The 288,358-nt window shown below is 36.2% G+C and overlaps 1 protein-coding gene across 1 annotated transcript; it reads left to right on the top strand.

Moving 5' to 3' along the window:
• Nucleotides 1-64,573: 64,573 nt before the first annotated feature.
• Nucleotides 64,574-282,360, top strand: CCDC102B (coiled-coil domain containing 102B). The gene is made up of 7 exons (XM_049781667.1): nt 64,574-64,954; nt 68,281-68,501; nt 78,309-78,417; nt 90,851-90,908; nt 110,144-110,244; nt 280,457-280,627; nt 282,259-282,360. The coding sequence occupies exons 1-7, from the start codon at nt 64,574-64,576 to the stop codon at nt 282,358-282,360; spliced, it is 1,143 nt and encodes a 380-aa protein (XP_049637624.1).
• The last annotated feature ends 5,998 nt before the right edge of the window (nt 282,361-288,358 follow it).

Here is a 288,358-nt window from a genome sequence, read left to right as displayed (position 1 = left end):
AGTTGTTCAATTCTTATATAATCTTAATATTTTTGTTTTTTGTATCACTTTTGTGGCACATCCATATGGGGAATTCACTTTTCCATTATTTTTACTTGCAACAGGCTTGAGGATAACCTTTAGAATATTGTGATCTCGAGAAATTTAGTTTGCTGAAGAAAAACAACAACAACAACTCAAGCAATACCTGGATAGAGTCTGAATATAGTGGTAGGTTTTCTGTGCTCTTTCTTAAAACAAATCATCAAGAAAGGCAGCCAGCCGCCTCTTCCATTTGAGAACTATCTCTGGAACATCTAATGCTATTTATTGGTTTGGATTTTACGCACAGCAGGACTTATTTGAAAACTGAAGCCAAGTCTCTGAATGCTGCTGTTCCTTTATTCATTTAGTTTAGGAATCTTTCTAAATGCTCTGTTTTCATTTCAACACTATTCTCAGCCCTCTCACCAGAGGTCAAGTCAGACAGAGAAAAACCGTCTTTTTGCTTGGGTAAGAAGCAGCTCCTCACCTAGTCAGAGTATCACCCTGAGAAGGAAGAGTGTTAGTGAAAACTTCAGCTTGCACTCTTCCTTCTAGTTCTTTAGTTGTTTTCTCCACATCAGCACTCACTTGCCCCCCAAAAGTCTTTATGTTTTATTTTTGGCTTTTTTATTTGGGGGGGGGTTGCACATCTGGTAGTGCACAGGCTTATTCCTGGCTCTGCACTCAGGAATCACTCCAGGTAGAACTCTGGATCATATGTGGTGTTAGAGATTGAAACTGGGTCATCTAATGTTGGGTCCCGTTCACTCCTTTATTGGTTGTTTGTGAATCCACAAAGAGCTCCCAGAATGAGAAATTGATTCCCATCCCCTTATCCTCTTTGGGGGGGAGATCTTGGTAATATTTATCCGCAGCAAAAAATCCACACAGACAGGAGGTTTAAGGGGTAAAAGGTTGGGCGAAGAGAGTCCTTTGTCAGCCTCCTGCTAGTTCCAAAACACACCAGAGTCAGCCAACTCTGGCAAAAGACCTCGAAAACCTCTCTCCCAAACTATTTATTCGGCTCTCAACAGCGCCCCCACCTGGAAGGTCAAGGTGGGACAACAGGCAAAGAAAAATCTTACGGAAATATTTCCATATACAACAATCTAACACCTTATTCTCTGTACAATCACTCGAGCCTTATCATTTCCTACACTAAAGTCTTTTTTTAAACTTTACTGATTGATTGATTAATTGGTTTAAAGACCACACCCAAAGGTGCTCAGGGGTTACTTCTGACTCTACACTTGGAAATAGCCTCTGGCATGCTGGGGAACCATATAGGATGCTGGAAATGAACCGGGTCTTTCCTGGGTCAGCCATATGCAAGACAAACACCCTACTTCTGTGCTATCTCTCCAGCCCCTCCACTAAAGTCTTGATCCTTCTAAAGTCATTCACAAAATTTGGTATCCTAAATTTTTTTCTCTTAATTTCTTAATGTTATTCCTACCATATTCCCCTTTCTGACTCTTCTTTCCCATGACCCTCTTAATCTAGCATGTGGCTCACTCATTCCATGCCATCTCTTCCCACTGAATGATTTTTAATATGGGGGTTCACGTGGAACAGAAGACCCTCTATTAAGACACACTCTTCTGTAATCTTGTTAATGCTTATGTGTTAATATTCTTCAGTAATCTCAAAGTGTTTATCATGGCATCCAGAATGAAGACTCTGTCCCAGAACCTTGTCAATTCTTTGCTAAGATCCAAAACACAAATTCTTAACTGTATTATATTACAATTATAATAAAACTTGAGAGTTGAAAGACCTTAACCCCTGGACTCTAGAATGATGGTCACATTAAGCATAAATACAACAGTTTTCTGTACATCTTTGTCAGGGATCTTGAGTAGCCAGATGCATTTTAAATGATTATCAATATTTTGGAAGAATTTATTTTTCACAACATCAGTCTTAGAATAGTTTATGAATGGGGCCAGCGAGGTAGCAGAAGAAATCCAACACTTGCCTTGTACACTGACATCATTTTATTCCCCGTAGAATAAAAGCACCAGAGGATCCTTCAAATACTGACAGATCATCCCTAGGCCTCTTCCGAGCTACAGAAAAAAAAATAATTCAGTGGGTCTTGTTATAAGCATATATGCTGCTGTCCAGCTTTTGTTGTACCATTTAGAGATCCCAGGCTGAGTAGATAGAAGACTAGGCTTCAGAATTCTGGGATTTCATAAGAAAATTGTCTTCACTTTCAAGCTACCAGCTGTGTGACTGTGGTCACCTCTACCTCCTTTCAGCCTTGGGCTTTGGACCTTTGAAGTGACATACTGATTTCTCATCTTGGAGCAGTGAAAATTCTAATGATCTCAGTCTCTTCTTCCCATAACAATCTGCCTTGTCTACCATGGAGATCTGTTTATTAGTGGAGCCTCTGGATTTAGTCATGTTTGTACTTCTGGGGCTGCAGTCTCTCACTCACTCAATATTTGCTGTTTCTCACCCCTTACTTTGATGCTTTAAGCAGGACTCCTGTCCTTACACCTTCTTAGACCAGCCTCTGCTGACTGAACCCGAATTTTCTCTGGCAGCCTCCTCAGCTCCAAGCCATGTGAAAATGGCTGAAAGTAAGGTTCTTGGCTTTAGAGAATGTCATGACTGGTTTGATTTTTCTCTTCAGACAACTCCAACATTCTTCCCTTTGGCAATCAGGGTTGTTTTCTTTCTCCTCTGGTGTGTTTTCACCAGACTAATGCTTTGCATTTCCCTCCGGAACTTTTCCTTTGCATGGACAACTTGGCTACATGTCAGCTTTCAGTAGCTCAGCTTTTAAAACTTCCTCTTCATGAAGTCTCATTTTCACTTTGGATTTAAAGTAAGAGGGACACAAGGGCTCCTTCCCTTGCACATAGCTTTCACTGTCACCTAATTAATTGGCCTAATTTCTTTTTTTTTTTTTTTGCTGCCAAACTGAGTACCATAAAGTGGAGTTTAATCTGCCAAATATACACGTTGGTTTGTGGAGCCCGTGGCTGGGGACATCTGAATCGAGCGCTGGGCAGGGTTCAGGGCCTGGACCAGGCTCAGAAGAAAACGCAGAAGGGCAACTAATTTCAATATATATATATATATATATATATATATATATATATATATATATATATTTAGGGAACAGAGAACCAGAGGACATTTGGTTCAGTGGAGCAAATCAGAACTCACACTTTTCCTCCAAAAAACCATAATAGTAATATTATCACATGATTATGATATTTAGTAATTATAACTATGTTATATTATATTAAATATAAAAATAATTATAATATTATCCTTGATGTTACTATTAGTCATCAGAGTACCACCAAGGGTGCTGTTCACATATCACCAGCACAGATCTGATAGCCCAAAATTGGGAGCTACAGTGAGAATGACAAAGAAATGGCCCCTGGACACCAACCAAGAGCTCATATTTGGAAAAGTGATGCCCACAGATTGCACAGACCAGGGCTGTCGAATACCTTGAGTTTGTGGAAAACTGTCCTGTCTTTCCAGGCAGTGGTCCTCAAACTATGGCCCACAGGCCACATATTGTATTTGTATCTGTTTTGTTTCTTCATTGCAAAATAAGATATATGCAGTGTGCATAAGAATTTGTTCATAAGTTTTGTTTTTACTATAGTCAGACCCTCCAATGGTCTGAGGGACAGTGAACTGGCCCCCTGTTTAAAAAGTTTGAGGACCCCTGGTCCAGAGCATTAAAGAGACTCACATTCAAACCTAGTCTCTCAGGAGAGTGACGGTGACACTGTGACAGTGGCGTCTGGCCTCGCCTCTTCCCTTGGAGAGTTCCATGTGGCTGGAGGCCAGCAGAAACCCTCTTGCTGTCTCTGGTTTACTTGCACCTCTTCATCATATCCCTTCCTGACAGCTGGGCCATGTCACTCGGAAAATCACTTCTTGTTTGTCCCCAGGGAAAAGTGCCAGAGTTCATGCTGGGGATCCTGGGGAGTACAAGTCCTTCTTCCTGCCAATAGCACTGAAGTCCTGACTTTGGACACACAATTTTTTGGTAACCTACTTTGTATACGCAAATATTTTATTAAATAGTCTCTCTCCCTTTCTCCTTTATTTTTTTGGCAAGCTAATAAAAATCAGATGAGCCTCCTGATATCTTCTATTTTTCCTGTAATTTGCACTTTTGCAAATTACTTTTGCAAATCTTTTGCAGAGAGATATATTTATTAGCCCTTCCTTTTGAATTCACAACATTTCTTTTGACTATTACTGTCACAGTGACACGTCTGATCATTGCATGTTTTTGAAAAATAGTGCAAATGAAGAGGTGGGTGTTTTCTTTCTTTTTTCACTTCCAGGACATAGTTGCCAAATGGTTTCATGGAAATCTTTGGCTAGCCAGACTGGGTGAGGAATCAAGAACATGATTTCACTTGGGTTAGCTCACTGGGGATCCTGAGAGGATTTTGGTATTGGTTTTGATAAAAACTTCACAACCAATGGGAGCTTTTTTTTTTTTTGAGTGAGTGTGGAGGGGCCTTAATGCTGGAAATAATTGTGTTGGCTACGACCCCAGAGCTGCACAGATGAGGAAAGGATGCAGGAACTTCTGTTGTTTACACATGGGTCTGTAGCTCAGAGACGCCAGAGCTCACGGGGAGCCTAAGGGTAAGATGTCTAATAACCTTGTGGTTTTCAATTTAATTTTTCTCTTTTCCTGCTGGGTCAGAGCATGTATTCTAAGAGCAAAAGAAGACAGTTGCTGAGATGAGCAAAAGTAACCGTGGGTCGGGGAACGAGAGAACTTTACAGGATCTACTGAAAGAGGCAGGATAGATTTCTTTCCTCCTGCTGCTATTTCTATTATTAAGCCTCACAGCTTGTCTTAAGGTTACTCTCTTTAAAAATAACTATCCCCTAATAAAAACTTAGATAAGAAATATACCTCCATGGCATAAGTTACATATGTTGATATCAGCGTCATCTTGTAATTCTAAGTTCATTTGAATTAGCAAATGTGTTGGGGTTGATGTATAACTGTTTCAGCAAAATAAAGTGATTTTCAGATGCAAACCCTGCCATTGATGCTTCATGCACTGAGAAATCTTCTCATTTTGCTGAATTCTTGAATGGTTAGGAAGAGAAAATTCTTCAAAGTGTACAGAAATATTGGCATTTTTTTTCCTCTATAAGTAACCAGGGAAGTGCAAGAAAGGAGGAAAAAAATAAAATCAAGTCTTCTGTAAAATCAGAAGGAAGGAAATGTTTCACAGCATAGAAATCTGTGACTAAACCAAATAGCAGAAAACTTAAAAACATTTAGGTAGTTGTTTTGTCATATTTCCAGAAAAGATAAATTAGAAAGCGAACAATGACTAGATAACACAATTAAACAGCAAGATTAAGAAGACTGATATTCTTTTGATATATAGTTAGTAGCCTGTCAGTAACATCCTGTGATACAATAGAAGTTGAATTTATTGATTCTTTTGCTGATAGCAACAGTAATTTTCCTATTTCCTCAAATCATGTCAATCTATTTCTGCTGATGTTTCAGCGGGATGGGATATGTAAATTCTGATAAAATGTTTTGTGCTGTTGCATTTTATTGTCAACTCTATTATTTACCAGACAGTAAATATTTTTGAATCATTACAGGAAAGCCTGCAACTCTGTTGTGTTATTTGGGGCTTCCCTGGCAGTGCATGGTGACATTCAGCCTGGCAATGTGAACTTGAGGGTTTGGGGCCTGAACTGCTCAGATCTGACTATATTGGGGGCCACTAGGATTGCTCCCAACACTAGTTGGGTGTCTTGTAGCTCTGGGAACTAGCTCAGGATCTTGGACAAGTGAAAAGCGCAATCTCTACAGCCTTATTTTCATTTTTTTTTCTTTAGGGCAAACTTAGCAGTTCTGAGGCCTGGAGGGCATACTTCATAAAACTCAGCTCAAAAAAAACAGATAGTTCTCAGGTGTTTGTGTGAGGTCATCAATGTCATCCCTAGTGGTGCAGTGGAGATACCCTGTGGTGCCAGGGATCAAACTTGGGGCTTTCCATGTGAGGCATATGTATGATTCTCCACTGCAGTTACCCATCTGTCCCTTTAAAATGTTATATAAGCATTCCATTGACCTCAAAATCTATAGGATGTTTGTATAACTCTCATGTGATTTTGTCATCTTGAAGTAAAGGATTATGTTCATTGGTGGTGGTTTTAGAGACATTGTTTATGTGATTTGCCTTTCCCCGGAACGTTGAAGTAAGTGTGCATTATAATATCCAAATTTTAAGCATGCATCTTTGACAATCAGTCTGTGTTTACACTACATATGTTCTCTACTAAAATACCATTCTATCTTCCATCATGCAATATTTTTTTCCAATTCACTCACTTTGATTTTCTGATAATCACTGTTTTTATATTTCTAACAAAATATATTTGATTTTATTCATTTGTTTGTTTTCTCACTATACTACATATGAGCAAAACTGTAATGTTTTCTTCCTTCTCTATTGGGTTTATTTCAACAAGCAAAAAGTCCTCTGGGTCTATGTATATTGTTTCACATGACCGGACTTTATTTTTCTAATAATTTAATAGAATCCCATTGTGTATATAAGGATATGTATATATAGTGTTATTTTTATCCAATATTTTGGTTATTTGTCTTACTGGGATATTATCATCTACACAGATACCTATATCTTTTTTATATTTTTTTAAATTTGGAGTAATTATCTCAAAGTCATTAATAACTAAATCTTAGGTAATTTTAATTTTAATTTTTTGAAGACATCTCTATGCTGATTCCTAGAATTGCCTCACAATGTCCCCACTAATATTTCCTGCATCTTCACTAATCCATTTCTTGCCTTTTGGATCAGGACCATATATGTGACATGAAATCTCATTGTGATTTGGATTTTTTTTGAACTAATAGTAAGACAGATGTCTTTTTGTATCTATTTTTGTCACCCAGTTGCCCTATTTAGAGAAGTACCATTTAGGTTTTGTCTACATTTTAAAATATTATTTAATTAGTTAATTAAATATTATTTAATGATGGCATTGATGATTAGAATGCTTTGTATAGTATATGGTGTGTAAATTTTTTTTCCCATTAAGTGCAACTGGTTTTTGTTTCTATTTTGTTGATACAAATATTTGCTCTAAAGAAGTTTTTTTCTTCGCTCTAGTCCTGTTTGTTTATTTGGCTCTGAAGTTGAGTCTCCAAAGATATATCTGAGGCTGATGTCAAAGCCTGTATGTTTTCCCTATATGTTATTCTTCTACATCCTGCATTCAAGTATTTAACCTGTTTATTTTTTTTTTTCTGTTACAGTGTTCTAGTGTGATCTAGTTTCATTCTCTTACATGTGGCTGTCCAGTTTTCCCAATACCATTTATTGGAGAGTGGAGCATATTTGAAAATTCTTGGCTCCTTCTTTTGAAATTATCTGTCTATTATGTGTGATTTTTATAGCTGGCTCTCAGTTCTGTTCCCTTGATTCGTACGTCTGTTTCTATTCCAATTCCATGCTGGTTTAATTACTATTGTTTTGTACCCTAGTTTTTGTTGGAAAACTTGAGACCTCTATTTTTCTTTCTGTTATTTATGATCTTCTGTAGTTCTAAATAAATTACATTATTTTTACTCATGTAAAATGTCATTAGAATTTTTATAGAGATTGCATTAAATATGTTATTAGCTTAATAATAAAGCTATTTTAGTGATATTAATTTAATCAGTGACTATATATGGTTTCACTCAACCTTTTATCTTTTTCTGTCACATATTTCTAAAAATACCTTTCTTGTGAAATAATAAGTTTCTCTCATCTTTAGTTTGCATTTATGCATATTTTTCATTGGATTCAATAACATTAAATCATTGGAATCTATCTCTTGGTGCTGCATGGGTGTGGTTTTGAAAAGTAGGAGTGTTTCATAAATTGTTAGAACCACAAATATAATGGCAATGATTCTTCAAAATTTAAAAATGATCTCAGACTGCTGCTATTTGAAGAAGTATCACATCTCCTATGATGATATTTCAAGGGCACTTGAAGTCTGCCACAATGCCAAAACCTCCAACATTTTACTCATTAGAAAGATTTAGAAAGATTTTAGAGTTCTGTCTTTAGAAAGAAAAGCATCAAAAAAAAAGTTGAGCTTCCTGAGCTGAGTCTTAGAAATCAGTAGAATTTGGAAAACTGCCAAATGCAAAAAATAGATGATTTATTTTATAGACATAATTGGATAAAAGAGCTTTTAATGATGCAATTAATATAAGGTCAGGAAGAATAAGAGTGTGTTACCAACCTCACAAGAGCATTAAAAGTGCATCTTTTGGAGAACATACACTATTTAATCAAGTGGTATACTGTTGTGGAGTGTCTTAAAATGAATACTGTGTAGGGGCTGGAGCAATAGCACAGCGGTATGGCATTTACCTTGCACAGGACGGACCTGGGTTCAATCCTGGTGTCCCATATAGTCCCCTAAGCCAGGAGCGATTACTGAGCGCATAGCCAGGAGTAACTACTGAGTGCCACTGGCTGTGGCACAAAAACAAAAACAAAAGTACACTGCTTGCAGTTACGAGGGAGATTGCAATGTTTTGAAGAAATAGGCTCTTTCTTTTCTTCTCTGATACCTGCTTTTTCTTCATCCCCTCCATCTTCAACATTGACATGTTCACCACAAATAATATTTCCCTTGTGCAATATAATTTATACATGCAACTACAGTTTTGATAATTGCTAGGAAATACAAACTTCAATTGTTTTTCACTAACTTTTTTAAATCAAATATGAACAAATTGGCTGTTCTGTGGTTTATTGTTAAATGATTTATTTTTAAAGTTTAGAGTCTGAAACGTCTTTTTTCGCCCCAGAGCTATTTTCATTCTGATGCACTGGTATTTTAGAAATGTGAATCTTGCAGAATTTCAGTAGAATGAGTTAAAATGGATGTCGGGGTAATTAATAGAGTTCAGGGTTGAGGTGGGGAGACAATAATGCAAATGTCAATTTGCTGTAAATCTAAGAAAATCGCCATATTTACAGTGGGCCAGTCTTTGCCTTGGGAATAGAAGGAAGAACTACATACCTTCACTCAGAAGAGTTTACATATTAATGGACCTGTATCACATTTAACTCTAAAGCTATCATTTTCCATAATATTTCTTTTCCTAAAATAACACTGGCATATCTCATTAGATAGGCTTAAGGTAAACAGCGCTATAGACTGTCATTGCTGCCTACCACAGTGCGAGATCCACATTACTGCTGTAGAAATAAGCCCTGTCAAGTCACCTATGCAAAGACACTAGCCTTTGATGTAGAAGAGGAAATTTTATTCCTGAATTTTATTGACTGCTATTTAGTTACCAATGAAATCTATAAGGTGACTGAAAATGATATTCAGAACACATAGATTTTTATTTTTCTGATGTGTGAATGCAGGACTGTTCAGGGACTATACCTCTGTGGTATTTTGCAAAGACTAAATTGTCATACAGAACAGTGTCTTATTCAAGTGTGGTGACAGGCTTATAAACTTTATGTTGTCAGTTGATAATGAGTGTATAAATTCATGGTGAAAAGAACAGATTTATTGCATGGCTTCTCTCTCATATTCTCAACCATATGCATACCAATTGATTTTTTTCTCTAAGCAGAATAAGATTAGTATCATGGTGTTCATTTGATTTTCAGTGATTTCAAGAAAATAAAATACCTTCGGAGCTTTTCACATTTAGCTAATGTGATTGTTTTTTGAATTATCTACTCTTAAAAACTCTACTATCATTTAATAGGTTTTATGGGAGAAAAATTTTTCTGACACACACCCAACATATAATCATAGTGGATATATAACATTTTGTCCTTTCAGATTTATTGTTATTAAGTAAGTTCATTTGTCATTTTAAATAATTGCAGACCATATAATATTTTATTTTAATTAAACAGGTCTTGGCTGAATCCCAAGGCTGTCTAGAGAGTGAATTGTATCTTCTTGCTCAATCTTCAGTGCCCAATTGCAGATGCTTAATTATGAATAAGTGTGACTTTGAAATTTCTGTTATGAAAAGGAAAACTAGTTCCTTTTCACACTGGAAAAAATAAGTGTCCCAAAAAGAAGATAAATTTTACACAAAGTGATTCTACTGGACTCAACTTGGCAGAGGATTATTCATACTGCTATATATTTAAAATTTAGCCTGACAATATATAGTCACAGGTATTGGGGGAAAACTGCACTAGTGTGTACCAGAGATGTAAAATAGAAATATATTTAATGTTAAACTTTTTATAAGAGTTTTTTTTTGTTCCGAACTTACGACATATATTTCTCTTGCATTGAGTAAACGACAGACATTCATAGCAAATTTGTCAGATTGTCCTTTACAATGTCTACTTTACATTGGTTTGTTTTGTTTTCCAGTAAATAGAAGTGAGTACATCACTAATTTATAATCATTAATTTCCAAGACCTAGAATTCACGTTGAAATACAACCCAAGGTGTGTGGCAGTATATCATTTTGAAACTTAACCCAAGGACAATGACAGTATCTCAACTTTAAACTAGTTTATTTTAAATTTTGTTGTTGTTGATTGTGGTGATGGGGAAAAGTTCATTTGGTAAAGAGGTCTGAGGCCCTCTCTAGTTTCTGCCAACCCAGATGAAAGGTCAGTGTGGGGCTGAGCCTGTCTGGCCTAGTTTTTAGAATGGAGGGAGGCATATTTTTTATTTCTTCCCTTGTAAATTTAGTATTATGAAGTTGTTTCAAAATTAAATTTGTCAGAGCTGAAAAGATCAAATGACTTATCACTCAACTTAGTGTCATAGATCCATATCTTCTGTCTGCTCTTCATCAGGATGAGATTAAATTATACCTCACAAATGAAGAGCGTAAGTGATAAGTGATCAGTAGGTGGAGCATTTAATAGCAGAGCTGAGTGGGAAATGGCCAAGTTCCAGAAATCCATTGGACCATCAGGTCATTCTGGAAGGTTCTACTGTAAACTCCTCCAAATCCGGAACTGAAGTTGATGTTTGGGATTTCCTAAGGGCTGTGGCATGACTCATTCCATCTTAGTTCATAATCTCCCGGGAGTTGTGATTACAGGAGCGCTGACTGCTCAGAACTGCTTCCATTTCCATCCGGAATTCTGATGTCCAACTTCCTGGACTCCTTTATCTTCTTTCACCAAAAACTCAGCTGTAAAATTATGTAAAATTATGATGGCGTGGTTTTAAAATATTGATTGCAGTGACTGTAAGTTTACAGCAAATATCCAATGCTTAACACTCTACAGATGTCTCTAACACTTTGGAAATAAGATTACAATGAATCTAGTTTCCTGTGAACATTGGAGGGCTGTAATGCTGAATTTGTGAGGTTAGAATCCAGGAGAGTCTTTTCTATGAAAGATTTGAGCAGAACAGGGACTTAGCATAGGAGACAGTAGAATTATACTTCTAGATCTGGCACTGATATATTTACTGTAATAAGTTGTCAGTCACTGTCTGCTCTGAGTATAAGTTGCATTATTATAAATGTACGAACAGGGAAGATGTTTATCTCTATAAACAAATGAAGTTGACATGACATGTTTCACAAATCTAGATGTTTATCAGAAACAGAATCTGATGAACAAAACAAAACAGCAGAAAACACTCTGTCCTCTTAATTCAAGTGAATCTCCTTTTGTGTTTCATAGAATGTTCTGATTTCAGTTTTTTCCCTCTTAGTCTCTCAGATAGATCCCACACTATTTCAGATATCTGTGGCTAAGTAAGTATAAATATTTGGCTTTGTAGAAACAAATAACCAATGTCAGTATATAAAATAGATGTATATGTTATTCAGGCACATATATACACACACTTTAAATCTGACATTTTCTCATGATAATACAGTGATTTTACTTGAAATAGAATTTGTTTTCTCTTTTATTTTTATTATCTCTAATAATATTTACTATCTCTTACAATATCTCTAATTTTTGGAAGAGCCAAATGCCTTATTATCATTTTCAGTAAAATTTACCTGCTTAGAAACAGTTTTAGGGCAATCTGTAAATTAGTTTAGCACTCCATATTTAAAATTCAAGTTTGGATTTAAAATTCAAGTTTTGAAGAAAAATACAACTTTTGAAGACTTCCTTCAGAGAACATATAATAGTTGCCCACTGAGAGAAAGTAAATAATTGTTGAGTGAGTTAAGTTTCAGCTTTCATCATCCAATAGTGAACATGTGATGCTATAGAAAATGAGGGAGTATGAACAAAGATAAGGCCCAGTTGTCTTCAAGTTTGTATTCTAGGTGATGAAGCAGGAAGACCAATAATACTATATGATTATATATTGACTGATATGGGCTTCAAGAAAAAAAAATTGATCTAAGTGCCCTTTAGATGGTAGAATCAGAGAAATTTTCTGTCAGAGCAAGGAAGGAAGGAAGGCCAGCATTAGCCTGAGGGACCTTGTGGGCTGGAGTGGGAACAAATAGTCAGCAGAAATAAATACTCAAGTCCCATCTAGAACAGTGATTATATCTTCAGGGAATGACTGGAACAGGCAGTGGCAGTAACAAGTAAGACAGAGGCAGTGAACTAGTAACTTAATTTAGTTTAAGCTTCAGGATTGTCTTTTACTTAGAAAAATTTTTTTCTCCCATATCCAGCCTTAAGAATCTTATCTGAAAATCTTGTACTTTGAAGACAGTGGAGAAACAATTTGTATGTATGTAGAGCCATGCAATTTCTTGTCATCATAATTTTATTATAGAATTTTAAAAATCTAGAAATGATTTAAATTTTTTTCATTAATTTTGTGTTTATTTATTTATTTAAATTAACTTATTTAGGATTTGAGTCCAGAGCACAGTCAGGGGGACAAGAGACAGAGTAGAATGAAAGCATGGCAGGAAAAAAAGGGCTCCGAGAGTTAGTATAGCAGGGAAGGTGCTTGCCTAGGTTACAAATGAAGGTTTCAATCTCCAGTATCCAATATAGTCCCCTGAATCCCTTAGTCCTATAGTTCAGTGAGCAATAACACAGTAGTTGGGATATTTGCTTTGCATGTGGCTGATTCAAGTTCAAGCCCCAGTATCCCATATGGTCTCCCAAGCCTTCCAGAAGTGATTTCTGAGCACAGAAGCAGGAGTAAGCCCTGAGTGCTGCTGTGTAACCCCCCAAAAATATAGGTTTTGTTACATTTATTCAAGTGTACAAAGAACTCTCATTATAAAGATAAATGAAGAAGCATGATATGGTGTTATATTCACAATTTTTTATGTAAATAGTTAAATTTCCACTGATGGGCACTGCCCTTTCCTTTCCCTTGTTAGACTCTCAGTTGTTAGGGATTTAGTCACCGACCTTCTCAATATTTCATATGATGTTTTGATCAGTCTCCCAACTGTGTTAGAAAAAACTTTTCAGTCAGCTTTAAGAGCTGGACAGAAAATTTCACATCTAGCAAACTGTAAGGTCATACATTTTCCTGGATACTTATTATTTTGTCAAATCTTAGATAAAAATATTATTGATTAATATTCATTAATATTGTTCAGAAACCAGATGATTCTTTTTTTTGATGTAGTTGATTTAAAAATATATAAAATTTTAATTATCATTTCTCTAAAAATTCATGTGCTGTCTATGCAGTTTCAAATTATTTCAATGGTTTTGGAAAAAGCTATTATCAACACTCAGAACAAAATATCCAGTGTTGTGAGTGATACCCATTTTGTTTTGATATGAGATTTGGAATCACCTCTTTGGCATTACACAATCAGGTTGCAAAACTATCAACAATTCCTGTCTGTATTTATGTTGCATGATTAGTGTGGTTACTTTAGATTTTTTTGTCTACCATCAAGAGAATGCATTTTTAAAATCTGTTTATAAATATTTTATGAGTAACCATCTTCATTTAAAATACAAATTAAAAGACTCTAAGAGAAATATTCTTTATATATTTGAGGGTCATGCCACTCTTGCTAATTCTCAGGAGCCGCTCTTGGTTATGTGCTCAGGAGTAATCTCTGGCCAAGTATGAAGGATCATATGTCAATTTGATTGTTAAGGCCAGATTAGCCATATGCAAGCCTTTACCCCTAAACTATCTGGATCCTCTAAATACAATAATATTTCTATAAACATATTGACCATTCAAGCTTTGAAGCATAATTTTCGAGTCCCATAAAGTTCTCTAAAAATAAAAAAATCCTTATTTTTTTTAAAAATACTTCTGAATCTAATTTCCAAAAAAAATTTATAGACTTAAGACATTATTTTAAATTGAGATGAAAAGTGCCTCAGTTAACTGTGGTGCATATATGTGTTACTATGGGAGTTACAGGGATGTGGTCACAGATTTTTTAAGGGTATGACATTTATTCCCTAAAACATTGAAAATCTTGTAAGCTATCATCTCAATAAAACAATTATATTGAAAACACTTAATAAGATATATAATATATTTTAATAGACATATATCATATCTTAATGCATATTAAGAGCAATGCTAGTTATCCTACCAGCTTGTCAGTAAAACTTCTTTCCTGCCCATCATTAATCCAGTTTAACCAAAACTGTTTAAATAATATATTTAGACAGAAAGTCTCCTAACTTCTTCAATGGTTTAACTGTGGTTGATGTTTCTGGAATTTGTCCTTTGGCCAAATGATAATGAAAAAAGTCAATAAAATATAGGGGATATGTCTTTGTTATTTTTCCCTTTGGGAATCACAAGTGGCCCAATCTCAGAGGACAATGTGGTTGCTTACAGTTGAACCAATAATTTCCCATGGTAAGCTTGCACCACCCAGTTTATGCCACACGTGTGGCATAAACTGGGTGGTGCAAGCTTACCATGGGAAATTATTGATATTAATTTCTTATTTTTCTTCTTTATATTTCATGTTTTTTAATTCTTAGGAACAAAACCTTATATATGAAGTTTTCCCAAATGAAACAAGATTTTAGAATCTCGTTATAGGACGGGCTGAAACAATAGCATAGTGAGTGGGTAGGGCATTTGCCTTGCACACCACCTACCCGTACTCTATCCCAACATCCCTTATGGTTCCCTGAACCTACCCAGAGTGATTTCTTTTTTTTAATATAATTTTTATTTTGAACATAGTGGCTTACATATTGTTGACAATAATATTTTAGGTATATTTACATAAAATCAGGGGGATTCCCATCACCGATTTGTCCTCCCCACACCTCCGTTTTCGTCCTACCTCCCTTATCCTCCTCCCTCACCCCTGGGGCTGCTAGAAAATGTGGTCCCCTCTGTACCTAGCTTACTACTTAGTAGTCTTGCACCTGTTTGGTCTTGGTGCCTCCCTTATTTCCCGCTCTAACTGGGAGGCAGGACTAGATAGTTCAAGTTATGTGGTTTTGTTTGAAGAAGAGAATAGTAATAAACTGGGGTAAAAGTCTAATATGCCTAAAATGGGAGGAATCCTTCTAGGGGTTCTCATCATCGGTTTGAGAGATGAAGAAGAAAAATAAGGTGAAATACCCCAACAGTACAAAAAGAAGTGTCAAATATCCAGTGAGCACTCCAACAATAACAACGATAAGCACCACAAAAAAAGCCATGGTCTTGAGATAAAAAAAAAAACATGGCAGGGCACATAAAGAAAGAAAAGAAAAGAAGAAAAAACATAAATATAAATGGGGACAACAACTTCAATAACCACATCAAAACAAGGAAGTTGACAAGAAGTAGATAGGTAAATAAAAATAAAAAATAATAATAAATGGTTATATATAAAAAGTAATATATAAAAAAATAAAAAAATATTTTGTGCTTTTTGCCCTTTTTTCCCCTCCTGCACTGGCACAGTAAATATTGGGGTCATTCAAAAAGAAATTCACTTGGCCTAAGAGATATGGGGTTTCTCCTCCCTTGGAGTATATTGTTATGGGATTAACTAGAGACTCTGTTCAGGTTCATTTACTCTCCCCTTGGCTTTCGTGGTGTTTGGAAGACTTCTGCTCCGTCCTGGGTGATAAAATCAGACTTCTGTATCTAAAGATTTCAGTATCTGCACGGGTCCAGGAGTGGGATTTATGATGAAGTCTTTCTTTGTGGTTCTAGAAGTTCTGTTCCCTCAGTATCATTTTAATCCATCTTCTGTGGTTGATGGTCTTGGTCTTCGCACTGATCCTAGGATGGAACCTAGGATAGCGTCTTTCATTGTGTTTCCAGAAGCCCCATTCCGTTGCAATTGTCTCAGCCAGACCTTTGGAACTGGGGATCATGGTTGTTGTGCAGGTCGTAATTCAAACCTAGACTAGGGCTTTTTTATTGGTCCCAAGATATATACAGTCCAGTTCTATAGCCAGTCATCTGTAAATCGCGATCTTGGCTTTGGACTGACCAAAGGGTGATAAGTCTTCTGATTTTGTCTCATCGTTAACTGGTGAGGTAGGATAACCTGCTCTTAGGTCAAGTTGTAGGATAACCTGCTCTTAGGTCAAGTTGTTCGCATTTTCCTCGTTGTCAGAATATCATATTAGGGCTGGCACTTGTTCGTGGCCCAGCAGTATTAAGGATGTACCGGATGGGATTTGTTGTTGTGAAGAACTTTGTCGTTTCTATGTACCCAGAGTGATTTCTAAGCATAGAGCCAGGAGTAACCCCTGAGTGATGCTGGGTGTGACCCAAACAACAATAATAACAACCAAACATAGAATCTAATTATAGGAAGTATCTATATTAATTATTACATGACCAATCTACTTGTTTTTCTGGACTAAGAAATTTCCTCCAGATGAGGCATCTATAAATTGGTTTATGCTATTTTAAAATTAAGTAACCAGATAATATTCTATCATTTTATAATATTTTTATGAATAGTATTTTTTGTCTTAGAAGAGTACAGAAACATTTAATAAGAATATAAATTTACAGCCAGTGTTTGACAGAAGCAACATTCTTCTGCCTGATTATCTGTCCTGCTAAGATTCTGTTCTGATAATTTGTATTGATAGAACATATACACATATTTATTTTCATAAATGCACTATTCAATTTTGAACAATTTCATCATAATTTTATGATTGTTGTTTTGTTTATTCTGTATTTTTTAAGTATTTGAGTATCAAAATATTCTATAGCAACAGAAAATTCTCAATTCGCGATAGCATGAAACATTAATTTGGTGCTTTAACTGAATATACTTGAACTAGAAATAAAATCACTTTAGCAATTTTCTATTGTTTCTTTTAATTTCCTAAAAGGTACAATGTACTTTCCAAAGCATTTTTGCCATTTCTATTCAGCAGCAGGTAGCCTTGTGATTTCAAAATCGATTCATCAGGCATTGCAAAAAAAAAAAAGCCTAATTATGCAAGTTGAGTAGACCCATATCCACTAATAATTTTCTCCACTTCCTGTGCAACCCCATACAGAAAGGCATGTGATTCAAGGACTCCATCTGACCTGTAATTAGAACATCAAGGATTCTATGGAACCCTGTGGTTTCACACTTGGAACATGTTGCCCGGGTGGGTTTAGACAGTCAGTTTCCTATTGAAAATATTTTGTGAACTTTCAGCAAGTTTGGTTTATTTTCAGCCTTTCTTTTCCATCAAGGAAGAAAAGTTGAACATGTGTAAATATTTATCTTCAGGATAATTTTTTTTTCTTTTCTTTTCTTTTCTTTTTTTTGTTTTTTTGGGTCACACTGGGCAGCGCTCAGGGGTTACTCCTGGCTCTATACTCAGAAATCGCTCCTGGCAAGCTCAAGGGACCATATAGGATGCCAGGATTTGAACCACCATCCTTCCTTCTGCAAGCTAGGCAAATGCCTTACCTCAATGCTATCTCTCTGGCCCTTCGGGATAATTACTTATCAGGAATATGTGACTCAATTCCAAAGTTGAGGTTCATTGGTATTATGGTATGAACAATTCTACTCTTCAGTTCTTCTACTGTGATTTGTTTGTTTTGATTCCTCCATAACATAGTTGGGTTTCACTAAAAAAAAAAAAAAAAAAAAGCAAAAGTGATTCTTTGGAGAGTCATTTTTTTTAATTCTATATCCTTGAATTTCTGTATGTCAGATCAGAATAAAAGCTCCCATGAGGACAAACATTTAAATATTTATTTACAGATTATTTTTTTATTGATGCCATAGTGTAGTGTTCCAGGCACAGAAGAGAAATAAATAAACATTTTTTCTTACCCAAAGGCAAGAGATGCTTATCCATATTTAGCAACATACAGAAATGAGCAGATATTAGTCTGCATGTATGTGAATTCTTTTGGTCAAATAATTAGGGACATATATTGGTTGGTTTGTAAACATTTGCTGTTTTTATTCTGTATCTTTTTCATCATCTTTATCTCAAATGAAAAACTGCAATGAATTAAAAAATCTTAAAAGTGGATGCCCAAAGATTTAAAGACAAATACAAGCATAGTACTTAAATATTAAAATACTGTTATAACATGAATGGGAAAATGAGATCCCAGGAGTGTACTGTCATAGCTACTGTGTCATGTGAACATCTGTTAGTAAATTTAAACCCAAGATTGTAGATGCCTCAAGGTGATAGAAACTAAATATGATCAATCCCAAGCAGACAACAATATTCAGCATTTTCTTTCCTTCACCTATATTTTTTCTCCCTGCAAGTCTACAGATCCTCACCATGGCTAGCCTAGCACTGCAGAAACTTTTACCAAATAAGATCTTAAAATTTTGAGCTTGACAAGTAACTCACCCACTGGGATGTGAGAGGGTTTTGTCCTGCTTCTATCCCCAGCTCCAGTGATCACTTGAGTACTGAAGGCAGTGACTCCAAAGAAGACCCTGTGTACCGATAGGCAAAGTGCAAACAAAACAAAACATGTTTCAGTTTATATTTTAGCACTATGTATTTACTATAACTCATTTATGATCATATGTCTTTATTGTTTCTTTAATTTGGAGGGGGCTGTTGGGCCATACCCATTTCTGCTCAGAGCTTGTTTCTGGTTCCTGGAATCATTTGGAGATGTAGTAATCTATGAAGTGCTGAGGATTCAAACCAGGTTAGGCTACTTGCAAGGCAAGTGCCTTGACTCCTAGATTAACACTCGAGCTTCTATGTGTCTCATGTGCTATTTGTTTACTTGTTTGTTTTGGGAAGAACCAACCTGCAGGGCTCAAAGTTTACTTCTGGGTCTGTGCTCAGGGAACATGTCTGACAGTGCTTCAGAAACCACAGAGGATATTAGATAAGTAACCAATCTTCAACCCCTTAACCAAGCTCTAACTCCTGACTTATCTCTCCACCTTCTCCACAATCAATGTATTTTAGCTTGCAAATAATTTTCATAAGATTAAGAGCTAGAGGGAAATTTGGAAAAGAATCATTCCACAAATAAAGATTATAAAATTTAAAAGGACATTGATTTTAAAAATTCAACAACAAAATACTCAATAGAATCAAAGAATTGGAAAGTATGGGGCTATTTTTTTTAGATGTATTTAATTCTTTTAAAAAAAGGTCTGCATAAGTTATTTTAAAACCTCAAAGAAGAACTTTCCCAAATAATAACTATATGCATAAACATATTTTACAGTTGGTAAAGCTGTTTATCACACTTTGAACATCATCTTGTTAAAATGCAATTACAGCAACAATAAGCCTCTGAATTTGTTATTAGAATAAATTTCAGAGATTTTTTCCCCAAAATTGCCTTAATAATCTGGAAAACAAAATATAAGTGTGTCTTAAACTGTTGTTTCTGAATGCTTCCAGAATCCAGGAAGCTAATAGAAAATGTAATGAGTTGGAAAAGGATTCTAAAATATTTGAAGAACTTCAAAAATATGTATTTATGTATGTAAATATATATATATATCAAAGAAAAAATACACTGGATTTCCATAGCAATTCTCAAGCAAATAGCTCTTTATGCTGATCCAATGCAAACTTTAAGAAAGTGACAAATGGGGGGCCGGGCGGTGGCGCTAAAGGTAAGGTGCCTGCCTTGCCTGCGCTAACCTTGGACGGACCGCGGTTCGATCCCCCGGTGTCCCATATGGTCTCCCAAGCCAGGAGCAACTTCTGAGCACATAGCCAGGAGTAACCCCTGAGCGTTACTGGGTGTGGCCCAAAAACCAAAAAAAAAAAAAAAGAAAGTGACAAATGTTGCTAGACCATAGGGTTTGGAAGAAATAGGGACCTTTGAAAGGTATAATCCAGGAGATTAAATGATTGACAGGCTTTCTGGAAGATGGGAACATGAAAAATCAAAAATCTGTGAGTGAAGGGAGTGATCTTGGATTTTGCAAAGCATCTAATTTCTGAGAGAAAAAGAAACTGAGTGAGAATGGATGTCTCAAGTTGGAAGAGAGTTAAGTTTGGATGCAGTCCACAGAACCTATTAACTTACTGGGACAATAATTTTGTCAGGAAAATGTGGCTGCCATTTAGATACCCATGTTCAGTGTGTGGATCTCTGAATGACACCAAATGAGGTAAAATTCCCATGTGGTAGATGCACTTACAGCACTGGAAATGTCTTTATTACATCATCAGGATGCAATCTTGAATCATTAAATAACTCAAGGGTTGAAAATAAGGATAGGGCCAAAACTAAGTTGTGGTTGGGTTTACCCAAAGAAACCCCATCTCTTTATATTTTCATTCAAAACACTTGATATTTCAAAGAAAAATATGTTTTAAAATTTATTATTAATAAAAATAAAATTGAGGAATCAGAGGGATAGTCTAATGGGTAAGGCTCATGCCCAGTACATGTCTATCCTGGATTCAATTCCTGACACCCCACATGGTCCCCTGAACCCCTCTAGGAGTGAATTCTGAGTAGAAAGCCATGAGTAAACCTTGATCACTGCTGGGTATACCCCCAAACAAATGAATGAATGAATAAAACTCAGGGTTGCATAGCTAGAATAAGAATTAAGATGTGTGCATTGCATGTCATGTGACCTATTTCAATCCCAACTAACACATTTTCCTCAGTCATTTTAGAGACCCTGAGAACATCCAGTATTGGCCCAGGCCAGCCTAAACTAGGGAACCTTGCAGACATCTAAGAACTCAAGAGCCACCCTGCCCCATGCTAGAACCATCTACATTTCTGGCACATACTTTTTTCCCAAAAAACTAGCTTTGGGTATAGGTATAGTCCCAGAAATTGGATAACTGGTATGTTTCATTTCCATAGAAGTCTTCATAATGTTTTATATATTGGTTGGATTGATTTTCTTTTAAAGTAATTTCAGATATTTTGGACCTAAATCTAAAATCGCAGCTAGAATGAGAATTGAGAAATCTAGTCTTCCAGAAGCAAACACTTAAAAATGGAGAAATATCAAGGTAAGGAAAGGAGACCAGAAGGTTATACAATGTTATATATAGTATCAATAGCATGGTTTTAATGAGTACTTGGATTTTAATCCCAATGAGAAGGGGAAATCAGTCCAAATAATTTTAATTAAAAAAATAAAACAATTATATTAAAAATACAAAAAATTTTCCAGTTGTTATGTGGCAAGTAAAGTTGCAAGGGAAAACAGTTGAAAATATATATCATCTGAGAAAGGAATGCTTGTAGATATATTAAGATGTTAACTTGAGAAAAGTAAATATATATTTTATAAAGTAAATATAAAGATTAAAATGAATAGGAAGTAGTAACTTACTGAATATAAAAGGGGATAAAATTATTTATTAGTTTAGAAAGACTGAAATTTTGGCCACCATAAATTAAATGTTAATTGTGCTTTGCTAAAAGGATAAAATGGAGAAAAGCCAACTAATCTTCTCTGGTTTTATAAATGTATAACTTGCCTCAAGCTTGCAGTACAGCAAAATTCACACTTCCCATTCCTGAGTAAACATACAAATATTCATATAAAGCATATACTGTCAAGCCTGAAGATTTAAAATAATTTGCTTTAGCTTAGTGGGCATACATAATTTAATTGCTTGCATATTCATGTTGGTAGTTGTAAATTGTATTTATTTTATTTTATTTATTCTTGCTTTTTTGGGGGGGGTCACACCCGGTGATGCTCAGGGATTACTCCTGGCTATGTGCTCAGAAATTGTTCCTGGCTTGGGGGACCATATGGGACTCCAGGGGATCGAACCGCGGTCCATCCTAGACTAGCACTGGCAAGGCAGACACCTTACCACTTGCGCTACCACTCTGGCCCCAATAAATTTTATTTTAATTTTGTGGAAGTTTTAATTTTCTCTAAACCCATTAATTGGGAACATTCTATGTCATAGTAGTCACTCTGAGTAAAAATGAAAAAGATACAAATTCTGCCCTTAAGAATCCATTGACGGCTGATAGAAGCAGATAAAGTCCAATTATTATATGATGTCACAGATCCAGAATAAAGCAGTTTGCCAGACTATGGAGCCACAGATATGATGAGAACAGGCTAACCTGGGAAGTCAGGAGTAAACCATTATTTCTCTCCTGTCACCACTTTTATTCTGTCGCACACATTAAAAATCGGATTCTCTTTCCGTTTTTAAATCATTTCTGCATTAAATATCTTTGTATAGACATAAGAACTCTTTCTTTTTAATCTAGACATTGTATCTGATATGAAAGAAGTGCAAGCTAAGAGTGGCTGACAGCTTAGAAAGTAGAGCAATTTGCCTCTATTTATATGAGCTCTGTGAACTATGTGGCCTTCTTGGAGAGGAACCAAGGGGGAAAAAATCCACTTGAATTGTTTCCTTTAATTTCTCATTCTCTAGTTCCCATCACTTTCCATCATTCAGAAGTAAAATTTTTTACAGACCTGTGGCTCTTTTTTTTATTATCTTGAAGAGCTTTTTATTAATCTCGTTTTCATTAATTTCATTGTAGCAGATATTTTATTACTGAGACAAGGACCAAAAATGAGAATAAGTGGTCCTAGAACTGATTCTCAGGGTATTCGCTTGCCTTTTCACTTAAGTTTAGTTACTAGTCATGTCTAGTGACTAAAATATTGGTTTTTATACACTATTTTTTAATTTATCACAAATTTGTGATAGACAGAAAATTTTTATAATGAAATAATAATATAATTGTTGTGATTCACCGAATTTCTCTGTTGTACTTGGATCTTGATATCCTCACAACACACGTGAGGTAGGTAGAATTGAAGTGGTTTAATTTTTTTTTTTGTTACCAGTGGTCTTTTTTCTTAATAATGAGACTGGGAAAAGTTGATTTCTCCAAGTTTCCACACCTGATCAGAAGTTAAATTAAATAAAAATTTTCCTCTTTCTTCTTAATTCCTAAAAATAAAACACAAGAATTCCTTTTGAAGAATCAATAAAATATTTTAAAATGAGGCACAATGACTCAAGGCAAGATTAAATAGGGAATAGATTAGCATGCCTAACTTTAATGTATAACCAAACAGGAAGGAAATAATTTTGTTCAAATCAAACTTCTACAGTAATTAATAAGATGTGTATCCTGCTTAGGGGGAAAGATGTGAGTTGTATTCAAGCCAGAATAGTCCCAAGGTACTCAGAACACTTATTCCTTTGCTATGGAGAAAGAAAAATAACATGTTATTTTTCATTGTTTTGCCATTAGGGATGACAGTCTGCTATTCTAAAATGTGTTTATCACATGTTTATCTACTTTTAATTTTTGTGTGTTGCTATGATTAGGAAATGCCTAATTGATTTGGCATTATATTTGGCTGAGCATTCTTTTACTTGTAGTGGGAAAGATTTAAAGCAGAAAATCGTTGTACATGGGTTTGTTTTCTAGATTCTGTGCACCAGAACTTGGTTGGAGACTTGGGACTCTGAGGTCAGATCTTTTATACTGCCAAATATTGTTAGAAATTTAAAAGTAGATCTGGCTTTTATAAACATAATGAACAAGCGGAACTTCCCATTTGAATTGAGCCATATTCCAAAGTATCCATTACTTTATTTTTCACATTTTCCATTTGAATTTTAGCATTTGAATAGCAAGATAATTGACTTGATTCTGTTTAACTGTGTTCCAAATCTTTGAAGCTGGGAATATGTTCAAAGATGGAGAGAATAGTTGGGTTTTCTTTGTTAATCCCACAAGCCCTAGTACCTTTGTGTTCATGCTAATGATTTTCAAGCAAGTCAGGAAATCTTGCTGGTTGTCTAACCTGGTCAATTAGATATATAAGCAAGATCACTCTGAATGAATGTGGTCTCCAGAAATGAAAATTATTGTGTAGGTGAGTCCAAATGGAGAAATAGATCAACTGACTCCATCCTGAAATTGGCTCAGTGCTTTACAATGAATGTTTAGTACTACAGTCTTAGTTCCCATTGAGAGGAAGTGTCACATTTGACCATGAAACCTAATTATTTGAACAAGAAGCAGGTGCTGAAATGAGGTAAAGTGTTGTGCTTGATTCCTTCTCAATAACAGGATTTTAAACCATGGTGCCTAAAAGTTATAAAGGGTGAGGAGAGAGAGAAAGATATAGATATACACATATCTATAGATATACATACAGATATATATGTGTATGTATATGTATTTGTATACATATATATATATATATATAGAGAGAGAGAGAGAGAGAGAGAGAGAGAGATAAGATGTACCTGCTATACAGGCTGTATAGAGGGAAGTTGGCAACATTTATGGTTGGGAATAAACATTATGGAGGAATGTATGTTGGAATATTCTAAAAAAACTCTACCAACAAACTTTTTAAAAAATGTTTAAATAATATATTTATTTAAACACCATGATTACAAGCATGATTATAGTTGGTTTCAGTCATAAAAAGAACACTTCCCTTCACCAGCGCAACATTCCTTTTCTTAAATTCCTTACAAAATTTCTCACAACAATTTAATTTTTAGATAACTGATTATTTAAACATAATATTCTTTTTTTAATTTTTTATTGAGACCAATGTGAATTACAAGTCTTTCACAGTTGCATTTCAGGCACATAGTGACAGTGAATTAGGGTCATTTCCATCACCAGTGTTGATGACCTCCCTCCACCATAGTTTCCAACATGTCTCCCATACCTCCACCTTTACCCCACTGGACAGCTAGTGTAACAGGTCCATTTTTGTGTATAGCTAGTTATAGTTTGGGTCTCTTGATTCTATTGTCACTGACTTTGGTTTGGGTATTTAGGTCTGACCAATTTTGATTTATACTCAATGCTCCTGAGACCACTTAGTTCCTGGGTCTCATCCACTTTTATTCCCTCAATTTGTAGAAAGTCATATGAAGCAGAACAAGATGATTCATAGTATGTGGTTCGGAAAAAAAAGGCAGGAACCACTATCTTTGTTTGTATGTCTTTGTTTTGGGGCCACTCCTAGTGATGCTTCGGGGTTACTCCTGGCTATGAGCTCAGAAATCGCTCCAAAAGAAAACCAAACAAACAAGCAAAAAAAAAAAAAAAAAAAGAAAGAAAGAAAAGAAAAGACAAAGAAATCGCTCCTGGCTTGGGGGAACATATGGGACACTGAGGGATTGAACCATGGTCCGTAGCATGGGCAAGGCAAATGTCTTACCCCTTTCACCACCACACCAGCCCCGGGGAACCCCTATCTTGAAGCTGTAAATAAAAGTAAAAAAATAAAAGTAAAAGGGGGAGGGCAGGTGTGGCAAGTTGTTGTTGTTTTCATAGATGTAGTAAACATTGAGGAAATTAAATAGGAAGTGCCCTTGTTCTAAGAGATATAGGGTGTCACCATACTTGATGGTGACATGAGACTGTCATGAGACTGACTACAGATTCCTGACATGTTAGTTGTCAAATCCCTAGGTCTTCTTTATGATTCCAGAAAAGTTCTACCCATTTACGGTTATCAAAGTCAATTGTCTGTAATTAGAGAGATCTTAGCTTTTGCACAGAACCCAGGATGGAGGGGCTTCTGGTTTCATTTCACCTTTAGGTGGTGAGTTAGGGCAAACTACTCTTAGATTAGATTGTTGCTGTTTCCTCCTTATTAGGATGTCATAACAACCTACCCTGGAGCAAGTTGGTGCCAGTGTAGTATTAGGGCCTCCCCCTGTGGTGCAGAGTTTGATTCCTTGTGCTGGGATTTGGGGTTCAGGGTAAGATGATCGATATCTGATCACTTGAGGTCGAAGTCAAGTCCCTATGACAAATGTTGAACATAACTTTCTTCTTTTTATGGTTTTGGGGTCATACCCGGCAGTGCTCAGGGGTTACTTCTGGCTCTACGCTTCTGGCGGTCATGGAGGATCATATGGGATGTCAGTGATTCAAACTACCATTATTTTGCATGCAAGGCAAATGCCCCACCTACATGCTATCTCTCTGGCCTGAACTTAATATTTTTTAATAAAATCTCAGTTCAAAAGATAAGAAAATATTTAGAGAATTTGATCTCAATGGTTGGATAACTCCAATATGAAATTCCAGCATAAATCAATGAATCTATAATAGTATGTTCCTTGTAACTAGAGAGACAAGACAAAGAAAGCAAAATTTTAATGTATCTCCTATGTACAAATTTAACAAAATTTTGTTGTAATTAATTACAGTGACTTTAGAGTGTGTTTGTATTTTTATGTCCATCCACTCAACATCACTTAAAAGATACCACTTACCACTCCTTCTTACAACAATCAGTAAACATTTAGTTCCAAGAAGGGTCTGTCATCCCCTGGAAAAATGTCTTTATCCCAGCAGATCTATTTGATCTGCAATTTTGACTATAAACTACATGAACTGCCCCATGTTATATTTTCTCCTCCTTATATAACCAAAAAGTCCTGACACTCTGATATAATGAAAATGAGAAAAATTGTTTTCTTTTGTTTCCTCTTCTACTGTATTTTCATTGCAGTACCCCTTATTATCCTATGAAAATATTTGCATCATGTCTGTTCTAATGAACCTGAAAGCTTTGTTGAAAACAAGAAATATGATAAATGTAGGATTTACCAAATTTGCCCTTGGCATCAGACTACTTCAAGTTATTAAAATGATGAATCTCAGTGTGTTAAAAAACAAATATACTCAGCACTTACTGCTCAGTGAACATCCTAAAGAACTTCATACAGGACATCATACAGTACAATCTCTGAGCACCTTAGAAGTTTTCTCACTATTCATTCATCTTTTTTTAATCATATCTTTATTTAAGCACCATGATTACAAATAATGTTTGTAGTTGGGTTTCAGTTATACAAAGAACACTCCCCTTTACCAGCGCAACTTTCCCACCACCAATGCCCCCATCTCCCTCCTCCCCTACCTCTTGCTCGTATTCAAGACAGGCATTCTATTTCTCTCCCTCACTATCATTGTCATGATAGTTGTTGGTGTAGTTATTTCTCTAACTTCACTCACCAATTTTTGTGGTAAGCTTCATATCATGGACCAGTACTTCTAGCCCTCATCTCCATTGTCTCTGGGTATTATTACAATATTGTCTGTTTATTAATTTTTATTTTGATCATAGTGGCTTACGCATCTTTCACATTAGTATTTTAGGTATATATTGACATTGAATCAGGGGAATACCCATCACCAAATTTGTCCTCCCTCCTTTCCTGTTCCCTTTCTGCAACCCATATTCCCCATCATCACCCCCCAAGCTGCTAGAGTAGGAGGTCCCCTCTTTGTCTAGCTTACTATCAGTGATCATACATCTGTTTGGTCCTGGTGCCCTCCCTTATTTCTCCCTCTATTTGAGAGGCTAACCTAGATAAATCAAGTTATGTGGTTTTGTTTGAGGGAAAGAAAGGCAATAGAATGGGGTAAAGATTAAGCAAAAAAAAAAGTTAAATAAATTAATTAATTAATAAAAATGTGCTGAAAATGGGTGGAGTCCTTCTAGTGGCTATTAGCCTCAGTTTGAGAGAGGATATGAAAAGGGTAATTGAAACACCATAACAATAAAAAATAAATGTCAAATTAAATATCCAGTGAGCCCTACAGCAATAAAGAGAAACACCACCCAATAGTCTCAGTTCTGAATTCAAATCATGCCGAATGCAAAAAGAAAGAAAAAGATAAGATAAAATAATATAAAATAAAAAGGAAACCTCAACTTCAATATCTATACCAAAATAAAGATGTCAAAAAATCAATCAATCAATAAATATATATGTGAAAAAATGATTATTTTGTGTGTTTTTTTCTTTTTTCCTTCTGCATTGACACAGTAATTATTAGGGATATTGTAGAGGGAATTCCCTTGGCCTGGGAGATACAGGGTTTCTCCATCCCTGAAGTATACTGTCATGGGATTAACTATAGACTCCTTGCATGATCATTTACTCTCACCTCGGTGCTTTTGTGGTGTATGGAAGACTTCTGCTCCGTCATGGATGGTAAAATCAGTTCTTTGTATATAGAGATCTTGGTGACTGTGCAGCTCACAGAATGGAACTTATGATGAAGGCTTTCTTTGTGGTTCTAGCAGTTCTGCTTATTCAGTGTCGTTTTAATCATCTTCTGTAGTTGGTGTTCTTGGTTGCTCCTAGGATGGTGCCTGGGACAGAGTCTTTCATTATGTTTCTGAAAGACCCGTTCACTTGCGGTTGTCTCAGTCAGATCTCTGGAATTAGAGATCTTGTTTGTTGTTTGTTGAACAGATTGTAGATCAAAAGCTAGGTTAGAGCTTTTTGTTGTTGATGGTGGTGGTCCCGGGATGCGTACTGTCGAGTCCTGGTTGTAACAATCAGTCATGTGTATATAGCAATCTAGGTTTTTGCACAGATCAAAAGGTGAGATGTCTTCTGATTTTGTTTTATCGTTGGCTGGTGAGGAAGGATAACATGCTCTTAGATCTAATTGTTCCCATTTCCTAGTTGTCAGGTTATCAAATTAGAACTGGCGAACGTTGGCGTCAGAGCAGTATTATGAATGCCCCTAAGGGGACTTGGTTCCTGGAGCTATTGTGGAGAACTCTGTCGTTTTTATGTCTGGGATCCAGGAGTCAAGGCTGGGCAGCTGGTGCCTATTTCCCTGGAATCTAGGTTGGTTCATCATGACATACATTCAGGGTGGGAGATGTCCCTGTATTGTAAAAAAAAAAAAAAGTATAAGTTCTTATCCCTAGTAGATAAGAGCTTGTTTTTAAAGGTAAAATTTTCCCTATTTTTAATATGCCTTTGCAGGAAGAAGTTGTGCTACATTATATTGCTGGTGGATTTGGGGGTGAAGAGAGAAGAAAATAGACCCATGACAAAAACTAAAAATATACATGCTCAGACATATCTAAAGAAAAAAGAGTTTCTTAAGAGAAAAAAAGGGTTAAATAAAAGACATAATTAGAGGAATAAAGTGGGGCCGGGAGGGATAGCACGGAAGCAAGGCGTCTGTCCTTTTAGCAGAAGGACGGTGGCTCACATCCCGGCATCTCACATGGTCCCCCACGCCCACCAGGGGCAACCTCCGCTTACAGAGCCAGGTGTGACTCAAAAGAAGCACAAAGCAAATCAAATCAAAAAACAAAAAGTAGAACCAAAAAATAAAAATAAACAAAAACAACAACAAAAAAAAAGCGAACAAGGAAGAAAAAAAGAAATAAAAAGTAAAAGGGAGAAAGAGATACAGGAGATTACTTTATATATTGGGGAGAAACAGTATAAGAGGTAGTGTTATATAGGTCTGTACTATGATGATAGTATAGGCTTCCCCATTGTCTTTTGAGATTTCCTTGTGAGGTGTGGGCTCCATGCAGGGAGGTGTTGGGTAGAGTTCTTGCAATGGGAGTCCTTTTGGAGCTAATCCAGTATTAAGCCACAGTCCAGAATAGGGAGAGGTGACTAGGAGGGCCACATTGCATGAGTCAGTTAGAGTGTTGGTTGTATTTTCTTGCTGGGAACGAGGCGTGAGTTTGAGTGGGTGTTTCTTCCCTTGGGAACTGGGTGCTGCTTCGTTGGCGTAGGAGGTTGGCCTTGATGCTTAATGGGTTAAGAACTGAGGGTGAAAAGTTATAACATGGTGGGGATATCGGGGATTGGATTAAGAGGTGAAGGGATAGTCAGGTTTCTGAGGGGGGAGAGAGGATAGTACATGGGAGGGGTTATATAGGATATAGGTATGGATTGTTTGTGGGTTAGGTTTGTCTTTTAAGGAGGATTCCTATCTCTATGTGCTCCTGCCCCCATATAAACATATAGAAGTTATCTTAGGAATATATTAATGTAGAGAGGTGGGGAGGGCAAGAGATATGCTGAGTACAGAAAGATAGGTAGGTATAGTACTTGTAAGGAAAGAAAACTAATAGACTGACTTTTGGATATGTATAGGTTTCGTGTCTCAAGTACTAACCATTGTGTTAGTGAGGTCTATCTATATAGGTGTTTACCCTTTGCAGTATTGTCCACAGCACCCTTTATATCAGCTTTCTTTCCTTTCCTATAGAGGAGGTAACCGTGTGGTTTTTATTTGACCTGGATTGAATTGATGGTAATGAGGAGAAGAAGGTGGAAGAAAAGGGAGTCAAGAAGAGAGAAAAGGGGAAAAAAAGAACAAAACAAACCAACAATTAAACAACAACAACAACAAAAATATGAAGTAATGAGAAAAGAGGGTAAAAGAGCAAGGGCATGTTAGTTTGCTTGAATGTGTTCAATGCTTAGGCCCTGTAGTAAAAATCTGTAGGTCACAGATGTTGCTTCTGTGGTCTGGCTGGTCATGCCTTCAGGTCCTAAAAGAAGGCATAATCTAGAGATAAAGGGTATGTTAAAGTGTTATATCTGGACATTTTCATGATGCAAGCTGAGAATGGTGCCTCATGTGATTCAGCACCGAGGTACCACCATAGGATGTTCACCCTTTGTATCCAGGAACCCCTATGGGCAGAACAACTGAGAGGTTATTTTATATGTGGTAATGTTAAGGCATTCAACAATAATGTTTTGAAATGTTTCCATTGGAGTCAATAATTTCCCATCTTAATCGTTACCTGTATTCTGTATAAGATCCCTAGTAAATTATTATAGGCCTTTGTAGTAAAATGATAATTACATACCTGTTCTCTCTACACTGCTGTTTCTGCTGTTGCTGGTAGTAGTCTGTTTCTGTGTAGTCTGGCTTCGTGTTGTTTCTCTTCCCTATATTTTGGGCTCTAATTCCCAGTATATGGTGATTATTACAGTGTTTGAGGTTTCTATCCTGTTACACCCTGTTATTTAATCGTGGGGTTTTGGTTATATATCTAGTGCCTATTCTAGGTACTTCAGAATATTGCTATCATTCTGTCTTATCTTATCTTTCGCCTTCTGGCTTGCTTCGTTTAACATAATATGTTCTAGGTCCATCCACATTGCTGCAAAATCTGTGATCATATCATTTCTGATTGCCATGTAGTATTTCATTGTGTATAGATACCACATCTTAATGATCCACTCATCTGTTGTTGGACATCGAGGTTGGTTCCAAGACTTGGCTATTATACTGAGTGCTGCAATAAATAGTGGGGTGCACACATACTTCTGATGAATGTCCTTCCGGCTTGAAGGTAGATACCTAGGAGAGCAACTGCTGGATCAAATGGCAGCTCAATTCTGAGTTTCTTTAGCACTCTCCAGACTGTTCTCCATAGGTGTTGGACTAGGGGGCATTCCCACCAGCAGTGGATGAGAGTGCCTTTCATACCACAACCCCACCAACAGAGATTGTTTCCATTATTTTTGATGTGAGCCATCCTCATTGGTGTAAGGTGGTACCTCATTGTTGTCTTGATTTTGATTTCCCTAATGATGAGTGAAGGTGAGCATGTTTTTATGTGTTTGTTGGCCATCCTTCGGTCTTCCTCAGAGAAGTTTCTATTCATTTCATATCCCCATTTTTTATGGCTTTATTTGGTTTTGGGGGGCTCAGATTTCTGAGTGCTTTGTATATTCTAGATATCAGCCCATTATCTGACATGTTGAGTGCAAAGATTTTTTCCCATTCAGTTAACTGTCTTCTTGTGTTAAGTAGGGTTTCTTTTGCCATGTAGAAGCTTTTTAGTTTGATGTAATTCCATTTGTTTATGTTTGATGCTAAAGTTCTTGCCATTGGTGCTCCATCCTCGAAGACCTTTTTGATATATAGGTCTTCGAGTGTTCTGCCTATTTTATTCTCAATAAACTTTATAGATTCGGGTCTGATTTCAAGGTCTTTGATTCATTTTGAGTAGACTTTTGTATAAGGAGTGAGGTATGGATCAATGATCAATTTCTTACATGTGGTTTTCCAATTGTACCAGCACCATATGTTGAAGAGATTTCTTTGTTCCATTTCAAGTTCTTGGCTCTTTTGTCAAATATTAGTTGGCTGTATATCTGGGGGTTTATATCTGGGAATTCTGTTCTGATCCATTGGTCTGAGGTCCTGTCTTTGTTCCAGTGTCGTGCTGTTTTGATCACTACAGCTTTATAGTATAGTTGCAGGTTAGGTAAAGCAATGCCACTCAGCTTCTTGTTTTTCAATATGTGTGTGGCTATCCTGGGTCTTTTGTGGTTCCAGATAAATTTTGTGATTGATTGCTCTAATTCTTTAATAAATGATGTCTGAATTTGGATAGGGATTGCATTAAATCTATATAGCAATTTGGGTAGGATAGTCATCATGACTATGTTGATTTTACTTACCCATGAGCATGGGATGTTCTTCCACTTCCTTAGATCCTCTTCAATTTCTTTCTGAAGTGTTTTGAAGTTTCCCTGATGTATGTCCTTCACTTCCCTTATAAGGTTGATTCCTAGGTACCTAATATTTTTGGATACTATTTTAAGTGGAATTGTATTTTAAATCTCTCTCTCTTCAGCTTCATTATTTGTATAAAGAAACACTACTGTCTTTTGTATATTGACTTTGTAGCCAGCCCTTTTCTGTATTGGTTAATTGTTTCTAGGAGTTTTACTGTGGATTCTTTAGGGTTTTCGATGTATATCATCATATCATCTGCAGAAAGACATAGTTTGAGTTCCTCTTTCCTTATTTGGATTCCTTTGATTCCCTTCTCTTGCCGGATTGCTATTGCTAGGACTTCTAAGATTATATTGAATAAGAGTGGAGAGAGTGGACATCCTTGCCTAGCTCCTGACCTTAATGGAAATGCTTCTAGTTTTTCGCCATTAAGGATAATGTTGGCTGTGGGCTTTTCATAGATAGCTGTAACTATCTTGAGGAAGGTTTCTTCTAACCCTATTTTACTGAGTGTCTTCAACATGAAAGGGTGTTGGATTTTGTCAAATGCCTTCTCTTCATCGATTGACATGATCATGTGGTTTCTGTCTTTCTTGTTGTTGATGTGATGTATGATGTTGATTGATTTGCGTATGTTGAACCAACCTTGCATTCCTGGGATAAAACCCACTTGGCCATGGTGTATGATCTTTTTGATGAAGTTCTGGATTCGGTTTGCTAAGATTTTGTTCAGTATCTTTGCATCTATGTTTATTAGTGAGAATGGTCTGTAGTTTTCTTTCTTGGTGGTGTCTTTGCCATCTTTGGGAATGAGTGTGATATTAACCTCATAAAAGGAGTTGGGGAGGATACCTGTTTTTTTTATTGTTTGAAAGAGCCTGTGAAAAAGTGGTAGTAAGTCTTCTCGGAATGTTTGATAGAATTCACCTGTAAATCCATCTGGGCCTGGACTCTTATTCTTAGAGAGTTTCTTAATTACATCTTCAATTTCCTCTGAAGTGATTGGTCTGTTTAGGCTTTCTAGGTCTTCCTTTTCCAGTCTTGGAAGATGGTATTTTTCCAGGAATCTGTCGATTTGTACTGGGTTCTCCAGCCTAACTGAGTGTAGTTGTTCATAATATGATCTCATGATATGTTGTATTTCTTGGGGTTCTGTTGTAATCTCTCCCCTTTCATTTGTGATTCTACTGATTTGGGTGTCTTCCCTCCTTTTTTGGTGAGTTTTGCCAGTTGTTTGTCTATCTTGTTTATTTTTTTGAAAAACCAACTCCTGGTCTCATTGATTTTTGTACTGTTTTCTTAGTTTCTATGTTGTTTATTTCTGCTCTGGTTTTTATTATTTCTTGACTTCTGGTTGTGGTTGGATTTCTTTGCTGCTGTTGTTCCAATTCCTTGATATGATCCTTTAAACAGTTGATTTTGTTATTTTCCTCTTTCTTGATATAGGCCTGTATTGCTATGAGTTTCCCCCTAATTACTGCTTTTGCTGTGTCCCACAAATTTTGACAAGTTGTCTCTTCATTATCGTTTGTCTCAAGGAATCTCTTTATTTCTTCCTTGAATTGCTCTTTGATCCAGCTGTTATTGAGCAGCATGTTGTTTAATCTCCAGGTACTAGTTTTTCTCTATTGCTTCTTCTTGCAGTCAGTTTTGACCTCTGTTGCAATGTGATCTGATAGGGTGCTTCTAATGATCCTTACACTTGTGGTCTTATATAGGTTAGATTTTTGTCCTAATACATGGTCTATTCTGGAGATGGTTCCATGAGGGCTTGAGAAGAATGTGTATTCTGTTTTCTGGGGGGTGGAGGGCCTATATAAGTCTATTAACCCTAGATCTTCTAATTTTTCATTTAGGGCTCTTATTTCTTTGCTGTTTTTCTGTTTGGTGGATCTGTCCAGGGGTGATAGTGGAGCATTAAGGTATCCTACTATTACCACATTTCCCTTTATGTGTTTCTCAGGTTAGTGAGCAACTGCCTCACATATTTTGCTGACTATACATTAGGTGCATAAATATTGATAGTGTACCCTTGATTAGTATGTAATGACCCTCTTTTTCTCTATCACTTTCTTGAGGTTGAATGGAATTTGGTCTGATATAAGAATGGCTGTCCCTGCTCCTTTTTGTTTTCCATTGACCTGAAAAATTAATTTCCATTGTTTTATTCTAAGCCTATGTCTGTCCTGTACTTGTAAGTGTGTTTCTTGCAGGTAGCAGAAGTCTGGTTTATGTTTTCTAATCCAGTTCTCTACTATGTGTCTTTTAATGGGAGAGTTTAGTCCATTAACATTTAGGGAGATTATCGACAGAGAGGGCTGTTGTACAGTTGTGTTCTGTAGGGTAGTTGTTGTTACAATCGGGGGTTTAGATTGTGTAGTTCATCTCTGAGTAGGTCATTTAGAATCGGTTTTGTTTGCACAAATAATGCAAGATTGTTTTTGTTTAAGAATGTTTTTAGGCTACCATCCCATATGAATAAGAGTTTTGTTGGGTATTGTACCCTAGGCTGGAAATTTCTTTCATTCAGTTGTTTAAATATTTAATTTCACTGTCTTCTTGCATGAATTGTTTCAAGTGGGAGAGGGGGGTGGAGACTGGAAAAGTCCCCCACCATCAGCAGCCGCGGGAAGCCTCAGAGATGCAATGGGGGGGGGAAGAGATGGGGGAAAGTCCAATATTGTCTTTTATTTATCTTAAATCTCACATATGAGTGAGACTATTCTGTGTGTCTCTCTCTGACTCATTTCACTCAGTATAATAGTTTCCATATTCAACCATGTAAAGAAAAATTTCATGACTTCATTTTTTTCTGACAGCTGCATAACATTCCACTGTGTAGATAGATGTACCACAGTTTCTATAGCCACTCATTATTCATTTTTATGAGAGAAAAATATATATTCTGTTCTGAAATAGGTGGAGGGGAGTTTGTCTCTGAATTAATCATAAATGAAAGCATGTGAACAGGTATTCTCTTTTCCCCATATTTAATCCATTATTTTATTAAATGTATTTTTAGAAAATCTATAATGTTTGATCTGCTGATAATAGCTTCTCATAAGCAGAATTTCATAAGATTTTGTTTCTGCTTTTGTTTTTGTTTTATATTTTGGGGTTACATCTGGTGATATTCAAGGTTATTCCTGGCTCTGCAGTCAGGAATTACTTCTGGTGATGCTTGCAGGACTATCTAGGAATTTTGGTGATCTAACCTGTGTGTAAGGCAACTGCCCTACCTACTGTACTATCATTCTTTTTGTTTTTTTGCGCCACACCCCAAAAATTCAGGGGTTACTTTTGGCTAGGCGCTCAGAAATCACTCGTGGCTTGGGGGACCATATGGGAAGCCGGGGAATCAAACCACGGTCTGTTCTAGGTCAACTGTGCACAAGGCATATGCCCTACCACTGCACCACTGCTATGGCCCCAATTTAGTACACATTTTAATAAAAATATACATGCATTTATCATATACATGGCTAATCAATGTTATTCTATTTGATTACAGAGAATAGTAATAAAACTTCTCAAAATTAGCTTTTAGGAGCATTTTTGCTTTACATTTTTATTTGAAAATATTCTCTTTATATAGTGATATGTAGCAACTAGTCCCATATGACAAGCTGTCATGAAATGGACCATACAGAGGCGAGATTGTTTCTAAATCCTATTTTGGCTCTGGACTGTCTTCAAGTCTTATGCAAATACCTTCTGTCTGGATTCCTATAATTTTTATGTTGTTTTATTTTCCCAGTAATATAATTTATCTTTGTTCTTTAATTCAGTCTTTGCTATTTTAGTCTTGTGGTATTACAAGTATTGTCACTAACTATAAAATGTGCCCTTTAAGCTTTTGAATCAAGTTATATTGAATCTATATGGTTAATTTGGATTAAAATGCCATCTTTCTAGTTCATACTTTTTGGCTATAATAAACATATTCTGTCACACATTCTGGTTTATAAATTTGCCCTATCATTCAATATTTTGAGAAATCCTTTAATTTTTCCTAATATAATATAACTAATAATTGATAGGATATCTGTTCTTCTATATACCTGCAATTCTGGGATTTTAGATGCCATGATACAGTGATATTGTTTTGATATTTGATAGTATCTGTTTTGACAAGAGACATATAAAATTATATATAGATAGTGTCTGTTATTTTCTCTCTTTTCTTTCTTTATTTTTATCAGTTCTATTCGTTCATGAAACAATTTGAATTTACTAGTTAAACATTGATAGAACAGTGAGTTTTAGTTATTCACTTGCCTTTTCAATTTAATTCCATTTTTTGTTTTTATGTCATACTTGGTAGTGTTCAGGAATTAATCCTGGTTCTGCACTCAGAAATTATTCATGGCATCATGCTGGCCCTGGATGGGATCATATGGGATTTCAGAAACTGGGTTGTCACATGCAAGGCAAACAACCTCCCCACTGTGCTTTGGTCTGGCCTCCAAATTGTCTTTCCTTTGTCTTAAGAACACTTAAAAATTACTAAACTGAGGTAAACATAGTAGTAGCAGCAGCAGCAGTATTCATTTTTTTCTTGATTTAGGGCAAGGTTTACATTAATGCATAAATATCTTCTGCACTAGTTTCTGCAAATTGTTATTAAAATACATTCTTTGCCTTCCTGTCCCGAGTTCTTACTATGGTTGTAGTTGAGATATTATGGGGGTCTTTGTTCTAGACTGTACTATTTTTATTGTCACTCTTGGCAAGTGTCAGAGATGAAACTTGCTGTGAATTTTTAAAAAAATAAGCTGATAATGATTTTTATGAACAACTATTTAGAATATTTTACTTTATTCTAAAGCTTGTTAAGTGAATTTTAGTCATAAATAGTCAAGTACTAAACCAGTTTTGAGTTCCTGGAACATACTCAGTTTCTTTGTGATAGACTCATACTTAACAGATTTTTCCCTGTGAATGTTTGTTTTTCCTGGTGCTTTAATATTTATATTAGAAAGAGATATCCTCATGAGATTCTAGTCCATTCTTGATGAGAGGCAGTTTGGGTTACTGAGAAATGACTGAGAGCATCTTTACTTTCTTTCTCTTAACTGAAAATGATTTTGAATATTTCTGAGGCAAACCAATTCTTTAACTAAATTATTTTAAATAACCCTTGATAGTTTTTCTTGCTCACTCATTTATTCTTTCAACACCATGACTACTGACTGTCTCCTTATTTTGGGCTTCGTGCTGGCCCTGGATGAGGTTGTAAGCACAGACCCCCTCTTTCCTCTTCACAGTGAGCTCACATCTGTGTTCACAGGGTAGAAAGCAAGTGGCCCAATGATTTTCCTTATGGATCAAACTCTGTTACTCATTTCTGAAGAATGTATCCCATTGTCCAGAGAGCAGCATAAGAGAACTGATCTTATGGCCTTATTTTGGAGGACTCCAAGCATTGTAGAGAGGGATCTAATCATTTCCTCTCACCCATTGAGAGAGAGAGAGAGAAACCAGCAGAATCAACTAACCAGAGGGTAAGATGCTATGAAGGAGTTTACATAGATTTGCAGGGAAGTTAATTTCCCAAAGTCAAGGAGGTTGAGAATCCAGAAGCAACTTTATGCCCTTCATCTTGAATAAACACCTTGCTGTGCATCTACATGCTTAAACAATAAAAGAAAAATGCTGACAACAAATCAGTCTCCTGGGCTTATACCTGCTTCTGCAAGGACAGAAGAATCAAAATGAGCCATGAGTGATTTGGGTAGACCAGTTGTACCTGTTTGTCAAGATTTTAAGCTGCCTTTTACTAGATTGTAGTACCATATTTCCCACAGTATAAGACAACTTTTTTAATATAATTTTTATTTTGATCATAGTGGTTTACATATTGTTGACAATAATATTATAGGTACATATTTACATAAAATCAGGGGGGTTCCCTGATTTGTCCTCCCTACACCTCCGTGTTCATCCTATCTCCCATATCCTCCTCCCTCACACCCGGGGCTGCGAGAATATGAGGTCCCCTCTGTACCTAGCTTACTACTTAGTAGTCTTGGTCTTGGTGCCTCCCTTATTTTTCCCTCTAACTGGGAGGAAGGACTATATAGTTCAAGTTATGTGGTTTTATTTGAAGAAGATAAAAGTAATAAACTGGGGTAAAAGTCTAATATGCCGAAAATGGGTGGAATCCTTCTAGAGGCTCTCATTGTTGGTTTGAGAGATGAAGGAGAAAAAGAAGGTGAAACACCCCAACAGTACAAAAAAAGTGTCAAATATCCAGTGAGCACTCCAGTGATAACGATAAGCACCACAAAAAAAGCCATGGTCCTGAGTTAAAAAACATGGCAGAGCACCTAAAAAAAGAAAAGAAAAGAAGAAAAAAACAATATAAATATAAATGGGGACAACAACTTGAATATCCACACCAAAACAAAGAAATCGACAAAAAGTAGATAGGTAAATAAAAAAATAATAATAAATAAAAAATAATATATAAAAGATAAAAAATGTTTTGTACTTTTTGCCTTTTTTTTTTCCCCTCCTACACTGGTACAGTAAGTATTGGGGTCATTCGAAAAGGAATTCACTTGGCCTAAGCGCTATGGGGTTTCTTCACCCTTGGGGTATATTGTCACGGGATTAACTATAGACTCCTTTCAGGTTCATTTACTCTACCGGTGGTGCTTTCCTGGTGTTTGGGAAACTTCTGCTCCGTCCTGGGTGATGAAATAAGACCTCAGTATCTAGAGATCTCAGTATCTGCAAAGGTCCAGGAGTGGGACTTATGATGAAGTCTTTCTTTGTGGTTCTAGAAGTTCTGTTCCCTCAGTGTCATTTTAATCCATCTTCTGTGGTTGGTGGTCTTGGTCTTTGCACTGATCCTAGGATAGAACAACTTTTTAACCCATAAAAAACTTCTTAAAAGTCAGGGCTCATCTTATATGCCAGTATATGGCATGCTGAAACTTCCTCCAGATTCACTCTAGACAAGTGATCTGCCCCCCTCTTAGTGCCACATCCTCTCCAGCTGCCAGGCATCATCACTCAGTCCTCTGCTTGTCCGAATTAGTTTTTAAGGGCAAACAGAGGAGCTGAGTTACTGAGTGCTGCATCCCATCCAGCCACCGGGTGTCATGGCTGGTATGTTCAGCTTTTATGGGACACAGAGGAGGGGCTCTGTTTCCCTCTAGCTGTCCTATTAATCACTGCACCCAGCACTGCTCTTGGAGGAGCCCCTCCAAGTCACAGTCACTCACTCCAAATGAAAAATGTAAAATGATTGTTGGCACTCCAAAGTCTAGCTTTATTAAACATTTGCTACTAACCTTTGAGGGTTCTACTCTTTTCTTCTTATGGTTTTTAATTTTCATTTGGTGTGCATTAAAAGAGAGGTAGTCTTATAGGGAGAATATAGGCCAAACCCTATATTTTAACAGGAAAAGTAGGGGGTTGTCTTATACACCCAGCCGTCTTATAAGCTGGAAAATATGCTAAGTATACTTTTCTTTTATAAATTTAATGGTCAACATTTATATCTCCTGTCCATCTTGACTGAAATGCTCTGTAGCAATCTTTTCCCCAACATCCTGGATTTCATTCATTCCTCATATGTTATGGATAGAAAGTGGACCTCCTGTAATGGGTCTTTTTACTAATAAAAATTAACGTTTGATTTTATAAGGAAAACTAATGTAGTGTGATGCAAAATTGCTCCAAACAGGCAGCAAAGTGTGTCCATAAAATGTTGCAAAGTTCTCTTTTTAATTTGATCTGTGGTGTGTGTGTGTGTGTGTGTGTGTGTGCATGCGTGTGTGTGTGCTAAGGATGGGTGGTAGTATTACATTAGTACTACAATCAGTTGACTGATTGATTTTTATTTGGGCCCTCATCCAACTATGTTCAGGGCTAACATCTGACTCTGCATTCAGAAATCATTCTTTTGGAGGGGCTGGTGGTGCCAGGGATTGAGCCCAAGTCACTCAGATGTAAGGCAAGCACCTTACCTCTGTTTCATCTCTCCAACACTCCAAATGGCTATTTTAAGTTTAAGAAATATAAAAGATTGAGTAAGAAATATGAATGCCATTTTATGTAATTGTATATAAAAATTAATTCCCCAAAGTCATTTTGGGATTCACTTAAAATATAACTACCAAAGTCAAATATAACTTTACACCAGAAACTGGTAAAATTATGAAATTGAAGTTCATATCTCAAAACTTCTGGGAATTTTTTCAATAATAAAGGAATTTATATTGTTGAAAATAAATTTTTCAGAAGCAAAGAAATTTTGCAGAAGCAAACAGACCTATCTATTTGTTGATTTAAAGTAGGGCATTAACAACTGTATTTTAATACTATTTTTAACACAAGTTCAATAATTTCATTAAAATGGAAATAGGGTAGTTATAACACATAATTATTTGAGGAATACAGGATAATAGTCAAACTAAAGTATCAACTTAACTATTGAGGAATACTTTCAGTTAGACCAGATGTCCCTTGAAATTACAATTAATGAAATTAATTTACAATAGAAGATTAGAATGGATTTGATAATCTGAAGAATTAACCTTATTTATACTCAACCTTATACTCAAACAATGTAAAGCATAATGTGAAAAGTATAAGCAGTTATACCTCTGAGTTATGGTGAGAAGTAAATATATTTGGTTAATCATGTAAAGTGTGTTTAGGAGGATTCTTGATAATATCTCTTTTTCTCTTTGTATTTAAATTTCATTGCAATGTACCCAAAAGTTCAATTTTCATTTAATTTTCATACATTACTGTTGATAAATCTGCATAGTACAGATATATTAGTTGATGATCACTTGCAATGTAATTATCCTCAAATTGACTCTGATGAGCATCAAAATTTGAACCTCTCCCATGCATTTAAAATGAGCACTACTACAAGCAAGAAGATGTGGTGAACACACAGTTTTCCCATGGTGTAATTTGAATTTGAAAAAAAAAGAAATACTATTAGTGGACTTTTATTTTTCCAGACACAAAGCAGTATCTTCATGGTAATAATAAAATAATGTTCCATAAATTAACTTATTAGTATGTACAATGTAAAAACAAGAATGCCTCTATTACTGGAAAGTTGCAGAAACTAAAATGGGTCAGAGAACAGAACAGTTTCAAATCCTTTGTAATTATTGATAGTTAGATTGTATCAATGACTTTGCAGGGGTCTTAAAACTTTTTAAACAGGGAGCCAGTTCACTGTCCCTCAGACCATTAGAGGGTCTGACTATAGTAAAAACAAAACTTATGAACGAATTCTTATGCACACTGCATATATCTTATTTTGCAATGAAGAAACAAAACAGATACAAATACAATATGTGGCTCTCGGGCCATAGTTTGAGGACCACTGTTTTAGGGGGTTGGAGGAAAAAGCTCAAAGGACTGAGATACAGGAGGCTTAGGTTTAATCTTTGTACTGATATTACCGAGCACCTCTGTGTATGTCCCCTAAATTAAAAATCTAAAGAAGATTTTAGGAAATGAATTTATATCATTCTCATTTTTCTAATTTTAAGTTACTCAGGGCATTATTGCATGTCAATTAAAAGTCCTTTAACTAATACCTTTTTCAAGCCAATAGAAACAGAGTAAAAAATTTTTTTCTGTTAGCTTGTGTTGTAATGACAATACAAATACATTAGTGATTTTAAAGTAATTGTGAAGACATTTTCCTCTGCTGTTGCCATGAACATCAACATTTTAGAGGTGTACTCATATACTGGAGCCACATGTAAAACTGTTTAGGAATTTCAATTTGTTTAGGTAAAGCAATTCCCAAGAAAGTGAAAGCATTTTATTGTGGGTGGCTGTCCATTCTAGCTACGTATTTATTGGTTAAGTGTCCGATAAGCTTGAATTGGGCTGGATCTTCCCCATAGGACCTTGGCTACATAAGTTTCTTTCTACACAGTAGCTGTCTCTTGTAACAGTTCTCTAAAACACCAGTTTATCTATGTCATCACTTCTATTTTAAAGATTAAAATAGGATGTTTCTTACATTTAATTAAAACATGCTGTCTATTGACCTGAAACTTTTTGATTCTAAAATCATCTGAAAAATATCACCATAAAATTTATTTAATCTAATGCTGGTTGACATTTATATGCGAAATTCAGTTTTCCCTCCATCCTCATTTTCTTTCATTTAACTTTTTCACTGATATCAGCTTTAGTTGGAAAATATCAATGGTTTATTTATCAAAGACTCTTATGTATGAGGTAAGGATGTATTATATTGGAAGGCAATGCTAATTGATAATTCTAGGAAATGAATTTATTAGTAATATATGCCTGAAAAAGAAATTATACCAAATGTGTGACCATGAAAAAGAAGATTTCTTTTCTCAAATAAATAGGTTATTTATTAGTTCTTCAAGGTGGATGAGGAAAACTCGCCAAACTCAACAACAAAGGTATTTGAAATTGGAAGAAGAACTGAATACACAATTGCTCAAGGAAGAAAGACAATTTGTTAACACATACACGCACAAACACTCATACTCACTGGCAGAAATGTAAACCATGAGCACACAGAGGGTTACTTCACTTCAGTAGGGTTGGCCTGCCTTAAAAGGCCAATAATAACAAGGATGGTGAAGACAGAGAGAAAAAGACATTTCATTCACTTTTGATTCAAACTTTATGAAAAAATTCTGGAATTTATAAACACATATACCCTTATGTTGTTGTCATCGTCGTTGTCGTCGTTGTTGTTTTCAATCATCTTTACAATGGCTACACACCTACATGGCAGAATAATACTTAGCAGCATGATGACATAGTTTTCTTTGTTACAACTATGGATACAATTAAAGAATATTTTTCTATGTGCAATAGGTTGAAAGGGGAAAGACAAAAAAGAGGTGATCTCATTTATCTGTGGTAGATGAAGAAATAAGGCAAGAGTAGAGGAGTCAATGACCCATGAGAAAAACCTGATAAAATTGAGGCTTCCAATGAACTGAAAGGACGTGATGAAGGACTCTTGGCATTTTGCTTGTAGCTGGAGTACAGTAGCATTGTACCTCTAAAACATCTGTGTTACTTCCATAGACATAATTTGTAACAATTACTCTGGGTTAGGAATCCAGTGGTGGGTTAATTGGATTCTTGGACTTTGTATGGATATCTCAAATAGCTGAGTTGAAGTATCCATATGGATCACCAGGATCTTAGGAGTAGTTGAGGTGGCTTTGCCTTCTGGATGTTTTTATTCTTCCTCTGCTCAGATCAACATTGACTGTGCTGTCACACTTGCATAATAAAGTTTTCCATGCTACCAGGTGATAATGTCACATGTGGTATACTAAAATCATATTGCAAATACATAAAGCAGATTGAATTCTAAAAGGTATCCACAGAAAAGCCGTGGTTCAGGAATAAAAGGAGAACAAATATCAGACAATAAATAAAATGGCAGATTTAAGTTCTAGCAACTCCACATTGACTTCAAGTGTAAATGACTTAATATATTAATAAAGAGACTGACAGGGTAGATAAAACAAGACAGCTAAATTAAGAGAATGAAAGTCTCTTGATAACTAAATTATAGCTTCATTATGCTTTCTGACATAGGAATAGCGTAATAATGGGCATTTTAATTATCTAATAGAGAAAAAAAGTTCAGTTTATTCAGTATCAAAGAAGAAATAGCATCCTTTGGGCATGTGAGTTCTCTGTTTAATATCTTAAGATTTTTAGAGAGTTCTTAATGTATTTCATTAAATTATTTACCCTCAAGTTTTCAACTTCAGAATGATTTAAGGAAAATTCTATACATATGCTTGGAATTGAATGTAAGAGTATACTTTCTTTTTCCTTTTCATATTATGTATAAAGAATTCTCTTAATCTAATTTTAAAACATTTTGGTAAGATTAGACTAAGTCCTAAAGTTAAACTTTCAGTTTGAAATTCAACACATGTAAATGATGTATAGACCTGAGCAACTTTAAGAAATTTACTTCTGAATCTAAATGCTATAAATGAATGACAGATTTGAAGACTATTCAATATTATTGTAGGAAGTTAGAAATCTAGTTAATTATGTCTCAGTCTTTTATAATTTTTGAGCCATGCCTATTACACTAGAGTTATTCCTGGCTCTGCATTCAGAAATTACACCTACCAGCCTCAGGGAATCAAAATGGATGCCAGGGATCCAACTCAAGCAGGTTACATGCAAGGTAAATGCACTATCTACTGTGCTATCATTCTGGTCTAACAGTCAATAAATTTTCTTTAAAATAAAAAAGCTTAGTAGGAGAATGTTTGCATCCCTAGTAATTTCTTATAAAGTCCCTATATTATTAATAATATTTAATTAGTTGATACTATTAATTTATAACCACACATTTTTAATCTACTTTTAAGATTGGTTGAAAATTTTTTAAACATTTTGGCTGTAAAAATAGGCCTTTCCCTTTTCTCTAATAGCATGAACTATGTTTAATATGTATTATTTGGATATAAAACAATGTAGATATTATTTAATTAATTTTTTGCAGTGAAATAAACATGTAGTGGTAACATGTAAATCCATGTATATATGATACTTCTTGAAAATTAGAAAGGCTATGGAAGTATATGACATGAACTTTGAAGACAAAAACCAGAAAAAATGCACAAGCACAATGACTATTCTTCCCCCTCGTGTCATTCTTTGCTCCTGTAGAACTGTGTGAAAATGGATTAAATAAAAAATTGATTTGGCAGGGAGGAATTATTTTCTCCTAGTACTGCTGACATTGCTGGAAAATACACAGAAGTTTAGCTTAATCCACCCAATGCTCTGTTAAATTCTGAGCCAATTAGGCCACGTACTGTGCTGTGGCATCTGAGTTAGGACACTGATATTCAGAGTAGGAGCTAAAAGAGTGATTTGTCAGAATGGCCATAGCTCTGAAATTTAAATCCCATCTTAGCCACTGACCACATATTTAAAGTAATCTCCTTGTAGAATTCCTGTAAGCATTATGCAAAATGTTCATTAAAAACAATTTTTAAAGACACTTGATATAACTGCAAGGATTTATTACCTTGTGAGATTAAGGATACTGAAACCTTAGGGGACTGAGCCTACCATTTGATGACTATTATTATTATTATTATTATTATTTTGGTTTTTAGGCCACACCCGGCGGTGCTCAGGGGTTACTCCTGGCTGTCTGCTCAGAAATAGCTCCTGGCAGACACAGGGGACCATATGGGACACCAGGATTCGAACCAACCACCTTTGGTCCTGGATCGGCTGCTTGCAAGGCAAATGCCGCTGTGCTATCTCTCCGGGCCCTGATGACTTTTATTTTAATCTGAAGTTTTGGAACCTTCTTGGCAGAACTAAGGACTTTTTCCTTGCTCTGGCGCTCAGAGATCACTACTTATAGTGCTCAGGGTGCTCAGAGATGCTGGGCATTGAAATGGGCTTTGATGCATGAGAGGCAAATTTCTGTACTCCTGTAATCTCTCTCTCTTTCTCTCTCTCTCTTTATCCCTATAGTTTGAAGGATTTACTTTTGTTTATAAATATTATCCTAACTATAATAAGGTTTCTATAACTTTTAATAGGACCTACATGTAAATTTACTTTTTTGAAGATATTTTGTTGCATAAACATCATAGCAGGTTTAAGTGGTAGTGATGGTTTAAAAGGATGGTAATTATAATGATGGTGATTTTAAGAGGACAGAGGCAATGAAACCGAAAAGAATGGATGTAGGAGATAATGTACAATAATTAGACAATGGAACTGGCTAAACTGAACCAGTGAGAGAGAGGGAGAGAGAGACACTAGAGGGGTTAAAATAGTTGTCTTGCATGTCATTATTAGAAATGGGTATTCCAGGAGTGGCCTCAGAGCACAGAGCCTGGGGTAATCCAGAACTGGTTGGCCTAGAGTTAGTAGGAGAGAAGCTACATTTTTTGACTTGAGTTCTAGGTAATATGATGCCCATCAATTTTTCTGTGATGTAGCAGGAGAATGCAAGGGGGGACACAAATTTATAGAGGACTGAAGTCAAGGGTTCCATTTCATCAATAGTAAGGTTGAGATCATTATCTCAACTATTCATGTAATGGAGAAAAAAGAACAAAACACATTATGCTCTTGAGCAATTATGAGGGGAAAAATGGGGAGGTCAAAGTGGGGATCACTGGCAAAGACGCTACTCAAATTCATTAGACTTTAGACTCAATATATTTGAAGATGAGCAGCAAGAAAAAGCAGGTAACCAAGAGGAGGATTTATCAGGAGAGGAGGATAAAGGAAAGAATAAGATTATTAAGAAAGACATCTTCAATTGCTTGGGATATTATTGAGGTCCAATTGAGCAAGTATGGAAATAATATATGACCTGGAAATGTTGAAAGCATCTGTGATTTAGGGATGAATGAGAGAATAGACTGTGAGAACATGAAGACAGGTTAAAGCAAAGTAGGCATTTTATTTTCTCAAGAAAGCAGAAAGGACCTTTCTTGCAGGGAAGAAATCGTGGTCCTTGCAACTGGAACTTGGAAGAAAGGTGTGCTAGAGCGGGATACTGGGTATATAGTGATGCCCTGAAAATAGTACTGTAGAGAGATTTTCATATCTTCAATTTAGAGATGGATACCTGTCCTGCTTCGATGAATTAAATGCTAGAGTTACAAATATTGAATGACAAAGTATGAATCTGAATTCATAGCTATGTCATTCAAGTGACCACTTTCCTTTTTATATGTTTCCTACCCAGGACATATCTGTGTCCCTACATCTCCCTGAATTTCTGTCCACATCTTGATTTCTAGAATCTTTTATGTATTACCTTTTGAAGTAAATGCAAATTTGAAAGTGTAAGTTATTTAAGCATTTGGAGTTGGGGACATTATCCCATATTTTCTAGGTATTCCATATTTAAAAACAATTCTTAGAAAAAAGGAAGTTCAAGTCTAAGATGATGTATTGCCCTGAACTATAAGTTAACTCTGTGCTTATCATGGTACTTAAGACTGAATAGATGCAATTAAAATATTCATTTTTATATTTAAAATATGACTGTGCCCAGCCATTATAGCAAGGCTTACTAAGTCTTCTACAACTTCTCAGGCACTTTTTTTCATATATTTTATTCATAAATTTTAATGATAGCATTTCCTGGGGAAGTTTTCATCATGAAGGAAATGAGAATGTCTGTATCAGTATTTTAACTCTATCTCTCCTTTAATCTAAGAAACAAGTCTCTTGCCAATCATAGGAAATTGCTCCCCAAAGGTCAAGTACTATATGAATACAAATCAGTGTTGATTGCATGAAAACCAAATTCTTGCTTAGAGGATAATGTTGTGACTCACTGACATTTGTGGAGCCATTTTTTAAAGTGGATTCTGCCAGTCTTCCCATATAAATTGTTTTATCAGGTTCACTTAAACTGGGCCAAATAGTTCTAAACTGGGCCACAGATCATAGGACTCATCGGAAAAGCAATTCTTTTAGAAAGTACTAAGAAAACAATTGCTGTGAAGTAATAACATGCTGAGCACTGATGGTTATAGACTTTTTTGTGTCAGAGAATAGAATCAGTAACCAATTACAGAGTCAAGAATAGTCCTGGGCTGGAGAGATGTCAGCACATAAAGTTCTTGCCTTTCATGCATCTAAGAACAATTTGATCCTGGGCACCACATATGGTTCTTCCTGAGCTAGGCAGAGTAAACCCTGAGAACAAAGCCAGAAGTCAGGCTTGAGTACAGCTAGATGTGGTCCAGAAACATTTAAAAATCTTGTTGTTTTATTTGTTATTTTGATTTGGGGCAACACTAACATTCTCAGGCCTCACTCTTGGCACGCGCAGGGAACTGTGTGATGCCAGGGACTGAACATATTTATTATCCACAAAGGATTTTTGAGCTTATGACATTGACTAATTGACTCAGATTTTTTGATTTGCAGTTTTCTTAAATCAATATTGGTGAGAATTTTTTTCATGAGCCTATTGATTATTTGTACTTTTTACCAGTGGCTGTTAGAACTCGTCCCTTGGGATTTGTGGTGAGTCGTATCTGGCTGTTCTCAGAGATTGCTCCTATGTCTGTGATCAGGGACCACCTCGTTGGTTTCTAGTGACTTATACAAATTGCCAAGGTTTGAGTGAGCAAGACATAACATACAAGACAAGTTCTTTATTCCCAGTGATATCTCTCTGGTACAAGACAAGTTCCTTATTCCCAGTGATATCTCTCTGGTCTTGTTGAGTTTTGTGAGTTTCTTATATATCTTAACTATCAATCCTTTGTTGGGTGTATGTGGTATTTTCTCTGTTTGAGGAGGAATAAATGTATTTAAAATTAAAATAGAAGGGGCCCGGAGAGATAGCACAGCGGCGTTTGCCTTGCAAGCAGCCAATCCAGGACCAAAGGTGGTTGGTTCGAATCCCGGTGTCCCATATGGTCCCCCGTTCCTGTCAGGAGCTATTTCTGAGCAGACAGCCAGGAGTAACCCCTGAGCACTGCCGGGTGTGGCCCAAAAACCAAAAAAAAAAAAAAAAAATTAAAGAAGAAAATAATAGAACAGAAACTGTAATCCTTCTTCCTTAGTACCATCATCTGGTTTATATGGAGACATTGATAAGAAATTTCACATAAGTTAGTAATAATTATAATTTCAAATATTGCATATATTTCTGAATATTATTTCATTTTAATTTTCTGAAAAAAGTTATTTTATAGTCTTCATTATTGAATCAGTATGAAATTATACATAATATTAATTATGTAGTGATATAAATTCTATGGTCATATTTTCCTATCCATTTTTGACAGGACCCAATTTCTGCAGTGTTTTGTGTGTGTTTGTGTGTGAGGTTATTTTTGATTAAACGTTTTTGATTAAAAAAATTTTGATTTTTTGATTAAATTTTAGTCAACTGAAAATATATTAAGAAATGTATTAAGTTGGTCCTTTCTCATTATGTATAAATAATATGATATGTTGGTGTTTACATATATTATTTTGGTGTCCTAAATTATTGCATCTCTCTTCACTAAAGTTTTCAAGACCTTCCACCATGGTCCTTATGTTACTTCTAGACTGTTCCTTTCCTTCTCCTCTGCTACTGTACTCTGACTGTTAAGTAGTTTTATAATCCAGAAACAAACATGTCACTATTTGTATACTGTTTAGTTTCTTCTTTTATTTGTCTAAAAAGCACAGATGAAAGAGATTATCTTGCATTTGAATTTCATCTTGTGATTTTCATCACTTAATAGTTAGTCATATTCAAGTTTTAGTATACTGCAAGGTTTTATATTTGCTATAGCTGAAGAGTATAACATTATGTGGACTACACTGTTTTTAATGGATAAAACAGTTTGGATTGATTTCATATCCTGGCTATGATATCTAGCACTGCAATGAATGTAGGTGTGAAAGTATCTTTATAAATTCATATTTTTGTGTTTTTGGAGAGGATGCCAGGAAGTGGAAACAGTGGACTTATGGAAGCTCAATTCTACAAGATGGTTCTTACATGAAAATATGATTCAACAGGGATCTAGATTTCTACCACAGATAATATTAGTTTAAGTTTTGGCTCGAGGTCTCAGTGAACATTTTGATTTACTTACTTGTCATTATTAAGTTAGGTTATGTTGTGTAAAATTGAGCTGTTTGTGGTTTTTTTTTCACTAAGACATTCAAAGAACCATGAATATTTGAAACCACTGTTTCATTCAATGCATGGAACTCCATGTGAATAGGTAATTAACATGGATTTTATACTTATTGTTAGAAAATATATGTTGAGCTGCTGAATGTAAGTTTTATACAAAATATCTTTGTTATAAATTTGACTCAATAATGAGAAATTTCAAGAATATTTAGAAACAAAATTCTTTTTCTTTTGGAAAGAGATTGATACTCAATTGCTACTCCAGGAATAGTTAATTATGTTACCTTCTCCAAGAAATTCTCAGTTCTCTGAACTTAAATTTTGACTTGGCAGGAAAAGTACCATAAAAGCTTCAACTTGATCAGTCTTTCAAAGAACAGAAATTTTATATTTCCAAGACTCATTACAAGTGATACATTGACACTTTATAAAGCGTATATAGATTTTGGATCATTTTTTATCCTATATTCACATAATGAAGAAATAAAATGGATATTTTTACCTATGAACCATAAATTGCCTTTAATGTTGTATTTTGAAATATTTCTTAACTCCCCAAAAACTTTGCTGATCTAGGATTGAGTAACAGTAAGCATACAAATTTCCATGGACAAATTGCTCTGGAAAAACTTATCTTTAAAAAATTAATATAGAGTTTTATATATAGACATAAATTTTATACTGTATTTATTGTATAATGTGTTATATCATATCATATTATGTTACATTATATTATATTGATATATTTATAATATATTATATAAAATAATCTATTTTACAATACAATATATTCTATTATTTCCTATCATGGAATGCATTTTAATTTTAATAACTTAAATTAAAATATAGACTAAAGAAAAGATCACATTGATTTAAAAGATGAATATACGGTTCCAACAAGTTAAGAAAAGGTAAGAGATTTTAAGATAAGAGGCCAAGAAATATTAGCTACCAAATAAGATAGGGCTTACCTTATCGTATGAATTACAAACCAATTATTTAAAAAACTAAAATCCAAACACTCACAAGTCGTAAGAAAACAAGCCCATATGAATTGGGGAGAGGAGATGAACAGAAATTTCCTCCAAAATGACACAGATAACCAGTAGGCATATGAAAATATGTTAATAATTACTGATTTTCAAGAAAATGAAAGTCAAATGACCATGAGCATATCCCCTTCCATCAATAAGAATGTCATATAGCCAAAAGGCTAGAAACAACTGGTGCTGGTTAGCTACATTAATAAACCCTCATTCCCTACAACAGATCAGCCTTTGAACAACAGTATGGTGAGTTCCCAAACAATTACAGAGACTCTTTATGACCAGTGGTTCTTCTCCTAGACATCTCATATCCCAAGAACACATAATTAATTCACAAAGTTAGGCATGGCTAAAGAGAATGTACAATGGGTAGAGCACTTTGCAAGTTGGCCTACCCAAGTTTGATGACTGGCCACACAGACAGACCCTCAGACATCACCAGAAGAAGTCACTGAGTGATTTCTCAAAGGCCTTGAGCACTGCCAGATGTGACTCAAAAATCCAAACACAAATAAAAAAGAGATGCATGCCCATGCTCATAGCAGCATTAAGTATAATACTGAGATTTGGAAAGAAGCCAAGTAGAAGTGATCTGGGATTAGTCATGGAGGTTATTTTTGACACTTCAGTGCTGGTGATTCTGCAATATATTTGGATACCTAAATCCTAAATATAGGCACTATTGTAAAGCATGTCATCTCTGTCATAATAAAATTAAGTTAAAAGAAACAAAATAAAGTTAATTTTTCTTTGATTAGACAATTCCATTTGAAATGTAATAATGACTCCTAGCCAACCTAAAAATGCACACATTTGAAAATATTTGCATTTCACTTTTTTTACACTCATGGCTTAGAAAATAGATGACTTAAATTTTAAATAAATGGCAACTAGCAACATTTTCTTTATATTTTATATTACTTAGTTGACTTTTTTGTGAAACGGTTTGCTGCCTCACCTAACTGCAAAGTAACACATTTATATCAACAAACATAGTCCACATATGTCTAGATGATTTGCTACAGTATATAGATTTTTTTTTACCAATTTCTTTTTTTTTAATGCATAATTTTTTTTATTTAAACACCTTGATAACATACATGATTGTGTTTGGGTTTCAGTCATAAAAGGAACACCACCCATCACCAGTGCAACATTCCCATCACCCAAGTCCCAAATCTCCCTCCTCCCCACCCAACCCCCGCCTGTACCCTAAACAGGCTCTACATTTCCCTCATACATTCTCAATATTAGGACAGTTCAAAATGTAGTTATTTCTCTAACTAAACTCATCACTCTTTGTGGTGAGCTTCCTGAGGTGAGCTGGAACTTCCAGCTCTTTTCTCTTTTGTGTCTGAAAATTATTATTACAAGGGTGTCTTTCATTTTTCTTAAAACCCATAGATGAGTGAGACCATTCTGCGTTTTTCTCTCTCTCTCTGACTTATTTCACTCAGCATAATAGATTCCATGTACATCCATGTATAGGAAAATTTCATGACTTCATCTCTCCTGACAGCTGCATAATATTCCATTGTGTATATGTACCACAGTTTCTTTAGCCATTCGTCTGTTGAAGGGCATCTTGGTTGTTTCCAGAGTCTTGCTATGGTAAATAGAGCTGCAATGAATATAGGTGTAAGGAAGGGGTTTTTGTATTGTATTTTTGTGTTCCTAGGGTATATTCCTAGGAGTGGTATAGCTGGATCGTATGGGAGCTCGATTTCCAGTTTTTGGAGGAATCTCCATATCGCTTTCCATAAAGGTTGAACTAGACAGCATTCCCACCAGCAGTGGTATTTAACCTTGTACAAACCTTGAGCTCTATAGAAGTGATGTCATCAGGCTCTTCACTGTCAAGGGTTTAATAAAAATGTTGTTAAAGTTGCAGTGTCCAATTTATTATTCTGTGTTCTATTATAGAGCATTTCTAAAATTACATTTTTTTATTCTAGATCCAAATGCATCAAAACTTTTATGTTAGTCCTTTGTGTTTGTTTGACAGGCAGCCTTCTAAGGAACAATATCATATTTTATTTCCATGAATATTAAAAGCCAAGCCTCCATTTTCTCCTTTTATCAGAGTGGATGGCGTCAATCCGTGGTAAACAGAGCTTGTTAACATTCTGTTTTGAATCTGTATTGACTTATTTACTTGCTACTAATGGGTTTCGGTATGATTGCCTATGCATGAGCCAGCCATTTTTTTGAAGACAAAGCCAAGAAGGCATCATTTATAATGCATTTCTGAGAGGTTAATAAAAAACAATAAGTACCAACAATAAAACAAAAACCCTAATCAGGACTATTTCCTTCTGTGCTCTCAGTGGATCATCTGCCAGAAATGCTTTTATCTCTGCTTTGTCTCATTCTTCAGACAATGCTTAGACCATCACTCTAAGGCGATTCCAGTCATGTACAGGACCAGACATTAAATCACAGTGAGGTTTCTTTCTTTTCAAGAAAGTGAAGATTGTGACTATTTGTTTGACTTCTTACTCATGGCTAGTAGCAAGGTACCAGTATTTCATAAGGCATGTACCGACTATAAGTGGAAATAATCTGCACAGTGAAAACGTACAAGAAGAGATTCAGGAAATCCAGAACTCTGATATATTTTTTATCACTACCTTAGTCACTAATTTGTAATTTTGCAAAACTTTTCATAGACTAATCATTATTTCCTCTACACTTTTGTTAGCCTACTGTTATTGAATAGGCCCAAGTAAGTATCAAGCTATGAACTATACATTTTTCTACATATAGAGCCATGCCAATCTAAACTTTTTTTTGTTACATATGTTTATATATGATTGTGATTGCCATACAATCTACAAGGATCCTGAATATTACCTGAATAATATTCAGATGATTCTGCATAATAGTCTTCTTTTTCATTTTGGTTTTTAGACAACATCCAGCAATGCTCAGCTCAGGAGTCACTCCTGGCTCTGCACTCAATAATTATACTGGTGGCCTCAGAGGATCATAGAGGATACCAGGGATCACACCTAGGTTGGCAACTTTGTTGTTGTTGTTGTTTTTAATAGTTTTTTATTTTAACATCTTGATTACATATATGATTGTGATTAGGTTTCAGTCATGTTAAGAGCACCCCCCTTCACCAGTGCAACATTTCCACCACCAATGTCCCAAATCTCCCTCCATCCCACTGCACCCCCACCAATACTTCAGACAGGCTTTCCAGTTCCCTCATTCATTCACATGATTATGGTAGTTCTCTGTGTAGTCATTTCTATAACTGCAATCACTACTCTTTGTGGTGAGCTTCATGAGTTAGCTGGAAGTTCCAGCCCTCCTCTCATTGTCTCTGAGGATTGTTGCAAAAATGACTTTTATTTTCTTAAAACCCATAGATGAGTGAGACTATTCTGCATCTCTCTCTCTCCCTCTGACTTATTTCAGTCAGCATGATAGGTTCCATGTACATCCATGTATAGGAAAATTTCATGACTTCATCTTTCCTGACAGCTGCATAATATTCCATTGTGTATATGTACCATAGTTTCTTTACCCATTAGTCTGTTGAAGAAAGGGCATCTTGGTTGTTTCCAGAGCCTGACTATTGTGTATAGTGCTGCAATAAATATAGGTGTGAGGAAGGGGTTTTTGTGTTGTATTCTTGTGTTCTTAGGGTATATCTTTAGGAGTGGAATAGCTGGGTCGAATGGTAGCTCAATTTCCAGATTTTGGAGGAATCTCCATATCGCTTTCCATAGAGGTTGGACTAGATGGCATTCCCACCAGCAGTGGATAAGAGTTCCTTTCTCTCCACATCCCCACCAGCACTGATTGTTCTCATTCTTTGTGATGTATGCCTATCTCTGTGGTGTGAGGTGGTATCTCATTGTTGTTTTGATTTGCATCTCCCTGATGATTAGTGATGAGGAGCAATTTTTCATGTGCCTTTTGGCCATTTGTATTTATTTATTTTTTTTATCAAAGTGTCTGTACATTTCTTCTCCCCATTTTTTTTTCTTGTAAAGTTCTGTCAGTGCCCTGTATATTTTGGATATTAGCCCCTTATCTGATGGGTGTTGGGTGAATAGTTTCTCCCACACTGTGGGTGGCTCTTGTATCCTGGGCACTATTTCTTTTGAGGTGCAGAAGCTTCTCAGCTTAATGTATTCCCATCTGTTTATCTCTGCTTCCACTTGTTTAGAAAGTGCTGTTTCCTCCTTGAAGATGCCTTTAGTCTCAATGTCCTGGAGTGTTTTACCGACGTGTTGTTCTATATACTTTATGGTATCAGGTCTGATATCAAGGTCTTTAATCCATTTGGATTTTACCTTCCTACAAGATGTTAACTGGGGGTCTATGTTCGCTTTGTGTGTGTGTGTGTGTGTGTGTGTGTGTGTGTGTGTGTGTGTGTGTGCGTGTGTGTTTGCTTTTTTGCAAGTGGCTAACCAGTTCTGCCAGCATCACTTGTTGAAGAGGTTTTCCATGCTCCACTTAGGATTTCTTGCTCATTTGTCAAAATTTAGGTGATTGTATGTTTGGGGAACATTGTCTGAGAACTCAAGCATTGTCTACTGATCTGAGAGTCTGTCTTTATTCCAATATCATGCTGTTTTGATGACTATTGCTTTGTAGTACAGTTTAAAGTTGGGGAAAGTAATGCCTCCCATTTTCCTTTTCCCTAGGAGTGCTTTAGCTATTCAAGGGTGTTTATTGTTCCAGATGAACTTCATAAGTGTTTTATCCACTTCTTTGAAGAATCTCATGGTTATTTTTAAGGGGATCACATTAAATCTGTATAATGCTTTGGGGAATATTGCCATTTTAATGATATTAATCCTGATGATCCATGAGCAGTGTATGTGTTTCCATTTTTGTGTGTCCTCTCTTATTTCTCAGAGCGGGGCTTTATAGTTCTCTTTGTATAGGTCCTTCATGTCTTTAGTCAAGTTGACTCCAAGATATTTGAGTTTGTGTGGCACTAATGTGAATGGGATTGCCTTCTTGATGTCATCTCTTCCCTATCATTATTGGTGTGTAAAAAGGCCATTGATTTCTCTGTGTTAATTTTGTTGCCTGCCACCTTTCTATATGAGTCTATTGTTTCTAGAAGCTTTTTGGTAGAGTCTTTAGGGTTTTCTAAGTAGAGTATCATGTCATCTGCAAACTGTGAGAGCTTGACTTCTTCCTTTCCTATCTGTATTCCCTCGATATCTTTTTCTTGTCTGATTGCTATAGCAAGCACTTCCAGTACTATGTTGAAGAGGAGTGGTGAGAGCGGACAGCCTTGTCTTGTACCAGAATTTAGAAGAAAGGCTTTTAGTTTTTCTCCTTTGAGGATAGTATTTGCCATTGGCTTGTGGCAGATGGCTTTAACTAGATTGAGAAAGGTCCTTACATTCCCATCTTGCTGAGAGTTTTTTTTTTTTTTTATCAAGAATGGGTACTGGACCTTATCAAATGCTTTCTCTGTGTCTATTGATATGGCCATGTGATGTTTATTTTTCTTGTTATTGGTGTTGTGTAAGGTTGGCAATTTCTAAGGCAATAGCCCTATCTGTACTATTGCTCCACTCCCCATATTATATTCTATTTTATATAGAATTCAAGAAATTTTTGAGCAACTGATTTATCTTATGCTCTCCTATTTTTAATGCATACTACTTACCTTTGCAAAGAAGTAAAGAATGTTTAAGAAATGGTGCAATAGTCAAAGGTGACATATCAGTGTTTATTCTGACAGTGGGAGCCATCACCATGCTTGGAAATGTTGGCATCACCTAAATCACTGGATTTTTCCCATTTATGAGTCAGAAGAGCTCTGTGAAGTACAGGATATCTTTGTCTCCTTTTATAAAAAAGTACATCAGTCACAGGAAGCTATAAAAATTGGTCCAAGAGAATCTATATTGAAAGTGGCAGAGCCACAATTTGAGTCTTACACATAAAACTCATTTGCAATCAATAATATGTTTACTAATATTATAAATGAATAGATAAGTGTTTCATATGTCTTTGGACATACTACATAGAATATAGTAATCATGAAAGCTTAGTTAATGAGCAATTTTATTGAGGCCCAATGATATAAAGAGCAGCATTATATTTAAGATAACAAATGTGATGGGTTTTGATGTTGGTATGGAACTATTCACTGTTATCAAAATAATAAACATATTCATTAAATCTGATCATATTCTTGTACTGTCTTCCAAATATTGTGACGTACAAATACAAAAATCATTTTAAGAAACTGAAAAGTTTTAGTCTGCTTTTTTATATACATCAAAGCTTTGGGCCTCAGCCACTAACTAGTAATTTCATCACTTTTTATAAATCTACATTTTGTAAATGTGCACTTATAAAACACAAAGTGTACATTTGTAAGGAGAAACGAATGCTTTAGTCAATATACAGAATACACATCCCCATTTGCATTTGACTTAGTAATTCAATAGAAAAGGAAATTTTGAAATGTTTAAAAACTGAATGATTAAATATAATTCAATTTTATTTGAGTTAATTGAGACAATGCTCAAAGTCATTCAAAACATAAATGAAATAATAGTTTAAGACTATTATAATTTTATATTACTGATTTACTTTTAAAAAGGGCATGGATAAATTTTAGATGTTTAAATAGTATTTTTTATCATTTTGGAATTTCACTCAAAGAAATGAATTGAAGTCTTTGTAAGAGTATAAACTATATGTATATTAATTTTATAAGTTTATATTATAGATTATTTTATATTAAATGTATTTTATTCAATTTAAAAATAATTCATTTATAGTTTTAATTAATTTTCAACAATTAAAATAGAAGACTCAATTTATAACAGCTACATATCATATACAGCTATTTTGTTAATATAGCTATACTGCTGCATTAACTAATTTAATGTATATATTTTTATATGAAAGGTTTTTATTTACTTCAAAATTGGTATTTCATTTGCAATTCCTACTAGCAATTCCATTCTTTATAGTTTATTATTTCATGGGCACTTAAAACTATCTGTAGGGCACAGAGAGATAGCACAGCGGCATTTGCCTTGCAAGCAGCCAATCCAGGACCAAAGGTGGCTGGTTCGAATCCCGGTGTCCCATATGGTCCCCCGTACCTGCCAGGAGCTATTTCTGAGCAGACAGCCAGGAGTAACCCCTGAGCACTGCCGAGTGTGGCCCAACAACCAAAAAAAAAAAAAAAAAAAAACTATCTGTACTAAAACATTTACTTGGGTATATACATATACATTTTAACTTGTGAATTATTTCTGTGTGTGAATTTAAAGTGTGAATTATTTTTGTTTGTTTTGTTTTGGGGCTGCACCTAATAGTGCTCAGGGTTTATTTCTGACTCTATGCTCAGGGATTGCTAAAGGAAGTACTCAAAGAATATCTAGTGTGTTGAAGACTTAACCTGGGTTGTCTGCATGCAAAACAAGCTTAACATGCAAAAACAATCACTTTGGCCCTGAATTATATATTTCTATTTATATGTAAATAACATATATAAACACCAAATATAAATATCATATCTTTTATATAAACATATATTCTATATTTGTAAACATAAAATTAGAATATATATTATAATTATATATCTACTTAAATATATATATATATATATATATTTTTTTTTTTTTTTTGGTTTTTGGGTCACACCCAGCTGCGCTCAGGGGTTTACTCCTGGCTCTATGCTCATAAAATCACCGCTGGCAGGCACGGGGGACCATATGGGATGCCGGGATTTGAACCACCTTCCTTTTGCATGAAAGGCAAGTGCCTTACCTCCATGCTATCTCTCTGTCCCCTACTTAAATTTTTTTAAGACAAAGACAGTGTCTTATTTATAACAGCAATTTTGTTAGAGACTTATATGATATTGACCAAAGTAGATCAGGCACCGGTTGGCTGTCTTGTTGAATGCCAGTAACATAAATCTCAAAAGTCTTGGATTTACTAAGTCTAAATAAGTCATCACTCTCCTAAAGCAAAGAAGACACACATCTGCTTTCCAGGTTTCATGCAGCTGCTCCATCACCAAATCACGGTAATTCAGTGTCTGTTCCAGTGTTCTCAGTTTGGAATTGACTGAAGTCAAGTCCTTATTCAGATACAGAAGAAGCTGAAGAAATTATTTCTCCTTCTGCCCTTGAATTTTTCTAGACAGGAGTCGTTCTGGTTAACTTCTCACATCTCCTCAACAGAGCCAGAATCCATGTTTTATAGAGACCCGTGTACGGGCTGAAAATCTAGGACCTCGTGAAAGATATAGACCAGCGTTTTTCAACCACTGTACCACAGCACACTAGTGTGCCATGTGTGGTGTGCTGTGGGAAAAATTCCGATTTTATCTGTAACCTGCAACTTCGGCTCACAAATAGACCAATCATTATAAAATACTTTATTATAAAATAATTTCTTTAGTTTTATTTGATTCCTATTTATGAGAATTACTTAATATATAGTCAATATAGGCACAGAGTTAAATTTTTTTAACATTTTTTTTAATGGTGGTGTGCCATTTGATTATTTTCTCATGAAAAAAAGTGTGCCTTTGCGCCAGAAAGTTCTTCAGGGCCACGCCTGGTAAATCAGGCCCTGTGGGGAGGGTGGGGGAGAGAAATTCCTCTCCTATGTATACACAAACTACAGAGGCAGGGGCTGCACCCAGAAGACTCCACAGGAGAGTTCTTCTGTTTCTCTTCAGCTGCTATGTTGGGGGCTCTGAGAAGGACAGCTAGCCATAGGCCCCCTGGGCTGACCACTTAGTCCAGGAGACTGAGATCTCCCCCCACACACACCAGACGGGTCTTCAGGGCCATGCCTGGTAAATCGGGTCATGGGGGGAGGGTGGGGGAGAGAAATTCCTCTCCTATGCATACTGGACCCCCTTCAGGAGTTCTTTTCTTACTAGTATTCATTTTCAAAAGCACACGGGCGCATTTAACAACACCCAAAAATATTCTTAATTCTCAACTGTTGCTAGGGAAAAATATGGAATTCCCTAGATTTGGAGGATAATATTCAAATAGGTCTCTAAAATCAGTATATATGTAGACGTGACTTACTATACAGTAGTCCTCTCTGACTGCCAAGCCTAATCCATAAACAACTCATCTATACAGTGTAAATATAGCCCCTCTGACATATTTCCCCTCCCCCACACCAGAGCCCCTTCTACTCCCTCATCTCCCAATCCGGATTTTTTATCCTCCCCTTAATTAACCCTCTTTACCCTCAGTTCTTTAATTTGTTAGGCACCAAGACCGACCTCCTGCCCCAACAGATTCTGCCCTTTCGCACACCCTTACAAAGCTCATTATTACTCCTTAACTCTCTTACCCCCAACCATCACTACCCCACATTTACCCTTTTAACTTCAGTACTACACAGTCCTAATCACAGACCAGAGACGTGCATTAGATTTAACAACCCCCAACTATTTCAAAAGACATAAAATGGACACATGTGTCTTTTGAATATTTTATGTGTATTTTCTTTAAAAGCTATAACACTTTCTAAATATTCTTTTACCGTGACGATTCTACCCATTTTTTATCTTGTCTTCTCTTTGTGAGCTGTTCAATAAGAAATTTTGGTGGAAGAGTCTCTCAGTTTAATACTTATGATTGAACCATGACATGGGGATTGTTGGACTTGTTCTTATGGCCCCCATATGCGCCGATAACGCCACGTGGCATTATTCCTTGTTTGCACAGGCACATTAAAATGGGAAAATACTTTACATACAAATAAGTTCTTATCTAATAGAGATTGGAACACACAAATTTTGTAGTGCAATGAGACCTTACACACTGAACATTGATATAATGACCTGGCACAGGCCTCAGAAGAATGGGCATCCCCCATTCACCCCTGAACCAGGGAAGCTATCTACGAAACATCCAAGGTTTTTTATAACAACACCTGGAAGCAATCCTCTACCAGGGAAGACCCTACCACTGCTCTGACAACGACCTGCTCAAAAGAGACTTCTCTTAACACTAAGAAGACTTGACGACAACAACAACAACAACAGGACAGGGTTCTCTGCATTGCCCTTTAATTGTGAGGTGAAACGAGAGGACACTCTGCACCATCCTGACTGCAATATAGGATATGCAGATTCCAGAATCTTTAATACAGAAACATGATACCAACAACAGAGACTGTGTGAAAAATAAAAGTATTGGCACTACAAACAATGACCTGGATTAGACAGCCTAGTTTGCCTGGAGCCTAGAGTTGGTCTTATGTCAGGAAACCTCAGGGGTAGGGTCTCCTTGTACTTAGGCCAAGGCTTTTCCTTTCCATGTCCCTCATATTTTGGTGAGCCTATGCAAACAATAATTGCCACTCTAACACTATTTTTACTGTGCTCCTTTGACTCTAGTCCTTAAGAAAAACAACCAACTTAAACTTTTGAGGTTAACTTAAAGTAATATGCATGTGCATGGAAATGTAAAAAAGTACTTTGCCTTCAATGTTTAAGGAGTTACATAAGTTTTATGGCTTTAGATTGCTTTGTGTGCTGCTAAGAAATATGTACTACAATCTGGGGATTTGAGGGACAAAGTAATTATACTTTGAAACAAAGGCCCAAGAAACAAAACAAAATTAATAGATAAAATAAAATCCTTTGTACTTTTAAAATATTTCTCTTTTGAATACTGTTCAATGTTGACAGTATTCTTTTTCAAATTTATAGCCCATGTATTGAGCATCTCCTTTGTGACTGTACTATGTATCTTTTTCATCTTAATTAGAATTACTAACTTTTAAAAAATTCTTTTTTGGGGGATGAACACCATATCTGGTGGTGCTCAAGGGTTAATCCTGGCTTTTCACTCAGAAATTGCTCCTGGCAGGCTCGGGGAACCATATGGGTTCTGTTTTTATTTTTTTTAATGTTCTTTGACTGAAAGTTCAAAGTTAAGATATCAGCAATGGGACTACTGAGAATTCTGTTTATGGGTGATTGTCCTTTCACTGTAACTTTACCTTGTCCTCTTTCTTTGCATCTTTGTTCTCATAGTTAAAAATAAAAAATTAACAAAAAAAGTGTGCCTTTGCACAAAAAAAGGCTGAAAAACACTAATTTAGGCCACTACAATTGAGTTCCTAAAAATATCTATTATATTCCTTCTAAGAAATAGATTCTGCTTGTCTTCAGAACCATAGTGCTTTCACCAGCAGGGGTGGGCTCTTAAAGAATAATCACAGGCCAGACAATTCATAGAACACAAGGAGAACTGGATTTGTTGAGACACTTTTTTTTTTGTTTTTGTTTTTGTTTTGTTTTGGGCCACACTCTTTTGACGCTCAGGGGTTACTCCTGGCTATGCGCTCAGAAATCGCCCCTGGCTTGGGGGGACCATATGGGACACCGGGGGATCGAACCGCGGTCCGTCCTACGCTAGCGCTTGCAAGGCAGACACCTTACCTCTAGCGCCACCTTCCCGGCCCCTGTTGAGACACTTTTTATGTGTCACATTCTAGCTCTAATTGCATCAAAGCTTCATTTTTCTATTTATTTGTATGAAAACATTCAACACAAGCTATTTTTGAGATTTGGCTAGATGAGGGTAGTGGTCCCACATTGGGGGGCAGTGCTTGAGGGATACTTAAGGTGCTCAGGGCTTACTCCTTGCAGTGTTTGGGGGTGGGGTCCATAGGGTGCTGGGAATTGAACAGAAGTCAGTTCATATAATGCCAATGTCTACATTAGTATTGTATCTGCCCAATCCCAGGCTTGTGTTTGTCTCTACACTCATCACTATGTTGCTTTTTATTTCTTTTTTTAAATTATTTTTATTTACTTGTTTATTTTGTTTTATTTTACCCATACCTAGTGATGCTCAGGGTTTAAGCCTGGCTATGTGATCAGGAATAAATTCTGGAAGTGCCCCAATGTGGTGCCAAAGATTGAAGCTGAGTTGGCTGGCTGAGTGCAAGGCCAGTGCCCTGCCTGCTGTTGTCTTCATTCCTCCTCTCCCCAATCGACCCCATTATTGTGTTTTTTTTCCTCCTTTTATTTAAATACCGTAATTACATTGTTCATGATTGAGTTTCATTCTTACAATGTCCTGCACCCTTCACCAATAAACTTTTCCCAGCACTAATGTCCCAGTTTCCTTTTCATCCTTCTCCCTGCCTACCTCTGGAGCAGATATTTTACTATTCTTTTCTTCTTCTTCTTCTTCTTCTTCTTCTTCTTCTTCTTCTTCTTCTTCTTCTTCTTCTTCTTCTTCTTCTTCTTCTTCTTCTTCTTCTTCTTCTTCTTCTTCTTCTTCTTCTTCTTCTTCTTCTTCTTCTTCTTCTTCTTCTCTCTCTCTCTCTGTCTCTCTCAATTTTTCCCTTTTAGGCCCTATAGTTTGCATTATTATTAATGAAGAGGTACTGTACATATCACTCAATTTCCTTTCAACACTCAGTTTCTATCCAGAGGGATCATTTCCAACTATCACTGTTAGAGTGGACCCTTCTCTACTCTAACTGCACTCACCGTTCTCTGTGGCAAGATTCCTATCATGGAATGGTCCTCCTGGCCCTCGTCTCCATTATTTCTAGATATAACTACCATGCTACCTTTTGATTTTCTCTTACAAATGCTTAGATATTTTTTATACTTTTACTCTGAGGGGAGAGGAGACAAGTAACATTGCAAGATTCCACCATTTCCATCTGCATCGAAAGGAAGCTAAATCTTGGGCACCCTATAGCCAAGGAAGGAAATGCGCATCTTTTTTTAATTATATTTTTCACTTTCCTTATTTTAAAATTAATCTTTATAATATATTTATTTAAGCACCACAATTACAAACATGTTTGTCGTTGGGCTTCAGTCATAAAAAGGAATACTCCCCACTTCAACAGTGCAACCTTCCCACCACCAATGCTATCCGTCTCCCTCCACCCCACCCTTGCCTGTATTCAAGATAGACATTCTATTGCTCTCACTCACTACCCTTGTCATGGTAGTTATTACTGTAGTTATTTCGCTGACTGCACTCACCACTCTTGATGGTAAGCTTCAGATCATGGGCTGGTCCTTCCAACTCTCGTCTCTATTGTCTCTGGGTATGATTACAATAATGCCCTTTATTTTTCTTAAATCCCACAGATGAGTGAGACTATTCTGTGACTATTTTTCTCCCTCTGACTTCTAAGTGCAATCTTAATCTTAATCTTTTCCTTAGCACGGAAACTATCATCATGAATCTGGACTCTACCTACCACACTCTGGACACCTGCCATTCTGCACCCCCGGTCCTCCAGGCGCCGTGTGCCCTCTGCCACCATCCCAAGGAGTGGGACGTGGGTGAAGAGCTTCGCCGGCGGGAGCTGTCCGAGACCAAAGCACGCCTGGTGCAGATGGAAAAAACGATGCGCTGGTGGTCTGATTGCACAGCCAACTGGAGGGAGAAGTGGGCCAAGGTGCGCGCCGAGAGGAACAGTGCTCGGGAGGAGGCTTGGCAACTGCGACTGCAGCTGGAGATGGCTGTGGTGGAGCTGAGTACCCTCAAGAAGCAGCAGCAAAGTGGCGCTCAGCCCCATGTACCCTCGGAAGCTGCCCAGCGCTTTGCAGAGGCACAGGTAAAGGCAAGGGCCATGGAGGACTCTGGGAGCACTTTAGGGCTTCCGGGATGAGTGTTCTAGAGGCTCCTAGGCAAACTTTGGAGGACTCCCGCCTGGTGTTGGCCGATGGATGGTGGGGTTTCTTCTGGAATCTTCTGCTGGCCCTGCCAGTTGGGTGGTTTCTGCCACTCAACGCAGAAATGCAGGAGATGGTCTATGCAGGGTACTTGACTGGGCCCTCCCAGCCATATCACAGCATCCAGTGAATCGTGATGTGGTCAGGTGCTCTGCGGTGCTGGTTCCTTGGAGGGTCCAGGAACTTGTAGATCTGGATGCTTCCGTTCTGCCCATCTGTGACTTCCCTGATCCTTAGCACAGGGGAAGCCTTCCTGTGTGACTGAGAAAAGATGCTCTAGGGACATCTGTCTCATTTTATCAATGATAAAGCTGGATCCAGACACAAACAGAAATTTCTGTTTTTCCAAGGATTGTGTGCAGGTCCCACAAGGAACTCCAGCACTGTGGGCAGCGGAGTAAAGTGATTAGTGATTATCCACACTGACATTTGGACCTGCTGTTATGAATCAGGAAGAGCAAGCACTTCCTTCCTTCCTTCTTTAATTCCATCCTTCCTTCCTCCGTCCCTTCCTTCCCTCCTCCTTTCCTTCCTTCCTTCCTTCCTTCCTTCCTTCCTTCCTTCCTTCCTTCCTTCCTTCCTTCCTTCCTTCCTTCCTTCCTTCCTCCTTTGCTTCCAACTTTTCTTTCTCTCTTTCCCCTCTTTTCTCCTCCCTCTCTTCCTGCCTTCCTCCTCCTTTCCTCCCTTTCTTCATCCTCCTTCCTTTCTTCCTTTCTTCCTTCCATCCTTTCTTTTTTCCTCTTTCTTTCTGTCCTTGTTTCCTTTTCTTTCTTCCTTCCTCTCTGTACTACCTTCCCTCCTTTCCTTTCTTCTGTTCTGTACTTCCTTTCTTCTGTTCTGTACTTCCTTCCTTCCCTTCTTCTTTCTTTCTTTCTTTCTTTCTTTCTTTCTTTCTTTCTTTCTTTCTTTCTTTCTTTCTTTCTTTCTTTTCTTTTTCTTTCTGTCTTTCATTTCTTTCTTTCTTTCTTCTTTATTTCCTTTCTCTTTCTTCTTTCCTTCCTTCTTTCTTCTTTCTTTTCTCCTTTCTTTCTCTCTCTCTTTCTCTTTCTTTCTTTCTTTCTTTCTTTCTTTCTTTCTTTCTTTCTTTCTTTCTTTCTTTCTTTCTTTCTTTCTTTCTTTCTTTCTTTCTTTCTTTCTTTTTTTCTTTCTTTCTTTCTTTCTTTCTTTCTTTCTTTCTTTCTTTCTTTCTTCTTTCTTTCTTTCTTTCTTTCTTTCTTTCTTCTTTTTCTTTCTCTCTTTCTTCCTATCTTCCTTTGTCTTTCTTTCCTGTGAGCCATTATTAACAACCCAGGGAACATAATTTTGAAAAATTTAAGAATTTGTGCGGGGCCGGAGAGATAGCATGGAGGTAAGGTGTTTGCCTTTCATGCAGAAGGTCATCGGTTTGAATCCCGGCGTCCCATATGGTCCCCCGTGCCTGCCAGGAGCAATTTCTGAGCATGGAGCCAGGAGTAACCCCTGAGCACTGCCGGGTGTGACCCAAAAACCACCAAAAAAAAAAAAAAGAATTTGTGCTATATCTTTTCAAAGCACTAGTTTATATCATTACTTCTACTGAATCCCCATACATAAAACCAATAAAACTTTAATATCTTGTTCTTCTGAAATGTAACCAACTATTGTGAGCCTTGTGTATGGGATAAAAAATATAAAAACAAGTTGTTTTTCGCAATTGCAATACACTTTATTAGCCAGAATTATTTTTGCATCAGACATGTCAGAAACAAATTATTTCTATTTGGTATCTAGTAACATTATGGAATAGTTAAATTCTTTTTGTAGTAGAGAAAGAAGTATTGGATGAAGAAGAGAATTTGATCAGCTGTTTTTATTTAGACCAGTGTTTCAGCCCACTCTGAAACTAATAAAAGGATACTCTTAAATGACTCTTAATGACCTGTCCGAATATTTTCCATAGAAAACACTAGCTTATTTTTTAAAGTAAGATACATAACATATCCATTTTTTGAAGATGAAGAGCTGAATCATACCAAGCCATCTGGTCTCTATCTACTAGTATATTTTCCTAGTAGAAGGGCCACACGTTGCCTAAATAGGAGGCCAAGACCACCCAACCAGACTAGGGTTGTAACATCCACTAATAAGGATTAAACTCAGGTTCTATAGCATTAGTGCCATCTTCCTTGCTCCAAGATATTATTTACAAAATGATTTCTAAAAAGATGAACTTGGAAGTTAACTCAACATGCTAAAGTGTAGGCTTTGCATGTTGGAGTACTGGGTACAATATCCAGCACTGCATGGTCCCCAAAAAACCCACAGCTGCCACCCTAAAGCACACTAAGCACAGTCCCTGAACACCATCATGTGTGTCTCAACACCAACACAGAATTTTTGAAGTTTCATTCAACTTATTTGAACTTGCTATGAATTGAGATTTTATTTTCACTTTAGCATATCTAAAATTCAGTGCAAATGTTGTTGAGTAAAAGTTTTAATGGAATGAATACTAACAGTTATTGTAGTAATACGGTGCCTATCATTTCAGAATACACACACCTCTCATTATTATATACCTCAAAAAGCCAATATAAAATTATATGACATTTATGCCTCAACCAAAAATTAAAAAGAGTATAGACAAATAGCTACAACCTGAGTTTGGTGATATTTCAAAATGGTAATATTCTTGACAAAAATGCAATTCTGAGAAATGTTGATCATGCTTATAAAGATGTTCCATTAAATAATCTATTTGAAATTTGCCTTGAACAAAAATTGCTCAACAAAAACAAGGCTTATAAAATTCAAGAGTGTCATAAAATTTTTTCTACATAAAATCTACAAGAGATGAAGAAATCACTTGGCTCCACTTTAAATTCTCAAGTTTCTATCTGCCACAAAAGAAAGGTCAAAGATAAATCCATAAACTAATTAGATGACTTCAGAGATCTGCAAGTTTATCTGGGGATATTTTTAGCTCTGATTAGAAAATGAAAGTCTAAACATAGTTAAAACAGCCCTTTGAAAAATGCTTTTTATTATGACTAGTTGACTATAAATTAAAAGTTTGAGGAAAAATAATGGGGTTGAGCTTGGTCATCTAACATAGATTAATAAAAGGATGAAAATATGAGTTGAAAGCTAAATCCTAACATTTATTTCTTCCCCTAGTATGCTTTTTCTGTGGAAAGCATTAAATTAAACAATAATAATAGTTTTGTGTGTTTTTTCTTTTCCCTTTCAGGAAGAAGGCTCAATTTTAGACCCATTACGATTAAAAGAGGAGACAGGACTCAATTTAGATGACCTAGCGTCATTAAAACACGATAGTCTAAAGAACTCTGTGATGAAACCTGAACTGGGGATGCAAGTGACCAATTGGCCTTTGGAGAATGAACTGCTTGACATTTCAGCTTTGTGGGTGCCTCCAGATAAGTTTCAGAAAATCCTACAGAAAGAACAGGAGTAAGTGCTCCTTTTTCTGATTTTTCAGACTTTTTGAAATTGTTAAGACTAATAACCTGACATTGTAGCAATGTATCTCAAGCCATGACTTGTCATTAAGTTCTACGATAAAAAGATGCTCTTGGGGGCAGGAGCGGTGGTGCAAGGGGTACGGCATCTATCTATCTGCCTTGCCCGCTGTAGCCTAGGATGGACTGAGGTTTGATCCCCCAATGTCTCATATGGTCTCCCAAGCCAGGACCGATTTCTGAGCCCATAGCCAGAAGAAACCCGTGAGCATCACCAGGTGTGACCCAAAAACAAACAAACAAACAAAAAAAAGATGATCTTGATGTCTATTTATAATTTTTCTGGATTTTGAAAAGCAATTTGAAATTTAATACTTTTATCATTGTTATCATTATTGTCTTTTTATCTCTGATAGTCACTTTAGCTACATTCAAATTCCTCAAGTAAATGATTAAGTAGTAACTATTATCTAAGTTTTACTTTGTAGTAGATTTCCACAAGTCAATATAAATAAACACATGTATGAATAATGATCTATAAGTCTGGAGTTGGGGATGTGTCATTCAGCTAAAACAACACCTTCCTCATTCTTTATGCTACAGAGGAAATAACTATGGCTTTGAGATAAAATATTTTAGGTACTGACATTTATTTAAGTGGGATTGGTTTCACATGTAGTTGTCATTCTATCAATAGGACCAGTGATCCTATATTCCTGCTTTCTACTGATTCATAGCATATCTTTCAGCCCGTGTCTTTTGTTTGAACAATAACCACTTGTTTCTGTGCATGAATCTTTGTATAAAGAGTTTATTTCTGGCAACATGGGACTTCAGTTGTAGATGCTCAAAGACTAGAAATTTGAAGCTTAGAACTGACCTGTTAGAATACACCTTCTTCCCATCTGACAGTTGATCCTAAGATCTCACCTGGGATCTCAACATGAGCCCCGCATGTATTCCATGTCTCTGTGACCTTCATGTGTGGGACCTTCTCACAACGCTCAGGGGAACATCTTTCATGTGCAAGAGACAGAGATAGCTACAGACTCGCAGAGCATCACTGGCACCACTCTTTCTGGTGGAGAATCTTTGGAAAGCTGATTAAGGGTCAGGCAAAAGGGTGTGGCTTTGCGCAATATTCAGGGATCCTTGATGAGAGCATGAACTAGGGGCCATGTTAGGGCCATTTCTGGAAGACATAATCCACTGAGACCATCTTTTCTAAATTCCTAAGAGTATCAGGCACAATTATGTGTGGAAAAGTGACCAGTTATGTGAATTAATTTGTGTGATTATTTGGTTCCTTCATGTACAGTTTAGAAAATCATTAGTATTATGTTTAACATTTGAGGTACTATAAAGTATGGCCCCCAAATCAGAAATTAATCCCTTAGTCTCTCCTCAGTTATAAGATTGAAAAAATTAAGTACTTTAAGTGTATAATTTACATATTTTATTTTTAGTAATATACACTTATGTGAAAGTTTATAATATACAATATCTAACAATTTATAATATAATAATAAAATAAAAATACATTATTTTTATTCCTACATATGTAAACATGTTTTTCAGCATATTAATATATGAGCAGTATTAATTATATAGGTAGATATTTAAGGCAATACATTATACATTTATTAATTTGTATAAACTTGTTTATATATTGGTATCACTGTATTATAAATCTACACTATATAAAATGCACATAACTGCATAATATGCTTATTTCAATTTCTGTGCTTTAAATGGATGAAAACAGTCATAAGAATGTTCACAACCCTTTCAGAAATACTGTAATAAGCTCTTTATCTCCCATTCCTAGCCTGTCATTCACCAGTTTTTCATTAGTTCCTCTGAAATTTATTTGTACTGGTAAGGCCTTTTTTTTCAGACCTTCCATGCATCATTATATGAATCGGCTGGAATAACATAAGCTTATGTGTCAGAAGAAATATTTGTTATTCCACCATCAACTACAAATTTTTTTTTGAGGAGTAGATGCATGCTCAGAATTGCTCAGGGATCACTCCTATTGATGCTTAAAGGAAACTGTGTGGATCCATGAATTGAACCTGGGTCACTGCATACAAAAAAAGTGCCTTAACCCTCATACTATTTCTCCAGCAAATCCACTGGAAAAATTGGGGGCGCACACCTAATGATCTCAGGAATTACTCATTGCTCTGAGCTCAGAAATTACTCGTAACAGACTAGGAGGACTATCAGGGTGCAGAAAATTGTACCAGGTCAGCTGCTTACTAGGCAAGTACCCTACCCACTGTGATATCTTTCCAGCCCCTCGAGTGAAAATTTTAATCTGACAATCAATATTAGTGGAAGATAAAAAAAAGCTAAAGTAACTTATTCAAACAATCAATTTTATCTGGAGCTATAATTGTAATCAGGTTCTAAAACTTAGTACTGAACAATTACGATTGACTTTGAAGCGGTGATAAATGACTCTCAAAACCATCCGTTGAGATGTTAATTCACTGGCATAAAGTTCCAGGAGCAACAGGAAATTCTGTTTTTCAGATAAAGCCCCTGATCTAGTGGAGACATGTCTGCCTTTTCCCACTCACACAGTTTACCAAGCAATAGCCTTGTCTTTTTGGAATAAATGAACAATCCCCAGTGAGTTTTCAGCCCAGGACTTTCCCAGTCAAGTTTCAGATTGTCCCCGCCCCCAAGTCTAAGTGCTAGGAAGAACCAGAGGCTTCTAGAAGGACAGAAGTTTCCACAGAGCCTTAACTTGGTCTTTCATGCACATGGCCCAGGTGTCCTGAGCAAAACCGTTGAATCTCTCTCGGAGTTGAGTTCTTGAAACTGTTCTAGTTGGATTTTGAATATGGCAGAGGTAGCACATTTTCCAGCAAGGAGGAGGAGAGGGGAGTCACAGGTTACCCAGATTCCTGTCTCAAGTCCATGACTTAATAACTTCCTGTAGGTTCCCCAGTGGAAAGAAGGAAACTCTCCTCACATCAGAGCTGATTGGGTTTGGGGGGAAGACTTTGATCTCTGTGGCTTCTGCCTGTCAGCTGCATGTGTCCTTCGGTTCTCAACAAGGCCACTAACAAGTTCTTCAGGCAACCACAGGAGCATTTTTTTCCCAAAGCTGTAAATTAGACACGATGAATCTGTACAACCTGATTCTCCCTCTGGACTCACAGCAAGTGGGTAGCTTTGAGTGGAAAAGATGGGATTGTAATGTTCCTATGTTCCCAGCTTGCTAGAAAATTTAGAAAATTCTCTCAACCAGACAGCGCTTGGATCAATCCAGCCTCCTCTATACACAGGACTACCCCATTATTAGAGTTCATTTTCAGCATGTGGAAGAATCACATATGTTGAAAATGTGCATATTTCTGCCTTTAGGAAAAGCCTTTTAAAGAAGAAAGTTTGAAGTGTGATTGGGAAACTTGACCCTCTTAGAAAGCTTTGATACTATAAGATTCTAAGGAAGGTGACGATTTTGATATATAAATTATCTGTATGCTTAAAGCTAGTTCTCAAAATGAACCATAGATGGCACCCCTCTCCCTAGAAAATGTTTGCTTTTGTGTATTTCAATGAAATATCAATTTCCTCTTTAAATTTGATTTTAAAGCATTTATCTCCTATTTAATCAAACTAGTATATTTCCATTATTAGACTTTACTTCATTAGATATAGAATTATTTTCTTAATAATAATCTTAAATGTTTGTTTTAATTTGTACAAGAAGATAAAGTTAATATATTTAGTTATTAGTGTGGGATAGAAAGACATAGATATTCATTCCTATATTAATGTTAAATAAATTTGGATACACACAGATATGTGTGTATATATGCATATAAATAAATATACCACATTTTCTTTATTTTTCTGTGAATGAACACACACACATATATGTATACATGTATATGTAATATTATATATATATATACATATATATATATATTGGCTATTAGCAATGGTTCTGTCAGGAATGTGATAATATAGAGAGATTAGAAATTTCTTCTAGATATTTATATTCTTTAGAAGTTTTATATAAATTCCCTTTTAGGTATATTTATATCTAAGATATAAAAATTTCCTTTATTTATTTCAAATATATAAATTAGAAGGAAGGATTTAGTTCTTTTTTTTTTTTTTTTTTTGTTTTTGGGCCACACCCGGTGATGCTCAGGGGTTACTCCTGGGTATGACTCCTAACTGGGGGACCATATAGGATATTAGGGATCAAACCCAGGTTTGTCCTGGGTCATTCATGTACAAGACAAACACCCTACCACTGTGCTTTCGCTCTGGATCGAGAAGATTTAGTTCTTTTATTATTTTTTGGAAATGCTCTAGTTTTCTATGATTTTTGGACTGATTCATTTATTAATTATTTATATTTTTAATAATATTTTTATTTAAGCACCATTATACATGGTTTCACTTGCTTTCTAGGCTGAGTCTTTTTTCCATGATAGACAACCTGTCCCTCTTGTCATTTTAATTACAGCCAATGTGAATGGTGGGAGGCAGTAGAACCCCATGGTATTGAGATCAAATTGTGATATTTGTATCTTCATGGCACCCAAAAAATGCTGGTAGGGGCCAGAGCAATAATATCATTAGTAGGAGGGGATTTGCCTTGCATGCAGCTGATCTTATACCCATATGGTTTTCTAAGCCTACCAGGAGTGATCCTGAGGGCAGAGCAGGAAGTAAACTCTGAGAACTGCCAGGTATGGTTCCCATATTCCCCAAAACAAAACAAACAAAACAGGATTGCTGGTATAAATAGTCCTATGTTTTATCTTTTTTTTTTTATGGATCATTAGTTCCCTTTTTTATCTTCTCTGGCTCTCCCAGAAATTATTTTCCATCTAAATAGGCTCATTTGAATATATTTGCTTCTCAGGCATATAAGATGTCAGAAGAGTATCTAGGTAAATGTCCTTTGAGGAGTCATCCTGTTCTGGTCTCCCCATTTAATAGCCTATCATTGTAGAGTCATGAGTTGACATCAAAATCTGTCATATTTTCATTAAACTAATTTTAAGTCATACTTTATCTCTTTGATCTGTAAAGTATTTTACATACATCAGTGATCTTAGTATTCTTATATAAGAACATAAAACATTTTGGCCACATCCAGCGGTGCACAGAAGTTAATCCTGGCTGCATGCTGTTGAGCTCCAGGGACCATGTGCAATGCTGGGAACTGAATCAGGTTGGCCACATGCAAGTAAAGTACCCTACCCACTGTTCTATCACTCCAGCCCCAAGAACAATATCCATTTAACTGAGTTTTATTTGCTTTTTATATTCTTAAATAATTTACAGAGAATATAATATATCTTTTAGAGTAATATTACCTTCTCTTTTCCCGTTGTTCAGATAGTTTTGTATTGTTTAAACTTTAACTGTAAATGTAACTATACAAATTAATATTTGAAATTCAAACTATAAAACATGGATCAGGGATGGGGTTCAGTGGTAAACCGACATTTTTTTATATTAGTTTCTAGAATTAATTCCTAGAACTCCCAAGATTATAATGCTAAATTATACTATATAAAAACTAAATCAGTGGATTATGCCAGAAATATTAGAATTCTAAGCTTGCCTCTTGCTGCTCAAAATTACAATTGCAATGTCCTTTATGTTTCCTTTTTATAAGTCTCCAAATTGTTTTGGAGGTCAAACTAAGAGACATCCAAGTATTATCTATTACTGCTTCTCTGACCAAATTTTGTCATTTGCGTAGTAAAATTGCATAATTTTCAGAAAATATATATAGTTATTTTATTTGATACAGATATTTAGAAATGAATAGTATTATATTTTAAATTGTTAGCAATTTTCCTTAAACTAGAATCACTGTCGATTAGTTTTATTATATTTAGGAAAATGATACCATTTTTGTTTCATGAAGTGATTGAGAAACTTATAATCTAAGCCCAGATGTGGTGCAGATGTCTCTTTAGACTATATTAATGCATAGTTAATATTAAAAGTTTTACTCATGTAGTTCTAAGTGTTCTTAAACCCACTATAAACTTCTTAAAGGAAATAGTTATCTTGTGATTTTATTAACATTTTGGAAGATTGGCAATTTATATTCTAATAATTTTATTCTAAGGTGGAAATAAATAAATAAATAATTTTATTTTAACATGGTTAGTTGTATAACTTTGGAAACATGATTTGATTAAGGTGTAGTCTAAGGTTATCATTGAATTTTCAACATGTATAATTTTGAATTTATACATTTACAAATGGAAGTTCTTCACAAGCTTTTCAATTACTTACTAAGTAGTCACCTAATTTAAAATTGAGAAAATTGCATTAATATGTTCATTATAAATACATTTAATGCATCATGATTAAATTATTTTATGATGTTTCCTTTCTGAATTTTCAGTAACTTAACAAAATACTTTCCCATATTCTTCTCATGTAATTCTAATACATTAAAGTTTTAAATATGGTTCTTTTAAAATATTTCCATTGGATTACAAACAGTGCAGCTTAAATACATTTTTACTTATATTTGCAAGTCAAAGACAATTTACTTAAATTTGTCAAATATGCATCAGCTTAAGAAACTTTAAGAATATACAAATGGGGGCCAGAGCAGTGGTGCAAATGGTCAGGCATCTGCCTTGCCACACTAGCCTAGGACAAACTGCAGATTGATCCCCCGTTCTCCCATATGGCTTCCCATATGGTCCCCCAAGCCAGGAGAGATTTTTGAGCACATAGCCAGGAGTAACCCCTGAGCGTCACCAGGTGTGGCCCCCCCCAAAAAAAAAAACAAAAAAAGAATACACAAATACTAAGTATATATTTTCGTGCACATTACCTTTTGCTTATGCTATTGTTAATAGAATCTATTAACTCTATTTTTCTTGCAACTTCAAACATAGCCACTCTAAGCAATAAAAGTAGTAAATTATGTCATGTGAGTTCTTCTATTATTTAAAATGGCCAGGTTTGCTTGTCTACCAGATCTTTTACTAAGCTTTGTCAATTTTGAATGTCAACATTTATTGATAGTAAGATTAAGAATGCGAGTTTTGGGGGCTGGCGAGGTGGCGCTAGAGGTAAGGTGTCTGCCTTGCAAGCGCTAGCCAAGAAAGATTGCGACCGTGGTTCGATCCCCCAGCGTCCCATTTGGTCCCCCAAGCCAGGGGCAATTTCTGAGCACTTAGCCAGGAGTAACCCCTGAGCATCAAACGGGTGCGGCCTGAAAAACCAAAAAAAAAAATATGAGTTTTCTGTTAATTTTTAACATATCTGCTGGGTTAATAAGAATTTCTCATTACAATGCTCAAATGAGGTTTTGGTGCCTGAGTCTTTAGAGGTTAAATGAAGCCCTCACTTGTTCTTTTAACTCCTCTGAATTTTATGGCTTGATTCATGCAAATATAATTGTGTAGCTGTTTAATGGGTTTCTTACTCATTTCATTAGATTAGACCAATCATATTTATAGTTTAATTCTATTTTGCATTCTCTTCAAAGTATCCATTGGAAGAGTTCATAGCACTAATAAACATGTAAATGGCAGATGTCTTGGATTATGCCTGCACTTTTAATCATTTTTTTTTCAATTTATGTTTGCTTTGGTTTTGGCAATGCTCATGACTAATTCCTGGCTATGTGTTCAGGAATCTCTCCTGGAGGTACACAGGGACCACCAAAAGAGAAGCTGAGGGTTGAACCTGGGTTGTCCGTTTGAGAGGCAAATGCTCTATCCAATGTATAGCTTCTGCATCTTTTAGTCTTCTGTCTACTAGAATCCTTAGGTCTTTCAAGGCACTGAATTAGATCCACTTGGATTGCTTCCTTAATTTCAGACTGAGGTCAATCTTTAACCAGAGATTCTCAGGGATTCATAATCTTTTGGTAAAACTGAGTTGGATGTGGCCCAAGACATGTCTTTGGGGGAAGAGATTGTAATCGAAGTCCAGCACATAATCTCTTTCAGTAAATACCAAAAATACAAAAGCACAAGTTCACCACCATGTTTCTCATTTGTGGTCCCCTTGGTGCTTCCTTGGCCTGTGCTACTGATGCCAGATTGATTTTGACTTTTATTGCCAATACACTGTGAGTAAAAATCTCACAATATGTACATTCACCACTACAGGACAACTAACACTGTTTTCTAGTTTCTTGTGTGTTTTATTCCCATCAATCTAACCTCTACCCACAAACTGCAATTGCTGATGGTACATCTGCCCACTACTAACTGATGCCAAGTCTCCTTATTGAGGTCACAGTATGCCCCCTTCTACAAGAACCTTGGCTATCCCAGATCTCAGAACTCAGAAACCAACACACACTATTCAGTGCCTTGAGAGGACAGTGATGCCATTTTCCCAGTGGCTTTGAGGGGGCTGCGCGAGGAGGCACAACAGGACTGCTGTGAAGTGTGTGTGTGTGTGTGTGTGTGTGTGTGTGTGTGTGTGTGTGTGTGTGTGTGCGCGCGCGCGCGCGTGCATGCGTGCGTGAGCTCAGGTGCACAGAGGAAAATTCCCAGTAATGAGCAAGACCTAACATTAGTAAGGGGCCCAACAACACAAGTTTCCAGATCTCTTGACCTACCATTTCTACTAACATCCCTTGTGGATGGGAAGGCAACTGCAAGGAGTGAGGAACAAAAGAAGGATTAAGCAGATAGCAACCTAAGGTATTCCGCAAGGCTGCATTGGCAAAGACCAAAATGCACTAATCACATCAGAAACCCACAGTCATTTTTCTTGCTTTGAGCTCCTAGAATTGCGGGTAAAGAAAATTAGCCGGGATTCTGCTGTGAAAAGAGCAGATATGAAGCCTTCAGAGTACCCCTTACAGAGTGTACCTGTTTGGTTCCCTGTTTCTCCCAGACATCAGCAAATGTGATTTTGGTATCTCTGCTGATATGATCATGGTAACCCCCCATGGACCACAGCCACGTGTATGACAGCAAATGTGGGACCCATATATACTGCAACAACCACAAAAGAGAGGAGAGAAAGGACCACCAGATATCTTGTTTTATCACATTTTCTACACAAGGAGGCTTAAGTCTAGTGAAATAATTCCAATAAAGAGCCCAGTGAAAATGTGATATTAAAACACAATTGTGACGTCTTTTTAGCAGTCATATTTGTGCCCAATAAATGATTAACTTTTTAATATGCTATGCAGGCTATTTGATCTTTTCTTTCACATAAATAATTCTTCACTCCTTTATAGTCAGGATGTAAAATTTGGGTAAAGCTGCATTTAAATGAAAAAAAAAAAATTGGCCCGGAAAGAGGGTACAGTAGGAAAGGTGTTTGGCAGGCATCTGACATGGGTACATTCTTCAGCCCTGCACATATTCTCTGACCTATTCTAGAAATGGTTCAAGAGCACCGAGAAAGGAGGAAGACATGAGCACATGTAGGTGTGCCCTAGACCACCACATTTCTCTCAAAATTAGAAACATATTTTCTTCTTAGGGCATAATATGAATAAGAAACTCTGGGGGGAAATGCATGCATAATACAGGAGAAAGTAGGCAGAAAGTCAATTATTTTGACATTAGCAAAGTCAAATTAAATGTGTTTAACCTACTGTAAAGCTAATTGACACAATAATAAATTAAACCAAGTTCTATTCGATAATTGCAATTTTTAATTAGCTGAAAACATTTTTCTGTCATAATAATTCTATGCAAATATCAAAAACTGGCAAAATAGAAATATTTCTTACTACTTTGATATTTGCTATTGAATCATAAGTTCCTTCTAAGTCATGTGTCCTTTCTATACTTACTTTGCTTAGGATGCGCTCATTGATGGAAAGAAAATTGGAATGCTTGGAGTCAGCTTTGTCTAGATGGAAACAGAAATATGAAGAGCTAAAAGAATCAAAGCTAAAAAACATGAAAGAGGTAAGGAGGCAGGTGGTTAGAGGAAGAAATCAATGCTCAAAGGTAAGAGCAAAAGAGAGAAGAATTTCAATGCTTTCTTATTTCAATTTATGCCAAAAGGAGGTTTATTAGGGCACAAAACTCATGTTCTCAATAGTATACTTTTAGTCATTAATTATCAATAATATTGCCTTTAGGTTTCCCTTTTCTATTTTAATTGGTTAAATGCTTTCAGGAACCCTTCCCATGATTCATCAATACACATTTACTATTTATTTTATGTATTTAGTGTATTAAAACTTTGTGCCATGTAAGTCTATGGGAATAAGATAATGACCATATCATATGGTTGTGGCATAAAAGAACCCTCCTTTATTCACTGTTGGAGGAAATGATGTATGTTGAACTCAATCTCTGCAAAACAGTACAAAGATTCCTCATAAAGAAAAAAGAGAAAAGAAAGGAAAATAAAAAATAATCAAAGAATCAGAGAGGCAAAGAACAAGTAGGGTACTTGCCTAACATGCAGCTAACATGGGTTTATCACTGGCATCACATATGGTTCCCCAAGTTCTGCCACAAGTTATCACTGAGTACAGAGCCAGGAATAAATCCTCAAGTTAACCCTGAGTTAAATGTGACTCAAAAATTCCAAATAAACAAAATTCAGAATAGAACTTTCACATTGTCACATGTTTTCACATTTTAGCATTCATTTTAAGCAAACAAAGGCACTAATTTGAATAGATAGGTGTGCATCTATGTATATTGCAGTGCTTAGCCATGAAATGAAGCCAGCTGAATGTTCACTGGCATAGAGCAGATATAGAAACTATGGCACATACGAAGACAGATAAATACTATGCTACTATATAAGATTGAATCTCATAATTCACCACAACTTGGAGAGAGTGGTGTTAATTAATTCATTAATAACTTGGATAATGATAAGTGAAACAAGTCAGAGTGAGAAGGACAAATACTGGAGGATCTATACTGTACAGAGAAACAAAACAAGAGAGCAGATAGTATTGATTCATGACAAACACGGCCTTGGTTTATAAAACTGAGGAGACTTAAAATTGAACTTCTGGTAACAGAAAGGGATAGGAGAGTGTTTTGGGGGTGAGGTGAAGTAATTGCAACCATCAAAACAACGAACTTTAGCATTATTGTAATCATGTTACCTAAACTTATAATAATTCTGAGTAAAAGGAATCAGTAAAGAAAAATATCGACCAGAAATCACTAGCTCATTTGTCTCCAATGAGTTCCCATTTAATTGCTGTGTATTAAATATGCTTATGCCAATGGGTGAACACAGGCACAGGCTATCTGCATACGGCTGTCTAAAAAACTGGTGTCTACATCAATGCTCTAATCACATCTTTTTTGTTTGTTGGTTGGTTGGTTTTGGAGCCACATCCGGGGACGTTCAGGGTTTACTCTTTGCTATGCTCTCAGAAATCACTCTTGACTTGGGGGACCATGGGGGACTCTGGGGATCGAATCGAGATCCATCCTGAGCAGCCACGTGGAAGGCAAACGCCCTACCTCTGTACTATCACTCCGGCCCCGGTCTGATCACATCTTACATACAAAACACTCTTCCTTCCTTTGCTAAAATAAAAGTTGGCAGGCCATTAGTCCTCTGTTTAGGAATTCCATAGAAATGGTTCAGCTCAGTGCTTCGAGAGTGAGTGAACCATTGACTGAATTTGACTGAAGTCATAGGAGGGACTGTTTGAGAGGTCACGTTGCTAGGCTACTCCTTACTTTGGGCCCTTCTGCAGACATCCCGGGATACTCCTTACAGCTGAACAATCTGTATACCCCCAGGATGTTTCTTACTTCTTAATCTTCTTTAAATGTCCCAGAACGCTCCTTACTTTGGACCTTCTGAGGACTCTCTAGGGCTAGGCTAAGAATGAGAAGTAGTGCTGTATTCAAACTTAGGTTTAAACACAGCAGCTATCTAAGAGGACTAGGACTCCGAGAAGAGCCTGCTCTGGTACTCTCCTAAGCAAGTATTCATTGTTTAAGGACAATTAATAGTTGAAAGGTAATTACTTTGATAGTCACAACGGGTTAATACTGAGTGTCTCTAGGAAGAGATACATTTCTCAGTCATGGATAAATTAGATATTGAAGATTTAATGCGTAATGTACCTTTTTGAATTCTTACTAGATTATTAGAGATTGTGGTTCTAGTTTAAATTTTGAATGATAGGGTGATAAACACAGTAAATAGGTTTCTGTGTCTCATAAAATGTACCTTTTATGATATATAATTATACATCATATAAATCTATAAGTATATATAAATATATGTGTGTGTGTCTGGGAGCCATAACATTTATGGATATCCATAACTCAATAACATATTTATTGAAGTGGTCATTGAATATAATTATTAAGGTGTGAATATTGACATGAAATTAATGTTTTACAGGAAAGGAAACTCAAAGTGAAGAAATCCTATTATAGTTTGTATGTATATACCTTATAATATAATAATTAAAAAAGAAGCATGCATTTGCTGTATGTGACCACGAGTGGGCAGTACAAACTTGCTAATGGCATATAGTCTACTGCTTTTTATTCAAGTCATTTAACACATTCAGCACTTTTTTTTTAAAATTATGACTGAGAGTTTCATTTATAAAATGATAGGTCTATTTTTAATAGCTAAATGTATTTTACCAAAGATGAAATTTTTGTATCAAAGGGAAAAGGTCCATTTTATTTGCCAATGCTTTTTATATGTGAGAAAAATGAAAAATAAAAACAATATAGCACTACAGAATGTACATTGTACCTTTATGTTGTTTCTGACTATAAATACAGATGGAATGCTTTTAATATGTTAAATTATTATAGTTTTTTGGAACATGGAAAAACTCAATTTTGTAGAAGATACATTCAACTAAATTTATGAAAGTATGTTGCAATTTGATCAAAGACAAATTTGGGCAATACATAAAAAGAACAATAAATAGAGGCTGGAGAGATAGTATGGAGGTAAGGCATTTGCTTTGCTTGCAGAAGGACCGTGATTCAAATCCCGACATCCCATATGGTCCCCCGAGCTTGCCAGGAGCAATTTCTGATCATAGAGCCAGGAGTAACCCCTGAGCACTGCTGAATGTGACCCTAAAACAAAAAAACAAAAACAAACAAAAAAACAATAAATAATGAAAATGCATTATAAGATAATAAAATTGAGCTATGTTTATATGTGATTAATACACATATTCCACTTCCTAAAATTACATCGAACCTTTCTGAAGAGAAGTGACATGCATATTTCTATTTAAGAAGCTTTATTTATTTTTCTTTACTTTTTTTGTGTGTGATTTTTGAGCACACGTGGCAGTGCTCAGGAGTTAATTATGGCTCAGTGCTCAAAAATTACTCCTGGCAGTGCTCAAGGGAACACTGGGATGCCAGGAATCTAACCCAGGTAGGCGGCATGCAAATGAAACACCCTCCCCATTGTGCCATTGCTCCGCCCCTAAGATGTGATATGTAGATTTAAAAAGAAAATTTTTAGCTTGAAAAAAATAGCACAGGTATAAGGTGCTTTTCAGGTATGTGGTTGACCCATTTCAATTCCTGACACCTCATATGTTTCCCTGAACACTGTCAGGAGTGACCGCTCAGTGCAGTGCCAGAAATAAAAGTTATACTGAGCCATCCTACCAGAAGTAAAACCAACATTTTACATAATTTATAATTTATAAATGTATAGTGTGTAAATACATTTAAGAACTGAATAATAATATTTAACTAATATTTTAAGTTTTTTTGAGCACTTTGGGATAACTTACAACAGAATAAGAAAATTGCATATTACAAAATGCATATTAGAAATGGCATTGGAGAGTAATTAGAAGTGTAAATAGTCAAAGTATTGATATAATTGATAGGTTGGAAAAGTTGTATCAGTATACAGCTTTGAAGTATCACATAATTTCGTTCTTACTCTTCAAAATTCTGAAAACCTTTACTTTCCCTATAGCTCTTTATCTATAAATGTTTTTGGAAACAACTATAATTCTTTTTGAGGTGCCTGAAACTCTTAGATTATAAGTAAGAACATGCCGAGCAAAAACTGGAAAATGGAAAATTAACAATTTTAAGAGTTGGAAACAGATGTGCTCAATGGACCAAAATTTTTAAAAACATAATTGAAAGTCTGGTGTATTTTATAGACAACTTATTCTCAAGTCACTGACATCTAGAGAAAAATAAATACTATTTAGTTATAAAATTAATAAGAACTCGGGGCCGGGCGGTGGCGCTGGAGGTAAGGTGACTGCCTTGCCTGCGCTAGCCTAGGACAGACCGCGGTTCGATCCCCTGGCATCCCATATGGTCCCCCAAGAAGCCAGGAGCAACTTCTGAGCGCATAGCCAGGAGTAACCCCTGAGCGTCACAGGGTGTGGCCCAAAAACCAAAAAAAAAAAAAAAAAAAAAAAAAAAAATTAATAAGAACTCAAAAAGTGCAACCAAAACAATTAGAAGGAAAGATGGTATTAAAAATGTATTTCCTGGAGCCAGAGAGTTAGCACAGCAGGTAGGGCACTTGCCTTGCATGTACAGACCTAGGTTCAATCCCCAGCAGCCCATATAGTCCTTCCAGTCTGCTAGAAGAAATTTCTGAGCACAGATCCAGGAGTAACACCTGAGTGCAGTTGGGTTTAGCCCAACAAACAAAAGAATTTTGTTTAAGAAATGTGTTCCTTGGATGATTTCAGTATTTTTTTTAGCTTTCCCTATTCAAGTTTGTAAATACTGATTTGGAATTAAATTATGAATTTTATCAATTTAATTAATAAATAAATTATATATAAATTATAAATAAATTATAAAATTTATTTTAATGAGATCTTGTGATCTGGAGAAATCAGCTGTGTAATATAAGTAATAGAATTAGAAGTTTTTTTGGTTCTTGTTTTACCAATAAAAGATATCCTTTCACTAGAGATATTCACAGAGAATACTGCTAGCATTTAAAAGCCATCGTTAAGCTGAAAAATGAAACAGAACTCTTAATATTTTCTTTAATTTTTGTCCTTTGCTCTATTACTTTATAAGTGATTCTATTAAAATTTCTTTCTAATTTTCTATGATAGTAATCCTTACCAGTTCTTATTTACAGACTTCTTTGTAAATATTTTTGTTACCTATTTCTAAAGACCCAGAATCACGAGTTTTTTGATTGATACTATCGCTGAAATTGAAGGTTCATCTCAAATATTTACAAGAAATCTTTCTGATTTTAGTAAATCAGAGACTTATGAATGCCATGAAGTTAAAGTTTACATGGATATGAAAACAGCCTAATGCCTATAGTCCCAGCACTATGAAGATCTTAGACTTAGTAGTTAAGGTTGAAGTAGTTTATTTCAACTGTGCTTTTGTGCATGACTTGAAGACATTTTTTTTTCTGTAGAAATGGCCCAAAATATTGCTGTGTCTTCTTTGATCTCATTGCAAACTCTGGATCACACCTTCTCTGGTCCTTCGCAGACTTCATTCACTCAGGGAAGAGCCTGATTGGCTACTCTTGATCCCACTTTCTAAGGCTTCTACCCTCTTTGTACTCTTGGGTATCTTCACACTGAAGTGGCTTCCCTGTTACTGAACTGTCAGGCCAGTTAATTTGGAAGTTCTGAGAAATTCATCCAGTTTCACACACCTGGTTAAGTTAAGTTGGCCCTCGGGTATGAGATGAGCTTTGTCTCTGCAAAGTCTCCAACAGAATGAAGACAGAAACAAGGCTCTACTAAATTCACCCCTCTGGCAAGAGAAGCATAAGCTTCCGAAGAAAAAGGTCTGTGGAAACCAGATGTCTTGCCATTTATTTGAGCTGTACTGCTGCTTTAACATGTGAAAGGATCCAGTTGATATTTCAGAAATCTATACCACCTTTGGGGAGTGAGAGGTGAGTGGGGAGGTGACTTCAAATGGGAAAAGGCTCCAAGAGCAGGTCAAAGTGTATTGGGTATTTCCCACCTACTGGGATCCTGTAATCCAGGAAACACCATCACTCATTTCCAGAGATGCAAATTCTGGAAACTCGATGTTTGTGCAGTTAATTTTCTGCTATCCTAGACTCTGATAAGAGGTAATCAGACTTAACTGGTGACAATAATCCCTACTTTAAATGAATGGCATCTGGAGCTGGAGAGATAGCATGGAGATAGGGCATTTGCTTTGCATGCAAGGTGGTTCGAATCCCGGCATCCTGTATGGTCCCCCGTGCCTGCCAGGGACGATTTTTGAGCATAGAGCCAGGAGTAACTTCTGAGTGCTGCCGGGTGGGACACCAAAACAAAACAAAACAAAACAAAAAAAAAGATAAATGCCATCAGAAAGTGAAAACTTTCTGAAGCTGTTATTTTTTTTTTGTTTTTATTTTTTGTTCTGCTTTGTTTAGCTTTGCTTTGGGCTACACCAGCAATGTTCAGGGGTTACTCCTGGCTTTGCACTCAGAAATTACTTCTGGCAAGCTCTGGGGACCATATGGGATGGTGGGGATCAAACAGGGGTCGGCCACATTCAAGACAAAATGCCCTACCCTCTGTGCAATTGAGGAAAAATAATTTTTTGTCATTTTTTTTTTTGCTACACTCAGTGGGGCTCAGGAGTTACTCCTGGCTCTGCACTCAAAAATCACTTCTGACAGGCTCATGACCATATGGCATTCTGGGAATCCAATCCGAATCATCCATGTGCAAGGCAAATTATGCTGTGCTCTAGCTGCAGCCTCTGCGAAGCAGTTTTGACTCAAAAATAGCAGACAGTGGGCTCAGGAGTCCTGGTGCTGCCTTTTATGAACGTGATGCTGTTAATTTGATCCTGACACCCCCACTTGCCAAGTAGAAGTCTGGTGGTGTTCTTTGCCTTGTAAGATCACAATGTCTCCAAAAAACCTGTTCTTTCTTTGACAGCCAAATATGAGTGACCTTGGAATTGCTACTACTACTGTGGGCTTCACAGTAACAAGGCAAAGCAAGGGGATATAAATATTAAAATCAAGAGACTATAGGGCTTGAAGCCAGAGTACAGCAGGCAGCACACTTACCCTACATGCTACTGACCTGGGTCTGATCCCTGGCAACATATATGGTCCCCCCATCCCCAGTCTGCCAGGAGTGATTCCTGAGCACAGAGCCAGGAGTAAACACTGAGTCCTACCCGATGTGGCCCCAAAACAAAACAGAAGAGAAAATAATAATGAGGCAAGAAAATAACTTTGGAGTCCAGACCAGGCACATTTGCTTTTCCTAAGTTTGTGTTTTAAAATAGTTGAATCCAGTGCCCTGTTACCAATTATTCTGCTGTTTCATCAAAATTAGTCCTAGTGATGCCCAGGGACTATCTGGGGTGTGTGTGTGGGGTAAGGGGCATTGAACCATAGTCAGTCCTATTTATAAAGCCTAGCCTGCTCTACAACCTTGTTGACCCCAACCTAGTTAGTGGTTGTTTCTAGAAGTCATGGATTGTGATTAGTGTTGTCCCAAAGAGGAATATACGTCGTTGAGGTCCTTATTTTAATTACTTTGAGAGCCTATGCAGGAGTGGGGTTGCTACATAATATGGTCATTCTACATTTGAGGCCTTATTTTAGTGTTTGCACAAACTGTGGCTACCAGACTCTTATTTCTCCCCATTCTTATCTGCACATACCTTTATATATTTATCAACATCCATGTATAAATGATAGAATGTTGCATTGTAAATTTTATTTTATACAGGCATGTTGTGACACACCACTATGCTTTGGGGATTTGGAATATCTTGCCGATTAGTGATGCTGTGGCTGTGAAAATGGACATTGGTGAAACTGGTATTTTCACTTCACATTTGGTTTTGTGGTCACACCCCACAATTGCTTCTGGCTGTATATGCAGGAAATACTCCTGGCAGTGCTCAAGGGACCATCTGTGGTTTGGGGATCTAAACTCATTTGATTATTTGCAGGTCAAAGGTCTGACCAACTATACTCTTGCTGTTTTCTATTAACTCCTGTTTTCTTGCTAGGCCTACACCATTTGCTTGAAATGGAAGCTGGGAATCTATTCAAGAAGAATATTCAGAACCTGTCTCCTTGACTCGGTCAAAGTGTCAAACAATATTTTTATTTTCTGGAATTGTCGAATTAACAAGGGCCTGAGAAATCATCCTGCTAGGACTAATAATGACAGGCTTTGAGTTGAGGGACAGAATCCATCACAGACTCCTTTTCTTCTTTCGACAGAATGCTTAGTTGATTATATGCAAATGAGAGTTTAGTCTATTAACAAGAATCAAATATTCTTTTTAGATACTTACCACACCTTCTTATTTTCCCCCACTAAAACCTCTCAGTCTTACAGAAGAAAGGAGGAGATGTTTTCATTTCTATGTGGAATTCTTAACCCCCAAAATGAAATTCTTTGCCTGGCATGAAATATATTTTTTCATTTTCCATTTTGATTGCCTTTTGACTGTCAAGGTTGCCAATACTACTTGTGCCTTTTGAATTACAAAATAAGCTTCTATGAGGAACAGAGTTGAAAAATGAAGAGGGTTTGAACTCCTCTTAGATTCTTAGGACGTCAGAACCAAATATATTATGAATTATAATACAGCCATCTTGTTCTTCATATCTATACTGTCTTAACGAAGAACATAGTTTACTTCAGGTAACAGGTGTTAATTTCTGACTTTCATAACTACAAGATTCTCTATAAATAATAACCACTGTCAAAGAATACAGTATAAAATAAAGTAACCAATAAAAATGAGAAAATTTGGGACTGAAGCCATAGTACAACACTTGACTTACATGTGGCCAAACAGACATCAATCCCTGGCACCCCATGTAATATTCTGAACCCCACTAAGAGTGATTCTTGAGTACAGAACCAGGAGTTCATACCTGAGTTGTTCATCTGCAGACACTAAGACTCTTTTCAGTTCTCAGCTGCTGTAACTAATGCTGCGATTCAGGCCAAATGTGGAGGTGAATGCATCTCCATGAATCAGAGATTCTATAGGCAAGTTTCCAATCTCTTTCATTCCTTATACTTTAGGATAATTTTGGACTCACAGAATGATTTGAGGAAAAAGTGAGGCAATTGACAGCTGTCCCTTGCACTTTTCATCCTGATAGCAAGTTTTGTCAACAAGACTCAGCAGAACACTGTTTCCTTTGAACCAAGGAAAAACCTACATTATCACATCTGAATAGCCCAAAACCATAATTTATCTTGGGGATCACTCTACAATGTCTGTGTTTAGATTAATATAGAATGACCTGGATCTATCATCATGGTATCAGACTAGGAATTTTCAGTGATCTAAACATATCTGTGATCTAGTCAGCTTTTAACTATCCGAAAAAGACCTTTTTGTTAATTTCCCAATTCTTGGCAACCCTTGAAATATTCTGAGTAAGGGAGGTTTTATCCCAGAGTGCTCATATATCTTGGGGCCATGAACATACCAGTAGTCCCAGTTCACATAACAGAATGGCTGTTTAGGTGCAGAGGACAAGAAAAAGGTGCTCTGCCCAGTACATCTCTGAACCCCAAGATCAACCTAACAGTGCTCAGAAGACCATGTGGTAGCAGAAATCCAATTCAGAACTCTGTGTATGTAAGGCTGCCAGGCATCTGCCCCAACCATTTGCACAACTTCCTCACCCTTTACCCTGTACTCCTACTTCCAATGAACCTTTTTACTTATAATCTATACTTTTTTATTTTTAATCTATATTTGCCTACATTGAAGGATGATACATTTGCAATGATAGAGTAAGTGGCCTTTTTCTTGTTGGCTTATTTCACTGAGGAACATGTCCTTCAGTTTCTTCCCCATCTTCTTGATGCTGAGAACACACTTGTCTTAGTGCTGAGTCACAGTCACTGTCTGGATGGATCACACAATCTATCTATTCATCATCTTGAAGCTTTGCTTGTTTGCTTCTGTTTTGGCAGGTGTGAATGAGGAAACAGAAACACCCTTGTGCAGGTTTTTGTGAGCTTTCAATCTCTGTGTTATTATGCTCTGCTATACAAAATTGGTCCTAGATTATTTCTTAGGTCACTGGCCATCAACGGGCTAGCAGCATTGGAATGAGGCATGGTCAAGATTACATGCGGAAGTTTTACAGGTTACATGGACGGAACTAGTCTGAGCTGTTTAAATGCGCTATGGATACAGCAAAGACACCCCCTCTCATCTGTTCCAGCATTTTCACCCCAAGTTTAGGCTTCTCTTCTGCTACAGTTTTTCAAAGAGATTGTGAGAGAATCAAGGAGGCACAAATAGCATCCTGAAACAGAGCACATGCTTCAAAATAAGGCTTTGAATGTATAATTGTCACTTGAGGCAATTTTCCTTTCTAATGTGGTGCTGAAGTTGTGATCAAAGGCGGTGGAAGACATAATTCCATATTACATTAAAACATCCTGTCATGTATACAAAATGAGGCACTGATGGAATCTGATGAGGGTTCACAGGAAGATAGCGTAAATATTATTAAAAAGTAGTAAATAATACTTCAACACAGTTGTCCTGAATACTGAATTGGTGAACCCATTATAGTCACCTAAATCAAATCAAATATGTATGTATATATATCCAGGTCTGGAGATATTAATTTATATGGATTTATTTGGCTAGGAGTGCTTCTCAAAAATACAAGGTTTATGAGAATAGAAGCCTATTCAAATGCATAATAATCAAGATTTGTCCCCTAAAGCATTAGATCCCAGATCTAATTTGCTTTTCTAAGTCATTAGATCCCAGAGTTGGGGATGGGGGCCCAAATCTCCCCAAACCAAGTATGCACATTGATTTTTATACATTCCATAACTTGGCCTTGGAGCCTAGATTTTTGGCTTAAGCATTATTTTGTGTGTGTGTGTGTGTGTGTGTATGTGTGTGTATGTGTGTGCGGGTGTGTGTGTGTGCATATGATTATTTTTGCATGTCATTCACACTTGAGTCAGGACCCTGAGAGAAGTGGGCTGGGCTGCATCAAAGGAGATGAAGGTCTGGGAAGAATCAAGGTCCCCCTGCCTGACTCTGACTCCTACACTAATGATCCCCTTAGACTCAAACCAGACTGGGCTCCTCCTAACCCTGATCCTGTGATATTCAGGCTGAAACTCCACCCTCAGTTTCTTGCCTAGTCAGGCCTTTCTCCCTTACAGAACTCACATCTCCAGCTCTACTTGGTTCTCTCGTTGCTGATATCAGAGCTTTACTTATCAAAAGAGCCAAATCCTAGTTATAAGTATCTATGTAGAAAGAAATTGATATTATAATTTTAAAATATATGGAAAATTTTATATATAGACATAACATACATCATATATAAGTAAAATGTACACATATAATATCTAAGTGGATATTATATATGGTGAAGGAAAGCATCTACAAGTTTGGGGAAAGACCTGCAGTAAATATATCTGGATAAAATTGTCATATTGATACTATCTAAGTCTGGATAAAATGGACATATTAATAATATCTAGTGGATATTATATATATAGTGAAGGAAAGGATATATAAGTGTGGGGAAGGAAATTAAGTAAATATATCTGGATAAAATTCAGACATTTTTAGTGTGGCTGGGAAGACATAGTACAGAAGTTAAGACTTATGCATTGTACGTGGGCCACCTGGGTTTGATCCTAAAACCTGATGGTCCCTAGAGCATTTGGGGTGTTCAGTCCTGTGGTTTGCTGAGCACTTTCAAGGTATCAGGGTGATTCCCAAAAATGCAGATTCAGGGAAGCACAACACCTTCAGGTGATTGCATAGAAACATTTACCAGAGTAGCGGAGAACTGTTGGAGGGAATCCTGTCCTCTGAGACTCCGGACTTGTGAATCTCCATTCTCCAATACAGAAAAGTTGATATATTAGACAGAATTTTTATATAGAGTCAATGTGTATGTATATATATACACAGTGATTTCATGCTATGTTAGATCATTAATATAAAAAACATATACACTATATATTTTCTTTTTCGGTCAATTGTATTATTAACCCAGAAAATTCTACATGTGCTCTTCATTAGTAATATCAATTTTATTACTGAAGGAAACATCCAACATCATTTAGGTTACTTTAAATCATTGTCATGACATTACTTTAAATCATTGGCATGACATAAAATTGTTGACAAAAAAAGATGTTACTCAACAAAATATGCATACGTACGTTGGTAAAAATCTTTGGACGGGGCCGGGAAGGTGGCGCTAGAGGTAAGGTGTCTGCCTTGCAACCGTTAGCGTAGGACGGGCCGCGGTTCGATCCCCTGGTGTCCCATATGGTCCCCCCAAGCCAGGGGCGATTTCTGAGTGCATAGCCAGGAGTAACCCCTGAGCGTCAAACGGGTGTGCCCCCCCCCCAAAAAAAAAATCTTTGGACAAAATTGCTTTCAGTTCTGGAAGAAGAAGGGCATGAGTTCCTGCTGTCAGGTGGCTGTTTGGATCATCAAAGGTGAGAGAAGATGCAGGATTCCTACATGCAAGCCTCCCAGAATGCACCACTGGTCCCAACTAGTCCCAAGATGCAAAATGGGTCAAAGATGTCTACGTGATTTGAAAAGGAACTGAGGTACCTTCAGGGCAACAACACTTGAGGGTTTTTTGCCTTAGCTCAGAACCAGCCTCTCAAGAGCAGATAATAGACACTTGGCAATAAGCTTTCTGGTGAGGATCATGAGTATGTGAGATCAAGTGAATTAAATTGCTGAAGACTAACAGACTTTATATTTTTTGTTTTTTCATAATGGTGCTGAGATTTTGTTCTCACTTTTTTTTCTTTTTTTTTCTTTTCTTTTCTTTTTTTTTTTTTGGTTTTTGGGTCACACCCGGCGGTGCTTAGGGATTACTCCTGGCTGTCTGCTCAGAAATAGCTCCTGGCAGGCATGGGGGACCATATGGGACACCGGGATTCGAACCAACCACCTTTGGCCCTGGATTGACTGCTTGCAAGGCAAACACCTCTGTGCTATCTCTCTGGGCCCACTTTTCTTCTTTTTGGTAAATATGGTTATCCTATTGTTTCTACAAAATAAAAGGGCACACAAGTGGTCTCAGGTGCACTGAGTGAGAAAAAAAATGGTCAGATCAAAATACCCACGCTAAAATCAACAACAAAAAAATCAAGAGTCACAAACTATAACAAGCTAAATACAAAATGGACCTTTTAAACTAGTAGACCAAAGGACTCAGGATGGAGACATGGGATATAGGCTTGGAACTATGATGGAGGGAGGTCAATAATGGTGGTGGAAATGGCCCTAATTCACTGTAACTATGTAACTGAAATACAATTGTGAAAGATCTGTAAAAACAAAATACCTTTTTGAAAAAGGGCACAAAGTCCAAGAGAAAGGAACTAGTGTATGTCAACTCTTTGGTTGTAGAAAAGAGTGGCAAGAGATCCAAGGTCTGACCTCTTTTAGTCTCATGATGGCCATATGGAAGGGAGAGGAGGAAAGAAGAAACACATTTCATGGCAGCACATTCGTGAAAAGACATGAAAAAATGGAGTATCTGTAAGACAAGTGATTTTTTAAAAAGGAGCATTCTGCAGAGCCTTTCAATCTTGACAAGAGGCAGTAGCTCCATCTTCTCTATCTCAATTATGAACTACAAGGAAGCGGGTACTGGTCTCATTCTCCCTGTAAGTGCCAGTGGGCACTTGGTCTTGGGTTTTTAGATCATTTGCTAAGAAGGTTCTGATAGATGACTTTTGAGATGTAAAGTGGGATTAGAACAGAGGTTCGGTGCCTTTGATGAAATTCTTCTCTGCTATTCTGCTTCTCTGTAACCCTTGTATTGCTTATTATTTATTACACACCCACGAAAGTTTGTAGAGAGACAGATTGGTTATTCATTGGTTGTTCCTTCCCCAAGGAAGGAAGGAAGGGAAATTCCATACCCCCTATCCGGGGAGGACAGGAGGTGTTGGTCTGGTTGTAGTACTCCGAAATAAGTAATCCACACAGATATGAAGGTTTTAGCAAGCAGGAAAAACTCTCAAAGTAAGGTGTTCACCCAGGAGCCAGTTGCTCCACAACGTAGAACCACAAGCCAAGATGATGCCCTCCCACCCCGTCCCTAGCATTCCCGCCTCCCATTTATTGAGAATCAAACAAACCCCTCCCCCAGGGGAAAGAGAAAAGGTAGGCAGAGAAAACACAGATACAAATGGGAACTGTATCAAAAGCCTCCATTTACCTCACAATAGTTCAGCCAGTTGTCAAGTAGTAGTTCACCCAGTTGGCAAGTACACTTTGGGATTTTCTCTCTCCTTCCAAGCCTGAGTGGTGATCCTTACCACCAAACTTTGAACATGGCCCCAGGCCCTAACAAAGCCCTTGCTGACAGCAATCATTTCCAGTCTCAACCCAATATCTCTGAGGAAATCACTAACCTAATTCTGTACTACAGATTTGTCTATTCTGAAAATTTCCTACAAATGGAATTTGTGATCAGCCACGTGGCCTTTGAAGCAGGGTTTGAATTGAATAAATGAGACAGAATGATCAGTTCTTCTTGTAGCCTTTTATTCAGAACCAAGACTGAACTTGAAACACCGCTTATTTGTTTTCATGAAAACAAGGAGAAAAGAAAATATCAAAGTGAACTTTCTGCCTTCTACAAAGAAAGAATTAGCATTTAGCTGTCTTTTGCATGCCTTAAGCCAGAGGTAAAGATTTTAAAACATTATTTTATTTTATTTTTTAAAATAATATATTTAAGCACCATGATTATAAACATGATTGTAGCTGGGTTTCAGTTATAAATAGAGCACCCCACCTTTACCAGTTCAACATTCTCACCACCAATGACCCCATCTTCTTTCTCCCTTATCTCTTGCCTGTCTTCCAGACAAGCATTCTATATCTCTCACTCACTACCATCGTCATGATAGTTGTCAGGGCAGTTAGTTTTCTAACTGCTCTCACCACTCTTTGTGGTAAGCTTCATCTCGTAGGCCAGACCTTCCAGTCCTCATCTCTATCGTCTGTGGGTGTTATTACAATAATGTATTTTATTGTTCATAAATCCCACCTAAACATTATTTTAAATTATTATTATATTCTAATGTGAATTCAAGTTTCAGAATTATAAGCCTTTACTCTCAGTTTCATAGGAGACTGATTCGGAAAACAAAACAAAACCAAAAAAGCATATTTAATGTTCTGCGTATTTCCTCTCATTATTACTAAAGTCAGCTTTATTTTTGTTACTTGATGAAGTTAAATCTCACATTTTTAGCTCTCATAAAATATACTCCAACACAATTATTTTATTTTTCTTACTTTCATGCTATAGTAATTATGTGCAGCTTTAGGCAGAATTTAATTAAGAATTAAACCATGCTAATCCCCTTAAAAACCTTGTTCATCTAAAAGCAAAAATCAAAACCACGTTTTCTCCTTAAAACTTAGTGCTCTGTAATTTTAATTTTTTTATCAACTACAAAACCTGCAGGGAGAATTTAGAGAATGATATTCTCAAAAGTTGAAAAGGTTTATAAATATTAAATTTAAATGACATTTAAAATATGTCTTGAGGTGGGAGAGACAGTACAGGAGTTAAAGCACTTACCCTGTATTCGGCCAATCTGGGTTCGATCCCCATATTATATTCAGCCCCAGACCATAAGAGAGATCACTCCTGAGCAAAGACCAGGGACACGTGCCCCAAACAAATTGTTCTTGAAGAGTTTTCTATTCATGGAAGGAAATTATAACATTGTCAAAGATATGGATTGACATGGAGTCTAGAATGTGAGTGATGTAAGTCAGAGGAAAGATAGAGACACAGAATAGTCTCACTCATCTGTGTGATTTAAGAAAAATAAAAGATAGTAGAGTAATAATACCCAGAGACAATAGAGAGAGGGCCAGAAGGATCCATGATATGCAGCTTAGCACAAAGAGTTGTGAGTGCAGTTAGAGAAATAATTGCAACAATAACTACCATAACGATGATATTGAGAGAGAGAGAGAGAGAGAGAAATAGAGAGAAATAGAATGCCTATCTCGAGGACAGGCAAGAGGTGGGGCAGGAGAGAAATGGGAATATTGGTGGTGGAAAAATTACACTGGTGAAGGGGGCTGCACATTTTATGTCTGAAACCCAGCGATAAACATTTTTGTAATTGCAGTGTTTAAACAAGGAATTATTAAAATTATATTATTATCATTTTCTTAAAATATATATGTATATATAATCAATTTGACCCCATGTAAGCAAGCCATTTATTTCATGGATACCCACACACTGATGAGAAAATTTGCACAGAAAAACAAAATGCCCAGAAGAGACAGCATGCAGCATTTAATTCATTTTGCTGTCTATGTATATGATAGATTCTGCCTTTGTGTTTATCAATTTAGAAATTAATAAATTACAATTTTAGTATTTCTAAACGTTAATCAGATTTATTTTTTACAACATTTAAGTTTATGCAGCAATATTTACAATAATTAAAATTGGAAAGTACATAATTGTACAAAAATAGAACAACACATGATGAAAATGTGATATACACATATATAACCATATATACATATTTGTGTGTTCAATAGAATGTTACTTAACTATAAAATATGATGGAGTTGTGTTTTTTTCTATGAGAGTAGCAGATCTAGAAAAAATCATGGTAAGAAAATTAAGTCAGGAGAAAAATATCAGATGATCTCATTCATATGTGCTATAGGGCATAGAGAATATACAACAAAAGAAAGTCCTTAAAACAGAACCAAAGTTACCAAAACAAAGGAGGAAAAGAAGCACAGAGGAGTAGATTAATGAAAAAGGACTTAGTGACTGGTGAAAAGATATTTGCACTTTTTCAATAGGAGTGATGCAGTAACTCTAGTTATTCCTAAAGTACGTGTATTAACATTAGTGTAAACCATCAGATTTGTTTTTATCTAATTTTTTTCTTTGGGTGGGGAGAAACCTGACTTAACTGCTCAAGTGTTACTCTATTTCTGTTATTGGGGTCACTCCTGGTGGTACTCAGGGGACCAGGTGATGCTGGGGATCAAACCTGGTTTTCTTGAGTGTAATTCTCCAATCCATTGGTGCAAATTCATTTTCTTTAAAAGAATTATTATGAACTCATCTTTACTGGCATATAATCCTTATTGATATTCAAAAGAGATCATATTTGTTTAGGGACCCTAAGTTTTATGTTGGCTTCTAACATAAGATGCATTTTTAATAAGTTTTAGTTTCCTTAACTTTGTGGTATAATGAATATACTAGCAGCGGAAACTTCTTAACCAGAATAAGCCATTTCTCCAAGAAGTCTGAGTTTCTCATCATTTCAAGACCAGAATATAAATAGGCATTTTACTGTTAAAAAGATCACCATTTGTAGTCCATTTCAGTGAAAAAAAAATCATGAAAACTGGTAAATATGTTATCCATATTGAACCTCTCTCCTTTAACAGTTTCTAATACCATTTATATCTTTTCTCCTTATCACTTTTGAAATTTTTAATGACTGATAGGATGTTTTCTTCTCTTCTCTGTGTCTTTTACCATTTGTATTTACTTCTGAAATCTAATTTATTCTAAAATGATTTTTAGGGTTTATATTAATTTCTATGTTTTTCTGATTTTTTTCTTCTGCCACCTCGTACATTTATTTTATTGATTGAGGAAAATACAATTTAACCAACTAATCACAAAAAAATTAGTATATTTTTTTATTTATTTAAACATCTTGATTACAAATATGATTGTGATCGGGTTTCAGTCATGTAAAAAACACCCCCCTTCACCAGTGCAACATTCCCACCACCAATGTCCCAAATCTCCCTCCATTCCACCCCACCACCACTTGTACTCTAGACAGGCTTTTCAGTTCCCTCATGCATTCACATGATTATGGTAGTTCTCAGTGTCGTTATTTCTATAACTTCATTCACCACTCTTTGTGGTGAGTTTCATGAAGTGAGCTGGAAGTTCCAACCCTCCTCTCATTGTCTCTAAAGATTATTGCAAAGATGACTTTTATTTTTCTTAAAACCCATAGATTGAGTGAGACTATTCTGAGTCTCTCTCTCTTCCTCTGACTTATTTCACTCAGCATAATAGACTCCATGTACATTCATGTATAGGAAAATTTCATGACTTCATTTCTCCAGACTGCTGCATAATATTCCATGTGTATATGTACCACAGTTTTTTAGCCATTTGTCTGGTGAAGGGCATCTTGGTTGTTTCCAGAGCCTGGCTATTGTGAATAGTGCTGCGATAAACATAGGTGTGAGGAAGGGGTTTTTGTACTGTATTCTTGTGTTCCTAGGGTATATTCCTAGGAGTGGTATAGCTGGATCATATGGGAGCTCAATTTCTTATTTTTGGAGGAATCTCCATATCACTTTCCATAGATGTTGGACTAGACAGCATTCCCACTGGCAGTGGATAAGGGTTCCTTTCTCTCCACATCCCCTCCAGCACTGATTATTCTCATTCTTTGTGATGTGTGCCAGTCTCTGTGGTGTGAGATGGTATCTCATCATTGTTTTGTTTTACATCTCCCTGATGATCAGTGATGAGGAGCATTTATTCATGTGCCTTTTTGGCCATTTGTATTTCTATTTATCAAAGGGTGTGTTCATTTCTTCTCCCCATTTTTTGATGGGATTAGATGTTTTTATTTTCTTGTAAAGTTCTGTCAGTGCCCTGTACATTTTGAATATTAGCCCTTTATCTGATGGGTATTGGGTGATTAGTTTCTCCCACATGGTGGGTGGCTCTTGTATCCTGGGAACTATTTCTTTTGAGGTGCAGAAGCTTCTCAGATTAATGTATTCCCATCTGTTGAACTCTGCTTCCACTTGTTTGGAAAGTGCAGTTCCTCCTTGAAGATGCCTTTAGTCTCAATGTCCTGGAGTGTTTTGCCTACGTGTTGTTCTATATACCTTATGGTATCAGGTCTGATATCAAGGTCTTTAATCCATTTGGATTTTATCTTTGTACATTATGTTAACTGGGGTTCTATGTTCACTGTTTTGCAAGTGACTAACCAATTCTGCCACCACCACTTGTTGAAGAGGTTTTTCCTGCTCCACTTAAGATTTTTTGCTCCCTTGTCAAAAATTAGGTGATTTTATGTGTGGGGAACATTGTCTGAGAACTCAAGCCTGTTCCACTAATCTGAGGGTTTGTCTTTATTCCAATACCATGCTATTTTGATAACTATTGCTTTGTAGTTCAGTTTAAAGCTGGGAAAAGTAATGCTTCCCTACTCCTTTTCCTAGGAGTGCTTTAGCTATTCGAGAGTGTTTATTGTTCCAGATAAACTTCATAAGTGTTAGATCCACTTCTTTGAAGAATGTCATGGATATCTTTAGAGGGATTGCATTAAATCTGTAGAATGCTTTGGGGAGTATTGCCATTTTAATTATGTTAATCCTGCCAATCCATGAGCACGGTATGGGTTTCCATTTCCATGTGTCCACTCTTATTTCTTGGAGCAGGGCTCTATAGTTCTCTTTGTATAGGTCATTCACATCTTTGGTCAAGTTGACTCCAAGATATTTGAGTTTGTGTGGCACTAATGTGAATGGAATTGCCTTCTTGACGTCCATCTCTTTCCTATCATTATTGGTGTATAAAAATGCCATTGATTTCTGTGTGTTAATTTTGTAACCTGCCACCTTGCTATGTGAGTCTATTGTTTCTAGAAGCTTTTTGGTAGAGTCTGTAGGGTTTTCTAAGTAGAGTATCATGTCATTTGCAAACAGTGAGAGCTTGACTTCTTCCTTTCCTATCTGGATTCCCTTGATATCTTTTTCTTGCCTGATCGCTATAGCAAACACTTCCAGTACTATGTTGAAGAGGAATGGTGAGAGAGGACAGCCTTGTCTTGTACCAGAATTTAGAGGAAAGGCTTTTTAGTTTTTCTCCATTGAGGATAATATTTGCCATTGGATTATGGTAGATGGCTTCAACTATATTGAGAAAGGTTCCTTCTATTCCCATCTTGTTGAGAGTTTTGATCAAGAATGGTGTTGAACCTTATCAAATGCTTTCTCTGCATCTATTGATATGATCATGTGATTTTTATTTTTATTTTTGTTTATGCTGTGTATGATATTGATAGATTTACGGATGTTAAACCATCCTTGCATTTCTGGGTTGAAACCTATTTGTTCGTAGTGTATGATCTTCTTGATGATGCATTAGATCCTATTTGCCAGGATTTTGTTGAAGATCTTTGCATCTGCATTCATCAGGGATTTTGGTCTGTAATTTTCTTTTTTGGCAGCATCTCTGTCTGGTTTTGTTATCAAGGTGATGATGGTTTCATAAAAGCTGTTTGGGAGTGTTCCAGTTTTTTCAATTTCATGGAAGAGCCTGGCTAGGATTGGTAGTAGCTCCTCTTGAAAGGTTTGAAAGAATTCATTAGTAAATCTATCTGGGCCTGGGCTTTTCTTTTTAGGCAAATGTTTGATTACAGTTTCAAATTCCTCAATAGTGTTGGGGCTGTTTAGATATGCTATATCCTACTTACTTAATTGTGGAAGGTTATGTGTCCAAGAATTTATCCATTTCTTCTATGTTCTCATGTTTAGTAGCATAAAGTTTCTCAAAGTAGTCTCTGATTACCCTTTGGATCTCTGCAGTTACTGTCGTGATCTTCCCTTCTCATTTCTAATATGGGTTAGAGGTCTCTCTCTCTCACTCTCTCTCTCTCTCTTTCTCTTTGTGAGTTTTGCCAATGGTCTATTAATCTTGTTTATTTTTTCAAAGAACAAACTTCTGCTTTTGTTGATCTTTCAGATTGCTTTTTGGTTTTCCACTTCATTGATTTCTGCTTTCAATTTTGTTATTTCCTTCTGTCTTTCTATATTTGGTTCCTTTTGTTGGTCGTGTTCTAATATTATGAGCTGCGTCATCAAGTTATTCAGGTATGCCCCTTCTTCCTTCCTGATGTGTGCTTTCAAAGCTATAAATTTTTCTCTCAGGACTGCTTTTGCTGTGTCCCATAGATTCTGGCAGTTTTTGTCTTCATTATCATTTGTTTCCAGGAAAGTTTTGATTTCCTCTTTGATTTCATCTCGGACCCACTGGTTGTTCAGTAGCAGGGTTTTTAATTTCCAATTGTTAAAGATTTTCTTCTGTGTGGCTTTAGAGTTCACATCTAATTTCAGAGCCTTGTGGTCAGCAAAGGTAGCCTGCAAGATTTCTATCCTCTTGATTTTATGAAGGCATGTTTTATATGTCAGCATGTGATCTATCCTGGAGAATGACCCATGTACATTGAAAAAGAATATGTATCCAGGTTTTTTGGGGTGGAAAGTCCTATATATATCTACTAGTCCTCTTTCTACCATTACTCTTTTCAGGGTTAGTATGTTTTTGTTGGGTTTCAGTCTGGTTGACCTATCAAGTGTTGACATGGCCATGTTGAGGTCTCCCACAATTATTGAGTTATTATTGATGTCTTCTTTCAGATTTGTCAGTAATTGTATTAGATACTTCGCTGGTCTCTCATTGGGTGCATATATGTTTAATAGTCTGATTTCTTTCTGTTGCACATATCCCTTGATTAGTACGTAGTGTCCATCTTTGTCCCTTACAACGTTTCTGAGTATAAAGTTGGTGTCATCAGATATTAATATGGCCACCCCAGCTTTTTTTAAGTGTGTTGTTTGATTGGATAATTTTCCTCCAGCCTTTGATTTTGAGTCTATATTTGTTCTGTCTATTCAGGTGTGTTTCTTGTAAGCAGCAGAAGGTTAGATTCATCTTTTTGACCCATTTTGCCACTCTGTGTCTTTTAACTGGTGAATTTAATCCATTGACATTGAGGGAGATGATTGTCATAGGATTTAATGTCATTTTTGTAGATAAGTTTGCTGTGTTTGTTGGTCTCTCTTGTCTTAGAGTAGAACTGTCAGTTTTTCCTTTAAGGCTGCTTTATCATCTGTGAAGTTTCTGAGCTGTTGTTTATCCATGAAGCTATGTATCCTTCCTTCAAACCTGAGTGTGAGTCAGGCTGGGTGCAGTATTCTCGGTGAGGCATTCATTTTATTCAATCTTGTCACAATATCCCACCACTGTCTTCTGACCTTGAGAGTTTCTTGTGACATGTCTGCTGTAAGTCTTAGGGATCCTCCTTTGAATGTAATTTCTCTTTTTGATCTTGCTGCTTTCAGTATTTTATCTCTATCTGTGGGATTTGTCATTGTAACGAGGATGTGTCTTGGGGTTTTTTTCTTTGGGTCTCTTTTAGCTGGTACTCTTTGGGCATGCAGGATTTGATTGCATGTAGTCTTTAACTCTGGGAGTATCTCTTTGATGATGTCTTTGACAGTTGATTCTTCCTGGAGATCTCCTACCTGGGCCTCTGGGACTCTGATGATTCTTATGTTGTTTCTGTTGAGTTTATCAAAGACTTCTATTTTCATCTGTTCGCATTCCTTGTGTAGTTTTTCCATTGCCTGATTGTTTGTCCTAAGGTTCTTTTCCAGTTTCTTCTGCTGTGTTGAGTTTTTCTGCATCTCATCTTCCAGTACTCCGATTCTCTCCTCAGCTGCTGTTACTCTGTTGTCGAGGCCATCCACTGAGGTTTTCAGTTGAGCTACCGTGTTTTTCAGATCTGCTATTTCATTTTGGTGTTTTCTGATTTCTGTCTTTGTGTTCTGTTCAGATCAATCTATGCTTTCTTTGAGTTCTACAAACATCTTCCATATTTCTAATTTAAGTTCCTTATCTGAGAGGTTAATCAGATGGTTGGAATTTTTTAGGTCATCCAAGCTATCATCTTCATTCTCTGTGCATGGTGTTTGCCTGCGAGTTTTCCCCATTGTCACGCTAATAATGTGGTTTCCCCTGCATATTGTGGTGGGGTTTATTGGTTAGAAAGAGTGCACAGCCGTGAAGCAAAGCAGGATGGCCACGCTCTTCTGGGGTCTCTAGTTGACAGTTTTTGGGGGTTTGCTTCCCAGAGCTCTGAGGAGAGCTTCAAGAATTCAGGAAAGACAGAGAAGCACAGGACAGGGCTCCCTTCAGGTCCTCAGTTTCCTCAGAAGAAGCACAGCAGGGCAGAGACTCCACAGGTAGCATTTTTCTGATTTTTGATTATATTGTTACTCTTTAGCATTTATGATTTTATCAGTTCTGTAGGTCACACTGGCAGTCAGAATTCATTTTCTTCCCTCTATTGGGCATCCCTTTCTAGAATAATTTTGTTAGCTCTTCTTATAACATATTTTAATTGTGTGCTACAATTATTTAACTACTATTTTTCTCTCATGCACCTTCTTCCATAAATTGAGTTCTTTTTCTTTGTTTGTTTTGACCAGACTCAGCAGTGCTCAGACATTACTCATGGCTGTGTGCTCAGAAATTGTTCCTGGCAAGCTTAGGGAACCATATGGGATGCCTAACATCAAACCCAGGTTGGCCACATGCAAGGCAAATGCTCTATTTGCTATGCTATTGCTCCAGAATCAAATTAAGATTTTTTTATATGTGTAACAGCAAATAAAGATAAACAAATAAAATATAAAAGCATATAAAAAGGAGCAATAAAGAAATGTCAGTTCTCTGAAACTAACAACTCTTAGTGTTGCTATTAAATATCCCAAAATATGACCTTATTCTTTTCCCAAACTCCTGCTTTAATCCCTGAATGGTTTACTTTTACTATTTTTGTTTGTTTGGGGGCCAACTGGTGTTGCTCAAGGGTTACTCCTGCTTTTGCACTCAAGAATCACTCCAGGCAGGCTTGAAGGACCATATGAGATGCTGGGGCTGAAACCTGGGTCAGCTGTGTGCAAGGCAAGTTCCCTCTGCCCTATCTTCTCTCTTCAGCCTCAGTAATTGACTTTTATGTGGGTCACCACTTTGCTCCCTTTACCAGCAATTGTTCCTCTCACCCTGAATTTTATACTCAGTGTTTCCCTCACAATACCGGGTGTTGATAATGGCAGTTTTCTCCTTAATTTTGATGAGTATGTGGGAGAGAAATTGTTCCAGGTCTGTTTTCTCTGGCTTGACCTATATTCCATAGAATGCCTGTGGTTTTTTTGGTCTTCTTCTGAGCTCTGATCACACTGCTTCCCTATAATTTTCACAATCAGACCAATAGTCTGTAATTCTTGAAGCTGTGAGCAGATTATCTTCACTCACTTAGGGGGTCCTAGCATCTGCGGGGGAACTTAGCCATAGGATGGAATCCATAGTCTTTGATTTGGTTATTATCTTGGCTCTGTCCATTTTCATGGGGATATTTGCAGAGTTTAAAATAGTAGTCATCTTCATAGGCCCACTCTTCCCCACAGGGATCCTTATATATTTCCTCCACCTCTGGCTTCCAATTTTCAGATATGGTCTTTAAAAATTGATCCACCTTAGACAATACTTTGAAAACCCAGTTTTCCTCTTCCACGTTGATCTCCAATCACTTTTCAATGAAAGGTGCACTTTTATTTCTTGGATTGTATTGGAACATTTGTCCATAATGGAAAAAAATTCAGGAGAATCAAAGATATGTTATTTTTTAATACTAATCAATGACTCACAGAATCTTTGGCCTTTCAGGAAGTTTAATAGAAGGATTAGTCACCACAAAATAATACAGAATAACTTTGGAATAATATTAATTGACTTTGTTATGTGTTTAGAAGGATATTTTAAAGCAACCCATGGCTATATTATAATAAAACATCTCTTTTTACATATATGATCAACTATCTCAGTGCCTACATTTACCAAAATATAAATAAAACTGATAATTCTTATTCTTTCTATCAATAAGTAATTTCATCCATGGATACACAAGCTAATTGAAAAATATATCCATCTATCTCATAAGATATGCATTGTCAGAAAGTTATTGGTTCATAGTTAATATTTTCTTATCACTATATATGGTATGTTATCTTGTTTGGAAACAACATGGTACTGCCTGGAGTGATCCCTGAAGTACACAGCCAAGAGTAAGCTCTGAGAGCAGCTGGGTATGGTATAAAGTACTTTAAAAAACTTTTAAAATAATACTACAGAGTTAAAAACAGTCATAGTTTTCTGAGTATTTCTTTTTAATTAAAAGTATTTGAAGTCTTGGGGGTAGGGGAGAGATAATACAGCAGTAGGGCGTTTTTCCTTGCACACAGCTGATCCAGGACAGACTCGTGGTTTCAATCCCTGCATATGGTCCCCTGTGCCTACCAGGAGCGATTTCTGAGCCCAGAGCTAGGAGTAACCCCTTAGCATCACTGGGTGTGACCCAAAAACCAAAAACAAACAAAAAAAAGTATTTAAAGTCTTAACATTTCTCTGTCTATTCCTAGGTCTTCTGAATTTGGGTGTCTTTCTATTTAGACACAATTACTTTCCTACATTCCTCACTTTTCATAAGAATGTAGTAATTCTACAAGAAGCTGCCACCTATCAAACACTAAATCGGATACACCAAACTAATTTATATTCAATTCTTGACCCAAAAGTTAATTATAAATGTATTTATAAACACAGAGGTGATGGAAGAACCAGTCAAATATATTAAAATAGGGTCAATGGGGGATTGAAGTGGTGGCGCTAGAGGTAAGGCATCTGCCTTGCAAGCACTACCCTAGGATGGACCTCCATTCAATCACCAGGTGTTCCATATGGTTCTCCCAAGCCAGAAGCAATTTCTGAGTGCATAGCCAGGATTAACCCCTGAGCGTCAAACGGGTGTGCCCCCCACAAAACAAACAACCAACAAAAAAAAAAATAGGGTCAGTGGGATGCTAGTAAAGAATAAAAAGGTTTAAAAAATAGAGGATACAGAAAAGATTTGAGGATATGCAAGTGATATGGTAGGAAGATAATAGTTAAGAATCTGCCATAATTCATACCAAATTAAATAGGTTTTCCTTGGAGAAAGAAGTGGAGAGTTGAAAAATATATAAATGAAAGAATTGCAGTGGATGATTAATTGAATGTTATGAATGCCTGGTGATGAGGTGAGAACAAAATAAGGTTAACTAAATTTATTATTATTATTATTATTTTGAAGTCAGACCTGTTTTTTTCTCAGACTTATTCAAACTCTGTGTTCATGAATCACTCCTGGCACTGCAGGAGAGACTATATTTGGTGCCAGAGATCAAACCTGGATTTGCCATATGCAAGGCAAGCACCCTCCCCTCCCACACTGTACTATCACTTTGTCCCTTTGTAACCTAGTTCTGATGGCCATTTTTATAAGAAGTGGCATACCCATCAGGAAGAAAAAAATGAGAACACAGTGCAAGCAGTTCTGAAGATGCTGAGTTTTAGGTAGATAAATCTGCTAGGATTTTGGATTTATGAATACAAAAAAGAAATCTGAAAATAAGTAGCAAAATATTAATTGAAGCCTTGAAAGAAAGTGGAATCATACAAGATTTGAGCCTTGGGCATGGAGGAATCACACCAGGCATTTCACACAGAGAAGGAGGTATAAAACTTGCAGAAGAGGGGCAGGAGCAGTGGCACAAGCAGTAAGGCGTCTGCCTTGTCTACTCTAGTTTAGGACAGACCATGGTTTGATTCCCCCAGAGTCCCATATGGTCCCCCAAGCCAGGAGCGACTTCTGAACACATAACCTGGAGTAACTCCTGAGCATCACCAGGGGTCCCCCACCTCTCCTCCCCCAAAAAAAAAAATTGCAGAAGAGAGTGGTTGGGAACAAAGAGAGCAGGGAACTTTTCCACTTTAGTCAGGGAAAGTGAATATTGAACAACGAATAGTATTGACAGCGATGTCGATTTATGCCAAAGAATTACAGAAGGAAAACTCTGGACCTTGTATATTAAAAATAGAGCAACAAAAAATTGTAGGGGTTTGGAGCCAGAGTGATAGCACAGTGATAGGGCATTTGCTTTCCATATGAATAACTAGGGAAAGACCCGTATTCAATTCCCGATATCTCATATGGTCCCCCGAGCCTGCTAGGAGCGATTTCTGAGCCCAGAGCCAGAAGTAACCCCTGAGCACTTCCAAGTGTGGCCCCCAAACAAATAAACAAAAAAGAAAAGAAAATTTTGGGGGGCAATAATGAGAAAAGAGCATATGAAAAAAGTTATTTCAGCTATGACTTCTCATAGCTATTTTCTCAACCTAACAGATTGATCAGTTTAATATTGATTGGGGAGAAAATAAGTGGACCCCAACATGCAAGTGAGAAAGATTATTAGAGTGGGTTTGTTAAGTACTTCAGTGCTTAATACAATAGATTTATCTTTGACTTTAGAAAAACTATTTAGCTTCTTCAATAGGAAGAAAGATTTGGTAGATGCACCAAATATGCATTTTTATTATCAAAAAGTAGAGGACTTTGGCTTGTTCACAGTTCATAATTCTCTAAGGAAATGGCAGCACCATCTGGTAAGAGTTATAGGGAAAATAGTGATCATGTTATTCAGGCAGATTGAATTATGCAGGATTGTTAATAATGATATAAATTTTAACACTATATTCACAAAGACTAGAGCTTTGTAATCTACATCAATTGCTAAATCATTTTCCATTATGTTTGAGGATTAGATGTGAAGCAAAATAAAATAAACAGGTTTATTAGATTACTTTTTTATCTTTTTTGTAGGACTTTTTCTACAATATATACATTTATAAAAGATGCTACTTATAAAATGCATATTACATTTTTGCTAAACTATATTGTTGTTTTCAGGATGTCACCTTGGTAATTTACACGCTTAAGAAGTAAACATAGATGAATATATAATAGTAGGATGGCTAATTTTCCAATATCAAATTATGTCAGATCTGTATCAAGTGGGAGAGATAGGCTTCTACTGGAACCTCTTACAAGAGTTTCAATATGAAAGAGATTCTCAAAGAATATCTCTGGAATTACATGATGATGCAGTCATACTTTTTAAAAAATACCATATGAAGGCTTGTTCTGAAAAACATAAAAGGACAACAGATCTTGAATATTGCCTGCTGAATGAAGCTGACTCGTTCCTTTGATCCGATATCATTAATGTCTTCCACGTTCACTTGTAACTACTGTGCTATAGTATTGTGGGTGATACTCATGCTTCTGCTAAATTATCTATAATTCTGATAAATCACATATATATTCATGGTTTTCAAGCTTTCAGGATCTAAATAGGTTTTAATGACAAGTATACCACTATAAGCCTAAAGAAGAATAGTAAATGACAAAATTAAGGTGATGATGAGCCTCAAGTATAATTGTTCAATAATTCCCATCATGGCAGTTGTTGTGGAAAGGAGTGTCATTATCTCAATATCCTGTAAATTTCCTCCCGTTTTATCATATTAGTTGATTTTTTTTGGTGTAAGATATTTTATTTCTTTTACATGTTTATTTTAACTCTTTCTTGCCTGCAGTACTTTCACATGTTGAGAAAATTAGAGTGACTGGAGTAGAACAGAAGATAGGAATAGGAAATGAAGAGGAGGAGACAGAGAAACACACAGTTGCTTGGACCTTGGCTTTGATATTCTCTGGAGGAAATGGAAAGTCACTGGAAAGGATGGGGCAGTCACACACCATGGCCTGAATTATTCCGGGGTATTTTCAAAGATGGCAGTTATAAAGAGTGGGATCTATATCTCTGTGGGAAGGAGAGTGGGCCAGGGCAGTTATTAATAAAAGTGAAATGAGAACTCATGTTGGTTTTTGATTAGGCAATTTTAGTGACATTTGGAGAGAAGCAATTTAGTTCATTTTGTATTATGAAGGTGAAGTTGAATTGGTTTGTTGTTCCTTCAGATGAAAAAATTACTAGGGGAAAAATGACTGGGCATTTACAGGATTTTCCTCAGATTCCTGTTTCTTGCTATAGAATTTATTTTTTGAACAGTTTTAGGTTCCCAGTGAAATGAAAAGGAAGATTATGGAAATTGGCTATGTGCACCCTCCCAATCAGTATTATCCTGAATAAATAATGATATAATATACAATTATATAATATACAATATAATTATATATAATGTTATATAAAATTATTTTATTACATAAAATAATTATATGAACTATATAGTATAATAATAATAATAATAATAAATGAATAGTACCCCTGCAACTCATGCCCAATCTTTTCCTGAATGCTTGATATGTTTCACCAGACTCTACAGAGACACCCTTGATCCCGACTCTATAGTTTTCTTTTGGGCTAGCTCACATGGTGTTGCAAACTCTGACTATAGACTCAGATCATGTCTGTAGATTGAGGTCCACACTGGCCTATATCCACATGTAAATCTGTCATGAAATATGGTGCCGTTTTCCTGAAAATGTCTGTGTTTCCCCTGTTCTTTCCTTTCCCTCTTGATTTTTTTTTTTTTGTTACTATCTCTGGAATTTTTTTCTGGAATGAGATGGAATTATATAGCTTCTCAATTTGATTTCTTTCACTTAGTACACTTTAAAGCATCTTCCATGTCTTTTTATGGCTTGATTACTCATTCATTTTTATTTTTATTTTTTAATATTTATTTATTTAGGTTTTTTAGCCAACCATGCCAGTGCTTAGTGGTCACTCCTGGTTCTACTCTCAGAAATCGCCCGTGACAGGCTCAAGGGACCATGTATGATGCCCAGGCTTGTCCTGGTTCAGCCACGTGTAAGGCAAACACCTACTGCTATTCTATTGCTCTAGCCCTACTCATTTTTTCTTTCTTCTTTCTTTCTTTCTTTCTTTCTTTCTTTCTTTCTTTCTTTCTTTCTTTCTTTCTTTTCTTTCTTTCTTTCTTTCTTTTCTTTCTTTTTCTTTCTTTCTTTCTTTCTTTCTTCTTTCTTTCTTTTCTTTCTTTCTTCTTTTCTTTTTCTTTCTTTCTTTCTTTCTTCTTTCTTTCTTTCTTTCTTCTTCTTTCTTCTTCTTTTTCTTCTTTCTTCTTTCTTTCTTTTCTTTCTTTCTTTCTTTCTTTCTTCTTTATTTCCTTTCTCTTTCTTCTTTCCTTCCTTCTTTCTTTCTTTTCTTTTTCTTTCTTTCTTTCTTTCTTTCTTCCTTCCTACATCCTTCCTTCCTCTCCTTCCTTCCTTCCTTCCTTCCTTCCTTCCTTCCTTCCTTCCTTCCTTTCTTTCTTTCTTTCTTTCTTTCTTTCTTTCTTTCTGTCTTTCTTTGTTTCTGTGTTTCTTTCTTTCTTTCTCTTCTTCTTTCTTCCTTCCTTCCTTCCTTCCTTCCTTCCTTCCTCCTTCCTTTCCTTCCTTCCTTTCTTTCTTTCTTTCTTTCTTTCTTTCTTTTTCTTCTTCTTTCTTTCTTTTTCTTTCTTTCTTCTTTCTTTCTTTCTTTCTTTCTTTCTTTCTTTTCTTTCTTTCTTTCATTCTTTCTTTCTTTCTTTCTTTCATTCTTTCTTTCTTTCTTCTTCTTCCTTCCTTCCTCCTTCCTTCGTTCCTTCCTTCCTTCCTTCCTTCCTTCCTTCCTTCCTTCCTTCCTTCCTTCCTTCCTTCCTTCCTTCCTTCCTTCCTTCCTTCCTTCTTTCTTTCTTTCTTTTTTTTCTTCTTTCTTTCTTTTCTTTCTTTCTTCTTTCTTTCTTCTTTCTTTCTTTCTTTCTTTCTTTCTTTCTTTCTTTCTTTCTTTCTTCCTTCCTTCCTTCCTTCCTTCCTTCCTTCCTTCCTTCCTTCCTTCCTTCCTTTCTTTCTTTCTTTCTTTCTTTCTTTCTTTTTTGGGCCACACCCAGCTGTGTTCAGGGGGTTATTCCTGGCTCTGTGCTTAAAAATCACCCTGGAATTCTAGGGGAACCATATGGGATGCAGAGAATTGAACCACCATCCGTCTTGGTTTGGCTGCATGCAAGACAAATGTCCTACCGCTGTGTTATCTCTCTGGCCCCCTACCCATTCATTTTTAGCTCCAAATAGTATCCTATTGTCTGAGTGTACCATAGTTCATTTGTTATTTAGTTGGTTTTTAAGGTTACCCTTAGTGGCATTTCACGAGTTACTCCTGGCTGCACACTCAGGAATCTTGTCAGGTCTCAGATGGCCATATAGGATGCTGAGATTGATCCCAACTCAGTAGCATATAAGGAAAGCACACTAGTCACTCTAACTATCTCTCTAGCTTCCTCAGTTTAATTTTTTCTTGCAAGGTTTTCTATGGAAATTTATTAGAATGCTTCTTAAATGCCCTTGCAAGCCACTTAAGCTATCTATATGTCTATTTGTACTACTCTTAAAAATTGAATTATGTTGAATTTTAACATTATGTAAATTACACACATGCATCATTGAAAATGAATACATTCTATATCTTGTCATCTTTTATAGATGTGGTACATGCATTTTAGCAGCTTTACTGTTATTATAATGATGCATTTCATCCATTATTCAAGTTTGCCTTTGTTATAATACATACATACAGATATAACTATAAATACAAAGAAATAGTACAGATTTAATTAAATTTCTTTAGAAATTCTTTAGAAATTTAGTGTGTCAAATTATCAGGAGTCTGTGGATGTCAACTAAGTGTTGTCCAATTTTCAATTTAAATTTAGGATTATTTTCTCATCTACTCTATAACAACTCTGGAATTTTTCACTATAATTATATTATTAAATGTTTCAACCACAGTAATTACAATAGAAATAGCAGGATCTGCTAGAAGAAAACCCTAGAAGCAAAATAAAGACTAAAATGAATTAATTTGAAACCCGACCCTATACTTCATTCAATTACAATTTAACTTATTTTTTATTTAGTTTAACATACTTCAGGGTCAATAGATAATAAAATAAAAGAAATATTAGGAGATAAAAAGGAAGGACTGAAACCCCAAAATAGCAAAGATAAAATGATCTTTGAATTAAGAGCAGAGGTAAGATATTGAAAAGGAACAAAAACTAAAGCATAGCTAAAGATTATTAAGTGATATACAAATATAAGAAACAAAACTGAAATAAATTTGATTGCTTTATAAGGAACAACTTTGAAAGGAATATTATAACTATTATATTAATTAAAATGGTGGAATGATCTTGGCTTATCACTAGATTGATATTATTGGAATACTCTAAAGGCACTACATTTGCCTGTTACTACTCTATACTCAACATAAATTTTACTTTTAGTGAGTCCTTATTAAAATTTTGACTTGACAGCTGGGTCTGATGTGCTAAGTTTTGTCACGAATAATGTCTGACAAGTTGTTGTGTGTCATCCCTGGTTGGAATTAACACAGTTAACAGTTAATTCATTTCCTAGGTATGGCAAGGAAAACTGTAGAAACATCTATTTTTCACACTACCAACAAATTGATTTTCACAGATTGTAAATTCAGTTTTCACTGCCTTGGATTGATAAGAGAAAAATTATTATCCTTAGAATGAGGATGGGGAGGGTTGAATTATTTGTAGCTTCTAAAAATAACATTGGTGTATAAAAATGGAATATCATAAATTAGTTATTTTTAACAGGTAATGTCAGAAGCTATCTTGGATACAGATGTGTAGGGACATCTCAGGAAATGGAATTAATTTTGTCAACATAGAAGAAGGGAGGAATGTGACTTGCGTTAAATGGTTTTGGAAAAGGTTCCATAGAACAATGGAAACTCCTCTAAGGTGAGGAAAGTTTGGAACTGCTGTTGAGTGTGGTTCAAGCGAATTAGCTCTTGTTCAGATGCTCCTGATGACATCAGTGCCATTATTTCTACCCCTTTAATGAGTCACCCAAAGATATTTTGTGATACACAGGGAGCCTGCAAAGATCCTTTAGAAAGACTGATCTGTCAAAAACAATCCTTTAGATGAACTAGAGAAAGGAATGGAGATGATAGGTTTTGAGTCCTTTGTTTTCTATAAAGATTTCAACCCCTGGTTAGTCACATGCTCTCCTTGGCATTGAGATCTGAGAAGCATCTTTTTTTTAAAGGCATTGAGCAGCATGTTCTATAAACAAAACAAAAAATAATGAAGGATCCTATTACCTTTTTATTATAACACACCTTCAAATTGAAGGTAACTTTTCTCTTTAAACACATAATTCCTAGAGAGAAATCTTTGAAGTAGATTTATGTGTTGGGTTTGGAGAAGTGATAGAACGAAGTTAAAGCACTTGAATTTAACTAATCCTGGTTTGATCCTTGGCCTGGTGTAGTACCAAGCATAATTAGGAGCAAGCTCAGAGCCAAGAGTAGCCTCACTTACTGCTGCTTATAATGCTTCTGCTCCAATAACCATCAATAAAAGATATAGCAACAAAGAATAGCTTTTTATGTCATTGCCAAAGTGTAAGCAACTAAGCAACAGTATCTGTACCTTGAAATCATCACCCTCTATGTCATGGAATGAACCCTGCTTTACCTATGTGATGCTCTACATAAATCTCCAGACAACTATGCTGAGCAAAAAATGCGAATTCTTAGAGAAGAATAATTGTACCATAGTTTGGATGTTTGCCTTGCACACAGGCAACACAGGTTCAATTCCCAGCATTTCATATGGTTCTGAAGCTTCTGGAGAGGAATTCCTGAATGCAGCTCCAGAAGTTACCCCCAAGTATCATACCAGATGTGGCCTTAAAACAACATCAATCTTCAAAGACTATGGAGTCAAAAATTCATTTTATTTATGTAACATCATTGAAATGACCATTTTCAGAACTGAAGTATAAATGAGTAGTTGCCATGGTTTAAAGGATAATGGGAGAGAGGGGGACATGATTGAACATGACAACCTGATGCCTTCTTGTCAGGATAGAAATGCTCTCTGCATTACAACTGCACTGCATTTCATAAATAGGACTCTGCTTTATAGATTTGCAAGAAGATATTCCTGGGGGAAAGAGGGTAAAGGTATTTATCTTCATTAGTTCTTTGACTTGGTAAATAATCACCAATGAGTTCAAAACAAAAGTTGAATCAAAACCCCAGCTCTTCCTAGGAAGTGTAATAAGATCCTTCTTTATTCACTTGCTCCTTTATAAATAAACATCCAATTGGCCTAAAGTGAAAATACCACAGAGAGGGCATTTGCCTTACATGCAGCTCATCCAGGTTCGATCCCAAGCCTCCCATATGCTAGCATTCCCAAGCTTGCCATGGGTGATTTTTGAGTGCAGAGCCAGGAGTAACCCCTAAACACCTCTGATTGTGTTCCCCCAAGAAAAAAGAAATGAAAAAGAAAAAAGCATTCCTAATTTATTTTCTTTGAAGGGAAACATGATATATAAATCAAATTTTTACCCTGCCATTATCTTGCTGTGTGAATTCTTAGCAACGATGTTGGTTCTTTTTTTCTAGCTGATTATGTGTAAAATGGTGTTTGTATAAAATGTTATTTGTCTAAAATGTTACACTATTTATTTATGTGGAATATTAAAGTTACATATTACACACAGTAAATGTTCAAAAAGTGCCAATTTTGTCCTTTGCCATTGGTGTTACATTTTCCAAATACAACATTGGACTAGCCCTGCAGGTGTTTAGGCATTAATAGAACTCCACTTAATTCTATTGAATCCTATGAAAGATTTCAAAATCTTTCTCTGTGCCTGTAATTTCTATTTCCTCTCTTCTGAACTTTTTTGAATTTAACAATACTAGATAGAACAGAGATGCCATTTACAGTTCCTGGCACAAAGTAGGTTTGCAGTAGATATTTGAAATATTATCCATATTTAATGTCAATAACTTTAAAATTATACTCTCTAATATTTTCCAAGAGAACTAAAACTGTTTTCTCATTCTCTACTCATATAGGCTGTTGCACTTATCTTCTTATGCAAATGTTTAATGATTATGAGTGCAAAGACCAAAAATGTACAGAATTGACCAAATGGTAGAACATATACCTTGCCTATGTGGTCTCTGAATTCTATCAGGGAAGTGTATGAATTGCTGAGCATCAGTGGGTATGGTCTTTATTTCAGAAAGTATTTAGGGGCTGGAGAGAATGAGAGTACAGAGGGTGGAGGCACTTCTCTTCCATGAGGCTGCCCTAGTTTGAACCACAAATACTTCTTTCAACATTAGTAATTGATAGGAGTGATTCCTAAGAATAGAACCAGAAGTAAACTCTGAGCATTACCACATGTGACCCAAGCCCACACACACACACACACACACACACACACACACACACACACACACACACACATATATATACATACACACATATATGTATCTATATCACCTATATGTTGTATATATTACACAGACAATCTCAAAACAAAAAGTAGGCCACATTCTGGCTGCCGATTTTAGATTTTCTTTCTGATATTCATGAATTATCCAGGATGCATCATTTCTTCCTACTCATGATTCGGGTGCATTCATCCCACATATTATCTCAGCTACTTCATTAATTTAAAGCTTTCTCACATAAAACAAGAAAATTCTATTTGGGGCAGGTGGTTTGGGTTATATTCACAATGCTCAAGTGTTACTGCAAGTCCTGGGCTTCGATCCATTCCTGGTGGGCTCAGGTAACCATAAGAGATGCTGGGGATTGAACTTGGGTATGCTTCAAGCAAGCCAAGTGCCTTAGTGCTTTACCTGCTGTTCTAATTCTCTGACTCCAAGAAAATGCTCTTTAAATGATTATTTTTCTTTTCTGTAATAAGTAGATACAATGGAATAAAAATTGAAGGAACCAAACTACTGACTATTTTTATCTTTCTGAATATCCTTAATTACTCACTTTTTTTAATACTGTTTCTTCAATTTGGAGAAACATTGGCTTTATAGGAAAAATGTTAACTTTAAGTAGTTGTGATATAAATAGCCAGACTTATCTTACTTATGAATAGAACAAACACCTCAACAACACACATGTATATAGGTGTGTATATATTTTTAAGTTCAATACATACAGATATTTTTATATTTATTTTATGTAGTTATATATAAAATATATAGTCACATATATTTTTATTATAAATGTATACATTAAAACAAAATATATTTATTAAATATATATAAGGTAAAAATAAATATATATGTATTTTTTTTTGGGCCCGGAGAGATAGCACAGCGGCGTTTGCCTTGCAAGCAGCCAATCTAGGACCAAAGGTGGTTGGTTCGAATCCTGGTGTCCCATATGGTCCCCCGTGCCTGCCAGGAGCTATTTCTGAGCAGACAGCCAGGAGTAACCCCTGAGCACCGCCGGGTGTGGCCCAAAACCCAAAAACAAAACAAAAACAAACAAAAAAATATATATATGTATTTTTGTTTCTCATGGCCAGAAATTGCATTGGGGTTTGAAAGGGGAACTATTTTTCTTGTAAGCACTAGTTAGATTCTCTCTGCAGGGACAAAGGGCAGTAAGAAAAATGAAAAATAAGAGAACAAACATGACTAATTCATGTGTGTGTTATCCATTTGATATCTTCCGGAAGCATCACTCCAACAAATGTTTCTCAACTATTGCTAGTTTGCTCGACCTGAGATGGAGCTCTGGAGATTCAATGCATAGGAAATGTGATGATCACAGTCAGGAGTGGATCGACTTAACCAACAATCAGATGCAATGGGATAAAGGCAGGGTAGTGATCTATGCAAGTCTGGAGAGAAATATTGAGGATGTGGTCTGATTTTCAAACAACAGCTAGGCAGGTCAAAACAAAGGTCAATGAAAGAACCTTATCACAAATAGTGATGGCAAAAGGCCTTTAGCCTTGCTGGAACTGTATGAATTAGAGGGGTCTGAGTACAGAAATAAAATGCTAAGTATCTGATCTTGAGTGGGAGAATTATAGTACAGCTTTCAAAATATGAGGCTGCTGACCATCAAGTAAATTACTTCCCTTTTTAGAGCCAGAAAGAGATAGTGCAGATGGTAGGAAGCATGAACTGAACCTGTCCTACCTGGGTTGAATCTCAGTACCCACTCTGACCTCTAAGCCCCTCTGGGGCTAATACCTGAGCATAGAATCAAGAGTAAGCTTTTTGTACAACTGGCTGTGTCCTCCAACCAGCTTTTAACACACACACACACACACACACACACACACACACACACACTGATTCCTATCATTCTTAGACATCTCTATATATCAGGAATTTGAATCATGTGGGTGCTATATTTTTTGTTTTGTTTTGTTTTTTGTTTTTGGGTCACACCTGGCTGTGCTCAGGGGTTACTCCTGGCTCTATACTCAGAAACCGCTCCTGGCAGGCTCGGGGGACTATGTGGGATGCTAAGATTTGAACCACCGCCCTTCTGCAAGCAAGGCAAATGTCCTACCTTCATGCTATCTCTCCAGGCCCTTTTCATATTTTTTTTTAATTGGGGTTCAGACTTGGGCCAGAGTTGGAAGTTTTCAGGGGCATTTCTGGTATGTTTATTAGTGCCCAATGCCAGTGTTTGGAGGACTATATGTATATATCACAAGATAATAAGTGCTGTATCACCTCTGGACTGTCTCTCCAGTGCTGTGAGGGAGTTTTTAATCACTAGAAGAGCCCCATCGTGTAACCTGTCTGTTTGAGGGGAAGGTGGTATGAGGAATCCAAAAGACAGGAAATAATGCTTTTGTTTTGTATTTGGGACGAAATGAAATCTTGCCATGGGTGTTTTCCTCAATTAGAAATTCTAGCTGAAATTCTGCAGGTGTTGTGTAATATCTATGATCCAGTTGTTTCATGCTGTGGGTCTCTTATCAAAGCTGCTTTCACTAAGACACCCGGGATTTATGACAATCTTGGAGATAAGGGAAGATTACAACTGTACCTCAGTTAGATGGCAAGATTTGCATGATGCTTCTGGAGTTGACCTAGTTGAGAGATTTTACATCCAGAAATACTGAGGATTTTGTTTACTGAAATAGCTAACTAGTATTATCTTTGACTTGCAGAGGCTGTATGATTACAAATCCAGTGTCACCATAAATTCATTCTCTGAGATTGCCATCAAAAGTGTTGAGCTGATTTCATTTAATCTTAGAGCTTGTGTCTGACTCTCTTTTCATATTTTAACAGAGAGCGTTGGATAGCTGAGAATACTATGAATATATTAGAAATGGATATGCAATTTTGAAACACGATATTGATGGTTGTAAGTGGATTAATTTAGAAGTCTGTTTGTGATATGGGTCTAGGCATTTTGGGCATATTCCGAGTTCATGTTGACAATTCTCACGACACAGAATCTATAATAAGATATTTGATTTGAGTATGCTGTTAGAAATAATTTTTAGATAAAAGCAAAAATCACACTGTCATACATAGTAATAAATTCTGGTCACTTAGACAAACATATCTCTAAATGGTCCAATTTCCGATGACTAAAATTGTTACTTGTCCTGGATGTACAGAAAAGAGATAAATGTATAATTCAATAATGGATAAAAAAAACTGTAATCATTTATATAGAAAATACTAACTGCCTTGAGTAACATATTTTTTTCACAAAAGGTGTTGAACATATTGAAGAGAAAAAAATTAAAATTTGTCTACATGGAATTTCCATGAATGCAAGTTTTCCCTGGTGGCAGGATATTCAGCAATGCATAGCTAGATTAGCTTAATCCACGGTAGTCTTTCTCTAGCCAGCCATTTAGTTGTCATCCACTCACTATAGCACAATCTACTGAGATTGGGATGTGGGAATGGAAGAGATCAAATGAATTTGAGTTAAGAGCCTCTTTTTTTAGCATTAGCCCATTTTCACTTCATCAGAAATACCATCACTTTTTAAGTGTCACCCCAAAATACCCACTGTGTCTTGCTTATCTAGGGGCAAAATAGGACTCTTGTGAGGCCTTCACATCTAATAAAGATTTGAACCTCTAGTAAATAGAAGTACCATATTCTAACATTCAAATTTCAACCACAAAAAAATGTTCCCTTAGAAGACATTCCCAGGATGGAGCAATAGTACAAGTATGGCATTTGCCTTGTATGTGGCCAACCCTGGTTTCATCCCTGTCACCCTACCTGATCTCCTGAGCTAGTCATAATTAAACCCCGAGTTCAGAACCAGGAGTAAGCCCTGAGCACTATCAATATAGCCCCCTACAACAAAATATTTCCTACAAATGCCTGTTAATGAATGGATGAGAATAAGGATAAAATTTATTTTGTAAAAGATGGAAGTCTTGTATATGTCTTATTTAAGTTGAAAGAAATAAAAAATGGGGGAGGGCATGATTGTCTACACTCACATGAAAGGTCAGTTCCCCTGATGATATCATATGCTATGAAATTGTTTGTCTTACATGTGCTCACTAACAGACCAGGGAGAGTTAGATTTAAGATATCAGAATATGATGGATAGGAACCTCACAGTCTAGAACCTAGAGACTCTATCCTAGACCCTGACCTATAACCTGCGCAAATACCAAGATCGCTAGCTACAGTGGCTTGATTTTCTCACACACAACTTTCCTGGCATCACAAAAAAGCCTTTGGGATGGGGTAATGAGTATATATGGAGCTAGGGGTTGATCCCATGATGGTATGCTTTAAGGATGGAGAAACCCTTAATCTCTTAGGCCACAGGAATTCCCTTTCTTCCCCAATGCTTAATGTGCCTATGCAAAAAAAAAAAAAATTGTGGGGAAGGCCAAACCTTACCACTCCAGCACCCATACTTTTTCTTGTTTTGTTTCGATTTGTTAGTTTTTGACTTTATTTTCCTTCTCTTTTTTCTTCCACTTTTCTCTTTTTTTTTCACTCTTGTGGTTATTATTTAGAGATTTATTTTTATTTGTCAGGTCCACTTTTTTCTTCCATTTTTTTTTCTCTCTCTCTCTCTCCTTCCTTTTTTTTTTTTTTTTTTTTGGTAATTGTCACCAAATTTTTTTCTCCCCTTTTTCTTATCCTTTTTATCTCCAATGAAGGTGGAATAGATGCTCAATCTACAACAAGCTGTAAATTGGAGACCAGTTGCACTAGCATACTGGGAGGTAGAGTAGGGAGATATGGGATGCAAACTGGGAACAGGGGCGGAGGGAGGACAGCACTGGTGTGGGAATGCCCCTCATTCATTGTCACTATGTACCATAAATGATGCAGTGAAAGATTTGTAATGCACTTTGGTCACAATAAAAATTAAAAAAAAAGATATCAGAATACCAAGAGGCTAATATTCAATTAGATCATAAAGCCAAATTCTATGTAATACCTCTACTTTTAAGATATTAATTGAAGGGATTCAGTATCCTCTGAACATTTTTTATCTGTTTATTTTTTTAAATAAGTGCAAGATGTTTCCCTAAAATATCATTAGAAATTCTCTGCATTTAAAATATAAGCATAGGGAATAAATCTTGAATTAAATAGCTGACTCATATTAACACATTAGCAACATTTTCTTCATATTTATTTTTAATTGTGATAAGTATAGGTGGCTATTGAAACAATTATTTTTAATAGTAAGGATAAATATTGGTTTTTATTTTCAGTATTGATCTGGTCAATTTTAAAACAGTTTTTCTGGAACTAATGAATGTTGTGCCTCGAGGCTTTTCTTTTGTATATTTAGCAAGGATATAAATATCTTTATAAGTATATTTATAAATATATTCATATATTTATAAATATATTTATAAATATATCTTTATAAGTATATTTAGCAAGGATATAAAAACTCTTTTTAGTTTATATATGAGTCTTTGTCTTTGAGTTTTATAGTAATCACTGTAATAATAAGTGTATTAATAAAGAAGTTAATCATAAAAGTGATAAAAGCAAGGTAATTTTTCTTCAAAATTATTTACCATGAATGTGAGGCAGACATAAAAAGAGGAGGATGTGATTTGTAGGTGCAGAAAATAGAAAGAAAAATAAACCAAAAGGAAAGGAAGCATTATTGAATGCAAATATAGCTATCCTAAAGTTAAAAACTAATGGAAGACAACTAATTTCTTAAAGCTCATGTCTTCTTTTTGATTATTAATAGGTATTTTCAGTTCATGTGTGTAGAAGTTTTGTTGAATTCAACTGTCTTATAAGTCCATGTCAAATTTGATCTCAATGTATGAGGGAAATAGAAAGCCTGTCTAGAGTACAGGCAGGGGTGGGGTGGCGAGGAAGGAGATTTGGGACACTGGTGATGGAAATGTTGCACTGGTGATGGGGAGGTGTTGTTTACATGACTGAAACCCAGCCAAAAATCATGTTTGTAATCAAGATGTTTAAATAAAATATTAAAAAGTAATAGTTTAAGTATAAATTAGCTTGTCCTGAATATTTGTATTCATATATCTTCTGAACATCAAAGATTGGAACCAGGAATGCAAAGCACCATGGAGAAGTTAAACAGAAACTCTGGGGATTTTAAGGGACCTAGGGAGCATCACAATGCCTACGAGGGAAGAGGAACAACCCAATTCAAGCCTAAGAGTAACCACTAATCCTGGGGTGTTAGTGTCCCTCTCTGTGCTGTGCTTCCCCCATCTTTGCAGCATTGTCTCACAAAGAACTGCTTTGTGGAAAGCAGTTGCTCTAGCAGTGGTCCTCAAACTATGGCCCGCGGGCCAAATATTGTATTTGTATCTGTTTTGTTTCTTCATTGCAAAATAAGATATATGCAGTGTGCATAAGAATTCGTTCATAAGTTTTGTTTTTACTATAGTCAGACCCTCCAATGGTCTGAGGAACAGTGAACTGCCCCCCTGTTTAAAAAGTTTGAGGACCCCTGCGAGTCTATAGGGACACCAGAGTGGTTTCTCTGTCATTTTTAATTCATTTACATATTTTAACCATGTTTAAATTATTCCAGCAATATAAGGATTCATCAAAAATTCTCAAAATGGCAGAATGACTTTTGCTGTGTTATACTTCAGAAAGTTTGAATTTGAATAACTTGGGAAATTGTCAATAACCAATATCATTATTCCCATGAAATGCTATAAATTCATGCCCTTTTGCATTGAGAAAATGAGAGATGTCAGACTGTAGACCATCCTATGTGTTTTCTGGGGGAAAAATTTTTTTTCTTCCTCATTTCCTCTCCTAAGTGAGTTTAGATCTTTCTATCTACAATACCTTCAAACTGCAAGTGTTCTCCTTTATCATAAGAGATCAGATGTGCCCACATCTCTGTGATGTATGTTAGTGACACTTTCTTTCTGGAGGAGAGCATCTACTCTTTCCTTCTCTCTGTGTGTGTGTTTCTCTCTTTGTCCCTCTACCTTATTTTCTTTCATGAAAAAACAAAGAAAGTTGATATCCAAAGATTTCCAACACCACATAATGGGGCTCCCCGTTGTTTTAGTTGATCACCTGAGAAATCTCATTATAGGACCAGAAAGGCTCTCAGTAAATAAACGAACTTCATATAACATGGCTCATTGTGTATAAATTGGAACTCTGCCTATTAAGAGGCAAGATTAGGTAAATGGCTTCCATTGGTTTTTCTTCCTTAACATTGCCATGATGTACTTTTTGTGGAGGATGCAGTGAATACGCACAACATGATAATTGTGTATGACTGAACTAGATGGTGTACATATTAAATTATATGACATTTTACTATAAATTGAGAAAATATATTTAAGTATCATATAACATATGATATATTACATATTATATAATATATTACATATGTAATATATATTTAAGTCATTGCTTACTATCATCTATTAGAGGACGATATATGTTACAGTACACCTGGAAAGTTATTTAGTCTGAAAGCTTTGGAAAAATATAATTTTGAATTTTAGGTCGACTCTGGTGGTGCTCAGGGTTACTCATGGTTCTGCACTTAGGGATCTTTCATTTTGGTTCTCTGAGTCAATATAGAATGTATAGGATCGAACCCACATTGGCTGCATGCAAGGCAAATGCCTTACTCTGTGCTGTCACTCTGGCTTCCAGAAAAATATTTTTAAAGTAACTTCCAAATACCAGAGTAAGTAAGGAAACTAGATTTTGACTGTGGGCTGGATATTTCTGAAGTCAGATGTGCCTCCAAGCTTTGGTATAAATTTTTAATACCCTACATAGGTTTTATCAACTGTAATTCTATAAATGCATGGTATACCATAAATTTTATTTTTGTTATGTTCTAGGCTGTATTCTGTTCTTTAGCATAGTAGATGACCTTTAAGACAACATATTAAGATTGCATTTAATTGTCTTTTAAATTAGGTCTTATGAATAATTATTTTTCAAAAACAAAGAAAGCATATAAAGTGAATAATTATGACATTGGAAATGTGCTAAATTCATTTTTAAAATGTTACTCTCATTTTCATGCCTTGAGTCAGAGTACTATTTTCAATGTAGCTTTTCAGAAATAGGCTATCTTAATATTGATAGAAATTATATATATAGGGAGAGAAAAGTCTGTCAAATAAACTGGTGCTATAGAAAAATGTAAATATATGTTACTTTCTAAATTCAAGTAGATAATTTACAGCTTTATAATAAATGTTAATCATATTATTAAATAAATTTTAATTGCTTATGAAAGACAGAGGATACCTTTGAAAATTTTATATATTTAACACATTTGCATTGCTTTGCCTATATAAATCCAGAATTACAGCTAGTAATATTTAGCTTAGAATATTTCTAGTACATAATAGATTTGGCAAAGTCAAATACTAAAGTATTTCCTGAGTTTTTTGAGAAGATTGTCACTGAGCAACTCAGCCATGAAAATACATTGATCATTGTCTTTTTGAAAGATTTTCCTAATATAACATATCTTGAGTTTTTAGGAGGAGCAACAACAACAACAACAAAAAAAAATAAAAAAAAACAGAACATTGTCTTTCCCATGGGATATTCACAATAAACATTAAGCACTACATTTAATAAAAGGGTATAATGATAGTATAGACATCAAACTGATGTTATATGTTCAATCATGGCCAGAGATGATTTGATTTCATATTATGCTAGTGGATTTATTCATGGTACTGTGTACCATCCCTTGTCCACAAAACCAAGAGTAAGCCCCAAGCTTCTGGGTATGGCCTGAAAATAGGAAGAAAGAAAATAGTGCAATGATTCTAGAAATCACAAACATTTATTATTAGTCAAGAAATCATCATTTTATCGTTTTATCTTACAATCAAGTTAGTGATTTATTTCTTAAAAATTGGTAATTTCTTGTCAAGAATATGTAATTAACTATGAATAGAGAGTTACTTTCTTTAATAATATATATCATTGTGGGCTAGAACACACTGAATAAAGAAAGAATGAAATCCTCAAATTCTTGTGGGAGTGGAAAGATGGGTGTTGATGTCCTACAACCTGCATCTAAGTAACAACAAAACAATGTTTTCAGATAATATGGAAATATAAGACCTTTCATTTCATTGTAATTTTTTAATGTAAGTGTGTGTGTGTGTGTCTGTGTGTCTGTGTGTGTGGTGTGTGAGAAGGCAGTGAGATGAAAGATAAGAAACCAATTCTAACAACAGCAGAAATAATCTTGAATTTGGGTCTGAATCAATTTAATTAAAAAATAAATGGAATATAAGTGGATAGAAACCTTTCCTATTAACTTCAAAATATATTCATTTTTTAAAGCTGTTTGAAGTACAGAACTTATCCAATGTTCACTTTTAAATAAGGTTCATTCCTAATATCTTGCAGGATCAGTAGAAATTCTTGTTTAAAAATGATTGCGGGTAAATCACAGCATATGCATAATGGATGGCATTTGTGTTATTCAGATCACAGCACCTAAACTTTTACTCAAGAGTAATTGTATCCCTCAGTCAGGGAAAATCTTCTATATAGATTTTTCTACTGCCCAGAGGTACAATCCTTTGGCCTAATTTGATAATTACTCATCTCACATGACTCCAGCTGGTATATATGAGAACAATGCCCACAGTTTTGGGGTAGCAGGCACACCCAGTGAATCTCAAGCATTACTCCTGCCTGCTCTGCACTCAGGAATCCACTCCTGGTGGAATCAGGGGACTATATGGGGATTGCAACTCGGTTGGCTGCATGCAAGACAATTGTTTTTCTTCCTGTACTATCTCTCTAGACTCTACTGACCACTTTTTAGAAAAATACTATTCAGTAGCCACCTGGAAACATGACCTTATTTAAGCAACCAGTAAGCAGCCTCTAAGTATATTCATAAATATTACCACTTCTGAGATATTTCTGTCATCCCCGGAAGGAATGTAAGTTCTCCAGAGTGTGTGCCCATATTGTTTCCCACCTTAGATCTTGCCATCATCTAGGGAGGTGAAGCATCACTAACATATCTTTGAGAAAGACTGATCTAGACAAGAACTTGGTGTTCGAATTCCTAGATTTTAAGATTTTATTCATCCTTCTTAATTTTTATAGTAGCTGACTTTCAGTTCAGATTATTGTTTCATTTAGTTTTAATAGCTTATTCTTTTTAGCCAAGGGGTCTTTAACATTTTTTTATGCACTTTTCTCATTTCCTGCTCAGAGTCAACCTCTGGTCTACTCCAAAGTTATATTCTTATTTAGGATCCACCCATTCAGATCAGTCAAGATCTTTGCTTAAATTTACCCCCTTCATATACCATATACTCTGTCTTCTCTTAATTTTCTTTTCCTTTTCTTTTTTTTTTTTTTTGTTTTTCAGGCCACACAAGTTTGATGCTCAGGGGTTACTCCTGGCTAAGCGCTCAGAAATTGCCCCTGGCTTGGGGAGACAATATGGAATGCCATGGGATCGAACCGCGGTTGTGATCTTTCCTTGGCTAGCGCTTGCACGGCAGACACCTTACCTCTAGTGCCACCTCACCGGCCCCTGTTTCCCTAATTTTCATTTGTAAAGGAGAGAAGTGAGATTTGAAGTCAGAATCAGTATGTTAGGAAGTTTGCTTGGATCTAGCTGAAAACCACTTAAACTTTTTTTCATGAATGATTTTCAATTCTGGTCACAGATAATTATTGAAAACAAAATTTCCAATAATACTCAAGTATGTAGTTTGACCTTTATCAAATCTTTTGGGAATTATTTTCCCAAACCATAAATGTCTAAGAATTTCCCAGTAAAAAGGTCAGGTGAGTTGAAGATTCTCTTGTAATCGATCCATAAGCATTGACATTTGTTTTTGAATGTGGACAAATGTTCATGTAGGACCTGGGCTCACTGACATATTCTAGTAATTGATCCTTTTAACTGACTCACACTTGAGAAATATCTTTTCTAGGAGAGAAAACTTAAACTACAGATGAAAGGTTCTCTCCAATGTAACTGTAATGTTGCTATCAAAACTCGAGTGAATATTTTTCTCAAGTATTTTAAACTTTGAATCTTGTCAATTTACTAAAACCACTAAAACATCTCAAAATACATACATATATAGACTTATATACTTATAGTTGAAAAGCATGTTTCCCTCATAATTTAATCAACAGATACTGTGTATAAATAAAATCCTTCATGCCTTGGAAATAATTAGTAAGTTTAATGAGATATGGAAAAAATGATGAAAGCTACCCATCTTAGTTTTGATATTCCATGTGATAGTTTATTTTGGGGCCACATCTGGTCTCAGGACTTAATCTCCGTTATAAACTCAGAGACCACTTCTGGATTTAGGGGATCATCTAGACTTGAGGGATCAAACCTGAGTCAATCATTGTACTATCTCTCTAGTACACCAATTTTAGTTTAACCCTTGTTTCTTGAACATTTATCTGTCACTATTGGGACACAGATTGACCTGTAGTCTTTGGTGTGCATTGAAAATTTGGGACAGTATCTCCTTCAAATTGAAATATAAATGTCCTTTTTTAAACTTCTGTGGGAAACTCACTTAGGCTTAATTTCTTTGCATTTAAATGTTCCTCGGATGTTATTTTAAGTTTTACAGGAATATATGTTGGAGGCCTCATTTTTATTATAATTTAAAAGAGTCCTTGGAAGACCATGGAACAAGAAGACTACATAAATAGTTTTTCAAAGCAGATGAAAAATTCACTTCATCCTTTTGCTCCCCAGTATATATTTTCTTCCCAGTAACTGTTCTCAGATGTTCACATATCAGAAGATCAGTTATTCCGAAAGGAAATACCTGACCAGCTTGCTAAGAAGAAATAAAAATCATGGAATCCAGGCATGACCTCTAAGCCCAAGATTATGACAGCTCCATCTACAACCATGATTCAAATACTTGGATATTTTGAGGACCAATAGATTGTGTTGACTGGATGTTTCATCTTACACATTGGCACTAAAGGTCTCTTATTGTTGAAATTATTATAAATGTAATATGAAAATCACAATCTACACCCTTCATTTCCACATCTATTAGTCCAACCTCCTGCACAGACCTCTTTGCCTTTCATTATTCAGTCTTTCTCTATCAAGAGTCCTGACCAGAAGCCAAAATATAGGTCTCATTTGGTAATTTATTTAAATTCTTACCTTTGCTCAATGTGTACCTTTGCTCAATATTAATTACTGGTATATTTCTCTTAGTTCTGGGGTCACCACTGACTTATATAAAACAGCATATCTTTCACATTTATTTCTTACTAAAAACATTGTGCCACTACTCATGCCTGACTCTTTGTCCTCTACAAACTCATTAAAAGGCATTGACACTGTCATTGTGGGCATCTGTTTGGGTAATAGAGAACAATCATGTAACATAGACTTGTCATCTATTTAGCTATATGTGGATTTTATTGCGATTCTTTAAACTTGCAACACCTGATACTCAATGTATGATTTACATAAAAAGAAAATTGTCATTGCATGATTTGAGAGCATGGTAGATGGAATTAGTGCCCAGACTCTAGAGTTACTGTCTTATGCTCAGGAGCTCATTTTCTATTGAGGACTGGTTCTATCATGTGAGGTGCTGATTTACAAAGGCAAATTTCAGTTCCACAAATGACATGCCTTGAGTAAGATTAGGATATGTGTATTTTGTGCTGTAGATCTTTGCTATGGGCCTTCTTTCTCTCGTGGATCAACCACATTCTCTACTGTGCATTCTTCCCTATGAGATATCCCAGAGCTATTGGAGATTCTAGGTTAGCAGAACTGAAGGGCAGCAAAACATGCATTTAAGCTAGGAATTACCATCTCTCCCTTTTGGCAGAACCCACTCAAACAATCCATGCCTCCAACATTATCCCTAAAGGTATCAGAACATTGTTTCCAAAAGTAAAGATGATGGCCAAGCACTGCATGTCTTTCTTTGTGTTAGAATGCATTCTGATCTTCAAGGTGAGGATTGTGTTTGCTCCAGTTGTTATTATTGTTCACAGTTTTTTTTTCCTTTACTGAGTCTTGATCTCCTGAATATCTGTAAAGAGAATTTATTTCTCAGTGAGAGATTCAGCAGAATATCAGAGTATCTAGAATCACATTTGCCCAATATTTTCTCATACATTGATGGATGACAATATTAAACCAGGTTGGGGGCAGCATGTGTTCTGGTTGCAAAGACATTCTTGCTTCTCTGTGTTTGCTATCCACTGAGAGATAAGTCTAAAGCAAGACTTATAATTTTGTGCTTTGATTTGCTGATGCCTTGTGCTGTTTGGGGCAACACATGATGTTTATGGTACTCTTTAATTTGTTTGTTTGTTTTTGGGTCACACCCAGCAGCACTCAGGGGTTACTCCTGACTCTTTGCTCAGAAATCACTCCTGGTAGGCTCGGGGGACCATAAGGGATGCCAGGCTTTGAACTATCGTTCTGCATCTAAGACAAATGCCCTACCACTATGCTATCTCTCCGGCTCATTTATAGTACACTTGACCTCTTTCCACCTAGATCCCAATTACACCACTTCAGATGTAAAACCTAGAAATCTTCCAGCCCATGCCAAATACAAATTGAGGCTAACCTAATTCTGGTTGTTAACCACTAATTAAAAAAATTAGTAGATGCTGAAGTTCAGGATCTTCAAGAATAATCTACTTTAAACATGGTATTCTCCCACTTCACATTATTGGCATTCTTGCCAAGTTAATGTGATGTCACTGACAACATACACCATTCTTGTTAAAGTGTGGTTTGCTAACTTTCTGCAATGTCACACTCTTTTTAAATTTGTAAATGAACTTTGAGATAATTCTCTGAGATTGTAAAGGTACTTCAAACATATTTTATCTCATGATTTTGATATCTTTTCTAAATTCATTATAATTCTTAAAATGGTTGCTGAAAAAGCTCTAATTCTACTATACTTATAACAATATTTTAAAATTTATTTGCTGCCATTTTGCAAATATACAGTTCATTTGGGAGGGGGGCCACACCTGGTGATGCTCAGGGGTTATCCCTGGTTATGTGCTCAGAAATCGATCCTGGCTTGAGGGACCATATGGGACACTGGGGGAATCTAACCGTGGTCCGTCCTCGGACACTGGCGTGCAAGGCAAACACCCTACCACTGCACCACTGCTCAGGCCCTGCATACAGTTAATTTTTGTTCTCAATGTGCTAAATTAGAAACTCTGGGACTTTCTTTTATTCAGTGAGTTATAAATTGATATTGTTTTAATTTTTGATGTTCAAACTGTTCCAAATGTAGCCACTAGGAGCCCAATTAAGCTGCAACTGGGGTCATTATGACATTTGCCTGTCATTCACTGTGTGCTTAATTGTTTTTAGACATAATTAGGTTGTGAGTTCATTTTTATACTTTTATAGCTCCAGAAATAAAATCCAGCATTTCTCAAAGAGCTCTGGTTTGTCTTGTGGTGAACTTTGCTCATTTTTAAAAAATAATTGAATCACTGTGAATTACGAAGTTACATAGATATAGAGGCTGCAGTTTTAGGCATCCAATGTTCCAACACTAACCCCTTTACCAGCCTCCAATTTCCTTCTTGCCCTATAGCCTACTACTGTGACAGGCACTTTTGCCCTTCATCCTTCCCCTAACACCTCCTTTCTGTACCAGTACAAAAGCTTGCTCATTTTCTTTGCACTATTATTGCTCCCTGTTCTTTTAGTGTCCAGAGATAGAAATGTGTTCACATTCATATTTCAGATTTCTCATTTCAAGTTAGCATTAAGTATTTATCGCTGACCTTTTCTACTGAGGTTTAATTTACACACAGTTAGATGCACAGATATTGAGTGACATTGGTCAGTGCATCAAAGACTATGCAGTACTCTGAAGAATGTACGTTCTGATCCAGATGTGCAATCTTTCCCTCACCTTGAAATGTTTTTAAGTTTGCTAATGTACTTTCACAGTTTTCTTCCTTCTTCCTATGAAATAATCTAGATTTATTTTTACTATTCTAGAAGGTCATATAAATAGAAACATTTGTAGATGGCATTGTATAGCTCTTTTCTTTTCATCAAAATTCATTACATTTGTTTGATACGTGACATTCTGTGTTAATTTTTCTCCCAGACTTTGTTTTTTCCCAGATTTTGTCTCTAATAAATATAGCTTTTAATGCACTTCAACATGATTACATTTTATGATCCTATTTTTTTATCATGAAGCTGGCATTCATTTCTCCCGAGAGATAATGGTTGATTCATATAAATTTTTTTTAAATAAAGGTCTAACTTTTTCTAATGTTATCATCATCCATGTTCTTAATTCTTGTCTGTTTATTTTTCTATTTTATGCTTTTTACCTGAAAGTGTTCACCTACATAATTATTTGCTTGATCTTAATACATGTAAAGAGTTATAATCTTATAACAGTATAATTGGCTAGAACAATCTTCTTACATGAAATGGAAGGTTTCTGTGTAATCCTTTTTGTTCTGAGATTATATCCTAGCAGATATTAAATAATAATTTTTCATTTAAATCTAATAACTCTATTTGGGGCTACCTAATCATTTAGAAAGCATGCCTTTTAGCTCATCTGATATCAATGATAGGCCTTCCTTTTTTCTCTATGTTATTGATTATGATTTATGTTAGAATGTGTACTATGATTTCTTTTGTTTTGTGGTAATTTTAGAGGAGCATTTTCAGTTGACAAGGTCTTTTTTCATGTTTTGTAACTGTTAGTAGCTTTGCATGAATGTCATGTTCCTTTTCCTGTTTGTGGAAAATTTTCTTAGACAAGCAATAATAAGTAATGACAGGTGATCCTATTGGGGAATGTGGGATCTTGCAAAGGGAGCACTGAATATTTTATTTCTGGATTGTAGAGAGAACTTTCCAGGGGCTACAGAAAAGGTATTGTCTTTCACGACTTTAATAAATTTTTGCAGGTAGAGGAATTCTAATCAATCTGTCCTCTGCTTCTCTTTCACAGCTTTTATTTTTTCTTATTTTTCTTTGGCTTGAAATTTCCGAAGGACACTCCTACCACCACAGTCCCACCTATATGGTACAAACCTCGGACTTTCGAGACTCTTTCATTATGATCACTTACAGTGCTCCATTGCTCATGATCCCAAACCTTGTACTCAATAGTTTCCTCTATAAATAGAGATGAGTTTTCTGCAAGGACTTTCCACTTATTAATATTCTCAGATTTACACAATTTATTTCTTTTTCCAGATTCCTCAGAGAATGTGGTTCTGTTTTGAGGTCTTTCTTTCTCTTATTCTATGGGAACCAAGATTCTATTAGACATGAAGCATTGTGCCTTAATGATGTTTGCAGAATAGGTAATTTCACTCATTATTTGATTTGATTTGGGAAGACTATGTTGAAAGAAAGATTTAATGTGCAATCAGCCCTCTAAATAGAGGAAACAAAATCAAGGAAATGCTTAGCCAAAAGGTTATGTAACAAGCAGTTAGTACAACTCAGTGCATGATGATAGGAAAATATTTTAGCACACTCAGAAAAAATAGTGGACTTTAAGCACCAGGTAGAATTGCAAACACTTTAATGATGAAAAAGCACATTATTACTTAAGGTAATATTTGATTTCAGAGGATAGTCCAAGATAAACAAAGAACTTCATCAATAATGAGGAGAAAAGATGAAAATATATGTCTTTAAAGAAGACATAAAGCTGCCAATAGTATATATATATATATATATATATATAAGTGCTCTCCTTCATGTACCAGAGAAAGGTGAATTAAAACAACAATAATGTATGACTTCACACCAATGTGATTGGACCCTATCAGAGAGAACCAAAGCAATCAGTGCTAGTATAAATGTGGGGGAAATGAACCAGCATCCCAATATTGGTGAAAATGCCAACTTGTATAGCTCTTTAAAAAACAATATGAGGGGCCGGGCGGTGGCGCTGGAGGTAAGGTGCCTGCCTTACCTGCGCTAGCCTAGGAGACGGACCGCGGTTCGATCCCCCGGCGTCCCATATGGTCCCCCAAGCCAGGAGCGACTTCTGAGCGCATAGCCAGGAGTAACCCCTGAGCGTTACCGGGTGTGGCCCAAAAACCAAAAAAAACAAACAAACAAACAAAAAAAAAACAATATGAACTGTCTAAAAAAATTTATAGTCAGCAAACTTTCATAGGACCCAACAATTTCACTTCTTGCCTTCTACACTATGGGCTCAACATTACTATTTAGAAAATAAAATTGTGTTCCTATATTTATTACATCACCCTATATGAAAGTTATATTCAATGCTCCAATTGTTTAAGAACAGATGACTGAATAAAGATATGTCTATATATTTATATATGTGTGTATATATTCCCATGCATATAAAGGCATATTACTAGACCATAAAAGATGAATTCATGTAATTTATTACTATGTGCATGGAAATAGAGGGTATTTTGCTGATTGAAATTAAGGAAGACAGATAAAAAATGATCTCTTCCATATATGGAACATTAAAATAATAAGGGGATAACAGAAAAGCCAACAGATCTACAGAACTGTTTGCCAAGTTGGAGGGAGTGAGGTGGAGTCAAAAGGATAGAATTCTGGAGTAATTGTAGATGGAAGCAAATGCTCCAAGGGAGTGTAATGTTAGAATGTTGTATGCCTGAAACCCTATATTGAGTAATATTTCAAAACATGATATCTTCCATAAATAAAATATTATAAAAACTGGAAAGATACAAACTATAGATATTAAACATATTGTAATTATTTCAAAAGCATAAAATAATCTATAAAATGTAATTTCAGAGTTTATAGATATTGGTAACTCTAAGAGAAATTGCATATATTATCACTAGTATATACATACAATCATGGTTAGACCAATTAACAACAAAATAAGAGTCCACAATCATCAGCTCCACACAGAGGATATTTATATATCAATATAATAGAGTAAAAATGAATGGAAAAAATTCATTGAATTCATATCCTTTATATCATTAATAATCTAATTTTATATAAAATATAATTATGTTTTGATCAACCAGACAAAATAGTTTTTATTCTTTATTATGTGCTTTTTGAATGAACCTTTTGATTAAATCTCTCCCTAAACAATCGATGTTAAAAGAGGTAACATACAAGAATCATAGATAGTGCAGCAGGTAGGGTAATTGTTTTGCACAATGCGCATCACATTTTAATACACAGTTTCACATATTTTTTATGAAAACTTCCAGAAGTGATTCTTTTTTAAATACATAAAATATTTATTTAAACACCATGATTAAAAGCATGATTGTAGTTGGGTTTTAGTCATAAACAGAATACCCCTTTCACCAGTGCAACATTCCCACAATAGAACCAGGAAGAAGTCCTGAGCACTGCCCAGCGTGACCCCCAAACATAAACAAGAAAATAAATAAATAAATAAATTTAAATAAGACAACCTATTTAAAATATAAATTTATGCTGCAATTAATAAGTAGTATTCTGTAGGATAATCAACATTTTGGCCACAATTTTAACTTTAGCATCATTCTCTATATCTTTATTTTATTCTGCCTTCTTTAATTTTTTCTATTTTCTTTCTGTGAAAGGCATGTTCCACATTACAGCTCCATGTAAATCCTCACATCCAACATTCTGGTTTATCTGAACAGTACATACAACTTATCAACAAAACTTCTAAGTAAATTATATGTTAAGCTTCTGAAAAAATAAATGTATTGATTACCATAAGAGAATTCCATTGATAAGAAAACATGGCTTGGCTCCCTGTGTGTGACACCAGGCGGGGAAAATCCGCGAAAGTACACCGGCCCAGTGGGGCTCAGCTGTGAAAGACTGTGAGTGTGACCTGTCTATGTCTGTCTACTGTCCTCTTGCGTGAAACTCTTGCGAGTGGGGCAAAAAGAGCCTCCAGAAACCTCGCTCGCCCAGACGCCATTTTCAGGGAGGGACTTCAGAGCATAAAAACCGGCTATCCTTTGCAAAAGCTGGCTCCCTGTGTGTGACACCAGGCGGGGAAAATCCGCGAAAGTACACCGGCCCAGTGGGGCTCAGCTGTGAAAGACTGTGAGTGTGACCTGTCTATGTCTGTCTACTGTCCTCTTGCGTGAAACTCTTGCGAGTGGGGCAAAAAGAGCCTCCAGAAACCTCGCTCGCCCAGACGCCATTTTCAGGGAGGGACTTCAGAGCATAAAAACCGGCTATCCTTTGCAAAAGCTGGCTCCCTGTGTGTGACACCAGGCGGGGAAAATCCGCGAAAGTACACCGGCCCAGTGGGGCTCAGCTGTGAAAGACTGTGAGTGTGACCTGTCTATGTCTGTCTACTGTCCTCTTGCGTGAAACTCTTGCGAGTGGGGCAAAAAGAGCCTCCAGAAACCTCGCTCGCCCAGACGCCATTTTCAGGGAGGGACTTCAGAGCATAAAAACCGGCTATCCTTTGCAAAAGCTGGCTCCCTGTGTGTGACACCAGGCGGGGAAAATCCGCGAAAGTACACCGGCCCAGTGGGGCTCAGCTGTGAAAGACTGTGAGTGTGACCTGTCTATGTCTGTCTACTGTCCTCTTGCGTGAAACTCTTGCGAGTGGGGCAAAAAGAGGCTCAGAGGAGCACGGCCGTTCCGCTTCGCTACGCGGCCGTGCACTCTTTCTAAGGAAAAAACTCCATTGCAACAAGAAGGAAAAATCACACTAAGAACGGCGCTATATCACAGAAGCAAACATTTCTCTCTGGACTGTCTTCTCTGTTACATGCTCGGGCCTAAGATTTGACCCAGTGTGAGGCTTCATCCACGGAGGACTCCCCTCCCTTAGAGGCAAGTCAGCCCATCCAGAAAGGGAGGAGCCAGAGGAGTGTGCTGCCTACATCATATAGACAATGAATACCACTACAACACGTAGAAAAACCCACAATACAAATGTGACAATGGGGAAACAGCGCAGGCCAGCATCAGACATAGAGAATGAAGATGACAATTCTGAGGACCAGATAATGACTGAACAACTAATCAACCTCTCAGATAAGGACTTTAGACTAGCAATATGGAAGGTGCTCAACAGACTCCAAGAAACCATGGATCGAGTTGAACAGAACACTAATAAGAACCAAGAAAATATGAAGGCAGAAATGACAAAACTCCAAACTGAAATAACATGTCAACTAACAGGCCTGAAAAACTCAGTAAACGAAGTGAATGACAAAATGGATAAGCTCTGGGACAGGGTATCAGAAGCTGAGAATAGACTTGGTGCTGTGGAAGATGAGATACATAACAATTCCATACAGCAGGAGAGATTGGACAAAAAACTTAAAGCAAATGAGCAGACAATGGAAAAATTAGTCAAAGAATGGGAACAGACGAAAATAGAAGTCTATGATAAGATCAACAGAAACAACTTAAGAATCATTGGAGTCCCAGAGACCCAGGAAGAAAATTTCCAGGAAGAATCAATGATCAAGAACATCATTAAAGAGAAACTTCCAGAGCTAAAGAATATATGTGATCAAATCCTGCATGCCCGAAGAGTACCAACCAAAAGAGACCCCAGAAAAACCACCCCAAGACACATCCTAGTCACAATGACAAATCCCACAGATAGAGACAGAATTCTGAAAACAGCAAGATCAAAAGGGGAAATCATGTTCAAGCAAGCTTCCCTGAGATTTACAGCAGACCTGTCACCAGAAACGCTCAATGCCAGAAAGCAGTGGTGGGATATTGTGACAAGACTGAATGAAATGAATGCTTCACCCAGAATACTATACCCAGCAAAACTCACTTTCCGGTTTGATGGAAGAATACATGGTTTCACAGACAAAAAACAGCTCAGAAACTTCACAGACACAAAACCAGTCTTAAGAGAAAAACTGAAAGACCTAATCTAAGACAAGACTACCCAAAAGTCACACCAAATTTTGAAATAAAGATGGCGTTAAATCCCAGGACAATTCTTTCTCTCAACGTCAATGGACTAAATGCACCAGTTAAGAGACACAGAGTGGCTAAATGGATCAAAAAACTCAATCCAACCTTCTGCTGCCTACAAGAAACGCACCTGAATAGTCAGAACAAACATAGACTCAAAATAAAAGGCTGGAGAAAAGTTATCCAAGCAAACAACACCCATAAAAAAGCTGGAGTGGCCATACTAATATCAGATAATGCAAACTTTATACTCAGGAAGGTTGTAAGGGACAAAGACGGACATTTTATATTAATCAAGGGGTACGTAGAGCATGAAGAATTCACTCTCCTAAACATATATGCACTGAATGAGGGGCCAGCAAAATATTTAATACAACTGCTGACAAATCTGAAAAATAATATCAACAACAACACAATAATTGTGGGGGACCTAAACACGGCTTTGTCAACACTGGACAGGTCAACCAGACTGAAACCCAACAAGAATATACTAGACCTGAGGAGAGAAATGGAAGAAAGAGGCCTAGTGGATATATATAGGACACTCCATCCCCAGAAACCTGGATACACATTCTTCTCCAATGTACATGGGACATTCTCCAGGATAGACTACATGCTGGCACATAAAACATACCTCCATAAGATCAAGAGGATAGAAATTTTGCAGATTACCTTCGCTGACCACAAGGCTCTGAAATTATTTGTGAACTCCAAAGGGACTCAGAAGAAACACTTTAACACCTGGAAGTTAAACAGCCTCATGCTCAATAACCAGTGGGTCCGAGATGAAATCAAGGAGGAAATAAAAAGGTTCCTGGAAACAAATGACAATAAAGACACAAACTCTCAGAACTTATGGGACACAGCAAAAGCAGTACTGAGAGGAAAATTTATAGCTTTGCAAGCACACATCAGGAAGGAAGAAGGAGCTTACCTGAGTAGCTTAATGACACAGCTAATAGAACTAGAAAATGCTCAACAAAAGGACCCAAGAACAGGAAGACAGAAGGAAATAACAAAGCTGAGAGCAGAAATCAACGAAGTGGAAACTCAAAAAACAATCCGAAAGATCAACGAAAGCAGAAGTTGGTTCTTTGAAAAAATAAACAAGATTGATAGACCACTGGCAAACCTAACAAAGAAAGAGAGAGAGAGAAACTTGATAACTCGTATCAGGAATGAAAAAGGAGAGATCACTACTGATATGACAGAGATTCAAAGGGTAATCAGAAACTACTTTGAAAAACTCTACGCCACTAAAAATGAGAACCTGGAAGAAATGGATAAATTCTTGGACTCTTATAATCTTCCACGGTTGAAGGAAGAGGATGTAGCATATCTAAACACCCCCATCACCATTGATGAAATTAAAACAGTAATCAAATGTCTGCCGAAAAACAAAAGCCCAGGTCCAGATGGATTCACTAATGAATTCTATCAAACTTTCCAAGAGGAACTACTGCCAATCTTGGCAAGACTCTTTCATGAAATTGAACAAACAGAAACACTTCCAAATAGCTTTTATGAAGCCAACATCACCTTGATACCTAAACCAGACAGAGACGCTACCAAAAAAGAAAATTACAGACCAATATCACTGATGAATGCAGATGCAAAGATCCTCAACAAAATCCTGGCAAATAGGATTCAATGCCTCGTTAAGAAGATCATCCACTACGATCAAGTAGGTTTCATCCCAGGAATGCAAGGCTGGTTTAACATCCGTAAATCTATCAACATAATACACAACATCAATAACAAGAAAAATAAAAACCACATGATCATATCAATAGATGCAGAGAAAGCATTTGATAAGGTCCAACACCCATTCTTGATCAAAACTCTCAGCAAGATGGGAATGGAGGGAACCTTTCTCAATATAGTGAAGGCCATCTACCACAAGCCAGTGGCAAATATTATCCTCAATGGAGAAAAACTGAAAGCCTTCCCTCTAAATTCTGGCACAAGACAAGGCTGTCCTCTCTCACCACTCCTATTCAACATAGCACTGGAAGTACTTGCTATAGCGATTAGGCAAGAAAAGGATATCAAGGGAATCCAGATAGGAAAGGAAGAAGTCAAGCTCTCACTGTTTGCAGATGACATGATACTCTACTTAGAAAACCCTAAAGACTCTATCAAAAAGCTTCTAGAAACAATAGACTCATATAGCAAGGTGGCAGGCTACAAAATTAACACACAAAAATCAATGGCCTTTCTATACACCAACAGTAATAAAGAAGAAATGGACATTAAGAAAACAACCCCATTCACAATAGTACCACACAAACTCAAATATCTTGGAATCAACTTGACTAAATATGTGAAGGACCTATACAAGGAAAACTATAAAACTCTGCTCCAAGAAATAAGAGAGGACACACGGAAATGGAAACGCATACCCTGCTCATGGATTGGCAGGATTAACATAATCAAAATGGCAATACTCCCCAAGGCATTATACAGATTTAATGCCATCCCTCTAAAGATACCCATGACATTCTTCAAAGAAGTGGATCAGACACTTTTGAAATTCATTTGGAACAATAAACACCCTCGAATAGCTAAAGCAATCATTGGGAAAAAGAATATGGGAGGAATTACTTTTCCCAACTTTAAACTGTACTACAAAGCAACAGTTATCAAAACAGCATGGTATTGGAATAAGGATAGGTCCTCAGATCAGTGGAATAGGCTTGAATACTCAGAAAATGTTCCCCAGAGATACAACCATCTAATTTTTGATAAAGGAGCAGGAAATCCTAAATGGAGCAGGGAAAGCCTCTTCAACAAGTGGTGTTGGCACAATTGGATAGCCACTTGCAAAAAATTAAACTTAGACCCCCAGCTAACATCATGTACAAAGGTAAAATCCAAATGGATTAAAGACCTCGATATCAGCCCCAAAACCATAAGATATATAGAACAGCACATAGGCAAAACACTACAGGACATTACAGGCATCTTCAAGGAGGAAACTGCACTCTCCAAGCAAGTGAAAGCAGAGATTAACAGATGGGAATATATTAAGCTGAGAAGCTTCTGCACCTCAAAGGAAATAGTGCCCAGGATACAAGAGCCACCCACTGAGTGGGAGAAACTATTCACCCAATACCCATCAGATAAGGGGCTAATCTCCAAAATATACAAGGCACTGACAGAACTTTACAAGAAAAAAACATCTAACCCCATCAAAAAATGGGGAGAAGAAATGAACAGACACTTTGACAAAGAAGAAATACGCATGGCCAAAAGACACATGAAAAAAATGTTCCACATCACTAAATCATCAGGGAGATGCAAATCAAAACAACGATGAGATACCACCTCACACCCCAGAGAATGGCACACATCACAAAGAATGAGAATAAACAGTGTTGGCGGGGATGTGGAGAGAAAGGAACTCTTATCCACTGCTGGTGGGAATGCTGTCTAGTTCAACCTTTATGGAAAGCGATATGGAGATTCCTCCAAAAACTGGAAATCGAGCTCCCATACGATCCAGCTATACCACTCCTAGGAATATACCCTAGGAACACAAAAATACAATACAAAAACCCCTTCCTTACACCTATATTCATTGCAGCTCTATTTACCATAGCAAGACTCTGGAAACAACCAAGATGCCCTTCAACAGATGAATGGCTAAAGAAACTGTGGTACATATACACAATGGAATATTATGCTGCTGTCAGGAGAGATGAAGTCATGAAATTTTCCTATACATGGATGTACACGGAATCTATTATGCTGAGTGAAATAAGTCTGAGAGAGAGAGAAAAACGCAGAATGGTCTCACTCATCTATGGGTTTTAAGAAAAATGAAAGACACCCTTGTAATATAATTTTCAGACACAAAAGAGAAAAGAGCTGGAAGTTCCAGCTCACCTCAGGAAGCTCACCACAAAGAGTGATGAGTTTAGTTAGAGAAATAACTACATTTTGAACTGTCCTAATATTGAGAATGTATGAGGGAAATGTAGAGCCTGTTTAGGGTACAGGCGGGGGTTGGGTGGGGAGGAGGGTGATTTGGGACTTGGGTGATGGGAATGTTGCACTGGTGATGGGTGGTGTTCCTTATATGACTGAAACCCAAACACAATCATGTATGTAATCAAGGTGTTTAAATAAAAAAAATTAAAAAAAAAAAAAAAAAGAAAAAAAAAAAAAAAAAAAAGAAAACATGGCTATAGGCATATAAGATGTTTTATATTGTTTGGATTCAGAGAATTACCAGATCTTTGATCACCTCTTTGGTATTTCTGGGGCCAAGTTAGTTCTCTACTTTTCAGATCACTTTCATGAGAAAAATTTGAAATTAAAAACCCTCACGGCCATTTTAATGATGTTAATCCTGCCAATCCATGAGCAGGGTATGTGTTTCCATTTCTGTGTGTCCTCTCTTATTTCTTGGAGCAGGGCTTTATTGTTTTCTTTGTATAGGTCCTTCACAACTTTGGTCAAGTTGACTTCAAGGTATTTGAGTTTGTGTGGTACTAATGTGAATGGGATTGTCTTCTTGACGTCCTTCTCTTCCCTATTATTATTGCTGTATAAAAAGGCCATTGATTTCTGTGTGTGAATTTTGTAGCCTGCCACCTTGCTATATGAGTCTATTGTCTCTAAAAGCTTTTTGGTAGAGTCTTTAGGGTTTTCTAAGTAGAGTATCATGTCATCTGCAAACAATGAGAGCTTGACTTCTTCCTTTCCTATCTAGATTCCCTTGATATCTTTTTCTTGCCTGATCTCTATAGCAAGCACTTTAGTACTATGTGAAGAGGAATGGTGAGAGCGGACAGCCTTGTCTTTTACCAGAATTTAGAGGAAAGGCTTTTAGTTTTTCTCCATTGAGGATAATATTTGCCATTGGCTTGTGGTAGATGGCTTCAACTAGATTGAGAAAAGTTCCTTTCATTCCCATCTTACTGAGAGTTTTGTTCAAGAATAAATGTTGGACCTTATCAAATGCTTTCTCTGCGTCTACTGATATGATCATGTGATTTTTAATTTTCTTCTTGTTGATGTTGTGTATGATATTGATAGATTTATGGATGTTAAACCATCCTTGCATTCCTGGGATGAAACCTATTTGGTCATAGTGTATGATCTTCTTGATGATGCATTGGATCCTATTTGCCAGGATTTTGTTGAAGATCTTCGCATCTGCATTCATCAAGGATATTGGTCTGTAATTTTCTTTTTTTTGGCAGCATCTCTGTCTGGTTTTGGTATCAAAGTGATGTTGGCTTCATAAAAGCTGTTTGGGAGTGTTCCTGTTTTTGCAATTTCATGGAAGAGCCTGGCTAGGATTGGTGGTAGCTCCTCTTGAAAGATTTGAAAAAATTCATTAGGAAATTTATTGGGGCCTGGGCTTTTCTTTTTAGGCAGATGTTTTATTACAGTTTCAAATTTCCTCAGTAGTGATGGGCGTGTTTAGATATGCTATATCCTCCTTACTTAACTGTGGAAGTTTATAAGTGTCCAAGAATTTTTCCATTTCTTCTAGGTTCTCATGTTTAGTAGCATAAAGTTTCTCAAAGTAGTCTCTGATTACCCTTTTGATTTTTGCAATATCTGTCGTGATCTCCCCCTTTTCATTTCTAATACAGGTTATCAGATTTCTCTCTCTCTTTCTTTGTGAGTTTTGCCAATGGTCTATCTAGCGCTTGCAAGGCAGACACCTTACCTCCAGCGCCACCTATCCGGCCCCTATCTTGTGTATTTTTTCAAAGAACCAACTTCTGCTTTCGTTAATCTTTTGGATTGCTTTAACATCATTAAAATGGCAATACTCCCCAAAGCATTATACAGATTTAAAGCAATCCCCTTAAAAATACCCATGACATTCTTCAAAGAAGTGGATCAAACACTTATGAAGTTCATCTGGAACAATAACCACCCTTGAATAGCTAAAGCACTCCTAGGGAAAAGGAAAATGGGAGGCATTACTTTCCCCAACTTTAAACTGTACTACAAAGCAAAAGTTATCAAAATGGCATGGTATTGGAATAAAGATAGACACTCAGATCAGTGGAATAGGCTTGAGTTCTCAGACAATATTCCCCAGACATACAATCACCTATTTTTTGATAAAGGAGCAAGAAATCCTAAGTGGAGCAGGGAAAACCTCTTCAACAAGTGGTGCTGGCAGAACTGGTTAGCCACTTGCAAAAAAACGAACATAGAACCCCAGTTAACATCAAGTAGGAAGGTAAAATCCAAATGGATTAAAGACCTTGATATTAGACCTGATACCATAATGTATATAGAACAACACGTCCATGACATTGAGACTAAAGGCATCTATAAGTAGGAAACTGCACTTTCCAAACAAGTGGAAACAGAGATCAAAGATGGAAATACATTAAGCTGAGAAGCTTCTGCACCTCAAGAGAAATAGTGCCCAGGATACAAGAGCCACCCACCAAGTGGGAGAAACTATTCACCCAACACCCTATAGATAAGGGGCTAATATCCAAAATATACAGGGCACTGACAGAACTTTACAAGAAAAAAACATCTAATCCCATCAAAGAATAGGGAGAAGAAATGAACAGATGCTTTGATAAAAAAAAAGAAATACAAATGGCCAAAAGGCACATGAAAAAATTCTCCTAGTCACTAATCATCAGGGAATGCAAATCAAAACAACGATGAGATACCATCTCACACCACAGAGATTGGCATAAATCATAAAGAATGAGAACAATCAATGCTGGCGGGGATGTGGAGAGAAAGGAACTCTTATCCACTGCTGGTGGGAATGCCGTCTAGTCCAACCTCTATGGAAAGGGATATGGAGATTCCTCCAAAATCTGGAAATTGAGCTCCCATTCGACCCAGCTATTCCACTCCTAAGGATATACCCTAGGAACACAAGAAACAATACAAAAACCCCTTCCTCACACCCATGTTTATTGCATCACTATTCACAATAGCCAGGCTCTGGAAACAATCAAGATGCCCTTCACCAGACGAATGGCTAAAGAAACCGTGGTACATATACACAATGAAATATTAGCAGCTGTCAGGAGCGATGAAGTCTTGAAATTTTCCTATACATGAATGTATATGGAGTCTATTATGCTGAGTGAAGTAAGTCATAGAGAGAGAGACACACACACAGAATAGTTTCACTCATCTATGGGTTTTAAGAAAAAAAGAAGTCATTTTTGCAACAATCCTCAGAGACAATGAGAGGAGATCTGGAACTTCCAGCTCATTTCGTGAAGCTCACCACAAAGAGTGGTTAGTGCAGTTATAGAAATAACTACACTGAGAACTACCATAATCATGTGAATGAATGAGGGAACTGGAAAGCCTGTCTAAAGAACAGGTGGGGGTGGGGTGAGATGGAGGGAGATTTGGGACATTGGTGGTGGGAATGTTGCATTGGTGAAGGGTGTTGTTCTTTACATGACTGAAACCTAATCACAATCATATATGTAATCAAGATGTTTAAATAAAGAAAACAAACAAAAAAAACCCTCATGGCTTTCATAATTGTGAAATCTCATAATGCGTTACCTCATGCATTGAAGGTGAATCTGTTCCTTGAATTTTTCCTAGTAGTAACTTTAATGTTACTAGAAGAAAAATTAAACTTTATTCTGTTGGGTTGAAGCGATAGCACTGCAGTAGGGCATTTGCCTTTGCTGAGGCCGATCCAGGACAGACTTTGGTTAGAATCCAGGTGTCCCATATGGTCCCCTAAGCCAGGAGTAATTTCTGAGAGCAAAGCCAGAAGTAACCCTCGAGTGTCACTGGGTGTGGCCCAAAAAGCAAAACCAAAAAAAAAAATTTATTCTATTTCATATCTTTTGTAACTTCTCCCTCTATCTTTGTAACTAGAGTCATATTTGATACATTCTGCTGATTGTACCCCACCAAGTCTGTAGAAGTGCCATTTCTGTTTCTAAGAAATCCATGGCAGCCTATCAAATTTTAGCAGAAAACTTTTAACTCTCAATTAAGACATTCCTCATTTGTGCTAGTAGAGATTAAAACACACACACACATACACACACACACACACACACACACACACACACCATCATTTGGAATAATCACAGCAGTTTTGTTTGTGTAGTTTATCTCATTTTAGCATATTAGGAGAGATGTCAGTGGTTATCAGTTTCAGGAACAAGAATCAGAAGATAACTGTACATGAAAATTTGTAACCCCATTAAAAAATGAGGCCACTGCCAATCAAAGTTCCTGTAATATTTGTTGAAACCAATCCAGGGCCATAGATTGACTCAAGGACCACAAATGAAGGTGAAGAAGCATGGTCCTAGAAAGAAAGGAAAAATAGGGAAAAAAGTGGAGATTTAGAACCAAAAGGAAAGGAGTGAGAAATGTTCATTTCATCTAACTAAAATGAACAAAATCTTCCCATTATCACATGAACACTAAGTACTCTGCACTGACTCATTGTAGCCCATGGTTCTTGCCTACTGGTCATATGAATTTGGGCTAGAGTGGCCCAATAAGTTAAATTTTAGTGTTTTCGGAAATATTTCAGTTGAGTTTGTTTGTAGTTTAATAACTGTTGTTCGTTGCATATTTTAGAAAATGTGTGTTTCGGGCCCGGAGAGATAGCACAGCGGCGTTTGCCTTGCAAGCAGCCGATCCAGGACCAAAGGTGGATGGTTCGAATCCCGGTGTCCCATATGGTCCCCCGTGCCTGCCAGGAGCTATTTCTGAGCAGACAGCCAGGAGTAACCCCTGAGCACCGCCGGGTGTGACCCCCCCCCCAAAAAAACAAAACAAAAAAAAAAAAAATGTGTGTTTCAAGTACCTGCTTTTTGCTTTTGGGATTTGGGATTTTTAGCTGTGCTCTGGATTTTCTCCTGGTTCTGCACTAAGGGATCACCCCAGGTGGTGATCAGGACACAAATGGGATGAGGAGTCTGAAATACATGTTGGCCATAAGCAAGGCAAAAGCCCTACCCATTGTGCTATTGCTCCTGCCCCAAACACACACTTTATTTTAAAGGCATAGTGTGGAAGTAATAAAACAGCATTGCATATATAATAATGTTAAAATGTTTTATATATGTTGGATAAAAACATATTATTCAGGTATTTTTAACAACTAGCCCTGAATAATTTTGACTTTTCAAGTGTATATATCTTTTTCCTATCAGAACATATAACTGTTTTTCCCTTGTCATACTAGTAGGCTGATTTAATGGAACTTTCCATTCTGAAATACAATTGCTGTCAATTTGCATTCACAATTAAGTATATGTGTTTTATTTTCTTTTGTTTATATTTTGAATATAAATTTAGAAATTTTTCACTGTAAATTTTTTTCTTATAAAAATGACATTCTTAAAAAGTTTGGAAGAAATATTAACAGTTATGTAATAAACAATGAGTGTCAAGTATTATCTCATAATATTTTTAGAACTTGCATAAGATGGAGGTAAGGTACAGAGATTTCCTATCTTCTTCCTAAAATATATAAACATATACATAATTTACCATAATTTGTCCGCATTACAGTGGACATTTGTGTCATTGATGACAGTGTTGTCACTTAATGCATTGTTGTCACACAGAGCCCAACTCTTCCTATGTCTAGTCTTCTAAATTTGGTGGATTTGCCCAAATGTTGAATGGCACGAGTTCCCTCAGGATAGCATCAGACAGTGAATTTTTCCTGTGAAAATCTACTCACCTACTGAAGAGAATGTTGGTGTCTTCTGATTTGGCGCAATTATGAATAAGAATAGTGAGAACACTTATGCACAGATGTTGTATCGACAAATGTCTCCCACTCTTTTCAGGTCAATAAATATCAAGCTCAATTTCTGGGCCATATGTCATAAGAATGCTTAACTCTGAAAGAAACTATCAAATGGTTCTCCAAGTGACTCTTTTATTTGAAGATTCACCTGCAATGATAGTCCCTTAGTTCCTCTGACTTCACATCCTCATTAGTGGCATTTGGTTTGGATAGTGGTCCAGGTATGGACATGTGAATGAGCATGTAGTGGTGGCCCATTGTTTTACTTTGCAGGAGAGAGAGAGAGTGAGATAAAGATAGAGAGGTTCAAGAAAGAACATGAGCTACTCCAATAGGATAAAACTAAAAGTATACATATCAAGTTTAAATTGTGTGATCTCTGAGATGGAGAATTCAAAGTTATGCTTTCCAATGTTTTATTTAGGGGTTCTTTTGGGAGGCATGAACACCTGAAGTGCTCAAGGACTATTCCTGACTGTTGTTGGAGAGGGCTCTTGGCAATGCTATGAGGGAACCATATGGTACTAGGGACCAAATCATGGTCGTCTACATGCAAGGCAAGTGCCTTAACCACTGTACTCTCACTCTGGTTCCATGTAAAGCATGTTTTCATATGCTCATTTGACATTTATTATTGTTGGAAGTTGTTTATTTGTTTCTTGAACTCACTTTTAATTGAGGTATTAGGGTTTTGTTTATTGATGAATTGTTCTTTGTATATTTTGTTTTACCAAACTTTTATATTGCAAATATTTCTTCCCAGTTTGTGAGTTTTCTTTCTCTTGGCATCTATTTTGATGGAGTGAAACTTTTTACTTTGAATAAAACTATCTCAAGTGTTTCAATGAACACATCTTGTATTATATTTAAAAAGTTACTACCAAGCTCAAAGTCTTCTATAATTTTCTCCTATACTATTAATACTCTATGGATTATATAGCTTTTTCTTTTACATTTTTATTTGTGATCCATTTGGAGTTAATTTCAGATTTGTTTCTGAATTAATTTGGAAGACTATGGGTCCCTCTTCTTTTACTTAGCTTTGGTTCTGTTTCAAGTTAATTATGGGGTCCTTTACTTTTAAAAAATGCCCAGGGATTCAAAATGAAACGAAAGTCATTAAAACATATGCAAACTGATGCATAATTAAAACCATTCATTGTTTGTTGATATTTCACAGAAAAGAAGGCATGTAGTCAACCTGAGCTCATTTGAACTGAGTATGTTGGGGAAGGACACTGAATTAAGAGGAAGTTTGTCTAAGTCTTAATTGTGGTTCTAAGACATGTTTAGGGGAAGAAAAAGTTAGAAGATCGAGGGAATGAGATCAATGATCCATTTTACATTTAGGTATAAGTTGCTCGACTTTTTATTGTGACTCTTAAGAAGCCACCACTCACAAATTAATTTGTTTTTAGAGACACAACATGGATCAAAGACCCAAAACAAAGGAAAGAAAATGAAAACATTTACAACTCCTCAACTCTAGTGTTGTAGACCATCATTTAGGATGTTGTGGCTACTGTGGGTGATACTCAGTTATCTGATCCAATGCTGTGGGGGGAATTAGCACCGAGAGAGTTGGGGTCACCATGGAATAAATTAAGAAGTTCTTTGATGCATAGAATCCAATTTTTTCCTGGGAGGAAGGAGAAACTCTCAAAGTCATTTTAAAGTAAGAAATCACCTGTGAAGTGCTTGCTATGAAGGTATGATAGGGAGACCTGCCAGGAAATCAGATAACCTGCCTTTTACTTTTGACTTACAAAATCACCATGTTTGCAGTAAAGTTGAAGGATTGACTTGTCTAAAATAAACTTTTTTGAATTTTTACCTTCTTATTATTGAAATACCCACATTTGGTGTAAGATGGTGTAACTGAACTATTCCATGTCATGTAATAATTTTGTTGGGTGTTTCTGCATCGTCAATGTTTATATGAATCAAAGAGAAACAATTATCAAACTCTTTGGATCTGTTATATTTGAGTGAACTGCTACATTTCGTTCTTCAGAAAACATATTTTGACAGAATTTACAACATTTGTGTTAAATACACAGGTTTGATAGATGCTTTTCCTCAGTCATCTATATGATTGACAATAATAGGTTCCAGGAAAGCTCCTTGTCTTGCAAATAAAAAGTGGGGGCACAGGATCCAAAGAACTGAGATTGCATTCTGTCATTTTTATTAAACTTCCTCTTTTCATCTTACTGCAAATCACCTACCACTAAGTGCAATGAGCTCTGACGAGATCCCTAAGAGTTAAGAGTAAATGTACTGAGAAATGCTATTGGTGTTCCGTAATGGTACATTAAATAGTTGGTGTTTTCAGGATGCAACGTTCATTTCCCTCTGCGTATAATTGCTGTAATTGAAATACATGGAGATTTCCCCAGGAGTTGCCAAGAGGTACTTACTCTTTCTTTTTCAGGTATTCTGGAAACTCAGAGAAGCCTAAGTGTTAGGCAGGCAGGCTATGGTACAAATGCTAGATATAGCTCTGCTTTCCTAAAAATTGTACCTAGTGACTATGGATTTAAATAGTTGATGTCTTTCCACACCAGTGACAATGGGTGATACTCAAGTCAATCAAGGAAGATATTTTTAAATGCTACTTCCTGATTCTTTCATTTGGGATGTCTTTGCATTGGTTCTGCATCACTGCTTTCTTAATCTTTATGATTCATTTAAAACCTTTTGCAAAAGGCCACTTTTACCTTTTGGTAAAATGGCCAGATTTCTTTTGGACAGTGCTTAGGGGGTTTACTCTATTCACTAATTTTTATGTCTATATATTTTTTGTATTTTGATAAGAGTATATTCAGTGCCTCTTAAAATCTTGACAAAGAAGAACTTAACTATTTGTTGGGCAATTAGTTAGACATTTACATAGTTTAGTGTAAATTAAAGGAGTTTTATAAGTTTATAAATTTTATAAGTTGTATACAATTGGAGGTCACTTCATTAGCAAATATTTTGTGATTATTTAAAATATATGTTTACATTAAAATTTTAAAATAAGTTTTTCAATAAGTCTTATCTGAAATTAACACTGGTATCTATTATTTAAAAACAATATATAGAATGACAAAATTATGGATTTTTCTCCTTTTAATTATTGGAGGCAAACAGATGTCATTCTGGTTTAATTAGATGTGAATTTTAGAATTATATCTGATAAATTGATAAACAACTATAGGCAGGATAGAGAGGGGTTAAAAGACATGCCTTGTACTCTGGCCAACCACAGTTTAATCCAGAGGGCTTTATATGATCCTGTGAGCATTACCAGGAGTGATCCTGGTCTAAGGAGCCTGGATTAAGCCCTGAACACCATGGGAGCATGGCTATTCTTTAGAGAAATCCCAAACAAAACAACCCGAAAGCTAAAATTATACTATTTTTTAAAATGCATTGCTTTTTATTTGCATTCTATTGAAACCATTTAAGAAAGTGGGTTTTATTTTCAATTATCACTTTATAAAATTTTTTTTGAGAACTGTACCTAGCATTGCTCTGGGGCTAATCCAGGCTCTGTCTTGGAGAACTCTTGCCGGAATACTTGAGAATCACAGGTGTGGGCTGAATTCTGGGCTTCCTGTTTACAAAACAAGAGCTTCTCTCTGCCCTTTGTGTTATCTCTCTGGCTCTGAAGGTTTGCTGTCTTATGATTCTTAAAAAGCAGTGGCCTCCTAAGAAACAATTTTTTCAAAATTGACATAAAATTTAATTCATAATTTTACAGCACGCTGATTTTTATGGCACTTTTAATTTTTTATGTGTTATGCACATAAATTTACCAAATAGTTGGTATCAATAAAAATGCAACAAGCAAACTATCATATATTGTTCTTTAAAATGTATGGATCCTGCTATAAAAATTTTTTTTCTTCTCTATTTTTTTAAGGTTTGGAGTTTTTTCATTCAAGCCATCCATTACTGTTTTAAAACCTTCATTTTTACTTGTTACTTTTTATTACATATAAAGCATTCAACAATTTATTTTAACTAAGTTTTTAAAAGGCTTGACATTCACATCGTGAATGTGTCCTTGGTCAAAATTGCATGTTTTCTCCTAAAATTAATTTTTCAATATTAAGTTGGTGAATTTTTGTTAACAGCTTTATTATCTTCATTTTGATAAGTGATATGATTGTCATAAAGTTTAGGCATTAATCTTAATAATTAAAGTAATGTCATCTCTAAATTGGATGTGAAGTACCATTTCACCTCATATTCCCAAACAAGCACCCCAAGTGTCAAGCTGCATCATCTAAAATGTGTGCCCTTCATTTATTATATTTAATTGATAAACAAGGCCTACTGCCAAGAATGCAATTTTGGTTTCCTGTGTTTTAGATGAATCTCTTTTAGATTTGGGAGCAGAACATCTTCACAACAATGGTATAATTATAAATGTATTAAATGGCATTTTAGTCATTTTGAATCAAAATTATTTTTCAAAACTAATATCAAATTTTAACACATTTCTTAATGTTGACTAAGCTGATCATCATGATGAAGTCAGTCATGAGAGATGTGATATAATAGTATAGTGTTTTCATTTCTTTGTAATCAAAGAAATGATGAAGTCAGTCATGAGAGATGTGATATAATAGTATAGCGTTTTCATTTCTTTGTAATCAATCTATTTAAAATTAACAACGGGAAAGGAGTCTTTTTCACTTTGATCCTTGACAAGTTATTTTAAATTACTCAAAATTTAATTATGCTATATAGTTCAGGGAACATGTTTGAATAACTGAGCTCATTCTATCCATACAATATTACACACTTAGGGGTTTGATATTCTAATAATAATTTTACTATAAAAACTGAGGAGTCAGTAAGTGTCTTGTGACATTCTATCCAATGCTTGACTGACAGAATTTACTAGCTGTGCCACTGCATAGATATATGTGAAGATGTAATTTGACATGAGTGAACATATACCCAAATCTATGATAGAAAATCATATATAAGTGCCTTTTTAAAATCATATTACTGTGGCTCTTCTCTAAGTTCTGTAGTACATTATAATGCAAAATGCTTTCCATTAGATTTCTTGGTCTTTGTAATCTCACAAATACTGAAAAATCAGAAAAGAAAGGCATTGTCCACAGTGTATAAATGATGTTACAAGATTGAGTTCACAGAATAAATGAGGAAGCCAGGATTAGAATTCAGGCTCCAATTTATAATTCAAAGCTCAAAATCCACACATTCTCTTTACTTACAAAATACAGAAAAAGTAAAAACAATAAATCTCATAATAGTATGATCAAACATTACTTTGACAATAATGGCTACTGGTAAGAAACTCAGTGTTAACCCTTAACTATCTAAATACAGGGCCGGAGAGGTGGCGCAAGTTGTAGGGCATTTGCCTTGCACACACTGACATAGTACTGACATAGGTTCGATCCCCAGCGTCCCATATGGTCCCCCAAGCCAAGAGTGATTTCTGAGCGCATAGCCAAGAGTAATCCCTGAACGTCACTGGGTGTGGTCCAAAAACCAAATATATATAAATACAGAGAAGTTAAGAGGATAAAATCTCACCCCAAAAGACATATAGTTATCAACATCAATTGAATAGACACTTCTAGAAGTGTTTTGGGGTTAGCAATTGTCATAAATATTTTTCAAAAAATTAAATATGCATCTCTGATTGAAAACCATGAGATGTAGAAAAGTATAACAAAATGTATAAGTATAAAGTATAAGTATAAATAACACAAAACTAGTTTGCCTTTTTATTTTATATATCCTTTGTATACAAATAGGATCTTATATTTTATTATATTTTAAGATTTATTTTGGGCATAGTGGCTTACAAAAGGGTTTCATGTGTAAGATATTCCAGCATCACTTCCTCCAATTAAAGTGGGCACTTCCATCTAAAGGAAAAGCCTACATAACGAACTCATTAATATGTAAGATGCTACCTACTTATTGCAATATCAATGTAGCACCTGACAAAAGTACAACATTCAGAATTAAAGGGAATAAGAGAAAGTAAACATCCTCTTGTTTCTATCCAGAAAGCATCATAACAGACTCTCACACTCCAGACAGGGCTTGACAATCAGCAAATGATTTTGTCACAAAAGGTCAAGGGGATTTTTCTAAATTTTCTAATTTTTATGGAGAGTGAGATAATGGAACCTGTGATGGGCTACCTTTCAAGCAGGAACTTTATTGGTTTTCAAAGTGAGATGTTGGGGAGAGTGCATGTCAAAGATGCAGGTCACAGAATTGGGGTGCCCCATGAAAGGGGTCCAGCCCTTTACTTCTTAGGGAGGAGAGCCTCTAGGTTTCTGGTTTCCTCTGGGTTGTCTCCACTTCTAATCTCCACTAGGAAATGGTTTCCCTTTGGCTTCTTTGTAAATGTCCCTTTCCTGGATTTCAGATTTTTGTTTGTTTGTTTGTTTTTGTTTTGTTTTGGGGCCACACCCGGGGACGCTCAGGGGTTACTCCTGGCTATGCGCTCAGAAATCGCTCCTGGCGTGAGGGACCATATGGGATGCCTGGGGATCGAACCGCATTCTGTCCTAGGTTAGCATGCACAAGGAAGACGCCTTACCACTTGTGCCACCTCTCCTGCCCCCTATATTTCAGGGTTTTTTGTTTTGTTTTTTAAGAAAAATATTGTTTCAAATATTGCTGTAGTTAGGAGTGTCTGGAAAAAGTGGATCTTTAACATATTGAACTAGAATTTGCTAGGGCTGCCTCATCTTTGGGCCAGTGGATTTGCATATGCTGTTTGTCCTGCATATGCTTTATCTGGAGACTTGGAGACTGCAGACCTCCAAGTGGAACAAGAAGGGGACACCTGAAACTGAAACTCAAGACCTGGAGAAAGAGAACTGAATGAAATTTCTGGTGAAAGAAATGGAAGCTTTCCAGTATAGGAGACACAGACTGAACACAGAAACTGAAGATCTAACCTTGGAGATGTCACACACCATAGGGCAGAACCAAGACACAATGCATATCCTGGACCTTCTGTTTTCACTGGGTTTCCACGAGGCAGGGCTGACTTCACTTAGACTTACCCACAAATCCCAGCCTTCTTTTCTATTATTAGAGACCTGAATGCATCTGCTTTTAGCTTTCACTCATATTCATAAACTAATGTTGTTCAGGCATTTGAACAAATGTGACTAAAGCTTTTGGAAAATGCTAAGATGATAAATAAATTTGCACTCTCAAGTTATTCCAAACAGAAGGATAAAAATGAAAATAGAGACCTTTCATGTTTTTTGTTCTCTGTTAACGCTCTGTTTCTGTGTTTTTTAGGTAATGGATCTATTCAATAAAACTATTTCTCTCAGTGTTAAGCAATAATCTGATAAGTATTTGATATTAGCTCTGGTGGACTTTTATATATATATATATTTTATTTAAACACCTTGATTACATACATGATTGTGTTTGGGTTTCAGTCATGTAAAGAACACCACCCATCACCAGTGCAACATTCCCATCACCAATGTCCCAAATCTTCCTCCTTCCCACCTGACCCCCGCCTGTACTCTAGACAGGCTTTTCATTTCCCTCATACATTCTCATTATTAGGACAGTTCAAAATGTAGTTATTTCTCTAACTAAACTCATCACTCTTTGTGGTGAGCTTCCTGAGGTGAGCTGGAACTTCCAGCTCTTTTCTCTTTTGTGTCTGAAAATTATTATTGCAAGAATGTCTTTTATTTTTCTTAAAACCCATAGATGAGTGAGACCATTCTGTGTTTCTCTCTCTCTCTCTCTCTCTCTCTCTCTCTCTCTCTCTCTCTGACTTATTTCACTCAGCATAATAGATTCCGTGTACATCCATGTATAGGAAAATTTCATGACTTCATCTCTCCTGACAGCTACACTTTGACAAAGAAGAAATACAAATGGCCAAAAGACACATGAAAATGCTCTGGTAGGCTTTTATGGACATACTGAAATATAAGTTATGCAATGACTTTGGTCCCTTTGTCTCCAAGCTTTTTGAGTAAATTAAATATATCATGTGGAAAGTAGCTCTCATAGAACATGTATAAATATTGAAACTAGTTTTACATTTCGACTTTGGGAATTTGGGGCCATCTTGGAATTGTTTTATTCTACAGTAAATAGAAACTTCAGTAGATATGTTTTTTGATAACTTTTCCGAATTTTTTTGGCATTATATTAGTGGCAGTTGTAATTTAGATGATTGTCAGTAGGCTGAAAATATATACCTCGTGTTTTCTTTAATTTCATCAAAGCATCTAGAGCATTTTAATATACATTATTCCTTTGAATTTCTTGAATAGTGAATTAAAAGGGGGTTTTATAATTGCATAGTTTTGAGTTCTATAGTAGTTCATACTCATATAATCTCCATGAGTTAAATGACTAAAAAAATTAAAATTCTATATCACATTTCATTATTTTTTGTAATCTCAGGGATTTATTGTAAGTAAAAAATTAAATTTCACTGGCACTTCAAGACTTAGCCTTGCAAATATTTAAAGTTGAAATATTTAAAGTTTATAATTAGTAATTACAATTTTTATCAAATGGACTAATAAAAACCACTATATTATTTTACTTGTTCCTGATTTATATGGATCCTGATAAATCTGTAGAGAATTGTTGCTTTTTCAGATGTTTATTTCTAAAACACAGAATATTTTAATTTAAGAAAATGATTTGATGTGCTTCTAAATACCTATTTCTGCAGAATTCATTTCTACCAAACATAGATTGTGATTTCATTGCTATTCTGGATGCTAGTGATATGAAGATTAAAGAATAATGAATCATTAAAAACAATTCACTTCCCAGCATGAGCTTAGAGTTTAGACAGGAAGATAAACACATAAATTAGTATCAATAATACATCATGGTGATTGTTAAGGAAGGGAACACAGAGGAAGAAGAAATTCTATTTTTATTCAGATTCTTTCTGCTTCTGTCAATTTGTTGTAGCATGAAATCAAGAATGTGAGGGCAGGCTTGGATTTGGTTAGAATTGGCACTTTTACCTATTGGCATGTCTTTACTGTGTGGACACTGAATTGAATTCTGTGTCACTGGGACTGTGTGACTTAACCGGGAAATAGACAGGATTTAGAAACTGGAACATTAAGCACTCAGTAAGGGTGCTTATCAAACAGACTCATTAAAGTATGAGTTATTCAGAAAGTGAGAGAGGTTTTGGTGATCTGGAGAGCATCAGTTAAAACCAATACGAATAGCTCACACATTACCTTGAAAGAGTGGAACCATATCTAAGGCCTTAGAGAAGGAACTGTTCAGAGTTCATACTTCACAACTAAGTCTGGGATTAAGAAAATACATCTTTCCTACAAGTGGGTTAAAAAGGACAATTGTCACACCTTCATGACTACAAATTTCCTTCCTTCTTCTGTCTCATTTTACCATGTTCACTTCCAGGAACTTTCAAGAGACTAGGATAATAAGAGAAGACAAAGAAGGGGAATAAGAAACAGGGTTGGTGCCCCTCTAAATTGACCAGTCAGAACCAACTAACTGAAGAGCTAAAGTAATACATTTAATCTAGAGTTTATCACAGTGAGTCCTGATATTGCAATTCCTCACCATTTAAAAGGATTATATTGACCCTATAAGTGCTGATTTGTTTTGCCCAGGGATTGGCATTTATTCTTGTGCCTGTAAAAGCTTAGTTCTAGGGATGGGCAGGCCAGGCACTTCTATTTTTTTTATTATTTTTTTTAGTTTTTAAAGTTTTTTGTTTGTTTTGGTTTTGGTTTTTGGGTCACACCCAGCAGCGCTCTGGGGTTACTTCTGGCTCTATGCTCAGAAATCGCTCCGGGCAGGCTCAGGGAACCAAATGGTATACTGGGATTCGAACCACTGTCCTTCTGGATGCAAGGCAAACGCCTTATCTCCATGATATCTCTCTGCCCCCCTTCATATATAATTTGTTTTTTGGGCCACACCCAGCGGTGCTCAGTTGTTACTTCTGGTTATTTGCTCAGAAATAGCTCCTGGCAGGCACGGGGGACCATATGGGACACCGGGGATTCAAACCAACCACCCTAGGTCCTGGGTCGGCTGCTTGCAAGGCAAACGCCACTGTGCTATCTCTCTGGCCCCAATATATTTTAATTAATATTTTAATTTAAGCAACATGATTGCAAACATGTTTGTACTTGGGTTTCAGTTATAAAAATAAAAGAGCACTCCCTTTCACCAGTGCTACCTTCCCACCACTAATGCCCTCCATCTCCCCTCTCCCCTACTCACTATATGTATTTGAGACGGGCTTTTTTGTTGTTGGTGCTGGTGGTGGTGATTTTTGAGTCACACCCGGTGATTTTCAGAGGTTACTCCTAGCTATGTGCTCAGAAATTGCTCCTGGTTCGGGGAACCATATGGGTCGACGGGGGATGGAACTGTGGTCTGTCTTAGGCTAGCTGGGCAAGGCAAACAGACACCTTACAGCTCTGTGCCACTGTACCAGCCCCAAAACAGGCTTTTTTAAAAATATAAATTCTTTATTTAAGCATCATGATTACAAGATGACTGTAGTTGTGTTTCAGTCATCAACAAGAACACCCCCCCTTCACCAGTACAACATTCCCACCACCAATGCCCCCCTCCCTCCTTCCCATCCCCTACCTGAATTTGATACAGGCATTTTACTACAGTTATATTTTTTTTAAGTTTAGTTAAGCTGTTTTTGTTTCTTTCTTTCTTAAAGAATAAGTGTTAAAAAAAAATACAGTAGTAACTGTGTGAGAGTGGTAATCGTCATTGTTTGCATAGGCCCAGCAAAAATATGGGGGAAACAGGAAAAAAAGCCTTGACCTAATTACAGGGAGACCTTATCCCTGAAGTTTTCTGGCATAAGACCGACTCCGGGCTCCAGGCATACCAGGCTGACCAACCCCAATGGTCCCGGTGAAACTTTTTCGCACATTAGCTATTACTGGTGCCAGGTTCCTGTAGTTAAAGATTCTGGTTCCTGCGCATTTCCTTCATCGAGTCAGGTTGATGTGGAGCGTCCTCTAGTTTCACTTCACAATTAGATGAGGAGACACCTGCCCTGAAAGCAGGTTGTTGCGAGTCTTTTTCTTTCTCTCTCTCTTTCTTTCTTTCTTTCTTTCTTTCTTTCTTTCTTTCTTTCTTTCTTTCTTTCTTTCTTTCTTTCTTTCTTTCTTTCTTTCTTTCTTTCTTTCTTTCTTTCTTTCTTTCTTTCTTTCTTTCTTTCTTTCTTTCTTTCTTTCTTTCTTCTTTCTTTCTTTCTTTCTTCTTTCTTTTTCTTTTCTTTCTTTCTCTCTTTCTCTTCTTTTCTTTCTTTCTTTCTTTCTTTCTTTCTTTCTTTCTTTCTTTCTTTCTTTCTTTCTTTCTTTCTTTCTTTCTTTCTTTCTTTCTTTCTTTCTTTCTTTCTTTCTTTCTTCTTCCTTCCTTCCTTTCTTTCTTTCTTTCTTTCCTTTCTTTTTTTCTTTCCTTTCTTTCCTTTCTTTCTTTCTTTCTTTCTTTCTTTCTTTCTTTCTTTCTTTCTTTCTTTCTTTCTTTCTTTCTTTTTCTTTCTTTCTTTCTTTCTTCTTTCTTTTTCTTTCTTTCTCTTTCTTTCTTTCTTTCTTTCTCTCTCTCTTTCTTTCTTTTTCTTTCTTTTTCTTTCTTTCTTTCTTTCTTTCTTTCTTCTTTCTTCTTTCTTTCTTTCTTTCTTTCTTTCTTTCTTTCTTTCTTTCTTCTCTTTCCTTTCTTTCTTTCTGTCTTTCTTTCTTTTTTTCTTCTCTTTCTTTCTCTTTCTTTCTTTCTTTCTTTCTTTCTCTTTCTTTCTTTCTTTTTCTTTCTTTCTTTCTTTCTTTCTTTCTTTCTTTCTTTCTTTCTGTCTTTCTTTCTGTCTTTCTTTCTTTCTTTCTTCTCTTCCTTTCTTTCTTTCCTTTCTTTCTTTCTTTCTTTCTTTTTCTTTCTTTCTTTCTTTCTTTCTTTCTTTCTTTCTTTCTTTCTTTCTTTCTTTCTTTCTTTCTTTCTTTCTTTCTTTCTTTCTTTCTTCTTTCTTTTCTTTCTTTCTTTCTTTCTTTCTTCTTTCTTTCTTCTCTTCTCTTTCTTTCTTTTTCTTTCTTTCTTTCTTTCTTTCTTTCTTTCTTTCTTTCTTTCTTTCTTTCTTTCTTTCTTTTTCTTTCTTTCTTTCTTTCTTTCTTTCTTTCTTTCTTTCTTTCTTTCTTTCTTTCTTTCTTTCTTTCTTTCTTTCTTTCTTTCTTTCTTTCTTTCTTTCTTTCTTTCTTTCTTTCTTTCTTTCTTTCTTTCTTTCTTTCTTTCTTTCTTTCTTTCTTTCTTTCTTTCTTTCTTTCTTTCTTTCTTTCTTTCTTTCTTTCTTTCTTTCTTTCTTTCTTTCTTTCTTTCTTTCTTTCTTTCTTTCTTTCTTTCTTTCTTTCTTTCTTTCTTTCTCTCTCTTTCTTTTTTCTTTCTTTCTTTCTTTCTTTCTTTCTTTCTTTCTTTCTTTCTTTCTTTCTTTCTTTCTTTCTTTCTTTCTTTCTTTCTTTCTTTCTTTCTTTCTTTCTTTCTTTCTTTCTTTCTCTCTCTCTTTCTTTCTTTTCTTTCTTTCTCTTTCTTTCTTTCTTTCTTTTTTTTAAAGAAAAAAATGTTATTGGGAAAAAGTAGTGAGTATTCTGTTGGGTAAAGCCCTCTGAACTTTCACTATGTATATCATCAAATGCTCCGGAAGCTTCTTTTCTTAAATCATTTTGGCAACAAGATCACTTCATTCTAGTCACATAATGGGTCATTTTCAGAAAGTTAATGTGACAGGATGGCAACTGATGCATCTCAGGAAAATGATGAATTAATTTGAAAGTGGAAAGGCCATCGAAGTCAATTTCTAATGAGTTTGCTTTATGGACAACAGTTTAGATTCAAGCAATGACATTATGCTTAATTTCTTTAGTAATTGTCTTCAGTTAGTCTTTATTCTCATTCATTGTGTTAATGAAGTTTTTGCTAAGTCATTTTTAAATTTAATTTTGATGTTTATTTTTTTCAAATTATTCTGTATTTATGACTTATTAAGTAATACATCTATATTTATTGTCATAAATAGTAAGAAATGATAATATAGCTTTATATTACTAGATTAATTTAATTTAATTTTAATTTATTATTAATTATTATTATTATTTCTTTTTGTTGTTTTGGTTTTGGGCCATACCCGGTGAAGGTTACTCATAGCTATTCACTCAGAAATCTCTCCTGGCTTAGGGGACCATATGGGATGCTAGGGATCAAACCAGGTTCGTCCTGGGTCAGCCACATGCACGGCAAACGCCCTACCGCTGTGCTATCACTCCAGTCCTATTATTAATTATTTTGCACAGTTTTGCTCTATAACAAACTGGGGGTATTTTTCAATATTAACATTAGTAAAAACATATACTTATATAGAGACAAATAGAACATTTTAATGCTTGAACATGAACTGATTATATTTTATATGAAATTTATTTCATATAATATCTTTTTTATAAGATAACACTAGACTAGACAGAGATTTTGATGAGTTTCATCTTAGTTATTTCATGAATTTAAAAACATATAATTTGGTCCTTTTTCACAAAAGAGACATTTATGTTTCTTTTTTATGCAATATCTTTAAGCACAATGATTACACACATATTTGTAGTTGGCTTTCAGGTATGTTTCTAATTGAAGAGGATTTTTGTGCTATGGATATAACTTTGTTCCATTCCCCCAAGCTATTTTGAACATAATAAGATGGTCTCATAATTTTGAAGAAATTTATTATTAGTTTTATTATTAATTGTTAGAAAAATATCTATTAGAAAGTGTCCTAATTGGATTTAAATAATGTTACAGAACAAGGTGGATTTTGAACAATGTTTGTCCTGCCAGGAATTGAAACCAAGGTTTAGCATTTTAAGGATTTGCTTGTACTCTCTTACCAATAAGTCATGTCACCAGCCTCAAAAAGATATTTACTCTCAAATGATATGATTCCTTAAATACACTTCAGTTATTTATTTTTTGGCCACTCCCTGCCCTACTCATGGCTCTACACTCAGAGATCATTCATGGTGGGACTTAGGGACCATATCAGCTGTGTGGAAGACAAACTGAACTATCACTCTAGGCCCCATGCACACTTTAATATTTTTTTTTTACAAGTATGTTATAAAATTGGAGATCTGATTTTCACCTTGATTTATGGTTTCCTATTGGAAAGAAAACAAGGTTAACAAATAAGATTTTTGTTTATGCATATGAAGTTTCTAGAAATAAAATATTTTCTAGATATAAAATTATTGCCGGATAAGATTTTGGTTTGTTTTACTGGAATAAATTCTGCCACATTGTGTTAGATTAAAATTGTGAATATTAACTCACTCCTTACTTCACTGTTTGGGACATCATCATAAATGTGCTCATAGGCAAATAGATTTGTTTACACTATCATTTTCATAATTTAAATTTATTCTATATTTGTATTTAATTTGTATTTTCACATTTTATTTTATTACCTTAAATATATAGAGCTACTAGGTGTTCATGTTGTCTTTTAAACACTCTGTATATTAGATAAATAATACTTCATCATACAGCTAAATAAATACAAGATGCAAAAATAGTTACTTTTTATAGTTTATAGAAATCAACTCTATACCTTTTAAGATATATTATGATATTTAGATGAACAATTTTATTTTTTGAGTCAGATATTATGAGCATATTACTAATAGCCCACTTTATTGTGATAAAATTATTAGCAGTTCACAAAATTGTTATTAATTGAATTGTATTAGTTTGATTTTAGGCATGAATAAAATATTCCTTCTTTAAAATGACAAAATATTATGGGAATGTTTATTCAGAGTTAAAGTTAAAAGAAGAAAAATAGGGGCTGGAGCGATGGTGCAGCAGTAGGACATTTGCCTTGCACACTGCTGACCCAGGACGGACCAGATTCGATTCTAATATCTCATTTGGTCCCCCAAGCCAGGAGCGATTTCTGAATACATAGACAGGAATAACCCCTGAGTGTAACCGGATGTGGCCCAAAATACAAAAAACAAAAACAAAACAAAAAAAGGGAAAACTATTATATTATCAAATACTAATCACTTAAGAGCTTTAACTGCTTGGACCATTCATTCTTTCTTTTTTCTATAGATAAAATTATATTCATTTAAACCATTTTGCAGTGAGCAGTTTGGTAGCCTTTAATATATATTTGATGTTGTAAAACCACCTTTTTATCTAATTCTAAAACTTTTTAATCATATAAAAGGAACTCAATTAGCACCAAATAGAAGTACCCACCACCTCCCTGCCAAATTCTTCCCTCTCTCCAAACCAAGACTCTCTTGTAAGGATTTGCCAATTCCATATATGTCTTGTAAAGGAAATACATTACTTTAGCAGTTGGCATTTTTAAACCAAAATAAGGCTTTCTATATTCTTGTGCACTATTTCACACATCAATAATTTATTCCTTATTTGCCTGTACAGCATTTGATTCTATGGGATCCAACAGTGTTCCTCTACCAAGAACTAATGGCCTGGAAACCTGAGTTTCTTTCATTTTGATTATTTTTTGTGTTATGAAGTCGCATGCACATGTATTTACTTCTGTATTCATTTCACTTCTTTTGGGTACATATTTAGAAATAGAGTTTCTGGATGATCTTGTCAAAAGAACCACCAAATTGCTTTGCATAGTACATAAACTAGTATATTCCTGCCTCAGTGAGTTCCTATTACTCTATCATTGAGGAAATAGGAAAATGTTGGTCTTTTGTGGGGAGAGTGGGGAGTAGCTGTTCAAGCTCTTGCTGATTAGAGAAATCAAGGATTGAAATTTTGTTTAATAATAGTTCTTTCTAAATGAGAGATACTAAATTACAAGAATCATGACTTTTAAATATATCCACCACTTTTTAACTGTCTTTTGAAATCTCTATCATGTGTACAGTTTCAAATTTGATATATTAATCAATTTTGTTAATCTGTTTTATTGTTAGTGTTTTTAAAAAATGCTATATTTATGAATTTATTACTAAATTTAAGGTTTATTAAAGATTTACTCCCTATGACTCCTTCTAAACTTTTAGTTTTACTATATTTAGATTATTCACTTACTATAATCATTTCTTATAATTAAATAATAATAAAGACCCAAAATTTATTACTTTACTTAAGGCAATCCATTTTTCCCATTACTGTTTTTTGAAGTGAACATCCTCTGGCTAGGTGATTAGAAAATCATAGTTTTAATAAATGTGTGTCTACTTTCTGGGCTTTATATTATATTCTATCAATCTATATTTTATCCTTAAGCTGGTATCATTGTTTTGATTATTATATCTTTGCAGTAATTTTTCAAATAAGAAAAAATGTGCCCTTCAATTTTAATCATATTCAAGATCAGTTTTGTTTAGTCAAGGACTAAAACATTTCACATAACTTGGAATATAATTTTGCTCATCTCTACAGAGAAAATCACTGTAGATATATTAAAAGAGATTTTCACACACACAAAATAAATGGACTTGTTTATGCATCACCCAGTTCTGGATTTCTATTATTTTCTTCCTTCCCAGGGACTGTTTTAACTTTCAGGAAGACTAAGATTATGATAACCAATAAATTTAGGTATTGAGAGTTTGAGAATAAGAATTATTACTAAATATTGTGAGGTAATTGAACTTTTGATATATTTCCCATTTGTATCTGTGTTCTCTCTGCTGATTTGTCCTCTTCCCCTCACCCCCAGGCAACAACTTTATTCCCAACCTCAGTCCCCTCCCAGGTGTGGGTGTGTCTGAATATCCAGTTGAGATTAACATATGGAATTGGGGGAGGAGGACAGTTGGGAGACAATCTGGTTGGTTCACTGTCCTCAAGGGGGGAATAGAAATCCCATATCCCCTATCCAGAAAGTATAGGAGATGCTATTAGGTTGTAATAGTCTGCAATAAATAATCCACAGAGATATGAAGGTTATAAGAAGCAAGAAACTCACACTACAAGCTGTTCACCCACAAGCCCACAGCTCCACAGTGGAACTGCAAGCCTAGAGGAAAAGGCCTCTCTCTAGCAATCCTGACTCCCATTAGCACCAAACAAAACCCCTTCACACAGGGTAAGGGGGAAAAGCAGGCAGAGAGAACGCAGATACAAATGGGTAAAATATCTAGTCTCCAATTCCTTCACAAAGAATAAGCTAAATTCAAATCAAAATGCTGTGGGATGTAGGGGGCGGAGCAATAACACAACAGTAGGTCATTTGCCTTGCATGCAGCTGACCCTGGAAGTACAAGGCTTGATTCCCGGCATCCCATGACCATGCCAGAAAAGATTTTTGAGTACAGGGCTAGGAGTAACCCTGAGCATGCCAGGCATGGCCCCAAAACAAAATAAACAAAAAAGCCCACAAAAATTAACACAATGAGATATAAACTCACACAAGTAAGAATAACATTTTAAAAAGACTGAAAACCTGGGACTAAAGAAATAGCACAGTGCTAGGGCATTTGCCTTGCATATGGCAGACCTGTGACATTTCCACGGCATCCCATGTAGTTCCTGAACCTGTCAGGAACAATTTCTGAGCACAGGGCCAGGAGTAACCCCTGAGAGCTGCTCAGTGTGACCCCAAAACAACAACAACAGCAGCAACAACAAAAGATTGAAAACTTGATGGAAGAAGTGTGCTGAAACAAAAACCGCAGTTCATGCTTATTCGTATTCATATCTTGTTCAACCTCTGTGGGCAGCAGTATAAATATTCCTCAAAATATTTTATGCTTGGCAGGCCCCCAGCCGTCCCTCTCTTTCTCCCCTGGACTCCAGGCCTTCCCTGGGTGCCAGCTCAGATGACCAGAAGTGGGTTCAGGTGGACTCTTAAAGGTCCTCAGGCTTCCCTCCTCCTTCCGTACTCCAGGGGGGAGGTGCATGGGCAGGAGGGCGGGCAGATATCTGGCTTCTGGTTTCCCCTTTGATTCTGGAGGCCAGCTTTTGCCACGTATGGAGTTTGGGGAGTCCCCAATGACAGAGGCCTTCTCCCTAGCCTGGGGAGTGCTGGGATGCTTGGCAGGCCCCCAGCCGTTCCACTCTTTTTCCCCTGGACTCTAGGCCTTCCTGGGTGCTGGTCCTGGTGGACTCTATAGGGGTCATCAGGCTTTCCCCCTACCTCTCCCTACACTAATGGGAATGCGCTTTGGGAGGAGGGTGGGCCATTCTAGCACTGGTTTATGTTGCGACAGTCACTGGAAATTTTTTCTCCTTGGTCTCCTATTGATATTATTGTATGCATATAGTTTATATATGCATAATATCCATCTTGTATTGTGACCTTGATACTGCCCTACAAAGCTCATTTCTAATCTTTTACTGCCTCAGTCCCAACCCTTATTTCCCCCCATCTTCCCATGTAGGTGCAGCTCATGACATGAAGCTCACCACATAGTGTGATGAGTGCAGTTAGAGAAATAACTACACTGAAAACTATCATAACAATGTGAATGAATGAGGGAAATAGAAAGACTATTTCGAGTACAGGTGTGGGTGGGGTGAGGAGGAGGGAGATCTGGGAAATTGCTGGTGGGAATCTTGCACTGGTGAAGGGGGTTGTTCTTTACATGACTGTAATCATACAACTACAATCATATTTGTAATCATGGTGTTTAAATAAAGATAATTTAAAAAAAAAGAGTTCAATCCCAGGCACCTCCTTACAGATTCCAAAGCATGATCTCAGCAGCACAGCATCTTGGGACCTTGGGGACACAGCAAAGTGTGTGTGATCTCTAACCACATCCAAAGGAGAAGAGGAAGTATGATATCTTCATAAAAATGTACCTAGAGGGGCCGGAGAGGTGGCACTAGAGGTAAGGTGTCTACCTTGCAAGCGCTAGCCAAAGAAGGACAGTGGTTCAATCCCTGGCGTCCCATATGGTCCCCCCAAGCCAGGGGCAATTTCTGAGTGCTTAGCCAGGAGTAACCCCTGAGCATCAAACGGGTGTGTCCCCCCAAAAAAACAAAAACTAAAAACAATAGAATTGTTAAAAACCTAGAATAGGGTCAACTCGATGGCATGTACTTTTCAGTTTGAGTCAGTGCATTACTATAGAAATGCCTTTCATTATTTGGTGTTTAAATAAAGTAATTATTAAAAAAAAAAGGAAAAAAAAAACGTTCTTATATCACCCTGACAACCAGGCAACAGCAATAGTCTGCTTTTAGGGCAGGATTCTCTGCAATGTTAACTGATAGTGAGATGGAACCAGAAGACTCTACACACCACCAGGTCTTAGACATAGTACCTGTACAGAAACCAGTACAGAAACCTGTACAGAAATCTGACAGCAACAACTGTGAGACTGAGGAGCTGACCACAGAGAATGATTAGGGGATTGGACAACTGAATATGTCTGAAGCCTTGAGTTGGTCTTACGCCAAAGTGCTTCGGGGTAAGATCTCCCTGTTTTTTAGGTCAAAGGTGTTTATTTCCAATTTCTTCTATATTTTGTTGTGCCTACGCAAATGACAACTGCCACACACACATTTTTATTTTTTAGTGTATTTCCCATCTCTGGAAAAGAAAAATGGGAGCATACTAACTTTTCAGCTATTGCATTATTGACTTTATTAGTGATACAATAATTATCACAAATATAACTGCTAATGAACTCTTAAAAATAATTTTATTATATATTATTTATATTTAAATTATTTATTATATATTAATAAAACTCACTTTTTGCCATTTCTTGGAATCTACTCTCCAAACACAGAAATATCAATTCAAAAATAGATATGTACACCTACCTATATTCTTTGCAGATCTTAGTACAACAACCAGGATACAGAAATAACCAATTATCAAAGAACCAATGAACAACCTGTGGTAGATGTACACGGTGGAGTACTATGCAGCTCTAAGAAAAGCAAAATAGGGACTGGAGAGATAGCATGAGAGTAGAGAATTTGCCTTGCATGCAGAAGGACTGTGGTTCGAATTTCAGCATCCCATATGATCCCCGAGCCTGTCAGGAGCGATTTCTGAGTGTAGTGCCCGGAGTAATCCCTGAGCACTGCAGGGTGTGACCCAAAAATCAAAAAAAAAGGGGAAAAATAGAAAAGAAAAAGAAAGCACTTTGCTACAACTTGTAAGGTTAATACCAGAACTGGAGGGTATCATAAAGTAAGTGAAAGGAAAAAAGGAGATATATTGGGTGATCTCACTCATATTTGGAATAAACCAGGGGATAGACAGTAACAAACAATGACCAAAAAAAAACCTTTAGTTTTGGGTTATAAAGATGATTCACCTATGTGGGAAAGGGTTTTGAAGATTAGACTTGAGGAACTGTAGAGATAGTGGAAGGCTGTGGGTCCTTTGGTGGGTCCTTCAGTGCAGCAGCTTTGCACATCAATATGGTCAGTTTTAATTTGTCAGCTTTAATATGTCACCACATGACTTAACCTTTATCAGTTTACAAAGATTTAAAAAAATAAGAATTTTCTCTGGAAGTCATTAATTGGAAGTAGTGGTTATTCTGACAATCCCCTTTTGATTGTGTAAAACTTGATACCAAACTCAAAACAATTTTTGTGCATTTCAATTAGAATAATCCAGTTACCTAACTCCAACTTACAACATTTAAAAATATCTCCAAAGTGCTAACTAATTGATTCTGTTCAAATACAACTTTACTGAAGTATTTTCATAATCATCACCCAATAAACTAGAAGAAACCACATGGGTGCTATTTTAGGCAACAGTGAGATGTGAGAGAAAATATAAAACATTTCATTTCTGTTTCATGCTTTCCACTAATTGACTCAGTAGTATGTTACTCCATGGTTTCCACAGTTCTGAAAGAAGCCTCAGTCTCTCCTGGGAACTTAGATATGGGAAACATCAGGCCCTGCCTTAGACCTACTGAACTGGAAACTTAGGGTATAAGACCCGGAAAGCTGTTCTAATAAGCCCTCTAGGGACATCTAACCCTTGGAATTTGAGAAACACTGGTCTAGCTATAGGTTTGCACTGAACCATTTATTTTTTTCTTGTTTTGAAGCAGGGATTTGCATGTCCGTCTGTTCTCAGTTGACAATTGTTTCTGTAATGATTTCATTGTTCAGTCAGAGTGGCAACTGCCAAGAGCAGTATCCCAACTCGTCTATAATACACACAAATAAATGATGTCCAAGTCTAAAAAATGCAAGATTGGATCTTGTGTCCTAGGCTCATATTCATTATTTGAGGGATGAAGGCCAAGTCATATACTTAGCACTTTCATTCCAATTTTTTCAAAAGAATATTTGGGACTGAATAATTGAGGTCTTCCAGCACCAAAATCCTGTGACTCTCTTATGATTTTGAAAATTTAGCTCCTGAGTTTAAATAAAGTCATTATTTTTGGTTCACGAGGACAATATATTATTTCTCTGGAATTTCAGTTTATTTCCACTAAAATAGCTCTTGGCTCCTGATATACTTAGTGTACTGTTTCCACTTGCTGGATTGATTTCTTTTTAATTTGCCCAGTTAAATTTAATATGGTTGTTGACATAATTGAGAGATTTTTCATTTCATATTTCTCTACTACTGGCCATCACTTTCTGTTTTTCTATCATTTTATTATGCTTAATTTAATGGTATTTAAATTCCCATAGCATTTGGCAGCCTTTTTAATTCCCTCTAAATTCTAGGAAAATACAAGAGAGGAAGCACAAATACATCAGTAACTAACAAGAATCATCTCTTTGCTTTTTAACCAACCATAATTTAATTTTCCATTACATAGTTCTTTTTTTTTTCTTTTGTGAAGGTGGTTCTATTTTAGAGCAAAGTGAACAGGAAGCTAATAGAGAAATAATAATTACAAATCACATTCATATTTGACATTCAGCTTATTTTCTATTATTCTGAAACCATGTTATTCCATGTATACTGGGCAGACATGACATGGTGAAGAGAAGGAATTTAAAAATAGATGAGCTTCTTCAAGTTGGATCATGGGCCTATCTCTTCCAGATAGATTTTCTTCTGAACATAAAAATTCTGAATAAGAAGGCATGTAACTTGGAAAGTAGAAGTGCATATAATTTTAACAAGTATCTCAATGATTTTCAGATGCCTTATAATTTAGAAACTACTAAGCTTTCAATATCATTATAAAATATTCTTTGTGCTATTTTGAAAAGGAGTAAAAATATCCTTTGTCATCACTGTAAATGACTTTAGATTATTTCTGTTGGTGTTGTTGAAGAGTGTGTGTCTTATTTTTTTAAGTTACAGTGTGTTTTGTTCATGGAAATTTAAGTGAGATATTATCTTTCGGATTTGAACTTCTGAAACAGTGTTTAGATGTCCCAGGTAGGGAACAATGCTCTGATACTCAGTTAATAGGGCTGGTAGTTCAATGCTCAGATTCAAGGCAACAAATCTCTATAATCCTTATGGGAAAAATCCACATTAAGGGATAATCCCTACTATGGGGGATTTCACCTTATGAGCATCTACCTGAGTCTCACCAAGAAGTGCTCAGATTTTTCTTAGGGCACATACCTGGGTCAGCACCATTCCAAACTAACTCCACTTTACCCCAGTTCCCACATTACATATTTTCATAAATGGTACAATATATGCCCTAACATCGCATTTCACTGAATGTCGCCAATTGAATGCACCATTTCATCTGCCACACAGAAGCTAAAAATTCAAGTTCTGTTTGCTTGGCAGACAGGTGAGTGGCAGATTTAGGTACATGGCTTTGGCAACAACGGGACAGAGAAGTGACATGTGAGAGGTCTTTGTGCCAAGGTGAGACAGGTGTGAGGAGTGGAAGCATATGGAGAAATAATTAGCTGGCTCAGTCTCTATAGCAAGGATAATTTTACCATAAGCCTGTTAAAATTAATTAGCTACCTTAAGCCACATAGAATTAAATTCATTTGTACCAAAGATACTGCTTGTTTGGCACCATTTGGACTGACCTAACTGGAGTATTTTTGCTATTCAAGAGTGGCTCATAATTAGAGCAATAGTTTTCAACCGTATATGTTATATAAGAAAAATGATCAATATTTGGATTTATACATGTTTCAAAGCTAATTGCATACTTATCTCCAGTGAATATCTATGTCTTATGTCTTTATACTAGAATAACTAATCGCTCAAAAGTTTCCCTTGGACTCAGGGACAGACAAGTGCTTCTTCTTTCTTATTCCATGCATTTGATAGCTGGTTTTCTATGCTATTAAAATATATATAAAGCATCTCATATGGTCCCCCCCAGTCTTCCAGGAATAATTTCTGAGTTCAGAGCCAGGAAAAATTTCTGACTGCTTCAGGGTAGGGCCCCAAAACAAAAACAAAGTTAAGAAAAATCACTTTATGGGGTGTGGTTTGGACCACACCTGGCAGCACTCAGGGGTTACCCCTGGTTCTGCACTCAGAAATCACTCCTAGCAGGCTGAGGAGAATATATGAATGCCGGGTATTGAACTCAGATCCATCCCAGGTTGTCCGTGTACTAGGTGAATGCCCTACTACTGTGCTATCACTCCAGTCCCAAGAAAAATCACTTTTAACTACTTTTCAACTTTGATAGTTCAAAAAAGAATGGGTTTACAATGAGGTCAAGTACTTCAGGAGGGGTTTGTGTGTGTGTGTGTGTGTGTGTGTGTGTGTGTGTCTGTGCGTGCGCGCACGTGCGTGCATGTGAGTGTAATGTAGACTGTGAGTTTCAAAAGTTAAATCTTGTTTCTTTCATTGTGGCATAGACCATATAAAGGAGATGAAGTGATACTATTTTTTTATAAGGTACAGTTATTTCCTTTAGTATATATAGCTTTAAGAAATGCCACTTAGGGGCCAGAGTAGTGGCTCAGAGCGGTAAGGGGTTTGCCTTGCCGGCACTAGCCGAGGACCGTGGTTTGATGCCTCTGGCATCCCATATGGTCCCCCAAGCCAGGAGCGATTTCTGAGCACATAGCCAGAAAAATTAAGGGGAATGTTGAACCTCTAGTATAATTTTGGATAAAAAAAAGGTTTTCATTTTCTTCCTTCCTCCACTCTCTTTGAGGGGTGATTATCCTCTCAGCCATCTTCCTCAGTACATCACTGTAAACCTCCAAACAGGTTATAACCTGACACATAAATTTGCTCCCCTGGCCTCATCCGGGAAGTAGAAAAAGGGGACCATAGGTCAGCCAATAATTTCTTTCCAGGCTTGTTCTTAAAGGATTTTGTCCCTTCTGCAGTAAGAGTAGCATCTCTTTGCTCTTGTTTCATGAGCACCTACTACAAACCAGTGCTTTGCTAGGCTGTAACAAATTGATTCAATGTATTTATATTTGGTTTCATTGATGGGCATTTCTCCATTCCCTATTGCAGTTATTTTGGTAATAGGTAATCTATATAATGTCTGTGACACTTTTAAGACCATCCTAATATCATCCCAACCTTTTATTCAATAAGTCTTTGCTTTTTTCAATAATTCATTCAAAGAAAAATTTATAAATTAAATTTAAAATGTCTTTTGACAAGAATAATAAATTAGCCAAATATCATTAAACTTTCATAAAAAAGAAAACTAAAATAAATCTATGTGACTTCTGCTACTTTATGATGGGAAAGCTCTTTGGGACTATTTTGTGATCTTTCTAAAGTATTGACTATGGTAACCACCAACACAGATTATTTTGACATATGTTCAGATTAAAATGTTTCAGAGTTTAACCTAGAAAGATATTGATAAAATATAAGCATATATTTAAAATGTTTAAATCAAATATATCTCAATTTTTAAAATTCTGTGTAATTAGTCCCTTTTAAATAATGGTGGCTTCCAACACTATTGGGGAGGGTCATCCCAGAAAACAAACTCAACTTTAAAGTGGGAATTCTGACTTGATTATCTGCTATAATTATGACCATAGTCAATAAATACTTTACCTATTTTCTTATTTATAGCAATAACTAACTTGGAAGTTTAATATAAAGGTTTAATGGAATCCTTCCCATAAAGGCAATATCCTCAAGGTAGCATACTTTACGGTTTTAGATCATTTAATTACTAGGACTCTAGATGAAGGCCAATAGAAAATATGCATCATGTGAACGAGGGTTTAATCCTCAGCAACCCATATTGTCCTCCTCAGCAACATCTGGAGTAATCCCTAAGCACTTGTTGGGTAGATTAATGGTGATATCTCTTCGATTGCAAGAAGGCAGGTGGAAGAGCAATGAGAAAATCCTGAGTAATGTCAGGTATATACCAGAAACTAAAGTTATGAGCATTGTACGAACCTACAAGCCTGTATTATAAGTAGTCTGGATTATAAATAAGAATTCAGTATCTTGCACCCAAAAATTATCCTCAATTCTATAGGAAAGTGTTCATAAAAATCTAAAGGGATCTGGTGGCTATGTCATTGAGAACTTTGCCAAAAGTTATAATGAAGCAACAAGATTGAAATTGAGTAGGAATGGAGTGGAAAGTGGATAAATACAGTAAATTACTATAGGATATTTGATACTGTAGAATATCAAGCATCTGGAGATTTTTTTATTGTAACATGATAAGTATAATACTCATCACATAAGCTAGAGTAGTCATCTCTTGGGATCACGAGCCTTTCAGAAGCTGAGGATAAGGGTTATATTTGGGAAATTTAAAAAAGAAGGCTATCGATAACTCATGATATACCTGGGAAATTTAAAAAAAGAAGGCTATCGATAACTCATGATATACCTGGGAAATTTAAAAAAGAAGGCTATCGATAACTCATGATATACCCCATTGGGTGGATTGATGGTGACATTCCTTTGATTGCAGGAAGACAGGGGGAAGAGCAGAGCTATGTCCTGCTGACAAAGGAATTCCTTTTCTGTCATGCATAAGACAGATGCTTTTCTGAAAAGTTGGATTTGGGATGGAGAGTAATGATGGTTTATTGAAGGGCAAGTGTGTCGCTGGAATGATGGATCTCGGGCTCCAAACTCAATAGTGAGAGGCTCAGTGGTGAAATTTGATGATGATAAAGTGGAGTTTAGAAACAGTCTGACCAGAGTTCAGGAGCATGGCTGGAGCTGGATCAGAACAGCTGGCAGGATGCCTGGAATTAGCCGGAATCTTAAATGCATTTCATTATCACACAGAAGAAGTGCAGCTATGAAGCCATCTAGATTCACACAGATAAAGGACATCGAAAGGACATGGAAAACTTAGTGTCATTTAGGGCAGATTGGAGCAGAAGCCTCAGTAATTGGAGCCCAGGATGTGGCATTCCAGAGCAAACCTTTCTCTCTCCAATTCCACACAGCAGGGTGTGAAAGCTCCTGTCGTCTTAATTTCACCCTTCAGTGTCTCCTCAAACTTCACTTCTGGCCAAGTGGCTGGAAAGACTGTGTCTAGGAGTTCTCTACCTGAAATGGAACAATTTTCGCCTTCTGCTGACTTTCCATTTTGCAGAAGCATTGTTTTTCCAACAGACTGATTCTGTGTTGTTTTCACCAAGGACAGAAAGTTGCTTTTAGGGAAGTCCCTCTGGTGAACTCTGTGCAATCCCCCCTCAGTGAGGTGCAAAACATCAGAAAGACTGAATCTGTTAAACATTAAAACTGCAAAGTTAAGTGAATGTTTGGAACTCAAACCTCTCTTCTCGGTTAAATCTTGCAGAGCAATTTTTTTTATTTTTTAATTATTAAAAAAAATAAATTCCATAGTTGACGTAATTGATCACAATACATTTGTTTCAGGATGACAGAAAGTGAAGTTATTCAAAAATAGAAATAAAATAGAGAATTAAAATAGATGGAAAAAAGTTCATTAGCAGTTATATTTGTGAACATTATTGAATCACCAATAAAGTCCTTAATACAATATTTAAAGGTTTAGTATACTCCTCATTTTTTTCTTTAGAGAAGGTAGATACACTAAAATAAATAAAGATGTGTGTGGCAGGTGTTGTTTGCATAGGCACAGAAAAATATGGAAGGAATTGAAAGAAAAGATGTTTGGCCTAAAAAATAGAGAGATCTTACTCCCGAGGTATTTGGCATAAGACCAACTCCAGGCTCCAGGCATACTAGGTTGTCCAATCCCCTACTCATTCTTGATGGACAGCTCTTCACCATGGCAGTTGTTGCTGTCAGGTATCTGCAGTTATAGATCATGTTTGTGTATAGGTGCTATGTCGAAGTCTGGATGCTGTGTAGTGTCTTCTGGTTCCGTCTCACCATCAATTACCGGTAGCATTGCAGAGAATCCTGACCTAAAAGCAGACTGTGCTGTTGCCTGGTTGTCTGGGTGACATAAGGACTGTCTTTGAAATAAGTCAGTAACATGTTGATGGTGGGGCCTTCCTTGGTAGAATTTGTTCCTGGTGCTGATATAGGAAACCAAGTTTGTCTCCATAGGTGGTAAACATGGTTCAGGGGTGAGTGATCATTATCCAATCAACTGGAGTTCAGGGCAAGTCACTAGGTTGTAAGGTTCCACTGCAATATAAAAAAAATGTGTTCCTATCTCTCTTAGATAAGAACTTGTCTGCATCTGTTAATTTTTCTCATTTTAATGTGCCTATGCAAAAAAGGACAATTGCCAAAAGGTATTATAGTGCATGTTCTGGGCCAAGGTGTCAAGACCAACTGTCCCCAGGGACTTTTGCTTACATAAACTTTGAACAGAGACTTGTCTACTAATATTTCATAGTGAACAGGTCCCAAGTATAGGGGAAGTTGCTGTTACATAAGAAGATATTTGATAACAGTTATGCCTATTAAAGGAGTGTATCTAAAAGAAATATTTAAAGTAGATTTATATGTCCTGTTTGAATCTTTTGAAATAGGCAGGGAAGGGATAAGGTCCGGGGCACAGCTTCAACCTGTGATTTGGTTTTGTGGAGTCTAGGGAAAATGGCTTCCAACAGTCCCATATCAAAAAGTGTCCTCAAGTGGGGAATTTCTCAGGAACCAAATCTGGTAGCAAGCAATAGTCCACAGTGAAGGGATGGGAAGGAAGAGGGGCCACCAAAAGCAACTCAATAACAGCAGTCTGTTGGTTTCTTCTCATGCTGAAAATCTATCTTTTCTTTTTTTTTTTTTCACTTTATTTTTTTATTTTTTATTTATTTTTTAATTTTATTTAAACACCTTGATTACATACATGATTGTGTTTGGGTTTCAGTCATGTAAAGAACGCCACCCATCACCAGTGCAACATTCCCACCACCAATGTCCCAAGTCTCCCTCCTCCCCACCTAACCCCTGCCTGTACTTTAAACAGGCTCTCCATTTCCCTCATACATTCTCATTATTAGGAAAGTTCAGAATGTAGTTATTTCTCTAGTTAAAATCATCACTCTTTGTGGTGAGCTTCCTGTGGTGAGCTGGAACTTCAGCTCTTTTCTCTTTTGTGTCTAAAAATTATTATTGCAAGAATGTCTTTCATTTTTCTTAAAACCCATAGATGAGTGAGACCATTCTGTGTTTTTCTCTCTCTCTCTGGCTTATTTCACTCAGCATAATAGATTCCGTGTACATCCATGTATAGGAAAATTTCATGACTTCATCTCTCCTGACAGCTGCATAATATTCCATTGTGTATATGTACCACAGTTTCTTTAGCCATTCATCTGTTGAAGGGCATCTTGGTTGTTTCCAGAGTCTTGCTATGGTAAATAGTGCTGCAATGAATATGGGTGTAAGGAAGGGGTTTTTGTACTGTATTTTTGTGTTCTTAGGGTATATTCCTAGGAGTGGTATAGCTGGATCATATGGGAGCTCGATTTCAAGTTTTTGGAGGAATCTCCATAGCGCTTTCCATAAAGGTTGAACTAGACAGCATTCCCACCAGCAGTGGATAAGAGTTCCTTTCTCTCCACATCCCCGCCAACACTGTTTATTCTCATTCTTTGTGATGTGTGCCATTCTCTGGGGTGTGAGGTGGTATCTCATCGTTGTTTTGATTTGCATCTCCCTGATGATTAGTGATGTGGAGCACTTTTTCATGTGTCTTTTGGCCATATGTATTTCTTTTTTGTCAAAGTGTCTGTTCATTTCTTCTCCCCATTTTTTGATGGGGTTAGATGTTTTTTTCTTGTAAAGTTCTGTCAGTGCCTTGTATATTTTGGAGATTAGCCCCTTATCTGATGGGTTTTCGGTGAATAGTTTCTCCCACTCAGTGGGTGGCTCTTGTATCCTGGGCACTATTTCCTTTGAGGTGCAGAAGCTTCTCAGCTTAATATATTCCCATCTGTTAATCTCTGATTTCACTTGCTTGGAGAGTGCAGTTTCCTCCTTGAAGATGCCTGTAATGTCCTGGAGTGTCATGCCTATGTGCTGTTCTATATAACTTATGGTTTTGGGGCTGATATCGAGGTCTTTAATCCATTTGGATTTTAAATTCGAACATGATGATAGCTGGGGGTCTAAGTTCAATTTTTTGCAAGCAGCTATCCAATTGTGCCAACACCACTTGTTGAAGAGGCTTTCCCTGCTCCATTTAGGGTTTCCTGCTCCTTTATCAAAAATTAGTTGACTGTATGTCTGGGGAAAATTTTCTGAGTATTCAAGCCTATTCCACTGATCTGAGGGCCTGTCCTTATTCCAATACCATGCTGTTTTGATAACTATTGCTTTGTAGTAAAGTTTAAAGTTGGGGAAAGTAATTCCTCCCATATTCTTTTTCCCAATGATTGCTTTGGCTATTCGAGGGTGTTTATTGTTCCAAATGAATTTCAAAAGTGTCTGATCCACTTCTTTGAAGAATGTCATGGGTATCTTTAGAGGGATAGCATTAAATCTGTATAATACCTTGGGGAGTATTGCCATTTTGATGATGTTAATCCTGCCAATCCAGGAGCAGGGTATGCATTTCCATTTCCGCGTGTCCTCTCTTATTTCTTGGAGCAGAGTTTTATAGTTTTCTCTGTATAGGTCCTTCACATTTTTAGTCAAGTTGATTCCAAGATATTTGAGTTTGTGTGGCACTATTGTGAATGGGGTTGTTTTCTTAATGTCCATTTCTTCCTTATTACTGTTGGTGTATAGAAAGGCCATTGATTTTTGTGTGTTAATTTTGTAGCCTGCCACCTTGCTATATGAGTCTATTGTTTCTAGAAGCTTTTTGGTAGAGTCTTTAGGGTTTTCTAAGTAGAGTATCATGTCATCTGCAAACAGTGAGAGCTTGACTTCTTCCTTTCCTATCTGGATTCCCTTGATATCTTTTTCTTGCCTAATCGCTATAGCAAGTACTTCCAGTGCTATGTTGAATAGGAGTGGTGAGAGAGGACAGCCTTGTCTTGTACCAGAATTTAGAGGGAAGGCTTTTAGTTTTTCTCCATTGAGGATAATATTTGCCGTTGGCTTGTGGTAGATGGCTTCAACTAGATTGAGAAAGGTTCCTTCCATTCCCATCTTGCTGAGAGTTTTGATCAAGAATGGGTGTTGGACCTTATCAAATGCTTTCTCTGCATCTATTGATATGATCATGTGGTTTTTATTTTTCTTGTTATTGATGTTGTGTATTATGTTGATAGATTTACGGATGTTAAACCAGCCTTGCATTACTGGGATGAAACCTACTTGATCATAGTGGATGATCTTCTTAATGAGGCATTGAATCCCATTTGCCAGGATTTTGTTGAGGATCTTTGCATCTGCATTCATCAGCAATATTGGTCTGTAATTTTCTTTTTTTGTAGCATCTCTGTCTGGTTTAGGTATCAAGGTGATGTTGGCTTCATAAAAGCTATTTGGAAGTGTTTCCGTTTGTTCAATTTCATGAAAGAGTCTTGCCAGGATTGGTAGTAGTTCCTCTTGGAAAGTTTGAAAGAATTCATTAGTGAATCCATCTGGGCCTGGGCTTTTGTTTTTCGGCGGACCTTTGATTACCATTCTAATTTCATCAATGGTGATGGGGTTGTTTAGATATGCTACATCCTCTTCCTTCAACCGTGGAAGATTATAGGAGTCCAAGAATTTATCCATTTCTTCCAGGTTCTCATTTTTAGTGGCATAGAGTTTCTCAAAGTAGTTTTGATTACCCTCTGAATCTCTCTCATATCAGTAGTGATCTCTCCTTTTTCATTCCTAATACGAGTTATCAAGTTTCTCTCTCTCTCTTTCTTTGTTAGGTTTGCCAGTGGTCTATCAATCTTGTTTATTTTTTCAAAGAACCAACTTCTGCTTTCGTTGATCTTTCGGATTGTTTTTTGGGTTTCAACTTTGTTGATTTCTGCTCTCAGCTTTGTTATTTCCTTCTGTCTTCCTATTTTTGGGTCCTTTTGTTGAGCATTTTCTAGTTCTATTAGCTGTGTCATTAGGCTACTCAGGTAAGCTCCTTCTTCCTTCCTGATGTGTGCTTGCAAAGCTATAAATTTTCCTCTCAGTACTGCTTTTGCTGTGTCCCATAAGTTCTGATAGTTTGTGTCTTTATTGTCATTTGTTTCCAGGAACCTTTTGATTTCCTCCTTGATTTCATCTTGGACCCACTGGTTATTGAGTATGAGGCTGTTTAACTTCCAGGTGTTAAGGTTTTTCTTCTGAGTCCCTTTGGAATTCACAAATAATTTCAGAGCCTTGTGGTCAGCAAAGGCAGTCTGCAAAATTTCTATCCTCTTGATATTATGGAGGTATGTTTTATGTGCCAGCATGTAGTCTATCCTCAAGAATGTCCCATGTACATTGGAGAAGAATGTGTATCCAGGTTTCTGGGGGTGGAGTGTCCTATATATATCCACTAAGCCTCTTTCTTCCAATTCTCTCCTCAGGTCTAGTATATTCTTGTTGGGTTTCAGTCTGGTTGACCTATCCAGTGTTGACAAAGCCGTGTTGAGGTCCCCCACAATTATTGTGTTGTTATTGATATTATTTTTCAGATTTGTCAACAGTTGTATTAAATATTTTGCTGGCCCCTCATTCGGTGCATATATGTTTAGGAGAGTTATTTCTTCCTGCTCTACATACCCCTTGATTAATATAAAATGTCCATCTTTGTCTCTTACAACCTTCCTGAGTATAAAGTTTGCATTATCTGATATTAGTATGGCCACTCCAGCTTTTTTATGGGTGTTGTTTGCTTGGATAATTTTTCTCCAGCCTTTTATTTTGAGTCTATGTTTGTTCTGACTATTCAGGTGCGTTTCTTGTAGGCAGCAGAAGGTTGGATTGAGTTTTTTGATCCATTTAGCCACTCTGTGTCTCTTGACTGGTGCATTTAGTCCATTGACATTGAGAGAAAGAATTGTCCTGGGATTTAATTCCATCTTTATATCGAAATTTGGTGTGTCTCTTGGTTAGTCTCGTCTTAAATTAGGTCTTTCAGTTTTTCTCTTAAGACTGGTTTGGAGTCTGTAAAGTTTCTGAGCTGCTTTTTGTCTGTGAAACCATGTATTCTTCCGTCAAATCAGAAAGTGAGTTTTGCTGGGTATAGTATTCTGGGTGAAGCATTCATTTCATTCAGTCTTGTCACAATATCCCACCACTGCTTTCTGGCATTGAGTGTTTCTGGTGACAGGTCTGCTGTAAATCTCAAGGACGCTTGCTTGAACGTAATTTCCCTTTTTGATCTTGCTGTTTTCAGAATTATGTCTCTATCTGTGGGATTTGTCATTGTGACTAGGATGTGTCTTGGGGTGTTTTTTCTGGGGTCTCTTTTGGTTGGTACTCTTCAAACATGTAGGATTTGATCACCTATATTCTTTAGCTCTGGAAGTTTCTCTTTAATGATGTTCTTGACCACTGATTCTTCCTGGGAATTTTCTTCCTGGGTCTCTGGGACTCCAATGATTCTTAAGTTGTTCTGTTGATCTTATCATAGACTTCTATTTTCATCTGTTCCCATTCTTTGACTAATTTTTCCGTTGTCTGCTCATTTGCTTTAAGTTTTTTGTCCAATCTCTCCTGCTGTATGGAATTGTTATGTATCTCATCTTCCACAGCACCAAGTCTATTCTCAGCTTCTGATACCCTGTCCCAGAGCTTATCCATTTTGTCATTCACTTCGTTTACTGACTTTTTCAGGCCTGTTAATTGATATGTTATTTCAGTTTGGAGTTTTGTGATTTCTGTCTTCATATTTTCTTGGTTCTTATTAGTGTTCTGTTCAACTCGATTCATGGTTTCTTTGAGTTCTTTGAACATATTCCATATTGCTAGTCTAAAGTCCTTATCTGAGAGGTTGATTAGTTTGTTGGCCATTATCTGGTCATCAGAATTGTCCTCTTCATTCTCTATGTCTGATGCTGGCCTGCGTTGTTTCCCCATTGTCACACTTGTATTTTGGGTTTTTCTACGTGTTGTGGTGGTATTCATTGGCTATATGATGTAGGCAGCACACTTCTCTGGCTCCGCCCTTTCTGGATGGGTTGACTTGTCTCTAAGGGAGGGGAGTCCTCCGTGGGTGAAGCCTCACACTGGATCAAATCTTAGGCCCAAGCATTCAACGGAGATGACAGTCTGAATAGGAATGCTTGCTTCTGTGTTATAGCTCAGTTCTTAGTGTGATTTTTTCTTCTTGTTACGATGGTGTTCTTTTCTTAGAAAGAGCGCACGGCCGCGTAGCGAAGCGGAGCGGCCATGCTCTGCTGGAGCCTCTTTTGCCCCACTCCCAAGAGTTTCACGCAAGAGGACAGTAGAGAAACATTTACAAGGAGCACTCACAGTTGGGCTCCACTGGGCGGGTGCAGATTCGTGGCTTTTCCCTGCCTGATGTCCCAAACAGGGCAGCTGGCTTCTGCGAAAGCCCGCTGGTTTTCACGTTCTGGAGACCCGCCCTGGAAATGGCGTCTGGGAGAGCAGATTTCTGGAGCGTCTTTTGCCCCACTCCCAAGAGTTTCACGCAAGAGGACAGTAGAGAAACATTTACAAGGAGCACTCACAGTTGGGCTCCACTGGGCGGGTGCAGATTCGTGGCTTTTCCCTGCCTGATGTCCCAAACAGGGCAGCTGGCTTCTGCGAAAGCCCGCCAGTTTTCACGTTCTGGAGACCCGCCCTGGAAATGGCCAAATCTATCTTTTCATATTGGGCACTGGTTGGCATCTGAGTGGGCTGGGAAGAATGTTCTGCTTCGTGAGAAATTAAGGACTGAGAGTAAAATAATGGTTAAATGTGGAGAAATAACATGAAGGGCTTAAAAAGGGTTTGTAAAGTGGTTAGCAAAAAGAAAGAGAGAAAGGGAGGGAGGGAAGATTATCTATGATAGAGGGGAGAACACTATACTATATAAGCATTATATCTATTGCGAATGGATATAAGACTGATATTGGTATAGCATACATATACTCTCATAGCCTACATTGGCAGCCAGAAGATAAATTTGTGGGTTACATTTGAAAAGCTTTCCCAGGTGATATGAAACAGAACACTTAAAGAGAAGGAATAAAGAAAAAAAAAGAAAGTAAAGCTGGCTGTAGAAGGTTTTCCTTCCCACCCTACCCCCTTTAGGCTGATCTTGTTTGGAAAGGGTAAACCAGATTGAAGAAAGGCTTCATAGCTTGTGTGTGTGGAGCATTCTTAAGAACAATCATAATTTTCAAATCTAAATAAGCAAGTGACATGGTAATGTGCACTGTATGGGGAGACTGTACCATGAAATGGATATTATGTCTATTACAGACAAAAGTTAGATAGCCATTGGTATGGTGAACATATATGCTCATGCGATAGATCCAGGGGTTACAGTTAAAAAGCAGACCCAGGTAAAATGGTACATAAAAAAATCAGGGGAGAGAGAGAAAGGAGAAATAATTAAGTAAAGCTAGCAAAGGTTTTTCATTGTCTGGTTTGATCCTGTTTGGTGAGGGAAATCTTTACTGGGGAAAGGCTACCTAGGGTAGATTGTGTATAGAGAATTCTAGCAAAAACATGACATGGTGATGAGCAATGTATAGGGCAAATATACTGTGTATTATTATCCAGTGGTTTTTGCTTATCCCGTTTCCTTTCCTAGAAGCAAACTATAATTATGAGCATTATGGTATAATGGTAGGTTAACAACAGTTGTTTCTAGCACCTGAGGGTTTCATAAATAACTGATGAGGAGGGAAAATCTCTTTGTTAAGGATGCCTGGGCCACCCTGTCCCACCTGGTGGATGGGGTCACTGATTAACCTTTATTCCCCTCCACCCCTTGAACCCATCTGAGTGAGCAGGTCTGGGGTGAGATGGATGACCCATTATGCTGCCAGATGCCCCGAGGTTGGGGGTTTTGTTGTGGCCTGGCTTCTCTGCCCTAGCAGAGTGCATGAGCTCCCAGATGAAAATGGATTCCGGCTGTCAAATCTTGTCAAATTATTAGCAGGTTCATTTTGTTTACTTAATTTGAGTTCAAATGCATCATATCAACCACCCTAAAAGTTCCTAAATATTTCAGACTATAAATTTCTGATCCTTTACGTTTTGTCTTGGGCCCTACCTAGTTTTGTGAGACCAAATAGCAGTGGACTGTAACCAAACAAATTAACTATTATATATATGTGTGTGTGTGTGTGTGTGTGTGTGTGTGTGTGTGTGTGTGTGTGTGTATAATTTTTGGGTCACATCTGATAGCGCTCAGGGCTACTCAGAAATCATCCCTGGCAGGCATGGGGACATTATGTGTGCCAGGATTCGAACCACTGTCCTCCTGCTTGTAAGGCAAATTCCCTTCCTCCATGCCGTCTCTCCGGCCCCTTTAATCTTTATATAACAGCTATTTTTAGGCTAAAGTTATGATTAATTTCTAAACGATTAGTTTTCTAAGGTAATATTAGCTATTTCTAAAGTTAGTTCTAATACTAAAAGTCAAGAGTATGTTTCTTTCTATGCCTACATTCATTTGATATAATTATTTGTTGTTGTTTTCCCTTTTTATTTATTTTTATTGGTTTTTCTTTTATTGATTTATTGATTTGAGGGCACACCCAGGAGTGCTCAAGAATTACTCCTGACTCTGCTTAGGAATCAGTGCTGGCAGTATTCAGGGGACTATATGGGATGTTGGATATTGAATCTGGTAGACCATGTGCAACCTTACCAGCAACACTAACTCCCAGGTCTCTGTTTTCTGCTTTTATTTCTTAAGGTTGAATCTGGACATTGATAACCATATAGACCTTACTGTAAAGATTTTATAAGTGAACAGGCATAACATTAAGCTTTAAGGACCCATAATATTTGCTTTGTAGTGTTTTATAGTTTTCTTTGTATAAATCCTTCACATATTTAGTTAAACTGACGCCAAGGTATTTGAGTTTCTGTGATACTGTTGTGAATGGGATTGTTATTTTTTTGATGTCTATTTCTTCTCTATCATTATTTTTGCATTAGAAGGCCACTGATTTTTGCATGCTAATTTTGTAGCCTGCCACTTTGCTACATGAATCTATCATTTTTAGAAGTATCTTGTAAAGTCTTTGGGATTTTCTAATTTTGTCATCTTTAAACAGTGATAACTTGACTTCTTTTTCTGTCTTGATGCCATCCCTCTAAGAATACCCATGACATTCTTCAGAGGAAAATACCCTCCTATAATTAATTTGAAACAATAAACTTTCATACAAAGATAAAGAAATCCGTAGGAAAAAGATGATAGAAGGCATCACTTTCCCCAATTTTAAGTTGTACTACAAAGCAATAGTCATTAAAACAGCATGGTATTAGCTTAAAGACAAACCCTCATATCAATGGAATAGACTTGAATATTCAATGACACACAGCCAATAAATCTTTGCTAAAGGGTGAGAAATGAAAAATGGAGCAAGGAAAGCCTCTTCCCTCTTCAAAAAGTCATGTTGGAACAACTAGTCAGTCACATGCAAAAAAAGTGAACTCAGACCATATCTAACACCATGTACATAGGTCAAATCAAAATGGATTACAGACTTTGATATCAAATTTGAAACTATAAGGTTTGTAGAAGAAATTATAGGCAAATCACTCCATGACATTGAGAATTAAGGTATCTTCAAGGAAGAAACACCACTGTTCAAATAAATGTAAGCAGAAATAAACAAATGGGACAACATTAAATTGAGAAGAGTCTGTATCTCAAAAGATACAGTGATTAGGCTGCAAAGGACACTCACAGAATGGAAGAAATTAGTCACCCAATACCCATCAGATAAGGGGTTAATATCTAAGGCATAAGGGTACTAAAAGAACTTAATAAGAAAAAAAAATCTAACCTCATAAAAAATGGGGAAATAATGAACAGATATTTTCTCAAAGAAGAAATACAGATGGCTAGAGGTACAAGAAAAATGCTCCACACCACTAATTATCAGGGAGATGTAATAAAAACAACAATGCAGCTATCAGGAGAGATAAAGTTATGAAATTTTCCTATATGTGGATGTACATGGAATCTATTATGCTGAGTAAAATATGTCAGAGGGAGAGAAATAGACACAGAATAATATCGTTCATTTATGGGTTTTAAGAAAAATTAAGGACATTATTGTAATAATCCCCAGAGACAATAGAGATGAGGGCCAGAAGGACCGGCTCACAATATGAAGCTCACCACAAAGAGTAGCGGTGCAGTTAAAGAAAAAATTACACTAACAGCTATCATGACAATCTTAATGAGTGAGAGAAGTAGAATGCCTGTCTCAAATACAGGCAAGGGTTTGGAAGGAGGGAGGGGGGGGCATTGGTGGTGGGAATGTTGCACTGGTGAAAAGAGATGCTCTGTTTATGACCAAAATCCAACTACAATCATTCTTGTAATCATGGTGCTTAAATAAAGATTTTACATATATTAATAAAAAGAGATATCATCTCATGCCTCAAATACTGGCACACAACAAAAACTAAGAACAACTAGTGCTAGCATGGATACAGAGAGAAAAGAACTCTCATTTACTGCTGGTGGGAGTGTCTTCTGGTCCAACTTTTCTGGAAAACAGTATAAATATTAATCAAGAAACTGGAAAGCAGCTGCTTCCTGTCCACAGAGAGTGGAACACCCCAACCTCACCCCCGAGAATGAACTTAGATCTCAATTGGAAAAATGCTAGAGAAACCTGTCTTTATTATAAAAGTGTTGTAGAAATTTCTATATATTCTGATTTTAGTTTACATTGCATCATATTTTTTTGGATAAGGATGAATTGCTTTTCTATTTTAATAACTTCAGAAAGGTTAGTATTATAAAAAGGTTTTACAATTTGTTTTGGAATCATTTCCAGGTTTTTCTTTTTTAGCCAAATATAAATTCTTGGTACATATATTTTTGTATGTATTGGACTCCAACCCTATATTTGTGTACTAGAGAACTCAAAGAATTACTTTGGAATATACTCACTTTCTTAATTGCCACATGTTGGTAAGCAGAACTCTTTTTACAATCATAAATCCATGATAGATGATGAACTGGGAAATCTGCCACCCGCTTTTCTCCACTTAAAAATTGGATCAATTAGCTATAGTTGACAGAATTTGGGAAGCACCTTCAGTGCTATAGTTAATAAAATAGTGAAATGATTGGAAGAAAACATTGACAGAAAATTTGACTTCAAAAATAATGAGTGATATATATCCTGTTCCCTATGTTTATTATACCATCTCATTAAAACGGTATCATTCTTTCAAGTTTCTATAATCTCTACAAAATTGATTTCTATTCTAAAACCACAAGATGTAAAATCCCGATAAAGAATTAATGAGATGCAATGTCAAGAAATTGACAGAGTGATCCTGAGAACTAATGAATACAAGTAATACCAAACGATCTGATGTTTTAATGTGTATTTTTGCTACAATGTAAGTGCACTATGCATATTACCTAGTGATTTTTGTTTTAATTTTTGTTTTTATGGCCACACACAGCCGTGTACAGGGGTTTCTCCTGGTTTTTGCTCATAGGATTCACTCTTCTAAGGTTCAGGGGATCAATTGAATGCCAGGGATTGAACCTACGTCAGTTGTGAGTAGAGAAGCACCCTACCCACTGTAATATCTCTTTGGCCCCTGACTGACGCTTTTATAGTTGTTTTCAGTTAAGGTCACTGTAGAAGACATAATTTGTCTTTGGAGTCTTGTGAGGTGATGAATAGTTTTCTGATGCGGCAGGTCTAAGGACAGTCAGATTTATAAGGTTGTGGGATGTTAATTAAACCCAACTCTGCCCATCCCTTCTGCAGACTTGGATTGGGAGACACTGAAGTGACTGAGTGGACATAGTCCGAAGTCTCTGTGGCCAGCTTCATCTTTTAAAGGGAAATGGGACCCCTAAGTCACTTTGTGTTATCTGGAGTCATTATGTGATTTGTAAGCTTGTTAGTAATTTTTTTTAACTGTTGAGGTCTTTAGTTAGTTATGTAAAAAGGCGTATTATTGAGCAACTTCTGTAATAGAGTGGATCCAAAATGTTTGTTCCCAGGCACTGGAATATGTCACTCTCATTTAGTCAGATAAATTAGGGAACAGCGAGGTGGCACAGTGGTAGGGTGTTTGCCTTGCACGCAGCTGACCTAGGATGGACCGAGGTTAGATCCAACCCCGACCCCCGGCGTCTCCCAAGCCAGATGCTATTTGAGAGCATAGCCAGGAGTAACCCCTGAGAGTTACCGGGTGTGGCCCAAAAAGAAAAAGAAAAAAAAAAGAGCCCAGGAAAAGAAGTGTCTGAGTTCTGTGTGTTGAGCTCTCGGACATAAAATTGCTCTGGCCTCAAAAGAATGTGTCGGTGGGGGGTACAAGGCAAACACCCTACCACTGTGCCATCACTTCGTCCCATTTTGGGGCTCTTGTTTTATGTTTTCTTTTATTACCTGCACTTTCATTAAACCAAAAGTGATGTGAGTACAGAGGTCTGAGATGTGTGTTAAATAGTTTCTACTCAAATATACAGAAGCAACGACATGCTTCATGCTACCAGGTCATTTCCGGGTCTCTTTGCTTCATTAGCTGTAACACTTGTTCACTTTGTCAAGTTGGGGATCACAAACCGGTCCTTAAAGAAGAAATATCTGAGTCGGAGAGATGTCATAGAAATTAGTGAGCATGCGTGCACTTGAGTTGGGTTAATTCCTGGCCCATTTGCTTCCGGATAATTGCTGACTGTGATGCTTTGCATGGACCACACCTAGGTTCAATTCCCAGTACCATATGCCGCCCCCATACAATATAGCTTGGAAGCACTGTGGGGTCTGAATAACTCCAATTACTTCCTTGGACCCGAGCATTGAAGTGCCTGCCAAGTTGGCTGACTATCCAGGGAATACTCCTGGATCTTGGACACTATGTGGGTATCCCGTATCAAAGAAAATAAATTTTAAAAATAAAATAAAATAAAAAAGAGACTTTGTACGGGGATTAACACTATGAAGTTTGAGAAACACTATTTTACAGTCTTGTTTTGTTTTTTTTTTGTTTTTGTTTTTGTTTTGTTTTGTTTTTTGATCCTAACAGAAATGGTAAAAGACAAGTATAAAGAAACAGGTTTTCTGATCAAGCACAAAAGTGGTTAAGGGCTGGAGAGACTTGCAGAGTTTAAGGGGCTTTGCTTGTCATTGGCAGACCTCTGTTTGATCCCCAGAACCATGAATTCTTTATCTTGGGTTGTAATGAACAAAACAAAGATGTAGCCTAAAGTATCCTTATCCATAGTTAATCGTGCGATTATATGACTCTTTTTTAGCAAACTGCAAAGGATGTTGGGAATATAATTTAGTCATGTATAAAGGAACAAGACAGATTTTGGAGCCTTATTGTCTTCAAATTGAAATTCTGAAGTGTGTGTTCATTAACTTGAATAATGTTCTGTAAGTGCTTTCTAATCTGATGAATCTGTGGCGGCCCTTTCTTAGATCACTCAGGTCTATGTTTATCCATAGATTTTGAGCAGTTAGAATAATAACTTTCAGTAGATTCTTCCTTATTTTTTTGCACATGATATAAACTGTATCACTTCAATTTACTTAATCTCATTTTTTCCATCTTTCCTTTTATTTTGAATAATTATTTTAGAATTTAAATATGAAGTTATCTAAAGGACATATTCCTTATCTCTAAGTCTCAACAAATTACTTCTTGAAAAAAATATTTTATAGATCTGTAAGCCACTTGGAATGAATAAACAGTAATATTTCAGAAAATAAATGACAAAATGTTCTTTATCATGTTATTTTGAATTGCTTGCTTTGGAAAATGTTGTAGATAAAGTCACAGAATTATGTTTAAATGAAAACTTGATGCATTAATCACATGTAATGTTTTTCTGGGGCTATTATTTTTCTTCATTCCTTTTTGTCTGATAAAAAGGTTTGGAAAAATGTGCCTTATGCTAATATTATAATTTTAAAGAAAAATTATTTGAGGAGAAAAAACACAAAATACTGCTATAAGAAGCAACAGCAAAAAGTCAAAAACCAACTAAGGGTATAACAAAAAGACAAGGGGCCGGCGAGGTGGCGCTAGAGGTAAGGTGTCAGCCTTGCAAGCGTTAGCCAAGGAAGGACCTCGGTTCTATCCCCCAGCGTCCCATATGGTCTCCCCAAGCCAGGGGCAATTTCTGAACGCTTAGCCAAGAGTAACCCCTGAACATCAAATGGGTGTGGCCTGAAAAAAAAAAAGTAGATGCTCTTTATGTCAGAGCTGTGCAATTATTCCCTGAAAACACATAGTCTCAGGAACTATAGAAAGTAGCCAACCTCCTTAGTAACAGGCCACCAGAACATGACTAGGTACAAAACTCTGGGAAATTGGTGGTGGGAATGTTGCACTGGTGAAGGTGGGTGTTCTTTACATGACTGTAATCATACAACTATAATCATGTTTGTAATCACGGTGTTTAAATAAAAAAAGTGTATGCATTAAAAAAAGGTAGGTAAAAGCAAAAATCCATGTATCTAGAACTCCTCTCACTGAACCATGTAAATAGAGACCCAAGGTTTCAGTTTCCACATATACCATGTCCTTGGATGAACTGTATAAAGTTCATCCAATTGGCAGATGATCCAATCTTTTCCTAACTTTCCTTTTTTCTCTTGTTTGATAACACAAATAAGATAAATATTCATATCTACTGGATGTCTGCTTTATGTCTCCAATATAATATGGTTAGAAAGAAACAATGAATCCCCCAAGCCTAAATCTGAACAAATAGACCTTTCTGATTTCTTCAAAGTCTGCTGAAGCAGTCATCCTCTCAGTGAATGAAATACCATCCCTTATCCTTGAAGTTGGCCTCTGACTCATTGTCCATCATGTTTTTCTCTCACCTATCACCCTTATCACCATGTCTTGTCAACCTTATATTTATCACATACACAGAACCCACTCCCTCTATGTTTGTTTGGTAAGAGAACTTTCATAGGAACATAGAGTGACATATACCTGTATTGTATCAAAAGTTGTATATCAATTTTGTGTTCTATCCATGATATATTTATGTATATGTACCAATGAGTGACTACTAAGAAATTACTTAGAGGTAAAGTTAGGTTTCCAGAAGTCTCTAATTAGTACAAAATATTTTTAAGGTTCTTTTTTTGGGGGGAAGGTGATGCTAGCCACACCTGGCAGTGCTCAGGGATTACTCCTGGCTCTGTGATCAAATATTACTCTTGACAGGCTCAGGGGACCATATTGGATGCCGGGAATAAAACTTAAGCCAGATATGTGAAGGCACAGGCTCTCCCCACCATACTATAGTTCTGGCTCTTCTTTTGAGTTATTTTTTAATAAATAAATTCTTTAATTGAATCATCATCAGACATACAGGTACAACGTTTTTCATAATTTTCAGCATACAATATTCCACATACAATATCCAAGCATATAATATATTTGACCAGAGCACAGAGCACATTTTCTGTCACCGGTATTACCAGTTTCCTTTCTGCCACCCCCCTCCCACCTGTCTCTGTGTCTACATTGTATTCTCTATCTTCTTTTTTTTTCCCTTTTACATACTATCAATACAACAATCTTGTCTTATGTATTGCCATTTAACAGAATTTCACTTAATTTAGTCAACTAAACTGAGTGGCATGTATCTCCTTATACGTTCCTACCCTAAAACACATGACAGATAGATTTAGGTGTAGGGCCAGGAGACAATTTTTCAGAACTGTTTGGAGGCCATTTTAAACAAATGAACAAACAAACAAATCAGCAAATATGGCACACAAAATAGCAAAATAAAATATTTGCATGGATTAAACCACAAGAAGAATATTTGTTTATTGATTTGTTTATTAAAATTAGTGCCAAGCTTGGTCTTAGTTGACTTTAGCGGGATTTGGGCATCCATTTGAAAACTCGTTTGTTTTCTCTGTGCATATATGTACCCAATTAATAAAGTTATCGTATTGATGAGAGAGTTATACACTTTTTTAGGAGGCAGATTTGCACATATATTTCCACGTATAAATATGGGCCACATTCTAGCATTCTAGTATCTCCACTAAATATCCCTTCATTTATGCACAATCAACTATTTGATAACACCTATGTGAGGCCCAGGCCATGACTCTGTGGTTTTCCTTAGTCATTATTTATTTGGGGGAGTGTTTTGAGTCACACCCAGTGTACTCAGAAATTGCTACTACCAGGGCTGGGGGACTACATGGAATGCTAGGCATCAAATATAGGTTGGCAGAGTGCAAGGCAAATTCCTTCCCTGCAGTCCCTCCCTTTCCCACCTTTTTAGTTATTTTTGACTCTTTTCTTTCTCTTACATTTCACACACATAATCTATAACATTTCTGGTCAACTATACCTTCAGGATACATTAAAGAAATCATTTTTGTCACTTCTAATGTAAAATATGTACATGCACATATGACACATGCTCATTTAATGCATATTACATGAGTAAAAGCTTAATATATATTATCTGTACATATCTCAGTAGTATCTGGAGTTTTTTTTAGATTTCCCTTTACAGAGAATATTATGAAATAGTAACAGCTTTCTAGACCCAATTTTTAAACTGCTTGTATCCTATTTCATATTGTTAAATCTCAAATGCAGTAAGATGTAGGAAATATAAATTAAAGAAAACATCAATAATTTTGCCTTTGTGCATCATAATTTTCCGAATGACTTGAGCAATGCCTTTATGCAAGGATCTTAACTATAGTCAGGCTTCCCTGTAGTAATATTCCTGCGATTATAGGTTTAAGCTAGTGCCTGTGTCTGCCAAATTTCATGGCATTGGTTATTCTCACTTCAGAAGCTTCATTTCTATTCATAATATTTAAAAAATATTTCAAAGTATTTAGGACCTCTATATTTTCGGAGAAAAATTCAGCATTAGTATTCAAATGTACCTTTTGACATAATTTGCCATATGCTTATGGTAGAATGTTTTTATTTACCTAAACACTCTCTCTAAAGATTCTCTCTGTCACTCCAAATATATATAAAAGTCATGTTTATCTCCAAGCTAAAAATATGCAATCTTGACTGTTTCTATCCTATGTCTTGAATAAGGTCTATCATTAGTTCTTTATGGGAAAAGAATTATTTAATCATAGAAATGGAATATACCAGATGGTACTGCTGTACATATAAAAATGCACTGTAGAAATTTGGACTTAAGTTGCTCTGGAAATCTCATAAAAGAAGCTTGTTAATAAATGTATAAGCTAATAAGTTTTCATTTGGAATAATAGTTCTCATTTCATAGAAATTTGACTTATTTCTCTAAACTTGGAGAATTATTAAATAACTCCTGAGAAAGAGCTTTTTGATAAGGCAATATCTAAAACAACGTGTCCCTGACCTTTATAATGGCATGTATTATATATACACACATATTTATACTTATGATACTTCAAACAAAACTAGAGTGCTACACAATGCAGTTTTATAATACTCATTATAAACAGGGTCACTACTTTGCCACTTAGTCATTATCTTCACAGAAAATAAAAGATTTGGGTCAGTAAGTTCAGCAGAACCAAATTTTCTTAGAGGTCAGTGTACTTTACGGAGATGAGTCTTACATTCAGGTGAATAATTTTTCACTTTTACTTAGTTAAGAACTCTTAAGGAAACCAGCTCTCTTAACCAGGGAGCATTATCATCAAATGATACTTTATAAGAGATTCTGCAATTTAGCAACTATTCTTCACAGCTACCTTTTTTTTTTTTGTCTGCATAAAACCATACAACAGCGAGAGTCACAGTGCCTCACATGTTAGCACTGCTGGGACTCGGATGCATTTGTAAGAAACACAAAGGTAAGGAGATCAGAGGCTATATTAACTAATACATTTTCAGAGAGGACATGATCTTTCAAAAACAGTACAGGAGAGGTGATCTATAAGTAGGGTGAAAAGGGAGATAAATAATTTAAAATGAAAAATATCGATGCCACATGTGTACAGACCCTACCTAGTTCAATGCCTAGCACATATATGGTTCCCTGAGGACTACATGGGTCAGTCCTGAGCACAGAACCAGGAGTTGCTCCAGCACTGCCAGGAGTGCACCCACTCCAATATCCTAGATAAAGTCCTCTGAAAGGTAAATAATAGCAGGACATTAACTTCATTCACCAAACTGACCTAATTAAATATGTGGGTCCAAGTAATGGTAAATACTAGACCTACATTTATTTCCCAACACATTTTTGCCCAATCACCCAGGTATGAAAAAAATTCTTTTAGTCATCTCTCAGTGCTCATGAAGCCACTTCCTACTTGTGCTTTTGGCTTTTTGTATTAATTCACCAGGTGGAAAATCTTAAAAGTCTAGTGTTTGAAAAATAAAGGAGGACATTGTTTGCTATTGAAGAAGTTTTAAGAAGAGTTTTAATTTAGAATAGGACTAAGTTATGCTTTCTGATACTCAGTAGAAAGCATTAATATTTCTGAGACTATTAGGGCTGGAGAGGTGGTGCAGAGCGGTAAGGTATCTGCCTTACTGGTGCTAGCCTAAGACGGACCAAAGTTCTATCCCCTGGATGCCAGGAGCGATTTATGAGCACATAGCCAGGAGTAACCCCTGAGTATCAACTGGGTGTTGCCCAGAAAACAAAAACACACAAAAAAGCAAAAAATATTTCTGAGAATACTGTTCTATGCATAAAACAAGATAGTGCAGTTATTACAATCTAGGCAGAAATAGAAAGTTCCCCCATTTTCTTGGAAATCAGCATAATAAAGCATTTACCATATTTGCCGGCATATAAAAAGACTGGGCATTTAAGACGACCCCATAATTTTGCAGTTAAAACATAGGTTTAGGCCTATATTCACTGTATCAGGCAGAACATTCCTGTGCTACAACTGTATGTACCACAGTAAGACAATCACAACAAGCAAAGGTTAAAGGTTATACTGTAATAGACTTCTTCTCTGACTCTGGCCAATCTGAGCAGGCTTTTTACAGTGTAGATTCGGGTCCAGAACATTGTCTAATTTGCATGCATAAAAAGCCTGCTTGGATTAGCTGAGTTAGAGAGGCGGTCCAAGCAGCCTTGCAGTGATTGGTGCAGGATCGAGTTGGAAATTTTGTTTTGTGGCAATATTCAGACAATTTTCGTTTAGCGGCATATTGAAATATTTTACGAGATATACTCGGGGTATAAGACGACCCCCGATTTTCGGTTGACTTTTTTTTGTTTCAAAAGTCGTCTTATACGCCGGAAAATACGGTATACTAAATTGTTGAGTTTTGAAAGGAAAATACATTTGTGTTATGTAATATGATTTCATTCTGCACATCATTAAACAATGTATATATTTTTCTCTTCCTCTGCTTTATGAGCTAAGACAAAATAATGTCTTATTAATTGCTCTTACTATAAAAATTCCTCGATTTGACACCTCATACTGATAAATGTGACTGAATATTTACTAAAATAATTATAGTCATAGGGTGTGGATCCCTATCATGACTTTATAGTCAGAAATTCACACCCTGAAAAGCATATCAGTTTTCCATGAATATTTTAACTTTGTGGGTACTCCTTTATGTTTATTCCAAATCTAAAACTTATTAGTATTTCAACTTTAACAGATTATATTGTACTATTGATAATTAATTTTTTAATATTATCATGCCATGTATTAGATGGACTTGAATTTTGGGCCTTCATTGTTCTATTGAAGGAGGAACTGTCCTAAGTGAAAGCAAGTCTATAATCTACCATTTATTTAATATCTATAAAGTCACTATTAAAGACCTGAGGTGTTTTTGTTTTTTTTTTTTGTTTTTTTTTTTTTTTGCCAATAATGTCAGAACACATTTTCAAGTTATAGCTAATGTAAATTAAAATTTTGGAGCAAGGTTTCGTAAATAGATCAAAAATAGATTAAAAAATTAAAAGAAACAGGGCTGGAGCAGTGGGGCAAGCAGTAATGCATTTGCCTTGCACGTGCTAATCTAGGATGGACCTAGGTTCAATCCTCCAGTGTCCCATATGGTCCAGGAGCTATTTCTAAGCTCATAGCCAGGAGTAACCTCTGAGCATCAATGGGTGTAGTCCAAAAACCAAAAAAAAAAAAAAATGAACAGTAGACTACAAGCCCCAGGATGAAAAGTCTATTCTTCTTTTAGCTGACTGAGCACTAACTATTTAATAAATATGTTTGTGGCATCAGGCAGCCAATGTCGAACATGCTAATTCTGTAATAATCATAAGATCATGAATCAGTTCTTGCAAGCTTATAAAAATGACTATAGACAGAATACAGAATACCATACACACTGATGTATTCCAGGATGAAGCTCATTCCAATAATAATCATGATATTAAATGCTAGGTTTGTGATTATTTGAAAATTTCCCATTGTCAGAATTGGGTGAATCCCAAACTGAGATTACTAGGTGCAGACCAGATTTTTCCTGGCGTTACTTTCATATAGTATGGAATTCCCTCCCATCTCCTGCTTTCTGCTTTCTAAAAGCTACAGTAAATCCTGCTATTTCAGCTTCAGCAAAAGTTTTGAAAACTGCCAGGTATGGTTGGCTACTAAATTTTTTAATTCCATAGAGAAAAATCTAAAGTTCAGGCTCAAGCCACTGTTCTTCATTCTCCCCAACCCCTTGGCTACTCTTTTTTTCTTTTCTTTTTTATTCTTCATTCTCTGTTTTCTCCTATCATATCTACCTTCTTCTATGTTCTTCTACCCTCCACAAACAATAAGTTTGCTTGTTAATATGAATTCGGTAAATGTATGGTATAATCAATTCTTTTATATACCATGTAGTGACTCCTTTTTAATGCATAAAAATTGCTCACTAATATGTATTTTAAGCTGTCATTTAAGTGCAAATAAATCTGTCAGTTTATGTAATGGAAAAAGTTACAAATATGCTTAATTTAATAGAAGACTTTTGATATGCTTATAATAAACATGGTAAAGTTTTATGAGATGTCTGCCTATATTCACCCCTGTCTGAGGCATGGAACAAAAAAATTCTTCCTGATAAAATCAACTTCACATTCAACCTATACTCACATGAAAGTTAACCACCTACTTTAAATGAACTGCTGCCTTTTTCCTGGTTGGCAGAATATATGATAGTTTGTTTATGTCCAGTAGACAATGAGTTTGGTTACTTACTAGTGGGCTTGGTTACTGAAACCTGCTATATCAAGGTAAACTTTTAATTATCTCTCATAAATGTGGAGTAAAAATTATCTTATAGAACAGCAATTTGGAGGCTGGCAAGGTGGCACTAGAGGTAAGGTGTCTGCCTTGCAAGCGCTAGCCAAGGAAGGACCGCAGTTCGATCCCCCAGAGTCCCCTATGGTCCCCCCAAGCCAGGGACAATTTCCGAGTGCTTAGTCAGGAGTAACCCCTGAGTATCAAGCGGGTGTGGTCCAAAAAAGAACAAAACAAAACAAAACAAAAAACAGCAATTTGTCCTTGTTTATCCTGAAGAGCACAGATCCATACAAATTGTTCGTTAATAAGTTGCTTACAGAATTGTCCTTTTCCATGTTGGTAGAATCATGGTCTGTAACTGTCAAGACCACGTTTTTTCTGATATGTATCACAGATAGTAAAACCAGAAACTTTATATATGATTAGCTAGGGAGAAAAGGCAACTTTAAGAATGAGTGCCTCCATATCACAAAGAACAAAAACAACAGGTGCTGGAAGGGATGAGGAGAGAAAGGAACTCTCATTCACTGCTGGTGGGAATGCCTTCTAGTTTAGTGTTTATGGAAAACAATATGGAAATTCCTCAAAAAACTGGAAATTGAACTCCCATATGATCCAGCTATACCACTCCTAGGGATATATCCTAGGAACACAAAAATACAATACAAAAATCTGTTCCTAACACCAATATTTATTGTAGCACTAATTAGAATAGGCAGACTTTAGAAATAATCAAGGTGTCCTTCAATAGATGAATGGCTAAAGTAACTGTGGTACATATACACAATGGAATATTATGCAGCTGTCAGAAGAGATGAAGTCATGAATTTATCCTATACGTGGATGTACATCAGGGGTCTCAAACTCATGGCCCGTGGGCTATTTGCGGCCCTCCGTACAACATTTTGTGGCCCACGGCCGGCCTTCAAATATCACAGTGTTCACGATTATTCGATTACCAAATAATCGCAATAAAAATCGCATTAGTAAGAAAAAAAGCGCATTAAAGATTTGCATATCCCGAGCAGTCCATTCGGGGAATGCAAATGTTTAATGCAATATTTTGCTATTATTTTTCTTACTCATGCGATTTTTCATTGTGAATATTCGGTAAGCAAAATCCCTTATGCGGCCCTGCCTCACCCCAACTTTGCGTTCTGTGGCCCCCAGGTAAATTGAGTTTGAGACCCCTGATGTACATGGAATCTAGTATGCTGAGTGAAATAAGTCAGAGGGAGAGAGATAGACACAGAATAGTCACACTCATCTATGGGTTTTAAGAAAAATAAAAGACATTTTTGTAATAATTCTCAGAGACAATAGAGATGAGGACTGGAAGGTCCAGATCATTATATGAAGCTCACCACAAAGAGTGGTGAGTGCAGTTAGAGACACTGACAACATAACAATGTGAATGAATGAGGGAAGTAGAAAGCCTATCTCAAATACAGGTGGGGGGTAGGGCAGTGGGAGATTTGGGGCATTGGTGATGGGAATGTCACACTGGTGAAGGGGGTGTTCTTTATATGACTGAAACCCAACTACAATAATGTTTGTAATCAAATTGTATAACTAAAGACATAATAAAGAAAAATTGACTAGCTGTAAAATATTGAGGGAATTAATATTTATTTTATCATTTTCAATAAATTATTAATTAAAAACAGACCATATACTGGGGTTATGTTTGCTATTAGAAATATTTTAATGAACAAAAAATACACATGTTTGTAGAAAGTGGTATTGTTTGAAATTTTGAACTTAGGTCTTAGAAGTAGAAGTCTTTTAAAGGGTACCTTCAAAAGTATGAACTGAAGAACTTTCCCACATAGTTATCAAACAAAGATTTAAACATATAATAAAATAAAAGATAAAAATAGAAGTGCAAGCTGAGAAAAGAGCATATACAAATATCCTGGGGCCTGGGAGGATAATGGCTGGAGTAGATTGCCTGCTAGAGTAAAAGAATGAGTTGAAATAATTTGGTGAAATAAAAGAGAGGGAAAATATCAAAATAAAAAATTTTACAACAACAACAAAAAGTAATGGGTGCCTCACAAAGAAAGGGAGATAGAGAAACTTAATAAGCTGGAAAAGAAATAAAAAGGGGGAGATGAAGGGCTGGAGCGATAGCACAGCAGTAGGGCAGTCGCCTTGTACACTGCTTATCTAGGATGAAACTTGGTTCAATCCCCAGCATCTCATTTGGTTCCTCAAGCCAGGAGCATTTTCTGAGCACATAGCCAGGAGAAAGCCCTGAGTGTTACAGGCTGCCCCCCAAAAAAGCAAAAAAAAAAAAGGCTGGAGAGGAGATTACTACCGATAATACAGAGATCCAAAGGGTAATCAGAGACTTTGAGAAACTCTATGCCATAAAACATGAGAACCTGAAAGAAATGGCAAATTCTTAGTCTCTTATAATCTTCCATGGTTGAATCAAGATAACATCACTACTGAGAAAATTAAAATGGTAATCAAAAGTTTTCCCAAAAACAGAAACCCAGAACCAAATGGATTCACTAAGGAATTCTTTCAAACCTTTCAAGAGGAACTACTATCAATCCTTTTCAGGATCTTTCAGGAAATTGAAGAAACAGAAACACTCCCAAATAGTTTTTATGAAGCTAACATCACCCTGACACCAAAAACAGAGATGCTGCAATAAATAAATAAATAAATAAATAAATAAATAAATAAATAAATAAATAAATAAACTACAGACCAACATCCCTGATGAACACAGATGCATAGATCCTCAAAAAAATCCTAGCAAATAGAATTTAATGACTCATCAAAAATGTCATATACCAAGGCCAAGTAGGTTTCATTCCAGGAATACAAAGGTCATTTAACATACAAAAACCAATCAGTATAATACACCATATCACCAAAATGAAAAAATAAAAACCATATAATCATATCAATAGATGCAGAGAAAGCATTTAATAAAATCTAAGATCCATTCATGATAAAATCTCTCAACAAGATGGAAATTAACGGAACTTTTCTCAATATAATCAAGGCAATTTTACACAAGCCAATAGCAAGTATTATTTTTTTAATAATTTTTTGTTTTTGCTTTTTGGACCACACCTGGTGATGCTTATGGGTGACTCCTGACTATACACTCAGAAATCATCCCTGGCTTTGGGGCACCCTATGGGACTTAGGGAATCAAACTGAGATCTGTCCTAGGTCAGCAATGTGCAAAGCAAACAGCTTACCGCTGTGCTATTGCTCTGGCCCCTGGCAGGTATTATTCTTAATGGGGATAAACTAAAAGCCTTTCCTCTAAAATCTGGTTCAAGACAAGGCTGCCTCCTCTCACTACTCTTATTCAACATAGCACTAGAATTACTTTTTAGGGCAATTAGGCAAGAGAAAGATATCAAGGGCATTTAGATAGGAAAGGAAGAAGTCAAGTCCTCACTTTTCGAGAATGAAATGCAACTATATTTAGAAAATCCTAAATACTCTACCAAAAAGTGTCTAGAAACAATAGATTCATATAGTAAAGTAGCAGATTATAAAATGAACACGCAAATATCAAAGACTTCCTGTACATAAATAATGATAGAGAAGAAATGGACATTTAAAAAAAATCCCATTCACATTAATGCTATACAAGCTCAAATACCTTGAAGTCAACTTAACTAAAGAGGTGAAGGACCTATACGAAGAAAGCTACAATAAATGATTAAAGAAATAAAAAACGAGGGCCGGAGAGATAGCATGGAGGTAGGGCATTTACCTTACATGCGGAAGGACTGTGGTTCAAATCCTGGCATCCCATATGGTCCCCTGAGCCTGCCAGGAGTGATTTCTGAGCATAGAGCCAGGAGTAACCCCCTGAACACTGCCGATTTGACAAAAAAGCAAATAAATAAATAAATAAATAAATAAATAAATAAATAAGTACACAACAAAATGGAGACATATACCCTGTTCATGGACTGGGAGGATTACCATAATTAAAATGGCAATACTCTCCAAAGCTTTATACAGATTTAATGCAATTCATCTAAGAATACCCATGACATTCTTCATAGAAAAGGATCAAACACTTTTAAAATTTGTTACAATACACTCCCACGAATAGCTAAAGCAGCCCTTAGGATAAAGAAGATGAGAGGCATCACTTTCCACAACTTTAAATTGTACTACAAAGCATTAGTCATTAAAACAGCATGGTATTAAAATAAGGACTGACCCTCAGACCAACAGAATAGAATTGAGTATCCGGAGACTGCTCCCAGACATACAATCAATTAATCTTGATAAAGGGGCAAGAAATGCAAAATGGAACAACAAAAGCCTCTTCAACAACTGGTGTTGGGACAACTGGTCAGCCATATGCAAAAAAAAAAATGAACTCAGACCTCTGTCTAACACCCTGCACAAAGGTCAAATGCAAGTAGATTAAAGACCTTGATATTAGACCTGAAACCATGAGGTACATAGAACACGTAGTAGAAACTCCATGATAAGACTAAAGGCATCTTCAAGTAGAAAACAGCACTCTCCAATTAAGTGTAAGCAGAAATAAACAGATGCAATTATAGTAAGCTGAGAAACTTCTGCACCTCAAAGGAAATAGTGATGAGGATACAAAATCCATCCATTAAATGGGAACTATTCACCAAATACCCATCAGATAAGAGACTAATATCTAAGATATACAAGGTACTGGCAGAACTTAACAAGAAAAAAAATCTAACCCCATCAAAAATGGGAAGAAGGAATGAACAAATTCCTCAAAGAAAAAATACAAATGGCCAAAAGACACATAAAAATGCTCCACATCATTAATCATCAGGGAGGAGATATGCAAATCAAAACAACAACAAGTTGCCATCTCATACCACAGAGACTGGCATACATCACAAAGAACAACAACAATCAGTGTTGGCAGGGATGTGGGGAGAAAAAAGCTCTTACTCACTGCTGGAAGCAATGCCAACTTTTTTAGCCTCTATGAAAAACAATATGGAAATTCCCCCCAAAAAATGAAATTGAGCTTCCATATGATTCAGCTAATACCACTTCTAGGGATATATCCTAGAAACTCAAAAACACAACACAAAAATGCCTTCTGAACAGCTATATTTATTGCAGTACTATTAATAATAGCCAGAACCTAGAAACAATTCAGATGCCTGACAACAGATGTATGGCTAAAAAAACTGTGGTACATATACAGAATGGAATACTATGCAGCTTTCAAGAAAGATGAAGTCATGAAATTTTCTTATACATAGATGGAAATGGAGACCAGTATGCTGAGTGATATAAGTCAAAGTGAAAAAGATAGATACAAAATAGTCTCACTCATCTATGGGTTTTAAGAAAAACAAAGGACATTATTGTAATAAAACACAGATTTAATAGAGTTGAAGGCTAGAAGGTCCAGTTCATGATACAATAATTACCACAAAGAGTGGTGAGTTCAGTTAGAGAAATAACTACCCTGACTTCTATCATCACAATGGTAGTGAGTGAGAGGAATAGAATGCCTGTCTCGAATACAGGCAAAAGATAAAAAAGGAAGGAGATGGAGGGCATTGGTGGTGGGAATGTTGCACTGGTGAAGGCGAAAGAATGTTATTTATGTATATACATTTATATATAACTAAAACCAAACTACAAACATGCTTGTTCTTATGGTGCTTATATAAATATATTTATAAAAATAAAAAATAGGTACCTCTTTAAGGATCATTTTAATTTTTTGCTTTTCTAGCATCCATTGTATTTATTTTGCTCATTTACAAAGCATTTTTATTGAATCTTATTTTGGTCATTGGTTTCCTAAATAACTTTAGCTGCTAAATGTGACGCAGTTTTTCTGAACTTTTTTTTTCATATTTTAAAGTACACAAAAGAAAAATCAGAAGATTTTTTGAAGCAAAACTGATGCTCAAGCAAAGTTCTATCCCAATAAATCCTTTGCTATTGTGTATGGCTTAAGACCTTTTCTTTGCTCTGCATACAAATTACCTCTCACATATAAACTCAAACATAAATATACTATAGAATCCAGATTTTTTTATACCTAGAAATACATCATGTTAATGTTTATTCCTGTCATTCATATTTATACAAAATATAAATGTAATAGTCTTGTATCCTTATTTTGAATTCAAAGTAATGTCTATTATATAAATTGCAAATAACTATCACTAAGAAATTTTATTTTCTCAACCTTTCATTTGATTGATTAATATCAGATAATGATGAGTTTTTGAAGTTTGAAAAAATGTTCTTTTATGTATTCTGGTAATAAGGTAGTTTTTCTTATGAATTGTTTGGCCAAACAGTAGAGATTTTAAGGTAAATTTGCTCAATTGCAAAATGGTTTTGTAAAACTAATTTGCTTAGGACATCAAATTTCATTACAGGTTGGACCACTTAGTCAAACATCTAGTTACATGAAAATTATATTATTCTATGATCAGAATCATTCTTCAGTAATTTGGTTTCCATACATTTATGTCTATTTTCATACACCTACTCTATTATGGTCTAGCAAAACTCTTATAAAATGAAGTATTATTTTTATTTTATGGGAAATAGAAAAAAATATATATATTATGTGTTTCAGGAAAAAAATAGACGGTTGTGTAACTTCAATACAAAAATCTTTAAGAAATAATTTTTAAAGAATGTAAGAAAGGACAGAGTATGGGTGTGTTATTTTGGTGTGGACTTAAGTATTTCCCATGCCCTTGGTCCCTAAGGAAGTGGTCCTCAATTTCTGGTATAAGTATTTCTTATGATTAGTTGCTTATCATTTACACATATATTTTAAAATGTAGGTTGATTGACTGACTCATAAGGAAAAAGTATAGAGTATTATTTAAAATTAGAGTTTTGAATGAAATTTGAAGCTTGTTCTTGTAATGTGCACCCCCCCCAAAATATAATAGCTATATGTGCATTATATTACCCAAGAAGCTTCTACTTGAATCCCTCATCTTAAAAATAGGTTGTGTTTTCTTTAGCATATAAATAGCCCACAAGTTTCCTGCTGTACATTCACTCTACAATTACCTATTCATAGAGAATTCAGGAAATTAAGTGTGACATAGATGTTGCAGGGATAATCACTTCAGTAGGAGAAAAGTTCCATATCCACCCTCTGTAATTGATCCCTTTCCTGCCAACTCTGCAGAGTCTTCATTTCCTCAATCTAAAAAAGGGGCATTAATATCTTAGACTAATTTTTTATTTCTTAGAGTTGGTTGTGTGTGCTTCAGTCAATGAGACACTCATAGTTTGAAATGTTATGTGACAATCCTGAAAACAAGCAAAAATGAACCATTTGTTTTAAGTGGTAGCAATAATAGAAATGAAAATAGAAAAAAACTAAGGTACACCATTGAAGTATTGGGAGATTGCTCTCACTTGTTTAATTTCTGCCTTTACACCTAGACTAACAATCACCTTCTGTAGTCAAAACTTGCTTTAAGGAGACATTTAGAGTCACTTGATAAGCTTGGTTGAAGCTTGACTGCTTGATGAGATGTTCTTTTCCTTTTACTTCCTGAAACATGCTACGCTGTACCATGAACTTAATGGTATTATTTAAATTTCAGGACTTTTCCCAAGAGTGAAGCCTTAAAGACGGTAAAGCGGTAGCCATAATATCAAGAGGACTCTTTGAAGCAGTGCCAAATTGCCAGAAACACTGAAATAGCTGTGATTTTTGCATTCACTGCATACTCACTTCTTAATCCTTTTCTCCCCACAATAAGTGTATTTATTTTTCTAATAGTTTGTGGAGCCCCCAAGAGGCCAGAGTACAGTGTTGTACTGGGAAATAGTGATACCTTTGGATAAAAAAGTAGATCTCATTCTCCCTTACTGATTTTGTTCTGAAATTAAGTGTTCACTGAGCTAGGAAGTGAGAAGCAAGTGAGGATTCATCATTATGGAATATTAGTCTAGGACACGCTGGATTCTTCAATACAAACTTCAGGAAAGAAAGGTTGGTATGCTGAACCTGGCAGATGCCTAGAGAGGAACATTTCATATGGAAGCATTAGAGAGTAGTAATCCTCTCAGCTAGAAATCAGGGAATTTTGGTTGAATGTATTGCTAATACCTTATCACTTTATCCCTTTTAAGCACCCATTTCTTGTCTAGAGAGATTACTTCCAATTATGACTATCACAGTAGACAGTTTATTACCCTAGTTGCATTCACCTCTCTTTGTGGCAAGGTTCTTACCATGCTTATAAAGGAATACTACATAGCTGTTTGTAAAAATGAAGCATGATGGATATGGAAACTATTATGATATGCTGACGGAAATACGTCTACCTTTTTTAAGTGAAACAAGTTCTTCTCATTTGCATCCAAAGCTACTACGACTTGCTGGTTGTTAGAGCCTACAGGAGGTGATTATACCAACGTTGTGAATAACTGTTCAAGAACTTATATTAATTACTAATAAGAATATATTATTTTATCTTTCATTTTGGGGGGAAGGATATGTTTCTATAAGAGGAGATGGATGTGGAAGAAAATTGCTGTTGGATGGGAACCAAAAAATAATTTGTGTTGAGAAAAAAAAACTGGTAATGATAAAAATGATCATTTCCAACTTATATTTAAACTTCAGTCAGTCTTTTGTGGGGTAGAGGAGAAAAATACTATAATTATTTTATTCATATGTTAAGTACAGAGAGTCAAATGCAAGGGAATAATATGTAAGAGAATACATGACAAACACTTGGTCTTGAATTACAAAACTGAGATTACCAAAATGATTTAGACATACATTAATGTAAGGACAACAGTGAATGTCTTGGACATTTTGGCAGTCGTGGTGAAGGTATATTAACTTTGTACAGCAATAATGTTGTCCACAATATCAATATCATTTAATGATGTTGCCTAAACAGCAATTTATTAAAAAGGATTTGTTTTTAATAATTTCTTTATTTAAGCACTATGGTTAGAAACATATTCATAATTGGGTTTCAGCCATAAAATGCACACCTCCTCCACTAGTGTAATTCTCATGTCACCATTGTCACTCAATTCCTTCCTCTCCTATTCCCTGTCTGTATTCCAGACAGGCATTGTATTTCTCTCTCTATTGTTGTCATGGTAGTTGCTAGTGTATTTATTTCTCTTACTGCACATACTCACTCTTTGTGATAACCTTCACATCATGAGTTGGTTCATCAGGTCTTCATTTCTATTATCTCTGGCTATTATTATATTGTCTTTTTTTTTAAATCCCACATATGAGTGAGACTATTCTGTGTTTATTTCTCTCCCTCTGACTTATTTCTTTCAACACGATAGTCTCCATATCCATCCACATCTAGGCAAATGTTATGACTTTATTTTTCTAACAGCTGCATTGTATTCTATTGTATAGATGTACCACAGTTTCTTTTTATTTCATTTATTTGTTTAGGTCTTTGGCCACACTGATGGTGCTCAGGGTTATTCGTGGCTCTGTGCTCAGAAATCTCTCCTGACAGGCTCAGGAGGCCATGAGGAATGCCAGGAATTGAAACCAGGTCTGTCCTGGGTTGGTCATGTGAAGGGCAAATGCCCTACTGCTGTGCTATTGCTTAGCCACCCATCTGTTGTAGAGCACCTGGGTTGTTTCAGATTCTTGCTACTGTAACTAGCCCTGCTAAGAAAGGCAGTTTTTCTCCATTGATTATAATATTTGCCATAGGCTTGTGGTAATGGCCTTGATTATACTGAGAAGTTTCTTCCATTCCCATCTTGTTGAGAGTTTTTTTTTTATCATGAGTGAGTATTGTAGCTTATGAAATGCTTTCTCTGCATCTATTGATATGATCATATGGTATTTAATTTTCCTTGTCTTGATGTGGTGTATTATGTTGATTGACTTGCGTATGTTGAGCCATCTTTGCATTCCTGAAATGAATCTTATTTGGTCATGGTGTGTAACTTCCTTGATAAGTTATTGGATCCTATTTGCTAGGATTTTGTTGAGGAAACATGCATCTGTGTTTGTTTGTTTGTTTTGTTTTGTTTTTGTGCCATTTCTGTCTGCTTTTGGTATCAAAGTGATGTTAGAATTATCAAAACTATTTGGGAGTGTTTCTGTTTTTTCAATGTCCTGAAAAAGCCTGAAAAGTATAGCAATAGGTTCTCTTTCAGGGGTCTCAAACTCAATTTACCTGGGGGCTGCAGGAGGCAAAGTCAGGGTGATCCTTGAGTGCAAAGTCAGTAGTAAGCCTTGAACATTGGGGAGGGGGGTTGTGACCCAAACAACTAAAACAAAACAAAACATAAAAAGATTCCTCTAGGGTGGGGCCACAAATTGTTGTATGGAGGGCCACAAATGGCCCATGGGCCACAAGTTTGAGACCCCTGTATTTAGAAGATTTAAAATAATTCATTAGTGAATTCACCTGGGCCTGGACTTTCTTGGGGGGCGGGGAGAGATTTTTGATCATTATTTTAATTTCCTCAATAGTGATGGGTTAAATATGCTAAATCATCTTGGCTCAATCTTGGAAGATTATAAGAGTCCAAGAATCTATCCAATTTTTCCAGGTTCTCATGTTTTGTGGCATAGAGTTTTCCAAAGTAGTCTTTGATTACCTTTTAAATCTCTGTAGTAGCTGTAATATTTTATTTATGTATTTTTTAATATTTCTTTTTTTTCAAGTATTTTTTCAATTTTATTTTATTTTTAATTATGTGAACAATTATGCAAAGAAAGAGGAAAAGGTAAAGTTACAGTGGAAGGACACTCACCCAAAAACAGAGTTCTCAGAAGAAATCCCCCTGCTGCCACCTTAATTTTGAACTTACAGTCAAAGGACATTAAGAAAAATAAAACAGAACCCATGTACAATTACTTTGTCTTTCGAGTCCCCGGATTGTAGTACATTATAACATTTCTTAGCAGTACACCAAGCAATCTAAAGCCATAAAATTTATGTAACTCCTTAAACTTGAAGGCATAGTAGTTTTTTTACATTTCCATGCACATGCATATTAGTTTAAGTTAACCTCAAAAGTTTAAGTGGGATTGTTTTAAGGTTTAGAGTCAAAGGAGCACAGTAAAAACAGTATTAGAGTGGCAATTATTCTTTGCATAGGCCCACCAAAATATGGGGGACATGGAAAGGAAAAGCCTTGGCCTAAATACAAGGAGTCCCTACCCCTGAAGTTTCCTGTCATAAGACCAACTCTAGGCTCCAGGCAAACTAGTTTGACCAATCCAGGTCATTGTCTGTAGTGCCAATACAGTTTTATTTTTCACACAGTCTCTATTGTTGGTATCATGTTTCTATATTGAAGATCCTGGAATCTGTATATCCTACATTGCAGTCAGGATGGTGTGGAGCATCCTCTAATTTCAACTCACAATTAAAGGGCAATGCAGAAAGCCCTGTCCAGCTCAATGTTGCTGTTAAGTCTTCTCAGAGTTAAGGGAAGACTCTTTTGAGTAGACCGATGTCAGAGCAGCAGTAGGGTCTTCCTAATAATGGATTGCTTCCAGGTGATGTTATAGACAACTTGGAATGTTTCATAGATGGCTTCCCTGGTTCAGGGGTGAATGGAAAATGCCCATTCTTCTGAGGCCTGTGCCAGGTCATTATGTCAATGTTCAGGGTGTAAGGTCCCATTGCACTACAAGATTTGTGTGTTCCTATCTCTATTAGATAAGAACTTATTTGTATGTATAGTATTTTCCATTTTAATGTGGCTATGCAAACAAGGAATAATGCTACGTAGCATTATCAGCGCAATGTGGGTTGCAAGAATAAATCCAACAATCCCCGTGACTTGGTTTAAACATCAGCATTAAACTGAGGGACTCTTTCACCAAAATTCCTTATTGAATGTTCACAAAGAGAAGAAAAAATAAAAAAGTGGGGAAAATAAACAATTTAACATAAGACAGTGGACACAATTATCACCGTTTAAGGGATATTCAATAATAGTTATAGCGGTTGAGGGAATATATCTACAATATTCAAAGGAGATATGCATGTCTCTTTTATGTCATTAGAAATAGTCGAGAGGAGTGTACTGAATCCTGGACACCACTTTGGTCTGTGATTTAGCCTTCTGGAGTTTGTAAAATGACTCCCCACAGTTCCATATTGGGAAATGCATTTGAGTGGGAACTAATCTGAAACCTAGTATGTCAGCAACCACAGTTACACAATGAAGACAGGAAGGGGCCAAGAGACCGCCGAGAGTAAACAAGTAGGAAAACAGTACTGGTCTCTTCCCAGCCTGAAAATCCATCCTCTCATTTTTGTTTTCAAAAGCCCCCACAAAGTTTTTAAAATGGAGACCAATGAAAAAAATATCCAATTTTTCCAGGTTCTTATGTTTTGTGGCATAGTTTTCAAAGTAGTTTCTGATTTCAATAGTATCTGTAATAATTTGCCCGTTTATTTCTGATTTGGCTCATTATTTTTCTCTCTCTTCCTTTGTGAGTTTTTCTGGTGGCTTATAAATATTGTTTATTTTTTCAATAGTATCTGTAATAATTTGCCCATTTTATTTCTGATTTGGCTCATTATTTTTCTCTCTCTCTTCCTTTGTGAGTTTTTCTGGTGGCTTATAAATATTGTTTATTTTTTCAAAGAACTAACTCCTGTTTTTATTAATATTGGGATTATTTTTTGGATTTCTCATTCATTGATTTTTACTTGAGGCTTTATTACTTTCTTCCGTCTTTCTATTTTTGGTTCTTTAAGTTAAACTTCCAGTTTTGTAAACTGTGAAATTACGTTATCTGTGTAGGCCCCGTCTTCCTTCCTGATGCATGCTCAAAAAGTTATAAATTTTTCTCTTATTATCACTTTTGTTGTGTCCCACAGATTCTGATAATTTGTGATTTTGTTCTTGTTTGTTTCCAGGAATCTTTTGATTTCCTTCTTTATTTAATCTCTGACACAGTTTGTTCAGTAGTGAGCTGCTTAATTTCCAGCTGTTAAAATTTTTTCTGTTTTTTCTAATTTCAGTACATTATAATCTGAGAAGGTAGTATGTATAATTTCTATTATCTTTATTTTATGTAGGTATATTTTATGAACTAGCACATGGTCTAATTTGGACAATGACCCATGTGCATTGGAGAGAATGTGTATCCAGTTTTCTGTGGGTGGAGAGCCCTGTATATATCTACTAGACCAATTTCTCCTACTGCTCCTTTCATTGCTAGTATATTCTTATAAGGTTTCAGCGTGTCACCTATCAAGTGGTGACAAGGCAGTGTTGAAGTCTCCCACCACTATTATGTGTTATTGATATCTTTCAAGTTTATAGTTGTTTGAAATATGTTACTGGTCCCATATTGAGTGTGTATATGTTTAGGGGTGTGATTTCTTTCTGTTGTACATATCCCTTAATTATTAAGAAATGTCCATCCTTGTCCCTATAACTTTTTAAGTCTAAAGTCTGTGCAATCGTAATTACTATGGATACTCCAGCGTTTTTATGAATTTGTTTGTTTGAATGCTTTGAGTTCAAGTTTGTGTTTCTTGTAGGCAGCAAAATCTTGGATTCAGCTTTTGGATTCATGTTGTCACTCTGTGTATCTTAATTGGTGCATTTAGTTCATTGATGATCAGACAGATGATTGTCATGGGATTTAGTGTCATCTTTTAATAGAAGGTTGGTTTGTCTTGTGGTCTGTCTTATCTTAAAGTAGATCTTTCAGTTCATCCTTTATGGCTGGCTTTGAAAATGTAAAGTTTCTAAGCTACTGTTTGTGAAGCTGTGTATCCTTTCTTCAAACCAAATATAATTTTGGTTGTGTGAAGTATTTTTGGTGATGCATTCATTTTATTGATTTTGTTTCATTATATTTCACCTCTACCTTCAGGCCTTGAAGGCTTCTTGTGACAAGTCTGTGGTAAATTGTAGGGATGCTCCTCTGAATGTAATTTCCCTTTCTGATCTTGGTGCTTTCAGTATTCTATCCCTATCTATGAGATTTGTCATTGTGATAAGGATGTGTCTTGGGTGCATTCTTTTGGATCTCTTTCGGCTGGTACCCTTTGGGAATTGGGATTTGGTTGCATGCACTCTTTAGCTTTGGGAGTTTCTCTGCAATGATGTCCTTGATTGTTGATACTCCATGAGGATTTTATAAGGGTGTCTCTGGAACTCCAATGATTCTAATGCTGTTTCTGTTGAGTTTATTAAAGACTGCTATTTTCATTAGTTTACATTCTTCAAGGACTTTTTTACAACCTTTTCTATTAAATGAAGATTTTATGCATCTCATCTTCCAACTCACTGATTCTGTTTTCTGCCACTTCTATTCTGTTGGAGACACGTTCTAGTGAGGTTTTCATTTCATCTACCATGTTTTTCAGTTCTGTTATTTCAATTTGAAGTTTTCTTTTTTCTAATCTGAGATCATCTTATTTGGTTTGTATTTGTGGCACATTCAGTTCATTACACGCTTTTTTTGAGTTCTATGAACATCTTCCATATTTTTTTTTGTATTTTTCGGGCCACACCCATTTTGATGTTTAGGGGTTACTCCTGGCTAAGTGCTCAGAAATTGCCCCTGGCTTGGGGGGACCATATGGAACACCGGGGGATTGAACCGCGGTCCTTCCTTGGCTAGCGCTTGCAAAGCAGACACCTTACCTCTAGTGCCACCTCGCTGGCCCCAATATCTTCCATATTTCTTTAAAGTCCTTTTCTGAGAGGGTAATATAGGTGGTTGGTACTTTTCAGGTCATCAGAGTTACCAACTTTCGTTCTCTAAGCATGATGGGGCCCTGTGTTGTTTCCTCATTGTCACTGTTGTAGTGTTTCTATGTTTTCTATGTCCCATGCTGATTTTCCTTGACTAGGAGGAGTGCATGGCTGTGGAGCAAATCAGAGCAGCTGCGTGCTCCACTAGCTCTTGGACTTAGTTTCCATCTCTCTCCTGAGTGCTACTGACGTGGCTTTTGGTTCCTAAGACCTCCAGCTCTACTGCCAGTGGTCTTGTCTCTGACAAGGGTTCTGGAGTATGGCAAAAACTTCTTGCTTTGTGAGTGCATTTATTGTAACACATTTTATCTGATTATAAAATATTTTAACTTAAGAAAGTTTATTCAATTTCAGAAAGATTTTCAAAATGTACTCATCTGAGTGCATTTATATTATATATGTATATATTAATATAAATTAACATATCAGCAATATTAAATTTCAAAATAACAAGGGCTAAAAGTCTCAGTCTACTGTGAATTTATACTTTGGTTCCTATATGATTTGAAAGCATTTGAAAACCTGAAAAATTTCTATATCATACCTAAGAGGTTTTAGTATTATGTAGTAATCATAGAAAAATGGTAAAATAAGCTGGGGAATGTATTTTAGACTACATACTTTTTAAAAATGTATTTATAATGTATATAAACATTTTTAAATGTTTTCAATAATGTCTTTCTGGAATTTGTCTTTTTGTGTAACCTCAGGTTTGATTATTCTAATTCTATTTCCCACTAAATTTATTAGATTGTGTGGTTGTTCACAATTTGCATTATATATATTAATAGATGAAAGTAAAGTAAACAATGTTCTCAATAGCCTCTTCACCTATTGATAATTATTATGTGTAAGCCTCACTTATATAGTAAACTGTTTAATATTTACTTATAAAATAGATAATTTTATTGGTCTAATAACTACATTGCTTTCAGTATTAGTTTTAATGTGAAGGTCAGTTATAGAAAAAGAGTCTAATCAGTTATGCATGAATTTTGATGAAACAAGTTGTGTTATAGAAATATGCCATTATCTAGTATCAGGAATTACCACTGGAAATAAAAAAAAATACATATGACAAGTTAAAACGTTCAAGGAGTAATTAGTTTGAATAAAGGTATGTATTTAAACATGGTCAAAAAGAATTTGATTTTCCCAGGTTAGCTATATGATGTCTCAGAGGTAATTTTAGAGATGTCTGGGGGGGGACAAATAGGGTTAGTAAATGTAGGTGATAGAAAAGACCTTCAAAAAAATTACAGTTTAACTAAAGAAAAAAGCAATGAGTGTCCAAATAAGGTACTTGGTAGCTAGTAGCTTGAATTTGATCCCAATTCACCTTAAGAAAATTTAAGTGGTAGGTAAAATTTAGGTTGGATTCATTTCACCCACATTATAATTTAGTATCTGGACCAGTTTTATCTTCAAAAGTTGAAGTCCAGGGCTCAGAGGAGTGGCACAAGCATTAGGACATCTGCCTTTCATGCACTAACCTAGGATGGATCTCTGGTCCCCCAAGCCAGGAGCGATTTCTGAGTGCATAGCCAGGAGTAACTCCTGAGTGTCACCGGGTGTGGCCCAAAAACAAACAAAAAATAAAAGCTGAAGTCTAATGACACAGTGATGAAATCATTCGGTAGGGAAAGAAAAATATGTATAAAGTACTGAGGAACTTTGAGTGGGCTCTGTCCTCCAGGAGGTAGTCTGTGACACTTTCTGAGAGGGGAAAGGCTAGGTGCCAGCTCAACCAGAGTGACTGCCTTCCTGGGGCCAGAGTTGTGTACTGAGTCCAGTGAGAAACTGGTACTCGACTGACTCCTCCCTGGGTGCTCTGGTAGGAGGATAGAGAAGACCAGGGATGTCCAACTGGCAGAGAATCCTCCATAGCAGTACCTCATATACAGTCAAGAATGTCACAGCAGGGCATATGCAAGACAATCTCCGTGAGCAGATGCTCCTTTCACTGTGGGGTCCTAGACTCCCCAGTGTCCAGGAAACTGAAACAACTCTGCCTTATGAGGTCATCCAGTTGGATCGTGTATGCAAATAAGGGTGAGGCACGATTGTGGGGGACCAATCAGATCACATATCTTCTATGAGCGTTTGTGCCATGATTATCCTGACCTAGACCTTCCTCATTTCCTCTGGAACAGCCTGCCCAGGACACCCCACTTGGGCCTGCAGACAGAGAAGAGCTTATGAAGGACAGGAGAGGCCAGACTGAAGAACAACCCCCCCCCCCACACACACACACACATACACAGGAGAAGCCCCGAACAGGCTCTGATGACACCTCCCAGAATGAAATATAGAATGATGAAGAGTAATGAAGAATACCGAGAAATTATTGAGGAGTGCTGAGAAATATCTAAGAATGATGAGGAGAGTCAGGAGGAATTATGAGAATTATTAAAGGTTGATAAATAATGAAAAGGAGTGATAGGAATATTGAAAAACGATGTGGAGTGATGAAAAGTATGAGGAATTTTTTCAAGGCTAGGAACTATCTAAGCAGCTGCTTGTACATGAAGTTCTGTATCATTGCTTCAAATCTGAAGGAGAATCTCATTGGATAGAATTTTCTTGGTGAATTATTCATTTCATTATGTCAAACAATATCTTTTCTGTATCTCCCCATTCCCTCTGGTTCAAAGTCACATTTGATAAATCTGTGAATCTTTTGGGACTCCTTTTATATGTGAGGTCCTTGTTTTCAATATTGCTGATTTCAATATTCAAAAAAAACATGCCCATATTAAAAAAAAACTGCTGGATCAGTAACATTTTTCCCCATGTCCATGTCAACATTACTTGGCTTAATTTTTTTTTTTTTTTTTTTTTTTTTTTTTGCTTTTCAGGCCACAACTAGGGGGTTATTCCTGATTCTGTGCTTAGAAATCACTCCTGGCAGGCTCAGGGGAATCAAAGCCAGGTCCATCCTGGGTCTGCAGAGTGCAAGGCAAACACCCTACTGTTGTGTTATCTCTTCAGCCAGCCCCTTGGCTTGATATTTTGTAGTGTGTCATTACTATTGGTATGAGATAATACCTCATCATTGTTTTATAATTACCCTGATTATAAGTGATGCAAAACATTTTTCATGTACTTTTTGATCATATATCTTCCTTGAGAAAATTTCTTTTCATTTTGTGGAGGCTTCAACAAGCCTCCTTTCTTCTTGTAAAGAAGTTCTAGTAAGTTTATATATCTTGGATATTAACTATCAAATGAATGGAGAGAAAATATTCTTTCCCAGTTGGTGAGGTATATTTTTATCCTGGTCATTATATCTTTTGCAGTTCAGAATATATTATGTTGATTTGTGAAATTTATTTGTCTTTGCATTTGTTTGGTTGGCCAATGGCATTCTTTCATCAAAGATGCCTCTAATTTCAATCTGATGAATATTTTATCTGGGTTTTCCTAGGTATAATTTCTGAATTCAGGTCTGATATTGAGGCAGTTAATTTTTTTTATTTATTTAAACACCTTAATTACATTCATGATTGTGTTTGGGTTTCAGTCATGTAAAGAACACCACCCATCACCAGTGCAACATTCCCATCACCAATGTTCCAAGTCTCCCTTCTCCCTACGCGAACCCCGCCTGTACTCTAGACAAGCTCTCCATTTTCCTCATACATTCTCGTTATTAGGACAGTTCAAACTGTAGTTATTTACCTAACTAAACTCATCACTCTTTGTGGTGAGCTTCCTGAGGTGAGCTGGAACTTCCAGCTCTTTTCTCTTTTGTGTCTGAAAATTATTATTACAAGGGTGTCTTTCATTTTTCTTAAAACCCATAGATGAGTGAGACCATTCTGCGTTTTTTTCTCTCTCTCTCTCTCTCTGACTTATTTCACTCAGCATAATAGATTCCGTGTACATCCATGTATAGGAAAATTTCATGACTTCATCTCTCCTGACAGCTGCATAATATTCCATTGTGTATATGTACCACAGTTTCTTTAGCCATTCGTCTGTTGAAGGGCATCTTGGTTGTTTCCAGAGTCTTGCTATGGTAAATAGTGCTGCAATGAATATAGGTGTAAGGAAGGAGTTTTTGTATTGTATTTTTGTGTTCCTAGGGTATATTCCTAGGAGTGGTATAGCTGGATCGTATGGGAGCTCGATTTCCAGTTTTTGGAGAAATCTCCATATCAATTTCCATAAAGGTTGAACTAGACGGCATTCCCACCAGCAGTGGATAAGAGTTCCTTTCTCTCCACATCCCCGCCAACACTGTTTATTCTCATTCTTTGTGATGTGTGCCATTCTCTGGGGTGTGAGGTGGTATCTCATCGTTGTTTTGATTTGCATCTCCCTGATGATTAGTGATGTGGAACATTTTTTAATGTGTCTTTTGGTCATGTGTATTTCTTCTTTGTCAAAGTGTCTGTTCATTTCTTCTCCCCATTTTTTGATGGGGTTAGATGTTTTTTTCTTGTAAAGTTCTGTCAGTGCCTTGTATATTTTGGAGATTAGCCCCTTATCTGATGGGTATTCGGTGAATAGTTTCTCCCACTCAGTGGGGGGGCTCTTGTATCCTGGGCACTATTTCCTTTGAGGTGCAGAAGCTTCTCAGCTTAATATATTCACATCTGTTAATCTCTGCTTTCACTTGCTTGGAGAGTGCAGTTTCCTCCTTGAAGATGCCTGTAATATCCTGGAGTGTTTTGCCTATGTGCTGTTCTATATATCTTATGGTTTTGGGGCTGATATCGAGGTCTTTAATCCATTTGGATTTTACCTTCGTACATGATGTTAGCTGGGGGTCTAAGTTCAAATTTTTGCAAGTGGCTAGCCAATTGTGCCAACACCACTTGTTGAAGAGGCTTTCCCTGCTCCATTTAGGATTTCCTGCTCCTTTATCAAAAATTAGGTGGTTGTATGTCTGGGGAACATTTTCTGAGTATTCAAGACTATTCCACTGATCTGAGGGTCTGTCCTTATTCCAATACCATGCGGTTTTGATAACTATTGCTTTGTAGTACAGTTTAAAGTTGGGGAAAGTAATTCCTCCCATATTGTTTTTCCCAATGATTGCTTTAGCTATTCGAGGGTGTTTATTGTTCCAAATGAATTTCAAAAGTGTCTGATCCACTTCTTTGAAGAATGTCATGGGTATCTTTAGAGGGATGGCATTAAATCTGTATAATGCCTTGGGGAGTATTGCCATTTTGATGATATTAATCCTGCCAATCCATGAGCAGGGTATGCGTTTCCATTTCCGTGTGTCCTCTCTTATTTCTTGGAGCAGAGTTTTATAGTTTTCCTTGTATAGGTCCTTCACATATTTAGTCAAGTTGATTCCAAGATATTTGAGTTTGTGTGGCACTATTGTGAATGGGGTTGTTTTCTTAATGTCCATTTCATCCTTATTACTATTGGTGTATAAAAAGGCCATTGATTTTTGTGTGTTAATTTTGTAGCCTGCCACCTTGCTATATGAGTCTATTGTTTCTAGAAGCTTTTTGATAGAGTCTTTAGAGTTTTCTAAGTAGAGTATCATGTCATCTGCAAACAGTGAGAGCTTGACTTCTTCCTTTCCTATCTGGATGCCCTTGATATCCTTTTCTTGCCTAATCACGATAGCAAGTACTTCCAGTGCTATGTTGAATAGGAGTGGTGAGAGAGGACAGCCTTGTCTTGTGCCAGAATTTAGAGGGAAGGCTTTTAGCTTTTCTCCATTGAGGATAATATTTGCCACTGGCTTGTGGTAGATGGCCTTCATTATATTGAGAAAGGTTCCCTCCATTCCCATCTTGCTGAGAGTTTTGATCAAGAATGGGTGTTGGACCTTATCAAATGCTTTCTCTGCATCTATTGATATGATCATGTGGTTTTTATTTTTCTCGTTATTGATGTTGTGTATTATGTTGATAGATTTACGGATGTTAAACCAGCCTTGCATTCCTGGGATGAAACCTACTTGATCGTAGTGGATGATCTTCTTAACGAGGCATTGAATCCTATTTGCCAGGATTTTGTTGAGGATCTTTGCATCTGCATTCATCAGTGATATTGGTCTGTAATTTTCTTTTTTGGTAGCATCTCTGTCTGGTTTAGGTATCAAGGTGATGTTGGCTTCATAAAAGCTATTTGGAAGTGTTTCTGTTTGTTCAATTTCATGAAAGATTCTTGCCAAGATTGGCAGTAGTTCCTCTTGGAAAGTTTGATAGAATTCATTAGTGAATCCATCTGGACCTGGGCTTTTGTATTTCGGCAGACATTTGATTACTGTTTTAATTTCATCAATGGTGATGGGGGTGTTTAGATATGCTACATCCTCTTCCTTCAACCATGGAAGATTATAAGAGTCCAAGAATTTATCCATTTCTTCCAGGTTCTCATTTTTAGTGGCATAGAGTTTTTCAAAGTAGTTTCTGATTACCCTTTGAATCTCTGTCATATCAGTAGTGATCTCTCCTTTTTTATTTCTGATACGAGTTATCAAGTTTCTCTCTCTCTCTTTCTTTGTTAGGTTTGCCAGTGGTCTATCAATCTTGTTTATTTTTTCAAAGAACCAACTTCTGCTTTCGTTGATCTTTCGGATTGTTTTTTGAGTTTCCACTTCGTTGATTTCTGTTCTCAGCTTTGTTATTTCCTTCTGTCTTCCTATTCTTGGGTCCTTTTGTTGTGCATTTTCTAGTTCTATTAGCTTTGTCATTAAGCTACTCAGGTAAGCTCCTTCTTCCTTCCTGTTGTGTGCTTGCAAAGCTATAAATTTTCCTCTCAGTACTGCTTTTGCTGTGTCCCATAAGTTCTGATAGTTTGTGTCTTTATTGTCATTTGTTTCCAGGAACCTTTTGATTTCCTCCTTGATTTCATCTCGGACCCACTGGTTATTGAGCATGAGGCTGTTTAACTTCCAGGTGTTAAAGAGTTTCTTCTGAGTCCCTTTGGAGTTCACAAATAATTTCAGAGCCTTGTGGTCAGCGAAGGTAGTCTGCAAAATTTCTATCCTCTTGATCTTATGAAGGTATGTTTTATGTGCCAGCATGTAGTCTATCCTGGAGAATGTCCCATGTACATTGGAGAAGAATGTGTATCCAGGTTTCTGGGGATGGAGTGTCCTATATATATCCACTAGGCCTCTTTCTTCTATTTCTCTTTTCAGGTCTAGTATATTCTTGTTGGGTTTCAGTCTGGTTGACCTATCCAGTGTTGACAAAGCCGTGTTAAGGTCTCCCACAATTATTGTGTTGTTGTTGATATTATTTTTCATATTTGTCAACAGTTGTATTAAATATTTTGCTGCCCCTCATTCGGTGCATATATGTTTAGGAGAGTGAATTCTTCCTGCTCTACATACCCCTTGATTAATATAAAATGTCCGTCTTTGTCCCTTACAACCTTCCTGAGTATAAAGTTTGCATTATCTGATATTAGTATGGCCACTCCAGCTTTTTTATGGGTGCTGTTTGCTTGGATAATTTTTCTCCAGCCTTTTATTTTGAGTCTATGTTTGTTCTGACTATTCAGGTGCGTTTCTTGTAGGCAGCAGAAGGTTGGATTGAGTTTTTTGATCCATTTAGCCACTCTGTGTCTCTTAACTGGTGCATTTAGTCCATTGACGTTGAGAGAAAGAATTGTCCTGGGGTTTAATGCCATCTTTATTTCAAAATTTGGTGTGTCTTTTGGGTAGTCTTGTCTTAGATTAGGTCTTTCAGTTTTTCTCTTAAGACTGGTTTTGTGTCTGTGAAGTTTCTGAGCTGTTTTTTGTCTGTGAAACCATGTATTCTTCCGTCAAACTGGAAAGTGAGTTTTGCTGGGTATAGTATTCTGGGTGAAGCATTCATTTCATTCAGTCTTGTCACAATATCCCACCACTGCTTTCTGGCATGGAGTGTTTCTGGTGACAGATCTGCTGTAAATCTCAGGGAAGCTTGCTTGAACGTGATTTCCCCTTTTGATCTTGTTGTTTTCAGAATTCTGTCTCTATCTGTGGGATTTGTCATTGTGACTAGGATGTGTCTTGGGGTGGTTTTTCTGGGGTCTCTTTTGGTTGGTACTCTTCGGGCATGCAGGATTTGATCACATATATTCTTTAGCTCTGGAAGTTTCTCTTTCATGATGTTCTTGACCATTGATTCTTCCTGGAAATTTTCTTCCTGGGTCTCTGGGACTCCAATGATTCTTAAGTTGTTTCTGTTGATCTTATCATAGACTTCTATTTTCATCTGTTCCCATTCTTTGACTAATTTTTCCATTGTCTGCTCATTTGCTTTAAGTTTTTTGTCCAATCTCTCCTGCTGTATGGAATTGTTATGTATCTCATCTTCCACAGCACCAAGTCTATTCTCAGCTTCTGATACCCTGTCCCAGAGCTTATCCATTTTGTCATTCACTTCGTTTACTGACTTTTTCAGTCCTGTTAGTTGACATGTTATTTCAGTTTGGAGTTTTGTGATTTCTGTCTTCATATTTTCTTGGTTCTTATTAGTGTTCTGTTCAACTCGATCCATGGTTTCTTGGAGATCTTTGAGCATCTTCCATATTGCTAGTCTAAAGTCCTTATCTGAGAGGTTGATTAGTTGGTTGGTCATTATCTGGTCCTCAGAATTGTCATCATCATTCTCTATGTCTGATGCTGGCCTGCGTTGTTTCCCCATTGTCACACTTGTATTGTGGGTTTTTCTACGTGTTGTGGTGGTATTCATTGTCTATATGATGCAGGCCGCACACTCCTCTGGCTCCTCCCTTTCTGGATGGGCTGACTTGCCTCTAAGGGAGGGGAGTCCTCCGTGGATGAAGCCTCACACTGGGTCAAATCTTAGGCCCGAGCATGCAACAGAGAAGACAGTCCGGATAGAAATGTTTGCTTCTGTGATATAGCGCCGTTCTTAGTGTGATTTTTCCTTCTTGTTGCAATGGTGTTCTTTCCTTAGAAAGAGTGCATGGCCGCTGGAGCCTCTTTTTGCCCCACTTGCAAGAGTTTCATGCAAGAGGACAGTAGACAGACATAGACAGGTCACACTCACAGTTTTTCACAGTTGGGCCCCACTGGGCCGGTGTACTTTCGCGGATTTTCCCCACCTGGTGTCACACACAGGTCGCCGGCTTTTGCAAAGCCTTGCCGGTTTTTATGCTCTGTAGTCCCTCCCTAAAAATGGCCTCTGAGCGAGCGAGGTTTCTGGAGCCTCTTTTCGCCCCACTCGCAAGAGTTTCACGCAAGAGGACAGTAGACAGACATAGACAGGTCACACTCACATTTTTTCACAGTTGGGCCCCACTGGGCCGGTGTACTTTCGCGGATTTTCCCTGACTGGTGTCACATACAGGGAGCCGGCTTTTGCAAAGCCTTGCCGGTTTTCATGCTCTGTAGTCCCTCCCTGAAAATGGCCTCTGGGTGTGCGAGGTTTCTGGAGCCTCTTTTTGCCCCACTCGCAAGAGTTTCACACAAGAGGACAGTAGACAGACATAGACAGGTCACACTCACAGTTTTTCACAGTTGGGCCCCACTGGGCCAGTGTACTTTCGCGGATTTTCCCCGCCTGGTGTCACATACAGGGAGCCGGCTGTTGCAAAGCCTTGCCGGTTTTCATGCTCTCTTCATGATGGATTTTTAACTATCAAGGCAGTTAATTTTGATCTGACTTTTATACAGTGTTAGAAATGTGTGGGGAGCTGAGGCCTACTTACTAGTCTCTAGCTGATACTTGAAGCCTGAAGCCTAACAGTCTCTCAAGAGGCCTGAACAAGGATGTAGCCTGCCTTTACTAAGGTCAATCTAAAAGGCTTTGTAAGGCATTGTGACAAGCCAAGGTGAACACTGAGGCCAGTAACCTTGAGAGAAAAACATATTTTAGACAGAACATATTCTAGACACATCCAGTAGGTTGGGAGAAGCAATATTTGTTAGCAATATTTGTTACCTATGTAGCCAGGTGCTTGGGGGAGTTGTGTTAGGGAATCATTGCTTCTTATGTAGCTAGACGACTTGAGGAATCTTCGGGAAAAAACTTATGCTATTATCTGTGTAACCACAAACCTTGAGAAGTAGCTCAAAGTTTTTGCTCTACACTTTTTTTTACTGCTCTTTGTTTGCGCCCCCCCCCCACCGGCCATGAATGATATATTAATGATCTGCCCTCTTTTCAATAAATGGAAGCTAGCTGATTCTCACTAGTTTTCCCATTTTCTTTGTCTCTATGTGTTCTTTGTTTGTATGTTATAAACCCATATTCCCTCAGAAATTAACCCACGTTTGTTGTTTCCCTGCAGGAGCAAGGGAGCCCACAGAAATGATTCTCCTCCTCCTCCTCCTCCTCCTCCTCCTCCTCCTCCTCTTCTTCTTCTTCTTCTTCTTCTTCTTCTCTTCTTTTCTTCTTCATCTTCTCTCCTCCTCCTCCTCCTCCTCCTCCTTCTTCTTCTTCTTCTTCTTCTTCTTCTTCTTCTTCTTCTTCTTCTTCTTCTTCTTCTTCTTCTTCTTCTTCTTCTTCTTCTTTTCTTCTTCCTCCTCCTCCTTCTCCTTCTCCATCTTATGTCTTCTTTTTTCTGCCAATTTTCTTTCTCCTTTTATTTTATTCCTTTTCTTATTTCTTCTGTCTCTTCTTTTCTTTCTTACTTTCTTTTTTCTTCTTTTCTTTTTTACTACTTCTTTCTTCTTCCTTCAACTGCCCCCCCCCAAAATAAGCATGTGGTATTGAAATATTTTATATATGAAAGCCTGCCATGAACAATATTGTAAACCACGGTTCCAAAGATTAAAATTTAGAAAATGAAAACTTAGAATAGGTGTAATAATTCAATTTTGTACAATTGGATGAAAAATTTGGTCAGAAATTGAGGGACAGACACAAAATGATCTTCCTCATTGGTGGGATATAAAGGGACAGAATAGGGTATAACTAATGACCAATATGACAGAAACTGAGAACTGTTCTTAATTACCATAGGGGACCTATGGAAAGAAATGCAGGTGGGTAGTGGTGGAGGGAGGCGAACTCTGATGGTGCTGATGTATCAATTTCTGTCATTAGCAGTTATATAAACTATAGTTCTTCCAATTCGTTTTTAAAACAGATTTTAGTGTTACACTATAACATCATTAATAAAATTTTAAAGGCTCATTTTTCTCTTTTAAGCCCCCTTTTTGTCCACCCAGGTTTTATGAAAAGACACTTGGAGAACATAATTTTAGTTCACCTTTTAAACATTTCAGCTTAATTTAAACTTATAGATATATTGTGCATTTATATCAGAGCTGTCTAAATTGACCAAGGAAGCATTAGGTGAATCAAACACATACAAAAATGTTTAAAATATCTCAGTTTTTAAGAATGAAAATAAGTAAACCATAGTTTCATATGATAATTGTGAAATCTTAGATATAAAATTCTGAGCAGAAACAATACATTTAGAGTAGTCATTCCAGAGTAAATCTGTTTTGATAATTTTCAAAATTTTCAAACTTTCAAAATAAAAACAACTCTGGGCTGAAGAGATAGCACAGTGGTAGGGTGTTTGCCTTGCATGTGGCCAACCCAGGACAGACCCAGGTTCAATCCCAGGCAACCTAAATGGTTTCTGGAGCCTGTCAGAAGCAAGTTCTGAGTGCAGAGCCAGGAGTAACCCCAGAGCGCCTCCAGAAGTGACTCAAAATTTAAAAATAAATAACTCAAATCTTACAGATGAGAATCATAAAATTCAGGCTTGCAATTACTTTGGAATGATACAAGTGAAGGAACGTGAAAAAAAATACAGTTAGTGTTAGTCCTAGTTCTTAAATTTCTTGGGTTTATGTGCATTGATTTAATAGTGTTGAATATCTTTCATATATTTTGAATGAATCTAGCATTGCATTTAAAATGAGATAAAAATCACATGAGTTTAAAGGGAATATTGTTTTAATGGCTACAATAAATGCCACAGAGGAGATATATTTATGTACCATTAATATGAGAGAAGGGGAATTTCATTTACTGAGTAATGATCTTTACTACAAGAAAGTCATGCTTAAATTTAGGAATTGATTTTTATTGAAATAACCAACTTTAAGTCCTAAGAAAGAAATCACTAATTTAAAAGCTTGTGCTGGTCTTCTTCCTTGCTTAGATAAAATGAATTCTCTATTTTATTTTATTTTTTTATTTTAGAAAAATCTCATTTTGCATTCTTTTATTTGCAATTGTGGAATGAGTCAAATGAACCAAACATGTTTTCTCAGGAGAACCAATTATTAAATGTGGGATGGAAGAGACCAGATGACACTGGAGAAATGTTCCTTTCTTCTGTTGACTATTTCCCACCATGATCCCTGGAGATTTCATATCGCCTGAAAAGAGCAAACTGACTTTTTAGGATAATTGCATAACTTCTGGAGCATTATTGGAATCAATTTACATGGCATTAAAATGCTCAAGTGATTTTCATTTGAATTGCTTCTTCCTTTAACATCTGATTTGAGATTGCATTGCCTCAGTCTTGGCATTCTTGACTCGAATGTTTGCAGTGTTACTGATGTTCTTTTTCATTATGGAAACATCATAACCCTGGAGTACAATCATACCAATGACACAGAATCCATGATATGCTGTTTAACAGCAATGACACAACAGCCACAGGAAATGCTGATCTGTAGAAATATCTTGCCAGCTGTTCAAACAAAGAACAGAGCCTTTTCTTGTGCCTTTCTTTTGCTTTGTTCACTTGTCTGAAAACTCATAGCAATCCACTAGACAATATCTGCATAACTAAATATGATCATATAGGATGACTTTGAAGTGGCATGGACATTAATATTTAGTTTTAAGAAATGTTCAAATACAATTCTTCATGCTTTTCTTTTATAGGCAGGACTATAAAAACATCAAGTTTACATTTTGATTATAGAAAATTTTTATGGAAGGAGAAATAAAGAAAAACCACATGCAGACATTGTTTTTACATTTCTGTCATAAATTTACATAAATTATAGAATACAATATTTATGAATTGACAACCCTTCTTAAAGATGGAAATTCAGAATCTTAAAGATGAAAAATGACATTTTGAGGCATTGTATAATTGGTACAAAAAATACTCTCATGAGGGGGAAAATGTTGCCTGGACTATTGTCTCCTAAAAGCAATTAGGATAGCTACATTGCTTGGTCCATACCCCGATGATAGTCTGTGGTTTCCACAAGCATGCTATTGGAATTCACTTCTTGTTTGTTTGTTTGTTTTGGGGGTCACACCTGGCAGAACTTAGGAGTTACTCCTGGCTCTGTGCTCAGAATTCGCTCCAGCAAGGCCCGGGGGGGACCATATAAGATGACAGAATTCAAACCAGGGTCCATCCTGTGTTGGCCTTGTGCAAGGCAGAAATGTAATCTGCTTCTAATTAAAAGATTCAGTCATTTAAATTTCTTCTAAAATTTTTTCAATATTTCTCTTAACCATCTGCCTTACCATGGTAACCATTTGTTAAGGCTTCCCTCTTCCAAATGCTCTGATGAAAGAAAGCTTGTATGTTTTATTTATGGAGGTTTTAATATCAGTAGCAAAATTGTTATCTTTTTGAGCACTGATACTTTGTGGCTTCTAGAATACTTACCAAAATACATGCTGGAACTTAGTCTCAGAGATTCCAGGAAAGTCCAATGAGTTCAAATGCATCCCAGTTCTTTTCTTTGTCGTGAATGTTGGCTCTGTCTTATAGGCTTTGGATTTGGAACTAGGCATTTGTTTTTTATTTGAAACCAGGAAAAGTACATGTTGATTTAGAAAATATGTTGTTTCATTATTATTTTTAGTTAAATATAACGGTGCTTATTAAGAGTTTTATAACTCAGGAGCCACACATAATAAAGGCAAGTTTTACTTTTTCTGTACATATTTTTTTTCTTCAGCACCAGAGATTAAACCCAAGGTAGGTAAGCAAATACTTACTAGTACTGAGCCACATGTCCCTGTACATAGAAGGTTCTGTGTGTTCAGAAGAACACAGAAGGTGAAATGATGGCTTTTCATTTTTAAGCAGAAATAGGAGAGACCAAAGTGTGCATTGCAGTCAGGTTAATTTTTTTATTTTATTTCCAGTAATAATATTTTCTTTTGTTTTCCTGTTATTTCTATTAATAGTTTTTTCCATCAACTGTTTTTCCCATCCATGTGCTGTTGAAAACAACAGTTTTAATCATCTTGTAACAAGGATACTTTGATGACAATCTTAGTAAACCTAAACTGTTACTTTCCATTAATTTTTATGAGACGAAAAGCTGTATTTACTATTAAAATTTGTAACATGTTTTTCAAAGTTAATCTCTAATTTTAATATTTCTTTCTTTTGTCACATTACATTGAAAAACTGTATACTCTTATTGAAAGTTTAGAATTTGGCCTGGAGAGATAGCACAGCGGTGTTTGCCTTGCAAGCAGCCGATTTAGGACCAAAGGTGGTTGGTTCGAATCCCGGTGTCCCATATGGTTCCCCGTGCCTGCCAGGAGCTATTTCTGAGCAGACAGCCAGGAGTAACCCCTGAGCACCACCGGGTGTGGCCCAAAAACCAAAAAAAAAAAAAAAAAAGTTTAGAATTATGTTCTACTTCGAATATAACAAACAACAGCCCATAGTATGGCAATAGAGATGATGGGAGTAAGTGCAGTTAAGACAAAGAAGGGACCTCTAGGACAATCATAGTTGGGAATGTCTCTCTGGACAAGAACTGGGAATTGAGAGGAAGTAAAGTAATATGCAGGACACCCCTTCAGTAACAGCATTGCAAAGCACAGTGTCTAGAAGGAATATAAGGAGGAAGAGAGGGAAGGAGGGAGAGAGGAAAGGAGGGAGAGAGGGAAGAAGGGAGAGAGGGGAGACACCGAGATGGACAGACAGACAAACGGAGACAGAGAGAAGTGTGCCATAGAGGCTCTCTGCGGAGGAGTGTTCCTGAAGTATCACTGAGCCAAGTTGGTGGAGGGAAATGTGCCCTGGTGACCTGATGCGTGTTGGAACATTGTGTGACTGAAATGCAACCATGATCAACTTAGTATCTATGTATCTCATGGTGATCTAAATAAAAATTTACTCCAAATAAAAAAAAAGAATTATGTTCTACTTCAGAAAATTTATATACCTTGGCTAGAAAAATAATTCTCGGTAAATTTGAACTATTGGGGGCCATAGAAATAGTAGAGAAAATGGTCACTTGAATCACAAGCCACTGACTTAGGTTGGATCCCTAAAACCTTAGCTCCTTCACTAGTAATTCTAGAGCATCACCAGGTGTGACCCCAAACCAGTCAAGTAATCAATTAATTTATTTACTGAACTATTATATAATGGAGTTAAGATGCTATACTTCCAACCTAATGAAGAAAAGGTAGGTTCTCAGCCTTTAATATGTTTCAGACATCTCCAGTTTTGAACATATCAGCAAAAGAACATAGGTAAACTCAATGAGAAATGCTTTACACATCTGGACTATTTAGGCTTTATACTTACTCCTCCTTCACCATTGGGAAATTAAATTATTCTAAATATATACTTATTTTTTCCAAATTCTCCAGTTTCAGAGCATATGATTATTCATAATAACCTCATTATATTTTGAATTTCTAGAGGTTTCATTTTAATTTCTCCCCTTTCTTTTCTGATCAGATTTGTGTGAACATTTTGTCATTCTTTTTTTTTTACTTTTTTTATTTAAACAACTTTATTACATACATAATTGTGTTTTGCTTTCAGTCGTGTAAAGAACACCACCCATCACCAGTGCAACATTCCCATCACCAATGTCCCAAATCTCCCTCTTTTCCACCCAACCTATTACTCTAGACAGGCTTTCTATTTCCCTCGTACATTCTCATTATTAGGATTGTTCAAAACGTAGTTATTTCTCTAACTAAACACATCCCTGTTTGTGGTGAACTTCTTGAGGTGAGCTGTTACTTCCAGCTCTTTTCCTTTCGTGTCTGAAAGTTGTTATTGCAAGAATGTCTTTCATTTTTCTTAAAACCCATAGATGAGTGGGACCATTCTGCATATCTCTCTCTCTCTCTCTCTCTCTCTGACTTATTTCACTCAGCATAATAGATTCCATGTACATCTATGTATAGGAAAATTTCATGACTTCATCTCTCCTGACAGCTGCATAATATTCCATTGTGTATATGTACCACAGTTTCTTTAGCCATTCATCTGTTGAAGGGTATCTTGGCTGTTTCCAGAGTCTTGCTATGGTAAATAGTGCTGCAATGAATATAGGTGTAAGAAAGGGATTTTTGTATTGTATTTTTGTGTTCCTAGAGTATATTCCTAGGAGTGGTATAGCTGGGTCGTATGGGAGCTCTATTTCCAGTTTTTGGAGGAATCTCCATATTGCTTTCCATAAAGGTTGAACTAGACAGCTTTCCCACCAGCAGTGGATAAGAGTTCCTTTCTCTCCACATCCCCACCAACACTGCTTGTTCTCATTCTTTGTGATGTGTGCCAATCTCTGGGGTGTGAGGTGGTACCTCATAGTTGTTTTGATTTGCATCTCTCTGATGATTAGTGATGTAGAGCATTTTTTCATTATTTTTCTTGATGAGGCTAGCTCTAGGTCTATTTTTTAAATTCTTTTGAAAAAACAAGCCCTAGTTTTACTGCATCTTTGAATTGCTTTCTACATTTTTTATTATTTATTTTCATTTTCATTTATCTGCTTCAACAAACTTTTTAGGTCTGTTGACTGGTCCTTCTTCATGTTTTAAGATATTTTAGGCTGTGGATTTGAGTTTTTTCGTCTGTCTTATGCAACCTCTATTTTTTTTTTGTTTTTTTTTTTGTTTTTTTTTTTTTTTTGGTTTTTGGGCCACACCCGGCGATGCTCAGGGGTTACTCCTGGCTGTCTGCTCAGAAACAGCTCCTGGCAGGCACGGGGGACCATATGGGACACCGGGATTTGAACCAACCACCTTTGGTCCTGGATCGGCTGCTTGCAAGGCAAACACCGCTGTGCTATCTCTCCGGGCCCGCAACCTCTATTTTTTCGCTTGTTTTTATTTTTTTTGGGGGGGGGTGCAGGGAGCACACTCAGTGACGCTCAGGAGTTACTCCTGGCTATGCACTCAGAAATCACTCCTGGCTTGGGGGACCATATGGGAAGCAGGGGATTGAACCCAGGTTCATCTTGGGTCAGCCATGTGCAAGGCAAGTGGCCTAACACTGCGCTATCACTCTGGCCCCTGTAGGCTTCTATTATTTTTTTTATAACTTTCCCATTGTACAGCTATGGCTGTATCTCATGGATTATGGTAGTTTGTGTCTTCAGTGTCATTCATTTAAAGGAAGTATTTTAATTTCTTCTTTGATCTCCTCTTTGATCTAAATATTTTATTTGTGTTTTGTTTAGCTTCCAAGTATTGCAAGTTTATCTCTTGTACTTTTTATGCTGTGAATTTTGACTTTCTTGACATTGTGGTCTGAAAAGGTACATTGTAAAATTCCTATATTTATCATTTTAATTCTATTTGACTAATGTATGATGTATCTTATAGAACATTCCTTGTGCACTAGCAGAAAGTATATTCTTGTTTTGGGGGATGAAGAGTCCTTTATGCATCCAACAATCCCATTATTTTTAGACACTTCTCTCTTTACTGATCTGGGCAATCGGCTTAGCAGTGAAAGTGGAGTGTTGAAATCTCCCACTACTATTGTGTTTCCATCAATATGTTTCTTTGGGTTTGTGAAAAGCAACTTTATGAACATTGCTGGGTCTTCATTTGCTTATAAATGTTGATGATAGTAATTTTTGATCAATTATTTCAATAAGCAGTGTCTATTACTATCTCTAGTTACTTTATATTAAATGCTACTTGGTCTAGTACCCATATGGCTGCCCCAGCTTTTTATTTTCTTTTATTGATTATTTGATTGATTTTCATCTTTTCACTCTGAATCTGAATGCATCCTGTGAGTTTAGGTATGTTTCTTCTGGCAGCAGATGGATGGATTTTCTTTCTTGATTCATTCAGCTGCTGAATGGAATTTAGTTTATTAACATTGAGAGAGATTAATTATGTTTATAGATGTGTTGACATTTTTGTGTATATATGGGGGAAAATCAAGTTGTTTTTGTAAGAATCGATTTGGTTTTTATTTTGTTTTGTTTTTATAGATGACCTTTCAGTAATTCTTGAAAGATTGGTTTAGTTGTCACAAATTCTGCCAGCTCTTGATTGTTTGAAAGTCCTTACCTTCTCTCAACTTTAAATGGTTGAAATATATGGTATTGAATTCTAAGTTCTGTTCTTTTAATAAATCATTCCACTCTTTCTTGACTTGTAAAGTATTATATGGAAAATTCTTTGTGATTCTTTTGTTGCTTCACTTATAGTTGAGGGCTTTAGTCTCTCCTGCTATTTTACATAGTCTATATCTTTTGATTTTGTTGTTTTGATTGCTATGTATCTTGGTGTTGTTTAGTTTGAGTCTATTTTGTTTGGTCCTCTTTGGACCTCTTAAATATGTACGGTTCCAATCTCTAGAGATCAGGAAAGTTTTCAGTTATATTTCTTCCAAAAGCTATTTTTCCCTTTTCTCTTTATTCTCTCCTTCTGCTAGTATGATTCTAAGATTATTCCTCTTGTTATTATCTACCAAAAATTATATTCTCATTCATTTATTTCTCTCTTGTCACTTTTTCATTTGTGGTGGCTAATATATATTCTCTGTATCACAGATACATTATTTTTCATATTGGTTTCTATTGCTATACCTTATACTGTATTTTTTATTCCTTCAATATCATTTGTATGAATCTTTGATAGCCTGAATCAGTTGGCTGAATTTTTACTTCAGTTATTGCTTTACTTCTGTTACCTTTGTATAGAATATTGATTTAAATTCCTCACTGATTAGTCTTGAGACTTTTCTAAGCTCAATGATTTGCTGGGACTAGTGTCTCTACCTGCCAGAGCAGGTGAATTTCTTTGCTTCCTCATTGTTCTCAACTGGGTGGAGTGTCTGAGCCCTTGACTCACCTAGATAGTAAAAGATAGCATCAGCTTAATTGATCCATCGGTCATGTCCTGGGGTCAAGAGCCTGGTGGCAAGTTACTCCTCAGTTTAGAGAACCCAGGGAGAGGCCTTCTTTTGACTACTTTTGCAGAAAATTAATTCCTTACATGTCTCTACTACAAATATTTTAAATTTCAAATAATAAATACTTGAAACTTGATTTAGAACTCTATAATATTGAATTTTTATTAAATGTGAACTGTTCTCAGATATATATTGGTTTCTGAAAACATCTTTAGAGACAATGCTGCTGCTCAGTGTCTTGGTATAATATTTGACTTTGAATTTTCTTTCTAACCTGACCCATACTGTCATTCATCATGGATGCTCCAGACCATTTCTTCTTAGATGAAGAAAATGGGCTGCCATACTGCTTCCATTTACCAAACTCCTCTCACTATTTGCATATCAAATAGCCTGTTGCCTTTAATGCGGTGAGTACTTCATTCTGTATATGAAATATTAGAAAACAAAGCAAATGTATTTTACTTTACTAATGTTGTGAAACACATTTAATTGGATGTATTGGATTGCCATGCCAACCTCCATGATCAATGCATATTTATATTTTCTCAGAACCTTGTGTAAAAATATGATTTTTCCTTACAAAATTATTGGCTCTATGGAATCATCCACATTAGCATGGAAATGATGCTGATAAGGCATATTTATCATTTGATAAAGAAAAACTACTAGATTGTCAAAAATTCCCATTTTGGGCCTTTCTCAAAAGTTCACAGTTTGGGAGAAAGACAAAGCATTGCATTTCTTTAAAGTAATTTTATAATGATCAGATTATAAATAGATTTTCAAGAATTGATACCATTTTTTATAATAGGTTAAGTATACCTGTAAAATAAGCAAGCTATTCTGCCAACTAAATTGTCATGTGAAATGAAGAATTCAAAATTCTTATACCTTTTCATCCTACACATTGTTTTGTAGCCTGTTTTCATAGTGAATATTCTGTGCTTGTGGTGTTATGTGTATGTGCATATAAAAGTAGCATTTTGTAAAAATATTATGGTAATTTAAGTTCTCCAAAGGGGTATAATTTGATACCAACAAGCATAGCACTTTATGGGTTTTAATAGAATTGTATCTGCTTTTATATATTCATCCTTGGTGGGACTCTATAAGTTTACTTTTAAATTTTGTAAGTTGTAGCTCTCTGATTATTTTACTGCAGGTATTATTTTTGTATATTGAGTATATGTCTTATAAATATAAGCATTTCTTTCACTAGATGTTTTTGCTAATGTATTCTAGAATTAGTTCCTGCTTTTTTAAAGAGCATCCAAATTGGTATTTAAAAATGTCATCCTAAGAATTGTAATGTTTTCTAATATGTCCTGGATGACTCTATTCTGTCTTCAAATTCCTTTAACTATGTAGAGGAAATATTTCCCTAGTTTTGTGATATACTTTTGAAAAGCAAATAAATTTTTTTCCAGTCTCCTTAGTTTTTTTCCTTTGAATTTTAATGGACAAGTTATAAATCTGTGTATTCGGTCTGTTCACTCCAATCTTCTACCTCCAACAACCCAAAAGTCATATATCCTTGGAAGACTCATTTCATTACAATACAATGCCCATTTTTTGTACTGAGAGAGTCACTTGTTCAGTATGCTTAAATTTGTACCATATTTTATCATTAGTCATTTCAGAAATTAAATTATTATGCTTTATCTCCTTCCTCCCCCACCCCTGCTTGTATTTGAGGCAGGTATTTTATTTTTCTCATTCACTACCATTGTCATAATAGTTCTAAGTGTAGTTATTTACCTAACTAAACTCACCTCTCTATGTTATAGGATTCATATCGTGGGCCGGACCTTCCAGCCCTCACCTTTATTGTCTCTTTGTATTATTACAATAATGTCTTTTATTTTTCTTAAAACCCATAGATAAGTGAGACTATTCTGTGTCTATCTCTCTCCTTCTGACTTATTTCACTCAGCATAATAGTTTCTATGTCCATCTATGTATAGAAAAATTTCATAACTTCATCTCTCTTGATGACTGCATACTATTTCATTGTGTATGTGTACCAATTTCTTTAGGCATTCATCTGGAGAAGGGCATCTGAGTTGTTTCCAGATTCTGGCCATTGTACATAACACTGCATTTAATATAGGTGTGCAGAAGGCATTTTTATTGCTTTTGTGTTCCTATATATCCCTAGGAGTCGTATAGCTGGATCATACAGGAGCTCCATTAAATTTATGATTCTCTCTACCCCTAATCTTTTTAATTATCTGTTCAATATTCAATAATCACATATCACCCACTTATATTTAGGTTCTAGATGAGTCACTGCATAGACAATATTTAATCCAATCTGGAAGTTAAATAGGTTGATACAACTTAATCCAATAATACAAGCAAATGGGATTATAGAGTTCCAGCCAGGGTGATGTATCCCTAATGTGTATTTATGATTCCCATCACTAAAAATCCTTTATTTCAGCATCAGTGCTGTCTGTTAGTGTCCAGCAGGGCAGAATTCTTCCAGTGATTTCCATACACTAGGCTCAGTATCATTTTGCTTTCTTTTCATCAAAGTCACTTTATCACACTCGATAGCTAATGAAAGAGAAGATAAACTATTCCTGTTTTTGTAGGCTGTGCTTTCTTGATTTACTCCATCAATGTGTCCATAACTTCTTTCAGTACATTTCAGGGTAAATACAGGATCTGTACTTAAACAGGGACAAGACCTTGGAATCGTGTGAGAACTTGTAGTCCAGCTGGTGAAAGTGTGTGTCAGATGTGGTTCTCATCTGGCACGAGCCTTTCTTTGAAAAATGGAAGAAAATGTTGTGAGCTTAAGAAGTCAGGAATTTAGAGAGCTTTAAGCCTTAAACGTATATTAAATATACAGACATAGGGAGAGGTTCTAGTTGTGACAGTAGAGTGGTCTAGATGGAGAATATGTGTGGAGAGGAAGAGAGAAGCACAGAGGAAAGCATGAATGTTTGGAAACGGAGATTCAGTATATTTCTCAGCTTCACATAATCTGCTCATCTGTTATTCAGTACATAGATTGTTTGCATATCTTGGCTGCTGTTAATGGTGCTGAAATGAATGCAGGTGTGTATACATCTTTCTGAATTAAAGAACATTCGCCAGTTGCAAGCTCTATAACTTTGGTTTTAAGGGTGTAGCGTTTTTAAGTAATGTTATCCCTTCTCCAAGGCTCATCCTGTGCCCAGCATCTATTCTTGCATCATCTACATGTGTAGAAAATTTCTGATTTTATATGTCTATATGATTAATTCTTACTTTTAGTTCATAACTATGCACGAGGAAGAAGTCAATAGTTGCCCATAAATTGCTGTGGTGCATTTTTATTTTGTATTTTAATTACCATACTATATACAATAATAATATGTAATTCTGAGGAATGAGCTATCCTTAGAAATATTTGTACTGGATACATGGACCGAAGCTCAATTCTGGGGTCAAGTAATGTGGTACAAAGAATTAATTTCCTGCAGGAAAAGTAAATTATTTATTACTCTTAATTTTCTGTAGCTCCGTTTACATTAACCACATCTATATTCCCAGGGTCATTTTTTTGAAAAGTCACACCCTGTGATGCTTGAGGCTTAATCCTGGCTCTGTGCTCTGAGATCTCTGCTGGCAATGCTTGGAGAACCACATAGGGTTCTGGGGATCAAACCCATGTTTACCATATATAAGACAAGTATCCTACCCTTTGACCTATCTCTCAAGCCCCAGACTTCTTTTGTTCCATGTCATCAATTGACAAAAACTATTCTTCATAAACCATATTTTCTTTCTTGCTGCATTAAAATGTCATATTCCAAGACAGTATTTTTAAATGAGCTTTTCTTTGTATCTATTGATCTGAGGAGTATATAATTATCAAATATCAGAGCCCCATGAATAATGTTATACATTTTACTGGTGAAGAGTAAAAATATTTTAATGTGCATATGCTTATTTTTATTCTGTTAAGAAAAAATCACAAAGCCTTGAAATATAATTTCATTACTTTTCAGCAAATCTTACATCATGGAAATCCGTCAGCTCTGCTCTTTTCCTTATTGAATTTGAGAACAAGAAATTTAAGTTCCTTTTAAGCTGTCAGAAGGAGAGAGTTTCATAAAATATATTAGCAAATGAGAAATATTTAACATATTTATTGCTATGGTAATCACAGGCTGACTGTATTTCAATAGTAAACAGATAAAATATTAGTAGTAAATCTTTAAAGAGCACTTATTTATCTTTCAAGTGCTTTGGCTTCCACTCATTGGCTATGGAAACAGTAGAGCTAGGAACTTAATTTTAGATGAAATAAATCAAAATACAAAGAGCAAGTGCCTGTATTATAAATTGAAATTAACATATTATTTTTAAAACCTTACATAATTCTTTCTTGCAGAACATTTCTGTACTTTGTTAGAAAAACAAAGGATGCTTCTGTTTCATGCTTAGTTGGGGAAATGGCATATTTAGAATTCTCTATTACTCTTTTTAAAATCTTGATGTAAAGACTTCTTAATTTGACTGATAACAATTATTTTCTGATTTGCTTACTTGCAGTGTGCACTTGGAAATATTTAGCATGCTTCTCCCTCAGCTGCAATACTTGTAAAACGGTGATAGGTGTAGAGAATTAGATGACTTCGCATTCTTTAGTAACATACCAGTCAAAACCACGAAAGTAATTGACTTATGTTGTTATTTCCTGCATTTGTTACGCCTTATTACCTTTTGAATAAAGTCTCCTAACTTAAAACACTTCAGATATTTATTCCTACACTTGTGGAATCAGGAATAACTTGTTAATTAGAGTAAGGCGTGTGTCCCAGGTAGCAATTATTGCAAGATTATCTCCGAGTATGAGTCTTATTTGTCTCAAGAGATATATGCAAAATATGCCTGAAAATTAAAATTATTTATATATTAATGTTCTACCTGTGCAGATAAGTAGCTGGATATGAATTATGAAAAGTTGAAGAATTCTTTAATGATTCTATTCAAATTTAGCCTGAAAATAGTGATGTATATTTTTGTTCTTATTAAGTCAAAATATATGCTTCAAGTTTAGAGATAGTTTCTGAAGATTAGCAATAAACAAGGAAAAGTTCTATGTCATTTTAATTTAATATAGGATATGAATAACTTCTTTAATCACAGAGTTTTTACATTTAGAAAGAATGTTCAGTACCGTTTTAATGCTTTCTGTGTGCTAAGAGTAATCAATAATCCAATAGAGAAAGACACATTCTTGAGTTTTCTTGTATTTAGTGACAAGAGTCCTTCATCTTTCAATAGGTTGTCCTCATACAACATGGTAGACTTCAGTAATTTAAGTACTAAATTTTTCAGTTCTTTGTTTGATGGGCTAAAACTATTTTAGTATTTTCCATAGATAATAGCAGAACTTAAAATAAAAAAATTCTATGATTTCTCAAGACCATGTCTAATTCTGGATAACAAGCAGAGTGTAAGAGTCAGATACAATCCAAGGAGAATGATACGGTCAAGAAATTGTGACTCATTTTCATTCTTTTCTTGCTGGCCATGATGAAATAGGATGGATTTGAGTGGCATTAACCCACCTCACTCCAAAGTTGACATCCTTCATCATTCCAGCATCTCAGCTGTATATCTGAGAAGTTAATAATGTAAATCTCAGCAACCGCAGGCCTTCTATATGTTACCATAGCCAGAATGCACAGATCTTCTAGGTATCTGTTTTCTAATTGTCACTGCTAAAGCACCTTCATCCAGTTCTTCATACAGGCATCACTAATACTTAATGACTAGAAACAAGACATTAAATCAGTGCCCACAATTACATGATACTTACACTTATAATGTTTTAATTCTGTACAAATAACATTTTTTACAGAAACAGACTCCAAAATAATGTAAAATCCCTTTCAGTCTCAATCATTCTTGCTTTTTATTTTTATGTGTGTATGTATATGGTAGTATAGTGCTCAGAGTCTCAGACATGTGGAATTTGTATTCACTAAACACTGTATTCACTGATTCATTCACAGAATACAATTGTGGTGTTATAATCCTGGCCCTGAACATTTTCTCAAAAGCATCTCTTTCAACCCTATGTGACATTGAAAGAAATTGTGTGACATGTTCTGGGAAACTTAAAAATACTTAAGACACTGATTTCTTCAAGAGAATGCCTATTTATTGGAGATTTTTAAACATATTCACATAGAGAGATAAAGGAAACAATCCTGAAGTTCAAGGGTCAGAGAAGTTTGATGCCCACTCTCTTTATGTTTATATACTATGAAATTAATTTTTCAAGAATGTGTATTCTAAGAATTTAATGTAGCTCTCTCTTTTCTTTAGGGAAGGAATGCTGATTACTAATTTGTCAAAAGTATTTTTTGTGTCAAGGGAAAGCAAAGTTTACTCAGTAAACACCTATTCTGTTTTACTTTAAGAAAGACATAATGGGGGGCCGGGTGGTGGCGCTAAAGGTAAGGTGCCTGCCTTGCCTGCGCTAGCCTTGGACGGACCGCGGTTCAATTCCCCGGTGTCCCATATAGTCCCCCAAGCCAGGAGCAACTTCTGAGCGCATAGCCAGGAGTAACCCCTGAGCGTTACCGGGTGTGGCCCAAAAACCAAAAAAAAAAAAAAAAGAAAGACATAATGGGGGACTGGGCCCATAGTACAGTACGTATGGAACCTGCCTTTCATGTCACCAACCTGAGTTCAATTTCTGGCACCCCAGAGAGTCTATTGAGTACCATCAGGAATGATCACTGAGTGCAGAGCCAGAAATAAGCCATGTACCCTTAAGCACATGGTTCAAAACCAATATACTCCCCAAATATAAATATATAATAAGACTAATTTTATATGAATGAGCATCAAGCAAACATTTAATAGCAAAGCAGATAGCTATTTTCATTTGCTAGTGATTTTTGAGAATTATCTGAATGTTCTAAATTTGCCTTCAAAAGTTGTAATCCTAGATATAAACTAGTTGAGTCATTAGGGAAGTATGATATTGAAGGTTTATTTAAAGGAAACCAATGAATGATAAATGAAGCATTGGAACTCCTTGTCTCTTTACAGATTGAAGAGTGAGTTTGGGGAGTATCTCCTGTATTTTGCTTTGTTCTGTGTATTTCTTCTTACTTAATACCACAATATCACAGAAAATTACTTAGACATTTGGCCCTCTTAGTTGGGGTCATTTTATGAGTGCTTTCTTTTCTGAACTTTCCTAGAAAACAGTGTCATATGTAGGTGTAGATCAAAAGCATATACCACTTCATACACTGACACTTTCTTTGTCAAATTAGTTTCCTACAGAAATCTGTGTAGACTAACTCTGGGGAAACTCCAGAGTCCTCAGTCTTTCTTGCAACTTATATCTTTCTCTGATGACTGGGCTAGTCGTCCTTCATTTATACTGAAATATTGAGACTTTATTCTCAAGAGGACTCAGTTGAGATCCATAAGCTTTTCAGAAGATTTTTTTCAAAGACATTACCTATAGAACATTCACTTTTATTGAATTAAATATGAAGTCTCTTGCTAACATTAGACCATATCAACTGTTATCTTTTAGGTTTGGCTTAGGATTTAATAAATTCATAGTTAATTCCTATTGGTTAATAACTTTCTATTTGAAAAACCATTAGAAATTTGAGTAGTACAATTCAAAATGTTGCTGAAATGTAAATGTTTTAAAAGTGTACAATTAATATGAAGTGCTAAGCAATGAGGTTTAGGTTTGTAATTGATAATGTAAGATAAACCCTTAGCGACTTTTGTGATAATTAAAATTATAGTACTTTAGGACCTTACACCCTAATCATTAATAGAATGACCTGGCACAGGCCTCAGAAGAATGGGCATTCTCCATTCACCTCTGAAAAAGGGAAGCCATCCATAAAACATCCTAGTTTTTCTATAGCATCATCTGGAAGCAATCCTCTACCAGGGAAGACCCCACCGCTGCTCTGACATCGACCTGCTCAAAAGAGACTTCCCTTAACTCTGAGAAGACTTAACAACAACGACCTGCTTACATGACAGGGCTCTCTACATTGCCCTTTAATTGTGAAGTGAAACTAGAGGATGCTTCACAACCTGACTTCAATGTAGGATATGCAGATTCCAGGATCTTTAATACAGAAACATGATACCAACAACAGAGACTGTGTGAAAAATAAAAGTGTGTTGGCACCACAGACAATGTCTTGGATTGGACAAACTAGCTTGCCTGGAGCCTAGAGTTGGTCTTATGCCAAGAAACTTCAGGGGTAGGATCTTCTTGTATTAGGCCAAGATTTTTCCTTTCCATGTCCCTCATATTTTGGTGGGCCTAAGCAAACAATAATTGCCACTCTAACACGTTTTTACTGTGTGATCTTTTGACTCTAATCCTTAAAAAAACTCACTTAAACTTTTGAGGTTAACTTAAACTATTATGCATGTGCATGGAAATGTAAAAAATACTATATCTTTAATATTTAAGAAGTTACATAAATTTTATGGCTTTAGATTGCTTTGTGTGCTGCTAAGAAATATTATAAAATATTACAATCTGGGGACTTGAGGGACAAAGTAATTGTGCATGGGTTCTGTTTTATTTATCTTAATGTTCTTTGGCTGAAAGTTCAAAGTTAAGATAACAGCAAGGGGACTTCTTCTGAGAATTCTGTTTATGGGTGATTGTCTTTCTACTGTAACTTTACTTTATCCTCTTTCTTTGCATCTTTGTTCTCATAATTAAAAAAATTAAAAAATATATAGTACTTTGTATGCTTTTAATATATAAAATATAACTAAAATATTTAATAAAATTATTCATTGCAAAGTAATTTACTTTTTGTTGCTTGGAGTAATACCAACAGTACTTAGGGAATAATGAAATTTGCTACTGTGCTAGTCCGAAGACAATGCTGGGGATCATGCATGTGAGGTCTCATGTATGATATTATCATACATGAGACCTCACATGCAAACATCAACAAAACTGTTTGAGCTATCTCTTTCAACCAAAAAAAATAACTTTTAAACTTTTTCATTATGGTTTATGTAGAGAAATATATCTAATTAAAGTCTGGAAAGTATCATATAAATTGTCATTGGCAACTACCTGATTAGTTTTATTATTACTGAATCAAAATGTGGTCACAATTTTAGCTAGATTTGCCTTGTAAATGTTTCCTCTGAAAATCTTGCATTCCTTTATTTTAATTAATAGTATCAGATGTATAAATCTTTATGTCTAGGCATCTCTCTTGATTTTGGTCTTCATTAAACCATCTGATTCAGTCCAAATAACACTTTGTTTTAACACACTGTATGATGGAAACTCAACTACCAACATTTTAATTTTGTATCTCATGGCAATTTAATAAAAAAAAATAAAATATACCCCAAACGTTAGAGAAACAAATAAACATATTACAGTGTTGATATATCTCTAGTCATTGAGTGAGGATGATTTCATATCACCTCAGTTTTCTTAGCTTTGCTATCATACCCCTTGGCAGAAAATTTTGCAAATTACTCTTTCCTGTCCCTAAAGACAATCCCATCTATAATTTATTGAAGTTTTTTTTTTTTTGGTTTTTGCTTTTTTTTTTTTTTTGGTTTTTAAGTCACACCCGGCAGCACTCAGGGGTTACTCCTGGCTCTACACTCAGAAATCACTCCTGGCAGGCTCAGGGGACCATATGGGATGCTGGGATTCAAACCACCATCCTTCTGCATGCAAGGAAAATGCCCTACCTCCATGCTATCTCTCCAGCCCTTGTGATTGATTTCTTATGGAGACATGAAATTTCTGGACCATTCAGCTGTTAGGGTTAGGGTTAGGGTCATTTCTCCTTATGCCATTTAATACTTGCTTTTGAGAATAAGGGAATCAAGAATTTAGTTGCAGGTTTCTTTCTCAGTTCATTCCCAGAGTTAAAAAACATAGCTACTGATTGGTAGGTGTAGAATTTTGGGAAAAAAAGTCTGCATGTAACTATATCATTAGCTGTACTGTGTGACAGAGCCATAGTACAGTAGGGAGGGCAGTTGCCTTGCATATGGATGGCCACTTCATGTACCATCTGTGGCACCCCACTTTCTCCCGTTTTATCAGGAGTGATCTCTAAGTGCAGAGCCATGAGCTCAGCTGATATCCTCAAACTATATCCAAAATAATGTTACAAATCACTGCACCCTGATAAAAATGAGCACCAAAAAAAATTCAACTCAGAAGAAAATAAGGGAGAGAACATGGGATTACGATTTGAGTCTACTACTTGTAGCTATCATTTCTGATTTTTTTCTTGAATTTGAAATGGTTTTTCAAGATCAAGTATGTTTTTCACATTATACTATTAATGAAGTTAATCAGCAGGGACTTGCCAGCATAATGTTAAAGGTTTGCTTCTCAAATCCTCCTTTATTTTATATTTTTTAATATTAAGGCCAAACCCTACTTTATTCAGGGCTTACTGCTGGAAGTTGTAGGGGACCAGTGGGGATACCAGGCATCAAATCCAGGTTGACCACTTGCTAGACAAGTGTCCTGTTCACTGTACTATCTCTGATTTTCAAATCACCATTTTTGCCAATCACATTTACTCATTTGCAAATGAAGCCCACCTTTTACAAATAAAATTAACCTTTTGAAAATCAAATTTATCCTTTGCCGAATCAAGTTGTTTCTAAAAAATATTGTCAAACTTTGCAATAAAAATAATCTGATGTAAAACTATTACAATTTAAAAAATAAATAAATATGTTATCAGGGGCCAGGGAGATTGCTCAATGGGCTGGAGCATATACCTGAATCTGACCAGGCCAAGAAAACACTGACTTTCTAAGCATCACTCTTCCCCTCTAAGTAAATAAACTGTGAGAAAATATCAAAGTGTGCATTATTTCATACATAATTAGATTAACCCTATTTTTTTTAATTTTTCATTTATAATCAACCTTTTTATGGTCTCATGTAAAAAATGTCAGCTTTCATTCTTATATTTTTTTGCATTATGAAAATTTATGACACCTACATAAGACTTGTATCCTGCTTGGAATTCTTCTATCGACACAATAGAGATCCTGTAGTCAAGATTGTCAATCAAGGAAAATAAAGACACACCTAACTATATGATGGAAAAGGTTTGATTTTTATTTTTTAAAAAGAAAAATAGATCTAGAACATCCTGGGTGTATGAGTGGGAGCGTATTTTGTGGCATTAAAAAAGGTGCACAGCTTGGTTCTCGCTCAGAAATCGGCAACTGAGAGTAATGCTGAGCAGAAGATAAGAAAAAGAACTCAAGGCTTGTATTTTGCAGCAGAGAGAATGTGAGATTAAGATAGGGAGGAAGAGACGGTCTGATGCATGATGAGAATAATGCAGAAGGCTTTGTGGTTGAACTTGAATCTGGTACTGTGGCACAGGATAAGGGGCGATATCTCAGATCATTAGTAAAATCCTGGATTTGACAGTTTAAGCCCCCAAACCCCTTAAAATGAAGTGGAAATACTATCTTCAGGCTTAGTCATCCTGTCAACCTTGGGAGGATCCAGGGTGGTTCTAGCTGCTGAGAAGAGTTTGTAGGTAGCCAGTATTCTCAGCCCAAGTAAGGGGGCTGATATAGCAATCCAGGAAGTATTTTAGCTTGGGATTCAGGAGGGATGATAGATACAGAGGCGGCCTGTTTTTTCCAGATGGTTGGTTTTGTTTTCTGATTCCCCCACCCCCCTTTACAGTGTTAATCAGATACTCTGCAATGAGAATGGTTTACTTAGTTCTGAAAGTCATTTTATGAATTAAATGCTCAAGTTGGGAAAATGTGGAGGGAAAAAAAGGAGACTTAGAATGTTTGATTTTAAAACTACTGAAGAAAAAAATAGTTTAAGGTCAAGGTGGAAAGGAAAAAGAGAGATACAATGAAGATAGGAAATAGTAACTGTGGAGTACTGTCCCATTAAAATCTGTCTGTGGACATGAAATGCTAGCCTAGCTGCTGGACACAAGGACTACTGTCATCATAGAACCTCTTTGATTTACCTAAATGAAGGTTTACTTTATGCACTCCTCATAAATCCATTTGGAGTTTGGTTCTACTTCTGTTGACTTAGGGAACTCCTAGTAGACGCACAACTTTGTCTCTTCTTACAAAGCTCACATTAAGCTCATAGGAACAGCATCTGTCTCTGACACTATTGGGCTGAAAACATTAATCCAGGTTGGATCAGATGCCCAAATCACTAAACAGAGGTTGGGCCAATCAGTGAGTATAGCAACCTGCAGATGCTTTATGCTGCAGATAAGGAATAAAGAAAAAATGGAAGAATTGAAACCAAGAAGAACCAGGCATAATTTTTCCCTAGACACCATGTTAAAAAATATTTAAGAAGAACAAAAACCATAATCAAGTCCTACTGCTAGATGGAATCTGAATAGAGCTGTTTGGATGGGGAATTGATAATTCCTGGTTTCTGAGAATACAGAGCTAAGAAATGGTAGCAGTAGGTATGTAGACATTTTATAGAAGTTTTGTCATCTGGAGAAAAACCCAGTGTAATGATGAAAAGTTTCTAGAGATTGAACTCATTGCCTTCTGTATATGAAGTGTGATTTCTACCACTGAACCAATTACTCCTCTCAGAAGCACACATTTATAGTTTAAATAATAATTTTAAGATCTTAGTATGCTTAAGTATTCCTTCATGTATTTTGGATATTAAGCCCTTGTTGGACATAGGATGTATAAATAAGACCAATGGGATATTGTGAGAAGGCAAGGAAATTAACTCCAGAGGAAGGGGGCAAATGAATGTTATAGTGTTTAACTGGAGATATGATATTAGGCTTCCTGTAATAAGTACACATTTGGTTCTCATTGACGCATATGTAAGATATACATTGCTATAATACAGTGTTACTTCAATAAAAACTTTTATGGATAATACATTGTATGATAATAAATATTTTAATTTGTTTAAATACCTGATATGCCAGAATACTTGTTCTAGAGAAAATGCAAAAATGGGTATTGAAGGCGAGAAGTCAGCAGACTCAGGAAGAGCACTGTAGTTCTAATAGGCAGAACCAATGTCTTTCTTTGTCTCAAACTTAAAGTCAAGATATTCATAGTGAATAATTGTTGTAATTGGGGAGCAGGGAGATTGAGGTACCTGTACATTTGCTTCCATTGTTCTGGTATGGTCCAGGGTTTGGGTAAGTGCAGACTCGAAGAGGAGGCATTATAGAAATTGATGGTTTAGAGTTAGTAATGGGCAGAGTTGAGTACTGTTGGTTCAAACTCTGGGGGAGAATATTTGTAATAAATCTGGTTCACAAAATAAACTGAAATTAATTACAAAGACATGAGTAATATAAAGGTTATGATTAATACCAAAGTAAGTAGTTGGGCAGCATTAATACAGTGGAAGAACTATGGATGAAAATACTTGCATGATTGAGACCAGTAGTTACACTGTTGGCCAGAGATATTAGAATTCAAGACTTCCTATGATGAAGCTGCTAATACAGTATGGAAACCATTATCTCTTAGGCCCTGTTCTAACCATTTTATGCACTCAGCTGAGTTTATAAAAATGGAAAACCTGTGTTCCTTGGTATCCTAAAGCTACGTATTTCATTGATATATTAAGAAACTAATGCAAGGAATTTGTAGCCTCTCATAAGCTAGTCCTCATGCTAAAGAGATCAAAAAATGATATTTAAATGTAAACTAGAATGAGTATGTAGTTCATTTTGAAATATTTATAAAGATTAAATACAACCTTTTTAGACAGAAAAGACATATTTTGAGGATAAGAAACAAAGGTGCCGAGTTTAGAATAGTAGGGAAATTATCAACAAAATTGTTAATAAGATGAAACCTCCCTCTAGAGAAGAATCTGCAGCATCTTTATTTATTAAGGTGATTTCCAAGTCCCAGGACTGACTCAAAGGGTTGGCATAGAGAATTTGCATGTGGGAGCTCTGAGTTTAATCTTTAACACCATATGCTTCTCCAAACAATTCTAAAAAAAAATCTCTCCCACACCAGCAGTGATTCCAAGGCCCCATTGGAAGAAACCCCAAAACCAGTTTCTGGTTAAAAAATTTCTTAGATCAAATCTTCTCCAATAAATTGCCTCAACTTATATAGTGCATTTAAAATTGTATTTTAAAGCAAACTATGTTATTATAATTAATTTTGTATGAATAATATTAGAAACAGTTTTTCTTTGCCAATATAAAATCAATTTCCTTTTCTTGGTCATTATATATAAAATTCATATAACATTGGCTTTCTAAAATATAAAGTTTTATGTTTTAGAGGAACATTGGCCCTATTGCATACCTATAACTAAAGTGCTAATATTTCTCCACCACAGAAGTTAGAATTTTCACAGTAGTGATTTATTGTACTGTTAGCTTTCCTTCTAGAATACAATATCCCTTCATAAGAAGTCAATATCAGGAGCAGGAGAAATATAGAACATGTAGGGCATTTGCCTTGTATGTGGCTAATACAAGCTTGAGCCCCTTTATCCCAAATAGTACACCAACACTTCGAGGTGTGATTCCTGAGTGCAGAGCCAGGAGTAAACAACCCTTGAGCATGGTAGGGAGTGACCCCTAAATAAATAAAACCATATAAACTGTATTGAGCATAATAGCCAAAGAAAGTGTTTGTGAAGTGACTAAGGCCTAATTACATGTCACAGCAATGTTTTATCTATTTATTTTACTTTATTTAATTTTGGGGACCACACCCGGTGATACTCAGGGGTTACCCCTAGCTCTTCACTCAGAAATAGCTCCTGGCAGGCTCGGCGGGGGGTGGGGGGACCATAAGGGGTGCCGGGAATCAAACCCAGGTTTATCCTGGGTTGGTTGCATGCAAGGCAAATGCCCTACAGCAATGTTTTAGTAACATTTGTTCATCTCATATATTAAGTGTTTCTTTCAAAATAATGTTTCTTATATTAATAGAAATTTTAAAATGTACTCATATATTTTGTAGTCAGTGTCACAAAATATAAAGATTTGTGTCATCGTTAAATCTAGTATAAAAAGCAGATGTTTTATCTTCAGATTATTTGTATTTATCTTACTCAACTTCCATCTTTGTAGCCTAGTTTGCTATAATTAGAAGATATTCATCAGAGATCAATGCTGTAGGGGATTGCTAATGTTTTTTGATAATTTATATCAATTGAGAAAATACATGAAATCTTTCATACATTTAGTAAACCATTCATACAGGCTTATGATCCTTATCTGTAAGCCAAAGTGAAGTGGACATTTGGCAAGTGACCAGTTAATTTGATTAATGCAGATGCCAAAAAATATTATGCAGGGAAAATGTCATTTGGCAGCTGAAGTTAGTTCCAAATGGATCAAATAGTTCGATACAACTGCGAAGATAGTTTGTTCACCTTATATGAACTGACCCATAAAATTCTCAAAAAATAGGAATAGTTGAACATAAGAGCTCAAGCAAAAAATTTCAGGTTGTACGGTTTTACAAGCCTGCGATCAATGCATCGACTTTATTTATGCTTCATATGCATCCATGTGTATTTTAATGATCAAAACAAAAAAAAAAAAGCCAGAGAGATAGCACAGCGGTAGGGCGTTTGCCTTGAAGCAGCCAACCCAGGACGGACTGTGGTTGGAATCCCAGCTTCCCGTATGGTCCCCCATGCCTGTCAGGAGCGATTTCTGAGCACAGAGCCAGAAGTTAGCCCTGAGTACCTCCGGTATGACCCCCCCCCCCCAAAAAAAAAGATAAAAAAATGTATTTGTTGCAATTCAGGTTGATCATTCCACAGTCCTGTAGTAATTCCCCATAATAAGTAATCCACACAGATATGGAGATTTTTAGCAGGCAAGAAAACTCACACTGCAAGCTGTTCACCCACAATCACTCCATCATTTGGAACCACAAGCCTAGATGGTGGCTGACTCCTAAGCTCTCCTGCCTCTTATTTATGAGATCCAAACAAAGCCCCTCCCCTCCAGGGGGAGGAGGAAAAGCCTGATGAAAAGTAATGGGAAAATAAGACCAACAGAAAATAATTTAATTAAAATACAAATAGGAACTATTTCAAAGGTCTCTATTTATTTATATCACAGTATTTATGATCGGTCAGTTAAAATGCTCATTACAAAATATTTACAAGGATATAGCTAATTAACGGCAAACTTCTTCATAAGTTTTCTTTTTCAGAATTAAAATATGGTGGTTTATTTTTTTAACAGCTAGTGCCCAAAGTTAGTTCAATAAAATTTTTGTTTGCTTTTGGTTGGTATAAAAACTGATCTTGTGAAACTATTGACTAAGAATGATTATAGCTGTATGTTTTAAGGAGTGAAAAAGTTCCTCTTGATAATAACACCAAAGTTATCATCGAAATAACAAAATTAGTTCTAGGGATAACTTTCTGGCATTTTCCAAAAAGTTTTCCATATACAGGAATTTAGCAGAAAAGATGCATTCCTATATAATAGAATTACATTTATCATAGTTTCTCTGGTGCTTTGGTAAGGACATTTATTTATGCCTTCGGTAGAAATAAACTGTTTTCATGATGAAAGGAACTTTTTTCCTTGGAATTGTGCTTGATTGTGTTAGAAAATGTTCCAAAAGGAACATTTAGGCTTACACAGACTGAAATAACAACAATGCATTCTATTTAGTTGGCTAATACACTGGACTTATTTTTAAAATGTTGGACAGTATTTCATGAAGATCATATTCATTCAGTCCTCAACACAAATGAAAATCCATAGTCTATTGACAATATATCTAAATTGGTAAGGTATTTTAAGAAATATGCTATGCTAACCATGCAGATAAAACAGTAGTTTGTGTTCAGAATACTTCAGATATGCCTTAGTAAAAAGATATTTGACCTCTATTCAATTTTATTGTTGTTTTGGTGGCAGGAATTTAGCCTATGTCCCCGCAATTGCACAGCCACTCTGCTACATGACTAGGACCCCATTCAATTTTAAATGCTATAAGTTTTATTTAAAAGTTGGTAATGTAAGTTTTACTTGACTAATCTTCAATAGTTACACTTCCAAATAAAGTGAACAGACAGCAACAGTGTCTGTGGGACTGTTTTTCATTACAGATCCAGGGAGCTTCCAGGACTAGTAAGACTCTGTTTAGAGATTTCTTTTTACCTCCAAAGATTTGGGTCTTTTCATTTTGCAAAAGTGGCAAGTATGTTTTCAGAGAACTTGGGTCTTTTTGGCAACTGTTAATAACATTTCCGTTCTGGCTTTTATCTTCGAAGAGAAAGGAGAAAGAATAGAGCGCCCCACTCTGACTGTAACAGGAGCCTGAGTAATTCCTCTAGGTGGGAAGTCCTCCCAGCTATCAAGTTTCATTGGATCTTTCTGTTTCCAGTAGAAGGCCATGAATCAAACACCCTGAAACTAGGCAAGACTCACGGGCTCTTGGATAACACAGGGCTTCACATTTTACCTAGAGAAAACTCCTGCTTTATCCTGCTTCATTTTTTTAGAACTCCTTGATGGTTCTAGCACATCCTTTTTCTCCCACTATTTTCCCAGGCAGTGTACTTCCAGTTCACTGTGTCCTTCCACTCTTCTCTTTTCCTGTTTATTCCTGTTCACTCTGCTCTCCCTTCCTGCCCACTTCCTCTTCATTCTGCTCTCCCTTACTATTCATATCCTGTGAACCCTATCCTCTCAGTATTCTCCTTTTGTTTATTTCCTGTTCAACTGTTTGCCCAAGGCTCTCCCTATCTGTTCGCTTCCCGTTGACCCTGTTCTCCCTTCTCTTCACTATCTGATCACCAGTTTTTCCTTCCTGTTCACCCTGCCTCCTATTGTTTTCCCTTTCTATTCACTTCTCATCCTGTTCTTTCTTCTATTTGCTTCCTATTCACACTTGCCCTTCCTGTTCACCCTGCTCTTCCCACTTCTCTTCCTTGCTGTTCATTTCCTATTCATTTGTCTATCCGTCCAAGACTGAATTTTCCAGGTCTGGATTATAGGTATTTGATTTTTTGTTTTGTTTTGTTTTTAAAATTTTTACTGATTGAGTTTTTAAATTTTTATTGATACTGTGGCTTAATGTGCTATTAATAATAGTTTCTCACGAGCATAATTCGAACCCTACTTCCATCACCAGTTTCTCCACCATCTTTCCCAAGGACCCCTCTATTACACCCTCAACTCAATTGTGTGGAACACTTCTCCTAGTATGTTGCCTTTGCATTTTTTTGCTGCCTCTCTGTGAATCTTTGAGTCCCACATATGAGAAAGATCATGATATATTTATGTTTTTCCTTCTGACTGACTTCACTCAGCATGATATCATCTAGTTTCATACGAGTTACAGAAAGTTTCATGATTTTGGTCTTTATTAGAACTGCAGACTATTCCATTGCATATATAAATCACAAATTATCAATCTATTTGTCTGTAGCTGGGCATTGAGGTTATTTCCATTTAAGGCTATTAGACTAAACATGGCAATGAACATAGATGTGCATGCATTTCAAATTAATGCTTTTAAATTAATGTTTTCAAATTAATGATTTTAGGCTTGAGGAATATATGCCAATAGTGGTATCACTGAGTCTTCTTGGATTTTTATTTCTATTTTGGCTCCAAGCCTCCTTGCTTCCTCCCAAAAAGGCTGACCCAGGTGACATTCCTGCCAGGAGTAGATCTGAGGTTCTTTTCTTACCACAAGGGCAATAGACATTTGCTACTGATCTATGTGAACAGCTATTTGCCTGGTCTATTGAGGAGAAAGCTGGGTTTACAGGGACATAGATTGGTGCTCTGTTCCCAGGGATCTATCTCTGGTTTGCCTGGATACTCATGTCAATTCTTTGTTGACACAACAAATAAGTCTAACTCTATTCTCCTCAGAAATTACTTCTATAACCTTGGCCTTATCACTGTCACATTTTTGACTCCAGCTCTGTAGTCAAACCGACAAGGACAGCCATAAAGTTATGCCTTCTCCCAATAGGTTACCTACAAATTCTTCTATTCAAGCTAAAAAGTTCAATTCTTAACTTTATTTTTAATATTAACTTAGACCTTCAATGCTTATCATTTTAGAAATATCAAGTGAACCGAGAATGAAATAAAAATTTACACCTTGAAAGATTTATGAATGTGCCTTAATTTATCACTGCATTAAACCATGCCATGTTTCCAGACTCTCTAGGAGACCATCTTAATGTACCAATTACTGTTAACCTATAGAGCAGTTTTTTGATAATTTCTTTAGGTAATAGATATTGATTTCTGAAGATGGAGTCAGTGGGGGGAAATTAAATGTTAATAAATGCCCTGCATGGGTGAGTAATTCCTGAATTCTGAGATATCTAAATTTGTAAGTAAAATATGGACTATCTCATCCAACAGGGAAAAACATGGGGTTAGCTTTTAGTGTGGTTCAGCAGAAAGAAAAAGTCTAGGTGTGGGAGAGATAGAAGAGCTGGTAGGGCTCTTTTTTGCCTTGCATGCTGCCAACCCAGGTTCTGTCTCCAACATAGTTAGTATATGATCCTTCAAGCCCTTCAGGAGTAATTCTTGAGTGCAGAGCCAGGAATAACCCCAGAGCACTGCTGGGTATGTCCCTTTTTCCCTCTGACCACACCCCCCCAAACACACACACAGAAAAGGCTAGCAGATTCATTCAATAAATGTACCTGTGTTCTCATTCTATCCCAAAGAAAACAGTCTGTTAACCTGGTGTAGCATTTTGGTGTACATAAAAGTAAAATTTTAGCTGAAACCCAACAATCAATGGTTTTGTACATCCTTCAATAAAATCAAATTAATTTTAAAAAAACACATTTAACAAAAAGCTGTCAGGGAATAGTAACTGGAGGTAATAGTAACTGATCCTTTTCAATCTTTTCTATTTAGCAATTAGTAATTAAATTTTATAAAATTCCTCTGGAATATCTTCTACACATCATGAAAACTGGCCCAAATGAGCAAGGTAAAATAGTTTTTTCATAAACATCCACTTTTGTATCAGTGATGATCTAGTCAAATGAAAAGAAGATACCTTTACCCCAGTTTACTACTATTCCCTTCTTCAAACAAAACCACGTAAATTGAACTAGCTACTCCTGCCCCCCAGTTAGAGGGGGAAATAAGAGAGGCACCTGGACCAAACAGGTGCAAGACTACTAAGTATTAGGCTAGATACAGAGGGAACAACATATTCTGGCAGCCCTAAGGGTGAGGGAAGAGCATATGGGAGACAGGACAAAAACGGAGGTGTAGGGAGGACAAATTGGTGATGGAAATCCCCCCTGATTTTATGTAAATATGTACCTAAAATATTATTGTCAACAATATGTAAGCCACTGTGATCAAAATAAAAAAAAAAGAAGATACCATTTCTCCAAAAACAGACTTCAACCACAGATTGCATAGCACCAAGGTCATGAGCTGAGGCATCTAATTTATTTTGAAAACAGATAAAATCATAATGATTTTATCCAAGAATGACTAATGATGTAGTGAAGAGTATCATCTGCATGCCACTGATGGTACTAGGTATTCTGAGGTCCAGTGACTATTTTCTCTAATATGTTTCAGCATCCTCTATATGAAAGAATAGTTGCACTAACCTATCTTGAGGACCCTAAATGTATTGTTTTAGAGAAGATTAAAATTTGATTGACTGGCAAGTATATAATGAGTATCTATATGTATATATATACATATATAATACATATACATGGATATTTAAGCCAAAATGCAACAGATTTCACAAACAAGAGCTTTATTTGAATAGTTTTATTTTTTTAATTATTTAATCAGTCTTCAACTTCTATGTTGAACATTTGCTATTGTAATCACATAGTTTAGCTTTATGGCCATTTTTGAGTTTTAGATACTATGCTAAGTGGTCCCTTTTTTACTTGTTATCAATTGGTTCCTGGAAAATCATGCACTACTAGCTCTTTGTTTTGGCATTATGTCTAAAGTTTTTCAGGGCTTACTCTGATCTCTCTAATCAGGAATCAATCCTAGCAAGCTTAGAGGTCCATATATTTTGCCAGGAATGTAACCCCAGTCAAATGTATGCAACACAAGCACCCTATATACTATATTCTTGTGCAGCCACATCCACTATTGCCTCATCATTCTCCTGAAAATGAACTGTATGAAAACCAATATGTCAGACTTAACCTGGATGTTTCAGCACTTGTTTTTTTCTTTCTCTTTGAATCCTTTAAATTGAAAAAATTCCTTGAAAAAACTTTACATCCTTGGACAAAAGTACTTGTTCTTTCTTATTTTGTTTTTTTAAAAAAGAGTAATATATAAAGTAAGATAATCACTGTCAGTCCAAACCCCTAGGAAAATCTCAAAAGTTTAGATAGGTTAATCAGATTACAACTGGGGGGGGACAATGATTAGTTTTGAGAGATGGTACAACTTATGAAACATGTTTTTGTCTAATATTCATGTGTTTTATACCAGTAGATTCTTTAAAGACACTGAATTTGATTCTCAAACTCTAGGAACTGTATCTTTAGATTGCTCTCTCTAGTCCTAATAGTTTGTCTTATGTTGGGAATACCGTGTTTCCTAATAGGAAAGTAATAACCTCAAGGTACAAATATCAATCACACAAGCCATTCCTGAGGTAGAGAATTTTGATGGACATAGCACTTGATTTCTGCTTTCTCACCCCTTTGTCTTTCTGTCATATTTTAGACTCTCTGGAGAGTGGAACCTAGAATACTTGGTTCCTTTAATAAACTGTATGGATTAATTATGTTGTTTGGGTTTAATATTGGTCTAATTCTATTGATTTTCCATAGATATCCATAGCTGTTGTTAGAAGTAGAGTGAATAGGGACCAGAACAGTGGCATGAGTGGTACAGTGTTTGTCTTGCACGCATTAACCTAGAACAGACTGTGGTTGGATCCCATGACATCCCAGATGGTCCCCCAAGCCAGGAGCAATTTCTGAACACAGCCAGGAGTAACCCCAGAGCATCATCAGGTGTGGCCCTAAAACCAAAAAAATAAGTAGAGTGAATATATTTAGATCTGTGTACATATAGTTATACATATATTTAAGACTGTTCTTAGCACTATTTCTTTCAAAAGACTAAATCCACTTAATATTACAAAGTATATTGTTTCATTATTATTATTGCTTACTTTTTGTGGTATGGGGATCAAATCTTGTAAAAACCCAGACATACTCTACAATCAAGTTCTATGGTAAATATTTTCATATTTTGGAGATCTGTATATATCTTGGTATTATTTATAGAATAATTTTCTTGTTGTGAGACATACATTTGGAGAACTGCTGATACATTATGGCAAATTTTCTTTTCCCAAAGGTGTCATTATTTTACTCTCACTCCACAGTGTAATGAGAATGTATTTCCTCTCATTCCTGTCATAATAATATTGATATTTTTATTGTTTTTGCCTTACCATCTCAGTAAATTTTCATTTCTTTTCATGTCTGTCTCTTAACCTCTGGATCTTTCCCTATTAATTTTTATGAACACTTTAATATGACTATGCCTCTATTTGCCTTTCTGACCAATTCTCAATTCTTCCTTCTAGTGATTCTTCTGCCCTTTCTCTTATACAAAGCTGTTGTACTACTTGGCCTGTAAAATGCAATATCTGAGCCTATTTTTAAAAAATGTAAATTTTTCATTTTTCTGGAATTAGGAGCCAAAGTGATTGTCTAATTCTTGAGGAGAGTATATCCTGTGAAGAAACCCTTATATAGAAAAGGGTTGCATGGGAGATTGGGAAAAGCATGATTTAACAAATGAAATTAAGCATTTACAGAAGAAAAGTATTTTCTCTGAACATTTGTGCTGTGTGCAATTATAGGGTACTGAGTGTGGGTAGAGGGAGGGCTGGAACTTTTAGCTGCAAAGCTTTGCTTTTTGCATGGCTTTAAGAAAAACTGTGTAGGAGTAAAGCATACCATACTGAGTATGAGTCAGTGATCTTGTTTTCTGTCCCCCCTGGGGGTCTACAAAATAGGAAAGAAACCTGGGATTCCAGCTATAGTATTGGTGACTAACCATTAAGGGTTTAACTTAATATTTGCCTGGTCTCAAGAGACACAGTATGCTTCATGAATACTAAATTATATTTGTAACTTATACTTATGGGTTAGCTGTTGGATTAATAGCCCTATTTGTAATTCTTTATAAATCTTTAAATATCTCACAGATTCAAGATATATTACAATTGAAAAAAATGTAATGCCTACTGTTATAGAACTTTTTTATTTGTAGATTTAATTGGTGATTAATGCATGCTATTAAAAGAAAATGAGCCAAGCCAAGATATATATATTTTTTGTTAGCCGCTGTCATAAGGAAAAATTTGTATTAATGCAGAGATACATATAAGAACCACTCAATAAAAGTTTATACAAACACAAACATAAGCCTGACATAAAAATTTTAAAACATAAATCTGGCCGCTTCAGTCTAATATTTTTTATTTTCTCTGTAGTGTTTCCAGGTATGTTTCAACACAAGATTTCAAGGCCTTATTTTTGTTGAAATATCATATCTTGAGAAAAAAATGAGTCTTTATTCAGAATTTCTGCCTTAAGAAGAAAGACCCAAGTATTACAGAGTAATATTATGTTACTTGATCTATAGGAAGTGAAGATGTGCTAGAACTTCAACATTTAGAATAGATGATGCCAGGGACTGGTGTGGTGGCGCTAGAGGTAAGGTGCCTACCTTGCCTGCCCTAGCCTAGGACGGACCGCGGTTCGATCCCCTGTAGTCCCACATGGTCCCCCAAGCCAGGAGCGACTTCTGAGCGCATAGCCAGGAGTAACCCCTGAGTGTCACCGGGTGTGGCCCCAAAACAAAAACAAAACAAACAAACAAACAAAAGAATAGATGATGCCCTTGGTTCCATCCTTCACCTGGAGGATGAAAGGCAATTGTCAGCCACTGTCCAGCCAACCCCAGTCAGACAGATACTGACAGTTGAGTTGGGAGAAGTGACTGTCAGAGGTCTTTGCTACACTGTTGCCCTGTCCTGGGGCCTGGAACTGCTGGACTTTTTCAGGTTTGATGGATGTCAACAGACTTTTCCCGGAACTCATGTTAATTCATATTCCGACATGACTCACCCACATCCACTCTTGACTGTGATATTTAAGCAGAAGTTTTTAAGTGCATTCTATCAAGTCAATATTGGAGGTAGAGAGAATACTTGATGTCTAACTTCGGTGTGATTTTTATGAATCTTTGTTCTCTGAATGCTTTTATTTAAGAGAAGAATTATCTTTGATAAAATTTACCTGAATGGGTTCTTGAGCTTTGTTCAACTTTTCAGTGGGCAATCCTTGATTCCAAAAGTCTTATCTTTCCCAGGACACTTTTGATTAGGTATATTTTTCTAAGTATAATTTTTATAAAGTATAGCTTTCCAGGATTATATATTTTTCATGTTTGACATAATATATTTTATAGTGTTCTCAAATTATTGAGACATTTCTAAACTATATCTAGCCATTACTATTTTTGTAGACTTCTTCTGTCATAGTTTCTGATGACTTATTCTTTTTTTTATTTCACTGAATTTGAACATTTTACAGTATTAAACCTTTTTTGCAGTCTGGTTATTTTGATGGCTTGAAATTTCTTTTTCTGAAGCTGTAGAGAAAGCACAGATATTTAAGTGATGACTTTGTGAACAGTGATACTGCTTCAATCCTTGGCACAATATCGCCCCCAGAACACAATATCGCATCCCCAGAATCCCCAGGGTACAAATGAGGTGTCTCTGGAATCCTCTAACCACCACTGGCACCACAAAGTTTCAACAACAACGTATCCTCCGGTCTTGCTTTGAATCCTGATACATTTTGGGATACCCTCCCTTAAACTTATTTTTGGACATCCTTAGTTCTTTACTGTTGTTTTGCTGTCTGAAATTTAGAGCTACAACATAATTTGTTTTCAGTCTTTTCTTAATTTGCTAAATATGCCATAAATTTTATGTAATAAATTCAAGTTCCTCTATGTGCTCTTCCAATTGTGTAACTCTGCTATTATGGCTTGCTACCATGTTTTTTTCTTCACTTAATTCCATTTGTATGTATTCTCTCATCTTCTGTAAAAGTTCTTCTTTGAGTTGGTTGAATTGTTCATCTATAGATTTTCTGATTTCGCAAGCCAGTGATTCCTTGATTTCTATAGCTAGGACACTCATTGCCACTTTAAAATCCTCATCTATTGGGCTCCTGAGTTTTGGTGGTCTTGGAACTTGCTAGGATTTCTCTATAATTCCCCAGCTGCTAGAGTCTTCCTTAGCTTACCCATATCTTTTTTTTTTTTTTTTTTTTTTTGCATTTAGTGCATTTAGTGGCTTTGAATGTTAAAATTTCGGGTTGTTTAATAACATGGTCTGCTATTCTGGCCTGTGGTTGGTCATTGTACCTGGAGGAGAGTTCCTGCAGTCTGGGGTAGGTGGTCGGACACAGATGCACCTGGCCAGGTCCCAGTGTTCAGATAGTTCCCTCATGAGGTCTGGGGTAAAGGTGAGGAGCAGCTGCACCTGGCCTGGTCCTGGTGCTCAGAGAGTTCCCACTGTCAAATTTTATGTAAGAAATTTTATGTAAGAAATTCAAAGCTGGATCATTCTTCGGTGTTCTTTCACTGGATAAAGCTGATGTCACCCTGAACCCTCAGAAGGGGGTTGCAGACGTGTGGCCTGGGCTGAAGGAGAAAGGCCCCTCTCCATCCTACCACCATACAGCCCCATCCAGGGCTATTATTCTACAATTTGGAGTTGCAGATAAAGCTGACTCTGCTAGGTCCCTTAAGATCAGCAGACATTTTGAGGCTTCCCCGGCTTTCTTCAACCTTGGAACTTTGATCTTCTCTGGCATCCATCCCCTGAGTGCTTGCCTTGGCTAGTTGAGTCATTTCGGGCAGGACTCTGCTGGGACCCTTAAGCCCACCTCTTAAGGGGTCGAAGCAGAGGAGCAGGGCGCTCCACTTCAGGGCCGTGCACTCCCCCTAGCCAATAAATACCACCACAACATGTAGAAACATCCACAACACAAACGTGACAATGGAGAAACTGCACAGACCAACATCAGGCATAGAGAATAAAGATGGCAACTCTGATGATCCAACAACGGCCAACCACCTAGTTATTCTTTCAGATATGGAATTTAGAGTAGAAATATGGAGGAATCTCACAAAACTCAAAGAAAGTATAGAACAGAACATTAATAAGAATCAAGAGAATATGAAGATATAAATCAGAACACTTCAACTGAAATATCAGGTCAAATAACAGGTTTGAAAAACTCAGTAGACAAATTGAAGAACAAAATGGATGAGTTTTCCTACAGGTTAACAGCAGCTGAGGATAGAATTAGTATGCTGGAAAATGAGATGCAGAACAACTCCATACAGCAGAAGAGATTGGAAAAAAGTCTTAAAGCAAATGATCAGACAATGGAAAAATTACTCAAAAAATATGAACAGATGAAAATGAAAGTCTTTCATAAGCTCAACAGAAACAACTTAAGAATCATTGGAGTCCCAGAGACCCCCCCAAAAAAAACTCCAGGAAGAATCACCAGTCAAGAACATCATTACAGATAAACTACCAGAACTAAAGGATACATGTGACCAAATCCTGCATGCCCAAAAAGTACCAGCTAAAAGAGACCCCAGGAAAAATACCCCAAGACACATCCTAGTCACAATGATGAATCCCACAGATAGAGATAGAATTCTGAAAGCAGCAAGATCAAAAAGGGAAATTACATTCAAGGGAGCATCCTTGAGATTTACAGCAGACTTGTCACCAGAAACACTCAGGGTCAGAAGGCAGTGGTGGCATATAGTGACAAAACTCAATGAAATAAATGCTTTGCCTAGAATACTGCAGCCAGCAAAACTCACTTTCAGGTTTGAAGGAAGTATACATGGCTTCACAGATAAACAATAGCTCAAAAACTTTACAGACTCAAAACCAGCCTTAAAAGAAAAACTGAAAGACCTACTTTAAAGACAAGACAGACCAACAAACACACCAAAATTGTACACAAAGATGGCAATAAATCCCCTGACAATTATCTTTCTCAGTGTCAATGGACTAAATGCACCTGTTAAGAGGCACGGAGTGGAGAAATGGATCAAAAATCTGGAAACCAACCTTCTGCTGCCTACAGAAACACACCTGAATTGTCAGAATAAACATAGACTCAAAATCAAACACTAGAGGAAAATAATCCAAGCAAACAACACCCTTAAAAAAGCTGGAGTGTCCATACTATTATCAGATGACACAAAATCTACGCCACTAAATATGAGAACAAGGAAAAAATGGATAAATTCTTGAACTCATATAACCTTCCACGGTTGAATAAAGAAGATGCAGCATATCTAAACACCCCATCACTATTGAGGAAATTAAAACCATAATCAAAAATTTGCCCAAAACCAAAAGCCCAAACCCTGATGGATTCACTAATGAATATTTTTTTTGGGTTTTTGGGCCACACCAGGAGTTGCTCAGGGGTTACTCCAGGCTGTCTTCTCAGAAATAGCTCCTGGCAGGTAAGGGGGAGCATGTGGGACACCAGGATTCGAACCAACCACCTTTGGTCCTGGATCATCTGCTTGCAACGCAAACGCCACTGTGCTATCTCTCCGGGCCCACAAATGAATAATTTTGAAACCTTTCAAAAGGAACTACTACCAATTCTAGCCAGGCTCTTTTATGAAATTGAAAAAACAGGAATACTTCCAAATAGCTTTTATGAAGCCAACATCACCTAAATACCAAAACCAGATACAGATGCTGCCAAAAAAAGAAAACTACAGACCAATATCCCTGATGAACTCAGATGCTAAGATCCTTATCAAAATCATGGCAAATAGGATTCAATGTTTCATCAAGAAGATCATTTATTATGATCAAGTAGGTTTCATCGCAGGAATGCAAGGATGGTATAACATTCATAAATCTATCAACATAGTACACAAATCAACAACAAGAAAAATAAAAATCACATGGTCATATCAATAGATACAGGAAAAGCATTTGATAAGGTCCAACACCCATTCTTGATCAAAACTTTCAGCAAGATGGGAATGAAAGGAACCTTTCTCAATTTAGTTAAGGCCATCTACCACAAACCAATGGCAAATATTATCCTCAATGGAGAAAAGCTAAAAGCCATCCCTCTAAATTTTGGTACAAGAGTAGGCTGTCCTCTCTCACCACTCCTATTCAACATAGTACTGGAAGTCCTTGCTATACGATTAGGCAAGAAAAATATATCAAGGGCATCCAGATAGGAAAGGAAGAAGTCAAACTCTCACTGTTTGCAGGTGATATGATACTCTACTTAGAAAACCCTAAAGACTCTACTGAAAAGCTTCTGCAAATAATAGATTCATATAGCAAGGTGGCAGGCTACAAAATTAACACAGAAAAACCCAATTGCCTTTTTATACACCAATAATGATAGGAAATAAATGGACATTAAGAGAACTATTCCATTCACATTAGTGCCACACAAACTCAAGTATCTTGAAGTCAACCTGACTAAAGATGTGAAGGATCTACACAAAGAAAACTATAAAACACTACTCCAAGAAATAAGAGAGGACACTCTGAAATGGAAACACATACCCTGATCATGGATTGGCAGGATCAACATCATTAAAATGGCAATACTTCCAAAAGCTTGTACAGATTTAATGCAATTCCTCTAAAGATACCCATGACATTCTTCAAAGAAGTGCATCAAACACTTCTAAAATTCATTTGGAACAATAAACACCCTCGAATAGCTAAAGCACTCCTTGGGAAAAGGAATATGGGAGGCATTACTTTCCCCAATTTTAAGCTGTATTACAAAGCAATAGTTATCAAAACAGCATGGTATTGACCCTCAGATCAGTGGAATAGGCTTAAGTACTCGGAGAATGTTCCCCAGACATATAATCATCTAGATTTTGATAAAGAAACAAGAAATCCAAAATGGAGCAAGGAAAGCCTCTTTAACAAGTTGTGTTGGCACAACTGGTTAGTCACTTGCAAAAAAGCGAACTCAGACCCCCTGCTAACACCATGTACAAAGGTAAAATCCAAATGGATTAAAGACCTTGATATCAGATCTGAAACTATAAGGTATATAAAACAACATGTCGGTAAAACACTCCATGACATTGAGAGTAAAGGCATCTTTAAGGAGGAAACAGCACTCTCCAAACAAGTGGAGATAAACAGATGAGACTATACTAAGCTGAGAAGCTTCTGCACCTTAAAGGAAATAGTGCCCAGAATACAAAAGCCACCCACTGAGTGGGAGAAATTATTCACCCAATACTCATTAGATAAAGGACTAATATCCAAAATATACAAGGTATTGACAGAACTATACAAGAAAAAAAATCTAACCCCATCAAAAAATGGGGAGAAGATATGAACAGACATTTTGTAAAAGAAGAAATCCAAATGGCCAAAAGGCACATGAAAAGATGCTCAACATCACTAATCGTCAGGGAGATGCAAATCAAAACTACTTTGAGGTACCACCTCACGCCACTGAGATTGGCACACATCACAAAGAAGGAAAACAAGCAGTGCTGGCAGGGTTGTGGAGAGAAAGGAACTCTTTTTCACTGCTGGTGGGAATGCCATCTATTCCAGCCTTTATGGAAAGTGATGTGGAGATTTCTCCAGAAACTGGAAATTGAGCTCCCATATGATCCAGCTATACCACTCCTAGGAATATACCAGAGGAACACAAAAATACAATACAAAAATCCCTTCCTCACACTTATATTCATTGAAGCACTATTTACAATAGCCAGATTCTGGAAACAATCAAGATGCCCTTCAACAGATGAGTGGCTAAAGAAACTGTGGTACATATACACAGTGGAATACTATGCAGCCGTCAGGAGAGATGAAGTCATGAAATTTTCCTATACATGGATGTACATGAAATTTATTATGCTGAGTGAAGTAAGTCAGAGGGAAAGAGAAAGACACAGAATAGTTTCATTCATCTATGGGTTTTAATAAAAATAAAAGACATTTTTTGCAGTATCTCAGAGACAAGAGAAATGAGGGCTGGTAAGTGCGCTTCATGACATGAAGCTTACCACATAGAGTGATGAGTGCAGTTAGAGAAATAAATACACTGAGAACTATCCTAACAATGTGAATGAATGAGGCAAGTAGAAAACCTGTCTTGAGTACAGGTGTGGGTGGGGTGGGAGGAGGGAGATCTGAAAAATTGGTGGTGGGAATCTTTCACTGGTGAAGGGGGGTTTTCTTTACCTGACTGTAATCATACAACTGCAATCATGTCTGTAATCACGGTGTTTAAATAAAAATAATTAAAAAAATAAATTCAAAGCTAAAAGTTTAATACTAGAAAGTCTGTGAATAGGATTAGCTGAAGTCTGCATAGCATTTATTATGGCTGTGATTTGCAATTTTCATATTGATATTCTTTAACTTCCATATATTTCTAAGGAACTACAGATATTTAAAATTTATTGAGATTTTCTTCATAAGAAAGTATTAAATTTTATAAATATCAATAAACTAAATTTATTACATGAATTGTACTTAAAACTCTGTTCACATTTGCTGTTGCTGTTTTTAATTTTATTAATAAATTTTAATTGAATCACTGTGTGATAAATGTTCATGATTGAGTTGCAATCATGTATTGTACAACACCCATTGCTAGTGCATATTTCCTGCCACTAATATCTTCACTTTCCTTCTCACCCTCTCTCCTTCCTCTGCGTAGTCACTTTCATATCTCTCTCTCTCTGATTTCTTTATTTTTTACCTTTTAGACACTGTATAAATCTCACTTTTACTGCTTATTTTGTAGGATTTCATGGAACTCTGGTCATATTACTGTCAATTACCTAATAGAACTACAATTTTTTACATATAGGTTTATCATACTCCACTTTAATTGCTCAGAAATTTCAGACAACACTTATTTTTTTTTCTTGTCTTTTGGGTAATATAAGATATGTGAATTTCCTAGACTTCCTTCATCGCAGCCAAAGGCATGTGAATGTAAGTGATGATTATGATCTAGAGGTGGCCATTGTTGACTTGAAAACTATTATTTTCATGTGCATATAAAGTGCACAGTTCACTTTGCAAGTCTGGACCTCAGTATCTTTTCTTTCTATTATACAATGTCCTTTGTCTTTTCTGTAAATTTGGTTGATCTGTTGAATAGTTTCCTCTTTAGAAATACTCTATGTTGGGGCCAGCGAGGTGGCTCTAGAGGTAAGGTGTCTGCCTTGCAAGCGCTAGCCAAGGAAGGACTGCGGTTCGATCCCCTGGCATCCCATATGGTCCTCCCCAAGCCAGAGGCAATTTTTGAGCACTTAGCCAGGAGTAACCCCTGAACATCAAACCGGTGTGGCCCGAAAAAAAAGAAAGAAAGAAGAAATACTCCATATTTTCTTAAAACTAACTTCATTTCTACAAAAATCAAGATTTCTAATTCCAGAGGTCTGACTTTGACAACTGTGACTGAGCAGAGTCCCTGGAACCATACTGAAAGACTCCATCCTTGGTTATGTCCTAGGATCTGAGCTAAAACCAAGACCTCTAATTACAGAAGACTGATTACAACAACAGTGATGGAACAGAACTTGAACAGAACTTCTAGAACCATAAAGAAAGACTCTACCCTAGCCTTTGTCCTATAACCTGTGCAATTGCCAATATCTCTAGCTACAGAGACTGGGATTTTATCATCCACAAATGAGTGGAAAGATTTCTGACACCATAAAAAGAGTTTGGAGTATGAAAATGAGCATGTATAGAACCTGTAGTGGTTCCCATAGCAGTATGCTTCAAGGGCTAAGAAATCTTTATCTCTTCCATTGGTTGGCAATCTTTTTTTTTTTCAACTGAGCCAAATCTCACCAAAACCACAATTGAAATTTATTTTGAGAGCCACACAGGGAACACACTGACAGAGTCTAGGAGCAGTGTCCTGATTCCTGGAGCAGCCTCCCGGCACACAGAAGAGCCAAATTAAAAGTGTAAAGAGCTACATGTGGCTCGCGAGCCGCAGGTTGCCGACCACTATGACTTAGGCCAAGGGAATTCCCTTTCTAATTTCCCCAGTACTTATTGTGCCTATCCAAAAATAAATAAAAAGGCATAAAACTTTGCAAATCCAGCTCTCCTTCCTTTGTTTTTTGTTTTTATTTCCTTCTTTTTTCTTTTTTTAATAATATCTTAATTTAAACACTGCGATCACAAAAATGATTGTAGTTGGGTTTCAGTCATAAAAAGAACAACCTCCTTTCACCTGTGCAACCTTCTTATCAGAAATGCCCCATCTCCTCCATCCACTACCTCCCATTTGTAATCAAGACAAGCTTTCTACATCCCTCACTCAATGGCATTGTTATGATAGTTCTCAGCATAGTTATTTCTCTGACTGCACTCACCATTTTTTGTGGTGACCTTCATAACTTGATCAGGTCCTTCCAGCCCTCATCTCTCAAAGTATTTTAATGTCTTTTATTTTTCTTAAAACCCATAGATGAGTGGGACTATTCTGTGTCTATCTCTTTCTCTCTCTGACTTATTTCACTCAATATAATAGATTCCATGTACATCCATGTATAGGAAAATTTCATGACTTTATCTCTCCTGATGGCTGCATAATATTCCATTGTATGTCTGTACCACCGTTTTATTAACCATTCCTCTATTGAGGGGCATCTTAGTTGTTTCCAGTGTCTGGCTATTATAAATAGCGCTGCAATAAATATAGATGTGAGGAAGGAGTTTTTTGTGTATTGAGTTTTTTAGTTCCTAGGATATATCCCTAGAAGTGGTATAGCTGGATCAAATGGGAGCTCAATTTCATTTGACCTTTGAGCAAGATGTTTGATGGAGGTCTGAGTTCGGTTTTTTTGCAAGTGGCTGACCAGTTGTCCCAACACCACTTGTTGAAAAGGCTTTCTTTGGTCCATTTTGCAAATGTAAATTATACGTATGTATTGTCATTTATTTATATATATAATTATAGTACTCTCAAAATAGAGAACATTTGACATTTCAGGTGAGATAAAAATTGATTAAAATGAGATAAAAATTACACTAAGTAATGTGTTTATTTGGAAACCTATGGTGAAGCTGACATAATCAGCATTGCACAAATCATGTGTAGCATTAATCAAGGAAAGAGTTAAAAAATAATTGGCTATAGAGAAGTGGATAGAGAATGATATTAAAAATTTTCTTTAGCAAGTTTCTCTTTTGAGAGTAATAGACAAGGATTGTTACTGATTTGAGCTTGGAATAAAAGTGTGTTTTATTTGAAAGTAAAGTTCTTGGGTATGTTTTATGACTAGTGAATATCTAAGTTATTTTAGATACTTCTTGGCTTTGTTATCTTCAAATGCACCCTCACTACACATATCCTGACATTCACAAAGCTGTTTGTATAGCTGTTGGTTTTCCTGCATCTCATGCTTCATCTCTGGGGCTAAAACAACGACTCTCGGTCAGACTCACAAACTAAATGTGTTTTTGTAAATCGTGTCAGTGGGTAGACATGCTTGAAATTAGAACAAAGAGTGGTATTGTTTCCCTATTGATATACGACATGCCCTCTGGAAATTGTAGACAAGAAAAACATGGAATTAAATTCATATTTACTCAACTCTGAACTTAAGCGCATACTCTGAATGTGCTATGTGAACATCTGCATTGATTTTTTGGTTGAGTTTTCCAGCTAGTGATGAGAACCCATAAACATTTTTTAGTTTTGTGATAACAGTAGCTAGCTATATATAAATAATACATCTGAGTGTATGTTGCATTATCTATGCTATGTAGACAGTACAGTAGTATTTGTTTTATATATGTATATATATATATATATATGTGTGTGTGTGTGTCTATGTTTTTTGCTTTGTTCTATTTTATTTGGGACATGAGCTCTCCTGGCTGGGCTCAGGCTTATTCCTAGCTCTGCATTCAGGGATCACTCCTGGTGGTCCCAGGGATTTAACCTAGGACAGCTACATTACAGGACAAACATCCTAATTGTATACTATCTCTCCAGCTTCCTATGTATATATGATTTTCAAATTCAATATGAATTTTAAGGTAAGTGATATTTATCTCTTGAAATAATTGCTATTATCTTTATTATTATTGATAGTAGATAAGTGCTATTATTTTATTATTATTTACTATATAGATAAAACTTAAGATATTGAACAAGTTACAATATTGTATCTTGGTTAGCTGAAATGATTGTTTAAAAATTAAAAACACTTATCTCAATATTGCATATCTGAAATAGTAATATTAATTAATTTTGCTAGTACTACAGAATTATTAATGTGTCTAAATCACTACTTAAAATAGCATCAAATTCATCAAATAGTGTTAATCGCACAAAAAATGTTTACATCCAATGAACAAATTAGCACATTCTTTCCATTTATTTATCATTTACATTTGCAGCATTCAGAGCACATAAAGTCCCATTCCTATTATGTGCAGATAGCTAGCAAGTCTCCACAAGTGGACTAAAGCATAGAGGATTATATGATCTTGTTAATGGGACTGTTGCAATGGTCTGAGAATTTTCAATAAGTTTGATGATTCTAATTTGTTTGTTTTGTTTTGGGCCACACACAGTACTTTCTCCTGGCTCTTTTTTCAGGGGTCAATCCTCTGATTGGGATACTGACCATAGAGGAAATCACACTTGAATCTGTCACTTGCTAAGCAAGTGCCTTATCCACTAAATTTTACATGTGTGATCCTTTGTAAGTCAATTACCATATTCATTTTATGGAAGTAGATTTGCTACTTCTCATACTTAATATTTCATGTTGGAATATATCCTTCATACCAATGTATGCATTGATAAGGTAAACAAGGTATATTTATTTCTCAACTTATCATTCTTCTACTGTCAAATGTCTTTGAAAGCCATGGGTAGAAGTTACTCATTTCAACAAAATTAAAGGAACCAAAGAGAAAGTATAAGCTTAAGTTACTTGCCCTGTATATGGCAAACCTTTGTACCACTTATGCCCCACCAGCACTGTGAAGTGTGTGCCCTAAAAATCACTGACCCACAAATAAAAAATAAAAATTGTGAAAATTATAGACTACAAAATTTAGCAACACAAATGTGAAAATAGTGTAGTCCTTTATAAGGTTAATGAATGGCCCAATTAACCAAGCATGAAGTAATCATTTCTTAGATTTATTACATGAGATAAAACATAGCCTAATTTTTGTTGTTGTTGCTTTTGTTATTTCAATATGCCGCTAAAAGAAAGATATATTAGCTGATTAGACCTTATTGAAAACTTCTCCCCACTGATTTCTCTATTTGTCATTAGGTAACTCAAGAGTTATTTTCCATTTTAAAAGCTATAAATATTTCATAATCTTAATTCACCAACTTTTTCCATGTCCACCATTAAAACAAAAGTTAGAATTTAAATCTTTGTACCTGGATTTTAAGATCTATATCTTGTATATCACAACTACTATTTCACTGTCTTCATTTCTATTGACCCTTTTACATAATACATCATACATTTTTAAAAGTGCCATAAAAAATCTCTATTCTTGTATTCCTTTTGATGCTTCACATCATCTTATATTCAACACTTTCGTATTTTACATTCCAATAAAACCCATTTATTAAAAAATAGAACATATTTCTCACAGCATCTGTCTCAACATATTTTTCCATAAAGTTTATAATTTCCCTATTAACTATAAAACATATCAAAAGTATATAACAGCTCATGTATAAAATAGATATCAGTATAGTAAAGTGTTTATTATTCGGCAAAAGTATAATTAATTGACATCACATGAAGAAATTTTTTTTTTGGTTTTGGGGTCGCACCTGGTGGTGGTCAGGAGTTACTCCTAACTTTTAGTTCAGAAATCGATGCTGGCAGGCATGGGGAACCAGATGAGAAGCTGGGATTTGAACAACCATCCTGAATCAGCTGTGTGCAAGGAAAATGCCCTACTACTGTGCTATTTCTCCGGCCCCGGAGAAATTTTTTTAACAGCAAAATTGTTCTTTACTGTTTGAAAAATCCTAGTTCAGGTTTCTATTCAAAAATATTTTAATGTTATTTATTTAACAGTGAAAAAGGATAATAACATAATTATGGCAATTATAGGCTTGAAGATGTACAGAACTATATGAACTATCCCACTTAGGTAATCCTCAATTAGGATAACTGAGAATTTATAATAAATTTGAAATACCAGTAAATTCATTAAAATGATTAAAAAATGTTTTATTAAATCTTTAATGATAAGAGCCAGGAAAGCAACTCAATGTATTGAGCACATGCTTTGTATTAACTACAAATATTAAGCCTCTTATTAAACTAACTATTATTAAAATAACTACAAATATTAAGCCTCTTATTAAAGAGGCTTGCGTTCAAGTCCTGGCCATATGGTCCTCCTAGCACTGCTGGGAGTAGTCCCTGAGCAATTCCCAGTGAGCTCCTCCAGTTAAAAAATACATATATGGGCCGGGTAGGTGGCGCTGGAGGAAAGGTGTCTGCCTTGCAAGCGCTAGCCAAGGAAGGACCGTGGTTCGATCCCCCAGCGTCCCATATGGTCCCCCCCAAGCCAGGGGCGATTTCTGAGCACATAGCCAGGAGTAACCCCTGAGCGTCAAACGGGTATAGCCCAAAAACCAAAAAAAAAAAAAATACATGTATGCATTTATATCTATATAAATATACAGATATTTATGCATCTATATAACTTGGCCAAATTGAGTTGACCTCGCAATAATAAAGTATTTTTGATGCATGAAAATGGTACCAATATAATTTGCTATCCTACTTTTCTTTCTCAAGTACTCATTTATTAATTTTCTTCTTTCTTAAAATAAATAAATTTGTTTTTATTTTTGCTGATTTGCTCACTTCTGATAAAAATATTATATTCTTTTTGTCCATATGTTTTAAAGTTTACTCTACATACAGTCTAAATCATAAACAGAAATCATTCACATGTTATATATGATTTACTTTGATATCCAAGATGCTGCATTCAAAGGTCAGAAGTAAATACCCAAGCCAAAGTCAACTACAATAGAATCAAAAGACCCAAACTATAACTAGCTATACACAAATAGAACCCGTTACAATGAAAGACCAGAGGGCTAAGTGTGGAGGTAAGCGACTCATGCTGGGAACTCTGGTGAAGTAGGGTCAACGCTGGTGGTGGAAATGGCCCTAATTCACTGTCATTATATGTCTGAAATACAACTGAAAATATAAAAATTTTAAGAAAGTTGGGTAATCAGTGAACTATCCATTGGAAGAAAGGACAGAGAAAATAAAAGCCTTGCTCGTAGATTCCTTATAGTACATAGGATAGCAAAAGAAAAATAATTTTATTTTTGTAGAATTCAGTGGATTAGAATGTTATTACCATCAAATTAAAAACTGATACTCTTATATGTGAACTAAAACTTCCAATATATTAGTCAATCAAAACTAAGCAATTAGAAAAGTAACTGGGAAAAATTACAAAACTGGGAAAAATTAAAATAAAATTACAATTACCTCATTAGTTATATTCAAAATACTTAAGTTTTAAAAAATACACAATGAATCTCACTCGATTTGATTTTCTAATTTCTCATCAGCAAGATAAAGATAATTTTATCGAATTGTAATCCTTTATTGATAAATTTGCAAAACACTAGAAACATATAAATTAAGTGTAACAGAATAGAGTGTCTTGTGGGGCCAGAGCGATAGCACAGCGGTAGGGCATTTGCCTTTCATGAGGCTGATCTAGGACAGTTCGATCTCATGGTGTCCATTATGTTCCCCCCAGCCAGGAGCAATTTCTGAGCCCATAGCCAAGAGTAACCCTGAGCGTCGCCTGGTGTGGCTCAAAAATACAAACAAGAAAAAGGAAAAAAAAAAAAAGTAGAGTGTCTTCTAAAGCTTTGTTCCTTAGATTTCATCAAAGCAATATAAAATTCGAGCTGTGTACTTTAGAAAATGCAGGACTTCACAGCCAATGCCATAGAGACTGCTATTTTCATCTTTTAGTCCTGCTGTGCCTTTAACTCATTCTATGGGTCTCGCCCTTCAGTTTTTTTTTCTAATAATCACAGAATTTATAGTGAGTATAGCTGGGCAGGAAGAAGGGAAGAATAGATTTAAAAAATGATTTTCTTTCCTCTTCTTTTATTCTTTTTTTTTTTTTTTTGGTGGGGGGCACACCTAGCAGTGTTCATGGCATTACTCCTAGCTTTGTGCTCAGAAATCACTCCTTGCTGGCTCGGAGGACCCTATGGGATGCCAAGGATCAAATCAGGGTCAGCCACATGCAAGGGAAATGCCCTACCCTCTGTAGTTGTTCAGTAACATGCTCTGTTTTTTTCCCCTCTTCTTGAGGTATATTTTCTTCTGCTTCTCCTGTTTTCACAAATTGGCCTCTTTGGCCATGTTTTTTTTTTCTTTTTTGCCTGTGCTAAATTAAGCAATATCTTCCCAATTCCAGTGAAAAGAAATTTAATTTTGACTTCCTCTTTACCCTGAACTAAAACTAACAACATATTTGGAAGCCTTCCTGGGGAGAAAAATAACCCTTATTTTTCACTATTACTTATCTAAGTTTCCTAACCTAATTAATTGTTTTGTAACATTTTTTACCCTGACCAGCGCAATTTATTTTTAGATAGCCTCATTTTCTTCTCTCTATAAGATTTTGCTGTGGAAGTGAGGTGTGAATATTTTTGTTCTTTTTCACAAAATGAACCCTCTTGGAAGTGGCTGAATATTATAGTGTCATGAGGTTGTGTTCCAGTACTAGCTAAGGTTATCATACAGCAAAATAGTTTTAAGTACAGGGGACAGAGTGATAATACAGTGGGGAGGGTGCTTGTCTTGAATGTGGAGGACCTGAGTTCAATCTCTAGCATCCCAGGTAAAACCCCTCCCCCAAGCCCACCAGGAGTAATCCTTGGGTCCTTGAGTATAAATGGAGGAGCACCACTGAGTAAGGCCCAAAATCAAATAAAAAAATTGTCAGTACAATTATCACAGTACCTTGCATTCACAATTCACAAAAAGAGCACCACTGAGTAAGGCCCAAAATCAAATAAAAAAATTGTCAGTACAATTATCACAGTACCTTGCATTCACAATTCACAATTCACAATTCACAAAAAGAGACCTTTTTGCTGTGATCCTCAATTATTGAGTGTGGGGTTCACTAAAATATAGCCCCACCCTCAGTGGAAGGTGGTGATTATACTCCCTGGGGGAAGGTGTTCTCTGGCAGATTCGGAAAGAGAGAGAGGCAGAGACAGAGACAAAGAGAGATCAGATTACAAGAAGTTGTAATTACACCTTCAGTTGAATTGTTAACCACCTATGGGGTCGGAGATTGGAAGATAAGAGCTGGCTCAGCCTTAAGTGGTGATGCCTCCTCAGAGTCTTCTGAAGTGACTCCCAGATGAGGAATGAAGTACTTTCTACTCCTCCATTGCCTCAGATAGGATGAGGAGCTGGTAAAATCTCAGTAGGGAAGGCAGAGGGCCAGGGAGGGAGCTTGTTTCTGGTTTGTGCCTTCAGCCCAGGACCCAGTAAGAGACTGGAAAATTTCTGAAAGGTGGTTGATCAGATGAATGGCAGGTAATGTGCCCTCTTGAACAATAGATCACAGAAGCATCTCTCTATCCCTAGCACAAACAACAGTTTTGTTGTTTTCTTGTAACTACTCAGATATCTGAGTGTCACTCAGTCTCTAGATGAATATGATTTTATCTTTTTCACTTGATTTCAATTTTCTTGGTGGTCACCAATAAAGGGGCACTTAAAGAATGTCAGACACCAGCTAAAGCAGACAGAATTGTTCACTTCATTCAAATAGGACGATAAAAATGGTTAAGTGGGAACAAGCTCACAGGAAGGACCATGCCAGAGGAGGCACAAACGCTTTGGTACATTGGTTCACTTGCAAACTGGACTCCATTGTTGTCCGTGGCAGCCACGTTCAAGGCCTCTGGGTTACTCCAACGTGACAGGTGGTCTGGCCAGCTGTCATAGGGTCTCTCTCATGTATAGAGAAGTCACAGTTGTGAGTCTTCTGCATATTTGATCAGCAAATACTTGAATCAGACAATCTCATGAGTTTATGGATTCCAGTATTTGCTGAATTTGCCCCCCACCCCCTCTCTCTCTTTCCAGAAGCAGAGTAGGTAGATTGATGCAGTTATGGGCTTCTCAGAAACTCATAAACGGTCGGTCTCTCAGCTCTTGTAAGCCCTAAGTCTGTAAAATGTTGTTTTCAAGCTATCATCTGTTGTGAATTCTCATGTATAGGTTAATGACTAACATTGGATCTGTTCCTGTTGAAATACATGCACCTTGGAAGTTTGCAATTTCTGAGGTAAGAATTATTATATAGCGCTAATACCAAAGTTGACATTTATCCTAAGGAAGGGGTAGGTGATAAATGATATTTTTGTAAAATGCAAAATACTTCATTTGCATGAGATTTGTGAGTTCTTCATTTGCATGAGATTTGCCGCATATTTGGGTAACAGGAATTGATAATGATCATAATTTAAAATGCTTAAGTCGATATTATGGGGGAAGATGGAACACTAATACTCAGTGGTCCTCAAGTCTTACTCCTGGCTCTGTGCTCAGGAACCACTTTTTGTTGTGCATGCAACAATATAGTTCTAGGAACCGAACCCAAGTTCACCATGTCTTAAGCTCTGGACTATCTCTTTAGCTCCTAAGTCAATACTTTTTATTTTATTTTATTTTATTTATTTTATTTTATTTTATTTGTTTTGTTTTGTTTTGTTTTGTTTTTGGACCACCCACACCTGGAAGCACTAAGATGTTAACTCCTAGCTCTGTACTCAGGTATTACTCCTGGCAGTCTCCGGGGACTATATGGGAAGTGGGGGATCAAACCTGAGTTGGCCACGGGCAAGACAAACACCCTCCCCACTGTGCTATAACTCAGGTCTCTGTCAATACTTTCTTTAAAAAGAATTTTCAGAATTTTACTGAAAAAAAATCCATTTCAATTTTCTAGGAATAGGCTATTCACTGGAAACAATTGAAAAGATTAGGAAACATTTTTCTTTGAAAAAGAAAATTGGTTGTTGTTGATACCATCAATCCATAGACTCAAAGCTCAGCAAAGCTGCCAGCAAGGTAAGGGTAGAATATTTTCAGGCATTTCCTCTGTTTTTGTTTTTGGTCAGCTTATATTTGATTTGAAAACTATAAAGTATAGATAATGTAGTCCAACTCCTCCCTATGTTTTTAGAACTTTCCTGGACCCATCGTCAAGGGACACTCTGCCTGTTCATCTACCTTCTTGGCCAGTATTTAGCTACCAGCTCACAGCTAGTTTTTTTTTCTGTACTTGTAAATCAGTTTTTGCTTTAGTTTCTCTTTATCCCACATCTGAATTAAAATGCCTGGTAATTACACTTCCTTATTTAATTCATTTAGCATGATCACCTCAAGTTCTATCCACTTTGTTTCAAATGGCACCATTTCATCAATTTAAATGACAGATGTGTTAGATTTGAATGCAAAAACCACGGCTTCATTGCCCAGTCTGTGAGCCTACATAGGACTTACTTCATATTTTGACTAGCCAATAATGCTGCTTTGGATAGAGAGAAGATAAGTTTTTCAGTGAAAAATTTCCCCCACTGCAGGTAAATGCCTGGAGTGGTGAGTGTCCCAGTGAAACTGAGTAAGTCTGAGACTTTGGGATCGACATATAAATAAAACATAAGGACCATCAGCTGTCTTGGGTGTAACAGATTTCTGTTTTACAAATCTTCACTTCACAGCTCCTGTAGGCAGACCTCTGAGAACAGCTCCAGCAACAGGAACTTCCATATTTGAGACAGTGACCTATTGCCTATTTTAAAAATTACTTTATTTATTTGTTTGTTTTGTTTATTGGTTTTGGGCCATACCCGGTGACTCTCAGGGGTTACTCCTGGTTATGTGCTCAGAAATTGCTTCTGGCCTGGGGGACCATATGGGATGCTGGGGGATCAAACCTCGGTCCGTCCTAGTTTAGTGAGCACAAGACAGAAGCTTTACCACTTGCGCCACTGTTCCAGCCCCACAAAATTACTTTACTTAAACACCAAGTTGTTCATTAAAAGTTGTATTTATTTTCACATTTGCAAAGCTGTGCATGATTGAGTTTTAATCATACAATGTACAATACCCTTCATCTGGGCACATTTCCCACCTCTATTGTTCCCATTTTCCCCTGCCTTGCCTCTGGGTAGCCATTTTCTCTCTTTTCTCTCTTTCATCTTCTCTTCCCTCTTTCTTCTTCTCTTTTTTCTCTCATCTCTATTTTGCTATACAACAGTTTTTCGATTTGATTTAGTCTCACAATTTTTAATGCTTTAATTTTCTTTGCTTATTAGAATTGAATTACTTTTTTGATTTTTGGGTCACACCCAGCAATGCTCAGGGTTTACTCCTGATTCTGCACACAGAAATCGCTCCTGGGAGGTTCAGGGGACCTTATGGGATATTAGGGTTTGAACCCAGGTCGAACACTTGCAAGGCAAATGCCCTACTATCTGTGCTATCACTCTGGCCCTAGAATTGAATTTCTAATGCATCTCCAATATTGCAGTCCTGGAATGTTTTGCTTTGCCTCGTTCTCTTGTATGTAATTTTTGGTTTCTGGCGTAATATTAAGTCCATTTTGAGTTAATGTTTGACTCTAGTGTAATTTAGATATTTTCCAGGGACAGTATGTATGCAGTTGTACAGTTTTTTTTTAGCACTGATATTATTTCTTCCATTGTGTAAATGAAATATCATATAATATCCTTCCTCCCCCTGGCCCTACATTCCCTTTCTTTCTTCTCAGCAGCTATTATTCTCCAAATACCATACTGTTTTGATTACTATTACTTTGCAGTAAAATTTGAAACCAGGGTATTTGATGTGCTTGTCCTCTTCTACTTCATCAGAATAGCTTTGAGCTATCTGGGTTGTTTTATGGTTTTGTATAAATTAGAATTTGTTTGTTCTATTTCCTTGAGGAATACCAGTTCAGAGCTTGCAGGAGTTTCAATGAATCTGAAATTGCTTTAGGTAAAAGTGGCATTTCTATAATTTTTTTTTCCAAGTCAGGGACACAATGGATTTTTAGTACATATGCTCTTTACCTCCATTATCGTTTTTTCTCCCAAGTTCTCTTACTTTATTTTCGTTGCAATTCTAAATAGCTTTCCTTTCCTCCAATTCACAGTGCATAGAAGTGCAATACATTTTATGTGCAATAATTTTGCATCTTGTTACTATGCTAAATTTTTAAATTATTGCTAATAGTTTACTGGTGTTTGGGGATTTTTCTATGTGTACCTATAGTAATGATTTTACTTCGTTAAAATATTTTCCCCAATTTGTGTGTTTTTTTAATATCTTTTTGGCCTAGTTATTTTAAGTGAGAAATTTTGATGTGCAAAGCACATCCTTGTTTTGCTATAAATTCTGACAAAAATCTATAAATATCATCAAGTTCAACTGTATCTGTGGACTTATTATATGTGGTCATTATCCAACTGAACTGTGTTTTAACTTCTATTTAAATTTTTTGGAGTCAATAAATGGGCTTTGAGTTTTGTCAACATTTTTTTCCATTTTCATTGATATATTCTAGTAAAATTTATCTTTTTGCTATTATGCTGATTTGAGTGTTGGATCATCCTTGCATCAATGGGATAAATTTCACATGGCTGTGACTAATTCTCTCAATATGATGTTGGATTTAATCTGCCAGTATTTTTTTTAAGTATTTTTATGTTTGTGTTCATCAGTGCCAGTCTGTAGTTTCTTTTTTGTATTAAGTCCTTTCTGGTTTGTGGATTTAGGTGACAATGGCCTGAAAAAATGTGTGTGGAAAAAATTTAAACAAGATGAAAAATAGTTATTTAAAAGTTTGGAAGAATACACTATTAAAGCCATCTGGACTTTTGCTTTCATTCTTATGATTCCTACCCCCCCCATTACTTTGATTTGTGTACTTGTAATTCATAATTTTTTTCAAACTATCCAAGTTCATTTCTGAAAGCTTTATGAATCTAAAAATTTATCTATTTTTTCTTTATTTTCCTTTAAATAGATGATTTTAGATCCACAGATATATTTTTAATATTCCCTTATTATATCATTTGATTTTATTCAAATGTGTTCCATTTCTATCAGCATATGTTATTTAAACTCATCTGCACCTCAGTATTTGATATACAAGATATAAAAATTAATTCTCATTAGTAATATCTTTATATATAACAACATAAACTACTGCATGAGTTGTGTACAAATTTTAATATCTACTGTGAAATTGTTTATAGGTAGAGTCAATTTATTTGAAATATAATTTCTATCAAAATATTTGTATCAAGCACCTGTTTGTTTGCATATAGATTTTCATAGTCTTCACTCCTCAACTCTATTTCTGTAGAGTTCTATAGATTAAGTATATGAACCCTTATCTTTTTATATTTTCTTTTATATCAAATATAGTTTTATCTCTTTAATTTACAGTTCTTTTAATTTGACTTATTTTCTTGTTTTTCTTATAAACTTATGGAAGGATTAATAATTTTTCTGAACATTTCAAAAATTAGGTGCTATTTGCCACAAAATAGAGTTGATTAGTATATTTTTAATTTTAGGTTTTCTACATGTAAATACATAGTTATTATAAATATTTAAAATGTAATTAGAAACTACCATTTATTATGAATTTAAAAATCCAGCAAATGGAATAAAGATATGGATCAATGACAAAGCACATTCCTTGTATGTGGAAGGTCTAGGTTAAATGCAAACACTTGATTTTTTCAAAATCAACAAACAGAGTATTTTAACATTTTAAATGTTACTTTGTTTTCCTACAAATAGATGATTTTAGATCCTCTGATCTATTTTTAATAATCCCTTCTTATATCATTTTATTTTATCCAAATATGTTCCATTTCTATCAGTATGTTATTTAAACTCATCTGCATCTCACTATTTGAGATACAAGATATAAAAATTAATATTTTTAATTAGTTCTTGTTAGTAATATTTTTATATGTGACAACATAAACTACTGCATGAGTTTTTAAGTTGTATACAAATTTTAATATCTACTGTGAAATTGTTTATTGGTAATCAATTTATTTAAAATATAATATCTATCAAAATATTTGTATCAAGCACCTATGCATTCATTCTATATTGAGCTCAATATATTCATACCCACTTATAAAATAATTGTAAATTATGTTATATTTACTCATCAGTTTTATAGCTTTAGATGCACTGAGGACTACACACAGACAAATAACTTGTAGTACTGCATAGTTTTAATGTTTAATTTTATTTAGATCTTTCTCTGCCATTAATCACAAACACGTAACACACCAGAGCTTTACATATTTCTACTTTAAAATATATTTGAATAAGTTCTTTTATAATGTCTATGTGGATTTTTTCTATCTACATAATGTTCTTTTCGAGTGCAAATCAATAACTGTGTAAATGGGAATTCCTTTGGATGTTTTTTAATTGGAAATCTAAAACCAAGTAACTAGGGAAATTGAGATTTTCAGATACCAGCATCAAACACATGAGTGGGATTAATATGTGTTCAAAGAAAGAACCTGGGTGGGCAGGGGAAATGCTCTTCACAGGAATTAGTCCAGAGAAGCAAAGGCCAGAGTTTTGAAATTTCAATCAGAAATCTCTTCAGAAAGTAAAATGGGTAGTTGTGGTGAATTAATGGATTAAAGTGTCAAAAGAACTTTTAAAGTCTCAAAAGATAAAGTCTGATAACAAGATTAAAGCCTGCCATGAGATCCATTTTGATGAGAAAAAATGCACAAGAGTCATTTACAGCTCTGTTAGCCCAAGCACATTTCCTCACTCCTCTGAGATTGAAGAGAGAAAAAGTTGAAGCCTGTAGTGTATGTAGGTAGTACTTAGCAAATATTAATCCCTTTCACTCTAAAATAGTTTTTATATGTAAAAATTACTATATTAGGGATAAGAAGATAGCTAATGAGATTTTTGAGCTATCAAAAAGGCTTTTCAAGTGGTTTGCTTAGTTCTATTTGGGGTACCATATCCAGTAGTATTCAGGGTACTTCTGGCTTATACTCAGGGATCATACTTGGTGATGTTTAAGGAGCCAAGTGATATACTGAGAATCAAACTTGGGTTTGCTGCAGGCAAGGCAAGCATCCTTTTCTCTGTACTAATCACTCCAGCTCCTGGGAGACCCAGATTTGATTCCTGACAACATATGATACCCAGATCATATCCAGGAGTCGTACCCAAGCATTGCCAGGTGTGCTCTTCAAACTAAGTCAAAACATTTAAATAAATAAATTTTGAAATCATTTTTTAAAGGAAATTTATTTTAACTTAATTAAAATAGTGCATGCCTTCATGTAACTGACCCCTATGCTATCTCTAGCACCATGTGGCATGATGAAATCACCAAGGGCAGTTCTGCATGCTGATCTCAGAAGTCCTTACTCCTGAGGTGGTCCTTGGTTACCTCCAGCATCAAGGCCAAACAAGTTGCTTCCTGAGGTCCTAGAATTGAACCAAAGTCTTAGTGGAGCAGAAATCACTGGATGTGGACTCTTAAGTCCCCTGAACATGGCTAAGGAGGATCCCTACCCAAAAAAGGGGGAAAGAAATAAAAGTGTCTTTATGGAAATATACATGAGCTACAGATAAGATTAAATATGTTTGCTCATTAACCTATCATGTCTCCCAATTTTAATTTTGTAATGAATTTCCAGAGCAAGATGGTAAATTATCTAGGAAATGGTATATATTTATTTATATCTATTGGTATAGTTTTCGCTGAAAATTAAGTTCTAGATCTTCTGGTCCCCAAGGAAACCTCTCTTATTTTATTTTTCTGTTAGGTTACATTTACCTTTTATGCTGGTCACTAGAATGAGTAAGACTTGTCATATTTAATTGCCAAATCCCTAGACTTTAAGCTGAAAAATCTTGAGGTCTGGTCCAGCCCAGTTGCTGGTTCCAGACCTTCAGTTCCTAAGCTTGTCTGTCTTGGATGCAGTGGCCTGATGTCATGATGCTATAGTTACAATTGTGAGAATAGCTTTGGACTATTTTTACCCAGCCATGTACTGGGCCTGAGAAGTTTCACTGAGTCCCCAGTATTGAATCTCTGCTTACAAGAATGACTCATGATTCAGGAGCTATAACACAGTGGTAGGGTGTTTGTCTTGCACACAACTGACCCAGGATGGACCTGGTTTAATCCCTGGCATTTTATATGGTTGTCAGAACTTGCCAGGAGTGATTTCTGAGCTCTGAGCCAGGACTAACCCTTGAAGGCCACTGGGTGCGGTAAAAAAATAAATAAAAAGAAAGAAAAACTTCATGATTCAGAGAAAACCACTTTCTTCTCTCTATGACTATGATCATGTACCATTTGTTTATTAACTATTCAATACAATCTTAGTAAATTTATAAGGCAAATCTACCATGTGAATGAGTTTTGCTAAAAATTACCAAGGTGTTTAAGTAGTTCTGATAAGGTAGGTTATCTTTTCCAAAGCAAAGCCTTTATCTTTTCCATTTGTTTGAACTCTTCCATTAAGCTTTGCAGTGTTTTTATGACAAATATTTAGAAATATCTAGCAAATCTTTTTATTGTCATACAAATAATTGAATTCTATTTTCTATTCCATACTTTTAAAGAAAAATTTTAAATAAGGCATATAATTTAGGATTTGAAAATTGACTTCTGCAGGAAAGGAGTAATCTCTTGGTTTTCAATATGATTTGGAAGTAATTGAATTAAACTCTGTGATGAGGACAGGGGCTGCAGTGATTATGTGATGAGGGAAGGGACAATGGTTGGATTGAACTTCTGGAACCTAATTCATCTCACTTTGTTCCCAGCTGCCTGGTATTTGTGCCAAAATGGATCTTTACCTAAGCTCATGTGTTCCTGAGAATTGTAGAAATTACTTGCTTACAAAACTCAAAAGGTTTGAGTAAAAGCCCTTTTTTATTTTTTATTATTTTATGCTTTTCTATTTTTATCACAGCACTATGTACAAGAGCCAGGATCTGGAAACAACCCAGGTGCCTGACAACAGATGTGTCACTAAAGAAACAGTAGTACATCTACACAATGGAATACTATGCAGCCATCAGGAAAAATGAAGTCATAAAATTTTTCTATATACGGATGAACATAGAAACTATTATGCTGAGTGAAATAAATCATAGGGAGAGAGATAGACACAGAATAGTCTCAATTATCTATGAGGTTTAAAAAAAATAAAAGACATTATTGTAATAATACCCAGAGATAATAGAGATGAGAGTCAGTCTATAGTAGGATGCTTGAACAGTTAGGGAAAAGAAGGGTCCACTATGACAATGAGAGATGGAAATTATCAGTCTGGATAAGAATTGGGTGCTAAAAGGGAATACTATTATATGCATGGCACTTCTTCATTAACAATAGTAAAAACCAGTAGCAAAAAGAAATAAAGTGGAGAGAGAGAAAGAGAAAGAGAGAGAGTGGAGAGATAACGAAAGAGAATATCTTTCCCCAGGAGGGCTGGGCAAGGATGGGAGGGGACATTGGTGGTGGTGGAAATGTAAAATAGTGAAGGGTGGTGTACATTGTATAACTGAAACTCAATCATAAACAATTTTGTAACCATGGTGCTTAAAGGAAAAGAAAACAAAGTTCAATTGTATTGCACAATTCAAGTAAACAGGTCTGATCTCACTCAGTGTCCAATTCTATCCTCTTTACCCATGAACAGTGCCACTCATCCAGCCCCTTGATGACCAGTGCAGTTCACAACATCCTGAATCCTATCCTTTACCATCTGCTCCTGTCACACCTGTACGTCTGTCCCTACACTGCACTGCACTCTGACTGCTGTATGATTTTCCAACTCTGAAATCTGCAGATGACTCCGGTACCTGGGCCCCACTTAAGACTGCACCCTGCACTCCTTGTCCACCTGTCTTTGCTTAGTTTCTGACCACGAGATCTACATTAGTGTTCAAAGAAAATAAAATAAAATTGTTCATTTCCTATTGTATGCCTAGGTCATCTCTGCATTGTTTATAACTTTTATTGTGACCAAAGTGAATTATAAATCCAAATCTTTCACATTAATATTTAATGCACATAGTGACAATGGATAAGAGACATTCCCACCACCAGTGTTGTCCTCCCTCCATCACTGTTCCCAGCATGCATCCCACCTCTCCTCCTTAATCTGCCCCCCTCATAATACTAGCACAGCTGGTCCCCATTTGTACAGCTTGTTGTAGATCGGGTATCGATTCCGTTATCATTGACCTTGGGTTTGGTGTTCATGTCTGATCATTTTTTTCATTTCTACTAAATGTTCATACGACTGTCCAATTCCAGTATCAATCATTCCCCCCTCAAATTATGAGGCTGAGCAAGATGACTCTAGTAAGGTGGTACTGTTGGAGATATAAGAAAAGAAAAAGGAAAAGAGAAAAAAAGAAGAAAGAAAAAAAAACTGGTAGGAGTTCATCTAGGTTTTGTAAATATCAATTTAGAAGAAGAAAGAAGAAAAAGAAGAAGGTAACAAAACAAAAAAGACAAAAAACAAAAAACAACAAAGCAGTAGCAACAAAAATACAAAAAAAGAACAAACAAAAAATAAAACCAACAACTACAAAAAACAAAAAGCAAAAAACAAAAAACAAACAAACAAAAACAAAAAACAGAAAAACCCAAACCCAAACCAAACCAGCAACTACTTAAGAGTTTGTGTTTCTGGGGCCGGAGAGATAGCATGGAGGTAAGGCATTTGCCTTTCATGCAGGAGGTCATTGGTTCGAATCCCAATGTCCCATATGGTCCCCCGTGCCTGCCAGGAGCAATTTCTGAGCCTGGAGCCAGGAATAACCCCTGAGCACTGCCGGGTGTGACCCAAAAACCACACACACACACACACACATAAAAAGGTTTGTGTTTCTTCTTCTTCTTCTTCTTCTTCTTCTTCTTCTTCTTCTTCTTCTTCTTCTTCTTCTTCTTCTTCTTCTTCTTCTTCTTCTTCTTCTTCTTCTTCTTCTTCCTCTTCTTCCTCTTCTTTTTTTCAAAGGCACAGTGAGTATTGGGGAAATTAGAAAGAGAATTCCTTTGGCCTAAGAGATGCAGGGTTTCTCTGCCCTTGAAGCATACTGCCATGGAAACACCTACAGACTTCATACACGCTTATTTTCACACCAAGGGCTTTTTTATGGTACCAGGAAACTTTACGCTCTGTTGTGAATGATAACATCAGGCCTCTGTAGCTAGAGATTTTGGTATTTGCATAGGTCATAAATAGGACGAAGGCCAGGAGAGAGTTTTTCTTTACAGTTCTAGAAGTTCTGTTTCATCACTCTTGTTAAATTCAGTCTTCTCTAGTTAGTGATCTTGGTTTATGCTCAAATCCTTGGGAAAAGCCTGGGATAGAGTCTTTCAGTATGGTTCCAGATGTTCTGCTCAGTCAAAATTGTCAGATTTCTGGAATCAGAGATCTTGGTTTTTTTTTTTTTTTTTTTTTTTTTTTTTATGAATCCTAGGCCAAGGCCTAAACTAGGATCTTTCTTATTGGTCCCTCAATAGGTTCTACTCAGTTTGTCAAAGTCAGTCTTCTGTAGTTAGCGTTTTTGGTTTTTGCATAGAGCAGTGGATGACATGTCTACTGTCTTCATCATATGACTTGGTGATGATATAGGGCAACCCTCTCTAGATCAAGTTGTTCCCTTTGCCTCATATCAGGATGTCATATCAAAAGTGGTTCAAGTTGGTGCTACAGTAGTATTAGAAATTTCCCAGGGAGGAATTTGGTTCCTGGTGCCCTTGCTGGGGCCTGTGTCAGTTCCACATTTAGAATCTAGGGTTCTGGGTTGGACGGTCGCTGTCTAATCACACGGAGTCTAAGATAGGTTCACAACACACATGCTCAGGGTCAGAGGCAGCCCTGTATTATAAAAATATGAGTTCTTATCAATAGTAGATAAGAAATTGTTTCTATACGTAAGATTTTCCCCTTTTTTATATGCCTTTGCAAAAAATGGTGCCAAATTATATTGCTGGTGCATTAGGGGGTAAGAATGTCAGGTTACACAATCTCTGTACCCTGGTTTTGACCTGATCTTTTATCCCAGCCAGTACTTCTTTTTGTAGATTTTCATACCAAGCAAAACCAAGGAAGGTGAAGTTAAAGAGGATAAAGAAAAAAGAAAGAAAAACATATATATATATATAAAGAAATAACTAAAAAGAAATTTAAAAAAGAAATTAAAAAATAAGTTATTTAAGAGGATCTTACATTTGGGAATTAGCAGACTAGGTAGGACTATCAAAGAGGTATTAAACATATAAAGGACATATAGGCCTCCCCATTAAGTCTTTTGAGATATTCTTGTGGAGGGTGAAATCTAGGGCACATTTTCATCACACACCATTGTCTTGTTGTGTTTGAGAAATGATTTGCTACTATAAGAGATTAGGTAGTGTCCTTGGGCTGGAGTCCTTCTGGGGCTGAATCTGTAGCATGTAACAGTCCATATTTGGGAGGGTGAGAAGGAGGGCTACAAAGCATGAGTCATCAGAAGTGTTAGTTGTAGTTTCCTGCTGGTAAGTAAGATGTGGGACTGAGAGGGTATCCTTTCTCAGGGCAGTTGGGTGGTAATTGGGGGAGGAGGTCCATCTTGGTACCTGATGAATTAAGAACTGAGGGTAAAGAGGGTTAGATAAGGAGAGATATCAGATCAGTGTTGGGGGATGAAAAAAATACTAGGATTTTTTGGAAGGGGGATAATATATAAGAAGGGCTATGTACACTTTAGGCATGGGTTGTTTACCTTAAGTTTGGCAATCAGAGGGGAGTCCACTGTCTACAAACTCATCTGCATTTTTAATGTATGAATTTTTTATTGTTGTTCAGAGTACAAAATAATAAGAGCAGATTTTAGGAAATGAAATAAACATCTAGATCTTTCTCAAAATATTTTAGTAAGTACAGGGCTGAAGGTTCATGTATCTTGCCCCAATTTGAAACCCAGAACTACAAATGGTCCTCTGAGCATTACCAGGAGTAAGATCTAAGTGTAACAGGGTATGGCCCCCAAACCACATATATAGTTTGTAGAAACTTATTTTTTTATGAATTTTATTTGCAATTCCTTGAATTTAATTTAATTAAAAAATTTTTGAGCCAAACACCAATGATGCTGAGGGGTTACTTCTGGCTCTGCATCTCAGGAATTACTCCTGATTACTCAGGATACCATATGAGATGTCAGGGATCAAACCCAGGGCAAGCACTTTACTGTATTATCTCTCTAGCCTCCATTATTATGAGTTTTAAAAGTACTTTCTACCATGACATTCTGATTAATAGTCCATCACAAACTAATTAGGACCAAGTTGTATATTTAAACTGAAAATAGTTTTAATGTTAGTTGTCAATCCATATCCAGTATGTTTAAGCAGATCAATCAGAGCGCTTATCAATTTGTGTGAGATGTACTCCGCTCCTTTACATGGGTCCTCTCCTCCACCCACCTTTATTTTGAGCCAGATTTCCATGGTAACAATGGATACCATTCACAGCAGGACTACAGCAAAAAACATTTTGCTTAGAAAAAATAATTAAAAGCTGATAGTTTGCTAACGCTACTTCTGCTTGTTTAGTAGATGAGTTATTTTTGTTTTGCCTTTCTTTCCTTTTTTTGTTTTTGTTTTTGTTTTGTGTTTGGGCCACACCTAGTATGCTCAGAGATTAATCCTGACCCTAATATCAGAGATCACACCACTTATGCTTGGGAAACCATATGTTGAGCCAGGAATGAAACCCAGGTCATATACCCTTCTGTTAGGTTACATCTTATTTTACCTAAAATAAAGATCACCCATGGTTTCTTTGTATCTGTTTACAACTTGATTTTATCCACACAGAGATATTGTTTTACATGTAAACTTGGGTGGGACTGACTCGGGATAACATGAGCTATCCTATATTGTTTTATGTACTTAATTTGTCCTTTCTGACCCACCTGGGGGTGGTCTCTTTATTCAATATAAGTTATATTTCTGGCAGGCAGCTGGAAATACAAGGTAGACTATTGCCAGACCACACATATTTCACCCACACCTGGTCTGGATTATTTGATGCATGACCCTGATTTACCTAGGCTTAGAAATATAGCACATGGGTGATTTTATACCCTTTCTATCATACCATTTCTCCAACCAGAAGTGCTTTTCTTGCTATAACTTTATCATAGTCTATTCTTTTATGGATTTATTTCTTTGGGAAAGTCCATATATAATCTTTTAAACTTGCATTACCTACAAATTGGATCATTCTGCCAACAAAAAAATAAGTTGTGTTGTTTTTTAGTCATTTTAGCAACACACAGATCTTCAATTTATAGTATGAACAAGTCATAACATTTTTTTTGGGGGGGTCACACCCGACAGTGCTCAGGGGTTACTCCTGAGCGCTATGCTCAGAATCGCCCCTGGCAGGCACGGGGGACCACATGGGATGCCGGCATTCGAACCACCGTCTCTCTGCATGAAAGGCAAATGCCTTACCTCCATGCTATCTCTCCGGTCCCAAGTCATAACATTTGACCACAGAAAGGTAAAGATCAAGTTGCAGAGTTGTCTGGTTTGAATTCTTCCTAACATGTTTTTGCCTTTGCCCACAGAAGTTGACATTATTGTGACTTTTCCCAGAATAAATGAAAAATAAAGGAATCTTTCTTTTATTTTGGAAGGAGCTGTTCTATCTCCAACATGCCTACCAGAAACTGAGAAGACAGTACCAAGCAAAAATAGCAGAGCTGATGCGTGCCAATAACCTGGTAGACCAAAGTAAGGGAGAAGTGAAGAAACTGAGATTCCAACTGGAAGAATTAAACCGGGGACTCAACAAAAAAGATAATGAGGTACATAATTGTCTAATATGTGGAAGAAAGTGAAAAATTACTTAATGAATCAGAGCATTAGTATAGCAGGTAGGATGTTTGCCTTGCATGTTGCCAACTCAGGTCCAATACTCAGCATTCCATGTGATCCCCCAAGCTTGCCAGGAGTGATCCCTAAGCTCAGATTCATGAGTAAGTTCTGAGTACCACTGAGTGTGAACAAAAACTATGTGTATGTATAAGTTTGTGTATCACTTAAAAGTATTTTCTGTCTTTTTAAGCATAGGACATTTTTTTGTTGTTTTAGAATCATGTCTGGTGATATTCAAAAGTTACTCCTAGGTATGCTCAGACATTATTCCTGTTGGTGTGAGCAATCATATGTAAAGCCAGGTATCAAACCAGGCATGCAAGACTAGCACCTTACCTGCTAAACTATCTCTCTGGCCCCGGACTTTTAAATATTTTTTTAAATCTCTTAATTTTATAATCTATTGATTTACAATTGACCAAAATAAGTGTCAGAGAAAATAATATGTTCCAATTGTTCATATTTATTATGCAATCTGTGTTTTCTTTCTTTCTTTCTTTCTTTCTTTCTTCTTTCTTTCTTTCTTTCTTTCTTTCTTTCTTTCTTTCTTTCTTTCTTTCTTTCTTTCTTTCTTTCTTTCTTTCTTTCTTTCTTTCTTTCTTTCTTTCTTTCTGTCATGTATGTCATGTTGTCATGCATGTATCATATCATAGTACCAGGATATTTAAAATCATGTAGAAAATATGGTTTGTGCTATTAAGTCAACTTGCTAATTTATGAAGAATTGAATAGATTTCTGGAAGGTCTGAAAGCTCTTAGAGATGTCCTAGGGCACAAATGACAAGAGGCATAATTCCAGAGGCAATAGCTAAGAGAAGATATTTGTTTGGGGAAGAAACAGTCACGTTGGTCATTGTAATCAGAGCATATCCCCACAAAAAAGTTCACTCAGATAATATTGAAGTTACCACATCTGATCCCACTGAAGAATATTCCTGGTAAAAATATCTCAATTCCCTAATAGCAAAAAACTCCTTCCAGAACATGCCAATCACTTAGTAACTTTTAAAAGATTAATTTAATTCCCCAAAAAGTCATTTGATAACAAGTCTTTCTATATTTTGAGATTTAATTTTAGTTAATCAAAATGTACTCCCTTCAATAATCACATAAAATAAACTGTTTGACTTGTAGAACCATATCCTCTCTTCTCTTTTCTCATTAGTGCCAATTTCTTGATGGACATATACTCTCTTGCTTATAGGATGATAATCAATTATACTTTTAGGTTTGTATAAATGCTGATAAGGATGAGGAGCTGTAAAATAATCAGAAAAGGAATATAAGAAAAAATTCAGAAGAATGACCTAAGAATCTAATTTGAGCATAGCCCTCATTCCTGTGAATTGTTTTCACATTTAAACACTGGAGGTGATATGTTTGCTCATGAATGCCTAAAGAAATTTCTTGCATCATGACTATCATGGTGAAATCAAGCATTTCTTCAAAGTCTAATGAATTGTTTTTCTCAAAGATCTGACTCAGCGGTCTAATCATATAATTAAAATTTTGCGTGTGCTCTGATCTGAAGAATAGCCCCATAATTTGTTCCTTCTTGTAGAATTATTCTCTCAAGATCATCAGCATCAAGGCTAGTGATGGGGACTTTGCTTTGTCATTGCCTTATGAGCAGAAGTGGTATCATTTGGATGAAGGACATTGAGTATCAAAACAAGACTCCATCATGCCTTTTTCACAAGAGTCTTTCCTGGTATAGTTTCATTTCTTGATGTCAGAATTTTCTAACATTTCTGACTTTCTGAGTTTGGCCCTGAAAATATGAAAGTATTTGTACAGGGCCCTCTATTAGAGACCCAAATAGAAACCTCATGGGTAGAACTGATTTTTGTGGTAATTGACTGAAATTTACATGTGTGTGTATATATATATATATTTTTTTTTCAGAAATTGTAGATAAAGAGGCCGTAGCAACAACACAGTGGTAGGGCATTTGCCTTGCACAAAGCTGACCCAGGATGGACCTGGGTTCAATCCCTGGTGCCCCATATGGTCCCCTAAGCCAGGAATGATTTCTGAGTGCATAGGCAGGAGTAACCCCTGACAGTCACCGGGTGTGCCCCCCCCCCAAAAAAAGGAAATTGTAGTTAAAGCTCAAATTATTGCCATCTAAATGTAAAATTGGTGGCATCAGCTCTATTACCTTATGTTGATGGTCAAAATCTTACCTCCAATTATGGAATATTGAAGTGATACACTCATTCTCTGTGAAGATGATCATGGACAGAAGTGTGATTTTTAGGTGAATATACATGTAGCTGGAATTTGTTTACTCTTGGTGCATTTGACAATTGCCTAAAATATAATTCAGAAAAGAATGGCAAAATTTTCAAAGAACTATATAAGATAATATTGGATCTTTCTGTAATTTCTAGTATTAGATATATGTATTTTCATTTGCATTTTCTTCTTTGGTTTTGTTTTTTATTTTTTTGTTTGTTTTGTTATATTACCAGCTGTTCTATTTCTTTGGCCCTATACTTTCACATGGTGAAACATGAAATGGAGGATGTCTTTGAACAATGCTTGTCAACTGAAATTGTCTTTCTGGAGAGGAGCTAATCAATGATATGGCCATCAAGGCTGTCAAAGATCCTGACTCTAACCAGATTTTTCTATGTAAAACCTTGAAACTTATCAAAATAGCACAGGGAAAAGGTGATGAGCACATGTCTGAGCAAAAAGTCTCACAAATTCAGGGTATCTCGAACCATGAAATATCTGCAAAATAACTACCTTATGACAAGTGACCTGTAATATATGCCACTAAAATTTTGTGAAAACTGGGGCCGGAGTGGTGGCACAGCGTTTGGGCATTTGCCTTGCACGTGGCTGACCTAGGACAGACTGCAGTTCCATCCCCCAGTGTCCCATATGGTCCCCCAAGCCAGGAGCGATTTCTGAGCGCATAGCCAGGAATAGCCCCTGAGTGTCACTGAGTGTGGCCCAAAAAACAAAGAACAAACAAACAAACAAACAAAAAAGATTTTGTGAAAGTTATACATTCCAGGGTTTGCTAACCACTGGAATCATGCATGAAAGAGTAGGAAGAGGTGGACCAGAGGTAGCATAGCTAGGGGCAGAGGACAGCAGCCTCGGTCACATAGGCAGAGGACAGCTGACTTCTATCTATATAGATGGACCATTAGATCAACAAAGCCCAAAGCTCAGATCCAAATTATAACAAGCAAACTTAAAAATATGCCTTCAAGTAAGCAGATAAAGGGATACAGAGGAACTGGAAACATTGGTGAAGGGATATCTACACTGGTGATGGGACTGAAGATGGATGATGTAAGCCTAAAACTCAATTTTATAAATCACAGTGACTTAATACAGATGTAAAAATGAATTAAAATAAAAATTGTATTTATTTTATTTTGAAGCCATACCCAATGCTGCTCAGGACCTATTACTGGCTCTGGGCTTGAGGATCACTTAGTTCTGGATGTAAGGGAGCATAATTAGGTACCAGGGGTCAAATCAAGGTTGGCTATATGCAAAACAAGGACATTATCTGTTATCTTGCACTCTGACCTCAGAAATTTTTTTCTAACAATATCTTTATTTTAGCACCATGATTAGAAACATGTCTGTAGTTAGGTTTCAGTTATAAAACGAACTCCCCCTTTCATCAGTGCAACCTTCACAACACCATTGCCCTCCACCTCCCTCCTCCCCCATCCTCTACCTGTCTTGAGACAGGCATTTGATTTCTCTCACTCATGATAGTTGTAGTGTAGTTATTTCACTAACTGCACTCACCACTCTTTGTAATAAGCTTCATTTTTTTTTTTATAAAAGAAACTTATTTCTCAAGATGTAAATCTTCTAACCTTTCTTGCATAAGTAGCCGGTTGGGCATCTGTCAACTTCTTGAGAGATAATAATATCTATTGCTATACTTATATATTGAAGCCTCTCTGTGATTTTATAATGACCACCCTTCTTGGAGAAAGATAATGATAGGGAAACTAGCTAACTAGTTTCAGCAGAATCCAGGTCAAATCAAGAACACTTCTTGATAGAATGAGAACTTCCCCTTGGGAGTGAGATAATACAATGGGCAAGACATTTGCCCTGCATGTGGCTGACAGGGCTTGAGATCATGCACACCAGATGGTACACCCAATGCACCAGACGTGAAGAGACTGAGCACTGCTGGATATGGCCTCAAAATTAAAACTAAAATTTTCACAAAGCAAGAACAGCCAAGTTAGGTTTCATGAACATGTATTTTCTCCTTTCCCTACAGAAGTGTTTATTATAATTTTTCTGATTTAATTTTATTCACATATCTGAAAGGGGGTGACTCAGGGGACCATTTGTGTGCTGGGAGTTGAGCCTAGGTCAGTGTTTTGTAAAAAAAAAATGCAACCTACCTGCTGTACTATATATTTCTGTTACTTCCATCACATAAACTGGTTTAATGGTCTACTTCTATATGTCCAGTCCAGAGAAGAGTAACTATTATAGGTTTTGTAAAATAGTTATTTGATTCTAATTGGCAGGTCTTCAGTTTTTCTGATTAAAGGTTAGGACTGTTCCTGGTGACTGGGAATGAAAATATTCCTCATGGAAATAAGCTTTTGCATTCGATGGCATGCAGATTTACCACAATTTGACTTATCGTTGAGAAGCCAAGAAAATTCTGTCAGTTTCACTGCTCAGTTTAATTTTATAGTAGCAAATTCCTCAGATTGCAATTAGTTAAAATTAACTTCTAATTAGAGCTGTCAAATATAAAGTTACCAGTTCCCACAAGCCAAGAGATTTTAAATAAATGAAAATGAAATACTAATCCTCATCGTATATTGATTCTGTAGAAAAAATACATACTTTGGATTCTAGAAGAGAAAACTCATTGCCTGTCTAAAAAAGGGAGAAATAATTTGAAAGAAATGAACTATATTTCTCAAGTAAAACTTATTAAAAGAATAATTTTGTATTTGTTGAAGACTAAATACTCCATCATCACATCGTTGAGGTGTTTATGATAATATTTTGTGTAGTGCTAAACATTGGGACCACATTTTCTGGTGTTAAAGTGATTACAAAATAGTCACATTAAAATAACCAAAGAGCTGATTACCTTAATAATTGTGGTGAGACCACAAAGACTGGCGCACACCACAAAGAACAAGAACAATCAGTGTTGGCGGCATGTGGGGAGAAAGGAACTCTCATTCACTGTTAGTGGGAATGCGGTCTAGTCCAGCCCTTATGGAAAACAATATGGAGATTCCTTAAAAAATTGGAAATTGAGCTCCCATACAATCCAACTACACCACTCTTAGTGATATACCTTAGGAACTCAAAAACTCAATACAAAAATCCCTTCATCACACCTATATTCATTGCAGTGCTATTTACAATAGCCAGACTCTGGAAACAACCTAGATGCCCTTCAACAGATGAATGGCTAAAGATACTCTGGCACATATACACAATGGATTATTATGCAGCCGTCAGGAGAGATGAAGTCATGAAATTCTCCGATACATGGATGTACATGGAATCTATTATGCTGAATGAGAGACACACACAGAATAGTCCCACTCATCTATGGGGTTTAAGAAAAATAAAAGACATTGAAATAATTTCCATAGATGAGGGCTGGAAGGAATGGATCAAGATATGAGGTTACCACAAAGAGTGGTGAGTATAGTTATAGAAATAACTATGCTGAGAGCTATCATAACAATGTCATTGAGTGAGGGATGTAGAAAGCCTGTCTCGAATACAGGCGGAGATGGTGGAGGGTGAAGGGGGCATTGGTGATGGGAATGTTGCACTGGTGAAGGGGGATGTTCTTTTTTATGACTGACCCCAACTACAATCATGTTTGTAATCAATGTGTTTAAATAAAGATATTATATAAAAATAATTGTGGTAGAAAGAAAATCTAAAGACAACATAATTTATAAATAATGTTGTTTGATAGAAACAATGTGAACTGAAGCCATAAGATTATGTTTCTAAGACATAAGAAGCAATTATTACAATGGGCACCAGACATTATACAACTAGAGCCAGGAAAGCTAAAGAATAAAATTAAATGACATATTCCAGCAAGCACCATAAGTTTTGTAAAGCAGCTTTATAATGCCCCAAGAAAATCTAACCATACACCATACACCTTGCTTGGTACCATATTCTTTCATGTTTATTAGCATTAAATACCCTGACAATCCCTCCTTTGTTTAGAAATAACATACCCTGCTTTTCCCAGAATCAGTTTTTAGGTTTCTGCATCATTGTCCTGCTTGGCATTTCAAGAAATGCTATAGCCTTTATTTCTTTGAGTATAAATTTAATCACAGTCCTCCCTTACTGAGTTTCATTTAGACTTTATTTTTTCCCAACATAATTCCACTTGTAAATGTATTTTTTCTATCTAGGTTATAATTATCAATTTGGAAATTTTATTCTAAGTGGAATTATTTGAGGATGAATTTTATATAGCTCCTTCTCTATGCAATACCTCTGGCCAATTTTCTGTGCTTCTCAATGAGACCTTAAATTGTGAAAATTTGACTCAATAGAATGCTAACTCTTAACTGATATAATTAAGTAAAACCTCAAATGATTTAATTATAAATATAACTAGAATTGAATCCATTTGCTGCATTGTTAATTTAATTGAGTTTTTTCTTTGCTTGAGCCCTTTCCCTTTCATTTTTCACTTCAAAGTTTTGGTAATAATTTGTATATATAGGAGAACTTTCAGACTATATAAGGACTATTTGGTGTTTAAAGAAATGACATCAAGGATAAATGTGGTTAGCTATGACATGCCTGTAAATCTATCACCAACCTTCCAAACATGCATAAATTACATAAAAGTTCTTTTGTAAGAGAAGAATATAGAATTAAGAGAATCTTAATTTTAAGACGGTATTCTTGTTTCAAGTAATTAATAAGTTTCTTGATATAATCAAATATCTTTTTTATTGAGATCTTTGGCACCATTCTAGATATAGGAATATTGAAGTAGATTAATATATATATCCCCTTAAAGGAATTAAAACATATATAATTATTTCCTAAACTGTGCAATAGAATTTACAAATATTCTATAAATACTTTAGAATGCAAATCCATTTTTATGGGTGGAGCTTGACAAGGATATTTAAAGAATTCCCCAATGATTCTGGTGATAGCCAGATGTCAAAATCAGGATTTAGTAAAAAAAAAAAATGTGAGACTCCTTCATATCTCCAGTCTCCATTGAGTACAAGTAATTGTGACATTAAATTTGATTTGTTAAACACATAGATAACTTACTGCTGAAAAAGGCCGATTCTATTGTGGTCTTTACCTGTTATAATAATATGTAAAAGTAATGTCTTCCAGTTTTGAGCAATTCAAAAGATAAAAGTGACTTAAACAAATGGAGATAACAAGATCCCCTTAACACTGAGTTCACAGTCAAAGTGTTAGTGTTTTTGCTAAATGTATTGTCAGTGTGGCTTTACACTTAGCAATTACCACCCTATTATTACAGCTTAGCTAATTCTGGCCTCACATGTTAATGCTTTTGGGCATCCAAAAATGGACTCTTCAAAAGTCTGATATGATAAGCAATGATGCATGTGAGACACACATCCTTTAAAACTAAAGACCTTTAATTATCTACAAGG

The sequence above is a fragment of the Suncus etruscus genome, chromosome 10, assembly GCF_024139225.1.
Source record: "Suncus etruscus isolate mSunEtr1 chromosome 10, mSunEtr1.pri.cur, whole genome shotgun sequence".
In the NCBI taxonomy this organism is placed as follows: domain Eukaryota; kingdom Metazoa; phylum Chordata; class Mammalia; order Eulipotyphla; family Soricidae; genus Suncus; species Suncus etruscus.
Note: the sequence above shows the minus strand (reverse complement) of the source record. Positions and strands in the feature narration are given on the sequence as shown.

Coding starts and splice junctions, on each gene's coding strand:
- CCDC102B (XM_049781667.1), top strand. CDS start 64,574: ATGAATCTGGACTCTACCTACCACACTCTGGACACCTGCCATTCTGCA. Junction 78,418..90,850: donor AGCTAAAAAACATGAAAGAG/GTAAGGAGGCAG, acceptor AATTGCTTTCAG/TTCTGGAAGAAGAAGGGCAT. Junction 110,245..280,456: donor TCTTTGAATTAAGAGCAGAG/GTAAGATATTGA, acceptor TTATTTTGGAAG/GAGCTGTTCTATCTCCAACA.